The sequence below is a fragment of the Haliotis cracherodii genome, unplaced genomic scaffold (genome assembly GCF_022045235.1).
Source record: "Haliotis cracherodii isolate W230 unplaced genomic scaffold, xgHalCrac1.p SCAF_15, whole genome shotgun sequence".
Taxonomy (NCBI): domain Eukaryota; kingdom Metazoa; phylum Mollusca; class Gastropoda; order Lepetellida; family Haliotidae; genus Haliotis; species Haliotis cracherodii.
Window position 1 is genome coordinate 28,923,852 of NW_027266270.1, and position 274,186 is coordinate 29,198,037.

At 40.2% G+C, this 274,186-nt stretch overlaps 12 protein-coding genes across 17 annotated transcripts; 6 read left to right on the forward strand and 6 right to left on the reverse strand.

Annotated features, from left to right (window-relative positions):
• Positions 1-2,943: 2,943 nt before the first annotated feature.
• Positions 2,944-8,516, forward strand: LOC139462491 (uncharacterized). Its single transcript, XM_071244249.1, has 6 exons — positions 2,944-2,971; positions 4,296-4,386; positions 4,984-5,105; positions 5,577-5,655; positions 5,933-6,054; positions 8,437-8,516. The coding sequence occupies exons 1-6, from the start codon at positions 2,944-2,946 to the stop codon at positions 8,514-8,516; spliced, it is 522 nt and encodes a 173-aa protein (XP_071100350.1).
• Positions 8,517-17,780: 9,264 nt separating this feature from the next.
• On the forward strand, positions 17,781-45,107 carry LOC139462493 (uncharacterized). Its single transcript, XM_071244252.1, has 25 exons — positions 17,781-17,924; positions 19,306-19,373; positions 22,806-22,890; positions 23,368-23,565; positions 24,273-24,500; positions 25,260-25,451; positions 26,142-26,378; positions 27,077-27,142; positions 27,453-27,574; positions 28,838-28,901; positions 29,213-29,416; positions 29,976-30,194; positions 31,321-31,386; positions 32,828-32,949; positions 34,961-35,051; positions 35,181-35,375; positions 35,845-36,075; positions 36,391-36,447; positions 37,045-37,166; positions 37,641-37,755; positions 38,984-39,111; positions 39,705-39,786; positions 41,740-41,940; positions 42,902-43,144; positions 44,801-45,107. Exons 1-25 carry the CDS (start codon positions 17,840-17,842, stop codon positions 44,872-44,874), a joined length of 3,495 nt encoding a protein of 1,164 aa, XP_071100353.1. The 5' UTR covers positions 17,781-17,839; the 3' UTR covers positions 44,875-45,107.
• A 2,296-nt stretch (positions 45,108-47,403) lies between these two features.
• LOC139462471 (kelch-like protein diablo) lies at positions 47,404-58,729 on the reverse strand. Of its 2 annotated transcripts, XM_071244222.1 has the most exons (9): positions 58,613-58,729; positions 57,280-57,966; positions 56,470-56,755; positions 55,600-55,746; positions 55,091-55,222; positions 54,304-54,480; positions 53,301-53,447; positions 51,965-52,130; positions 47,404-50,924 (listed from the first exon to the last, which is right to left on the reverse strand). In XM_071244222.1, exons 2-9 carry the CDS (start codon positions 57,934-57,936, stop codon positions 50,750-50,752), a joined length of 1,887 nt encoding a protein of 628 aa, XP_071100323.1. In that variant the 5' UTR covers positions 57,937-57,966; positions 58,613-58,729; the 3' UTR covers positions 47,404-50,749. The 2 variants fall into 2 exon arrangements, with proteins under 2 accessions (XP_071100323.1, XP_071100324.1); XM_071244223.1 differs by lacking the exons at positions 47,404-50,924; positions 51,965-52,130 and adding an exon at positions 52,291-52,336.
• Positions 58,730-83,529: 24,800 nt separating this feature from the next.
• LOC139462487 (uncharacterized) lies at positions 83,530-88,279 on the forward strand. The gene is made up of 3 exons (XM_071244246.1): positions 83,530-83,563; positions 86,350-86,811; positions 87,896-88,279. The coding sequence occupies exons 1-3, from the start codon at positions 83,530-83,532 to the stop codon at positions 88,138-88,140; spliced, it is 741 nt and encodes a 246-aa protein (XP_071100347.1). The 3' UTR covers positions 88,141-88,279.
• A 4,273-nt stretch (positions 88,280-92,552) lies between these two features.
• LOC139462488 (lipopolysaccharide-induced tumor necrosis factor-alpha factor homolog) lies at positions 92,553-109,648 on the reverse strand. Its single transcript, XM_071244247.1, has 4 exons — positions 109,582-109,648; positions 102,078-102,296; positions 101,272-101,440; positions 92,553-97,525 (listed from the first exon to the last, which is right to left on the reverse strand). Exons 2-4 carry the CDS (start codon positions 102,277-102,279, stop codon positions 97,414-97,416), a joined length of 483 nt encoding a protein of 160 aa, XP_071100348.1. The 5' UTR covers positions 102,280-102,296; positions 109,582-109,648; the 3' UTR covers positions 92,553-97,413.
• Positions 109,649-109,866: 218 nt separating this feature from the next.
• Positions 109,867-124,082, forward strand: LOC139462482 (syntaxin-12-like). The gene is made up of 11 exons (XM_071244241.1): positions 109,867-110,001; positions 110,732-110,831; positions 112,138-112,203; positions 112,432-112,501; positions 113,115-113,199; positions 115,062-115,136; positions 115,545-115,631; positions 117,339-117,470; positions 119,200-119,272; positions 121,200-121,282; positions 122,639-124,082. The coding sequence occupies exons 2-11, from the start codon at positions 110,750-110,752 to the stop codon at positions 122,729-122,731; spliced, it is 846 nt and encodes a 281-aa protein (XP_071100342.1). The 5' UTR covers positions 109,867-110,001; positions 110,732-110,749; the 3' UTR covers positions 122,732-124,082.
• Positions 124,083-133,409: 9,327 nt separating this feature from the next.
• On the reverse strand, positions 133,410-141,824 carry LOC139462480 (testis-expressed protein 52-like). Of its 2 annotated transcripts, none has more exons than XM_071244238.1 (3): positions 141,733-141,824; positions 140,209-140,773; positions 133,410-137,806 (listed from the first exon to the last, which is right to left on the reverse strand). In XM_071244238.1, the coding sequence occupies exons 2-3, from the start codon at positions 140,762-140,764 to the stop codon at positions 137,520-137,522; spliced, it is 843 nt and encodes a 280-aa protein (XP_071100339.1). In that variant the 5' UTR covers positions 140,765-140,773; positions 141,733-141,824; the 3' UTR covers positions 133,410-137,519. The 2 variants fall into 2 exon arrangements, with proteins under 2 accessions (XP_071100339.1, XP_071100338.1); XM_071244237.1 differs by lacking the exon at positions 141,733-141,824 and adding an exon at positions 141,417-141,441.
• Positions 141,825-141,869: 45 nt separating this feature from the next.
• Positions 141,870-169,522, forward strand: LOC139462467 (caldesmon-like). 4 transcript variants are annotated; one of them, XM_071244218.1, is made up of 3 exons: positions 141,870-141,938; positions 160,112-160,986; positions 162,001-169,522. In XM_071244218.1, the coding sequence occupies exons 2-3, from the start codon at positions 160,146-160,148 to the stop codon at positions 164,010-164,012; spliced, it is 2,853 nt and encodes a 950-aa protein (XP_071100319.1). In that variant the 5' UTR covers positions 141,870-141,938; positions 160,112-160,145; the 3' UTR covers positions 164,013-169,522. The 4 variants fall into 4 exon arrangements, with proteins under 4 accessions (XP_071100319.1, XP_071100318.1, XP_071100317.1 ...); XM_071244217.1 differs by lacking the exon at positions 141,870-141,938 and adding an exon at positions 142,021-142,312; XM_071244216.1 differs by lacking the exon at positions 141,870-141,938 and adding an exon at positions 153,977-154,107.
• A 2,347-nt stretch (positions 169,523-171,869) lies between these two features.
• LOC139462470 (glycogen [starch] synthase-like) lies at positions 171,870-204,455 on the reverse strand. Its single transcript, XM_071244221.1, has 15 exons — positions 204,311-204,455; positions 198,983-199,164; positions 197,597-197,788; positions 196,787-196,972; positions 196,181-196,325; positions 195,105-195,222; positions 193,335-193,455; positions 191,385-191,551; positions 189,519-189,597; positions 187,495-187,608; positions 186,387-186,513; positions 183,494-183,651; positions 182,351-182,452; positions 182,098-182,169; positions 171,870-180,137 (listed from the first exon to the last, which is right to left on the reverse strand). The coding sequence occupies exons 1-15, from the start codon at positions 204,453-204,455 to the stop codon at positions 179,994-179,996; spliced, it is 2,052 nt and encodes a 683-aa protein (XP_071100322.1). The 3' UTR covers positions 171,870-179,993.
• Positions 204,456-232,426: 27,971 nt separating this feature from the next.
• LOC139462492 (delta-like protein 4) lies at positions 232,427-241,336 on the forward strand. Its single transcript, XM_071244250.1, has 4 exons — positions 232,427-232,476; positions 233,145-233,297; positions 234,920-235,012; positions 240,871-241,336. The coding sequence occupies exons 1-4, from the start codon at positions 232,431-232,433 to the stop codon at positions 240,957-240,959; spliced, it is 381 nt and encodes a 126-aa protein (XP_071100351.1). The 5' UTR covers positions 232,427-232,430; the 3' UTR covers positions 240,960-241,336.
• Positions 241,337-245,079: 3,743 nt separating this feature from the next.
• On the reverse strand, positions 245,080-246,613 carry LOC139462486 (uncharacterized). The gene is made up of 3 exons (XM_071244245.1): positions 245,863-246,613; positions 245,532-245,764; positions 245,080-245,183 (listed from the first exon to the last, which is right to left on the reverse strand). The coding sequence occupies exons 1-3, from the start codon at positions 246,324-246,326 to the stop codon at positions 245,173-245,175; spliced, it is 708 nt and encodes a 235-aa protein (XP_071100346.1). The 5' UTR covers positions 246,327-246,613; the 3' UTR covers positions 245,080-245,172.
• Positions 246,614-246,825: 212 nt separating this feature from the next.
• On the reverse strand, positions 246,826-251,072 carry LOC139461627 (uncharacterized). The gene is made up of 2 exons (XM_071243094.1): positions 248,165-251,072; positions 246,826-247,181 (listed from the first exon to the last, which is right to left on the reverse strand). Exons 1-2 carry the CDS (start codon positions 251,070-251,072, stop codon positions 246,826-246,828), a joined length of 3,264 nt encoding a protein of 1,087 aa, XP_071099195.1.
• Positions 251,073-274,186: the final 23,114 nt, after the last annotated feature.

Below are 274,186 nucleotides of genomic sequence, written 5' to 3' on the forward strand. Positions count from 1 at the left end.
TTTGCCGGCCTCTGTCGAAATATTTGGTGCATTTAATGTTAAATGGTTCTGGAAACGGGGGATTTAAACTTGTCAAAACACTACCTGTTTTGCAGATGACTTACAAGGGAATACATCCCAGTTATTTCCAGTTTCATCCCCATGTACAATGTCTTATGAATATTGTAAGGGTTCAGTCGCTTTTATTTACTTTACCAAATAACAGCATTTAGTTCCACGAGATATCTATGTTACCCAAATCTTGGATATTGTTCATTATCGTCTGTCTATATCTTTAGAGGCTTTCGCAATAAACTGAGTGATGGGACTGCTGTCGTACTGGAACATATAATCTTTCCAGTTTCCACACACATGAACCTGGCATGAAGGAATAATGACTGGCGTTTATTTGATAGTTAAAATCTTTGTGCTATTCCCAGCACACTCAAATCATCAAAATATCATCTCCATTTCTTTTCTTTTTGTTTACATACCTTTAAGAGCATGTTACGGCTGCAGTCCTTGAGAAATAAATTAGATACTGAGTGGCTAACGAAACAATACCTCTCAGTTGATTTTTTTCATGTTTGATTTTCTATTAAGTAAACACTAATATATAAAAAATGAACTGTACTGGTGCTTAGTCAGCACTCAAAGCCTTCCACATTTAGTTCAAATTCTTGACAAAAATGTTTAGGCTTCAAACTTTTGCAAAAAGAACTTACCTGCCACAAAAATTACATTGTTGCGAGGTAGGTTATTTTTGGAGAAAAAAATATTTAGACTCATGGTTTCATTTTAAACATATCCGGTTTTGCAGTTGTGGCAGAAAAACATTGGCTAGTTTCTAAACAAAATCCCGTGCCCACATCAGTATTACGTGTTTGGTCCCTTACCATACCCGACGATTCTTTACAGCGCACTTCCAGCTTTACCAATATCAAGTAAGGCGAGTTCTACGGATGAACAACTTCTTTATTACAATTAGTGCGACGTTTCGGTGTAGATCCTAACACCTTTATCAAGCAAGTGATAGCTTTATCAAGCTATGTTCATCCATAGAACTCGTCTTACTTCATCACACCAAATTCTAAATGCCACTGAAAGAAGTTTAACAATATCAGTTATATAAATACACGACTGATGTTCTGATTAAACGTAAGCGATCATGTCTTTCTCCGAGACAACCATACACAATTCATGCACGAAAAACGTGGGACACGTCACGACAAGAAGTAAAAAACCTACCCTTTCAATTTTACTGTTTACCGATCAATAATAGCTGATTATTGATATCGAACATTACGGTTTTCTCCTCTGCTGTGCATTCATCAATCAGCTTTTCTCGACCAAATAACCTATTTGTTGTCAACTCATATGGTACATATAGCTACGCGTTTATTTCTTTATTGGATGTCTGCTAATTTATCTTCAGATTACAGAACTTGTCCGAGAGAGGTATTTTCAAAAATTACATGAACTAACTAACCTTCCTACTGAAAACACAATTGCGTTGGTGTGCTTGTTATTGCGCCAGGTGCACTTGTCAGCTACCACGATACAGAGCTCCAGATAAGCTGCGTATTTATACGCAAAAATAAATCACCATTGCCCAGTGAATCTTGAGTAACCTGCATACAAATACAAATACAAAATACTTTCAAATATCCAATAGGGTAACAACACTCATAATGTACGCCAGTGTCTCCTTTCCATGCCTGCATTTTTTCACAGAGATGCAAAAACGAACATATTAAAAATCCAAAGAATACTTTCAGTACCCAAAGTGAATGGTAATTTGTTACTAATACTCAATGTCTCAAAGCATTATCTGGAGCCCTGCGGCGATACATTTCGATTCATCAAAATTTAAACATGTTACAACACATAAACATATTATTTGTTTGAATAACTTGTACTTGCTAATGTACATATCTTTTATTTATATAACATTGGGGTTGCATAGTCATGCTATTAGATATCCATATTGTAGCTTTTCGAGGTAAATTATGATATGATATATTTTACAATGCATTGAATCATAATAAAATGTTGAATTAATAAGATGCTTGTTGTAAGGGTGTTGCAATAGGAGAAAACTCTGTGGTTTTACAGGTGAAGGTAGGTGAGAACATCTACCATGTCGAAGATTAGCTCAAGTGCTACGTTGATGTCGGTGAAAATTTTTTTTCAGTTACTTTGAACAATTGTTACTGGCTCTGTTCCAAATGTGCCCGCGTGCATGTGTGCAAGTCCCTTCTGGTTCTAAACGAAACCTAACCATTGCTCCTAGTCCAATAAAATATCCACCTATGAGCAGGTTGAGGGGCATGGTGAGAATCAAGGGTGGTGTGAGGGTTATGTTGCCAGGAGCAAGTAAGAAACTCGTGAGCCAGTTTACCTACATTTTTTTCAATATTTCTCTACTCTGCATTGCTAATCCTTTCATTCATTCTTAAGTTAAGTGCAACCATGTATACACCCGCTGTGTGTCCATATATTTGACTATACAAGTACTCAAATACAAAACCTGTAAATGGTTATCTATACTGATTTTAAAAAAGTATTCAGCCTCTAAAAACAGGTATTTACAATAAATCCAAGTTAAGTGTGGCTCCGGGAAACGTGCTGTAAGCGCAAAACACATTGTTCAATAAAAGTCACTGGTGCTTAGTGAATCTCAATGGAAAGTGAATTTGTATGTCTATTACCATCAGTGATCTACACCTACAGGGAAGCAACAAATCTGTCATAAGACTTAAAACTTTTCAACGACCTGTTTTTCTAAAACAAACTGCCAAGATACCAGTAGAACCTACACAAAAACGTCTTGTGTTTCCATGGTCTCAGTTGCTGTTTTGGCGAGACAAGACTTTAGATGTGGATACCGCACGGTATATAAGAGCTGGGATTTGTCTGTCTCATCGGAGTCACATCTTCAAAGTCTGGTTCCACTGCTGAGAAATGTTCCGCCTACTTGTTGTTTTTGTGGGTAAGTATGAGTTGTGATTTTCTTTTTAGTATAGCTTCAATAACATTGTATATTGCGCATGGATTGTTTGGTTGTGATATGATTGTCTTTGAAGCGGTACGTGTTGTTAGTTGTTGGCAGGGTCTGGACATTAATGATGGGCACGGTTGGCCCTGTCTTTAATGCAAATTGCAGTGTCTATGACTTGCCAGAAACCTATAATCGTGGGTTCGAATACCGGTTCGACTTGATTATGTTTCTCAATTTGTCAGCATCATAGCGTGCTCGTTGGTTTCACCAGAGAAACTATTTTGCTTGCCTCGGGTTTGGGTTTTCCTCCCAAGCCAAGATAACACGCTTTGAAATAACTGAGCTACTTTTTAACGCGAGAGAATAGCCAGGCTCGATTATCCCACAAAACAGATTCCATTGGGCGTGAAAAGCAAAACAGCCGTGAAAATTATTTGTATGGATCACTGAAAATGAGTGATGACACCAGGTGTTAGCGAAAAGAATAAGCAGGTCCTGCACTCAGGTTTTTATAATTAGTACAGAGTAATTCTCTGTTAATGTTGACTGATCTGTACTTTTCCCATCGGAAATACGAGTCATACATATTTAGAAGTTTGATTTTAGAGAGTCTGGGTGAATCGGCTGGTGTTGGGAGCGTTCAGCTCGTTGGCGTAATGTTTACAAGTAACAAAATACCGCTGAAGTAAATTACAAGGTTTGCAAACTGGAAAAGCTGGGGATAACCCTTCAAAAATATTTCTATTCAAAATTTCACTGCACCCCAGTTTAGTGTTTCTATATGAAAAGGGCAATATAATTACTTATGACACACATTTATCATAACTGTCATCATAATATGCGCGTTCAAAATTGGTATCATTTATGTACTCCAAGGGACAATACACATATAGTACCGTAAAACTTCTTTATAAGAGGCACATAAAAGCTGAGTATTGTTTTTACATACAGATCGATTGTCATGTTGGGAGAGTCATCGGATGACCGATGGTGAAACTATCGGCCATTTGGTTGTTTCATACAGCAGTTATTTTGAACTTACGTTCTCTTAATCCACTTTCAGCCGATATAGACGAAGTGGGAATAACTTTAACTCAAACCAATGAAACCTTCAGTTTTATACATGCTGGAATGCAGATAAACTTTATATTTTCAAATTTGTTTGTGATATAATGTGATTTGTTGAAACCGTGATCCAGCGTGGGTTACTTTATGCCACGTTTATGCCATGACGATTAAATGCATGATTATGACGATCATGTACAGATCGACCGTAATGTATTATTTCCTCATTTACACGTTCTCCTTTTATCAGTTTTTATCGGCCACACAAAGGCAACAACATGCACAGAATGCAAGACTACCTACAGCAATGCTGACAAAGCTGATGATACTAGGAAATGCGAGTAAGGATGCCTCTGCTTCATGTTAGATATGATAAGAAATAGCCATCTAAATATGTCGTTTGAAATAGAAAATTCTAATAGTAGCTGTTGACACTCACTGAGACTAGAACATATAGAATCAAAGGATACCACTATGTTTACCTTTTAAAGTTAAGAACAAAGTTAAGAACGAGTTAATGATATTTGGTCTAGTGCTGTTGGTATTGTTACTTATCAAGACATGTCTAGGGATATAATTTTTTTCATAACAAATTCTGCCTGGAGTATATTAAGCATGATGCGTTATAGATTTCGTGTTTATTCAGTGAATATTTTTAATGACTTTCACTCAAATCATGTCTTTTAGGATACATTAACTTTATGTTGTGAAGTTTATGGCTATTTCCAATCCTAAGTTCATGGTTCATGGTTAAAGGGTACGAAGTGTTTCAGATTTACTGAAACATTGTGGAGTTATTATACATATGGTTTAATACTCTATGAAGGTTAAAAGAGAGTTTTTAATGGAAACATTTGGGTTTATGCGATAAGTGAATATACATTTAAATTAACCTTCCACTAAGCTCTTATACTAATATATATGATGATCTAATTTAGAGCCTGGAAAGCCTATATGACTTGTTTAGAGTCATCAGCCCTCACAGATGCAGGATGTCCACTAACTGCGACAGAGGCTGCAGCTGTCAAAGCCGACCACGACGCTATTGTAACGAACTGCGGTAATAATGCCAATCATGCATAAACTGAACATACGCTAAATAACTGATGAAATTAGTACACAGACTCATGTAAACTAGAACGCATTTCAATAATAGATACTTAATGTAGCAATATTACCCAAATAGTAATCTCAATTTGAAATCTGTAATTATGATAATGTACTCAACTTCTAAAGGTGGCGTAAAAGACACTTTGGTTAATTCTATTGCCAACTGTATTCGGTAATAGAATTAATGAAACGCAATTGTGAATTTGTTGACTATTTCATAACATATATGTACATGTAATGCTATACAGCGCTACTGCCTCAAAACGCAATCTCTCAATCTCAGTCCTATAACTTCAAAGAAATTACATACACATTGTTGCACTTCATCAATTCATATAATTTATAAGAACGTAAGCTGATACATGACACTACATAAACCTGCTAATCACATGAGTTAAATCTCCCAATAAATGGTGTGCAGCCCTGGACCTCATTGAGGCGTGTGAATGTCAGAAGACGTTTTGGGGAACCGACCAAACATCTAAATCTGGAAAGTGCACGTAAGTCTTTTCTTCAACTGTCACTGTAGCTACATTTTATATCATGTTTACAATTTACTAAATAACGATACCTCGCGTGCATAACACAATTAACCAAAAAAATATTGGTTGAACCATTTAAAAATACATGTACATAAAACCTACACAACATTATTGGTAACGTTATCCATTAACTATACATAACTATTAGATTGATTTAACAGTTTATGTACATAGTATGTACTTTATGTAAATACTTGTGGTAAATATCATTTCCGCATTTGTGAATTCTTCTCAGAGCTCTGGCCGCGTACCTAAAATGCCTTGCACCGGCAACATCTGGAGGATGTACAACCGAAACTGTCGAAACTCTTTCGACAAAAGCTTCGACTAACCTTGTTGCCACCCAGTGCACTGGATGTAAGTATAGCATTTAACATGAGAGAATATTAAACTGGATCAAAACAACGAATTATTTTACCACAGCTGATACCCAATTGCTGATTATTTTATGTGTGCTCAATGTCACACATAATGTAAATTGACTGTCAAAAGAAACTTTATCATAGTTATAAATAACTCCAGTTTAAAAACCACAAAAGATAGACGCATCAAGTACATTGTATTGGAAAGATCAAAATCTCAACGAAATCATCATTTAAAATAACAGTCAGTCATACAGCATCCGAAATTGGCATGACGAATTGAGGTGGGGTAGCAAAGACATCTTTCAACGCAATGGACAAAGAACACATACATCTAAAGTCGCTGAAGATCAGTGATACGTCACATTAATAGCGTGTACAACCACCACCTACTACAAGACAAGTAAAACCTCCCCGGCGCACAGATAAAATCAGTCGTCTGATGACGTCAGGTGGGTTACGTCGTCATTTTTTTGAATGGCCAGTTCGTGGATGGAAGATGTGGTCATTGTCGAACACGACGGTCCATGACAATCCAGATGTGTTCTCTGGGGGACATGTCTGGGGAGCGTGCAGGTCAAGGCAACACGTTGACGTTGTTGGGCGCAGGGAATTTTTTGTAAGATTCGGGCTGTATGGGGTCTGACGTCGTCATGGTGATGAAGCAGCTGTTGTAGAAATGTTAGGACGATCGGGCGAAGAATGTCACTCATGTAACGCTGAGCTGTCACATAACCCCAAATTCCATATGACACGGCCTTCTGAACGCAGCATGTCACCATTCATTCTCCCCTTCGGTGGTAAACAGAACCGACTTCAATCAATGAAGACGATCCTCTGCCAGTCCCGTTGCTGCCAACAAGTACAGCCCGGGCCCATGTCTATCTCAGACGGCGGTGTTGCGCTGTCAATGACTGTCCTCTGTGAGGCCTGTAAGACCTAATTCCTTGAGCTCCGAGTCGCTTGGTCACTGTCTGTCGACTAAACTTATGCCCTAAGGCATTCGTTGCTGATGACGTCACAGTCAGGCATCGGTTAAGGCGATGCAAAATACGCAAGTACCGATCTTCATTGGGCGTTGTTACCCTGGGTTTGCCTGTTACTGGCATGTCTGATGTTTGCCCGTTCTGTCTGTAACGTTGCATCAGGTTAGTTACAGCAACACGGGAGCAACCAAACGTTCTAGCAAAGCCAACATGGATGGCTCCCACCTGTATCATACCCAGGGCCCAATCGCGGTGTTAGGATGTCAGTCGTGGCATTCCTGTGGTGTTTTTTTCGTAAGTGTCTGACACGTCGTACATTCATTTATATACCCTCATTCCACGTGTAGTTTCGGCTACCAAAGCGGCACGTCTTGTTCTTCTTTTCGCATTTAAAAAACCCCCACCATTGCTGAGTGCAGCTTTAAACAACAAAAGAACAACAAACAAAACCCCGTGCCGTGGAAGTGTATCACTTTATGCATTTGGCATTGTTGTGTTTGGACGATGTATTTTGCATTGATTTAGTTGGAACTTGTGTTTTTAAATGTTTGCAATTTTTAAAGTGGTAACGTTTCCTGTGGACGTCAGTTTAGTCCAACGAAAGCTATAAGTACATCAGTATTACTCGAAAATTGTTACACCAGTGCGCATGTTATTTGTTGAAAATTTACCAATGTACAAAGTTACAATGCAGTCCGACTAAAATTATATCGCAATACCTGTGCATGCATACAGAATTACATTCACATGTGAGTGAGTGAGTATGGTTTTACGCCGCTTTTAGTAATATTCCAGGAATATCACGGCGGGGGACTCATTCACATGTAAAGTGATTACATACATGTATAACCACTTAAGCTTCGGCTTTATTTTTGCATTTAGGAAGTAACCTTTCTACAGTGAGTTTTTACCGTAGTGATGTGACACTACTTTACGTCCGGTCATCTGGACAAATCTATGATCAGTATCACTTATCAGTCTATTTTGAGAACGGCAAAAACTGAAACTCAATTCCAAATAAAATTAAAAGCGACACATTCATAAAAACCAGCAGCAAGAAATCATTGTAAAATTAAAAATAGCATTAGATTGCATGGGTCAAAAAGGTCGTGGTCACAATGAAGGAAATGTTTACTATTGTCCAAAAAAGGTATTGCCCCAGCCGGGTTAGAGAGGCAGTCGAAAGTTTTAATTAACAGAAGCCCGACTGGAAAGATGATTAGACGACGTATGACATGCGTATAGACGTAAAGACCTAAAGACTTGGACAACGGCCATACCACACTCACACATGGACCTTCAGCCACGGTGAACTATCAACTAGCGACCTCATAATTAACGTGCATTGACGATAGCATATGTTTTACAATACTCTATTTTTTACATTTCAGGCGAAGAGCAGTCCGGCGCAGGTCAAGTCTCTGCTTTAGTAACCTTAGTGATGTCTTTGGCTGCTGGCGCAATGATGTAGGCATTGATCTCGACCACTTGCAAACCGAATCTTGTCCTGACGCAATGAACAAATGCAGTAATGTGACCCCTTTTAGTGTAGCAGTGTTCCGTACTGTGATGACGTGTTGAGTTTCTGGCTTAACAAAGTCAGTTTTTCCATTGAAAATAAACGGTATTGTTCACTTATCAGAGTGTGATGTTGTTAGTATTCTGTATAGGAGCATGTTGTCCACGTAATCGACACTACTTTCGTCGAATTCAAACGTGAATGCAACTCCTCTAAGTGTTTCATGAAAACGCATCATTTACAGTAATCTACGGTTATAACAACAATCACTGATCAATGGACATAACATAGGCACTCTTCAATTCTCTCAAAAGCAATTTCTTTGCACCGTAAAGTTTTGTCACCTCAGAACTACTGATGCAGTAAAACTGAAATATCACAGACTTGTGCCAAATTTGTTCAAGTTTCTCGAATCCGATTTTTATTATGACCAGTCTTATCAAGCAGCCCTTGTGATGAAGGATGCTTTAAGGTTTTGCCAGAATATGAATATAATTTTGGTACTTTTTGTGGCAAGTAATTTAATTTTTTTGTCAACAGTCTGACGTATAATCTGATCCCACTCCCAGACATGTGTTATAGGGGAGCCGGCCATGGAAAGTATTTTACAACACGTGCAACTTGACATCATCCGACTGCAACCTGACGTTACGTCCCAGCAGTTGCACAGCGGGTAGAACATGATCTCGAACGATGTCGTCCCGGTAGCCCCAAATTGCCAGTTGTGTTCTCCCAAGAGTCGTGATGCCACTCCACACTATTACACTTCCAAACCCAATTTGACGAAGTTGAGTAACGCAGGCGTCGCTAAAACACCTGCAGACCCTTGCACAGCCACCGGAGCTATCCGGATGAAACCCGGACACATCTGTGAACAGTATACTGTCCCAGTCTCTGCCTTCTGAACCTCAGATGCTGTCTACACCAAGCTAGGCGTGCGTTACTGTGACGTGAAAGCAAAATTGGGCGTAAAATTATTTTTATTGAACTTTATTTAAACTTACTTACTTTTTTACTTTATTTTTTCCAAACAATGAATGTAATAAAATATAAAAAAGTTCATTATTGGTGCATGTTCATTAACAGAGACACAATTGCTACCATACACATACATCCTCGACCATCGCATCTTATCATGAATGATCCTAGGTCTTCCACAAGGGCGCAGCATTAGACTGAGTTAATATTGTTTTACGTTATTTTAGCTGTATTACTGCAATCACAGTTGTTCATATAACCAACTATTTCTAAATATAACGTTACTTTAAAACACCACAGGCTAACGTTCCTCAGTGACATATTGTGAACAATAAACACATCTTAGGGTGTTTCTTTGACACTAGTCAAGTTGACAGTTAAGTGGACGGGATATCTTTTGATTCAGTAATCTCTTTCGCTTGTCTTTGTCTGATAGTAACTTGAGAAAGATTGCTGCAATATTTACACTGTTACCCATGGTTGTACTTGATTTACGAACAATCACTGAGCACTAGAATGTCACTTGTGTTGATAACTGAGTCTAGAAGTAGCTGTGTGCCATAAAACAGGATGCAAGGAAGTCAGCTTAGGGAAGGTCATACTGTGCGATCGGGCCAACATAGAATACTCTGAGGACCAGACACAAACAAACGTTTAGAAAATGTATAGGGCATGTAACCAAACAATTCTTAAGTGTGAATCTTGACTAAGCAGTAGATAACTCATGTGTCAGAACATGGCATGAAAACACAATTTGAAATGCTTTCTATCTGGCCTTGGTGTCAACACGCCAGGCAAAACAGTTTAGGCTTGTGAAATCAAACCCACTTGCATACCTATTTGAATATAAACATCTACGTGTTGACAAGTGTGATACTTTATTTTATGAAGTATATTCAGTAATCAGTATTTTTCAAATCCTTCAAAAGAAAACGTTGGAGTAAAAATATCAGAGAAAGAAATCATATCAAAACATATAACACATCTGTTTTACTACAAAGTAAGCCCTCCTGTCTTATGGTGACAAAGAAATGCTTATATCTACTGGTCCGCTCAAGCACTTTAAGTCAATGATCGGAAATACCATACTTTGTAAAATATAGTGACATCTTAAACAAAATTCTCTTTGTTTTCATTATTGATTTTTAATCATTTCTTTTAGAAAAGTGTTTATCTTCAAATACTAGTTCATGTTCTACCACATTTCTGTACTGGGAGACTTTTTTTCCTTTTGTGCTAGAAATGTGCCAATGCATACAGTTTTTATCAACAAGCTGAATAACCATTGCACATTGTATTTTCCTCTGAATTGGATAGCTTTATATTAAGATTGTATTTAGATACATACATCGGTGAGAGATATGACCCTTCTATTTTCTATATACAATATATGCCTATATCCCAGCGTCTTTTACATAAACATTACCAATGAGGGTAGTCATTTTCTGGAACATCAGTTACATATTCTTTCTATGTCAATCTATAAGCTTTCAAAATTGTATTTTAATTCTTTAGGACAGTTTTATCTTTTCATGAATCTTAATAGTTGACGACATGAAGCGACGTGCAGGCATTGTCTCCCTTGGTCCATGAACCAGTATTCAATGCGACTATTGCTGTATTTGCAAATGCTTTGTGAAAGCCTATGTGTCAGTGAATGAGAAAACATGCATTGTCAATGTATTAAAAGTGTGACTTTATATAGTGGTGTAACCTTAAAAGTTTTTTAAACCATAATATATGTAATTTTGACGACTCCTTTAATTTCATTTTTAAAATTGGTCATTTCGATACAATAATGAGAGGAATACATTTTAATATGCACTCGATTCGTGGAGAGGCGCTAACATCGGCATATGTTGCGACACAACGCAATACTGGTCTGCATAGTCACGTGACACACAATCAGGTCAAGTTGGGCGTCTCGCACAATCAATGGGTGCACATGTCTGCAATTTATTTATTGTGTGAGAAGCGTATAGCCATGTATGTGCACAAAGTGAAATCCTATATTTCGACGAATTATCTTACGTGGCAGTTTATAATTAATGCAACTACCGAAAGAAAGAAGTGTAGGCAAAACGGGAATACTTGTGAATAGTTCCTAGACAACTGTAAATCTCGCAATGCATTCTCCTCACCATGATCCTTATCCTGTCTCTTACCTTAGACTGCACCTCTAACTGCCTCCTGCTTGGTCTTAATGCGCAATTCTGTTTTTGTTTAACCAATAATCCGGACGATCACATGTAGACCATGTAACACAGCTCCTTAATGAGGAAATGTGTTAATCAAGACGATAGCAATGGGAACGGCACTGTTCGGATAAACGCTCTTCACCGTATATCAAACAGCGGTCCACGTGTGATTAAATGTAATGGCTGCCTTTGGATGGTCGTAAACCAGTGGCCGATAGTGGGAGTAAATATACCGAGTTGGAACTTGGCGTAAAAATGCAGGCGTACTTGAACAGGACAGTTTTGAGTATATATTGTACTGTATATATTATTGGAACTTGATAAAATTTCATATCAAGGTGGAGATCTCTATCACCAGGGGTCAATTTAGTAAGCATGGAAAAAAGTTGATGACATGTGATTATAGGAGTAATTCAAAGAGAATTTGAGAAATCAATTATGAAAACTAAGTCAACAGCTATCGTGTCAAATGTCATGATCACTTTGAAGGTAATTCACTCAGGTAAGACATGTAATTTGATGTAGACATCCAAAAACGATTCAGTGCGCAATATCTCCAATATAACGAGTATAAATGTACATTATCTCAAGAGTGGGTCTTATTTGAAACGATTCAATACGCCCGCTATTGGGGGTCAAGGTCACAAGAAACCAATTTGTCGAAAAATGGAATGCTTTAACTAATAACAACAAATGACTTTTTTCAATTACTAATATCACACACGACCTTCCGTCTAAACTCACCAAGGCCATTAAAAAACAACACTAGAACTCAACAGCATTTATAGTACACCACAAAGGCAATGTGATACCACACATGCTACCAATCTGAAACTTTGTGGCAGTTCATCGTTGAGATTATAGGTCAAGGTGATCAGTGCGTGTTACTTTGTAGATCCATTCGATTTTACCAAATGTTTCTAGCAGATGAAATAAATCTTTGCTGTACAGATATCACTTTAGCTCAACATGTTGTTTTGTTATAGGCAGTAGTGTTTATTGTAAGTGAGTAAGTTGGGTTTAACGCCGCTTTTAACAGTATTCCAGTTATATCATGGCGTGTAAGCTTAATGTGGGGGCAAAGCCCGAAGTGATGCAGGTCTCAGACGTTTACCACTTCGGTGAAACCCACGAGCACGGGTATGGTGCTGACAAACCTAGACACATAATCGGGGCGAACCGGGATTCGAACCCACAATCATAGGTTTCTGGCGTGCCAAAGGGCCAAATCGCGGCTCCTTAGACGACTGGGCCACCCGTGCCCCCAGTGTTTATTGTAAGTAGCAGCAAAAGAATGAAGTGCTTGTCAATTAGGGTGACCTCCCTTAGTTCCTTTGTGTTTGTGAGTGAGTTGGGTTTTACGCCGCTTGAAACAATATTCCAGTTATATCGCGGCGTGTCAGCTTAATGTGGGAGGAAAGCCCCAAGTGAAACAGGTCTCAGACGTTTACCGCTTCGGTGAAACCAACGAGCACGGATATGGTGCTGACAAACCTAGAAACATAATCGGGGCGAACCGGGATTCGAAGCCACAATACATAGGTTTCTGGCATGCCCAAGGGACGCATCTCTGCACAGCGAATCGCGGCGCCTTAGACGACTGGGACACCCGTGCCCCTTTGTGTTTGTGACTGGTGCAACCTGTGGGGCAGGATAGGCTCACCTTTTCACGAACTCTTCTTATCATCAATATTTGATAGCGATTCCAAAACGCATGTTCATGATATAGTCGGAATCATTCAATCAACTCTGCTTTCAACATATATTTCTTATGAATATGGAAAGGGTTTCATCGCTGTTATTCATGTATGTAGTTTTATTAGAGCAGACAGGATACATGTTCAAAGGATTCGGAGATAATATGTTGATTGATTGATAATTGTCATCTAACTTAATGGATTTGTGGACATCATGAAAACAGATGTCACGTGTGCTCAGTTGATCAATCACACTGGCACATAAACATTTAATGGTTCAAACAAATTGGCTTTCGAGTAGTATATGTTAATTACATTAAGTCACTTGTATGTACACGATGGTTTGTCAACACTCCATACGCATTCATTTTTGTGAGGTAATCAAGAACGACTGTCCAGTCGAAGGTCATGAGGCTGTCATGATGTTGCACAGTATATCACCTGTCACCACGTCGTCCATGAACGACTTTCACCTGGCGTCTGCGATGTATATATGGGGTAGAGGTCCTGGGTGATAAAGTCAGATTGCAGGTAGATAAAGTTTGGTAAATGTAACTGACGACTGGACATGGCTTTGGTTGGTCGGTTGGTTGGTTGTTTTTTTAACGCCGCACTCAGCAACATTCCAGCTATATGACGGCGTTCTTTAAATAATCGAGTCAGGACCAGACAATCCAGTAATTAATTTCATGAGCATCGATCCACGTAATTGGGATCGATGACTTGCATCAACCAAATCATCGAGTCTGACCACCCGATCCCGTTAGTCGCCTCGTACAACAAGCATAGTCGCCTACTGGGCATGGCGACTGTGACAGGATTTCTTGGGGTGCTTCTGATTTGGGGGCATGTGAGAGGTGTAAGCGCATATAATATAAACCAACCTTTAATAACAGATACTATTCCTTTATTTGGCAACACCACCGTGCACGTTATGATGGATTATACCAATGCTGTTGGGTTTTTTGTTTATTGTTTAACGCCGCATTCAACAATATTCAAACTATCTTACGGCGGCCTTTAAATAAACGAGTCTGAACCAGACAATCAAGCGATTGATATTATGAGCCACGATCCAGGCCGTCGGCGTACGATGCGACGCAATCATCCAAATATCCAGTCCTTTTAATTTCCTCTTACGACAGGCATAGCTTGCTGGAGACCAATAATAACACTGATTTTCCAAGGGGCATATCACCAAAGTCGACAACGTCGACGAACTTGGTCTCTTCAGGTTTTCCTCCATCAGCCGACAGGCTGTGATATGGTTAAAATGATGTTCTAATCTATGCTTAACACAGTTCCCTCACATCCGCATCCTTGAAAAATGATGCACTACTTACATATGAAAAAGTATTGAAGATGCAAAATATATTGTCATCATCTTTAAACAGGCTTACTAAATCAATCCAATACTTTATACCTACCAAACTCTTTCAGTTGGCATTGCCTGCAGTGAGCTTACCATGAACAATTACACTGGTCATGAAATTGTTCGGGGAAATGTTGATGGTTATTGCAGGGTCTCAACCACACTATAATTTACAACGACGCGCGGTCCTTTTGTGAGATCCTGGGCTCCGACCCGTCCAGCTAAGGGAAACCCAAAGACAGAGAAAAGTGATTGAAGCGACAGGTAATCCGCTGTATACGTCAGATTGTGTAAGGGAAAAGTAGGATGGCTGTTTTATCAACCAAATCCGATACCTCTCCTGACAGGACTAAAATGACATTTTGCAGGATGTACTGACATTGAACTTTTCAGATTTGACAAATTCTACATTTACATGGTCATACATATTTATGTATCTTTATTATTGTGGCGACTGCGTAGATAGCAACAATATTATCAATTACGAAGACAAAGAATATGTAAAAACTCTCATGAATAAGTAATAGCTTAACGAGGGTTACTTTGTCAATTACTAGTATTCTTTGTCGTTAAGTGTGTGTATAACATAGGTTTTGTGCAACACTGGATCGTCCTTGAGAAGAATGGAGATGCTTGTGGCAGTCGGTTGCAGAGGGAGACATCGAGCATACAACCATCCCTGTCGACCGATTGGAGGATACACCTCATGACCTCCTATAACCACACACAAGAGCCCACACCATGACAACTTTCAAACAAAGTATACGTAAATTCCGTCTGAAGCCAATTGAGGAATCCGACCACAACAGACTTGTGAGCATAGAAGGGGTCCCGGTCTGTGTTGAACCTGCTGCTAGATCTGAGGGGCCTGCGGAACCAGCTGCTGAACTGAGGAGCCATTTGGCCAAACCGACCGCAACAGATCTGTGTGCATAGAAGGGACCGCAGTCTGTATGTAGATCTGAGGGGCCTGTGAAACCTGCTGCTAGATTTGAGTTACCTGCTGAACCAGCTGCTAGACCTGAGGAGCCTGCGGAACCTGCTGCTAGATCTGAGGGGCCTGTGGAACCAGCTGCTAGATCTGAGGGGCCTGTAGAGCCTGCTGCTAGATCTGAGGGGCCTGCGGAACCAGCTGCTAGATCTGAGGGCCCTGGGGGAACCTGCTGCTAGATTTGAGGGGCCTGCGGAACCTGCTGCTAGATCTGAGGGGCCTGCTAAATCTGCTGCTAGATCTGAGGGGCCCTGGGGGAACCTGCTGCTAGATCTGAGGGGCCTGCGGAACCTGCTGCTAGATCTGAGGGGCATGCAAAATCTGCTGCTAGATCTGAGGGGCCTGTGGAACCTGCTGCTAGATTTGAGTTACCTGCTGAACCAGCTGCTAGACCTGAGGAGCCTGCGGAACCTGCTGCTAGATCTGAGGGGCCTGTGGAACCAGCTGCTAGATCTGAGGGGCCTGTAGAGCCTGCTGCTAGATCTGAGGGGCCTGCGGAACCAGCTGCTAGATCTGAGGGCCCTGGGGGAACCTGCTGCTAGATTTGAGGGGCCTGCGGAACCTGCTGCTAGATCTGAGGGGCCTGCTAAATCTGCTGCTAGATCTGAGGGGCCCTGGGGGAACCTGCTGCTAGATCTGAGGGGCCTGCGGAACCTGCTGCTAGATCTGAGGGGCATGCAAAATCTGCTGCTAGATCTTAGGGGCCTGTGGAACCTGCTGCTAGATCTAAGGAGCCTGCTGAGCCAGCTGCTAGATCTGAGGGGCCTGCAGGACCTGCTGCTAAATCTGAGGGGCCCTGCGGAACCTGCTGCTAGATTCGAGGGGCCTGCGGAATCTGCTGCTAGATCTGAGGGCCTGCGGAATCACGGTTCGCCCCGATTATATTTCTAGGTTTGTCAGCACAATACCCGTGCTCGTGGGTTTCACCGAAGTGGTAAACGTCTGAGACCTGCATCACTTCGGGCTTTCCTCCCACATTAAACTGACACACCGTGATATAACTGGAATACTGTTAAAAGCGGTGTTAAATCTAACGCACACACTTGGTGTAACTAAACTTAACCATGGCTTCTTTGTCTTTGAACGGGCATAAACTGACTGAATTTCCTCACAAACACACACAAACACACACAAACACACACACAAACACACACACACACACACACACACACACACACACACACACACACACACACACACACACACACACACACACACACACACACACACACACACACACACACACACACACACACACACACTATTGTTATCTATAAGTTAGCAATGTCATGCGCTTGTGCCTGGGACGGACAATAGATCACATACAGACCAAGGGCGTTACACAGAATGCTTTGTGCTACCAGTGTTATGTATATATATTGCTGAGGGTTTGCTTTGTTGATTTGGCATTGAATACCTGAGTATGGTACGCCAGTATGTTGTGAATACAAAAAAGATGGTAAAAGATTGTTGTTACCCTGTCTGACGCGCGCTTTAAGGGGCCAAAACACTGTGCCTGAGTGGGGTTTTCATGAGTGGGGTATTCATGCTGTATGCTATCTTAGTTAGCTAGCACTGTAAAATCGGCACCAATCCGTACCAGTGCAAGCTGGTGTTTTACTGAAAAGTTGACAACGGGACAATGTCAAGGCAAAATATTTAACATTGTGTTCTAACTGTCGCATTGCCGCACTTTGGTACATTTTTTACACATTTTCTGGTTCATGTGAGGTGACAACGCCACAAAGTCTGTTCAATGATTCCATTCAGAAGTCATATAAAGATGAATCTATTCATACTTTTATGAAGGAGTCACACGGAGTACTATTCCCATTTAAAGGGGTGTATACAAATGTTAATAGTAAATGCGCGCCTCCGCTTTAAAGGCATGTAAAGAAATAATAATGCCTTCTGCTTTGCACTGAAATAATTCGCCATATAAGTAGAGCAATGCATTTTGCTAAACAGTCTCAGATTCGACAGCAGCAGTGAGCCATATTGTACTGCTTGATTTGTCTCTTACATACTACTCAACAGCGATGCTGTGGACTTTGCTCTTCGCCTCCATCGCCGTGGAGGTACACAGCATTGATGTTGGAGACTGCATCTGTTATCAACCATCAAGTATGTGATTTCTATATATATATAAATATACCTAGACAATAGCTTAGCATCGATTGCTGTATACTTTCATTCAGAATAGGTGTCGTTTGAAAGTGTATCTTGATTTATATCCTGACGAAAAATGATTGTTTTGGTTTACATAAACATATCTAAACTGAAATCATTTTATATATTGTAACTATTCCGCATTAAAAAACAACAACAATCAAGCAAAATTATCTGGCTCCCTATCTGGTCCCCTATCTGGTCCCCTGTCTTGCCCTACACTCGCCCGAGAACATTGATGTAACATGGCCTCACCGTCTTATGTACCACGACCAACAACACTTAAACGGTCACGAAAGCTCCTAATTATTAATTTTGTTGTGTGTGATATATACATAATTTGTGGTGGTGGTGGTATATGTGCGTGTGTGCGTGCGTGCGTGCGTGCGTGCGTGCGTGCGTGCGTGCGTGCGTGCGTGCGCGCTGAACATAAAAATTAGGGATCATACATATTTTATGTTCAATGTTCTATATCCCCCAAACTATGCATGACCCCTAACTTCTTTGTACAGTTTATTACATAGTTCTATATATTGCATAAGCCTGTTTTTTTTTTAACTAGACGGTAAACATGTCCAGCATGCGATGATGGTATAGAATCTCAGTCCAAATCCGAAACGAAATAATTCCATAATCTGTCATCATAAACAGTTATCATTGTATAAATCATAAAATAATGCAATATGCATTGTATCACTGGTTTTTATGGTTAGATGTGAACACAATATATTTTGTGCATTGAACAAGAACATCTAAAAACTACGAATTATTTATTCAAGATTTGGTTTTATTGCAAGATACATATGTGTACGTTTGGATCGTTTCTTAAATGTATTGGCATCATTCAAATGCAAATTTCTTGAAAATAATAAAAATTAGTTTACTGATTTACTAATTCCGCGATCCCTCTGCAATTCTGCGGTAAGTTACATTTTCTGCAAATCTTTTTTTGCGATCGCGTAATCGAAGAATTCGTCTAGGACTGTATTAACGACGAATCCCATTTTCTGTGAACGTCTTTGAAATATGATCATCTTTGAGAAGTACATCTGCCTGAAATTGTTCAGAAACATCCTAAGTTGTGCAAAGTGTAGTCGGTGACGTGTTATAACAATGACAAATTCCTGAAGATTTATCACATACCTGCACTATGCTTATGAGCATAATTCTGCAATGTAAGAACATATTGTTGGATAATTCTATGACCTCTTGTGTTTTATTTAGGTTTTGTCTTTGTATATTGCCTGAGGATTTCTTGCAAATAAACTTCTTCTTTTCTTCTTCTGGTGGGTAAACATGACTTGTGTCTACTGTATTTTGTTTGTTCTCCACACAGGATCACCTATTTGTGCCAGAGTCATCGCTAAAGCTGAGACATACTTTACCATTACGACATCGATAGGGGTAAGTAAACAGTGTACAGTGTAGAAACAGGTGGTGTTTAGCCCAGTTTGGAAAAGAAGGAATACCTACCATTCGTTACCGTCTCGTGTTATTCCGGGATAAGCCGAATAGCGCCTCGTGCCCCTCTCGTGGCCATTTATGCGACTGGGTTCCGTCTAAGCGCAAACGGGCATCGTTAAAAGAAGGGTCAACTAGTTGCGTATAATTCCCCCATTTCGTGTATATTCCAAATGTAATTTAAAACATATCGGGACTTACCGTATTATACAGTATGGCTGAACACATTTAACTGAATCAAGGGTATATTTTTAGATGCAAGACATGTGTAAAATAAAAAATTGAACGAAGTACTTGAAGTCATACGCGCAGTCCGATTAGTTTGTCGTATTTTCGAACATAACATTCATCGTTAAGGGGACGAGTCTTCTTGCAGGTTACGGAAACGGGCGAGTGGGGACCTACATGGGGTCGACATGGTGATTGCGAGAGATTGTGAGTTTGGTACAACGCCTGATTTAGCATTGTTCCATCAACATCACGACATGAACAGAGTTCTTCACATATGTAACCATGTGAAGAATCGAACCCGTGTCTTAGGCAGAACTAGCTAACGCTTTAACCACTGCGCTACCGAACCACCTCAACTGGATATGAAGAATGTATAATAACAAAATGTATTTTGAATTGTTTAGATTTAGTACGTTTTATTGCCTTTTATAAGATAGGTACGCGATAAATTGCAAAGAACAATGAAGAACGAAGCGTGGTTTATTTTACGATAAACATTGTTATATCATTGCGTCATTTCTGGAGATTCTAACATGCGCTCGCAACTTGATGACGTCGTATATATGTCGACGTTATTTTTGAGAGGGGAGTGTCTAGTGAGTTGTTCCCAATATATATGGCTGGGAAACGCAGATAAACGCAATGACCGAACGAGCGCATTCCAAAGCGGTAGAGGTATGGCAATCGGTACTGGGAGAAGAGATACAGGTAATCGACGTGTGGATTGTGGGGAAATACGGGAATTACCCACCTGTGCATAAATGGACTTGTCCGACATTACCGAGGTCGGATTCTATTGAGGGAGTCCTTAAAGAGGCTGTACATAATGTTGATATCTCATATAAGAAATAAACGACTCGTGGTCTTTGTATATTTCTTAATTAAGTGTAACCCCAATCATTGCATTTATCGTCGTGAAATAGAGTACAGTCCGGTCTTATGGAAATGAAGACAAAATAGAACTTTCTTATATCGTTTTCAAACAAGAAAATTTTTTTTTTTTACTTTAATTGGTCACCTCATATCAATACATCCGGCGCAACGTGTGTCTATTTCAAGTTGGGACGGTCGGGTAGCCTAGTGGTTAAAGCGTTCGCTCGTCACGCCGAAGACCCGGGTTCCATTCCCGACATGGGTACAATATGTGAAGCCCATTTCTGGTGTCTCCCGCCGTGATATTGCTGGAATATTGCTAAAAGCGGCGTAAAACCATACTCACTCACTCACTGATATCGGTGTTCTGTGTTCACGTAATGGTTTAAGTTTCGGTTATTTTCAATGTAAGGGAACAAAGAGGGGTCAGTTTCTTTTTCCGAAATGTCTGAAAATAACCACAAGAGATCATCTTTTACATCTTGACTAGAGAGCGATTGTAGACAATCTGATATTTACATCTTGACCAGAGAGCGATTGTAGACAATCTGATGTTTACATCTTGACTAGGGGCTGATTATAGACTATCTGATGTTTACATCTTGACTAGGGATCGATTGTAGACAATTGAATGCTAACATCTTGACTTGGGACCGATTGTAGACAATCTGATGTTTACATCTTGACTAGGGACCGATTGTAGGCAATCTAATGTTTACATCTTGACTAGGGACCGATTGTAGACAATCTGATGTTTACATCTTGACTAGGGACCGATTGTTGACAATCTGATGTTTACATCTTGACCAGAGACCGATTGTAGACAATTTGATGTTTATATCATGACCAGTGGCCTGTTGTACATAATCCGATGTTTACATCTTGAGCAGAGACCGATTGTAGACAATTTGATGTTTACACCTTGACCAGTGGTCTTTGTACATATTCCGATGTTTAGATCCTGAACATATAGCGGTGTGATGTTAAGTTCTACCACACGTTAATGTATATATGTCAGATTATATTTCACTGTTTATTAATTAAGATACCCTGCTTCTGCTATATCTACATAGTGTCCTAACTATCATAGCTTGAACTACAAGCACCAGGGAACCCTGACTACCGATAAACAGATAATGGAATATTTGTAAAACCTATCCATTTGTGTTCAGGGTACTATATGTGCTTATATACCAGTATACATCAGTAATAATGACAACATATACATGCCAGCTGGAATTCAAATAATCATAACACAAGTTATACAATGATATTATGTTGCCAAAACAGTATTGCTGTTGAACGTTTGAATGCATTTTCAAGTTCAATACAGATTATGCCAAGCCTTAGTCCTGAAACAGGATTATTGCAAGGTGAGATCTCTGTCTGGCTTATAACCAGTGCAGAGGAAAATAACTCGCTCCAAAGTTGTCACGCGTCAACAAACTTGGAGTTGATATGTCTACCTTTTATATCTTATTGGTAGACACGCTTCTTGTGTGAAGAAAGTGACCCATTGAAGACCAAGTGTAGGTAACGCTGTCAATTGACAAAGGGGCGCTGTCAATGACACGCATAATAGTTGCCAGCTAATATCAACAGAGACCCAAACACAAACGCGTTTATAAACACATTAAAATTAAATATAGTGTCCCTGTTCTATGGTCTGAGAAACATGTAACCGTCGATCAGTCTGTTTTCACCTAAATCAAAATGAACGTCAAACGTTCAGATGCTGGATTAGGCAATACGTTTGTCCTGTTTTGACAACCGAAGATTTTTTTAAAAAAAGAAAGAGACTAGATTCAAAACCTCCGAGGTGACATTGTAGAAATGCATATGATTTGCTCTTGACAGAACTTGTATGTTGTACAATGTACGGGGCCTAGTCGTCTGAGGTACTGCAAGTCAAGATCTAGAATTTCGTCCCGTATATTAGGCTTCGCAGAAACTTGTGATAGCGGGTCCGAAAACTCGAATTATGTTTCTAGGTTTGTCAAGACCTGCTTCAGGTTTCCTACCACATCACACTGACAAGCCGTGATTTAACTGGAATAATGGTCAAAGTGGCTTTAAATCAAACTCACTCACTCACTCACTCACTCACTCACTCAGGGTCCAAGATTGAATGAAACATTTAATACTGGCGATTACAGGTCTTAGAGTTAGCCCTTTTTAACTAACCTCGGCAGAGAGATATTTTGGTGGATTATGAAAAGGGTATAATCTTACTCAATTTAAGAACCTCCTAACTAAGAATTCCCATTTCAGAAAACGATCGTATCGGCATCATTTGCCAGTTTAGGAGACGAGTCGGCATGTCCTCTACAATGTCCTTCCGATGTCGTGCTACCAGGTTAGACACATTTATGTCCTTTTTCTTTTCTATGACAAAGTACATGAGACTACACTGTAGAATTCGGAGTTTGTTGGTAGATGTGACTATCGGCCTGGGATCCGCTGACTTTGGGCTTGAATCCCAGAATCGCCCTGATAATGATCTTAGTTTGTGCGGCGCCTATCCGCGTTCGTGTATTTTACCAAAATAGCAAAGATGTAGGAGTGCCACACTTTGTGCTCTCCTACCAGATTAGGCTTAACCACTGTTCAATGCGGCCACGGTGTTAAAGCGCGCGCACACACACACAGGCACGCACACACACACGCGCGCACACACACACGCAAGCACACACACACGCAAGCACACACACACACACGCTCTCTCTCTCTCACACACACTCTCTCTCACACACACACACTCTCTCACACACATTGTCACTTATGCTAACAACAAACTAAGGTTAACTCATTTTCTTTTCATTATCGTAATAAGACAGCCCCAAGTGTACCGCAAACATCGTGTCTACCTACACCCATACCAAGGTAAAGGCACAGTTTGGTGCAACATGCATTTACGGCCTTGATCATACCATATCCTTCAGTGATGCCAAGGACTACTGCGTCAACAACGGGCTCAAACTTGTGCAACTGCAGGATCCTGATAAACAGAAGAAGGTCTTCGAGGCAACAAGTAAGATACACATTGACACTACCTTTTCTAACACAGACCCTATAGTATGTGTATGCGGAATCAATTCAGTACCCAGTATTCAGAATAGGTCTTCAGCAACCCATGCTCGCGGTAAAAGACGACTATTCTTGTCGTAACGGGATCCGGTGGTCAGGCTCACTGACTTAGTTGATGCATGTCATCGATCCCAATTGCGTGGACCGATCTCAGGATCACTGGATTGTCTGGTCCAGACTCGATTATTTACAGACCGCCGTCATATAACTGGAATATTGCCGAGTGCGGCGTTAAACAACAAACTAAACAACTCAGTACAAGGAGGACGCGGGATCGTCGAGGGTCATTAGGGATAATTAAGGATCATAAATGGTCATGCATGGTCATAGATGATCATAAAGGACTACGAAGCCTTGGAGGCAGTTTTTGCACAGGAATAAATTATACTATGTTTCCCTCATGATTGTGGGTTCAAGCAAGGTTTCAAATAAAAACACAAAATAAATGAATCTCTGTTAAAAGCAGAGGCCGTTGTACGAGTCCGACTACATCATAAGCTTGTGTTTATGAACCACTATCGGTTAGTGGTGATACCAGGTGTTCGCGAAAAGTCGAGCGTATCCTGCCACACCGGTTGAGCATATATTATACCAAGCATATATAATGTTTTTAATTACTTGGGATGTTTCATGCTTTTATCTTTTCTGTAGACTGGATGCAGCACTGGATGCACCTGGAGAAGACGTCCGGGACCTGGCGCTGGGGAGGAGCAGGAGGGGAGGTCATGACAGACGCTCGATGGGAACAGAGTCAGGATGCTACGAACTTTGACAAGGCATTCACCATGACAACGCCGAACCAGAATAAATTCCTGTGGAAAGGGGGGGACAACAGTTCGTCATATCGTCCAGTGTGCGAGGGGGCGGCTACAGAGTGTGGTGAGAATATTGATTCTGGATTGCCTGGTCCAGACTCGATTATTTACAGACCGCCGTCATATAGCTGAAATATTGCTGAGCGTGGCGTTAAACAACAATCAATCAAACAAACAAACAACCAAAACAAACAACATTTTCATTGCTAGGGTTTCGAACGTTGATTCGATTCCTGTAAATCTGTTTAGTTCGCGTGTTTCGCCAATGTGGTAAACGTCTAAGACCCGCGTCACTTCTGTCTTGTCTTCCAACTGAAGAATACCCCGTGGTGTAATTGAATAAACTGATCAAAGCGACGTAAAACTTGACTCACTAACTCTTACTCAAAAGGGGGCACGGGTGGCCAAGTCGTCTCAGGTGCCGCAATTCGCTGTGCAGGGTTGCGTCTTTTGGGCACGCCAGAAACCTATGATTGTGGGTTTTAATCCCGGTTCGCCCCGATTATGTCTTTAGGTTTGTCAGCACCATACCCATGATCTAGTGTTTCACAGAAGTGGTACACACCTAAGACCTGCATCACTTCGGGCTTTCCTCCCACATTAAGCTGACACGCCATGATATAAATGGGATACTGTTAAAAGCGGCGTTAAACCCAACTGACTCACTCTTACTCAAATCGTGGGGTAGGATGTACTTCTGGTTGACCACTTCCCGTTGGCATGTTTATTTATTTATGCAAGGCCGGCGGTTCAAGCCGAGCGTTGGTGACGGGTCAAGCTGTTTCAAGGATATCAACACATTATTTGAAAATTTAACCAACAGTTCCAGGATCTCAGGGGTGTGCTGCAACCTTCACTGAAAGTGTGAAGAGTGGAATTGTTGATGGCAGGTGCTTTTATGGGGTCAGTGCTGGCAAGAAATACCCTGAAGCCCGATCCTCCTGTCAAAACAATGGCCTGAAGCTGGCATGGGTACAGACGCAGTCTATACAGGACTCTGTGAATCAGGCTACGGGTAAGAAGGGCAGCTTATGGTTCACGATGTCATGTTATTTATCTTAAGTAGCCTGGAATCACATCTGAAAATGTGCCCATGTTTTGGTTACATTTGTAATAAAAGACGCAATTAACAGATTTCTGTGTGTGTGTGTGTGTGTGAGCTCGTGGTTCTGTTTGTTTCTAATTCATATTTCACTGCCAATAAGCATATGACGACAGCGGCATCTTGGTCCAGGAGAAGAGTCCGTGTAGTTCCCTAGCATCCCATGCGTGTCGTAAGAGCCTAGACTGACAATTAGTCCCACAATTATAGTTATCTTTTTACCAAATACATATCTACAAAATATAGATAATAAAATCCAAACGGAGCCCAGAACAATCCTTGCCAAATCATTCTCGACTTGAGTTGGACTCCTTTTTAACATTTTTCTCTAAGGTCTGGGTGACAGACCAGTTAGAGCCCCCCAAAATGAGAATCGGGTGCTTGGAATGTGTGACCTGGGTAATTGTGTGTTACCGCACGTGCATTGTTGTTCACGTTGCCAGCCACACGTTTGCCTTGCCTACACTCGGGCACTGATATTACTAACTGCAGATTAAAACACAATTTACTCACTCGCGTATCAAGCAACCTTTAAGGGAAATAGTAGAGCCGACCAGACCATGTGTATTTCCTGAGTATCTCAGTCTCTGGGATTGTTTACAGGCCTGAAGCAGTACTGGATTGGCCTGGAGAAGATAGGCGGAGCGTGGACCTGGGTCGCTCCAGATGTGAGCAACAACGTGGACGCCTCTAGTGATGTTGGAGGACGTTGGCAGGGGAACAATGATGCCTCAAACGCTTATGTGAAAGATGCGAATCTGAAGAAAACAAACGGAAACCCAACACGGGACTTTGTATGCGAAGGGGCAACAACATTTGTAGTTACATCAACTGGTACAGGTGATGTTACATCGTACATTGGACCCGTGAAAATCCAGGGTAGAATAAGCCTTCAGCAACCCATGCTTGCAGCAAAAGGCGACTATGGTTGTCGTAAGATCCAACTAAGAGGATCGGGTGGTCAGGCTCGCTGACTTGGTTGATGCATGTCATCGTATCTTAATTGCTTTGATCGATGGTCATGATGTCAATCACTGGATTGTCTGATCCAGACTCCAGGCTCAGAGTCAGTATATCGTGTGTGAGTGTTGTATCCATGTTAAAGTAGGACATGGTATCTCAGTGGCTAGCACTATTAAATCGGCAACCCGGACTCGTCCAAGCCACACACACACACGCACGCACGCACGCACGCACGCACGCGCGCGCGTCGCCACATAAGTGCAATAATCTTGAACGCGGCGTTAAACCCCATTTCACCTCAACTTCAATAACCTGTTGGGGCATACACTATAAAGCGTGTGAGAGTGGTCCCACATATGCGTGGTGCAAGTTGTCACGTGATAGAGAAAAGAATATCCATGTATATATATTGGCACAATGGCGTGCGAGTTGGTTGTGTTGTTTCATGTTTTTGCAGAAACTACATACAGCGAGATTCAAATCTACTGAAGGTACATAACTTTTGTATATAACTCTGCTAAAACAACCACAACGATAATAGAGCATTACATTGTGTTTTTCTGGCCGCGTTTCAGGCTCTCCCTCCGCCGGCTCCTGTCTCTGTGTTAACGATGCTTCTGCCACGGCGTTTTCGACTTCAGGTTGAGTAACTCAATATGCTTTCGTTTATCCTGTATCAAATTCTAAGGTACACTTCTATTTCTTATAACCTAAATTTAAGGACGCAAGTTTCAACGCCACATCTTGTCCTGTCTGGATGTACAAGAGCGGGCGCAGTATTTTATTAAGAAGGGTCACTTAAATACACTTCACACAAATATGTCCGAAAGGTATCAGCGTGCTGCAAGTGTAACATCTGTCTGAGTTTTTAGCGTCAGTCTTAATTCTTGAGTATTGACAACAAATATGTTGCCTTACTGACGACACTTTCATGTCCTATATCTGATACAGGGGGTGTTGAAGTGGTCTCAGTGTCCACCTGTTTCAATGCGACCGGACGCGTCCGAACTGGTGATCTGTTCGGCAGCTTGGCAACTCTTACTTTCTACGAAGTGAACCGACCAGGTCTGAATGTAAGAGCCTTTATTTAACATTATTTTGAGACTGTGGACTCGGGTATGTACCTTCACGCTGTAAAGGACAAACGACTAAATGTCGGAGGTTGTATTTGGTAGTTTCGTCCCACTTTACAGTATTGAACTTAATCGTGAACTAACTTATACATCACCTTAGGACTATTACCACATACCGTATCGCAAAAAATATAGATCCTGAAAGGCAGTGATATTATGATACCAACGATCCGTGAAGGTCCGGGGGTAGAATAGGTCTTCAGCAACCCATGTCTGCCGTAAAAGGCGACAATGCCTGTCGTAGGAGGCGACTAACGGGATCGGTGGTCAGGCTCGCTGACTTGGTTTATGAATGTCATCATATCCCAATTGCGCAGATCGATGCTCATGATGTCAACCACTGGATTGTCTAGTCCAGACTGGATTATTTATAGACCGCCATCATATAGCTGGATGCGGCGTTAAACAACAAACAAACAAACAAATATGATGTCAACGTCAATGCTTCACAGGTTCTGTCCTTCCACTTATCATTCTCAACTCCCTGGGGAATATACAACCCAAGCTGCCTACGGGCGCTAGGGATTTTTTTACATCCGACTCACATACCGGGTACCCATTCCCTGCTGGGTGAACAGAGGCACATTTGAACTGCTGAATGTAAGTCACTTGCCCAGGGTGACACCACACGTCTTGACACTTGTGTTTCGGGTGTAAGTACGTATTCATGTTTCCGCCATCTGTCCATCTGCCATCGGACGGGTGTGTTCCTTTGAGTGCACAGGGTGTATGTACTGTACACTAGGGGTATTGACAACACGGTAAAATATATATACATTGATAGTCCCGAGGCTGAATAACAACCCGGTCACTAGCGGGATACGATCTCAGCACCTGGCGCTTTTCGCCACTTGCACACTGCGTCTCCAACATCCGTTAACAACTAATTCCACGTGGAATGATCATCGTTGACAGATACAACATCCTTGAAGCATTGGCGACTTAGGAGAGCGTATGCATGTTTAAATCCTAGAGAAAAGTAATGTGTTGTAATATTTTGAGGTGAAACACGTTTGGACGTCAACATCTGTTCATGGACGTCAGTTACGCTGTCATGTGATGCGCGCTCTTCAGTGAACGTGAACTTAACATTAAAAGATGTTTCTAATGTATAATGTTTTATTTGCACGAAGACAACGTTACCGTGTCTCGTATATGAATGAAGCACATAGATAATTTATTATTATATCCATTATTTCACAGACGGTGTGGGTGCTAAGCACCCATCTTGATGCAGGAGCCAGCACTTACTGCACAAGTGGAGGAGGTAGGTCTACCGGAACTCATTGCAGAGAGGGGTAGTCGATACAAGCAGGTTATCGCTACATTCTACATAATCATTTTAATGATATCTCTGTGTGTTTGCTTAACGCCGCACTCAGTAATATTCCAGCTAGATGAAGGCGGACTAACGGGATCGGGTGGTCAGGCAAATTGCGTGGATCGATGCTCATGAAGTCATTCTCTGGGTTCTCTGGTCTAGATTCGTTTATTTACAGACCACCGTCATTTAGCTGGAATATTAAACGTAGTTCATAGTTCATACGTCATAGTTCCGTCCACTATTTACCTCATCAGGACCAACGACGACTATCAATGCTCAAGGCTGCCGGGTGTATTTCTCGGAGAGTGTCGTTGAGGCTGTGGTTGACGACAGGTGTATCTATGGCGTAAACAGCAACGTTAAGCGGGTCGCTGCTCGAGCTCTGTGCGAAGACAAGGGATTAAGACTGGCCTGGGTGGAAACACAGGCTACCCAGGATAAAATATCAGCTGCAACAGGTAATATAAAGACCAAATTAGTTTTCTGGCATAATCCCGTGTCAGGCAACATTTCGATGTCTGTTCAAAATCAATTCGCCATTGGTTGGTACCCCTAAATGAGTCAGTTTGAGGGAAGTATAGGTCGTAATTTTGTCCATACGTCAAATATATGCTTAATTACGCGGCGATTTCGACCAGCACATGAATCAATTTGCAGACTGAATTATGCAGGGAAAGGACGTCCTGGTGGAACCATACAAATATTATATACAACATAAGCATATCTTATAGTGAGTGAGTGAACGGTATTGCAGTTATATCAACATGTCGGCACATCAGCTTGATGTAGAAAGAAACACGAAGTGGCGCAGACTTTTCCCACTTTTGTGAAACCCCCTTCCTACCAACGTATATAATGTTTATGCAAACAGCGTTTCATAGATATTACTGGAATATTGCTGATATCGGCGTAAAAACTCACGTACTCACGTACTCACTCACTCAACCACGCGCACCCAACCAACCTCACTCACTCAACCACAACCAAACACCCACTCACTCACTCGTATTTCTGCAGGTTTCAGTCAGTATTGGGTTGGCCTGGAACAGATAAGCGGAACGTGGACGTGGCTATCAATAGACGGTAACAACAACACGGACGCCTCTAGCGACGTGGTGGGACGTTGGAATGGGAACAACGACGATCAATACGCTTATGTGCAAGGGCCGAAACTCAAGAGATCTAATCCAAACCCCTCGAAGAAGGTCGTATGTCAAGAAGTAGGGAGAACCATTGGTAAATGTTTGGAATGCAAGCTGAGTCTGAGTGAATGGAGTTTTACGCCGTTGTCAGAAATATTGGATCTAGGACAGGCTTGTTTCTAGTGGGTGCCAGACACCGAGTGTTAGTATCCAGCACTGATGGTTTAACGGTCGTTTTTTTTTTTAAACCCATATATCATTATTTCCATTATCCTGTCCATCAATGTATTGTTTTGTGATATAAATGGCTAAATTTAGTAAGTTTGGCGATGTATATATTTGTGTTTGTGAACTTTGGAAAACAGTTTGCAAACTAATTTGTAAAGTTCGAGAAACTGTTGGCGAGGAATAGAATCGGTTTCTATTCTCACTAATACTTTGGCCAACATTTATAGCCTTTTCAAACTCAGTTTTGACGTGTGAATGGTTGGCTAATTTATGTTGGTCGCATACAACAATCGGATACTGCGAAGACAGCACATGATTTTTACTTCGGTCTGCTACAAAATGGCTTCGACCGCCTCCGTGGTCAAGTGGTAGAGCGACCGCCCGGAGAGAGGAATGTCCGGGCTTCGATCCCCGTTCGCGTCATTACCAAAAGACGCTAAAAGATGGTACTTGTTTGATACCCTGTCTTGCGCTCGGCATTAAGGGGCTAAAACAAGGACTGGTCGACTCGGAGTCAGTATGTCACTTTGGCGGTTATTTTAAAGAGAGTATATGGTAATTGGTGTTTTTTCCCGGCATGTATGTTTTGAAGTGACACGGTGTGTGTACCTTTCCCCAAAATTCGTAATAGTCACTGTTGGCGCTACGATCGAGCCTGGACATTCCAGCCTAGTTCGGGAAGGATGGAAACTGGACTTTTACAGTCAGTTAATTCCCTTGCCTCGGGAAGATGATGTTTCCCTGACTATAGAGACAGCATGTTGAAACTAGGGAGGGAAGTCCTTATCCTAAAAGACGTTCCCAGTAAATGTCGATATGACGCTTGTTATAGTCATGCAATGTGTCCATTTTTAACGTCGTGTCATCCGAAACGGACAAAGGTATGGCTGATAATAGGTCCAGGGTATTCTTCATAACAAAATGGAGATTTGAGACGCAGGATATTCAAGAATAATGCCTCTCACACAACCCTTATTTGTTTACCCTCGCAGATGGTCCACCCATTGGCACTTGCATGTGTGTCACCGCAGCCCTATCCCCTGCATTCTCTTTCTGGGGTAAGTAAACCTCATTATCTCGAATTCCTGGTGACGAGGTGCTAAATAGACATCGAGTTATCCGTACTTCGATACAAGCAGAGTACGTATTTTGGACCATAGTGCCGACAAGGGATCTATCGAGACCATTAACTAACGTCGTCTTGAGAGGTAGTAAATTTCGAGTTAATAGGTTTGCGCTGTACCTATAAATCAGTCACATCACGTAAGTCGAAATAGCTTTAAGTTATATGATCAGCGTTTCCATACACACATTGTGCCATCGGCCGCATGTTTACAACATAGTCCAAAATCAATATGGAGTCCTTCTGTAATTTCCATACAATCCAACCGAAGGTCAAATTCAGTTATGGTGACAACATCCTAAAATTAATTGACTCTATGGATTTCTTTCTAAAGAGTTTGATTTTGGGGGTTCAAACGTTATTATATAAAATAAAGGATAAGTACGGTGGCCCATAAGGGACATGGAGTCTGTTTTTCCATATTTTGATATTTCACTTACTTTTACCGTAACCTTTTGCAAATTAACACGATTTGTCTTACAAATATGTGATAAATCATGTGTAAAGAAGATATTGAATCGTTGAAATATGAAACGAATATGTCAAAAACTAAAATGAAAATGTCAAAAACAAAAGCGAAAATGTCAAAAACTGAAATGGAAATGTCAAAAACCAAAACGAAAAGGTCAAAAACTAAAATGAAAATATTAAAAAAACAAAAGCGAAAATGTCAAAAACTCAAATGAAAATACAGAAAACCGCCGTGGAAATAGTTTTCTGTTGTTTCATTTGAGTTTTTGACATTTTCGTTTTTGTTTCTGACATTTCCATTTTAGTTTTTGACATTTTCGTTTCACATTTCAGCGACTCAATAGTTACTTGAAAGTACATTTTCCATGTTTTCGGTTGTTTTAATACATGATTTATCACATATTTGTATGACAAATTGTGTTAATTTGCAAAAGGTTACGATAAAAGTAAGTGAAATATCAAAATATTGAAAAACAGACTCCATGTCCCTTATGGGCAACCGTAGATTTGATAGGTACTTTTATTAATCGATTTTAGATTTTAAAGTGTGTCTTTTTTCATTTCTTTAACTTAGGCAGAATCAACTGGTCAGTGTTTGATCCAATATTCGCCCAGATAATTACAATTAGTTTGTCCGCAACATTTCCGTGCAGGTATGTGTGTGTGTGTGTGTGTGTGTGTGTGGGTGGGGGGGGGGGGGGGGGGGGGGGGTGTCTCCTTGAAAGCCGACGTATAACTCGAAGCCGAACTCACTGGAATGTACTGAGTCCCTGTAAGTTTTATATTAATAGCTATATAGTGTCATTCTGGTTTAAGGACAAAAATGTAGGATGGATGGATAGCGGATAAGCAAAAAAGAAAGTAAGTACTTTGTTGCAGCATTGGATGAAACTTTTCTTTGACAGGTATCCCTGAGACGGTGTTAAAAGGTGAATGTTTTCCAAGCGCTGGGAGCGGTAGGACGGGCGACTTCTTCGGACAAACTGCCTCACTTGAGTTCTATGAACTGGTGAGACCAGGTTCTGGCGTAAGTGCATATATTCTCACACCACACATATATAACGAATACAGAACATATTCATTGATGCGTGGGAATTCCGAGTAAGGAAAATTATTCTTGTCGTCAGAGACGACTAAATGGATCGTGTGTCCTGGCTCGGTGACTGTTTGCATGTTACCGTATCTCAATTGCGTGGTTCAATGATGTCAATGGATTGTGTGGTCCAGATTTGATTATTTACAGAGCGCTGTCATATTGTTGGATTATTGCTGAGTCCCGTGTTACACAACAAACAAACACACATTTATTGAACCTATCGACTAATGGTACGAGTTGTCACATACAGTAAACTACGTTTATAACGAACATTCTTATTACGAACTAACGGATATAACGAACTTATTTTGTTGGCCCCGGTCATTTGTGTATATATGCTGTATATATGCTTGTAACGAACTACGGTTATAACGAACTAAAAATCGTGGTCCCTTTTACTTCGTTATAACCATAGTTTACTGCATGTCTTCGAGTGACAAAGAGAGGAAATGATTTTAATGCGTGAGAATGCAGGATGACGTTGTTTAGGTTTACGTCGAACTTGTAAACACAGACTCACAACGGATTGTTGGGGGCGATTCTAACACTGAAATCACCAATTTACTTGAATACAGTGATTTGTTTGTTTGCTTGTTGTTTAACGCCGCACTCAGCAATATTTCAGCTTTATAACGGCGGTTTATAAAAAAAATATCGAGCCCGGACCAGACACTCTAGCGACTGACATCTAAAGTATCGATCTACGAACTTGGGACAAGATGACATGCATCAAGCAAGTCGGCGAGTCTGACCACCTGAACCCGTTAGTTGCCTCTTTCGACAGCCATGGATTGCTAAAGACCAATTCTAACCCGGATCTGCGAGGGTCGTATACAGTGGTCCTTTCATTTGAAGTCCTAAATTGCCGAGAACCGAAAAATATGGAATGCATCAACGTTATTATTTTGTTTATTTTGAACACAGTTTTGTTTAGTTTCATATTTCATTTCAAGAGAGACAATTAACCTCAATTAAACCGCGACAACATTGAAATACATTATATTTATTAATTAAGTCTGCAGCATCCTGCCAAAGAAAATCTACAACAAGTCTTTGGCCTGGTTTGGCTTTTGGCTTTACCTGGAAACTATGTTGGGCAATGGTCAGTTAATAACTCGTAGGAGAAATGGTAGGGGATTTGGAATGATGAGAAAAAGCAATCCTCGAAATCCTCAACAAAGTCAGAAAGGACGAATTGGTATTAAGACCCATTGGGCCAGCGTGAAATATGGCTGTCAAATAGCCGTTGTATGGTACACATTCTGAACGTTATCAAGGGGGTGATGAACTCCTATATATTACTATATATTTGCAGCGTTTTTTATAACATTTCTAAGAAAAATAACTTGGGTCAAAGACCTTCTCATGTTCAAATAGAACAAAAATTCAAAACCGGCCTGTTTAACACAGTTGAGTCTTACCGATTCATTCAATTTCAGTATCCGTCTCAAACATGCAATTGTTGAAGTCAACACTAATTCTCATTCTAATAACTTTTATAAATATATGGGGGCGATCGGGTAGCCTTGTGGTTAAAGCGTTCGCTCGTCACGCCGAAGACCCGAGTTCGATTCCCGACATGGGTACAACGAGTGAAGCCCATTTCTGGTGTCCCCCGCCGTGATATTGCAGGAATATTATTGCTAAAAGCGGCGTAAAACCATATTCACTCACTCATAAAGATATGTAAAGCATATCCGGTGGACCAAAAGGGTTCTCACTCTGCCTTGTCCTTTTTGGAACCGATTGGAAACAATCATACATATATATGTCATGGGGTAACAAGCTTCAGTGTATGATTGACCTATGAAAGAATACATGCATATCCTAGAAGAAGACTGATGTTGGCGTAAGTGGAAGTGAATTATTAAATATAAAAATATTATAAAAAATGCTACCATCTGATTCATGTCCATCATGTCCTTCATGTCCTTTGTTTCAGTCTGTTTGGGTGCTTAGCAGCAAACTGAGCGAGGTCTCAAGCCAGAGATGCGATACTAACCTCTTGTGCACAGACGAAACCCTCGTTCGAAGTAAGTCTCGCAGAACATTCTCATACAGCAAAAAACGGCTCCATTTTTGTTGAACAAATTGCATTTTTCAAAGTAACTCCGACTGAAATCTGTTTGCTTTCGTTACTTTATATCTACTTTCTTTACCAGACAGCGACAAATGTTCTACAAGTTTTGCCGGCTACGACTGCATGAAGTCAAATACTCAGTTCGGTAGCACCTGTGTCTACGGTCTAAATCACGTACTGTCCTACAGCCAAGCCAAGGCCTATTGTGAGGACAACGGCCTGAAACTGGTGCAACTGCAGGATCCTCAGAAGCAGAAGAAGGTCTTTGAAGCCACAGGTAATTGTCCATTTTGCTTAAATTTTTATCGACATGTGCATTCCGTGCTCATAGAGCACAGTCACTGAGAACGTTTTCTGAAATGAAACTCAAGTTAATGATCTAAATGGTCGGCTCTAAGATGACCGTATTTTATGAATGACTCTGTAGTAAACGAGCACTTCATAATACAGTAAACTACGGTTACAACGAACTCAAAGGGACCACTAATTTTAATTCGTTGTAACCGTAGTTCGCTATAAGCAAATGTACGGAATATATACAGCAAATAGACAGGACCAAAAATAGTTCGTTATATCCGTCAGTTCGTTATAAGCGTGTTCGTTTTAACCGTACTTTGCTGTACTTAATATAAAGGACCACGAAGCCACGGAGACCCCATGTCTTCCCCGTTATAGTGTGTTCAAACAGAAGTTCAAAGCATATCATTCTCCATTTAGGATGTGCCATGTTTACATCTCCCCTGTAGGGTATAGCCGGCACTGGATGCACCTGGAGAAGACGTCCGGGACGTGGCGCTGGGGAGGAGCAGGAGGGGAGGCCATGACGAACGCTCGATGGGAACAGAGTCAGGATGCCGATAACTATGACCGGGCATTCACCATGACAACGCCGAGCCAGAACAAATTCTTGTGGAAGGGTGGCAATGAAAGCTTGTCATATCGTCCTGTATGTGAAGGGCGGGCATCAGGATGCTCCCGTAAGTAAAGAAAACCAAACTAGAAATTATGTATGTATACTAGTATCGCTTAATGTAATAAGGGCATATTATAAAACCATTGGTTTTCTGTATATATTACATAAATTAAAAGAAAAAAAGAAAATATTTGAAGTTTGTTTCGTTCATTTTCTTTCTCCTTTTTTTATATTAATAAATGGCTCGCAGTAGGTCGATACACATTTTCTTGACGTATTCATTGATTCATGTGCATATGCATCTTCCCGAGGCAAGGTAGTTAACTTGCCTCGGGAAGATGCTTCATATGCTTATTTTAATATGTTTTTCTTTGTACAGATCGAGGAACCTGCATGTGTGTGAACAGCCCTACGGCTCTTGCATTTGTTCTTCCAGGTAAAGAAACGTCTCATATATCATGCATCCCACCATAGGAGAAACAATGTTTGTAGATCAGACATGTAATTAAAGACTCATTGTGAAGACATCAAACCGTTAGGGATAGCAACATCGATATCTTAATTGGATGTAACGTCGTTTCGGAGTTACTCCTTGCCTCTTCATCATGCCCTTCCGACTGCTAAATGCACATAAAAAACTTACATGTTGCAACATTTGAAAAACTATTTAATTAAGATCAGTATCAGAAAAGCAGTTAAAAATATAAAACGTCAGCTCCAGAGATTAACTCGATTATTGGGCGAAACATATTCCATTAGGCGTAAAAGGCAAAATAGGGGTTTAAACTACGTACATGAAACACTACAATCAGTGACGACTCCAGGTGTTTGCGAAAAAGGTAAGCATATCCTGCTCTACCGGTAGCACCCGCCACTCAAACAATTTGCATAAAAAAGTAACTGTTTATATTTTCCGTAATTTGAAAACATTTCTTTTTGAATTCATAACAATTTGAAATGCCTACGCTTCCTATGTTTCCATGTCAATGCTACCTGTGTCAACATGTAACGGATGCATTTTGAATCCCTGCAGCTGCCCTGAAAGTGTTGAGCAAGTCAGATTGTTACATAGCCACCGGAAACGTTACTGACGGTACAACCTTTGGGAGGGACGTATCAACGATGTTCTTTGAACTGACGAACGCCAATGGCAGTGTACGTCAGACAAACTGTTAACTACTTTGTTTTTAAGTCTCTTAGAGTTCTTTGACAATTGTAGGAGTGAGTGAGGTGGGTTTAACGCTGCTTTTAACAGTATTCCAGTTATATCATGGCGTGTCAGCTTAATGTGGGAAAGCCCGAAGTGATGCAGGTCTCAGACGTTTACCACCTCGGTGAAACCCACGAGCACGGGTATGGTGCTGACAAACCTAGAAACAATCGGGGCGAACCGGGATTCGGGACCCACAATCATAGGTTTCTGGCGTGTCCAAGGGCGAATCGCGGCGCCTTAGACGACCCCTGCCCCATGACAGTTGTAGGAATATATGATACATATCGATTAAAGATTGAAGATAACAAAACCTTTCTCTTTTCGTCACGTTTCTCTGTGTGCTTTCTTTCGTTCAATTCATGCTGTTCAAGTCTTCAATTGTTAACATATGCCTATACCTTGCATTCTTCTTTCAGTCCGTATGGGTACTGAGCAGTGACGTCGATCAGAGCCCATATTCAAATTGTGGCCGTTTTGAAAAGGATGATTGTCTCTGTACAACGGGCGTCGCGACGGGCGTCGCTGTTTACGGTAACGTTGTTCAAATACATAGTGCTCGATCTCATAGTGCACTGATGGGATGCATAGTGTGTATTTGTGTTCTTATGTATGTATGTATGTATGTATGTATGTATGTATGTATGTATGTGTGTGTGTGTGTGTGTGTGTGTGTGTGTGTGTGTGTGTGTGCGCGTGCGTGGGTGGGTGGATGGATGGATGGATGGATGGATGGATGTATTTGAGTTTCCAAGTGAGGGTAAATAATGCTTTAATCGGTATTTCACATCACAGTAAACTGTTTCTGTCATATCACAGTGGGACAAGCGGAGTTAATAACCTTGTCCAAGGATACAACACAGTGACTTGCGTGATATGGCATCATGAAATATATAGAACATTTGAAATGATTATTGATGTTACAGGCGTACTGTACTATTTACCATACCCATGTATCGAACATTATGGCTTTGCTTACGAATACTCTGTACTGATGAGGAAGGCCATATTTATTTCCCGACTCTTCATTGACGATGGGATTATATTTATTTTTCAAGCAGATTAAGATGGAGTTTTTTATTTATAAAAACTATAAGCTGTGTATTTTACACACATACACATACCGCACACACTAAGAAATGAAATGGTACACCCCTAAGTACACCAAATGAGTATGTTAGTGAGTGAGTGAGTATGGTTTTACGCCGCTCCTAGCAATATTCCAGCAATATCACAGCGGGGGACACCAGAAATGGGCTTCACACATTGTACCCATGTCGGGAATGGAACCCGGGTCTTCGGCGTGACGAGCGAACGCTTTAACCACTAGGCTACTCGACCGCCCTACACCAAATGAACAGTGATGGATCGAACACCAGTACAGAGTCGAATGTACTAGCTCTGCCAGTTTCTATGTTAACGGCGGAAATTGAGAGATATCGACACGATCGTTTGATGGGTTGTTAGAAATGCGTTTTATTTCATATTTTGAGATACCGTACATACCAACCAAATCTTACTGTTCCAGGCCAACCCAGTACAGGGTGAAACCTGCAGAAATACGAATGAATGCGTGAGCGAGTCAATTCTGAGAGCGTGCTTGCATGCATGCGTAAGTGAGTTGTGTACGCGTGTAAATGCGTGAGTGAGTGAGTGTACGACATGTGTCAGTCCTCTGTGTGTTTGTCCTGACTTCGGTAGTTTGCATCCCCTCTTTTTCAAAACCCTGGATCCTAACTGATGGTCTCCTGATTGCTTGCAGGAAGCCAAGTCACAGTGTCGTCGTATATCGGGGGCACCTGTTACCGGGCTACGGGGGACGAGGTTGCCGGTGATGATTACGGCTTCCCAGACCTAAAGTTTGTTGCTTTGCAGGCCGATACCAACAGGGTAAACATGTAGAATATGAACAGCTATTTATTTTGTTGTCAATTACCATGCAATGTACAACATTGATCTTAACTGATGACCGCGCTCTGAGAGATCCCGCAGTTGTGCTTTGCAAATTTTATGATAGTCAACGTCCACAATCAATAATTTCCATAGGCATTTCCCATACATTAAGATAACTTTACGTCTGCCATAATACTTAAATCGCTCTGTGTTTGATGCGTATTGGCAGACAGCTATTTGACGGCGGTCGTGAAATAACCGAGTCAGGTCCAGATAATTCAGTGATTAACATCCTGTACATCGATCAACTTAATTGGGATACGATGACCAACCAAGTCACCGAGCCTAACCACCTTATCCATTTAGTCGCCTCTTACGACAAGCATAGGTTGCTGTGGACCTGCTCTAACCAGGAACCCCACTGGGGTCTAAGTCTTGTAAGCGTTGTGAGATTTCTGTCAGCATCAATTTCTCCCAACTGTTGCCGATAAACATAAAGAGTTTATTGTTCTGGTGGTACACTGTATACAGAACTTTGTAATAAATGTTTATATACAATTATTATTAACGTTTTCTCCGAACTGTTCCAGATATTGTTCATAGAAAAGTCGGTCCTAGCGAAGGAATCGGATGTGTCCAAATGTCCGTGTGTTGACCAGACAGTGTACAAAGGTAGACACCTTCCTCTTGAAACATATTAACACTTTATATCATTAATCTTTAAACTACCATGACCACTGTACATAGCAAAGATATCACAATGTTCGGGAAGGTACGCCATATATATCTGCTTACCGAAATGTTCTTGTGGCATCAAACAAGAAAGCTGCCAAAATATACTTGTCGTATTATATTTAACCATGGGCGTTTGGCCCTGGAGTCGTAACACCTGTAAAGAATTAGAAATAGATCTATCCAGCTTACGTATGAGCGAGTGACCTGCCTTTTGTAGTTGTATTGTGACTTGTCAGCTTGATGTGGGATGAAGTCCCGAAGTGATGCAGGTCTTCGACGTTTACCACTTTGTTTGTTTGTTTGTTTGTTTGTTGTTAAACGCCGCACTCAGCAATATTACAGCTATATGACGGCGGTCGGCAAATATTCGTGTCTGGACCAGACAATCCAGTGATTGACATTATGAACATCGATCCACGGAATTGGGATCGATGACATGCATCAACCAAATCAGTGAGCCTGACCACCCGATCCCGTTAGTCGCTTTTTACGACAAGCATAGTCGCCTTTTACGGCAAGTATGGGTTGCCGAAGATCTATTCTATCCCGGAATCTTCACGGGTCTTACCACTTTGTACCACCAGTAGCACCGGTATGGTGTAACAAACCTAGAAACATAATCAGGGCGAATCTGGAATTCAAATCCACGAGCATAGGTTTCTGGCACGCATAGGGGACACAACTCTTCACATAAAATTGCAGAGCCTTAGACGACCGAGCCACCCGTGTCCCCAGATTTGAACGAGATTGGTACCGACCTACCCTTTTTATCTTTATCTATCCGTAAATGACCCCAACCGATATTCAACCGAGTCGAAGTTTTAAACTTTTTGTGTTTTTGGACGAGTATTGATGTCTGTGATATCAAACGACACAACGGTTAGATTGTATTATTATTGAAAAACATGTTTCAGTTTTTAAACAGTTAAAACCAGTGTCTCAAGTAAACAGTACAACTACAGCTGCAGTGGTGTCGAGGTTAGTGATGTCATTTGATTGTGACATCATAGTAACCGATGACGTCACATTGCGGTACAATTTCATTGTAGCGATAACCCTTGGAGATATGGCTTGATTTCACCCGAGCGACACCTCCCCGTGGTAGCCATTTTTTGGATGATATATTCCAGTGTTTATTCATAGGCATCAAATCATCACAAAAAGGGGGAGGATGTGAATAAATAATGGTGTATCACAACCATATTCCTCGGCGCATAATCGTATCAGATAAAATAGGAATGATGTTAAAATGTTACTTCTACAGTAGCTCATATTCGGGATATCCGACTCAGAGGTCAGGAGAATATTTTTGACTATATGAAGGTGTTACGTGAAGGATAAAGCACGTCCGAGAATTTTTTTATGATATTCAAAACCCGAGAGGGTGTTTGAGCTAGCTTATGAACCGAAAAAAAAGAAACTTAAAACAACATGAATAAACAGTTTTATGTTTCAAACATACTGTCCATGAACCTTAGGAAACGGACGTAAAATATCTGTTGGTGGCGTACTAAACTTGGAAAAAGTCATTCTTAAAAACGTTGTGATTTGTCAGCGCCTCTGTGGCCTAATGGTACACTCACTGGACTACAGAAAACATTTGTCATTGATTTTACATTTCATTACATTGTGTTCAAATGCAAAATATATTTCTACCGAGAAACATGGATATGTTACAATCTAAACGAAACTTGTATTAATCAAATCCAGGGGATATATTAAGACATCATATAGCAAATATGCCTGAAATATCATATAAAATCCCGGGGATATTACAGCATCCCTATTTATGAGATTAAATCCCCCTGGAGAACAATAGCATAACGTCACTGGAGTTTTATAATTTAAAATAAGTACGTACTTACTTATTGTCCACTCTGTACTTCCCAGGTAGTGCATCTTGTACTCAAGTATTCCAGCAAAGTCTGCCGTCGGCAATGGCCCTGACAGCAAAGATAGGTGGCCGATGTCTCTATGGCGTCGACAGTACGATGAACTACGTGGAGGCCAAGACGTTCTGTGAAGTCAACAGTTTACGCCTTGTAAGAGTGGAAGATGACACGTTCGCCAGCAAACTCGAGGACGGAATAGGTAAAACTATGTGATATTCGTTTGTGTAATAAGATAAACCACCTGTTCCCTGGATTTCGTGCCCCTAAAAGAGAATACGTCAGCCATATTCCAGCTATTTTTCTGCGATCAGTTGTTAATCATGCTTGGGATGGACAAACCAGTGACTGAAAGCATAAGCAACGCCCAATGCCATCAGGGCATGACGAGGCGCCATCAGGGCATGGCGAGAGGCCAGCAGATCATGACGAGATGCCAGTGGGTCATGGCGAGACGCCATCAGATCATGACCTGAGACGCCATCAGGTCATTACGAGACGCCATCAGGGCATGACGAGAGGCCAGCAGGTCTTCGCGAGAGGCCATCAGTAATGGACCGGTCACTGCTTCAAGACGTTTCAAGATGTTTTTGCCTGAAAGAAGAAACCAAGCAGTCTTACATTTTTCAGAATACCCTGTATATCTGGTATGTTTTGAAAGCCTCAGGGAACAATTTTTTTTCTTGATAAAAAATCACTGTCCCCACAGAGTATCCTATTCTTGTCATACGATCAATTTTACAAATATTAGTTTGCATTTAACTTATCCACTGATGAGCAGGAACCATTCACATTTTCGCGAACTCCTAGTAACATCACTCTTTGTTAGTGTTTCATAATCTCATGTTCGTGGTATAGTCGACTATGCTTTTGGCAGAGAATTTTTATGAAAATGGAAAGGGTTTTGTCATTTTTATTGACGTGTTCCAGGAGTTGAGCGAAATTAAAGAAAAGAAAAACAATATTGTTACTTTGGAAAGAACGATTTAGAATTAACCTCATTTCCGATTAGTACTGTAGCAATGCACCAAGAAACCAATAGTAGAACGTAAATGGAAATCGAACCCGGTTTTCATCATGGTATCGAATGTTTGAACTACTATGGTAATTACCACGGAACAGGTTTGAACAAATGAATTACTTTTATATGTGTTGATGTACAGGTTTTCAAACATATTGGATCTGCTTGGAGAAGATCGGTGGGACGTGGACCTGGGTTGCCCCAAGTAGCAGCGATAACAAAAATGCAGAGGCTGACGTAGCAGGACGCTGGCAAACACCCAACATGGCCGCTAACTTTGACCGGGCGACGGTTCACGCCAGTAGTGGAACAAAGTTCAGGCTGAAAGGAACTAACGCAAACAGTAACAGAAGAGTTATATGTGAAGAAATCGTACCATGTTCAGGTGAGTCTCTCTGCACCTGTACTGAAACAGTGAGCGCCAGAGAGCGTGGATTGTTTGATGAATTGATCAGGTAGTGTTGGTGGATGGTGGGTGTTTCTTGATGGATGGAGTGGGTGGTTGTTACGTGGATGTGGCAGGAGGTTTCTGGGTAATGGGTCAAAAAGCCGTTGAGGATAGAGTATGTGGTGGTTGGGTGCATGTGGGAGTCGGTGTGGGTGGTTGTTGATGGATGTGGCACGTGGGGGTTGTTAGTGGATGTGCCATGTGGTGGTTGGTGTGGTTGGTTGTTGGTGGGTGTGGCATGTGGTTGTTGGTGGGTGTGGCATGTGGTTGTTGGTGGGTGTGGCATGTGGTGGTTGGTGTAGGTGGTTGTTGGTGGGTGTGGCATGTGGTTATTGGTGGGTGTGGCATGTGGTGGTTGTTGGTGGGTGTGGCATGTGGTTGTTGGCGGGTGTGGCATGTGGTGGTTGGTGTAGGTGGTTGTTGGTGGGTGTGGCATGTGGTGGTTGTTGATGGGTGTGGCATGTGGTGGTTGTTGGTGGGTGTGGCATGTGGTTGTTGGTGGGTGTGGCATGTGGTGGTTGGTGGGTGTGGCATGTGGTGGTTGGTGTAGGTGGTTGTTGGTGGGTGTGGCATGTGGTTGTTGGTGGGTGTGGCATGTGGTGCTTGTTGGTGGATGTGGCATGTGGTTGTTGGCGGGTGGTTGTTGATGGGTGTGGCATGTGGTGGTTGTTGGTGGGTGTGGCATGTGGTGGTTGTTGGTGGGTGTGGCATGTGGTGGTTGTTGATGGGTGTGGCATGTGGTGGTTGTTGGTGGGTGTGGCATGTGGTGGTTGTTGGTGGGTGTGGCATGTGGTGGTTGTTGTTGGATGTGGCATGTGGTTGTTGGTGGGTGGTTGTTGGTGGGTGTGGCATGTGATGGTTGTTGGTGGGTGTGGCATGTGGTTGTTGGTGTGGGTGGCATGTGGTGGTTGGTGTAGGTGGTTGTTGGTGGGTGTGGCATGTGGTTGTTGGTGGGTGTGGCATGTGGTGCTTGTTGGTGGATGTGGCATGTGGTTGTTGGCGGGTGGTTGTTGATGGGTGTGGCATGTGGTGGTTGTTGGTGGGTGTGGCATGTGGTGGTTGTTGGTGGGTGTGGCATGTGGTGGTTGTTGATGGGTGTGGCATGTGGTGGTTGTTGGTGGGTGTGGCATGTGGTGGTTGTTGGTGGGTGTGGCATGTGGTGGTTGTTGTTGGATGTGGCATGTGGTTGTTGGTGGGTGGTTGTTGGTGGGTGTGGCATGTGATGGTTGTTGGTGGGTGTGGCATGTGGTTGTTGGTGTGGGTGGTCGTTGGTGGATGTGGCGTGTGGGGGTTGGTGTGGATGGCGGGTACAGGTAAGATGATATTTCAAATTGAAGGTAATATGGTTGTTGCAGGAAATGATGGTGAATGAAGCAGGGTTCAGTTGTTTTGGTGGACGGATGGGATTCTTTTATGGATGGGGCATGATCCAGTTAATACTGCAAGATGGGAAATAATGTTGGCAGGTATATCACTGGCTAAAGATAAGTTTTCAAATGCACGCAGTATCCAATCCCAACAGAGTAACAGAATAACAAGTAGGATGCACAAGCTGCATATCATATATTTATGCAGAATATTTGTGTCAAGCAGGCGTACGTTCAGTGGCACAGTTCCTAGTAGCACTCCTGTGTGCTCTCATCTCCCACCTCGTCTCGAAGATGTGAAATTTCCAGCCATGACCAGCCTGTCCTTAGACGTCCTTCGTGTGACTTTAGCTGTCGTTTACAATGAAGATCTGTCAGTTTACTTTCCATGTCTTCATTCTCGAAAGGGTTGCAGATCGGATCTATTCTTTAAAATATTGTTAATAATTCGTGATCTCCATTTCTGGTCCTTGTAATCCTGCTCTCTCAAACATCAAACTGTTGAGTTAAGAATACACCATGACACATTTGAATAAAGCAATCTGTCATACTTCAAAAGGCTTGTTTTACCTTTTGCATTTTGGGGACTCCATAAGAGCTTGTGTGTTAGTGACATACTGAGACTATATTTACCAATCACACGTTGATTAGTAGGTGTTGAATATATTTACAACTGAGTGAGTGGCCGGGGTTTAGGCCTTTTGTAACAGTCAGTCATATGACGTAATATGTCAGACTACCCGTGAAAATCCGGGGTAGAATAGGTCTTCAGCAACCTATGCTTGCCGTAAAAGGCGACTAACGGGATCGGGTGGTCAGGCTTGCTGATTTGGTTGATGCATGTCATCGTATGCCAATGGCGTAGACCGATACTCATGATGTCAGTCGCTGGATAGTCTGGTCCAGACTCGATTATTTACAGACCGCCGTCATATAGCTGGACTATTGCTTAGTAAGGCGTTAAACAACCATCAAACATACAAACAAACAATATGTCAGACAGCTGAAAGTGTTGCAGGTCGTCGACATTGGCCTCCTAAGTGATACCAGATCTCATAAGGCTTAGACAAAAGGAATGTGTCTCCGGCATCGGTGCAACACTTTAAACCCTGCGCTTCAGTCATTATTATTGCCATAAAAATGTTCTTTAATTTCCAATTTTCCGCGTCATATGAAGCAGATTCTGTTATCCATTCTTGACAACTGATATTATATTAAACAGCAGAGTGTTCCCAGTTGTGTTGTTAGTCTGCTTGGTGGGAGAAAAAGTGTTCCTCCCTCGTAACATTATATTTTAATAATACGTTATAAAAGCCCTACCATCGACCCGTGAAGATCCGGGGTAGAATAGGTCCTCAGCAACCCATGCTTGCCCTACATTTTCGAAGGCGACAATGCTTGTCGTAAGAGGCGACTAACGGGATTGGGTGGTCAGCCTCGCTGACTTGGTTGATGCATGTCATCGATCCCATATTGCGTGGATCGATGCACATGATATCAATCACTGGATTGTCTGTTCCAGACTTGATTATTTATTATTATTGTATGCTGGTTAACGGAGATAATATGAGGTTCGAATCCACTACCAGTCAATCATGGATACCTATATGAACGGGAGGGGAGAGGGGCATACTACACTATATAGACACTTGGAAAGTTATGTAGGTGATTGGGTACACTACATACACATATGAGAATGCTATGATAAATATTTGGAGATGTTTTCAATTAGAATAACACTTCCAAACGCATTCGTCCAGCGCTTCATTCTTAACTTGTGGACCCCTCCAAAACATTTGTATCCAACCTTGATTATGGTCAGCGATGGCACAGCTGAAAATGTTCAACGGAACTCAACACATGGACTTGCGGCGCCTTAGACGATTGGGCCACACGTTCCCACTCAACCGTACACCTTCTGGTGTGAATACTGAACCTGTATTTGATATCCTGCTTTGATGTACGTGTTTACCTAGGATGACTGCACCTGCACAATTCATGGCCTTGGTTGACTGCAGTTATGTGAATGTGTGGAAAGGACGTTGCATGTTGCATGACTTCAGTTAATCGGTCATTTCAGTATGTTCCAATCAGTTCACACAAAATGGAATGAATATACTTCAATTGTTTTGGAACTTGCTTTTCTTTCGCTGATCAGTATATCATTTTATATTAATTTTCTGTTCACAAGTATTAAAATCAATTCATAAGACCTATAAAGTAACAGTTACTTTTGCCTCTGGAGATATCAGCAAGCACAATCATAGTCACTTCAGTACTAAAAGAAGTAAATGAATATGCCTTCCAAGTGCAGATAAATCCCCCCCCCCCAAAAAAAAAAAAAAAAAAAGAAAGAAAAAAGAAAAGAAAAGAGGCTTACATTATTTTTTGCACTACTCTCAGCCTCACGGGTTTTTTTCTGTACCAAATCTTTGCAAGATATGTTTATGAATATATTAATTAAAAACGTCAACAGCAGAGAATAATCAGGTTTGAATATCTGCGAAACAGGATGCTTCGGGCATAAACATCAAACTACTGTGGACAATTTTGAATGGATCACTGAAAATCAGGTGTCCCCAAAAAGTGTAAGCATGTCCTGACCTACTGTTAGCATCTGCCACTCTGTGCCAGTAAAGTGTGAAACCTCATTGTGAAGGTCATAACACTTGGTATGGTGTGGAAACAGGGATCTCCGTTGCGCCATGCATCCAGCCCCTGGGTAATGTTGGTATAGCTTCCTTCAAGTGTATATTCAGCTTCTCCTCAGACGACCAACAGAGAACATCAACATAGTAACACATGATTGTTTATTTCATCACATCATATAATGCTAACCATAGATGGTCAATAAATTAACCTGTAACTTCTTACATATAATCTCATCTTCGTATGGCTTTAATGACAACCATGGAATAATGACAATACTTGTATGGTAGAGAACACAGGTACTATAAATGAATAATGTACAGGTACTCTGAATCATTGCACCGGGCAAGATATATACACATCCTCTGAAATAAATACATGTATATTCTCCTTAAATAAATACATCTCTTACCACTCATGACTGAATGATTGAACACAGGTTATACACAATGGACAAACAAATAGGAACAATTAGAAACAGCTGAAAAAGTGAATGATTATTTTTGTACAGCAAAATTCAATGGTTCATTGCGACCTGTTAATAATCGGAGACATGGCAAACTAGTGGTTGACTGTGTAACACTCCTGTACAGTGTGGCACGATGACATCATCACAATTGTAAGCATCCAATCTTCAATAGTGGATACCTTCAACACGCATAGGGTTCTTTTTAACCCTGGAATAGTTACAGTTCGTACAATATTGAAGTCCACTGAGTGAAAAATTATTAACCGTCATACTTGGAATGTCATGTCATGTCATTCTACGGATACAGACAGGATGTCATGTCAACAAATGCTTCCCCTTCTCTTTTTTATTTACATTGCAAATGTTATTTTTTTTATTGTTTTACGATGCAATAAAAGAGTTATATTCCAGTTATATTAAACAGTCTGTAAATAATCAACTCTCGGCCAGACAGAAAGATGTCTGGTACAATAACATGCAGTCAACAACGCCATCAAGTCTGACCACCCAGTTCTGTTAATTTGATGAGAAGCTTTGGTTACTAGGAACAATTCCAAACAAACAGGCCAGTAGTCAACAGGGTCATTCATGTTCCTTGCGATCAGCAGTTATCACAACAAAGAGCCAAGTACTTACACATCCACGTACTTAGCAGCCACTGTGGGATCAAACTTGATAGCTCAAATTTGCTGCTTTGAACGAGCTCAAGTTCAGTTACATTCAGAAACATCTGGATGCTGTTCAGCTCAATTCATCAGGTGGCTCTTCAGTAGCATGTGGAAAGTTCATTGACAATTCGGTAAACCATGACCAGGGCTGGATGAGCTAAGAAGGAAATCGCCCACACGCAACATATTAATACTCATATTCTAAGAACTTTGTTTGTTGTTTAACGCTGCATTCAGCAATATTCCAGCTATATGACGACAGTCTGAAAATAATCGAGTCTGGACCAGACAATCCAGTGATTGACATCATGTGAATCGTTCTCTGCAATTGGGATACGATGACCTATTCTACTCCGGATCTTCATGGGTTCCTAAGAACTCAGAGGCTGGGAGCAATGTGTCATATTGAGAAATGCAAGAAAAATGCATTTGTTTGTTGAACTGTTTGATCATAAATAAATATTTGTAGGATATCCTTGATATTTATCTGTGTGAAACGATAATAACTTCACCACAAAATATTAAACACTTTTAAAAAAAAAGGGAGCCGTCATTTAGATACAAATACATTGTATTTGTTTCGTCCTAATCAAAATGAAATTATTGGTTCTTAGGCAACAACGGTCTTAATAATTCTAACAGAGAGAACCACCAAGTTATCAGGACATCCATTCCTTGTCCAAATCAGTAACAAAATGCTTTAATGACATTTATTTTGTGTGTATTGTTGCCCAAGATCAAATATTTGTTCAGGCTTATTCAACAGATGTCAGCCATGTTTCAGTGTCAACAGAGTCAGACATCTGGATCTCATACAATGGCTCCAGTGCAATATACACATCTGGGACACATTGCAGGGGCGGGTTATTGAATATTTGTGATCGTTGGATGTCCAGTACCTGCTGTCGTTGAGTGACTCAGACACTTCATGTCCCAGTACCAGTATAGGTGTCAATAGAATAACTGGGCCATGTTGCCATAACATTGTATTAAATCAATGTCATAAGAATGGCATTTCCAATAATCTTAGCGCTAAGATTGCTTTGAGGGACAGGACTATGCTTGGGTAAAACTTGAGGTACGAACACCTGTGGTAATATGACATTGTAAGCTGTCTTCCACTGAAACAACTTCAACGCCTCAGTCAGCATTATTCCAGTGATCTGGCAGCAGCATGTAAAAAATGAAGTGTGGACCAGGCAAAACACTACCAGCATCAAAACCAGTACCTACATCAAGACCAAGGGGTTCTATTTTGGGGTCCTGGAGACTGTAAGCCTTTAATTGTAGGGGTCCCAGGTTGAAACATGGGGTCCCAGGGAAATGTGAAGAACTGAATGAATTCTCTACCACAAGTGGCTTGAGGCTGCACATGCTCAGAGGATATAGTTAAAAATAGATGGGGAGATCCCCAACTGAAACGAATCTGTGAATTGTACTTTTTTAGTGAATACTTACAGAAATTAATTTTATGTGGTACCAAATTATGAACTAGTACAATTCATTCCTAACCATGCATACAAATATCTGAATCCCTGTGGAAGCACTGTATTTTTCTGTCCTGTTTCAATTTTTATGCATAAAGGATGGAGGATTTCACATTGGGTATATCCCTACATGACTCGTGTATTGAGTCACGGGTTTGCCTGGTCCAGATATGATAACCTACAGGGTTCACACTTTCCCAGTCATGCAGTGAACAAAACTTGATTGAGAGGCTAATGAGTCATTGTGTTTGTGTGTTGTGTAATGTCCCACTCAATATTCAGCATGCAGACAGGGATGAAAGAGCTCAAGACCAGCCTCCCTGTTACAAATAACAAACACGTAGCAGCAGTCAACATTGAGGCAGTATTTGTCTTCAGCAGGATCAATATCATTCCAAATGATAAATCCACAATACAAGAAATACTTCATGATCAGAAAATTTGTTTAACGCCACACTGAGCAATATTCCAAATAAATGATGGTGGCCTGCAGATAATCAAGCCTGGATCAGGTAATCTAGTGATTGATATCATGATCACCAATCTACGCTATCAAGGTATGATGACACGCAGTCAACCAAGTCACCAAGCTCACCCAATCCATTAAGTCACCTCTTACAGACCAGCATAGGGGGACCATTTTTAACCTGAAATCTCCATGGGGTGACTCATGACAGGTTGACATGTTAAGGTGTCTGGATAAAAGGAGTGGTGCCTGCCTTGCCCCCCTCCCCTACCCCCACCCGTTCCTCCAGCGGGAACAACAACAGTTTGCTGAAGAAGTATACGGCCTCTGGTGATGGAAGTGTACAGTTACCTCCCCTGATTGCACTGCCAATGGTTGCTGGAAACAACTGACAGTTTGCTGCCGGATAATGTGTGACCTGAACAGTAACATCTTGTCAAATGTTTGTCAGGTGACATGGCAGTGTCTCCTCAAACAACGATCTCTCTTCCACCATGTCTTTCCTCATCACCATGGAAACACAGCTTAGCCAGCTGCGGCTGATGTGCATCTCCCCGACGATCTCCCAGCTGTCTGTGTCCTCACTGTAGCACTCCACTGTGTCATGATATCTACATGCAAAGAACAACATTCACTTACTTTAAACATTAAGTATTGTGAACCTACTCAAGTAAAACTCCTGGCTTTTTGTGCCATATAATATGTTAAAAAGTTCCTAGGACACGGACTGCCATGTGGTTTAAGATGCTGCAAATTGAAGGTGTAGTTGTGCCCCTTTGTTGTACCAGGATTGGCTTATCAAACTGTACTACATACCTGTTACCATTGAGAGTAATAACTAAATATTTACTGTAATTATTACTTAAGAATTAGTTGTAGTGAACTGATCCCCGAAACATCACCCTCTGCATATTCCATGGGCAAGGTAGAATTATGCAGCAAATATCTTACCTCATACATGTATGAATAATGAGACTGAAAACAGCAAACCGTCATACAAATTACACAAGCTAAAACCCTTGGACATAATAACTTTGCATATGCTTGGAGTAAGTATGGTTTTACGCTGCTTTACAGCAATATTCCATGAATGGTGGACACCAGAAATGAACTTCATACATTGTACAGAGGTGGGGAATCAAACCCAGGCCATTGATGTGAGAAGCAAACCACTGCCTGCACATGCTTGGAACTAAATATATTAATTATAAGTTAAGTAAGTATCTTGTCCACCCTCCTATTGCTTCCTTGTGTTATACTTCCCTCCCTCTCCGAAAAATATGTCAAGTTCAGCCCCACCCTGTTCCACCCCTCCCTGCCACCACACACTTAGATCTTGCCCCACCCAATCCCCTCTTCTGTACCAGCTGATCCCTCCTGTAACACACTTACCGGTCCAACCCTACCTCGCCACCACACACATAGATCTTGCCCCACCCTACCCCTCTTCTATACTCTCTCCTGTAACACACTTACTGGTCCCACCCCTCCCTGCCACCACACACATAGATCTTGCCCCACCCTACCCCTCTTCTGTCCAAGCTTCCTCCTGTAACACACTTACCGGTCCCACCCCTCCTCGCCACCACACACATAGATCTTGCTCCACCCACCCCTCTTCTGTCCAAGCTTCCTCCTGTAACACACTTACCGGTCCCACCCCTCCTCGCCACCACACACATAGATCTTGCCCCCGACCACGGCCACCCCAGGTCTGTATCGCCGCTCGTTCATGGACGCCTTCTGACACCAGGTGTCGGTCACAGGGTCATAGCACTCCATCTTGTTGGTGTTTTCAGTGGATGCATGCCAGCCACCTAGGGACACACAGTTAGGGACCGGTCATTTATTACAGGGGTTCGGGGTCAGAGGTTTTTGATGCACTAATTTACAGAAAACAAGGACCCTCCCCTAGTGTCATATTTTTAGTTATCCTCCCCTGAGTACTTCTGACCCACTTGCCTCCTATAATACATTACCATCCCTCAGCAATGGCATCAATTCCTTTGTCTTTCTTTGACTACTGAAAATCACAGATGCCAAGTAAGACAAACAGAGCTCAGCCTGTGACAGTCCTTGTTGAATGAAAAAACTTTTAACAATTCTTGATGTTGTTAAGCACCATATTTCATCAGCTTGATTTGAGATCAAAGTATGACATCAATGTAATATTCTTTAAACATGTTACAGTTTAACAATGGTACCTTCACTGCTATGGTAACAAAGTATCAAAACACCTAGAAAGTAAGTTGTATATATTTTCACAACATTCTCCATAAAGGCCAGAAACGCGATACAGATAACAAATCACATCTAAGTGTTGATTTTTGCTACCAAAGCATCATCTTCCCAAGGCAAGGGAGTTAACTGATTATAAAAGTCCAGTTTCGACCCTTGCCGGAGTAGGCCCGGAATTATGGAGTTATATTTTTATATTTCTTCCAAGGGCTATTTGGTCCTGAAGAGCTGTTAACAAGAAACAGTGCAACTGAATGCAACATTTGCCTTAGAAATAGATACATCTTTTATTACAGACGAGGTTAAATCTTAAATGTTTTCACTTAACACACCTACAAATGCTTAAACTTAAGGTGAGGTGAAATGGAGTTTAATGTCGCATCCAAGATTATTGCACTTATATAGCGACATGCATACACGTGTGAGTGTGTGGCTGTTTGTTCTGGTCCGGACTGATGCTGATTTATAGTGCTAGCCCACTGAGATACCATGCCGCAGTTCAACATCAATACCCCACTCAGACACAGTATACTGACTCCGAACTGACCACGCCTTGTTTTAGCCCCTAATGCGGAGCGGCAGACAGGGTAACAACAAGTACCATCGTTTAATGTCTTCTGTTACGACGCAGCCTGGGATCGAACCCTGGACCTTCCGCTCTCCGGGCGGACATTCTACCACTAGACCACAGGGGCGGTCCTTAAACTTACTAAAAGATACATAATATACAGGAGCTCCCAGGAACTCACCCACAACATAGATGCAGCCATTCAGTGCACATGCCTGAGACCCTGACCGTGCTATCAACATGGGGGCCCTCTCTACCCAGGTGTCCGTGCGGGGGTTGTACCGAGACACCTTGTCAATGCCATCTCCATCCTCCAGGATCGCCCCACCTACACGACGAAGGTGAAGATCACTTGCAACAGCTGCTTTCATCACGTCTTTGAATGGCATTTAGAAGTGATACACTTACAATCTGTACTAGTATTGTTTTGCTGTTATTGTTTTTTTAGAATTTGCAAACACATTTGTAGCAACAACTTGAACTAATGTATCAAAAACAGGAGTGAGTGAGTGAGTGTGTGAGTGAGTATGGTCTTATGCCGCTTTTAGCAATATTCCAGCAATATCACGACAGGAGACACCAGAAATGGGCTTCACACATTGTACCCATGTTGGGAATCGAACCCGGGTCTTCGGCTTGACAAGCGAATGCGTTAACCACTAGGCCTCCCCATCAAAAACAGTAGGGTGGGGGGAGAAATAGTTTTTATGAGTAAATACACGTTCTAGTTTCAAGTCTTTGAATGGCACTTAGAAGACATACACATAAGAGAGGGAATTAATGGATGTCAAGCATATGCTTACTCCTTCATCAGACGCTTTCAATATCCAATCATCTTAATAAGCATACGTTTTTATTTATTCATACTTTCCAATACAATCTCTCACTGATCTCAAGATCAACTGGAATCATTTCAAGAAGACATGAAATTTGTATGAATATCATATGCTCTCTGTCAGTTTTGTGGTCATGTGATAAGGTTCATGTATGGTTGAGAACACCATATAAAACATTATTTTCTCCTCAATCATATTGTGATATTGTGAAAAAAATCTTTATTAATATGGTTCATCAGCACAAACATAATCATCCCAAATTGTGATAATTATAAAATACAAAGCCCCAAAAGTTTCTAGATTTCCTAAAATCAACAGTACTGCAAATAAGGTGATGGTGGCACGAACCTGTGACATACACAAATCCTGCAAGGGAGATAACTGCTGGGCTTGTGAGAGCCATTTTCATGGGTGTGATGTAGGTCCAAGTATTGGTGGTTGTGCAGTAGCGTTCCACGGAGTAGAGTCGACTGTGACCGTCCCAGCCTCCAACAGCATAGATGAAGCCATCACAGTTTGTCAAACCTGAACCATGAAGAGTATTTGTATGAAATACACTGCATGTTAAGCAGAATAGTCTTTTTTAAATGTCCATTCATTGCAGCAAAAATACCCAAAAGACCATACCCAAGGAAGTAAAAACATATTGAATGTCCAAAGAAATCTATCAATACCCATTGTGACTGATAATTTGTAATAATTTGCTCAGTGCCACTGTGGCTCAAAACATTATCTTGATCCCTGATTGCACATGGTAACTCACCCAGTTCAGATCAGTTGTATATGCTAACTCATCCAGTTTAGACCAGTCATACATGACAAGACAACCTTCTTACATGGCAACTCACTCAGTTCAGACCAGTCATATATGGCAACTCACCCTTTTTACATGACAACTCACCCTTTTTACATGGCAACTCACCCTTTTAACATGGCAACTCACCCAGTTTAGACCAGTCATACATGACAAGACAACCTTTTTACATGGCAACTCACCCAGTTCAGACCAGTCATATGTGGCAACTCACCCTTTTACATGACAACTCACCCTTTTAAATGGCAGCTCACCCAGTTTAGAGCAGTTGTATATGCTAACTCACCCAGTTCAGACAAGGCACTGTAAGAGAAGACGCACCTAGTTCAGATCGAGCGTTGTTCATACTCTGCCGCTGATTCCAGGTGTTAAGAGTTGAATCACAGCACCACACATCAGAAGTTACCACACCGTCGGGAGTCTCGCCACCCACCAAATACAGACAATCTCCTCCTGAAACAGCAAACATTGTACAGGCCCCTTTAACTTAATATTTTGTTGAGGACAGTGTAACATCAATATCAACGGGGGGGGGGAATAGAGCGCCAGGGGATCCGGACCCCCCTTTTGAAAACCAAATGTAGTATGTTGCAGGCAGTAAAATTGACTCTGAGAGGATTTTGCTATTTTGGACCCCTCCCTTTTAAAAATGCTGCATCCACCCTTGCATCAAAGCATAATTAATCCATGTCAGCATTATGTGGCTAAACATTGGTATTCTGAATGCTCAGGCAAAACATGCTAAAGATAACCTGAAATATTAATTCTATATTTCATGTTATTGTTTTCTATCTGACCAACTGTGTACAGTATCTGGAACTCTCACTCACCCGCCACAACCAGGCCATGTTTGCTGACAGCAAAGGGCAGACAACCCACTGTCCTCCATGTGTTGCTGGTTGGGTCATATGTGTCAACATTCTTCAAGATGACTCGATCATCCTCTCCGCCCACTGAGATGAGAACTTCAACTACAACTGAAAAATAAAAGCCAACATCTGAGTTGACAGTAACCATTTAATGACGTAGATGATACATACACAGGATGAGGTGTGTTCAAGATTCTTAAAATTGTATGAGCTGTATGGAAAACAACCAAAGATCAATAGTGACATATAACATGTTGTTTGTTGTTCAACACTGCACTTAGCAAAATTCCCATTATATGATGGCAGCCTGTAAATAATCAAAACTGGACCTGACAATCCAGTGTTTGATATTATGAGCAATGATCCACACCACTGAGATATGATGACATGCTATCAACCAAGTCACCGAGTCTGACCATCCAACCAATTTAGTGCCAGGGATTTATCCCGGATTCCAAACTAAGTGACCTTGGCAGGCAACTTGGGAAAAAATCATATTTTGTTCAAAATTGGGAATTTTATTAAAGTTATTTACCTAAATTCAGAGGTATTTTAACATTAAACTTTAACACTGCATTCAGTGCAATACTGTTAACTAAGCATCAAAGCCTCTTACTTTCTATTGGTCCTGCTATCAGTGAAATACAAGACACCTTTACAAAGCCATAACATTAGTTATTGCCATGCCAGAATAAATTGGAAAAGGCATAATTTCCAATTTGGAATTTTTACTGACATTCGCTCCAGACTTGGGGCTGAAAATCAGCCTCTGAGCAGGTCCTGATAAATCCTTGTCAGACCAGCATATGACCCCCACAACGATCATCTCACCTGCACACCTCCTGGGCCGACATCGGACTGTATGAAGCTCTGTGCGTCTATCTGGCATCATGTGGTAGGCCTTGGCTTCGTCCACCAGCAGCCTACATGCCGGTGTGTCGTTAACGATGGTATTCCGCTCCACCACATCATGCAGGTAGTACGGGCTGACAAGAGGAAGCCGGACCGCTGACAGGAGCTTGGCCAGGTGTTGTTTTCGTGACACTAGGTTATGCTCCATCCAGTGAGTGACTGCTTCAAAGGCCATCTCTTCATGTTCTATATTGAGGTCGTCGTCCTTCAATGGCATGAACATGTTTTAGAAAGTTTTCAACGATTAGTTCACAATACTATGCCCTGCTTGTCGGGGTTATCATGCTGATCATGACCATATGTAATCATGGCAGAACCAGAACATTAATTTAAAAATTTAGTAGAATCTGTTTTTTCTGTGATTAATATACTATTAAAGATATTAGCAGTTTAGTGAAGTATGTCCAAAGGGGTTCTGAAAAATTACACTTAACTTTCAGAATTTATATCATGTATATTAAAGTTAAAACCATATTTTCAAACACACCTTTCACTTAATGTTGAATATATAAGCATAATAAGGAAAGCAAATAATACCAGACTTTATTTATAGTCTTTGATTGGCATTTAGCTCTTAATACTTCACTCACTCATACCAAGAATTTAGAAGCCAATAGAAGGCTTGTCAGATCTTCATGCAGAAAGATATCACATCAGAACAAAAGATCAGACAAGTTAATGAGATTGTTTTGAAAACACCCATTAATATCCCTACACCTTAACACCCACCTGCAGCAGCTCCTGCAGCTTGTCAGGCTCCAGCTGAAGATACTCATCCAGGAGACTCACTGTAGGGAAGCAGCGCAGGATCAGCTCCTTCGACTTCTCCTGCAGCTCAATACAATCATGGGCCTCGGCAAAACAGTGGATGCCTATGCAATTACTATCATCCATGTTGCGCTCGAGATATTGACAGCAAGCATCCCGAACCGTCAAGATCTCAAACAGGTTGGCAGCTGACAGCAGTGACTGGACATTCTGATGCGTGATGAGTATCTCAGATGTGTAGGCGAATTCCAGAAGTGTCTCCACAATGCCTGGTTCAACATTGTTCAGAGTCACTTTCCTCTGGGTGCTCTCTACCAGGTTACAGGCAAACATAGCACGGAAGTAGGCGCTGGAGGAAGCTAGCACGACACGATGACAGGGGAACTCCCGACCTCCAACACAAATGATGACGTCACAGAAGAGCCCTGTCTGGCGCAGGGAGTTGAGACCAGTGAGCATCTGGGGCGGGTGGGAGGAGTCGGTAAAATGGTACTCTTCCTCCGAGGAGAAGGAACCCTGGATGCTGGCCACAGAGTCCAGGCTGAGATGGCGTCGGAGAGCTGGGCTGAAGTTGACTGGCTGGTTGATTGCATTATGGTTGATTTCTACGTAGGCCATGGCTCTCTACTGTTACACCGATTGGACCACCTGTCAACATATATACAGTGTATATCAGGTGAGGTGTGATGTCACGCAGTGAACCACCATAGGTTGCTGGGGAGCTAGATCTAGTCTGAACCAGGTCCCCACATGCCACTAATTAAAACACTCACACAATATCTGACACTAAAGTACAGTCTATGTGTAAGAGTGAATATTATTATCCTATCCATTTTTTTTATCCCGGAACGAAATTCTCTACTGTCAGGATTATTCTCCCTTGTGAATTTGAACCCATACCAGTGTGTTTAATCCTATAGATACAGTAAAGTATGGTTATAACGAACACACTTATAACGAACTGACGGATATGTAACTACGGTTACAACGATTTACAATTGGTGGTCCCTATGAGTTCGTTATAACCGTAGATTACTGTAATATACTCGAGTAAAACGTTCCCTGTTATAATATTTTGGTAGGATATAATCCTTGCTTACATATGCAAATCAGTGGTCAACATAATGCACAACAAACAAGTCAAGCCATCGGTTGTGCTAAACCAACCAATCTTATAAGTCGTCCTAACGTCAGATATCGTCCAAATAATGATGGAAAGCATTCATTGGTTATCAGTCCGACATACTGACATTTCACCTGTCTTTAGTATAATTTCTTTTCAGTCACATCTTACCCAAATGTACCACTGATAATCCCAGGTGAACATATAATCACAGCTTCATACATGGTCCAATATCGCCCCCAACATCGCTTCTCACTTGACATTCACGTTGACCGAAAAAAGGTAAACACTGCATGATGGAGGGTCGGCTATACTCTATTTACATATTTCCTGACAAATTAGTCTCTGAGCAATGGAGCAAAAACTTTCCCACGCATGACCCTAAAGGAGACCAATGAATTTGTTTTTTTAACTATTCTTTGGTGTATTTGAACAAGAAATCGCCTAACCTTTTAGACGATGCATTTATTGTTCTGAATGATACTTATATCTTTGCTTTCTGATTTTTTACTAAACATGTTATTCACGTGAAAATGTTTTGGCACAATAATCCACAATTCTGATTGCTCTCTCCCATAAGTTAACAAATATATTCATTTTTATTTGATACACTAATTTGCAGAAAGTACAAACACGAGAAAAGGAGAAATCTATACATTGTTAAGCGTATACCAGAATAAGAGTGGTCACTGGAACATTTATTATTTCTCATATATACAATGCATATATGTATTCCACCTTTTGCAATTAACAGAAATGTAAATCTAAATCCCACCCATACCATTAATACCCAATACGTTCTGCTAGTTCTATCTACGTCCGTCAAATAATATCTTCAAAACGAAAAATAGCTCACCGTAAATGACAAAAAATAATTGTCCTCCGTGATGTAAATATTCTGGAGACGACAGAGAGGTTACACACGCACAAAGAAAAGGCACATAACCCAGCTATAGTTAGCATCTGTTTATTGTAACTCATATATTTGGTGAGAATTTGCTCAATCTCATTAAAACCAGGTCTATGTTCTCGCTGCCGCTAAACAAAGTTTAACGATAGCGCGGACTAAGATCTGATTTTAATGAGATTGGAATTTGCTGTGTATAAGGACAACAAATGTTCGTGATGTTTTTTTCATGGGCATCTTCCCGAGGCAAGAGAGTTAACTGACTTTAAAGGTCCAGTTTCTACCCTTGCCGAACTAGGCTGGAAATCCTGGGCTCGATCGTAGCGCCACCAGTGGCTTTTACGAGTTATGGCCTTTCTATGCCTCTCCTATTGACCAATCAGATTCAACCTCTCGTATCACTTGCATTTGCTTCAAACAAAACGGTGGCGCCCAGTCAAGACGATCTGATTGATAATCAAGATCTATATTGTGATAAAACGAGTCTTACATCGCGAAGTGCATCAAATCACGTGAGCACCTTGATTAAAAGCATGAAAAGATTTCGAAAATATATGTTGACAACGAGCTAGCTGTGCACATGTTTTGCAAATCCTGCGTGACACTTTACGAACCGGATTTCGATTTCGGTGCGCGATTTTGATTGGACTATGCATAGACTCGTTAGTCCAGCCAAAACATAACTCCATAATACCATCCTAGTTCGGCAAGGGTGGAAACTGGACTTTTATAGTCAGTTAACTCACTTGCCTCGGGAAGATGGTTCAAGGGGGACCAAACAATTCAAACACAAATATCAATATTGATACCGTTTACGTTTAGGAAAAACACAAATCATACGAAATGATGAAATTGTACTACAAAAGAAGATCAGGGGTAGAATAGGTCTTCAGCAACCCATGCTTGCCGTAAAAGGCGACTTTGCTTGTCGTATGAGGCGACTAACGTATTCGGGTGGTCGGGTTGTTGGGTGGTCGGGTGGTCGACTTGGTTGATGCATGTCATCGATCCCATATTGCGTTGATCGATGCTCATGATATTAATCACTGGATTGTCTAGTCCAGACTCGATTATTTACAGACCGCCGTCATATAGCTGGAATATTGTTGAGTGCGACTTTAAACAACAAACCAACCAGCCAGCATAAAAATGAAGCCAAAGCGAAATGGGTGGATTTAAAAAATAAACTAGTCTTTAGATTCCCACACTCACATGCCGCCTCCGTGGTCTAGAGGTAGAGCGTCCGCCCGGAAAGCGGAAGGTCCGGGTTCGATCCCCGGCCGTGTCATACCAAAAGACGTTAAAAGATGGTACTTGTTGTTACCCTGTCTGTCGCTCGGCATTAAGGAGCTAAAACAAGGGCTGGTCGTCTTGGAGTCTGTATACTGTGTCTGGGTGGGGTATTCATGTTAAACTGCGGCATGGTATCTCTGGGCATCAGTCCGGACTAGTACAAGCAGCCACACACACGTTCATGCACGTCGCTATATAAGTGCAATTATCTTGGACGCGACGTTAAACCCAATTTCACCTCACCCACATTTATATGATTGTGTAAGAGCACGATATTTTGACTAAATACATGGTATACCATTATTTCTGGCCTGAGTACTAGCCTTATTATACCAAATTTAATGTAATGCATTAATCTATGTTTGACGTCATGGCTTGTTTGATGTTTTGGACGACATTCGTATTTTGATTAATATCCATTATGGCGGAACGTTTACCTTGCCGTTCGTGTATGCGTGTTTTAAAAATAAAACATTCTAAACGATTCTAGGTTGGTCGGCCATGTTTCTGAATGATCATTGATAATTTAATAAAAAAGAAGAATAAATACCGGCCGTGATCAGGATTATGCTATTTTTGAAATACAATTATCCGAGTATACATATCCGATATTTAGATTCAAGACATACACTAAATAACACCGTGAATGGTGATTGAGTGATAAGTCAAAATGGCGAGATTTACGATGTACCTAATTTTCAGTTTTCAGAGGTCATTTTCAGTAATTTTGTTTTGCCTGAAATGACATGATTTGCATGATATCACAGAACAGAGAATTTACCGCAGAATTCATAATCATATATTCGGTCGAATTTAGAGAACACGCAAAATGTACCATATGAACCATGCTCATTCATTGTGTGTTCCGGTTTCTAAATCCCGATGGTCATGCTATCTGACCAAATTCTTTTAGACGCCAAAAATAACAAGTCCCCCGTCACTCATGGTTGTTGTTTAACCGATTAAGTATTAATTAGAAAAGGGAGTAGACTTGGCATTATTCCCCGCACGCCCCTTATATAGGGATTATCCCGCCGATCCGGTAAATGGACAGTACGTCGCCCGTCCTGAGGCTCTGTCTGTAAACAATAGCCACGAGCTTATAATTACTCGCTTTATTCTGCGAGAGAAATTTCTGCACCAGTGGCCACACCGCGGGTGTAGCCTTATCACGAGACCGGACTATTCCCTTGATTGCAAACAAACGCACGTATTCCGAAGACCAGACTGACCTAATGGTGCGCTTTACACATTGTTTTGCATAATTGATTAGCCATACTACTACAACTACGAAAGTAAGGTGGATCACAATATAGCTCTACACATCAAAGTGACAGCCTCGCTAGCTCTCCGTAGGTGATAGCACGTGGATGATAAATACGCAAATGGAAATAGTTTTTCACTTTTTTGGATATTTTCTCAATTTGAGTTAAACAGAACAATAGCTCCGATGTGCCTCGAATTTACTAGCGTTCTTTGTGGAGATAAACACAGTGTGGAGTGAAAATGACATCATAATATTAGTGACATTCGACAACAGTTACATCTTGATGTGAACTTCGATAATTGATTAATACAGCCCAAGGAATGAGCGCTGAAAGTTCAAGCGTGAATACCACTGACCTTTACTGGCGCACCAATTAATTTTGTTCTTCACCCTGCTGTGTTACCCAGATTTGTCACTATAAATGAATCATCGCCTACATATTGTACTCACCCCACCCCCACCCTCCACGGATTATGTCATACTCACTGAGCTTTGTGAAATTCTTGCTGAACAAGCTTATTGATGTTTACAAAAATGATGAAAAGTACTTAAGTGATGTCAATTCTCAATCCACGATATTGCAAAGAAAGAAATTAGTGATTTTCCAGAAGGTATACTTGCCAGGCGTGTGCACCCTGGTGGACAATACGCTTCCAAGAAGTATGCCACTGACATCTATCTATTGTACAAAAATACCAAAAGATGTATCCCCTTGACAAATTGTTCCAAATGAAGCCCGGAGTGGTGTGAAACATCATGTAAGCTCTAAAAGCATATGTGGAGAGCACCTTATTGGCAACGATAGTATGTGTGATGATCGGTCATATAATGATGTCATGTGTGACCTTGTGGGCCAACATATCACGTTTCATGATAACTCGAAAGAACGGATGAAGTGTGAAAATGGTAAACTACAAGATTTTCAAGAGAGGTATGAGAGTGATATGAGACAACTAATAACAGCCTGGAATGAGAAAAATAACGAAGTTGTTATAAAACATATGCCAAGGAGAGAGAAATGTAATAATTCACAAGATCTCCCAAATGAAACATTGGCAGGGATATAAAAAACACAGTTAATAATTTTGTGTAAATAAAAAAACCTCAGCCTCCATCTGCTTGAAAAAAATAACCCAGCCTCACTAAAAAGTCTCGACCACAATATGGCCATCCTCATCAATACAGAATATTTCTTTGACAGAGAGACATGACCATGAGAGACAGTATGCCTGTAACCATTATGTGTTATAGCTAAAATGGATAGAATTATCATAAAAACGCCCGCATGTTATCAGAAATGAGCGGGCCACTGTAACTTGATAAATGCCCCCATATTACTTGACGACGGGCCATTATCACGCCCGTTTTTAGGTGACGTCATAGGATAGGGATAGGAGACGTAACGTTCAATAGTGACGTCATCTGGTTTGTTCTATGACGTTTCCATATTTGTGAAAGTGGGTCAGTGACATTCGTGTTAATTGCAGTAAATGTTTCAAAATCGACATTGTTTCTTTTTATTTGATAACAAATTCCATCCATTTTAGCTATAATAACGGTAACGCTATTTTTCAGGGCATTATCATTTGTAGAAGCCCTCCTTCGTCGGGCAGTTAATGGAAGACCTAGGGCTTCTGCAAAAGATAATGCCCTGAAAAATAGCGTTACCCTTATATTAACAAACATTTCAAGTGGCCATAACAGTTGTTGAAAGTGAGGGAAAGGACCATTAAGCATCACATACCCTTACTTGGAAACTGACGAACAAAAGAAATGTTACCAATCAATATTGTTTATTCCTCAAAACAGAACAGATACTTGTATGGTCAAAAGACATGAATTAACATCATTATGCCATGAGAATGAAGTTGGCCTAAAATATACCCAATTGCAGTTTGAGATGCATCAGTTGTGAGGATGAAGGGTTTGTTTTGGTAGAGATATCCAAGGATGAGGGCTGTTGTAAGGGGTGTTTAGCTTTTTGAATGCCTGTTGGCAATTGTTGGACCATACGAAAGAAACGTCTTTTTTCAGAAGGCTGTATAGAGGGGAGGCAATGCCAGAAAGGTTTGCTCCAAATTTGTGATAATACGAGGCCAAATCTAAGAAATGATACATTTCATGGACATTTTTACGGGGTGGGATCTGTGTGACTGAATCTATTTTCGAAGGATTGACATGGATGCCATCTTTGTCATGTTTGCTGAAGATATACCCTAAGTAGGTGACTTGTTTTGTGGCAAATTTACATTTGCTTGGTTTAGAGTGCCTCCTGCTTCTTTGATCTTTTGGAATACTGAAATACTGAGGTGATTTAAATGTTCCAGAAACGTTTCAGAAAATACTATGTTATCTACAAATATTATTATGTGACGCCAATTCATTTCTTTATCGCCTCTGAAATGGTTTGCAGAAATACCATAGGAGCAGTTTTGAGACTGAAAGAGTGGCGATACCATCCCAAAACATCCCAAAACACCATCGGGTGTATTTTAGTGTTTTGAATCTGTATTTGCATCTGGAGCGGTATTTGCCAAAAGAGACTTGCACGATCAAGCACACAAAAGCTATTGGCAGAGGTGGTAGAGGGAAAAATATAGTTTTGGTAACTGCATTGAGGCATGGTCAACAAGTCTATTTTCTTGCTCCGCATAAAAATTTGGAGTCGCACCTGACTTGACTGTGTCAACATCGATCTTGCATTTTATCCTGTCTTTCAGTGTTTGCTCGGGTACAGAGAAGTTTGATGCCGCTCTATGAACTGCAGCTTTATTGTTTTTGACTTCTAAGTAAGCATTAGTCAAAGCTGTAGGCGAATAACTTTTGTATCCCTGTCGGCGTCGGTGAACCCTATGAAAATGAAAAAAAAGCTAAACGAGATGGCCCGTAAATGTTTCCATACACTTTTAATTTCAGCAGATGGCATCCCCTCAAGTCAGCTAGGTGACCTATGTTTATTGACATCTAGACAAGCAGATGACGATTCGGAACATTTTTGTCAGGAAGGCGTGGCAGTGTGTGTACATCAAAAGTACCGCTGCGTGACATCATATGAGAGTTAATTTACGAAATATCACGATAATTACCGCGATCCACAAATCAAGGTTATCCACGAATTTAGGTAACGGTTCTGTATATATATACATTCCATGTGGAGTGACATCCCTTGGTTTTACAAACGGCAGAAAATGGCGGCTACGGCAACGTCATTTTCTTGAAATAAGCACCCAGAAAAACTTAGCGTTGGAAAGAAATCCAGACCCGACTGATGCTGAAAATGGATTGATATTAACGTTCTGTGAACTTTGGGTGTGTGTTTGAGTCATACTACGGCTGCTGATGACGGGGATTACCGCTTGAGGCGGCGCGGTCGGATTTCCCGAAGCAATACACGACAGTGTGGAGCTCAGTGATTTCTTTTGGTAAGTGGAGCATTCTCTGTTATAGCTTCGAATGGACGTTTCATTTTGGTGACCCGACATATACATGATTTGTCTGGCTTCAAAGCCTGCATCATTCATAGCCTGAATCCATGTCCTCATTTTTCCCTTATGATTTTTAATGTTACTTTTAGACATTGAAGAATTTCCATAAAATAGTTTTATGTGTCGATCTCCGCTCGGTTGACAACGTAATCACGTGACATACTGACGTTCATCGGGAAATGAACGACAGCCAGCTTGGTAGTGTTCATCTAGATGAGGTCACCCGTTACTGTCTATATATAACCAACAAAACAAACAAAGACTCGCCAAAGACTCGCCCAATACAATTTCTGTTCCTAATTCTAATATATGGTAATAACGAGATGAAACCACACTAATACCCTTGAAATACATATTTATATGCCTATTGTTATGCTCACCGAACAAGACATGACGACAGTAATGCAAGCGTTCAATAATGCACGAGTTTTGCACAGTTACAAATGATCTTGTTTCTTGGGGTATTGATTACCAACACTTGAGAAGGTCTCTTTGCAGATGAACGATTATGTAAAAAGTGCCGGTTTCCTAACTTAAACAAAAGTGTAGGCTTGAAAATATATTTTTGAAATCTAGTATAATCGAGTGAGTATTGTTTTAGTTAGTAATAATTCAAGCTATTTCACGAAGACCTATAAAAACTCAGAAACGAGTTTGGATAATGCAAACCTGGGGTAAATTACATGAACAACCATCCATTTGCATGGGGTATGTTGACACACACTCAGCCATCAGCCATATGTTGTAACGACAACGTCTGTGTGTGTGGCGTTTAAAATATTTCTGGGAAAACACGAACTAGAGCATGTCATTCAAAACATGTCGACTGTGGTCGACGCAACATAACTGTGGCGTGTAACGAAGGTAACGGTAGCTAATATTTCAATCTACGTAATACTTGACTCCAGTGTGTTGTATCCAATACACTTCATTGGTGAGACATTCCTCAAGGCGATTCAACATGAGCAGCAGGCTTCTCCCTGTCGGCGTGCTTGTCGTTCTGCTGATTGTAGTTGCAGCGCTTCGAGACGGAATGGAAACATTTAACAGTCTCTTGCAGGGGAAGGCATACATTAACACCACTGCACAGAGTGATCTGGATTGTTTGCGGAAATGTTCAAAAGACAGAAACTGCCACCTTGCTTGGATAACAAGGAGTGAAACAAGGATGTGCTCTTTACTCCAGAAGGATGTCATGGCCGAAATGGGGATTATCTAATATTGTGTGAAACCGACTGGGCTCTCTACAGCTCTTTCTGATGCATCCCGCCCTATAAGACTCCATGCACATCTTTATTACACCACCATGCTCAGTGATGCACCGAGATGAACAACCGCATTCTCTTCAGGTCTTTATGTTGCATCCCACCCTATAAGACTCCATACACTGCCTTATTCCAACAACCATGCATATTGATGCACCGATAGATAACCACATTCTCTACTGGTCTTTCAGATGCTTCGAATTATTCAGACCTCCACACAGTTCCACTGCTAAGTTCACTTCCTTATTACAATAACCATGCACAGAACAAATTTTCTTCATAGATGATGTGCGATGGGCGACATGGATAAAAGTATTCTTGCCTGGTCTTCCTGAATTTTCGCATAATATAAGACTCCACCATGGGACAACTTGCCGATTACGCCGATTTCTATTTCAACCATTGTTCAACCAAACAGACACGCAAGAAATCTAGGCGTGGTTCAACATTCAGTTTGAGAAACCATGTGAAAAAACCCTGCAAAATAAGTCATATCAGATAAGGGATATTAGACAAATCAGGAGATATGTGGATAAAGACTCTGTAAAATGCGTAGTCCATGTATTTGGCCCTCCAAGATTAGTCTCGTGCATGGCATTCAGCAAAATCATCTGGATAAGCTACAGCGAGTGCAAAATACGGCTGCCAGGTTCATCACACACAATGTCGAATGCGCAACCACATAACACCCTTCCAAAAAGAACTGCATCGGGTACCAGTGAGATATAGAATCATGCCCAAGCTGCTGATATTTGTCTGCAAATCACTCCATAGTCTTGCTCCAGTGTACCTGCAACAACGTACAAGGCTTTGCCAACGTGAACGGACATTACGATCTGCATGCCAACACCAGATAATTGTGCCATTAGCCCGATCAACAAGGAATAGGTAGAGAACCTTTAGCAGAGCTGGCCCTGCTCTATGTCAGGAGATCCAAGGATACCAGAAGCTTCCGGTCACCCCCCAGGGCTCTTCACCACATGACTGAGCCCATTTGGTCAGGGAATATCAGGATAAGATGCGCTACTTAAATTTATAATTGATTATTAAATTATTTTATTATTTTATTTACAATGACGATAAACATCATGTGTTTTGAGATTTGGTGGTGGTGTTGAAATGAAATTCCTGGGGATCGAACACAGAGTAACACCTGCGAATTTCAAAACAGGAATGGCGGGTGCTACCGGTAGGGCAAGACATGCTTACCCTTTTCGCGAACACCTGGTGTCATCACTTATTTTTCTCATCCATTCATATATTTTTCACAGCTATTTTGCACTTTACGCCAAATGGAATCTGTTTCCGTGGCTAATCTAGACTGCTTATTCTCTTGCACTGACAATTGATATATACCAGTCACAATGCTTGTTGTTATATATTTTGCGTAGAAGATGTTCTACAATGCATGACCTTTGTTTGACCAGTGGTACGTATACGCTATTATGGCTTTGACAAACTGTTTATAGTTCTAGCACACCTTTCCTATCATAATGTGTGGAATTCTTCTGCTGGTTTGTCACAAGATGCAAGTTTAAATCCTACACGATATTGTTACACATTAATAAAAGTGAATTGTCACACTGGCAGAAATATTTAAGTTTACTAAGGTAGTGAATTTCCCTCTCCAGACAATAACATGTGAATCTGCTTTACTAACCATTTGATATTTTTGTACTAATTAGACTAATAGGTTGCCTATCGTAGATTAGTAAAAGTGAAAAATTCTAATCAGTTTGATAGTAAAGATTACTATCCATCTTTCAAAGAACTACTGGTTGAAGAAGTGAATTATACTTATCTAATAAGTGATATTTACTAATTTTCTTTTCATAATTTACTAACTGCATTAGTATGTTTACTAAGCTTAAGAAAAGCTCGATTCTTGGTCATTCTTTGCTCTCTGTTGACAGCTGCTGAATGCAATTTGCAAAACAAGTACATAACAAATGACATAAACAATACAAGGGAAAGTTAAAAGTGTCATTTTAAGTTTACTTACACATTACTACAAAAAGTCATTGACAGGTAAATAAAATATACAAATCTTGATTTACACCGGCTCCTTTCTTCATTGAGTATTTACAGATGTATTTTTAAGAAAAAGCTAGATAGATTAACAATAAAACAGTAAACAACTAAAAGATGTTCCATTTCCACACGAAATTTAAAAATACATTCACAAATCATTTGCTAATCGTTTTTGTCACATATCTTATAACAATATAAGTGAGTGAGTCACGAGTGAGACGGGTTTAACGCCGTTTTGAACAGAAATCCAGTTAGAATACGGAATGTCAGCTTAATGTGAGAGGAAAGCCCGAAGTGATGCAGGCCTCGGACGTTTACCTTTTCGGTGAAATCTACGAGCCCGAGATTGATGCTGACAAACCTAGAAACATAATCGGGGCGAACCCACAATCACAATTTCTGGCATGCCCATGGGCAACGAATTGCGGAGCCTTAGACGACTGGACCGCCCGTGCACATCTTATAACCGCATGCCTATCAACATTTAAAATGGCAGACATACAGCATCCGAAGTGGGGTGGCAAAAGCAATCTTTCAACGTAATGGAGAAAGGGTACACACATCTAAAATTGCTTAAATTCAATAACATCAATAGCGTGTACAACCACCCTCTGCTACAAGACTCACAAATCCTCTCCTCTCCTCCCTCTGCAGGGAAGTTCTGTACAATTCGGGCTATGGGGTCTAGCATTGCCATGCTGATAAAGGACACCGCATTGTAGCTGTTGTAGAAATTGTAGGACAATCGGACGAAGAATGTCATCCATGTAACGCTGAGCTGTCACAATTCCGTTAACGATGACCAGTAGTGTTCTCCCCTGCCCACAAGTTCATCCCCACACCATATCATCCCCTCTAACATACGGTACGACCTCCTGATCGCAACATGTTCGTTCTCCTCTTCGGCGGTAAGCACGCTGTCTCCCATCAGCTCTGAACAGACAGAACCGGCTTTCATCAGTGTAGACGAACCTCTGCCAGTCACGTCGCTGTCAACAACGTACAATCCGGACCCATCTCAATCTCTGACGACGTATTGCTGTCCTCTGTAATGCCTTTAAGCCCTAATTCCCCGAGCCCTGAATAACATGGCTGCCTGTCGACCATATACCATAAGGCATTCGTCGCTGATGACGTCACTTGTCAGGAATCGATTCCGGAGATGAAAAGTATGCAAGTACCGGTCTTCATTGGACGTTGTTACCCTCGGCCTGCCTGTTCTTGGACCGTCTGATGTCTGCCCGTTCTGTCTGTAACGTTGCATCAGGTTAATTACAGCAACCAAACGTTCTAGTAATGTGGGCATGGGTGGCCCCCATCTGTATCATACCTAGGGTCCGCTCGTGGTATTTCTGTGGTAGTTTTGAATCACTGTGAATGTCTGAAATGCCGTCTGCATTATTCATATACCATTATTGCACGTGTAGTTTCGGCTGTCCAAGCGGCACTTGTTTTTCACTTCGCATATTCAACAAAGAAAACGTGCCGTGGACGTGTATCACCTGCCTAGATCATTGTTGTGTTTGGACGATGTGTTTTGCATTGATTATGTTGGAACTTGTGATTTTAATTTTTTGCAGTTTCATTTTTAAAGTGGCAAAGTTTCTTTTGGTCGTGAGTTTAGTACGTAGCCAGTATCTCCATCCCAGCATAAAGATCATAAACAGAATATATATGCATGTGTTAAGTTATTGCCGGGATACCAGGTCAAAATAGTGATATTATGCAAATGATGTGCTATCAAACTGGGACTAGACACACAAGGTGCACGTTTGAATTGAATAAAGTGTGAACAGCAGAAATAATCTTGTTGTTTAAAGTGTTGTATCCTGGTGTTGTAAGGTGACTCTGTTGCCCTTGGATTACTTTCTGTTTTTTATTTCCCTAGGGTCCCTTCATTACTGACGAAATGAATTAAAAATACTTGTATAAATTTACTTCCTCTGTTCGTTTGAAAACTAACGCCGTTGAACCAAACGAAACATGTTTCATTCATGACAACAGCCATTGAAAAATTAACCTCAGGAACACAAATATAATGTATGCGTACGTCTGTTCCGTGTACTCCTTCCCAGTGTAAACTCAGTGTCATCCTTTGTGGTGCTGTTGATTAGCATTGGGCATCCTCTGGGAGACAGGATTGGTTATTTTAGTAAAAAGACAAAGAAGATATCACAATAGCTGGCACATCATATGAATACTTTATGATGAACACATTCCTCATAATATAGAAGTTGACATCCATATATTCTCTTCCTCACTATCAAATAGTAACTTCTTTGCGAGGCATTTAGAAGTTGAAGTACTAAGTAAGGATAAGGTATATTGATGAACAACTTCTTTATTACAATTAGGAGCGACATTTCGGTGTAGGTTCTAAAACCGTTATCAAGCAAGTGATGTACAGAGTATGGTTGACAAGTATATATTCAGGGAGGAGGCAGTTTTTATACTGCAGAGTAGATATCAGATGTAGTTACCCTGGAGTGGAGAAGCCTGTTATGTAAACGAAAGGGTAGTAAACATGTTTCTTACACACCTGTGGGTTTAGAATGTTTTGGAAAATACGCATATCCGAACGCCAAAGTGTACGTTCCGCCATATTGGATTGTTTACAAAATGCCGGTTATGAGACGCCTATTCGATCAGGTATATTTCAAACTCAGCTGCTATACATGCATCCCTGAATTCCTCATACATTTTCGAAACAACAGATAAATGGTCTTTGTCAACAATGCAAATTATCTAGATGAAATCATGCGAAATAAATTAGGTATGGAAACGAAAATTGTGCTCAGAAAACTGTACTTGCTGAAATGTAAACAAAGCAAATTTCAGATTTTACACTGTGTAGCATTTTTAGAGGTACTTTCGACTAATTGTTGCACACATTGGCTCCATCACGCGTTTGAGAATATTCATGGGAAGAGTATCGTTGCACTAATTATGGAATTACACATATATACATTACAATGATGTTGTAAATTCAACAGAAGCCGTAAAAGTTTCCGTCCTGTGTGACGCCATGACTGACTCTAAATCACGCACAACGATGACGGTAGTTGTCTGCATTTCTGACTAATTCTCTTTGATACATTGGAAAACATGGTAAACAAATAACAGTACGCAGATTGTCAGAATGTTTCTGATTACCTACGTGACACATTTATCAACGAAAACCTTCTCTGGAAATCCCGCGTACTGTTGTCAGTGAACACGCCATTTTTGAAAAGTCGGTCACCGGTAGTGATGTCATACGGAAGTAAACATTGTTGTACATATTTGGTAATTTCTTTGAGGTGTAAACTTTCAACTTGGCACCCAGCGTGTTCTTGGTTTTTGTCTAGTATGCATTTTCATCATCGCCTTGATAATCCACAGATATGACGGAAACCCTTTTTGTGTAGGGTCACATTATTTATGAGTAGTAAGCAGCACATAGGATGACGTCACTTATGACAGAGGTGTTACGTATTAATGCGCTACTGCAATCATGAGAATAGACAAAATTCATCGGTTCGAAGCTAAAAAGGTGCGATTTTAGGGTGTGTAAGAAACAGATTACTGCACTCGAGCCTGTCAGATACCATTGATCTTACAAGTCGTTGTTACAAAGCGTATCTAACTCGCTTTCGCTCGTTAGATACGTTTTGAAACAACTCGTTGTAAGATCAATGGTATCTGACAGACACTCGTGTAGTAATCTATATTGACCGGCGAAGTCAGTAGTATAAGCAAAAGGATAATGACTGATTGGGGTCTTTAATGAGTTGGTGGTACGCCGGGTGTATATGATAGCCTTGGCACGGTTGATTGATGTCTGGAGGCTTTTGATGTTGATGGCTTCTTGTAGTTTCATGTTTTTGAAGTCTTTGAGGTTGGTGGCGAGGGAATAGACTTTATTCCACTTGATCCTATGGCTTTGGTTGTCATGGGTATGGTCTGATAGAGCTGATTTAGAGACATCTTTGGAGACTGAGCTTTGATGTTCTTTAATTCGGGTTTTGAGGGGCCTAGATGTTTCTCCAATATAAGCTTGTCCACACTTGTACGGAATGTAGTACATTGCTCCTGATGGTTCTAGTTTGTGGTTGGGTGGTGGTTTTTCTTGTGACTGTAATTGTGTTCTGAATGGTGTGACTTATCTTGAAAACTACATAAAAAAAGTGACGATATATTCTGACGTAGATGCAATTTAATAGGTTTGTGTGAAGGTCACATGAAAATGTTTTAGGTGACATTGGTTGATATAGGCATGCAGTAACTAGTTTAATCTTAACATGATATGAAATATCTTTGTTAAAACAATATTCATGTCCCCAAACAATGAGTACAGGGAATGAGATTCATAAACAGATAACTACAATAAAAAAGACTACTAAATAATAAACAATATCGGGCCCAAAACATATCCTTGGTATACTCTCGTTGTTTCCAAACGTTCCGTAACCAGCAAATTATTCCTTTAATTTCCCATGATTTCCACAGCCCGCATTTATATGTATGAAAATTGGATTCTGCCAGGTTGAGTGGATATTCTCCAGGGAAATTAGACTGTCAACTGATGGGAGAGACCATCAATGGGCATAGGGTTTTTTACCTGCTTTAAACAATTAGACGAAGCAGGTTGATACCTGATTACAGATTACAGATTGTTGAATCTTCGTGCATCCCCGTTCACAGTAAAATAGATTGAGCCACATTGCTACTTTGTCTAACTAGAAAAGTCACTCCTCCCTGAAAAGACCTGGGTTGTCTAATAGGGTTAAATAAATAATAATAAAAAAAATAAATAAAAAAATTTGTTGACAATGAGTTGGCGGTGCACATGCTTTGCAAATCCTGCAATCGACCGAATACGAACCGGATTTCGATTTCGTTGCGCGATTTTGATTGGACTATGCATAGATGCGTTAGCCCAGCCAAAATGTAACTCCATAATACCAGCCTAGTTCGGCAAGGGTGGAAACTGGACTTTTATAGTCAGGTAACTCTCTTGCCTCGAGAAGATGCATGGATAGAAGCCATGGAAGCGACTCCTGAGGTGCCACGCAGAGAGGAGCTCAATGACTATGCAGTGGCAACATGGGTTGACTATGGTGCTTTGTTCCCTATCGGTCTATGGAACCACTACCTGACAACTGGACCAAGAACAAACAACAACCTAGAAGGATTCTATTCCCGAGTCAACAAATCCTTGCCTTATCATCACCCGAATCTCTTTAGATTTATTGACATCATCAGTTCCATGAGAAGTGCGAACGTGCCAAATTGAGCCAGATTGATTTCGGTGCTGCCCCACTCCAGAGAAAACGAGTCTATAGAGAGAACGAGCACAGTCTTGAACGACTGAAAGTTCAACTGCCTTGCAATACCTGAATGCCTTGAGCTACTATGCTGAACTTGGCAGTCTTCATTATGATTTGTTTGCTTGTTTGTTTGTTTGATGTTACACGCCGCACTCAGCAATATTCCAACTATATGACGGCGGTCTGTAAAGAATCGAGTCTGGACCAGACAATCCAGTGATTGACATCATGAGCCTCGATTCACGCAGTTGGAATACGATGACACGTATCAAGCAAGTCAGCGAGCCAGACCACCCGATTACGTTAGTCGCCTTTTACGACAGGCATATTCGCCTTTTACGCAAGCATAGTCGCCTTTTACGGCAAGCATGGGTTGCTGAAGACCTATTCTACCCCGGATCTTCACGGGTGTCTTCATTGTGACTTTGTTGTATATGGAGAGTATATGACAACTTGAATACAGAGATGGCTAACTATGACTTCGTTAAATTATATGTGAGGATGTTATTTTATCATGTATGTAAGAAGGTTAATAAAGTGCATAATAAGACATCAAGTATCATGTACTTTTTATGGCAGTAAAAAGATGGCCAGTCCATCAGCATAAGTGTAATGAACACCTACCGCCTTGAACACTAGAACCATAGTCCTTATAAAACTAATAGCTACTGTTTTAAAACATTAGACGAAGCACGCATGCACACACTTCCCAGAGAATCGAACCACCGACCTTCGGTGGCTTCGTCTATTCGATCAGATGCTCTAAACACTACAAAATGGATCCGGCAAATGAAATCGCGTGTATTCATATCAAACTGCAGCATGGTATCTCAAAGGGCTAACACTATATAACCGACATAAACCCATTCATATACAAGCGGCCACGCACATAAGCATGCACATGGCAATATGAGTGAAATGATGTTGAAAACGACGTTAGACCCAATTTTACCTGACCTCACCTTGTCTACACTTGTACGGCGGTGAGGAACACAGAAGATGAAAACACCCTACATCACGTTTTCTCAAATATAAACCGCCAAAGCCAGAGTGAGTGAGTTTAAATTTTACATCGCATCGGCAGTATTGCAGCCATATAGCGATGGGAACAAGGTAGTTACTATTATTAAAGACCTGTCGACGGACAGAAAAACAGTAAGGTAAATATCACAGTTTAGATATAAAACAAACCTGAGCAATATTAAAACAAAGAATTTTTCAGTAGGTAAGTTCATATAAATTAGAACCAGGCTTCGGACCACTAGCAACCAACGCTAGACCACCTAACTGGGAATCATGGGGACTTACAGTGCTTTTGATTCCTGTAGGATTCCCAGCCGGATTTATGCCATCACTTTGGTCACCAGTGGTTGTATGTAATACTAACCAATATTTTAAAAAAAGAAGCACAAACAATACATTTAAACACGAGTTGATATTTTTCACTTCAATATATACTCACATGCAAAAGAAACGCAAGTCGAGTATGCAGTATACATGCTATTTATTTTCAACAGTAAAGACAATAAATACTAATAGGGCAAGATTGACAAAAATTTGACTGAAGGCAGATGACATATTGTTTTTTTCACATGTTAAGGGTTTACACAGTTTCGGGTCAATACCCAAAATGTCAGTCAATACCTGGTGTGACCACCATTAGCATTGATCACTGCCACTCATCTCCTGTACATTGAGTGGATCAGACGATTTGTCCTGGGGATCCTCCTGCACACATCCAGAGCAGCTGTGCGTAGTTCATCGGCAGTTGTAGGGACTGGGCGCACATTGTGCAGACGCCCGTGAACCTCATCCCACAAGTGTTCGATGGGGTTCAGATCAGGGCTGAGGGCTGGCCACCCTAGAACACGGTTGTTGCAGAGAGGCCATGGTAGCTCTGGCAACATGGGGACGAGCGTTGTCCTGCTGGAAAATGTGTTGTTGATGTTGTGCAAAAAAATGGAACAACGTGGGGTCTGATCACTTGGTCGATATACCGCTGAGCAGTGACGCCGCGTCCCCGACCTTGGCCAACATTCAGAAAGCACATGGGTCCAAGTCTCGCATTAAGTCCAATCCCTGCCCATGTCATGACGCTAGGTCCACCCCACGGATCCCTTCCACAACGTTTCTGTCAGCGAAACGATGACCTCGACGCCGCCACATTCTGACACTTCCGTCTGCATGGGAGACACAAATACGACTTTCATCAGAGAAGATGACACGCCTCCACTCACGATGACACCAATTGTGATGACCCTGTGCCCACTGAAGTCGTGCTTGTCGATTCCGTGGTTGGAGAACAGGACAATGTGCTGGTCGGCGACATCTGAGGTTGTTGGAACGGAGACGTCGGATCACAGTGTCCCGGCTAATGTCTCGATTATGTGTTCCTATGGTCTGTTGAGCACTTTCAATTGCAGTTAGGAACGGATGTAGCTGGTGTTGACGGGTAATCTGTCGATCTTGTCGAGGTGTGGTGACCCTAGGACGACCGCTCCGTGGAAGGTCATCTGTGGTCTGTGTAGCATTGTATCGATGCAGGAGACGGTAAAATGTGGTTATGTTAACGTTGAAATGACGGGCAACATCTTGGACACACTCTCCAGCTTCCAAAAGCCTGGTTTCTCTGAATTTGAGTTAGGCGTGGCATTGTTGACCAAGGAGTGGTAGGTTCAAAAATCGGCCACAGTTTTATACCCACTAACAGTTCGTGACAGTTCGTGCATTTTCGATTTCGCGAGAAATGGGTGCATAATTTACTAATATTCATTGAAATGGTGCGTTTTTACTCGGGGCTTCCAATATGCAACCAAAAAAATTGATAACACCATCAGACTTCACTACATGCTAAAACTCGTTTCAATTTATGGTTCAGTGTTTGTAACATATTTGCTTAAAACCACTTGCGTTTCTTTTGTGTGTGAGTATAGATGGACTCGATGCCACTGTCGGAGGACAATGATTTCACACTACTTTAACCCCCTGAGTGGCGCAGCCTTCAATACTCGCAGTTGTTACTTATATCACACTAATTTAAAATAATTATTCTATTTCTTTTAAAAAATCGAGAATTAAACGAGCATTGACATTTATAAACAGATCCTTTAAAGACGTTTAATGATAATAGGTATCCCTTGTGAGAGAAAAGTCTATACAGACAAGCAAACTTGACGGAGAATCCTAATCTTTCAGTAAATATTCTTGTATATGTGGTTGTAATCTGATCCCCAGAGGTGGAAGCAGCTTCGGTTAAGTTTGGAATAATTCCTCGTAGGATTAAAAATGCAGTCATATGCTGGGTTTGACGGGTTTGATTTTAATATTGTGATATATTGTAATGCATGTTTGAAACGTTGCTTCAAAGAAGGCTCATCAGCCTCTAGATACAGACTATCAACAGGAGAGGTCCTTAAGGCTCCAAGACAGAGCCTCAAACCCTGATGATCTATTGAATCTAGTTTGTGTAAGTTACTTTTACAGGCTCCACCATAAATGATGGAACCATAGTCCAATTTTGAGCGGATCAAAGATCTGTAGAAAGGGAGAAGTTTTTTTTTTATCCCCGGCCCCACTTAGAGTTTGATAAAACTTTCAGCAAGACTAGAGCTTTCAGGCACTTTGCCTTGAGATATTTCATATGTTGCAAGAATGTCAGGCGGCGGTCGAAAATAAGCCCCAAGAACTTTGCCTCCCCAACTACTTTGATGGGTGTGTCATATAGAAATATTTTCTGCAGAAGTGTATACGATTAGTATTAGATTTAGGAAATTTGAAGCCGTTAACAAGCGACCATTTGTGTATTTTATTGAGACACAACTGCAGTTGTCTCTCAATAGTGTGCATGTTTTTACCGCGATAAGAAATGTGAAAATCTTCCACAAATAACGATCCATCAACTGAATCATTCATAACTTTTGACAGACTGTTAATCTTGATATTAAATAAGGTGACAGACAAAATACTGCCTTGTGGGACACCCTGATCCTGATTATAATGGTCAGACTGGGTATGAATGGATCACTGAAAATAAGTTATGACACAAGATGTTCAATCCTTTGGCCCTGTCATCTTCTCTGAAACTGCTGGAATGATGAAGGTGGCATGAATGTTCCGTTGCATTCTGTGAAGATATCACATTTTCCTCAAATCATTGTGAGATGAGTTCAAATGGGACAAGATTATTGTATTCATGTTTCGATGTGCATGTACGCACGTTTGTGTATATGCATGCTTGTACAAATCCGGACTTATGTTGTTTTCTTACATTATTGACAATGAAGACGATCTTCGTCCCGATTACAGTCCTTATGATACAGATATTCTCAATAACGATATCAAAGTCGAAGAAATGCAGTTAGCTTCAAAACGACTAAAACGCAACAAAACAGCGGGTATCGATTGTATTGAAAATGAATATCTGACCGGATCTGGGTAATGTGTACCTTAACCTCTTTAACCTTGTTTTAATGTCGGATGTAATTCCTGAAGCATAGCAAGAAGGCATCATTAAACCGATCTATAAGACGAAAGGTGAGGTCCTTGATCCAAATTCAAATAGACCCATTACAATTCAAAGCTGCCTTGGCAATTTTTTACGAGTATTTGAAATAACAATTATCAACCCTCGATAATATTTTTATTATTAATACGCTGACACAATAAATAAAAAATTCTAAAAGAAAACCATATTGCGCTTTTATTGTCTTCAGAAAAGCCTTTGATAATCTGCTTAGACTCGGGCTATGGAAGAAATTACTTTGAACAAAACGGTATTGACGGAAGAATTTTTACATTGGCAAACACCATGTACTCAAATAAAAAATTCACGAGTTATGGTTAATGGTAAGATAAGAGACCCCTTTTCCGAGTTGTGCTGGCGTAATTTCATCAATTTATCTAAATTATCTTGAGACATTCTAAATGAATAGCAGTATAATGGCTGATGTTTACAAGTTGACGATGATAATACTGTTCGATATGTTAAAGTATTACTTCTACTTTATGCTGATGATACTGTTCTTTTCCGCGAGAGTCCTGATTCCTTACTGAAGTCCATTGACACTATGCATAATTACTGCATTAAATGGAAATTATGAGTTAACATTAGTAAGAGTAAAATTGTTATATTTGGGTCTAGGGATTCTAAAGGTAAAACGATTTAATATATATGCGGGGAAAATAAACTTGAAGCCGTCAGCAATTACAATTACCTGGGAATTAAGCTTTATAGGAACCAGCGTCAGGAAGTGCAATCAAAGGTTTGTCAGATCATGGTTCAAACGCGATGTTTTCCTTACCACAAAAAGCAAGAAATACAACTCTTCAACTCCACTGTTTGTTTTAAGCCCCTGGTGTAATGTTAACCAATTCTCCTATGTGGCTGCGAAATGTGGGGATATGAAAATTTCGAAATCATTGAGAAAATACAACTTAATTTTTTTTTAAATGGCGACAAGGCTCAGGAACAATTCCCAAAAACTTCATGATTTATGACGAATTTGGAAGAATACCACTTCGTTTAAAATATATAAGAGAAGGATTAACTTCTGGCATAAAACAGTTACTAGTATTCAGAAGCTTTAACTTGTTCTCTATTTATATGTGTGTTAATTATATATTATACTCTTGTACGTACCACCGTGGGTGGTTGCGATTAAATAAATGAATCTGAATCTATACTGCTCGCCCACTGAGATGCCAGGTCACTATCTAACATAGATACCCATATTCAGACACATTACCATAACTCCAGGTAAACATTCCTGTTTATCCCCTTATTGCCCAGAGCGCCATTAATAAGTTAAAACAACTTTCAGCGTGGGAAACAATTGTCACTCATGTTCATGTTTTTCGAACGGGGCATGTCAATAGATTATGTCCCACTGGGAAATGCACTGAGATCACAACAATGGGAAGAGGCATAACAAATCATTTGCTTGTCAATACAAGTATTGTTATGACTTGCTGTTTGTCTGTGTCGCTGTCGACTTGAATAGGAATATACTCTTCCTTTAGCAGGACGCGGTGCACTGAAACTTTCGATTACCCTCTAAGATTGAGGACTAAGATGGAATTCTGCTTCATCATTGTTACAGGTAATTCAAAGTTGCCATTTGATGTTATAATCCTCTGTTTACATTATCAGTTTATACACAAAGGAGCTGTAGTAACTGTACTCAGGTAGAAACAGTTTTGTAGAAGTTCAGTATTCTGTGGAAGTAAGTACAAATGATATGTAATGCAAGACTCTTTATTCACACGTGCAGTGTGGTACTAACGGTACCCCTAAGGCTTTTGGAATGTTTTAATAGCTTGTTATGTTTTTTACATTTCAATGGAAACAACGTCAACTACTCCTGAAGTCAGGACGGGATTCGTTTCCGGGACCAATTTAGCAAAAACGCATGTTAACATTTGTCAATGAACCATTGCCCACCAATATATTCCATCGAAATTTAAGACAGGTAAATGCGGTTGTATTTTTATTTTAGAATTTGACGTGGAAAAAAAGGACGAAATTTGCCTGAAAAGAGAGATAACAGCTCATAAAGTATGACATTTCTGATAAGGTGCCATTTGGTCTATAAGTGGATCATTAAATGATTTTGATAGACCACGCTAAGTATTTGGTAAAACATCTTAAGAAAATACAAAGGGTAATCGGCCTCAACATCTGCGTAGGATTTTTTGAAGGCGTTCTCGACGTGATGTAGGGTCGTGTCTTGACTGTCGGGCCTCATGGCGGCTCTCCGCGAGGTTTCTGCAAGTGCCTAACGGATTACTATCTGAGTTGACCCGATTTAATCGATCACTGACCTTCTTCATTTACCATTGGTGTATACCAGAAATTTCTGCATTGCACAGTGGATTTACATCACGTGTTCACACAACAAAAGAAACAATCGAAAGGTACCCTGAACATTTTTGCAGCGTGTTATGTTTTGAGATTTCAAAGGAGATTTCAACTGCTATTGAAACCAGGACGGGATTGGTTTCCGAGACAGAGTTACAAAAGTTTGTTTCAAAACATGAAAGGATGCCATGGTATTGTCAAAATATGGAGGAACACACTTGTTTGTATGCTTTGTCCATTTTGCAATGTCACTAACCACCAGTGCTCTAAATAAGGGTTCCGCGAATGGCTAATTCCAGTTTCTTACATGAAGTAGGCTAAACGTTTATGAGACTGAAGCTTTAAATGACAAATAATTAATTGTGACTGGTTGTATTGATATAGAGGATATTTCATGTGTCGAGTGAAATCTTACGTTTCTTTCATCGAGTTACGGGGGAAAGGATACATTTTCACAGGTGGAGGGCACGTGGACAATCTACCGAACCTTTGACAATTGCCATCTCGGGACTCCAAGTGACATTTATATTCAGAAAAAACTACCTGTTATCGTCGTATATACTCTGGAGCATATCAATCAATGCATTAAGAAACTAGTTGATTTATTTCGGACTCAAGCAAACATGCTTCAATTATTTCAAGCAAATATGCTTCTCTCATCACAAGGGACAAACTGAGGATCCTCACCTTTCAATCAATATCCAAGGGTATAACGACTGGCCAATGTGACATCCTCATGTATTGACTGGCAGCCCAAGTAGGTATAACCTGACTGACTATTCAACTATGTTCAACTATAGGCCGTAACAAAATGAACTAGTCAATGTAGTACATTGTTTGAGTAGTTCATCGCAAGTGTATATGGTCTGTTGGGACCGTTTGTATATTAGTGGCAGTTAGTTGAAAATGATAGGGGTCCAAATGGACACGGAAATGGAAAAGAAACAGTACCGAACAGTCATCGCGTTTTTGACTTTAGAGAAAAGTACTCCCCAAGAAATCCATGACCGCATGTCACAGTTGTTTGGGGATAAGTGCACTAGATAGTCCACTGTTTTAAACGTTGGGTATCTATGTTTAAGGCTGGGGAACATGTCTTGACGATGACCCTAGGTCTGGACGTCCTTCAACTTCCATCTATGAAGATTCCATCAAGGAGATAGAAAACTTATACTGACAGATAGACGTATTACCATTGCTGAACTTGAGGAAGACACATGTCTAAGCCATGGTTCCATTGTAAGTATTATTCACGAACATTTACAGACGAATAAGATATCTCCTCGTTGTGTGCCAAAGTTTCTCAATTCTGATCTTTTAAATTCAGAAAGCGATTAGTAACGGCTGATAAAAACGTGGGTCTTCAACTATGATCCCGAGTCAAAACGTCCATCCAAGGAAAGGCACCATTCCACTTCACCGGCACCAAAGAAATTCAAGTCTTCAAGAACAGAGAAGAAAGTAATGGCCACTGAATTCTTAGATGCAAAGGGTGTGATCTTTGTTGATTACATAGAAATTCAAAAGACGATTACCTATGCCTACTATGCTGATTTGCTTCATCGCCTGAGAGATTCTATTAAGAAAAAACTTGGAGGAATGCTGACTGCTGGAGTTCTACTACTTCATGACAATCCCTCTTCTCACACCTCTCGACTTGCAAAGGATGTTGTGCGAGTCACGTTCTTCACCTCTCCAAAAATTGCTTTGGATATACCAAACAGATTTAGTTTGATGTGCTGTTTGCCATGGGTCTCTGTTACAAGGAATCGAGGCCAGGAATCAATATGCTGATGTTCATCATCAGTTTCACTTTTGTCGCGTCCAAGATTACTGCACTTATATAGCGAAGTGCATGCACGTGTGTGTGTGGCTGCTACTAGTTCGGACTGATGCTGATTTATAGTGCTAGCTCACTGAGATACCACGCCGCAGTTTAACATGAATACCCCACTCGGACACAGTATATTGACTCCGAGCCGACCAGTCCTTGTTTAAGCCCTTTAATGCCGTGCGCCAGACAATTTACAACAAGTACCATCTTTTAACGTCTTTTGGTATGACGCGGCCGGGGATCAAACCCTGGACCTTCCGCTCTGCAGGCGGACATTCTACCACTAGACCACGGAGGCGTTCCTTAAACTTACTTAAAGATACTATTTGATTGTGATTTATAAACACATGCTCATGACACAGGTGGAATCGTAAATCGACTCTGCTTGTGGCTATGGACATGGTTTTGTGGCTTTTATTTACAACACTAACAATTTAAATGAATTTACATATCTGATTGAACATGCACAATGCACTCTTTGGACAGAGATCGATGAGGAAGGTTTTATTTACATTTACTATGTAAATCAATACTGCGCCCAACACTGAATCTATCCACATAAAAATCCAAGACTGGGAGTACACATCATTGGTTGAACAGTCACGAATTAGACAATAAGTAAAAAGACACTTAAGCCCGACATATTACGAGAGTAAAACATGTTTCACAGAGAAGGAAACGGTTGATCAACTGTTTGTTATGCTCTACCGATTCTCGCCCACATAAAGCTGATTGGCAATATTGATCTCCCAAAGTATATGAGATAGTCATTTCTCGACGTGAGACGAAGCAAACGAGCGTGTATTAAAACAGTGGATTTGATCATTTCCTTGATGTGAATATGAAGATGAGATTCAGCATCAACATCGTTACAGGTAAATACATGTAAACATAGAGTAAATGATAATATTATCCCTTGCCACAACAGATATGGGGACCTTCAACCCAGCATTGTCCATACGCAAGTTTCGTGTCCATGGTAGAACTATCAGACCATTCGAGATATTTTCGGGAAAGGTTTTCTGTTCAGAAATATAGTTTTCACGGAGAACATATCAAATTTTGGCGGCCTGCCTTTATTCACTGTTTAAGTTGATTAAACACTCCAGCCTACAATGGGAGCAGGACAATTGGCACCCAGACAATTCCCAGCCAAGACATCTGCCACCTAGGACAATATGACAAAAATATTTCATTAACATGATTATGTTTCCTTCATTCAGTAAATTACACAAAAAGTAACGGGGTACACTGTGGATGAAAGTCGCTGTCAAAAGTTCAAGTAAACTTCAACTGTCTCAAGAACAACAGATAATACACACTAGTTCTGAAACAGTTCACAATCTGCGGTGGCCCATAAGGGACATGGAGTCTGTTTTTTAATATTTTGATATTTCACTTACTGTTATCGTAACACTTTGCAAATTAACACGATTTGTCATATAAAATGGTGAAAATGTTCCTCAAAGTCTCTACTTGACATGACACGTGAGACAGATCAGTAACGCGTATAACCGCCACGTGCCTCCAGTCAGACGTTGGACCTGTTGATGGGTCAACAACAACCACTCCTGGTGCAATGCTGCTTCCAATTGGCATAAATCATTTACAGGAGGATCTCGTGCCTGTATGCGAGGCCCCAGAATATCCCAAACATGTTCAAGGGGGTTCAAATCTGGGCTCATTGATGGCCAGGGTAGAGTCGTTATTACATTGGCCCTCATGTAATCCACGACTGCATGCGAACGATGAGGCCTGGCATTGTCATCCATGCACTGAGGTCGAGTAGCAAGTGGGTGGTTGTGAAACTGCGGAACGACGACTTGCCTCAAAACATCCCGGATGTTATGAGCCCCTGTTAAGTTGCCCCTTATGGTGACCAAATCCAACCTGCAATCATGAGATATACACCCCCAAACCATTACCGAGCCCCCGCCGTATGCAGCAGTCGGTTTAATGTTCCTGGGGGTGTAGACCGTGTTCCGGAGCCTCCAAACTATCGTTCTTCGATCAGTGACGTGGAGCAGAAAGCGATTTTCGTCTGACCAATGGATCCGTCTCCATGTTCTCAGATTCCAGTTCTGTCGCGCAATACATACTTTGTGGTGATCTCTCAACAAAGTCATTCTGACATGACCCGTAATGGGATGTCCTCAGATCTTTGGTTAGCGGTAGCGAAAACTAAGATCTGATTTTTATGAGATTGTGACATGAAGTTCAGTTAAATCCGAAATGTTGAGATGTCAATATTGGTACAAATGTAATTATGTCAAGCAAGGAGGAAATGGATTGAGATGTTATATTATAAAATTTGGTATCCTGACAAATATCTTTTGAGGCAAATGGTTATGTTTATTTTATCAACCAATTGACTTGTTCCATATGAAGCCTTTCAAAGGCTAACAAAAACAACAAAAGTCGTTAGAACATGGATGTGAGTGAGCTTTTGTCATAGGTACATTTTTGCACTACATAGTGCGGTAGGCCCACCTGTTCACAACCACCCCAAATTCACACTACAGATATAAAGTAAACACTCACTGTGATTAGATTTGGGCGCGCAAATGTAATTAATAGTATTTAACCACACACAGAAGAAACCATTGCCATACATGTTTTTGTGAATTTTAGGGGCAAATTGATACAAACCTGCGAATTATCTTTCCTCTGTTATATCGGAGTTCTTCCTTGACACTGATTGCTGCAGTAACCGTCATGTTGTTAATCGGGGAGACTTCATTTTAGTTAAAAACAATGTACATGCTGTACTCTCTGATGCGATTTGTGTAACCGGTAAACTTACATCGCTTTGTGTTACACTGTCAGAATTGGTTGTTCTCGTTAACCCTCCCACCCCCCCACCCCTACTAACCTAGAGCATCTACATGACAGTAAACCTGACCAATATCTATTTGTATTCAACATCTATATCCATTTGAGACACTTCCAGTATTTACGAGAGTAGAGTGAGTGAGTGAGTGAGTTAAAACTTAACGTCGCATCGGCATTATTTTAGCCTTATCGTGACTACTACAAAAGACCCGTGAAGATCCAGGGTAGAATAGGTCTTCAGCAACCCATGCTTGCCGTAAAAGGCGACTATGCTTGTCGTTAGAGGCGACTAACGGGATCGGGTGGTCAGGATCGCTGACTTGGTTGATGCATGTCATCGTATCCCAATTGCGTCGATCGATGCACATGATATCAATCTGTGGATTGTCTGGTCCAGACTCGATAATTTTTCAGACCGCCGTCATACAGCGGGAATATTGTGCGGCGTTAAACAACAAACAAACAAACAAACAAAAGATAACAAAATAAGGGCGTAATGTATTTTCTCATCATGGTGGCGAGTTAACTACTTTATTCTTTGTCTTTAACGAGGACGCAAAGGGTGATTTGTCTCTTGGGTCGCATTGCCGATATGGGCAGCCATTTAGATTGTGTGCTTGAAAACGATAATTTGTTCCAGATAAATTAATGTTGCCACCTTTGCCTCAGATTCCAACAACAAATTCATTGTTCGCTGGGCATACTGATTGTCCGGAGTTGTGAATGCAAAACCGAGCTTCTCCTTTCAGAGATAAAAATACGGCATGTTTTGAAGAGTCTCTGTCGCAAAATACACCGATACTTTAGATAACTTTAATACTTATTACAGGCTTCTACGTAATAGTCTGTGGCTCCTGCACCAGCATCAACGTCATTTCTACTGGAGACGGCAAGATGTACAATACACACGACTACGGCGTTGACGTCAAGACTATCTCATCACTTCTCTTCCGGGTGAAGGGATGCCACGATGGGTACATACGTCTGTATGATGGTCCTGACTTTTCTACTGCCAAGAAGGCCTACATATTACTCGGTGGATGGGGAAATGATAAATGTTTGATGGAACCCTGCAGTGGCTGTTCCACCCGATACTCGCAACGATACCCGTACTTAAACTGCAATGAGATGAGACCAATGTGGGTCAACTGGACCGGCAGATTGCTTAGCGTCGGTGAGGGGGATTATGTTGGAGAACAGATGTTCATGTTTACTAATGAGCAGAGGGACTTTGATGTCCAGTACTTTGCAGTTGGATCCGGTTGGAACCGAGTATTTGACTGGGAATTTGGTAAGTTAAACAACAAGCATGTATCCTGGGCTCTCTTCTTTTGTAGATATTTTCATACGTTTTCAGTTATTTTTTTGTTACATTGTCACTATTCTTGTGTTATGAAGATCAATACTTATCATTATACAACATATCAAGAGTTTTGTAGAAGTGCATTACATAATATGTTTGTTTTTAAACAATTTACGGAATATTTTCTTTTGTCGTCGCTTAACATCAATGCCTCCGGCCAAGAAGACCTTGGTTCAAACGATTACCTCAATTTTCCAGTTTAGTAGAGTTGAGAATATTTTCAATGATTCTCATAAAAAGGGACAGTGCGTACGTAACCTATTGATTTTCTATGCAGGAGCGTTTGTTAGTTGTTGTTTACCGATGCACTTAGCAATATTTCTGCTATATGAAGGCGCTTTGTAAATATGTAAAATTTGGCTTAATGAAACGTGAATTATATTTTCCATTAATAATATTTTCAAAATAACACATAAAAGCGACAAAACCATTTCCTTAATGATAAGAAATCTCTACTAAAAGCAGAGTCCATTGTACGATTACGACTATATGCGTTTTTGACTCCCTATCACATAGTAATGATACCAGGTTTTCGTGAAAAGGTGAGCGCATCCCGGCCCACTGGTGTCACCTGTCACATTCATATGTAAAGGCAAGACAACTGTTTACTTGAAAAACACAAACACCGGAATGCATGGTACAAGTCAAAATGAGAAATTGTATCGGACATCATTTTGGTAACTAATGTTTCAAATTTGGAAATGTCTACATGTCTTCCCTAAAATGTTTTAAAAGTTTTTCGAGGCCTTGAATGTTTAACCCTGATGAAACAACTTTTGAGTAAGCGCCGTGTGATGCTATTTGAAATGTTCGTGGAAAGAGCATGTTTGATTGTAAATCAAAACTTGTGAATTATACACACCAAACGCTGGATCTGCTGGAATATTGCTCAACATTTAGTGAAAGTTGAAAGCATCCCGCTTGTCATAGTCTTGTGAATAGATGTTTTGTCACTCTGAATCTTTATGTGTATATCTAAACAGATTAGGCTGTGAAAGTATGCTTTGTTTAGATGGCAACGCTGGGAACCTCTTTGAGCGGGTGGTGCCTGATGGTTGGAGTACACGCCAAATGCTGTCTTCACTGACGTCCAACTCTAAGTTTAAGTGCATCATGAGTTGTCAAGCCATGATCGGTTGCAGGTCAATCAGTTACCAGAACACGACCAACATCTGCCAGTTATACTTCGAAAGATCACGATTCGTCGATATCGACCCTGACAACACTTGGGAAACATGGATAGAGAGAAATGTGTAAATGATGCTCTTGGCGTCTACATTTGACATAGTGACTGAAAAATTATGCACCGGCCGTCTGTTCGAGGAAGAATCGAAATTAAGGTTATCTCAGTCAGCTACCAATGCTATCATCAAACTTCCCCGAGTACCGCTCAGGCACAAATACAGTGCTGTGGACCTCTCTGTTTGTGACATTAAACTAACAAAAACTAGTAGCTATACCTCGTGGTTTGTGTCTCGTATATGTACCCCGCACGATGTAGCTGGAGTGTTTTGTTTGTTTGATCGTTCGTTTTGTTTAACGCAGCACTCAGCAATATTCCAGCTATAAGACGGCGGTCTGTAAATAATCGAGTCTGGACCAGACAATTCAGTGATTGACATCATGAGCATCGATTCGCGCAATTGGGATACGATGACATGCATCAACCAAGTCATCGAGTCGGACCACCCGATCCCGTTAGTCGCCACTTACGACAAGCATAGTCGCCTTTTACGGCAAGCATTGGTTGTTGAAGACCTATTCTTCCCCGGATCTTCACGGGACAGTAGTCTAGTACAAATACATCTTTCATAGGCCAGGTAACCTGCAAAAAACATTCGTTGCCCTTACCCTGTTGTTAAATTCACAGATGTATAAAGACATTTCATTCACTTAGCGAACGTTCAGATTGACAAATGTATTTGTAAATGTTCACAACATAGATACATGTAAATATTTAATCCACTTAATGTCATTGATTTCAAGAAAACATGCATGTGTATATTTTCAGGATATACATATATGTATATAGTGTTTTAACTTAATTGGATAACATTGAGCTTCTTTTAAGCGTTAATTGTGTTATTATAGAGGTACAATCTCTCCCCATTTGTATCACTGTCAATGATGTAGATCTTGATTGCCCTCATGTTATTGTTTGTTTGTTGTTAAACGTAAAGGTATCTACAAATATGTTGTTATTGAACTTGATCTTGTCTGTATTCTCATATTACCTGGCTTCTCAATAAATTTGGTCCAAATCAATCAATCTGTGTCGGGCTCGGCTATCACAGGAACTTGTTATTGGTCAGTAAATAGAAATGTATACCCCTATATGTCAGTAGAGAATAGGGGGTATATATTTTTATTTACTGACTAATAACGAGTTCCTATGTCGGCTATATACGTTTGACGCGATGCAGTTGGGGCGCTGACAGCAGCGATAAATACACAAACAAACGAAACATAATATCGGTTACAGGGTTGTCTGATACAAACAGACCAATTTAAGCCAGATCATGTGATTTTTTTAGCCTTTCTTTTGTGTGTTGTTTAACGCCGTACTCAGCAATACTCCAGCTATAAGATGGCCGTCTGTAAATAATCGACGAATCTGGGCCATACGATCCAGTGAGTGACATCTTAACCATCGATCTACGCAAATGGGGTACGATGACATGCATCAATCAAGTCAGCGAGCATGACCACCCGATCTCGTTAGCCGCCCCTTACGACAAGCATGTGTTACTGAAGACCAATTAGACAAGCTATTGGACATGTTCAATATTTTGATATAACAATATTAAGTGTAATTATTTGGCGCAAATCCATCATCCCGAACTACAAAAAGTCATCAAGAAGTTGTTTGTTGACAAATTGCGCATACAAAAAGTACACCAGGCTAATGGTTCAATCTAATTACAAGAATAAAATTGGTTTGTGAACATAGCTCAAACACTGTTATATGGCATCTTGACTGTACACTACAACGAAAACAGACGAAACATGCTCGAGAAAGCCATATAGCACCATATATAAAAGAGCTAATTGATTGCATTGTAATTAAAGAACGCAGTGAACAGGATGAGCATCAAAATGTCATCAAACGCATGGCAGGAGTCTTAGAAGCAAATCCATCTGTGTTTCTACAATATCATAAAAAGTCTTAAATGAATATATCTGTCTGTCTATTGTGGACACGATAATCAAATGAGCAGACAGAAAAAAAGATGTTAAGCATTCAAAAAATCGAGTCGTTGAAATTGCGCAACGCGTCAAACACGGTAACTCATCTAGCCGCAGTGAGAGGAATCCCCTCAGTGGAAGATTCTTTCGCCTCGCATTTGTTATCATCTGTTTTAAGCTATTCCCTTTTTTCAAATTTATTTTGGTCGATCATTTGTGACTAAGTATGCACTAAAGTATTAAGATCTGCAGAGTTTCTATGTTGAGTTTACTGCACTTTAAGATCTTTCATAAACCCTAGAGTAGTCTTCCACAAGGAATTACATAAAAGGGGAAATTAGAATCAGTGTTTCAAAAGAACACATCAGGTGACTAATGTACGTTTCACAGAGAAGACAAAGAATGATCAATATTTCCTTGAACGCTAGTCTGTGGAAAGCACTTTGGCAGTATGACCAATGTCATTTGTTCGTTTATTAGATCTAGCCTTTCACATCACTATTCGTTAGTAAACAAGGGACATATATTCTCCACGAGAGATCAATGGATCTCATGATGAGCATAAGCATCAACATGGTTACAAGTAACATAGATTGTATGTAAACATCGATCATGTGTTAATAACACAAGGACTGGTCAGGTCGGAGTCGGTATGTGTATGTGTGTGGTATCCATGTTTAGCTGTGGCATGGCATCCCAGCTGGTACATGATGTTTTATAAGAAATACAGTGTACGTATGCTGACGAAACAAATTTGCATTACAGTATATCGATTCTTCGTCTGAGAGAGGTGAGGTGAGATGAAATTGGGTTTAACGTCGCGTCCAAGATTATTGCACTTATATAGCGACGTGCAGGGTAACAACAAGTACCATCTTTTAACGTCTTTTAGTATGACGCGGCCGGGGATCAAACCCTGGACCTTACGCTCTGCGGGCGGACGCTCTACCACAAGACCACGGAGGCGGCCCGTCTGTGAGAGAGAGAGAGAGAGAGAGAGAGAGAGAGAGAGAGTGAGTGAGTGAGTGAGTTGGGTTTAACGCCGCTTTTAACAGTATTCCAGTTATATCACGGCGTGTCAGCTTAATGTGGGAGGAAAGCCCGAAGTGATGCAGGTCTCAGACGTTTACCACTTCGGTGAAACCCACGAGCACGGGTATGGTGCTAACAAACCTAGAAACATAATCGGGGCGAACCGGGATTCGAACCCACAATCATAGGTTTCTGGCGTGCCCAAGGGACGCAACTCTGCACAGCGAATCGTGGCGCCTTAGACGACTGGGCCACCAGTGCTCCCCACCCCATTAAATTTCATAACTACTGCTAAGCAAAAATCTGGGGGAGAGAGAGAGAGAGAGAGAGAGAGAGAGAGAGAGAGAGAGAGAGAGAGAGAGAGAGAGAGAGAGAGAGAGATATTACTTTAAACTATTCATCTTTGTCATAAAAAGGGTGCAAATAAACTTATTTCTCATTTCACATAAAAATAGACAGCCTCTCCCTGATATATATAAATTATGATGATTTGAACAAAATTGGATTTCTGCATAAAAAGAATCATGCATGCTTCATCAGTTGAATCAATGGGCATTTTGGCTTTCAGGAAACAAGATTAACTGATAAACTTGTCAATTGTCCAAAATGCTGGCCAGAGGCTGCGACTTCTTTGAACTTGTTTCACAACGTTCTCTTCTATCACAAGGTGTAGGATGCTGAGTGAGGTAAAACTTTATGTCACATCAGCATCATGTCAGCCATTCAGCAACCATAACATGATGAAGGTTTGCCTAGGCCATCTAACCAACCTCTCCTAATGATACTAGAACCCTATCTGTTTGAAGTCCCATTTGCTATCCATGGCACTTTTTGCCATTATTCTCCATACATGCAGATGATCCGATGAAATGTGGTGGCAGGCTCATGTGTGGTGCTTTTCATTTTTTGAGTCAATTTCGATTTTTATTTCCTGTGACAATATTTACATGACAAATATTCCACCATTAAGGTGTAAATGTTGAATGAAGGTCAAAGTTCAAAATATTTTAAAAAAGGGGAATTCTTGGATCACCTTAGTTGGGATCATTCATACAAACTTTCAACTTAATCTTGTCCCGAGGCCTTGCAGTTCTAGAGAACATGCCCAAACTGTAACAGTTAGTGAGTGAGTGAGTTGGGTTTAGCGCCGCTTTTAACAGTATTCCAGTTATATGATGGCCTGTGGGACGAAATGTTGGACGAAAAGCCCTAAGTGATGCAGGTCTCAGACATTTACCATTTCGGTGAGACCCAAGAGCATGGGTATGGTGCTGACAAACCTAGAAACATAGTCTGGGCGAACCAGGATTCGAACCCACAATCATAAGTTTCTGGCGACTCTGCACCTGTAAAAGTTAATCACAGACAGACAACTGGACAGATGACTGATAATGTGCGACATCATAAGCTCACTTTCAGTCCGGTGAGCTAAAGATCACACCAACAAAGGCTCAAGGTAAATGGTTCAATTTAATTACAAGAATAAAAGTGTTTGTGAGCCAAGCTAAATCATTGTAATATGGTACTGTACAGTGTAAGAAAACAGATCCTATTATGTCAGAAATAGCGCAAACCATCATCAATATCACAGTTAAAGATATATCAATTGTTGTAAAACAATTAAGGTAACACATGAGCATAGATAACATTAACTGCATAAGCAAAAGCATATCATAGCAGAAAGGTTTTAGGAAAATGTGCATGTTGGTCAGTTTCAAAACATCACAACACAAGTCGAAAATCACAGAGTAACATTGAATGATTCAGTATCAAACATGGGGACATTTGTTTTTTGTTCAAGAGGAATCATTTTTCATCAAATGCAATGGATATTACTGAGTGTCCGGATTTTCTTTTACATCCGTAAAACATGACAAATCCTTGTTGTAAGTTGTCACTCTTATTACTTTATCCAGAAGAAAACAAGACTGAATTTGTATTCTTTTACAAGGCAAGAACATATTTTCAGGGAAGACTCCGGGATCCACAGTATGATGGCATATTTCTTTACAATGTAACCCACCAACATCATAACACAAACAATCCTATGTACTTCATAGGTGTGTAGACGCGATGTTCCTCAATCATCCATGAATATATGTAGATGCTTTGCAGTGTAGTAGTTGTTTTTAACCAATGAATCAATCAAGTGACAGCCTTGGTTTCAGAGAGAGGGAGACCAGTGAGATCAGACTCAATATTTCATGTCTCACATGTCATGGCTTCAGAATCAGGCAATGGTAGGGTTCATACCAAAATGAACGCAAAGAGTAGGACTTGTTTGAGTAATACACAGCCTGATTTCATTACTTGCCTGAAAATTGACACGCATCACTACAACACAGCAAAATACACATGTATATCCATCAGTGATGGAGGAACATTGCATACACAAAACCATGAAGTATTGATGATGGTCACAAACAGTATTATCAAGAATAATTATTAAGAAAATTCAACTGATAATAAAGCTGACAACCATAAGCTCTCCCTTATGTATAACACTCCTAAATGCCATTCAAAGACTTGAAGCATATTTCTTCTCACCAAGGTCGATACTGGTGTGTATGACATGAGACTCCATGGTCACCGGCGAGGACAATCTCATTGGCAATACATGCAGTAGATTGCTGTCACTTTAAAGCTGTATTTCAATATTAAGTGTCATGTATTACATTATATAATCAAGATCTTAAATTATGTCTTACAAGTTACAATGACAGATGATTTAAATGATTGTTGTAATTAAAGTTTGGGAACAAGGACACAACTTGCATACTTTACACCCAATAACCAGGAGTATTTCCACAGACCTGAAAAACCCACAGCTTGTATGTGATGTCAGTGCAGCAAAATAACTTTCACATTTACTTTTGGGTGCCCTGTTATCAATGGTTATCATACTTGAGCATGTAAGGCCTGCCTTAGATTCGAGGCACAAAGGACAAAGGACAACAGTAGGCTTTGTACGTGTTTTGCATTAAACCTATTTTCATGCCATCTATTGGATACTATACATATACAGAATACATGCTTGATGCAGCAATATAATATTTTTTGCCACACAGAAATAACATGCAAAGCTAAAGGCAGTAGCACCATGTGGAAATACTAATAGTCAAAGTTTGTACAAATCATTTAAGTATCCACCAATTATTGCATGATGTCCTTTCTGGATTTCTCTTGGTGAACTGCATAGAAAAAAATATCTGCACTAAACTAAGAATAATGCATTGAACTAATGTATCTGTGCCAATATTATTGTTATTATTATTGTTAATATTATTATGTCATAAGTCTGTTTTTTCACAAGGGAAGATACTTGTATCTTGGGTTTCAAATGGCCTACACCATCATCACCCATGTGGTTTCAACCAAATGGCTATAATCATGATAATGGAAATCATAGCTTGAATGACCAAGCTGAAAAAATCATTGACATAGCACATCAAATCACCGCCGAAAGAATAACTACCAATGTCTGTACATATAATATAATTCTTTTCACAAACACATTTCACTGTTTCTTGAGTCAAATTTTCAACCACAACAACATGAATAAATTTAAATGATTACACATCCTTTACTAAGGTCAACAAGTTTAATGCTGAAAATTCAGCAACATAGCATCTCTTGTCTCAAATAATGTAACCATGTTTCCACAAAATACATGAACATTATCAAGATTATATAAAACAAGGAATTTGAAACAAAATCCAAATTGCACATGCTTTAGGTTACGTAAGGCACAATGACATTATCATGAAATTCAATAGCATCAAAACAGAAGCAAATTGTTTGTTTTTCAAGTACAAAATATACAAATAATAAACAAGACACCTGAACCTCCTTCAGCACCTACAAAAATAATCTGAAAGACAAACATGACAAAAGTCTCACTGCAATTTCCTCTACCGGTAACCTTCTGTCAACTACCCTACTCTGTATTTGCCAAGGACCAAAATAATCCTCTTTCATCAAAGTATTGTGTAGTATTAGGGATGGGACAGGTAACTCTGGTACCTGGGTTGTGTGGGTGCTTAGTAGGAGCCGGGTACCCACAGGACTACCCGGACCCGTGGTTAGTCATGTGATGTATTGTTTCATGACAAAAATTCCCTTTATAACTACATGGTTACACGCCAATATTAAGTATCTAATGTTCACATTTCTTTATGACTATTAACACAATCCTTCTGACTTATATATGTTTGAACAAAGCTAAAACTTCTGTCAACTTCAGTGTATGCATGACCAAATTGTTTTATACGTGTATCTAGATACATTCTGCCAGGGCTACGGTCAAACTATTCCAAATTGGACATTTTGTACCTCTCTCTTGACACCAACAGGGGGTACCGGTTGGGTTTGGTAATAGGGGTGTGGGTACCCAGGTAGTAAATTTGGACTCGTCCAAGCCCCATGTTGTATAGTACATCTCTTGGAAGGCCCTCAACATTGCTTATTGATATTAATTTGTACAATTTACAGAATTGGGAAGACAAATTGAACGAAATGAAGTTGACTTTTGACTCCACTCTACAGGAATGTGTTTCTGTCAATATTTCTCTAGCTTCAAGAACAAAAATGTATTACCTGTAACCATAGCACATTGCCTCAAGTCCCAAACACTGACTCTAGTAAGCTCACCTAATAACAGTCCCAGGGATAACTGAATAATAATAACTGAAAAATCATAAACAACCCATGGAAGATGAAGTCAAAGGATGTTCTACATCTTAATTCATAGTTTTCAATATCATCATCTTAGTCTCTAAGTTAGTCTAACAAAGGGAAACTGAAAATTCACATGAAAATTGTCTAGGCCTGTAACAATTCACCTAAGGTTGTATCCAGATATAATGCATGACAACTTGACATGCCATGCTAAGGAGTTATCTTTCACCATCACTGTGAATGATTAGAAACCTACCAAAACAAATAAAATAAATTTGACTCACCTTAGAGATGAATTGGTACCTCTTGCATACAATGTTACAAAGTTGTATTTCATAATTAATTTTCCTGTCATTAAACAAGCACCAATATAGGTGAATTGTTACTGCCCTGAACATATCCCACTACCAAATAAACTATGAAGTGTTTGAGTATATGTACAACCTCCCTAAAATGCCACGTTTTGTCAATTAGGTTCTTGGAGTTCATAACCAGTTTGACTTTATCACCAATTATTTGTCATTCACTTCTGAAAAATGCCAATCAGAGATGACCTTGGGTAATAGCAAGGTCAGTTTTACATCATAAACTGGTACATGTATATATCAAAAAAGAAAGAATTCTCACAACTGTTTGTGAAATAACCCTGTATAGCATCACAAAAAGGTTAACTTTAAACGCAAATATGTTGACAGAACATGCATCAACGACCAGGGTGCCGTTGTACAAAGCGATCTTAGCCCTAAGGTGTTCGTAACGACCTTACCTTAACATAGACTTGACATAGCGTAAGGTTGTTTTGTACAACGGGACCCAGTTGATTCAGGGATACAGGTCACATCAAAGTCCATAGTCAAATGAAACAATTAAATTCAATAATAAAATGAAATTTGGACTACACATTTTTTTAAGTATGTCGGAATTGACCACCTTGAAAATTCATTCCACCTGGTGGTATGTAACAGTAAACTAATGCATTATCACATCACAATATTTAGTTGCAGATACAATAGGCCATGATTGGCAAGTGGTCAAATATAACATAAGTTTTGGGATTACACTTTCTCAGTAAAGTACCAATTTGGAGGAGCTCCATTCAGGAATCGAACCGATACTCTTAGAGTAAGGCACCCAGTTGCCAGCACACAAAGTCAGCCTCGAATGCTGAGTGGGTCAAGTACTAATTTGTACTTTACTGAGAATGTGTAATCCAAAACATAACATGTTACAATAGACCAGATTTCAGAGTTAATTGTTACTATCATTTAATTTTAAAGTTATATCTTTTTTACATGCATCCAATACGCTGCTAATGACCATGCAGGATACATACCGGTAAATTAAAACATCCATCCACAATCTTTTAGCAGGACTGTTAACTATTCTGAAAGTTCTGAAATGCCCCATTTCTAGCCATTTTTGATTGTTCATAGCAAGTGTTACCGAAATAGTCAACCAAATTCTCAAAGCCAAACAACTCTTAAACCTCCTTGTATGAACATACCTGGGCCATTCCAACTAACCTTACACCTCTTAGCATCAATAATACCTCATGAATTAACCAATCACCCTGTATTGTACTGCAACTGTTGTAGTGTGACGTGCATCAGTTCCCTGTAAGGTCATGTGTTTGTCTCAGTCTAGCCGTTTACACACCCCCACCAAGCGTTTACAGTTAGGACAGGTGTGATGAACGTCTTGCAGATCGTTGATACAGAAGGGGATAAGGCAGCACCCCAGCCAGCACCTGCAAAGTTAACACCAACTGAATAACTACCAACCACAACACAGTGCAAAAGAATAAAAAGTCAGGTGCAGAGTACAACAGGGCAAGGTTGCACATTTTTTACCAGTAGTCTTTGAGAGGTAAAAATGAATATACACATGTATCCATATTGTCCAGTTCAATATTTCAATATATTTTTTTATTTTGTCATAAGTTGTTTGTTTTGGTTGGTAAGGATGGACAATTATACTTATTCTCCAAAAAGTTCTGAGATGTTTAATATTTTATAGCAACATGTATATGGAGTCGAGTGTGTTTTTAATGGCTGGGCATATGCCAAGGCGCACTACATATTTTCAAGATCTTTTCAACACAGTTCATATTACAATCTAAATTCAAGGACTTTTCACAGCAGAACCTAAATTCAAGGTCATTTTAACATGGACCTCAATATTTAAGCCTGTGCAGGCGCTGAGACTATATTTATCTTATTTTCAAATTTTTGGTTCTCAGATATTTAGACTGAATATGTAAACAGAAATATGGAAACACTGTTATCATGGTTATGACAAGGGAGTATTATCATGATTATGAATAGAACACTTTCTCCTTCTCTTGATACTCATCTCAAGGTGCATAGCTGTACATATAACAAATTATTCATCTAGAACTAAGATCTCCCCACAAAAGACAATGCCAAGTCGGTAAGTGTTCAAAATACTGAAAGCACTGTCCGTGCTGAAACAGGGGTAATCGGTCACTGACTCATAAAAACAAAGAAAACACTTGTTTTAAAAAACATATTCAATGCCTGGCCAGTTATCATAGTTTGTTCCTTAAAACACAATGAGAACCATAACAATGATATTGGATGGTAGCATCAACTATCAGCATATATATGATATAATAAACACCTGATTAAGATGTTCTATACTTATTAAGAAAACTGAACAAATGTTGAATTTCAACATTTTTCTACATGTTGTTATGAGTCTATGGCCTACAGAAACAAAGGATTTTCTGACCCCTATCAGAAACCCATTATACTGTATGAAGTACATGTAAAATATATATTGCTTGCACCCTCATTCACATGCATATTTCATTCACCTTCACCAATACAAACCAGTATCTACAGCTCACGGCATGAGAATGACCACTACAATATGACCACACTAACATTCATATGATCAATAAGGAGTGTTTGAATTTGAAAATGAAAGTCAAAGTGTCATTGTCATAACCTTAGCATCACAAATTTATGATTGATGGAATCCCGAGGACTAACATACACCAACATTTTGATATGTGAAAATGGTGAACCACAACAAAATTACCCGTGTAATCGCCAATACACCAACAAGAGTACAGGTATCTACCATACTAACAGTTATTACATTTTTATGATAACAGCATGCTATATTTTATGAATGCTTCTATACCCTTAACACAATCATGCATTCCGTTCAGCAATATTAAGGAAATTACATGTATTCTCTCTTTTGAAATAACCGTTAACATTTTTAATAACAGAATAAAGGTATATAATCAAAAGATACAATAATATTGCTGAATAACAGAATAAATAGTGTGTACATATTGATCAGATAATATTGTATTATCACTGAAACCAGACAGCTAGGATTTAGATACGGGTAGAATGTCCACCATTGTCTACAGGGTTAGGAGGCCCTATAGAACATCCCAAGATGCACATCACACTGGGGACAGGAGTGGCTGACATTCTGACACTCTCCAATACAGAAAGGAAGCGGAGCGCATGGCCAGCAGCTGCAACAACATGCAGTTACCATGGTTACAGCATCAATAATAGGTGTATTATGAACTAAGGTTATCTGTTTAATCACTAAGTTAACAAACCGTGGAACTATTGAAAGTTTATCCCTCCTTTTCAACTGAGATTAAAATTCAATTCCTGAATCCCCAGGTTTATATTATGACTAAAAGAAAGGTCATTAAGCTTGTCTTTATGTTCCTCATTACCTTGTGTTTGTCATGTTTATCTGTAAGAACACATTTTCTAAGAGTATGTGCCCTTCATCACGTTCAGGCAAGGGGAACCTATACTAACCTTCCATTACAATTTGAACAGTGTCATTGGCACCAATCTCATTCAAATCAGATCTTAGTTCTCGCTACCCCTATCTGAGGACATCCCATAATGGGTCATGTCAGAACGACCTTTCATTCGTCACTTATGACATCAGGGATGTGACCGTCGGAATGTGTTTTCTAATCATGCAACCTCACCAAGATTAGTATCTGGTATTCTGAAATTCTGATTTGACTGATTCCATCCAAATCGTTGTCTATCTTCTGCTTCAACAGGATAAACATTTGGAGGGTAACATATGTTAAGGTATGGGTGTTACGATCACCTTAGCGCTAAGATCGCTTTGTACAACGGCACCCTGGTCCAAAGTGACTTGGCATAGCCCGTGGGAAGTACTGACATACAATCTAGACATTTGTTCAGTTTTCAAATTTTGAATAGAGAACATGTTTTTCTAAGCGTAGTCTGGAATGGAAGTCACCAGTTTTAAACAATTGCTGCATGGCAACTATTGAAACTTCATTCTGATTGGCTGCAACTGAGAGCTTGCCAGTAGGGCTGTTCCATTTTTAGATATTAGGATTTCCAACATTAGACAAACCTAAAATTGGTCGTATTTTATTGTCAAGGGATTTGTTTGTTTTAAATTCTAAAACTGATCTGGCAGACTGGCCCAACAAATTCATGCCAAATATAAAAAAATATTGAGCTACATAAAGCTAAAAAATAAATATTCTTGGTTCTCAGACATCGCTGCATGATCACAATGTCTGCCGCACATTTCATTTTTATTTCCATTTTCAAAAAAAAATCCTTAAATATTCCGCGTCTGGAACACACGACATCTAAAAACAATGCAATTAAAAATAGAGTGCAGTTACTTCCCTTTTCATGCGCACTGCTTTACTGCGCATCTTGTGTGTTATGGTCATGGTGGCAATAGGAGTTTGTGTGCTTGTTTTGCTGCTTGCAAATTTGGTCAAAGAAAACATGAAATTTACGATAAAACATCACTAGACATGATGATTTAAAAATTCATTGGTATTTGTGTACTGAATGCAGGACAATGTTTCATATGCAGAGGTTAAGATTACATGTGTATTTGTCTCGTAAAATAAGCCGGAAATAGCAATCAGCTGTTAACACATTTTCTCCCTGATCTATGGGTGATTTAGGGTAAAAAATTCTAAATGTCACGACCAATATCAAAACTGACAAGAAGTGTCATAGGATTTGATAGGAAGAATGAAGACTTTGTATCTCTAACAAATAGTGATCATTTCAAGGCGGGTTTATGGTGAGTTGATGTAATTTGCCGATCAGATCATACATGATTCCAATGTAATGTAATTTTAATGAATCAGTTCAGACACTGTGTGTGCGTGCGTGTGTGCGTGTTTGTGTGCGTTTGTTTGTTGGTTGTGGCAAAATTCCTGCTAAATGAAGGCAAACTGTAAATAATTGAGTCTAGATCTATGCCGTAAACATGATAAAACCGAACGTCATAGCAAACATAACAGATGACATACTTAATAAGATTTATGATAGAATACATGGCAGGGAAAGTGGTGCTCGTGGCACTTCAATCGAAATGCGTAGGACTGCTAATTGATGTGTTCCTTGTCCCCCATCATCAGCGCCATCATTATGACCATATACAGAGATCCACTGTTCATCCTAACATCCCACCTACCCAAACAGACAGATGAGTCCTGCAGCCAGCCATGTGAGCCCGCCGGCCTGGTGGTCCGTGTTGGTCATGATGTGAGCCAGGCAGTGAGGGCACTGCATCTGCTGGGAGTGGGGCCCAAATGTCGTCGTCACCATGATGACTGATGGCGGACATGTTTGATATCCACCTGCTGGAAAAACAGAATCACCATTACCTCTCTAGCTCATAATGTGAGTGAGTGAGTGAGTGAGTGAGTGAGTGAGTGAGTGAGCGAGCAAATGCTTTAATCACTAGGCTACCGCAAGAGAACCTTAACTTTCCCACAACAACCATTTTTTTTGCATTATTTGACATGATGACAAGGCCATGTCCCAGGTGATAGGGAGTTGCATGTCTTACATTGGTGACCAACCACCAAATTTAGCCAAAATCTGTAGATATGTAAAGCTGTTGTTTGAAAACCAAAATCATGTGATGACAGGATGAAGAATGTGCCATTTCACTGGTTGATGATGTCTGTTAGCAATTTAAAACTAATAAAACTATACCATGACAGAATGAATCATTAGTTAATTTTGTAAACAGAATTTAGAATCAAATTTTATTCAAATATCATCCATTATCGGAGTCGGTGCTCCCCAACAATCATGGATGAGGACTAATTCACTGATGCTTAAAACATTCAGTGGTAGATTTCCTATAGAGTAGTGTAATGACAAAATACTTTCAATGTACATTGGTTTAGGACATAGGTGACAATCTCCTTTGCAACCTCTTCGCATTTTGCTTAAAAAGTAAGAATCCCATAATAATACAACACAGCTTACCCTGTCCTGGGTATCCACCCTGAGGTGGGTATCCACCCTGAGGTGGGTATCCACCCTGGTACGTTGCTGGGTATTCCCCTTTCGGAGGTTCATATTTGGGGGGGGGTTCATTTGGGATGGCTGCCCCTACATTCTCTTGTGGCTGGGTGTATGGGGGTGGAGCATTGGGCAGGATTGGATCTCGGTCGTCTGGCCTTGACATTGGGATATTCAACTAGCCTGAAAATAAAAAGTATTGTTTATATTAGTACACTTAATTCAAAGTATATATAATTAAAATTAGTAATCAGATAAAACATCATGCAGTGTTCATTCTTGCGCACATCATTGCCATCCCAATTTCAATTATGATGCAAGAATTATCAACCAAGTGTGGCAGCTAGGTGCTTGGCTTGAAATCAAAATATCCAAATAACATAGCCAATCTCAGTGAGTGAGTGAGTTGGGTTTAACGCCGCTTTTAACAGTATTCCAGTTATATCGCGGCGTGTCAGCTTAATGTGGGAGGAAAGCCCCAAGTGATGCAGGTCTCAGACGTTTACCACATCGGTTAAACCAACGAGCACGGGTATGGTGCTGACAAACCTAGAAACATAATTGGGGTGAACCGGGATTCGAATCCACAATCATAGGTTTCTGGCATGCCCAAGGGACGCAACTCTGCACAGCGAATCGTGGCGCCTTAGACGACTGGGCCACCAGTGCTCCCCACCCAATTAAATTCAGAACTACTGCTAAGCAAAAATCTGGGGGCATCCTGTTACTGGTCATGACAGAACGACTTTTTGTGAACCTTGACTGACAAAAGAAATCACAAACAAGAAGTCCACAATCAGAAAGCAGCTTGCTCAAACTTTACGTTACTAGTTTCAAACTGTTGACTTCCATTCCTGACTACACTTGGAAAAAATATTTTAACGAAGTTCTCAATTCAAAATTGGAAAAGTGAATAAAACATAATTCTGAAATGTCTTATAGATGGTATGGAGCAGTACTTCTCATGGGCTATCCAAAGTAATGTCTCTCTCTCTCTCTCTTTCTCTCACACACGCACGCACGCACGCACGCATGCACGCACACCACACACACACACACACACACCAGCTTTCTAAAACATGTCAGCTTCATTTCTCTACCACCTCCATTCAGAAATTGTGATCACAGCAAAAGACAACTGCCACAGAACACAATTGTACCCCTCAATGTACATACTTTTGGGAGCAGAAGACATCGTGCTAAACAACAACAGAATGTTCAAAATATCCAAAAAATATAGTAGCAAAGGTTCTTGTTTAGCATTAAGCTCTTCTTGAAAACCTTAGCTTCCGAGATACAGAAATTAGATGTGCTTGCCTGAATGCTTTGCTCATTCTGAGAATTTAGAAGTGTCAGCGCTGACCAGTTAAGCGGTTAATCAGTTGTTGGGACCTCCTATGAAGGTGTTATCAGCTCTCCATGCATAGAGGCATCATATTGTAGACAATTATTTGATTTTAACAAGAATGGAAAAAATTGTCTTTGTTTACTTTGCTCCTGACCCCACTTTTCATCACTGATGGCAAACATCTCAAATGGCCTGTATTTTCGGCAACCCGACCATGTAGAATGGGCAATGGTCATTTTCAGTTGTGTTTTTACAGTCTCTCTCATCAAGCACATATTCATCCTGACACATTTCAAGTTCAGCTCAGTGGAAACATTTACGTATGAAAGCTGTTACAACTTGGCACATAATCAATATACTCATTATCATAACTTTATTCGCTTTATTCTGTTTATACTGTTTATCCATGTTATAACAACATTACAAAAAAATTAGACTTTTAGCTCTGCATGATCAACATGACCTAAGTGATTACATATACTGATGATATCATAAATTAACCAGTATAGGCCGAGGCATTAAAGGGAGGTAGGATACCTTAAATATGAAACAGTTACCAGTGTAGCTTCGATTCAAAACTCTGCTGGAATGTGCGATGTACATAAATTGGCTGGTAGTGATTTCAAGGGTCGAGTTGGGGGGCTATATCATGTATATCTGGTGTCGGCCAAAACCCACTTTGCATGGTAATATATAATATTGCTTTAATATGAATCGAAATCATCGAAAGATGGTATGAAAATGATAAACGGTACACAGAGAACCAAGCAGGATTAGGGCCCTTTTTTAATGTTTTGGCCCACAAGAAATGTCAAATCTTAATATTACAGATAACTGTAAAATATTGGTATGACTGATCTTATTAATTTCTTATACTTGCAAGTATTGGATTTCTGACATGATCAACTGGATATGCAGATATGCATGAAAAAGGCTGATTTTTCTAAATATGAGCACTATTTAATATTAGGGTTATGACAAGGACCTTTTTATGCCTTTACCATGCTTACTTTCATGGCTAATACACAGTATTACCAGTAAACCATGATACAAACCTTCACAATATCTATAGTGACACAATCTAAATGGGTCCATATATTCAGAAAATAAATAAATAAATGTTTCTTTGGAGAATACATTTACATCTTCCTGATCCAGCTAATTTCAGCTCTAATATTTCCAGTATACACTGCTATATGTCATTGTGTTACCCGGTACCTAACTTGATACAAATGGATAGATACAAATGGTACCTGAGCCTCTCAACTATACGATTGTTCACAACAAAGAGGAAAAAGCAGTTGCATAACAATATTTTGGTTTAAAAATAATGAATGTTATCAAGAATATGGTGAAATATTTAGGAGGAACATAAATCTTACAACAAGTTTCCCCTAGCATCATAACTCATACAGACCATAGTATCACAAAAACAGAGCCACAGATAAGCAGAGTGTTTGCATAAATTACCCCCCAAAAATATTCAAAACCCAATTACTTTCAATTAACTTGCATACAGAAATGCATGCATTAAACGAAAAACTCAAACATATGAAAGCAGCTCGCGTAAATACCCAATGGGTGAGTGAGTATGGATCTATGCCGCTTTTAGCAATATTCCAGCAATATCATGGTGCGGGACACCAGAAATGGGCCTCACACATTGTACCAATGTCGGGAATTGAACCCGACTCTTCTACGTGACGAGTGAACGATTCACCCACAAGGTTACCCGACTACCCCAATTACCCAATGAGGCTCTTCCAGCATGCGTACAAAGGAGCTAATTTCAGAAACTCAATTACCAACTAATTTACAATCCGAGTCAAGCCTATAAATTTAGAACAGTTATATATCAACATGTCTGGTGATTTTTTAATTCAAATTTCAGATATTTACTGACCAAGTTTCGTTTACCCGAAATTCACTGAAGGAGTACGGCGTAATATTTTTCAGCGAATAATATTCAAATTTTTTTGTTAAAAAATACTGAATCTGCTAGAGGGATGTGTGCATTATACTTGGGTGCACACTATACTCCAGAAACATTATTTTATTTTTTTCAAATCTTAAAATGTAATAACCCAATTAAAATAGAAACCAAAGAGTAAAAACTCAATTGCTCAAAAGGTTATCTGGAGCTCTGCAAAATATTGCAATACAAAAATCCAGGCACTGGCAGTACACAACCCTATCAACATGATCAATGAATACTGCCCACTTTTGGGGGTCCAATAGTTTTTGCCAATAATGCTATCGTTTTGCTTCAGGTAAAGTCCTTGAGGGAGAGAAAAAAACTTGATCAATATGATTAGGGATTGTAATTTATTATTTTAAAGGCCCAAAGAGTGATTAGATGATAGGCTGATCATTAAAAAACAAGTAATAAAATCTTTAAATAAGAATACCTTAAGAGTTATGACATTTTAGGTCAACACTTTAGTCATTTGTTCAGTGTAGACAAAAATCAATAGTAAATGGGCTCATTCACATTCCATATTCTTCCTCATGTTGTTCATCTTAATCATGCTAACCATGCTAATCTGATAAAAAACTGTAAAAATCAAGGTTATAAACAAGGGATAATCTAGAAAGCCTACTAAACTGAATAGTGATAGGATCATCCCCAAAATGTTAAAACTTCTACCAGCCCTTAGGATACCATAAACATTAACAGGGTAGTGATCTTTTCTATCCCTGTCAACACAACATTAAAACATAAATGATAATTCAAATTCATTTTCACATGATGCCTATCCTAAGCATTTGCGACAAAATCAATACTTCACAGGCAATCAGCATGATCAGATCATGATGGAGATAACGTGTGCACTTGCTGCAGCAGACAGCACTATTCAAGCCCTAGCACAGCAACACAGCATTCATTATGTTCAACATGGGCCCGACAAACTAGTATGAGGATGTATTGTGAGCACCAACTCTTAACTTTAGTTTGGCTATTACATGTATTTATTACTTACCCATGAAAAGATCATCTGTTCAATAACAAAACACCTTTACTACACAGTGTTTGATAAGATCACATGTGGATGGGACTATTTTTGGCCTCAGAAATCCACTTGAATAGAGGTGTCATTAGCATTGTGCAACTGTACTCTGCAACGACTACTCTACCATGTTGCTACTCCTATACCATGTATACACGATAATTTGTCTCATTAGATCATTTTCAAGGGATTACTGTATTCAACGTGATAAGCGCCCAGGACGCTCAAAATTAGAAATAGGGGGCTCTTAATAGAATATAATTTTGGAAAGAAAAAAAAAAACAGCGATGAAAGATCGTAAATTTCGTGGTTTATGCTGACAGCCTGAAATGATACAAAAGAAAAGTCTGTGCGTATTTTATACACGACAGATATATTTTCCAGAATTTAATAGCCCATACTTAAGGGTGCATATAACACACGAGTGCGTATTATACAGAAATAAATAAGTCTTGTGTACATTGATAGGAAAGGGTGCTAATTGGGATTGTTCACAAGCCAATATATTAGACAATATCCGCCTGGGCGCTTATTAGAGCGGGGTGCTTATTACGTTGAATGCGGTATAGTGTCAATAATATATATGATGATTATGGCTTAATCCCATTCAAAAGCATCAGACAAGTCCCAGTAGTTTCAACATGTTCTGAGGCAGCTTAAAACAAACTGCTGTGCAGGAGGATATCAGTTACGAATAACATCAATAAATCTGGCTTTATGATCATGATGATACATACGGATGCAGAGCAACATGTTCCTGATATTCTGAGGGAAAAAGATATCCTTTTGATATAACAAGTAAAATAAGAATGTTGTGAGGCTGCCATCAGAATAATATAGACATTGATGTACAGATATTAGATATTAGAAAGATTTACATCCACAAACTGTGCCAAAACCTTTGAGACTACCAGCTCGAATATGGCTCAGCATTTTTTCAGTTGATTTTAGTGTTATTATATGGACAATTATTAGATAAACTTACTAGACTGAACAGATTTTTACTTGACTCAAAGGGGCGGTCGGGTAGCCTAGTGGTTAAAGCCTTCATATCCCGACATGGGTACAATGTGTGAAGCCCATTTCTGGTGTCCACCTTCGTGATATTGCTGGAATATTGCTAAAAGCGGCGTAAAACCATACTCACTTGACTCAAACATCGGGTTAGTGACTAACTGCATGGCATTACAGGTATACTGCAATATGATTTGTGTATTTGATACGTGTATTGCAATAATTTTTTCTGTGTTCAGGTATTTTGGGTAAAATAATTATCACAAGTTTGTTATTATTTATTTAACCTAAAATCTACAAAGAAATTCATTCATAAATTGTGTTTCCCTTTGATACTGATTGACAAATCAGCTGAAACGCAGAAGTGTTTATCTCTAACATTATCTCCCTCTATCCATGACTACAAAATGGTGGAGACTGACCATGCTGAGTAATACTTACTTAAGAATGCAGAAAATAGGATCTGCATGCACAATCAGTGTCAAACACTATAGCTCTCAATATATTGCTATGCGTACCGCTACAGACACCTGTGTCACAGTATATTTCAATGCAATTGCTTTGCCAAGACACAGCCCTAGTTTTGACACTTGTCACAGCCCTAGTTTTGACACTTGTTAAAAATCTCAGCATTTGTAATTGATCATGTTGATAAATAGCTGAAGAAAAGCAGCGCTGGGGGAACCATGACAGGAAGATAACAGTATCAACATGACGTCAGCAATGATAGAGTGTGAGGTCATAACATGGATTGTGCTTGAGACATGTGACATGGCATGTATGACATTTTCGTCCTAATTGGTGTGTCTGCATTATACAGGCCCAAAAAATCATTATCAGATTGATCAACATGATCAATCATTGTAACATGTGCTTCATAATGACTTTATTCAGTTGGGTGTTAACGTTACTATCAGGCACCATATGGACCATAAACAGAGATAACATTCTCAATAAATAAATCATATAAACATTGTAAAACAGATTCACTACAAAAATGTTTGTCATCTCTCTATTTTGTTCATGTTATTCAAATGTTCACATGACAGGATGATACAATGATTATCAATTTTTAGTTGGAGCACACAACAGTTCCTAATCATGGAATATCTTGATTAACAAAAACATGATTAAATTTCACCATGTTAACACACCAGGTCTTGCAAAGGCATTTAGAAGTGATACACTTAAGGAAGAGATTATATGGATGTCAACTTCTTTATTATGAGGAACACAATGTTTCGGAGTATATACTTACCCCTTCATCAGGTGAATGGATGCCATGAGGCAGAGAGCATATATATGTACATGTAAGGACAACAAAATTAAAAAGATAACAAAAGGTGGAAAATAACAAAGGGTAGAAGCTAACAAAGGAAGCCAGCAACAGATTTAGATGTATCATCAATAGCATGATTAGTCCGCCTGTCCGAAAACAGTAAACAATTTGTCAGCAGATTGGTATGATTCGACAGATGCCAGTGAACACTTGTTGAATATGATCAGACTGGTCAAAAAATGTTTTTTATAAATCACAAATTTCTTTTAAATCTGTCTTAATCGGATGTCTGTCACTTGCAGATACCCCAATATTTTCCACTTGCTGCCAATGCTGGTCTACACCACAGGCCCCTGAAGCAGGATAGTGATATTACTGAATTAGTCCTTGCCAATATGCCAAATAGTTAGGTATCGTAAGGACTAGTAGAAATTTGCTATTTGTAAGGGTTTTGCTACGGGTTATTATATACATGGGCTAGTCGAATAAAACAGTTAGTTTCTATCGCTGAGAGACAAGACAATGGTATAATTACATTTAAAAACGTCTATGCCTATATAATATATACGCCGAACGAAAAGCGGGGCATTTAATATCCCCAATGACCACTGAGGCTAGAGACACACTTTCACTGACTCAGCATCACAATATCACCACATCAGCAGCAGACAATGACTACTGAGACAGCGGCATTGATCATGCTGATCTGCTGGTCATCGACATCTGGACAAATGATAAAACATAAGTCGGTCCTATGCAATCTATTTTTCCTTTCTTAATTAAAAGATATCTTTTATCAATAACAAATATGAAAGTTACCCGAGAAAGATGTGTACTTTACTTCTTGATATCAACAAGTGTCAAAATGTGACAACATCCGCCGATTTACTCAATAACACTGTTAGAGGATAGTTCTAAAAAAGTGGATATTTTTTGCAGAAGATAAAATGTTATTTGCAACAAAATATATCTGATTATATCTAAACCACTATATATTTCTATTCTAAAGGTCAAGATGGGGCCTATATTGATGTTTATATGACACTGTTGATAAATTACTACACCGGAAGTAAAATAGGGGAGGTAATCATATGGAAAGTTGGTCATGTGAGTGGTGGTTAGAGTCTTTGAACTATTATTATTTTGACTCATAGAGTCGATATAATGAATCAGTGAAGAAGCTAGACATACGGCCACATACGAAACAACGCCATATATCTGACGTATATTCTGATACAGGTAGGAGTTCTACTGTACTTAATATATATCTACTTAAGCATGTTAAGTGCAATGTTCAGTAGTGTGTCAACACATTACACACAAAACAGCCTTTGTAAACTTTGTGGTAGAACCCCGTTCCACAAAGCGATCATAGCGCAACGGCAGTCCTAAGTCTGTTGTAGGAGTTATGATAACCTTGACGCCACGATAGCTTAGTGGAACGGACGCCTGAATTCTAAAGATAGGCTGTTGTATGGCATTAAATCATAAGTCAACTTTAACGTTTTTGAAATATTATTCTGTTATGTATACTCAATTAGATTATGCTGTGGATCGCATAGATCATGTAGATGTTTGTCTATTCATAAACAATAGGGATTTTTTTGTAAACGGCAATAGATAAAATGCTAAAAAAGCTCGGCCATGTCAAACCAATTATATGAAACTTAGGAATAAGTTATGGTATCAGATACCGGAACTATTCACGACTTTCACTGAATTGGTATGACATGGGAGCTCATTAAGTATTCTATATTTATGATCTTTGTTTTGGGGAAATGGCAGTGAAGAGGTTACTTTTGTTTTTGCAAATATTTCCCATTACCACGATTACAGCAAGATAATAGATATTATCATATATGTGTATTTTTATGGAAAACAAAAGAAACAAGTAAGAATTCTGCATTGATAAGTTCATTGTTAACACATACATGTTAAACTATCAATTTGAAATGTTTTTTTGTTTTAGTGAAACTACTCATCCACAATGTCTGGAGGAAGGTATGGGGCGGTTTCGGGTTACCGGGATGATCCTGGATTCAGTGACTACAGAGATGACCCAGGAAGTAGTAAGTGCACAAGAAATATTTCTGTGCCAGGTGCAACAATGTGCAGCAAGAATCTAAATGAAGTCGAGCCAGTGTAACAGGGTTAGAACTAAACTCAAAAGTTTTATAAGCTGGGTAAAGATAGAATGCCCTTGTTTTGTTAAAACAATTGAAAAAAATTGGAAATTTGTACCATACCACAGGAATTTGTACTAGCCCTAGGCTAGTGGGCTTGTGTTGAGTTCTAACCCTTGTGTAACTCAGGACACGAGGAACACATCCAAGTAAGGTACAATCATGTCAAACAGACCGTATAACATTAATATACCGTATTCGACGTAATAAGCGCCCTGCTCTTATAACTGCCCACAGCGATATTTGCTGATATATTGGCAAGTAAACAATCCTAATTAGCACCCCTTCCGATTGATCAATGTACACAAGACTTATTTATTCGCGTAGATGCACACTCGTGTGTTATATGCACCCTTAATTATGGGCAATAAAATTCTGGAAAAATATATCTGTCGTACATAAACATTTTAGACTGTCAGCATAAACCACGGAATTTATCTTTCAACTCTGTTTTTTTTCCCACCAAAAAAATATTCTAATAAGAGCCCCCTATTTCTAATTTTGAGAGCGCCTTTTACGTCGAATACGGTAAGTCATTAAGCCCCTAACATGTCTGATGAAATAACCCAGGCTGGAGTGTAGATTTAAACCTGCAGCTTGAGCTGGTCAAACTCACTCAACACCACAGTTATGGGCATAAAAGGTGTAATAGGAATAATCAACGCTGATAATGGACACCAGGTCAGCAGCAAGTCAAGTGTCTATAAAAATTCCCAAATTGGAATTAAATTGAATACAATGTGGAAATCGTTTGAATGAATATGCACATGATGCAGTGTTTTTCCAAAATGGCCCAAACTGATCATGATGATGTTTATTTCCCAATTTGCCTGCTATGACAAGTATAGCGGAAGTGCTACTTAGTAAATGTAGATAATTTCGTGTGCCTATACATGGTCTGGGCGGGTGGGGTAGCCTTATGGTTAAAGCATTGCTCATTGCTCCATCCCCGGCCATGATATTGCTGGAATATTGCTAAAAGTGGTGTAAAACCATACTCACTATACATGGTCCAGTAGAGGTAGACTGCTGACAGTAGGCGTCTCAGTTTATAATGGTTTATTCTGCCTCTTATGACGTAAACATGGTAAATATTATGAAACATTGGTGTTGACACTTTGTGTATCATGATCATTGTGTTTCATATGGTGTTTTGTCTAGTATCAATGTCAAAGATATATTTGTCTTCCAGGCACATTTTCTGCTGACGAGGTCTTTGATAAAATCAGAACTAATGTCTTCAAAATCAACAATGGAGGTAAGTCACAAGGTGTTTTATTAGCATAAGCATTGCATGGAAAGAAAGCAATTTATTATCAATGTTAGAGTAAAAGAATAAATTGTTTCATTGTACAATATGTACAAAATGAGAATATTGTTTACAGATTGTTGTGAGAACAATATGAATATTATACATGTTATAAGCATGATAAGTTTTCATTATGAATGATGTGAAATTTCATTATTTCTTGATTGTTTCTTTTAGCAAATGTTGTTGACCGAGCCATGAAAAGTATAGGATCAGAAAGAGACAGCGTCCAACTCAGAGATAAAATGTAAGTGTATTTGAAGTGGATTATTGACAGTCTTTGGTGAAATACTGCTATGAGAAAATGATCTTCACAGCTCAAGCTATGATCATGATGGTGAGTTTGATGTGTCTAGTGCATTAAATCTCAAGGGGCCTCAGATGATTTAGTATCTAGGAGGCCCCAACTAACAAAATCTCATCATGAGTATATGTACACTGTATATATAGCAAGACTATCAAATAAGTCACGCTACGAGACTGGTAATTTATAACAGGGATGGGTGGATTAGAGCTTCTTGTTGTAAGAGGTGACTAACGGGATCGGGTGGTCAGGCTTGCTGACTTGGTTGATGCCTATCATCTTATCCCAATTGCGTGGATCGATGCTCATGATGTCAATCACTGGATTGTCTGGTCCAGACTCGATTTTTTTACAGACAGCCGTCATATAGCTGAAATATTGCTGAGTGCGACATTAAACAACAAGCAAACAAATAAGAAATGTCATATTTTTGGAATACCCTCCCCATGCCCTTGTACATTTTATACATGGCCCTTCCTGAAAAAGTCAAAATGCAAAACCACTACACCCCCCATAGTAAATGACCGGTTCCTAATGTTGCTATGCTTTCTTGTAGCCATGAAACATCACAGAGCACACACCAGCTGGTTCAGACGACCATGAGACTGATTAAATCAGCTGGAAGCAAGAGAATAAACAAGGTTAGAAAACAGGGACAGTGGAATGTGCACTTACAATGATTATGTACCAAAGGCTTGCTCACGATTTGAATTGTCATAAGTATGCTGCGTATTCTTGGTATCCCCTGGGGCGGTCGGGTAGCCAAGTGGTTAAAGCGTTCTCTCACCACACCCATGACCCGGGTTCAAATCCCAACTTGGGTACAATGTGTGAAGCCCATTTCTGGTGTTCCCCACCGTGATATTGCTGGAATATTGCTAAAAGCAGAGTAAAACCAAACTCACTCACTGATTTGATTTGATCCCATGATTTGATGTAGTTTGTTGCATTCATGAGCAGAAGCAAGAAGCTCTGCTTCCATTCAGACAGATTTCAACAGTCCCTGCTGGTAACTTGTACTCATAATGGCTGAGGTGTTTCGTGTTTATCAGGTGTGAGTGAGTGAGTTGGGTTTAACACCACTTTAACAGTATTCCAGTTATATCAGTGCGTGTCAGCTTATGTTGGAGGAAGGCCCCAGGTGATGCAGGTCTCAGACATTTAACGCTTTGGAGAAACCCACAAGCACAGGTATGGTGCTAACAAACCTAGAAACATAATCATAGATTTCTTGAGTGCACAAGGGATGTAATCTACGATGACTGGGCCCCCTGTGCCTCCTTATCAGGTATGAACAAACATTCCATGTATGCATGAGATTGCCAAGCTTTCAGGACACTGAGTGATCAGTCAGTGATCTCCTTATCATAGAAAAACTGTTGTAGTAATCATATGATTGTTTGATTGTTTTTAGACATGTAGAAATTCATGGTTTACTTAAAACAATTTTATGCTTTTGAAACTTATGGCAGAAATTAAACATTATTGTGAAATTTTGCAGCAAACAGCCTAATCAGCTTGTTTCCTTTTAGACATTATAACTTTGTTTCAGTTGACCTGTTATTTTCATGCTATCAACTTCATTGGGAATCCATGTATATCATGTATATGTAGAATTCGTTTTTGTAAAGGAATTTTGAATAGAAATTGAAGCATTCCGAAACTGGAAAGTTGCATATGACATTCATATTGCCCATATCTTGATCATGTGTTAAGATTCTATGAATTGCTTCACTTATATACCTCATGTACCTATGTTACAGATATATGTCTACTGAATTGAATTTTTTACATTTTTTTTTTAATTGATTGGGAAACCAGGGAAGAATAGGTTCTCAATACCTTTGCTTGTCTTAAGACTGAAGACCATCAGGTGGTAAGACTTGTGATGTGTCTGATTTCGTGTCATACCTATAAGTCTGACAATTCGCTGACTAGAGTATTGTCCCTTGGACACACCAGAAAGCTATTATTGTGGGTTCAAATCCCAGTTTGCCCTGATTATGTTTCTAGGCTTGTCAGCACCACACCCATGCCCGTGGGTTTCACCAAAGTGGTAAACATATGAGACCTGCTTCACTTTCCTCCCACATTAAGCTGACCTGCCGTGATATGATTGCGATACTGTTCAAAGCGGTTTTAAACCCAACTCACTCACTCAGTTTCTCACCAATATACCTTTGATCTTTACTTATGCTTTCACTGGTTCACTTTCACTGGTTGCCTTGTCTGGGTCTTCCTTCCTACAGGCCTCCATGATGTAGTATCATTGACTGCGGCATTGTAGGATTTATTGAAAAAAGTAACCATTGTTACCAATAATTTTTGTAAAAAATAATTATGCTTCAGACTGTTGACAAAAAAAGAAGTTGCCTGCCACAAAAATGACATTCTTGCAAGATGATTTTCTTTAAAACAATTGAGGCTGCTAGTTTTAAATAAAAAAATATCAAATGGTCTGTCCTGAAGTAGCAGTCACTAACTTCAATCGATTTGATTCCAGCAACAGAAGCTCCAACTCGATCGTCTGCGGAATGACTTCCAGGAAGCAGTGCAGAGATACCAGTCTCTACAGAGGGTAGGTCTGTTGGCCAGTGTGTATCCTGAATACTGTACTTAGCATGGGACACCTACATTATTCATCCTTGTCTAGCAGTGGTGTAACGACCCTTTTCTAGTCTAGTAGCTACTTTCCATTTCTTATCACTGATTTTGTTCTATCCCTCAAAGATTTGATGGTTTCCATCAAGCATTATACAATGTTTACGAAGGTTGACAATACTCTTACTTTTACACATACATTTCAATGGCACATCCTGAAGACAGACCTTAGTTAAGAAATACAAGGGCAGAAAGGTCATTTATGTGTGTTTGGTGTTTGATAACAAATACTGGCAACCATTGTAACTCTCCTCAATTTTGTTTTGGCACACCAGAAAGGAATACATAGATTGTTCTGTAATGTAATTGTACTTTGGGTTTTCAGAAAGCAGCTGAGAAGGTGAAAACAACTGTGATTATGAGTCCCAAAGGTTCCTCCAAGAAGCCATTGGTGGATGTATCCCCCTATCAGGTGAGGTGTGAAGCTTGCTACACTGTTCCCAGGGGGATGTAGAGTCACTGTCTCCTGTATGCTATCCTTGTGGAAAGAGGTGACAAATTAGGTATTGGGTTTGGTCTGACTGCTTCTGTGTCGTTGTGTCTTGATAGCCTGGATTGCTGTCAGCCACTGGTTGACCTGATCTAGCTTTCATTATCATATACCTATCAATGATATGAAGCATTTTGCATGTACAATAGAGCTAACATGGAGACAGTCATATCACAGGGGGTGTAATAACCAGACCTGTATTACACCAATCTCATTGAAATCATATCTTAGGTACGGCTATCACTAAACAAAGATCTGAGGACATCTTATTACGGGTCACATCAGAACGACCTTTCATCCGACCAATCAAAGCGTTGCTTACCAGATCATGAATATGATTGTTGGAATGTGTTTTCTAATCATGCAATCTCGAAAACATTAAAACAGAGTATTCCGAACGACAGTTACAGCCCGTACGACTGATTCCATCAAAATTATCGTCTATCTCTCGTTTCCGTGGGATAAACGGAAGAGGCGTTGCACAGTATGTCCATACAATTGTAACAATATATTAGACATTCCGGAATGTTCGTTTGTTCAGTTTGCAAAATTATAATCGAGAACAGTGTCAACCTATTTTTATAAGTGTAGTCTGAAATGGAAGTCACCAACGAGTGCCGTAAAGCTCGAGAAAGCTACTTTCTCATTGGCTGATATCGACTTCTTGTTATTCGTTTTAGTGGTCGGTCAAAGTTCGCAAAATGTCGTTCTGACGTGACCCGTAATTGGATGTCCTCAGATCTTTGTTTAGCGGAAGCAAGAACTAAGATCTGATTTTAATGAGATTGGGTATTACACCCCCTGCTGTGCTGATATGGCTTGTCAATGCAGTTTGAATGGGTGACCGATTTCAGCCCGGGTGGTAAGAAATTAGAGCTACTTCCCTTTGTACATCGCCTGCTCATCTGCTCAGCTAGCTTACCTGTAACAAAAACTTCCAAACAAGGTGAAAATATTTTGCATTCACTTGCAAGTAGATACTTTTTACAATTTTATGTTATGGTATATGATAAAAAAGTTATTATCACAGTTTTCATATCCTACCCCATATGAACCCTCGACCCCCATATCAGCCCTCTAACCTTTCTATCATATACCATAACCTCTGTTTATTATCCCCTGCCACAAAGTGGCATTCGGCCATCCATCCACCTCTGAATGGGGAAATACATTCTCAAAAACTACTTATGTTAGAGAAATGAATTTTTACGAACTGATGTTACTGGTCGCCATCGCAAATTGGTGTAAAAAATTGTATATTTAGTTAAGGCCCTTGCTCCATACTTTTCAACATAGTGTGTACCAAATGAAATGGGGGCAAGTTTTCTCAGAAGCTTCTAAAGTTAAAAGAATGAGAGTTTGCAAGCTTATCTATGAGATGCCTATCAAGACTTAGTTTGAAAAAAATTGAGTTATGTCACTCACTCACTCACTCACTCACTATGGAGGGGGATAGTGACAATGCTGTTTTTTTTACAGATGGTCATTATTGAATATTGTTGACTGGCATAAACCATTAACTCACGTTTGTCATAAAAAAAAATCCATTAGTATTTGGTCACATAAATTACCTGTTTGGGTATTTGTTGTGCAGAAGCTGGGTGGTTTTAACAGAGTAGTTTTGTTCAGGATGATGGTACAGCAGACACAAGTCAGCTAATACAGGATAACCGACGGGCACAGCTACAGGAACAACAGGTGGTCATCGAGGATGACCTGGCCCTCATCAGGGAGAGGGAGGAGAGGATTCGACAGCTTGAGGTAGGTGTAGGGAGTTTGTATCATTAGCGCTGATATCAGTATTTTCAGGTATATTACACTTAATGCCGGAACTACTTTCAGCATTTGAACTGTGCTTCAATAATGACTACAATGAGTAAGGAAATATATGAGAAGTGAAACATTTTACAGAGCTCCAGATAACTTTTTGAGCTATTGAGTTTTTACTCAAAGGTTTCTATTTTATATGGGTTATTACATTTTTCATTGGGTAATATTTTTTCACTCATCTATCCATCACTCTATTGGTTTTTTTCCTCAAATGAGTAAACATTTTGACATTTAAAAAAAGAAAGAAATGTTTTAAATGTATATATAGGCTTGACTTGTAAAGTAAATTACCTTGTAATTGTGTTTCAGAAATTAGCTCATTTGTATGCATGCTGAAATAGCTTCATTGGGTATATACTTGTGCTGTTTTTATTATTTGAGTTTTTCATATAATGCATGCATTTCTGTGCACAAGTTAATTGAGAGTAATTGGGGTTTTGAATAATTTTTTATATTTTTTTTATGCAAATACACTGCTTATCTGTAGCTCTGATGTTATATTCATGAAAATGTCAACTTTGTCAGGTCACTCAACAAGCTCACTTGGGCATGTTGGGTTGTCATTGTCAAGTTTAGTACAGTGGAGCCCTGCTTATCCGAAACCCAGATATCTGGTAACCTTGCCTACCAGACATTATTTAGAAACAAAATATATCATAAAATACTTCGGGGGCACGGGTGGCCCAGTCGTCTAAGGCGCCGCGATTCGCTGTGCAGAGTTGCGTCCCTTGGGCACGCCAGAAATCTATGATTGTGGGTTCGAATCCTGGTTCGCCACGATTATGTTTCTAGGTTTGTCAGCACCATACCCGTGCTCCTGGGTTTCACGGAAGTGGTAAACGTCTGAGACCTACATCACTCCGGGCTTTCCTCCCACATTAAGCCGACACGCCGTGATATAACTGGAATAATGTTAAAAGCGGCGTTAAACTCAACTCACTCACTCACTCACTCACTCACTCATAAAATGCTTCATTGATCCGGAAATGCAGTGTCCTGATCCAGACAGTGAATGTCAGTTACTAACAGTGCAAAATACACAGTGCAGTGTCCAACTGACTGATCAACCACCACACTTGTCTTGCAATTCATCATCCGACATCTCAACATCAAAGGGGCAGGTATCATGTGATCATAGGGTTTAACTTATTCCAGATATGATGTAGTTTTTTACTGCATCCAATACTCGATTGCATTTTACAATGGAGGTTGGGGTTTTTCTCTGTTGAATTTGGGTACGGGGGATACACTGGGCATCAATACATATTTTCCAAATCTTTTCATGTTTTTTAATTAACATGCTCAAGTGATTTGATGCACTTCGCGAGGTAGGTTTTATGAAATAACTATCTTGATTATTATATCGATCAGGGTGCCGTTGTACAAGACAGCTTAACACTGTCATAAGTGTATGTTACGGTATGGGAGTTACTATCACCTTAGCACCCAGATTGTCTTGACTGGCCTCCACCATTTTGTTTGAAGCAAATGCAAATGATATGAGAGGTGGAATCTGATTGGGCAACAGGAGGGACATAGAAGGGATATTACTCATTAAAGCAACTGATGGTGCTAGGTGGATCTACCTAACTTTAACGTTTGGGACTGAAATTTAGAGCTACAGTAGGTTATGTGATGAGAATTCAACCTTTCATTCCAGTCTGACATCCTTGATGTAAATGAGATATTCCGAGACCTGGGTGCAATGATACAGGAGCAGGGAGAAACGCTTGGTGAGTACAGGGAGACCTGTTTAGATGTGGTTGGGTGGTTCATCCTAATTCAAATCCTATGTTTCACATTGATTGATACATCTCTGCACAATCTTATTAAAATCAGATCTTAGTTCTCGCTACCGCTAAACAAAGATTTGAGGACATCCCATTACGGGTTACGTCAGACTGACCTTTTGCGAACTTTTACCAACCAATGGAAAGAAGGCAGCTTAATTGAGCTTTATGGCATGAATTTCAAACTGGCGGGTTACGCTTCAAAACATATTTGGACATGTACTCGTTAAAAAAAATTAAAAACTAAGCAAAAGAACACTCTGGAATGGCTAATAGATGGTCTAGATTGTATGAAAACAGACATAAAGCCCATAACTGTCATTTGGAATACCCTGTGTGTGTTTTTTCGAGGTTGCACGATCAAACATCACATTCCAACTGTCACTTTCATGATCTGATAAGCGATGCTCTGATTGATCAGATGAAAGGTCGTTCTGACATGACCGGCAATGGATGTCCTCATATCTTTGTTTAGCAGTAGCAAGAACTAAGATATGATTTTAATGAGATTGATCTCTGGATGAAGAGCTGACAAATTTCAGGTTGCATCAGGTGAACCCCATCAGTGAACCAGCCAATCAAACAAAAGGTTCTAGTGGTGTAACAATACTGTAGTGTATCATGATACGAGGCCCACGATACCATGCATGGATTTACAAACCCAATATCACGATACATACAGTACATTTCATTACAAGTTATAATGATATAAAAACATACGAATAATAACAGTAACCAGCTTACACAGATTCCCTGGTATTTCCTGGTTAGCTATAAATAGCATAACATTCACATTGCCTCAAGCCTGTATGTTTCTGCCCATCTTCGACTCTCTGAAATTTAAAAAGGAATAATACAGAGTAGTGATTCACCTGCAAGTAGAAAGAATGTCAACTTATTATCTTGATAAGTTATGTATTGGGATATGAATCGTATCGCAACCTTAGTATCAGGATACGTTTCGCAGTCCCACTGTATTGTTACACCTCTAATGGGTTCCTGAGCCAATCAGATGTCAGTTATCTATAAAGGTTTCATTTCTCTACCCCCTTCTGTGTTTGATTCAGAAATTTTTTGTCTAAAAAAAAAAATCCAACAAAAGACAAATGTTGAAGAATCAGATGAGTGTACCAAGAATGTAGAGGCTTCCACACTCTGATGAGAGACCTCACCTGATGTGACCGCCTCCGGATGGTTTGTCAGATCTTGATACTGAAGGGAGAGGTATCAGTTCTTAAGTAATAGGTCTGATTTTCATGAGGGTGTACTTTCTTCTTTGTGCATGAACTCATCTGCACCTAGGGACTGTTATTACAACATGGGAATGGATGATGACAGTTGGTGCATCTGTGACTAGGTATTATCTGAACAACAACTAGCTGAGACTGATTGTGTTTGCATCATACGCTGATGGTAACGCTAATCCGGCTTTGCTAAATTCTTCTGGCATCTGTCAAACATATTGTCTAGGCTTAAAAAAAATATAAGAATTGGTTCTCAGGCAATGACTTTTGAAAATATAGTGCAGGTGGGCGGTGTCTTTTTGTGGTTTTTCTGCTTGTTCAAACTAGTATGTAACCAAATAAATAGTTGTGTACCTAACTGTGTGCTATGTGCTATATTAGATCGCATTGTTTTTAAGTATTGGATTTTTTTTTTAAAACTGGAAATAAGAAATGAAACGTGTCATACTTTATGATGATGCGGGCGGTGCCTGAGAACCAAGGCTATTACTTTTTTGAAACCATATTATAGTTTCTAGATGCTTTCACTACCAACCATTGGGCCAGTGCTTAAGATATGGCTTTAATGTTGGTGATGTAATTTTTAAAATATTTTTGGCAAATTCCTTTCACGACTTTCTCTACAGACACAATAGAGGCTAATGTAGAGAAGGCGTATGGTAATGTGGAGACAGGCAATGAGCAGCTGGTGAAGGCGTCGCAGTATCAGGTAGGTGCTGGTACTACAGTTGAACATCTATCTTAATTTCAGGAATACATGGAACCAAATCAAGATTATCTTAAAAATCCTGAATTTAGCCTAAACAATGGCTCAAGAGTACAATAGCCTTATCCCCCTGTTGGGGGACTCCAGAACAATAAACTTTTTTTGTGTGTGGTACATGGGACTGTGTTTTGTTGATTGAGTTAGTTCCCTTTGCACAGAAAACAACAAGCTCACAACCATGCTTGGAGTTGAACTCACAACCGAATGAACGTTGTGTTTACAATCAAGGGATGGCTGCCGTGACGCTGAATACTCTTACCCCAGCTTAAATATTTTACTTTGTTTGTCAATTTGAATTTCTATTTCATTCCAACTATCATGTAATTGGTACAGTAAGAATGTAAGGGAGATGTTAATTGATTTTCCTTTCGTCTACAATCTTGAACCAATCTGATTATACAAACAACAAAGTAAATTAATCTAGAAAACATGGTCAGTTGTAAACCTTCTCAAAATGAACTATGATGACATTCCCAAAGACATAAACAAAAGTATAAACGTTGCTACATTTGGGGCTAGAGGGCAAATTCCAAGATTCTTGTAATGGTCGTACCCACACTGGTGCTAGAGATGTTACCGAGAGTGTAACGAAAGTTTCATGTGCTGGGAAGGATCTTGATGAAACAATGGACACCATCTTGAATCAACGAATATTTTCTCTTACCAACTTGAGGCTCCAAAATTTAAAGTTCAACTCTTTTAGAAGAAAAACTGTATAGTTTTCTTTGTCCAACAAGAATTCTTTTTTTCATTATGTCTCCTGTTAGTAATATAGACCCTCTTATTCAATATAAAATGTTATGTATAAATTCTACATCACTATCAGTGATTCAAGAAGCCACCTGCAGTTTTAACTCCACAGCAGAATGACTTTCATAAATACATAAATTACCCGGTAAATGGATGGATGGATGGATGGATGGATGGATAATGGATATATAACTGACTTTTATTTTTATTTTGACCGACCTTGTGTGGAAAAGTTGGAATAAATCTGTAAAACATAAAATTAGATGTTGCCTAGAGAAAGACAGTACAAACATGTGGTAAAAACGGTACCTTGATTGACGGACATGCTCATAATTCAAGTTGAAAATATCAGCCTTTTCACCCATATAGCCATTCATGTGTACTTCATCATTGGTGAGTAAGGGATGGCTTAGAAACCACAGGCAGATCTGTAGTACAAATTTTCAAGTACAGGTCTGTCCTATAGAACAAATGATTAAATTGTAGTTACTTCATTGTGGTTTGAAAGCCTACTTTCCATGCTAATTCATTGTATTTTGTCCCTGCCAGAAATCCTCCCGAAAGAAGATGTGCTGTCTGCTGGTGGTGTTCTTAGTCATAGCCATCATTGTCACTATCATACTTGTGGTGACTCTAAAATAATGGCTTCAGCTGGGACCACTGTATCCATTGGACAAAACACACTGAGCCGGTGGTGCATTCCTCTACCACAAGCTGGCCTGGACGATAGTGCTACAATTAAAATGTTCTTGCGGATGTCAAGTTGTGACCAGGTCAAACCTTTGACAAATATTCTACTCAAAGGGTGCTCATATAGCTGACTATTTGAGGCGCCAGATTGGGTGTGGCTGATCCCTGCATTGGATAAATTATTGTTTGGCATTATTTATGAAACGATTGACCAAAGTAATGATACTTAGTGCACTCGTGGGATTGTCTTCTAATACAAAATGCATGTACATGATGACTTGTTATACACAATAAAATGAAAGTTAAAATACTTTTTTGGACTAAGGTAAGTTTTGAAGCCGTTGTTAGCTCAATGGAATTGGATTTTCTAAACGTCAGTAGACAGTCAGTTCCTTTGATGACTAAATAGTCCTTATACTGCCAATCCCTCACCAGTGCATTGTGTATCATGAAAAAGTGTATCATTCACAAATTAATGAGTGTCTGCCACAACGAAGATTTTTCAAGAGGAAGGAAAACAATTCAAGATGGCTGGCAATAACAACATGAACATTTGAATCAACAAATAATGTGACTTGTATAAAAACAAACACCACATATATGGGGCACATATGTGGTGTCTGATTGTTTTATAGTGTATATATCCAATATCTGTGTTTTCACTATTTATTCCATGCCTGACATGAAACTGCTGTCACCCGTCATTGTTTGAGTACAACAAGCACTTTAGCAGGAATGAGAGGATGTTTCACTACAAGGGTTTTATTCATCGGCAATACTTCACAGGTTTGCAGACACCTCCATCACCCATGAATATATACGGTCACTGGGCGGTGTAGTCACTATTTTTAACCACTGAGGGGCGGTCTGGTAGCCTAGTGGTTAAAGCGTTCGCTCGTCACGCTGAAGACCCGGGTTCGATTCCCGACATGGGTACAATGTGTGAAGCCCATTTCTGGTGTCCCCTGCCGTGATATTGCTGGAATATTGCTAAAAGTGGCGTAAAAACATACTCACTCACTCACTAACTCATTAACCACTGAGTCAAACAGATTCCTGATTCGTGTGAGTGTTCAGACCAGTGAGCATTCATATTACATATGAATAGGACTTTTGTCCATCTACTCGTTACATTGTTTCAATATCTGGCAATGGTAGGGTTCACACAAGATTCATACATGGAGTAGGCTCATTTGACTTCTGTGAGTTCTGTGAGGCCTCACTTCATTAGCATACTATAAATCAGGGCTGGGACAAGTCCAAATTTATTACCCGGCATACCAGACACCGTATTACCCTTCCCTACTTGGGCACCCACTATAGGTCTCAAGAGTTGGGTACAAAATGTCTGAATGGTAATACCGGTAGTTTCACCCCACATCGTATAAAACGATCTGATGATCCATACACTGAAGTTTATAAAACACCTTATCCTTTCAAAAGGTCAGAATGAATGCTTGCATAGTCAGAAATGTGAACATTAGCTATACTTGTAGTGTAACCATGGAATTTTATTGTTATTGTCAATAAAAAGTATATCACATGACTAACCACGGGTCTTGGTAGTCATGTGGGTACCCGGGTCCTACTCAGGACCCTCCGACCCGAGGTACCAATCCCAGCTCTTCTATAAATAGCCATGTGTCGCTTCACTAAAGGCTGCATCTATACATGGGTGATGAAGGAACGCAGTGTATACAAACCCATGGAGTATTAACAGTTGGTTTGCGGTATGATGTCTGCAAACTGAAATTCAATATATTAAGTTTGCGTATTGTTTTCTGATTTTTCAATTTGTATATAAAACAGATGGCAATAGAGCTGTATGTGTATGAATCATACTTACAACTGTGCTACATCCCTGCAGATTTGTATCAAACATTCCAATCAGCCCAATCAGGTTTTTCTATTCCATTTCCTTACAGTATTGTTAAAGACAATACTGATTCATCCTGTACAAGAGACACAGCTAACTTGAGGATCGGGTGGGCACACCATGTGACCTGTTTGACATCTCATATTGTTGTGTATGCTGTCAGTTAATGGTTGCCTATTTGAGACAACTGGTAGATTATCAATCTCATTAAAATCAGATTGTTTGCTTTAGTGTGATGCCTCTCTGCATGGAGACCTGAGGACACCTCTAAGGGGGCTTGCATGCAGTAAATCCTGACTTCTAAATGAAGGATGAGCCAGTCAGATGTCAGCTTTCTAAAACGATACCGCTTTATTTCTTTACCACCACAATTTTGAAATTTTGATCTCAGCAAAGAAAACCGGCACAGAACACAAATATACTCTCAATATGACAGGATGTAGAAAATATCCTCAATGCTATTATAGCCTGGCTTTTGTTTTTTGCATTCGGAACTCCTCAGTTATATTCTTTTTCCCAAATACAGAAATGAGATATGTTTGTCTGAATGATTCTCTCAGTCGTACCGAGAATTTTCAAGCCTTGATGCTGATTGGCTGATAAATATTCACCAGGCGCGACCTCCTTGGAAGGTGATGCCAGAACTGTTCACACTATATTGGAGTAAAAGATCTGATTTTACTGAGTGTTGTAGATTATTTACCAACTCCAGTAATTGAACAAGTCAATCCTCCGTCAGAAAACTTTGGCATGATTCAAATTCTCAGGGCAAAAAGCTATTTCTGCTGATGTTGATGTTCATAATAATTGAATTAGCTTCAACTTGTTCAGATACTGTAGGGCTAAGGAAGTCAGGTAGTCTCTGTTTGCATCAGCACCAGGTCCATCTCATGAAGCTTTCCTTTCCTGTTATGAAAAGAAAGTATCGTTTAGATAAATTGGTTTGCAGATGCAGAGGTGCCATCCATCACAATTTTTTATGGACTTATTTTCATATTTTGCTTGAGTGACTTATATTACAATTCTGTACAGTAAGAAATGATTATCTTTCCTGTAAGTATATAGTTATTGTCACACATCCAACCAAGTAATAGTCAACTAATAATCACTTGTTGTAACTTAAAAGTTTGACAGTTCTAGGAGTTCGGGTGATAAAATGCCATGTAAAGGGAAATACTGCAGTTTCTGTTATTATTCACATGATTTTACACCAAAATAATGTGAATGTATTGTATCTTATGTATTGCGATAGAGGGCTTTAAGTTGATGTCTTGTATCGTGGTCTTCGTATCGCGATACGATACTGTATCCACATCGCTACACCACAAAGTTACTATAGACTCATAAATCATATAGACCCCTAGCGTGTTTTTAAGAAAAACAAAAACATTCTCATTACTGCATGTAAAAGATGGTGTATTTTCATCAAATGTGAACAGTTAATCATGCAAATAATGAGAACTGTTTATTTTTTAGAATAAAATGCTAATTTATGTGCCCACTTATCCCAGATATTGCTAGTTATGTCAGTTTGGGGTTGGCATCATGGGGCCTGATGAGCCTTAACAAAGAGGGGACGGTCGGGTAGCCTAGTTGTTAAAGTGTTCGCTCGTCACACCGAAGACCTGGGTCAGATTCCCGACATGTGTACATAGTGTAAAGCCCATTTCTGGTGTCCCCCACAGGGAAATTGCTGGAATATTGCTAAAAGTGGCGTAAAACCATACTCTCTTAACAAAAAGCGATAAAGAAATTGATCCTGAAAAGCACTGTTGTCTTAGTTTATTACACTGACTGCAAACTTAAATGTTTGCCCCATCAAGTGTTTAAGTGTAATAGTCTTTTATATTATGACATCTGGGCAGCTGATATATTTCACAAAAACAGAAATGAAAAAGAGACCACCCACTCATCTGTTCAGTTCTTGATTGTCATTGCCTACAAACAGTTTTGTTGACCTTACAGGTTAAATGTATCTTTTGTTTGTATCTATTCAGTGTGGACTTTATCAAACGTTCAGTTAAAGCTTTACCGTATTCGACATAATAAGCGCCCATGGTGATTTTTGCTAATATATTGGCTAGTGAAAATCCCAATTAGCACCTCTGATTGATCAATGTACACAAGACTTATTTATTCGCATATATTACGCCCTCGTGTGTTATATGCACCCTTAATTATGGGCTATTAAATTCTGGAAAAATATATCTGTCGTACATAAACATTTCAGGCTGTCAGCATAAACCACGAAATTTATCTTTCAAGTCTGTTTTTTTTCCACCAAAATAGTATTCTAATAAGAGCCCCCTATTTCTAATTTTGAGAGCGCCCTGGGCGCTTATTGCGTCGAATACAGTATGTTGACTACATTTATCTTTAATATTGTTACCAATGCTTGAGAAACACATTGCTGCTAATGCCAATGATCTGGTTGAGTTTCAAGAAGTGATTCCTCAGTGAATTAATCTGAAATTGCTTGTGTGAATGATGGCTTCACTTGGCCCTCATGTAATCATCACACTACCATTTAGCAAGTTTAGGAGATAAACGTCATGTTACCAGATTTGTGGGTCTTATTGAGTATTTGGCCACAGACATTTCTGTTGGAACTGATTATGTTATTGTCCATCCCTATACACAGCCTGAGTGTAGTCTTGAGTTGCTGACTCGTCCTCAGTTATCCAAGGTATTTATGATAATAGAATGAAGATATTATACCCTGGCTCATTGAGGATGGAAACAAACACGCAATGAATTTCTGCAAGCCTTTGTTAGTTGTACAGCAATTGTTAATTTTCACTATTTGATTTAAGATAACTTCTCTGCACAACCTCGGTACACAATGAGACCTAACATAATTGATTGTTTTCCTTTCAAATGTACCACCTAAAGGGCGGGAGAGTAGCCTGGTGATTATTGTGTAGACTTGTCAAGCTGAAAAACAAGCTCTCACTCACTCACTCACTCACTCACTCACTCACTCACTCACCTTTCATTTGAGTCTTCTAACTTATATTACACTACGCAGTGGGTTAAAACTAATGACTATATCTTCTACAGATGTCTGTTATATACTGTAAATCTTGAAATTAAAGCGAGCGTGAATTAAATGTGAAAAATGTGAGTGGTCTTTGTTCGCATTAATGAATCTTCACATTTATGTCTTCAAAATGACTAACAACAATAAGATGGCCTCACTGCAAACTTTGGATAGCTTCTTCTTCTAATTGGGGATTTAACATGCGCCTTCCGCACACGGACATGATGGAGACACATTAATTTCAAGATTTACAATACCGGGTATATAATTACCTCTAGATACACTGCATATTTGTTTTTAATAAACAATAGTGTCGCATCACACATATTTACCCAATATTATCTTTTTCAACTGGCATACCTGTATTTCTATATAGATCTCTTAGTGCAAAATACATTGAGAAGGTTCTTCATCTTGTATATTGTTAGGCAAGTAACTTGTTGTTGTGAGTTAATGTTAATGTTAGACGCTTGGGGCAGCACACTAACAGCTGCATAAATTAGAAATGTCCTCACACAACATTTTAAGCAGAAAAAGGTCCTCTCATTGGTGTAAAAAAATACCAAATAGACTGGACACTATGGAGTTAAAATATCTGGCTACCAAAGAAAACTATCAATACCCAATGTAAAATATAATTTGTGCGTAAACCTTGGGGATGGGTTTCACCAAAGAGGTAGATGTGAAAGACCACTTAAGGTTTTCCTTCCATGTTAAGCTGACATGATATGATAGCTGAATTCCTGTTCACACCGCTGTTAATCCAAACTTACTGTTCTATAATAGATAAAGATACTTGAGCTAAGCATAAAAAGACAGCTACAAACCACAATATTTCATTGGAATCATTGTCTGAGTATGAAATATTTGTACTTTTCATGCTACCACCCTATGACGCCATATCTATCATGTCTATTGTTTATTTAACACTGAAAATGAGAAAGATCATCTGACATTATTTCATAACAATTAACATCATGTAAAAATCATGAAATGTTCACAGTAAAATAGAAAAGACACCTCAGTGTGGTGAAGAGGTCATTATTGTTTTTTTTTATGAAAATGAGCACCACTCAGTTTTATTTCTTGTTTAATGGCGTTTAATTGTCATTATGACAAAAGATGTCTCTATTGGGAAATCTGGATGTGGTGTGCCATTTGTTTTGCATGTATTGATTTTTTTACCTTAGTTTTTTTCATTGTTATCAGCAATATTTCATTTTAATAATACCAAGGCATCAAAAAGAAATTGATGTGAATAAAGAAATATTGGCTGCAACATTTGGATAAAACAAAGTGGTTTTTTCTACTGTATATATGATTAAAAATAAGCTTTCCTTTTCTACATGGTGGACTATTTTGTTACTATTGAAGAGGGATTAATGAATTGGTCTTGTCAGTTTATATAATTAGATATTCTTATTTTATTTGTAAAATGTATTTTTCCTCAGAACATCGTGAATACTTCTTGGGTAGGTATACACCGCGTTCCTCAATATCCCATGAATATGTAATGGCCATAACCGTCTGAGTCCCTTGATTGGACTTCAATCACAGATTAGATTGGTTGGTTTGTTGTTTAACGCCACACTCAGCAATATTCCAGATATATGACAGCGGTCTGTAAATGATTGAGTCTGGACCAGACAATCCAGTCATAGATATCATGAGCATCAATCCACGTATTTGAGATCGATAACATGCGTCAATCAAGTCAGCGAGCCTGACCACCTGATCCCGTAAGTCAACCACGGACCTACTGATCCGAGATTCAACGCCTTTACCACATGACCAGAAAGGTTACCTCGGTCAGCAAATTGACAAGGTGAGGATTTCATCTATGGGATAACTCAGCGCCCTGCTACATCCTCCCCCATCAACAGATGTATGCTACTGAGACTTATTTTGCTAAAAAATTGATATGAACATGCTCCTCCCCACATTGGGTGAATTGTCCACATGACCAAAGAGGTTAACCCCATCTGCAATTACTGACTCCATGCCCTGCTACAAATGTCTATGGCCACTATTGGTGTATTTGCGACTGTTTTTAATGAGCTTATGAAATGAATCTGTTTATTACTCATGGACGTCCAATGAGCCTTAATTTGTTACTGTATGAGCCATTGCCTGGTATTGTGGTCTGATGTAAGCTGAATACTGATAGGTCAGAGCTGTGGCTGGCTTCCCCCTTGCTGAAACCAGGCCTTTACTTAATTCGTTGAGGGAGGAACGTACCATATACAAACCCATGAAATACTGATGATGATCTTAGGAGTGTACTTACGTTTTTTTCCCAGCATAATACAGCCCATCATCATTACTTTAAAGATTTTGTATACACAACAATATGCAGTCAAGTTGCCATTTTTTGCAACCAATCACGACACGATCTATTTCCAGCAAGAGGGAAACCACTGAACACTCATTACGTCACAAAAACGGGAATATGATTCTGGGTTAGAATTGGTCCCCAGCAACAGATGCTGGTCATACGTGGCTACAAAATTGATCGGGTGGTCAGACTCTGTGACTTGCTTGATAGCGTGTACTCGTACCCCAGCGATGTGGTCATTGCTTACAATACCTGGATCACTGGATTGTCTGGTTACAGGTTGCGATCATGGTCTTAAGGCTGGAGTATTGCTTTGTGAGTGCGGGTTTAAACAGCAGAGCAACAAAACAATTTTGTGCTCTTTACCTTCGTTCAACATCAGGCAATGATAGTATTCTCATTGTTCATGCATGGAGTACGGTTCATTGGACTTCCACAAGTTAAAAACTGCCTCATTTCATTTGCTAACCACTCGCCACTATTACTCCATGTATTAACATTTGATGTAGGAACCATCTTCCCAAAGCAAGAGAGTTAACTGACTTTAAAAGTCCAGTTTCCACCGTTGCCGAACCAGGCTGGAATTCCTGGGCTCAATCGAATCGCCACCTGTGTCTATTACGAATTATGTCCCTTCTATGCCTCTCCTATGGACCAATCACTTGCATTTGCTTCAAACAAAATGGCGGCGTCCAGTCAAGACGATCTGATCGATAATCAAGATCTATGTTGTGATAAGAAAAGTCTTAATTCGCAAAGTGCATCAAATCACGTGAGCACCTTGAAACATGAAAAGATTTCGAAAATATCTGTTGACAATGAGTTGCTGGTGCACATGCCTTGCAAAACCTGTAATCGACCGAAATCTGCATGACAGTTTACGAACGATTTCGTTGTGTGATTTTGATTGGACTGTGCACAGACTCGTTAGTCCAGCCAAAATATAACTCCATTATCCGGCAAGGGTGAAAACTGGACTTTTATAGTCGGTTAACTCACTTGCTTCGGGAAGACGTGAAGGAACGTAATGTATACAAAACCTGTGAAGTATTGATGAGGACTACGACCAGGTTCCTCCCTGGTCAGACATTGTAGGATGTGTGTGCATGACACCTGTGGTAATATCTGGTGCGTGTAGTTTGCAGTGTTTCCCATGAAAACATTCTGCGGAAGAATATGTTGTATCAGTTATCCATCTTGGCATTTAGTCCAGCTTGTGAAGGCCACCATCAATTAATTATAAGATTTCATCCACATTTTTTTAACATTATGAGGCAAGAGGCCTTTGTTTTGAACAAACTGCTCCAAGCAGTTCTGTACTCTTTATGTCCTTGTGATTCACATGATGCATGAATACTTGGAACTTTCATGTAGCGTGTCATCTCATGATGAAGGAAAGAAAGGAGTGAACATATGTTGTTGTTACTGCGGGGCAATAAAATTATGTGAGGCGACTGGGTTGAAAATCTAATAATCATTTTTTAATGGCCTTACTTATTTTTTTTGGGTTGAGTTGTCAAGAAAACAACATATTGCTATTTAACTGTGATATTCCTGTGGTGTAAGCATTTTTAAGCTGCATACATGATCATTAAATGTTTAGAAAAAGACAGCCTTGTGTTATTTGTTTTTAACTCAACTAAAGGAGTGTGTATATATAGGGCATATCACATCAAAAAAGGAAAAAAGGCAGGAGTAAAAATCTTATTATTTATTTATTTTTGCTTTGGGGTTGGTCATCTGCTCCAAACCCCATCAGACCAAACCTCACATCATCCAGAGCACAGTTAATACAGATTATCTGCACTTTTACTTGTCTTTGACAAACAGACTTGTGGCCGTGTCTCTCCCTAGCAATCCATCGTCTATCTGCACCAAACTGCATTTCACCTTGACCAATTTGAATCTATCTGCACCAGACTACACTTCATCGAGACCAAATTGAATCTCTCTGCTCCAAACTGCATTTCATCTGGACCAAATTGAATCTCTCTGCTCCAAACTGCATTTCGGGGGCACGGGTGTCCCAGTCGTCTAAGGCGCCGCGATTCGCTGTGCAGAGTTGCGTCCCTTGGGCACGCCAGAAACCTATGATTGTGGGTTCGAAACCATGTTCGCCCCGATTATGTTTCTAGGTTTGTCAGCACCATACCCGTGCTCGTGGGTTTCACCGAAGTGGTAACTGTCTGAGACCTGCATCACTTCGGGCTTTCCTCCCACATTAAGCTGACACGCTGTGATATAACTGGAATACTGTTAAAAGCGGCGTTAAACCCAACTCACTCACTCACCCAAACTGCATTTCACCTTGACCACATTGAATCTATCTTTTCCAGACTACACTTCATCGAGACCAAATTGAATCTCTCTGCTCCAAATTGCATTTCACCTTGACCAAATTGAATCATTCTGCTACAAACTCCACCTAGACCAAAGTGAAGCTGCCCATAGAATGGTTGGCAGGTGGTTCGATGCCCAACTGTATCATACCAAAAGATGGTACATGTTGTTTCTCTGCCATCAACAACCTTCTGCGTCTGCTTGAAGGGCAATAGGTTGTTGGCTTATCCCCTGGCCGTGCCTTACCAATAGATGTTAAAAGATGGTACTTGTTACCCTGCCTGGAACTCGGCATTTAGGGGATAAAATAAGGACTGGTCAGATCTGAGTCCATATTCTGTGCCTGAGTGGAATATCCATGTTAAACTGCAGCATGGTATGGCAGTGGGCTAGTACTATAAAATCGGCAATCATCTGGACTAGTACACCCAAGCATGTATGCATTTACATTTTGGAATCTTGCACAAACCTTAAACCCCAATTCATCTCACCTCACCTACTGCTAACCAATGCACTGAACCATCCCATCTACTTTTGTTTGGTTTGTTGTTTACCGCAGTACTCAGCACTATTCCAGCTATGTGATGGCGGTCTGTAAATAATTGAGTCTGGACCAGACAATCCAGTGATTGATATTATGAGCATCGATCCACACAATTGGGATAGATGACATGCATTAAACCAAGTCAGCGAGCCTGACCACCAGATCCCGTTAGTCGCCTCTTACGACGAGCATAGTCACCTTTTACGGCAAGCATGGGTTGCTGAAGAGCTATTCTACCCCGGATCTTCATGGATCTTCATGGGTCCTATGCAGTTGGGATACAACCAAGTCAGTGAGTCTGACCACCCGATCCCGTTAGTTGCCTCTTTTGGAAAGCAAAGGTTGCTGAAGACGTATTCTCTACCCGGCTGTTCACTGGTCCTAGGCCAAAGACCTAATGATAACAAAGAGTTAAATACAAACCAAATAATTTTGTTATTGTAATGTTTTATTACATTGATTATCATTATGCACAATAATATTTACTGACTCAAATTGGAAAAAACCCCACAATAACTAACAATTGGAAGCTTTTCACTCTTACGACCATCTTACTGGCATACTATCAACACTCGACATCAATTACATCAAAGTTGTAAATGACTTTGTGATGAGAGAACATGTTCTCAAGGGCTGGGACGATACACCAATTGTGTGATCAGATACGTATCATGATACCTTGCTCACGATCCGATATGTATCACGATACTTGCAGGTGCTTTTATCTGTGGTCCCTAAGCCATCCTTTTCATAGACCGGATTCCCAAATACCTGGCACACTGATGATTTACAGTTCGCAGCGTCGAGTAGGGTGCAGTTGATGAAAATATTTACATCTTCACGACTAATTTTCACTCCTCATTAGTGTGTTTGGTGTAACTGTCATCAAAGCAAACAATTAAGGTAAGAAACTATGTTTTTTACTTAGTCTACGACTGTGATTGATACTTATATCGAGAGGTAAAGAGTCACGATCCACTGATACATCGGTGTATCGTCCCACTACTAATGTTCTCTGTCAATGCAAGGAAACCCACAACCACCAATTAGGAGTTTCTAAGGAATTCAAATGGGACACACGACCGACCTCTGATTACAAACATTAAATATAACTAGCCGCCATATGATTTAACTTTGGCCTGAAATCCGTAGACATCCCATTAATTCATGACGAACCTAACGACTGGAACCGACATAAAATGTTTGGTAAGTAGTGTCATAATGTTCTCATAAGTTTGCAGACCTGACTTAAATTGGGTGAGTGTGTGAGTTTAACACCGCTTTGAACACTATTCCAGTTATATCACAGCATGTCTGTTTGATGTGGGAGGAAAGCCTGAAGTGATGCAGGTCATAGACCTTTACCACTTTGGTGCAATCCACAATGCAGGTATGGTGCTGACAAACATAGAAACATAATCGGGGCGAACCGGTATTCCAACCCATGGCAAATTTTTCAGGCATGCCCAAGGGACGCCACTCTGCATAGCGAATTGTGGCGCCTTAAGACTGGGCCACCCGAGCCCCTACTTAAAAACGGGTAATATTAGGCTTAAAAAATATAAGAATTAGTTCTCAGGCAATGACTTTGGAGAATATAGTGCGGGTGGGCAGTGCTTTTTTATTTTTTATTTTGCTTGTTCAAACTAGTTTGTAACCCAATAAACAATGTACCATCAACCTGGGATAGGGTCTCCCTACATAAACAAGCATACAAACTCCTATTGCTACATTACAAAAACATGAGCTGCACAGTAAAGCAGTGCTCATGTAAAGGGAAGTAACTGTGTGTTACATTGGATCACACTGTTTTTTAAGTATTAGGATTTTTATGAAAATGGAAATAAAAACGAAATGTGTGACAGACTATATGATGATGCTAGCGGAGCCTGAGAACCAAGACTATTTTTTTTTAGCTTTATTTATATTTACAAAAAAAAACACAATATGCATATTAAAGATCCTTATGAATACATGGCTTGTTTTAGTATGAATACATAGCACTAACATTCACCTATGTGAAGAAAAACATCTGAATCAATGCTTATTTATTTAGCTAAGGCCACTTATTTCTGCTTTGGTTGTATGTTGTCTTGACACTATAGGACATCACAAAGGCAATATGGGAATATGGGGGTAAATGTTACATAAATAGAATATCACAAAAAAGGTTTGGCATTAATTAATTGTTACTAAAACTGTAACAATGTTGATAAACATGAATACAAGAGTATATAGGAGGTAAATTGATGTGTGCTTAAGCAATGTGCTATTTTTATGAACATACAATCTCACTGAATTTTATGAACACTCGTATCAAGAATTTAAACCCCTCAACACTGATTGGCTGATTCAAAGTTCAACCTGACTCGACATTGTGTGTTGTCAGATCTACATGCAGAGAGGAAGTATATCAGAGTTAAAGATCTGACTTGATATGATTCTGTAAATAGAGTAAATACCAGGTGTTACCAGTCTGTGCTTCAGAAGTCTTACTCCAGCCAATTTCTATTTGGCAAGTAAACATAGCTTGAAATAGCCATTGTTTTTAGTAAAATCTACTGAAAATCATTCTGAATATTTGAGCTTGAGGCATCTAGGATTTTTACACAGACTGGGTTAATACTTGAAATGGCTTTGGAGTATATATATATCTTGAGCATGATACTTAAAAAAAACAGTACCCATGCTATACTGCTCTACTTTTGATAGGGATATTTCTTTTCTTTCCATGATTCACAAAACTGATTCTCATACTATGTCAAGTGTATGTTTAAATAGAATGACGTATCTAAGTATCCCTATCAAGGTGGAGAAGTGTATACTACACAGGATACCTGCCCTTCAAACATGGGTACAATTTCTTCTTCTTCCACATTCATCATTCTCAAGTCTGTTACTAGTTGATATAAATGAAAGCCTTGAGCTCATTTCTCAGTATTCATAATATTGTAATTCAATGACACAGGTACATACATTGTGACTCCTTAAGCACTATGAACTTTCAGTGTGCATGCCATCCCAGAACCTGACTTGAAGTAAAACTGTACAGCTATCCCAGTAAGGGCTCTGTTGCATAAGCACTCTGCATGCTTTCACAGACACAACTCTCATACACACTCCTTCACAGAGTGAGTGAGTGAGTGAGTATGGTTTTATGCCACTTTTAGCAGTATTCCAGCAATACCATGGCTGGGGACACCAGAAATGGGCTTCACACATTGTACCCATGTCGGGAATAGAACCCGGGTCTTTGGCGTGATGAGCTAACGCTTTAGCCAGTAGGCTACCCAACCGTCCTCCTTCACGGAGACTTATGGTCTTTGTTCAAACAGACTGGATCACAGTAATATTATGTACACGGGGACTGTATTTATCAATATTGAACAAACAGCTAGCCACGAAGTGGCACTTTGGAATTCCAGGAGGCCTGGTTATTGACCCCTAAAAAGGTATTGGAGCCTCAGTCTCCTCAGCACAAAGGAAACACCATCACCAGAAATGTTTAGGTTCTTCACTCATGTGCTCCCAGTCTTGTCAAGCATTCTTTGAAGATATTGAATCATCAAAAAATAAATCTGGCAAAGAATTAATATTCTTTGTGATTGTTAAGTTGACCACTGTTAATCTATTTCAAAGCTCAAATGGATAGAATTATCATAAAAATGCCTGCATGTTATCAGAAATCAGCAGGCCACTGTAACTTGATAGCAGCCTGCATTTCCCTATATAACTTTTCTTGTGTTATGTGACATCATTGGAGTCCCGTTTTTTGTTTGCGAAGTCATCCTTTATTTATAGTTATCCTGCTACGTGTTGTATTGTAAATCATTGACTTCTGTTGTGACGTCTTAATACAACAACTAAATTTATGCTGCTGTTTTGTTGTTTAGGAATATCTACAATTCTATCCATTTTAAGTATAATAATTGTAACAATGTTCTTTCAGAGCTTTATCATTTGCAGAAACCCTCTGTTCAACTGCCCTCCTTCGTGAGGCAGTTAATGGTAGATCTCAGACTTCTGCAAATGATAATGCCCTGAAAAATAACTTTACCTTCACATCGTAAGTCAATCTTTACCAGACTATATGAAGATGAAGATGATGACAAGTTATTTTGTTCCTCAACTTTAGAAAAAATTACAGTCAAGCCTCAGTGAGTTTGAGACAACCGTGAATTCCACACAATGAGGTTTGACTGTATACAACAGTCAACACACATGTGATAACTAAAGACAACAGATCAACCCAGATGGCCAGCCTGGTCTTTATGTTTTGGTTACTCCAGGATGATACCACCTACTGAGGGTACATATATTTTTTCTTCAGGAAATTTGTGTGTTTTTTTAGCATATGACTGTAGTATCCAGTTAATCCCTTTCCTGAGCAAGGTTTGATTGCTTTCCGTGCAGTATGGATCCCTGGCCCTATATTCCTGATACTTTACCAGCCTTTCACTTGATCACTAGTAGTCACATAAACCTAAACCTCTGCTTTGAGAATGTCCTTAAACACCCCTAACTGTATGTTGAAGACATTTCTCGATCTCACAGCATGGAGAGAAAGAGTTATAGCAGTACACAGAGTTATCTGCCCTGCTTCACTCAGTGGTATTTTGATGACGTTGGTGTTGGGATGACTCTCGACGGTCCCGACTGTTCCTTCTTCTTTTCCAGCATTTCTCGTCGAAGTAGAATCTCCTTCCTAATGGCGTCATACTCTGGGTGGTTCATGGCGTACGTCAGCTGATACAGGTGGGGTCTGGAGCGGGGCACGTAGCGCTGTCCAAACATGTCCGTCTTGTGGTACACCTGTGGAGATGGCGGCAGTTCTTGGGGGGCAAAGAAACGGGGAACATATCTCTTGTAATTTTCTGGTGGCAGGATATTTCCTGCAAATAGAAAAGAACAATTTTTGAGTTTATGTGATGGGGTTATCATTACCCAGCTATATATCACCTTCACCTTAGCCGCAATCATTGGACATGTTGGACGACCCTACAAAAGGATGAGTGAATGAGTGAGTTGAGTTTTATGCCAGTTAGTCGTATTCCAGGTCGATCACAGTGGGAACATCAGAAATGGTCTCCATACCTGTCACTATTGTCGGGAAACAAACCCGAATCTTTAGCAATACGAGCCAAAGCCTTACATGCCTTATCCACAGGGATATAGCACCTACCACACCCAGCAAATGAATGAAGATTATTTCTTTACTATACATTTTAGCAAGAGGTTTTCAAAAACAACAACAAACAACATGGCTACTCACTCACTGAGTCACTCTGATTCAAAATGTAATGTATTCTGACCAAAACAGACACCAGGGCCCCGTTCCACAGAGAGATCTTAGCACTAAGGTGATTGTAACTCCCATTCTTTAACACTGACTTACGACAGTTGTAGCGCTAAGATTGCTTTGTGGAACGGGGCCCTGGGCTTCTAGCCTCTAACTAATATATGTGTAACACTTTGAAGGATTGAGAAGCTGCAGTAGAGATCATTCCCTGGAAGGAAGATATTTAGGAGGGAACCATCCTTTTGGCGCTAGCAAAATGTACTTATTAACAGGCCAATGGATGCCACTATGGGGTTGGTATTTGAGATAAACAGAAATAACATTTGTAACAAGATATGTGATCTTGACAGTGAGTGAACGATAAGGACTACAATATGACCTTGACAGTGAGTGAACGATAATGACTACAATGTGACCTTGACAGTGAGTGAATGATAAGGACTACGATGTGACCTTGAGAGAGAGGGAACGATAAGGACTACAATGTGACCTTGACAGTGAGTGAATGATAAGGACTACAATGTAGCCTTGACAGTGAGTGAATGATAAGGACTACAATGTGACCTTGACAGTGAGTGAAAGATAAGGACTACAATGTGACCTTGATAGTGAGTGAATGATAAGGACTACAATGTGACCTTGATAGTGAGTGATGATAAGGACTACAATGAGACCTTGACAGCGAGTGAATGATAAGTACTACAGTGTGACCTTGACAGTGAGTGAACGATAAGGCCTACAATATGATCTTGACAGAGTGAATGATAAGGACTACAATGTGACCTTGACAGAGTGAATGATAAGGACTACACTGTGACTTTGACAGTGAGTGAACGATAAGGACTACAATGTGACTTTGACAGTGAGTGAATGATAAGGACTACAATGTAGCCTTGACAGTGAGTGAATGATAAGGACTACAATGTGACCTTGACAGCGAGTGAATGATAGGGACTACAATGTAGCCTTGACATTGAGTGAATGAGAAGGACTACACTGTGACCTTCACAGTGAGTGAGTGATAAGGACCACATGATGACTAAATACCACAGGTTATTAGTCAGGCACAGGGAACTCTTAGGCTTAAAAAAATATAAGAATTGGTTCTCAGGCAATGACTTTTGAAAATATTGTGTGGACTGGTGGTGTTTTTTTGCTTCTTTGCTTGTTCAAATTAGTATGTAACCAAATAAACAGTTGTGTTTCATCAACCTGGGAAAGAACCTCCCTACAAAAACAAGCATTCAAACTCCTATTCCCGCCATGACCATAACACGAGATTCGCAGTAAAGCAGTGAGCATGTAAAGGGAAGTAACTGTGTTGTGAAGTTTAAGTTTTTTTCAATATCATTAAAATCAGATGTTAGTTCTCGCTACCGCTCAACAAAGATCTGAGGACATGCCATTGTGGGTCATGTCAGAATGACCTTTCATCTGACCAATCAAAGCATCGCTTATCAGATCATGAAAGTAACAGGTGGAACAGGGTACCCCGAACGACAGTTTTGGGCTTTATGTCTGTCATATAACCTAGACCATCTATTAGCCATTCCAGAACGTTCTTTTGTTCAGTTTTTATCTTTTTAACAGAGTATATGTCAGGATATTTTTTGAAGCGTAGTTGCTAGTTTTCAAACTCGTGCCATAAGGCTAGATTAAGCTGCCTTCTGATTTGCTATTGTCGACTTCTTGTTAGTCATTCCATTGGTCGGTCAAAGTTCTCGAAAGGTCGGTCTGACGTGACCCGTAATGGGATGTCCTCAGATCTATGTTTAGCGGTATGGAAATAAAATAAAAACGTGCAGCAGACTTTACGATGATGCAGGCGGTGCCTGAGAACCAAGAGTGAAGAAAATTATTTTTTACCTTAACAATGACATTACAATTTGAACTGTGCCTTGGCACTAAAATACAAGGATTTATAAATGAAAAAATGGAAAATAACCAAATAAGAACTAACCAAATCTTGTCTATAAACAACAACAAATACTGTACCATCTTCATCTAATGGAGGGTTCCTGGACTCTGTCTTTATCTTCAGTTTCTTGAACTCCTTTACATCAGCCTTTGTTCTCTGTATGGCCATCATCTTGTACTTGTCATCCTCAAATATGCGGGACTCCTGGATGTACTTATGAAATGTGTTGTCTCCCACTTTGGACGGCGCTGGAATGTTCAGTGGGTACATGGCTGCTATAACATCCGACATTTTCCTTCCTTCAGCTGTTGTATCAAAACCATAATGGCGCCTAAAGTTCCGCCAGACATTGCTGTTGTAACTTGAATCTGGTCGCTCTGGAAACGGTGGCTGGTGTTTCCCTGCCTCCAGCCACAGACGATACTCAAGTGTTGGGTTTCCATGTGTGAAGTGCTTAGATTTGGTACGGAGAAAATGGTGGCATTCTATGTCTAGGGAACTTTGTGGTTTTCTTTGTCTTGATAGCTGCTCGACTGGCCGAGGGGTAAAACCACTGTAGTGTGGAGACAAGGTGTTCATTAAACGTTCCCGTTCTTGTAGAGTCGGCATAGTTTCTACACCCACTTCAGACATGACAAGATCCTGTAATGGAATGATTTGGTGATGAGTAAATAAGGCAACTGAACCACTTGCCTGTTATTGCACATTAATTTTCAATCTATGAATTACATATTTTCCAATCAAAACTATTGAATTTGTTTTGGTTACTAAATACAGATTTGTACCACAACAAAAACCTGTCAGTTGAATATAACATACAAAAATAGCTGCTATAATAAATCTGTTTCAGGAAAATTATTATATAATGATTTCTTTAACATGTTTTGAAAACCATCAATCTTGTTTTAGGTCCTTACTTTAGGCCACACCATATATTTTTACAAACACCTTCCTTCCCCCCAAATTCAAAGGCCTTTCCCAGATCATGGTGATTTGGCCATCTACTAGTTGATGAAAATTGTACATATTACCTAAATTCTGCAGAAAGTGTGGTCATTATACTTGGACAGAATTTCTGCAATTTCTCTGAAATGCTAACATGAGATAACATCTTTTCACATCCTGCACAATATGTCATATAACCATTGAATAATTGCAGATTTATCTATCTCCTCAGTGTTTGGGGATTAAAATCCATTAGAGCTATTTTTTCACAATTCATTGGAAAGGTTTGAGTCCTTGTTTTACCACCAGTAAAAGATAAAAAATCTAATTATAATTTTACTTGTTGTGGTGTCATGCTTTGCAACAAAACATTGTTAAATCACACTGCCAGTGACAACGTTTAGGATTGTGAAACAGTGTTTACAACACACACACACCCATTCTTTTCAATTCTGATATTAAAGCGTTTCCTTTCAAAGGGGATAGTATCCTTAAAGCATGGTCAACAAAAGACAGACAGGTGTTATTGTGTCACTTTCTCCTTGACGCTCGGAGCCAGGTCATGCAAACTGTTAAATGGAGTTAAAACTGTTCTACAATGTTGCGACTTTGCTCTAATATAAACTAATATTGACCACATAATTGTTACAACTTACTTATATTAAAAATATCTCTCCCATTCACGCATGAAATAGTATTCCTTGAGTCCTATGACGCTTTCGCTCCCCTTCCTCTATTGTGATATATAGTCGCCATTTTGAAGCGCGCCCCTGTCGTCATGGTACCACAGGTAGGTCTCGCGAAGTAAAACGTGAATTGCTCTTGTGGCGACCATCTCTTCTCCCCTTAATGGGATTTACAGGTAATCATAAAATTTCGTGTAGAATAGTTTCTTGTCTTCATTTGATAAATATTTATCTGTCATCCTTTAAATCGTAATACCATCTTTATCTACTTAATCAGCTGGTGATGATCTTAGTTCATATCAACGGATGAAAATAGTACTGTCTCGTTTCATACCCTGAGGGAGTGGTGGCAATACTAGGAACAGCTAGTAACTGTTTATGGTAGGAACGGTAAACATGGCTGTGCGAAGTATTCACCGTGGTTCGTGCTTGTTGTGAGAATAACACTGCCACATGGGTGTGCTTCTTTGACTGACGGGGAAGAAAGTACAGAATCAGAAGGGATACACGTGCAACACAGATTATAGAATATTCTATTGTATTGATACAGGTAAGTCGACATGCTCGCATTCAGCACATCTATTTACGGTAAGCAGGAGATGCACGTGCACACCTGTCAGAAGTGTGAAAAGCTGAGTTGCCATCGCCTGCGACTAGGTGATGTTTTTTGTACGGAGTCGGATTTCATTTTGTAAGAACATCAAGCTCTTGAAAACTGATGAGTCTACACGGAACAACACAGTTATATTCATCATGCATGTAATAGAATAAATGACAACCAGAATATATAGCCTGCAACCTCGGGGTATCGCGGTACTTGTCATGTACGCTAAACGGAACAAAATGCACTCACTAACCTTTATGTTTATTCGTGTTCTCTGTATCAGATATCATTCATGTTATCAAACAATGCATATTTTACTGATAAAAGTTCATTATTTACATCAGTAGCTCCGAGTAAAAGCCGGGCCTCGCGCTCTGTTTGACAAGGGAGAGAACTCCATCGTATCGCGGTACAGAGAAAAGTTGTGTATGGAGGTCCGAATTGGACAAAAAGAGGACATAATTCTACCAACCACTTGATATGATCATGCCAGACATCAGTGATTTGTCCAGACAAGTGCAAAGACAGCACAAGTAAAATTCTAAATGTGTTATCAGCAATAGGTATTCAATGCATATTTACCGAAAAATAAGAGAAAAATATTTTTATAAGTCAACATCAAAATATCAGAAATGATATTTTAAGATTGTTTAAAAAAAATTGGATGACAATAATTTGTCACAAAATGGAAAAATGTTAAAAGTCAACAATAAATATATAAAAAGCACTCCTAGTATGCCCAAAGTATGTATTTATCTTTTGGTTAATAGTGAAGAACGTATTTCTAAGTTTGGCATTATGGCCCTTATGATCTCCCAATAGATTCTGGGCACAGGGCGGGAAAAAATGTGCGGACTACGTAACTTCCGTTACCTCAATAGACGCCATGAATATGCAGATGGTCTAGTTCAGGTCGATAGAGAAAGTTTACTTGGGGAACTGCGGGTTATATAGTTGGCCATTGATAGATGGGGGTAAGGCAATATTACAACAGATGCCAGAAATATGTATCAACTGATAAATAACTCCTTACTTACAGCAGACGGAACATTCCGAGGAAATTGAAATTGTTTACGAAGTGAGCACTTCGTGGTTACTGATTTGCATTAAAAGACAGCCGCTAAGAGGCGTGTCCCGCGTGAACTATCGGAAATCACAAATGCCGCGATACGATGAATGCCGCGGTACCATGGGGTGGGAGTATATAAGCAAATAGTAGAGTACCCAAGCTTGTTTTACATCATGTCTTTGAAAGGCATTTACATGTGATACAGATAAATAAGAGAATTTATGGATGACAACTTTTTTATTATGAGGAACACAATGTTTCGGAGTATATGCTTACTCGTTTATAATTCACCTGATGAAGGAGAAAGCATATACCGTATTCAACGTAATAATTAAGCATTGTTGAGGGGATAGGAATCTTATTTTGAATGGAGCTGAAGGTTACGTTAAATGAAAATATGAAAATTAGCTTTATAATACACAAATATGATATGAAATAATTAATGTTTTTTTTTCAATGATTTTTCAAGCCTTTTCACAGAAGTTTTGTATGAAACTGTAAGAATCGCAATACCTAATTCAAACATTTCTCAAGTTACGTTTTCTGTGTGCCTATTTACTAGTTAACAAGTTGCGATGTACAGCTTTAAGACCCTCAGTAGATCTACACGTTTCATTCGAAAAACATTATCAAATTATTGGAGGAAGATAAAGTTTCACAATTAAGGTTAAAAGGCATTATATTCCAATCCTCATGTTGCAGTCAAGTTAAGAATCAGAATAAATTGCTGTTTTAAATATTGCATTAATGAATATTAATGCAGGCCTTTTTCTAAGACACACTGGCATAAGATCTAGGTTATTATTATGCATCAAAGTTATAAGAATTGTAAAAGGCAGTACTGATATGCAAATTTAACATTACTCAGAAATACCTGAAAAGCGTTTTGAATTTTGCTTAACATGAACTGGTACATGTTGAAGGACCACTAAATAAATCATCAGTATTGATTACTTTTCCTGCTCTGTGTATCAAGTTAATTAGTCCAGTTCTGTTTATTGAAGTTAATTAGTCAATTCAATGTCTTGCGGTTAATTAACTCTACCACATAACATATCCAAATAGTGAAGTTAATTAAGGGCTGTATGATGAAAACATGAATAATTGTTAACATGTCCAATTTTTTTGACAGTTTGCTGCTGATATTCTATCTAAATAAATGTCAGATACAAGGAAATATGGGAATATTTTCGTGTGGTTACGATCTTATGATATCCAATATTTGCTATTCCCTTAAATGATAACCATTTTAACATTGTCACATGAAAATAACATTTCAAAGGCTTTATGTATTTTTATATGGGAATATCACAAGACATGGCATTATGAGAGTATAGTAGGACTGAAATGGCGATTTGGTATGATGTCTACTTGAATACTTGAGAGTTATCTCCCTGTTCAGTTGAAATATCTCCTTTTTTAGCAGCCATTGCTGACTGTGTGTCACTTCTTTGAAATATCCAAACACAAACAAATATTTAGATGCACAATTTACTCCATTCAGATTTCTGTTAAGGATGGCACAACCTCTACAATGACATCTTCCCAAGGCAGGGGCGTTAACTGACTACAAAAGTCCAGTTTCCACCCTTGTAGACTACTCTGGAATTTCGTGGCTCGTTCGCAGTGCCATTAGTAGCTATTATGAGTTCTGTCCCATCTATGTCTCTCCTATCAGATCCCACCTCTCATATCACTTCAGAGCTCCAGATAACTTTTTTAGCAGTTGAGTTTTTACTCGAAGGTTTCTGTTTTAATTGGGTTATTACATTTTACATTGGGTAACCAATATTTTTTCACTCATTTTTCATCACTCTATTGTTTTTTTTCCCAAAATGAGCTGATTTAAAAAAAAGTGAAAAATAATGTTTCAGATGTATATATCATGTATATAAGGGTTTTAACTAAAGACTTGACTCAGAAAGTAAATTAGTTTGTAACTGTGTTTCAGAAATTAGCTCTGTTGTAGGCATCATTGGGTATTTACGCATGCTGTTTTTATACATGTACATTTAAGTTTTTCATTTAATATATGCATTTCAGTACGCAACTTAATTGAAAGTAATTGGGTTTTGAATATTCTTTGGGGTATTTTACGCAAATATGCAGCTTATCTGTAGCTCTGTCACTTGCATTTGCTTCAAACAAAATGGTGACGCCCAGTCAAGACAGACTTATTGATAATCAAGATCTATGTTGTGATAAAATGGGTCTTACCTCGTGAAGTGCATCAAATCACGTTTGAGCACATTGATTAAAAACATGAAAAGATTTGGAAATATCTGTCAATGCCCAGTTGACAGTACACATGCTTGACAAATCCTGCAGTCGACGGAAATTTGCAAGTTGAAATCCATTTTGTTTACGAACCGGATGTCTAGTTAGTTGCACGAGTTTGATTGGACTGTGCACCGTCCAGCCAAAATGTATCTCCAGAATTCCAGCCTTGGCAAGGATGGAAACTGGACTTTTACAGTCATGTAACACCCTTGCCTCTAGAAGATGCAACAATGAGGAAACAACTGAAACATTAAAAATTACTGCACCGTTTCAACTGTATGTTCCTCATCAAGTATTGACAGCATTTCTCAGTCAACTCTGCTTGCCTATTGGTAGATTCTACTGGCTTTGTAAAGTTCACATTTGGTTTAAAAGTCATCATGTTATCAACTGTGAAACAACAATATATGAAACACAAAATAAGATAAATTTGATCTTTAAAGAAAAGTATGGTAGGAGAAAAAAACCAACATACAGTCATCTTTCACTATGATGATCTTTGCAATACCGCAGATTCGGTTATATCGCAGGGTAGTCAATGGCTCCAAGTAATTCCTTATAATGGATAAAGGTACATTGTTTTAAATGAAATTCCACAAACTGCATTTTCCGTTCACTGGGTATTTATGAAGAAATAACTATTAACAATATTTTAGGATAGTTAAACCATCTGTGTTATTCTGCCTCAATACAACTATCATTGACTAAAGGCATCTTAGTTATCAGTCAGAAGTGTAAGTTGCTAAGAATGTATAGTAGGTAGAAGAAATATTTTCAGCACAACTCCCATTTGAAAAGACATGTCGATTTGCTGTCTTACTAACAACCTGCTGGAAGGTTGGATCTAGTAACATGATGTTATCAAAGAAACAGTTAACCTTGTCAGTTATTTCCTCAGATTATGTAACTTCTTAGAATATTTGCAAACTATTACAAAATTGTTAGGAGTATGTTTACATTTCGCACATTTTAAAAAAAATGTTAATTCTCACAGGACAAATAGAGTAAATTGTTAAAACATGAATATTGTAGGAAATAGCATATTCTTATGCAAAATGTAGCAATGAAAATCCGAGGATTGTGCCTTTAAGAGTCACGTGTCACTGTCCAATTTGACTTTAAGATGTATGTGCAATGCTCAATGAGATGGCTGTAATAGTATTGATTGTGTGGATGAATAGTTTATGAAACACTGGTGTTACAAGGAAAGTGGATCTACAACTCCAGCAGACAGATAATTAGATCTCAACTTATTCCAGCACTTGTCAATAATTAATGCTTTTAATTATATGTGAGGAATTTCACATTCCATTGTGTTTTTCTATCACTTCATTGCATTGTGGAGACGTGGGTGATGTGATGCAATGCAGACATTGCTTTCGTTACTTCTTTAACTATGCACTCAATGTATTTCATTCCACTGGCATGTCTAATAACTTCAGTTGAACATAGTATTTTAGGTACGAAAGGGAATACAATAGTGTCATGAACTAAAACCTTTGAAAACAGGTCTGCAAGGTTTTACAGTTGCAGTAAATTGCATCTCTGATAATCATGTTTTTTCTTGTCAAATTGAACAGCATCACTATAATTGGTAAATCAAGAAATGCAAGACTCTGCCTGTTCAAAACATCTCCCCTAGTCCAAAAAAAAAGAGTCCAGCTTCCATCCTTGCCGAACCAGGTTGGAATTTCTGGGCTTGATCGTAGCTCCACCAGTATCTATTACGAGCTATGTCCCTTCTTTGTCCCCCTACTGACCAATCAGATTCGACCTTTCAAATAATTTGTATTTGCTTCAAACAAAATGGCGGCGCCCAGTCAAGACGATCTAATCGATAGTAAACATCTTTATTGCAATGAAATGGATTTAACCTGATGAAGTGCAGTAAATCACTCGAGCACCTGGATTAAAAACATGAAAAGATTTGGAAAATATTTGTTGACAACCCGTTGATGGTACACATGCTTTGTAGTTGCCATGTTGTTTATGAACCGGACTTCGATTTTGTTACGGGATGTGATTGGACTATGTATAGGATCGTGGTCCAGCCAAAATGCAACTCCATAATTCCATCCCAGTTTGGGTGGTCAGGCTCGCTGACTTTGTTAATACATGTTATTTTATCCCAATTGCGTGAATCGATGCTCACTACATCAGTCACTGGATTGTCTGGACCACACTTGATTAATTTTTGTCAGACATTAAACCCAATCTCACCCCTCGTTAGTGTGAGAACATCATATCTCAGCTAACCCCAGATGGAGTCCTCGTTGGTTAGGGTGAGAACCTTATATCTAAGCTAACCCCAGGTGGAGTCCTCGTTAGGGTGAGAACCTCATATCTCAGCTAACACCAGGTAGAGTCCTAGTTGGTTAGGGTGAGAACCATATCTCTGGGCTAACCCTGGGTGGACAATCAGAGTACAGAAAAGCCCATTACAGGCATGATAACGAGGCATAGTAAAATACAAAAGACATTTGAGGAAGACTGTGTAATAATAGACTTGGTGAGTCGGCTCTAATACCCAGCTACTGGCCATGACTATGTAATTAGTTGACAGCATGACAAATGAGCCATAATGGGATCTAGTGATCAGTTACAATTCATTGAACATGATTGTTCAAAACACATTCCTGAACCAGGTCCATTGGGAAATGGTTATATTCATGCTTGAAACCTCAGAAGACTGTTGACATGATGTAGGGCGAAGTAATGTAGGTAGGATTTTGACACTTGTTGAGTCAGTTATTATTATGATTCTGATGTGTTTGTTTTGTCTGTTGTTTAACGTCGATCCCTGTGGGGATTCCATTTTGGAACAGGCCCCCATGAACCAATTCTGGTTGTAAGGGACCGGCCATTCAATACCGTATATGACCGCGTATAAAGCCGAATTTTGAGGACCAGAAAAAAGATTCTGTAGAAAGGGGTCGGCTTATCCACGGGATACACTTTCATGATAGTATTTTTCAGATCGTGATCTGTCAGAAACATCGCCTGAATGACGGTCCGATAGATTACAACTTCCCGAAAGTTTGGAAGTTGCCACGACTAGAGCCATTATTGTTATAAATTATCAATAAAGTTATGATTATACACCAATGTTGTCATTATATAAAAAATGTTATGCATGTTACTACTTCCGATAATAAGTTTTCAATTGAATGTTCAAAGTTTATCGTTCTTCGTAAACTCCACAATCTTTACATGTAACATTATATGTAATTCACAGCTATAATATATAATACCCAGATAAAATCGCCAATAACGTACGTTTTGCATTGTTCATAAATTGATAGTGAACAAGTGTCTACCTTTATTGAAAGAGGCAAATAAACAACTGTATCAGCGAGTTATTCCGTTCGCCATTTGCAAAAACATGTGATCAGCTGTTTCCTGTGACCGTCACAAACGGTGACCACTGTGATTGCTTCCTGTTGTTTAAAGCAACACGGTACACAAGGAAATGTGCATTGATAATAACGGGTCGATTGGTATTGTCATGTTGTTTACACAAACATTTTCAAGTTGTGGGTGCTTAGCGATCGTGTTGGGAGTAGGGGCTTAATTCCTTTGTTTTCGAGAGATTAGTTTAATAAACTGGAGAAGCCTGTGAGTAAGTGATGGTCATTCAATGTGTTCTTAGTATTATAGTTTATTTAATTCAATTGGATTAACATACAATAGTGGTGTAAAGGGGGTTATAAAAGTTGGTATATTTTTACTGACTGACATTTTCATCATGAGTTTTAAACGAAAACGCCATGCTTACGATGCTGAATTCAAACTGCGAGTCTTTGCTCCAGCTGATATATTTTCTCACGGGTTCATAATTCTATATACACCGATTCACAAAATGGCGCTTGGTTGTTGATGGCAACATAAAACGATCATTATGAGATTAAAAAAACCCACGAGAAACAGCTTCCCACATTATGAAAGTGGATGACTGGTTTGTTAAATCTTTATTAGAAATAATAATGACTTTTTCAATATAATTACAACGTTTTTCATCTTATATTTTTGAATATCTGCGAGTACCGGCACATGTCTTGCAGTGTTTTTTGTCTTTCATTCCTGATTCGGCTTATCTGCGGGTCATATCATTTTCTTTCGTATTTCAATGGTCAAATTAACACCTCGGCTTATCTAGGGGGTCAGCTTATCCGCGGTCATATACGGTATATGGTTAGGTGGGCAGGCAGAGGTTTTTGATGTTCAAATGTTCAGAAAATAATGACCCTCCCCTAAAGCTTGTGATATTTGGGATGACCCTCCCCTTGCCCTCGTACATTTTTATCATGATCCTTCCTGAAAAGACAAAATGCACAAGAACTTTATATTTTATCATAAAATGTCTATTTATCCATGACCCTTTCCAAAAATGTATATTTTTTATGACCCTCCACTGGAGACTGTTATGTCTATTGGTGACCTTCCCCAGATTCCCTCTGACCAACCTGCCCCTATTATAAATGATAAGTCCGTAAGAGGTGACTAAAGGGATCGGGTGGTCAGATTGGGTGACTTAGTTGATTGCATGTCATCATATACCAACACTGGATCGCTGCTCACAATTATGATCAAAAGATTGTCTGATTATTGACATGTCACGGCCATATAGCTGGACTATTGCTGTGTGTGACGTTAAATAACAAACAAACAAATATTTGACGCTCATCAATATTCCAGCCACCAGGGTACATGACGGCAGCCTGTCAATAAATGAGCCAGACTGATAAATCAATTTCTATATCATGATTGAAAACTTGACTGGCATCGACATAGGTTAATGGTAAATTAATGGTAACTTCCAAACACATGAAACCTTGTGGATTCGGTCCCCAGTATCCTGTTCTTGTGGTGCCAAATTAAGGGGATTGGGTGGTCTGACTCGGTGATTTGGTTGATTAGTTATCATTTACCCCGATAGCCTGGATTGTTGTTTATTGTCTAGTCCAGACTTGATGGGAATGTGGTAATTGACAATAATGTTGAACAACCATTGGTACATGCTATAGATATAGATAAAAATAAATACAACATTCGAGATATAAGATCAGCCGTTGTCAAACATTTTGAGTTTCTTAGCAGAACATATTTAGATGAACATGACCAACATCAAATTGTTTTTTATTGATCATTGGCCTTTGGCGCAGATTGAAAAGTTGAGTGCACCTTTAAAGCCTTTCTTGTGTTAATGTCCTTATTGCATGTCTCGTCATGCTGGGGAACCACACCTTGCTGTACTTGTCTACCAAGAAGTACCTGTGAAACATTAAGTATAAAATCAAGTTGATTGTTGTGGCAACACTTGACTGTTCACGCTGTTCTCCCTTCAGGGTATTGATGTGTCCCTGGAACTAGTCCGTCATGAAGTCATTGATTAGAATGTGGTATACTCTAATGTTTTTGTTCCACAATATTGATAGTTGTGGTGTCGATGGTGTTCGAGTCAATTGTGTTGAAGTGTCAACAATGATCAACGACAGGCCTAATGGGAAACGTGGGGATTAAAATATATTGATTGTATTTTTGTTGGCAGTATGAGTTTCAATAAAATCCTAAGTAACATTTGATGTCATGGACCACACGGAAATAAATCATTGCAACGATATTGTTTAAGTATTGCAGTAAATCATGATTAGGAAATAAAAAAACCTGTGACCTGCCACGTTATGAATATTTGTGGAAAGAGGTTATAAATCCTATTAAATCAGCTAAAGTTCAGTTGTCTGGAAGCAGCATATGTGTTATTTATGATCTGGTGTCACTGTGGAGATTAGCGGCTTTTGTCTACATATACTGTACAGCTATAGCTTTTCACCTTTGTCTTATGATGTTACATGATTGTAGTTTATGACATTATATAACAGCTAGGCCAGGTGACAGGATAAAGCTGGCTCGTACAAGTAGACATATGAGTAGTTTTCAGTTTGTGGGCTCTTCCAAAAAAGCTAAAACCAAGACCAGAAAATAAAATTAAAAAATACTTTTTTATCAAACAAGACTGTTTTGTTGAAAAAAAACCCTATATAATAATGAAGAAATCATGTGGTATTGATTCATGACTTTTGTGTTCAGGAGCAGACCATAATAAGCAAAGTGATCTTAGCACTACAAACATCAAAACTCCCATAACATAGACTTGACACTAACATTGCTTTGTATATGTGGAACCAGGTATTTAGAATATATATATATATATATACAACAAGATACTGCATAGCAAACCTTAGTTTCAAGGGCTCAATTAAATCTGAATTGTAACATTTTTATTGTACATTGTAGGAACATGTCATTTACTATGGATTATGTCATTGGGGATTTTTTTGTCAGTTACTGCACTTAAAAAAAATGATTATTAGTCTATCTCTTTGTGTCGATCCAAAACCAGCCTCCAGCATCCAGCTACCAGTCATCATCAGCTGTAAAGGGGGCACGGGTGGCCCAGTCGTCTAAGGGCGCCGCAATTCGCTGTGCAGAGTTGTGTCCCCTGGGCACGCCAGAAACCGATGATTGTGGGTTCGAATCCCGGTTCGCCCTGATTATGTTTCTAGGTTTGTCAGCACCATACCCGTGCTCGTGGGTTTCACCAAAGTGGTAAACATCTGAGACCTGCATCACTTCTGGCTTTCCTCCCACATTAAGCTGACATGCTGTGATATAACTGGAATACTGTTAAAAGCGGCGTTAAACCAAACTCACTCACTCATCAGCTGTAAAGAGACCAATTAGGGTGGCTTAGTGTTTTAAGCATTTGCTTGTCACTTCAATTCCCCATATGGGCTGTGTGTGAAGTCCATTTCTGGTATCCCCCAATGTGATATTGCTGTAGTATTGATAAAATTGGTAAAATTACCATAGCTTATTTGGCTATAGTACCTCAGGGCTTCCTTTTGAAGATGTGTGGTACTTTTCACAGTTTGGAGTCATTAACTACAGCTCAGAGCCAAGAAACTGCAGTGAAGCATGGTGATATATTAACCTTCAGTATGCTCGACCAATGTATAATTCATGATGTCATTAGCATTGATTAGTAAGTATTCTCAGTTGACTTTGGTAGACAACATTTCTTACCATAGTTTCAATAGTCGTGTCTGAGAGTCATTATGACCTCCAGACAAGGAGACTTATTTATACAGGGTTTGGAATTCCTTGTATTATTGTACCGACTTTTGCCGAAATATCAAAATAAGTGAGAACATTGTTGTACAGTGTATGTACATATTTTTTCAAGTCAAGATAATTGAGGCAAAATAAGAATAAGATATATATTTTTACTTGATGATTTACACAATTGTTTAAATATTTAATCATAATTCATGTATTTGCACTTTTCATGCAGAATGTTTGCATAATCATAATAATAATCATTTCAATAAAACTTCTAAGGGTTTGAAAAACAAATATGTCCAATCACAGTTCGAATACAAGTTTAGATGAATCCAATCTTACATTCGAAAATTAACTTAAGAACTGATCGTCCTTAAATAAGGCCAAAATGATTTGACATAAGTGGAAGAAAGAGAACATTCTTTTGCTTATACAAGATATAAGAGAACTTGAATTGTAATCGCTGCCTCAACTATGGTCAAGTAGCTGTATCTATGCCAACAGAGTAGTTCATGTTTTGTTAAGTTAAGAAGAAATATTATGCAGTCTAAGCCCCTCACAGTGGAACACTGTGCTACAAGCTGCTGGGATGAAGCTGTTGAAGCTAGTATCCCTCTTTTACAGTATTTCTATTGTGGAGACGGTCAGGGGATCTGAACATGCTGAATGTATCTGTTGTTGTGGCAGCACCTCATATCAGTGTAAACTAAGTGCCGTAGTTAGGCAGGTAAATTCACCCTATATGGGTCATTGGACAACATTTTCTATACAGTTCAAGCAATTAATTTGAACTCATTCTGTAGGATGATACAAAATATTTCCTTTTGTGTCTTTAGAAACGTGCTTAGTTTCCATTCATTCTGTTTGAATGTGATATACCATATTTCATGGATAAAAACATGTTTATTCAAGGGGCTAAGAGTCGGCTCTTGTGACGCTTGCAAGGTTTATTCTGCGTTTACGGATCTATTCCCCCCAATGGTCTCTGCTAGCTGGATCAAAGGATTAGCCTTTGAATACCGTGCTCTATTGCCAACCTAGCTATGTTGTAGGTGCATGTCTGTATGGCTATTTGTAACGGTGTGTGCCGGCGTAGCAAAATAATCATGCTTGATTGATCCGACACACTATGCTGTGTTTGACAGCCGTCAGTGGTTGTCAAGCATTGGTGCTCCCTAAAGTGAGCCCTGTTTTCCTTGGATATATGCTGAATTTCTTGTCTATATTCATGAAATCTGGTAACTAATTCTTCTCATGATGTTGACGCCATCACGTGAGTCTATGTTGTTCTCATTTGGAAGCATTTGTTTGCTTTGCTGTTGTTATTGAGCTGTTTGAAGGAGCTACTTGTATAGATTATTGCATATTATATTTAGATCTGTACCGGTTGTCATTCTCAATTAATTCTATCAATTTCTGTGTGTTTCTCATATAACATAGGAACCCTTAATTTGTCATTTGTTGTGTGTGTGTGTGTGTGTGTGTGTGTGTGTGTGTGTGTGTGTGTGTGTTGGTGTGTGTGTGTTGGTGTGTGTGTGTTGGTGTGTATGTGTTGTTGTGGAAGTCTAGTTCGTTATTGTGGACAGCTGTATAATCAGGATATTCATGAAGAAATTGTGTGAGATACCTGTCAAGATTTTCCACTACATAACAGTTAGGAAACGTTTTGGTGGAACTTGATTGACCCTAAAGATAATAATTCTGATGTTTCTAAAGATCCTTGAAACAGTTTTTTATGTTGTGAAAAGTAGTTTCACCAAATATATTAAGGTCCATTATTAACCATGAATTATTTGTCCCTATGGAAAGTTTTGGAAAATTATTGATCAGCGGTGTGAGGGTTTATTGATAATGTCAACTTGAAGTTTCCATGACCACCCATGACTACAAATAACTGCAATCACAATGAGGAGATGAAATAGATGTGTATGAGCCAATCCACTTGAACTTAGAATATATAAAGGATAAGTCACCATAACTGCCATTTTTTTATGTTTTGGTGTTGCGATATTTTGGACGATGATACAGGTGTCGTATTGTGAGGTCATGTTTCCTGTGTATTGATACAAACTGATGTTTGTACAGATATGGAGCACAATCTATTTGATATAAAAATGAAATTAAACAAACCATATTTTCTTCTTGTATCAATCTCATTAAAATCAGATCTTAGTTCTCGCTATCCCTAAACAAAGATCTGAGGACATCCCATTACGGGTCACGTCAGAACGACCTTTCACCCAACCAATCAGAACGTTGCTTACCAGATCATGAAAGTGACAGAAGGAATGCAACCCCAAAATGTTTAATGGAGGGTATGCCGAACAACAGTTACGGGTTTTATGATTATATCCATACAATCTAGGCCATCTGTAAGCTATTCCAGAATGTTCTTTTTATCAGTTTTAAATTTTTTAACCAAGAATACGTCAAAATATGTTTTGAAGCGTAGTCGCCAGTTTGAAACTAGTGTCTTAAAGCTCAAGAAAGCTGCCTTCAGATTGGCTAATGTCGACTTCTTGTTAGTCATTCCATTGGTCGGTCAAAGTTTGCGAGAGGTCGTTGACTTGACCCGTAATGGGATGTCCTCAGATCTTTGTTTAGCAGTAGTGAAAACTGAGATCGGATTTTAATGAGATTGTTCTTGTATTTGATGAAATTATCATGAAGTGTTATTTTCAAAAACCCAGATGTACTAAGTATGTTTTGGTCGGTGATTGGTCATTCCCACTCCTGATGTAATAAATTTCACAGTCTTATGACCTTCTTCAAAATTCATATTGTGTCAAGACAATGGTAGTTATTACACATGTATCATGATTATAGTCCTGGGCCCTTTCAACTAACTGGAAGTACAAAGAGTTTGAAATTTATCGGAATTTGTAATGAATATCAAGGCTAGTGTTGTTGAACTGCCATTGATCTATACGTCTATTCAACTCTGGACTTTCAAGTTTGAAGTTGCCATGCCTACAGCAACATCAAACACTGAAACATGGCTGAAATACGTGTTGAAAATTTAATTTGATTCAAAAGCCTTGTTTGAGATAACGATTTCCTTTGCTGGCAGGAGACTGTAAACATCATGTTGTACACCACACCTGTTCTCAACTCACTGGAGGCGACATGATATCCTAATTTACGCGTCAGATCGTGATGCCATGAATGCTTGTGAATTGTTTTTTTTAATCTAAAAAGTATCAAAATAACAACACATTATTTTAAGGATTGTCCAACAGAAAATTGTGTAAAGTCTTGCAGTTGTAATCTGTGACATTTGATTTTTGTGTCCTGTCATTCAATATCTGTTTTTAGTCATGTTATGTTGCCCGGATGTTCAGTGGATACGTTATACTTATAGATAGTGTGTGTGTTGTAGAAATATGGTCACATTGACAAGTGACCATGTCACATACCGTATTCAACGTAATAAGCGCCCCGCTCTACTCTAATAAGCGCCCACAGCGATATTTGCTAATATATTGGCTAGTGAACAATCCCAATTAGCACCACTTCCGATCGTTCAATGTACACAAGACTTATTTATTTGTGTATAATACATGTGTTATATACATCCATAATTATAGAAATTAAATTCTGGAAAAATATATCTGTTATATATAAATCTTCAACTCTGTTGTTTTTCGCCAAAATAATATTCTAATAAGAGCCCCCTATTTCTAAGCGCCCTGGGTGCTTATTATGTTAAATACAGTATGCATTGCTTCCGGTGCTTATAATGGGCATCAGGTCATGTCATATGTTCTTAACATATAAGGAGCCATGGGTGGCATAGTCGTCTAAATAAAGGCGACAAAAACCTTTCCATAATCACAAGAAATATCTGCTAAAAGCGAAGTCCATTGTACAAAAGGTGGTTCTGTGTTGATAAACACAGTTAAATGTAACATTAAACAGTGTTTAATCAACGATGAACCATCTCAAAAGTTATAAACAACCGTGACTGTTTTATTTATTTGTTTGTTTGTTGTTTAACTCCATACTCAGAAATATTCCAGCTACATGACTGTGGTCTGTAAATAATTGAGTCTGGACCAGACAATCCAGTGATGGACATCATGAGCATCGAACTAGGCAAATGGGATAAGATGACATGTATAAACCGAGCAAGCCTGCCCATCTAATCCAGTTAGTTGCCTCTTTCGGCAAGCAGGGTTGTTGAGGACCTGTTCTCAACTCATATCTTCATGAGTCAATAGAACAGACTCTTTTCTTTGCACATATTCATTGCAGTGATACGGATGGAAGTGGTTATCACTCACTAACCACTTCAAATTTAGTCAAATGAACCAATCAAATTCTAAAGATCATCCTTCAATGTCATTTATTTCCGCGGCAGACCTACACCTGTGTATGATATGAACAAATGGATTCCTCCCCAGCAACACTTAGATCATGTAGGTAGTCTATATTCAACAGAAGACAGATAATCATTACAAGAACACGGTCGCCATCAAGGAGATTAGGTAGCAGCAAGTTCATTTGTAAAATCGATCTCACTCTGTTTCTGTATGCTGTCATATCAATAAAGCCCATAATCATGATAATCCTCCTCCTGATTAATTTGTATGTGTAACATATAACAGGGACATAAAGAAATAATGTTTTCCAAATCTTTTCATGTTTTTGATCATGGTTCTAACGTGTTTTGATGCAATTTGTGAACTAAGACACGTTTTATTACAATATAGATCTTGAGGATCGATCAGATTGTCTTGACTGGGTGCCAATGCAAGTGATATGAGGGGTGGAATCCGATTGGTCAATTGGAAGGACATAGAAGGGACATCATTCGTAATAGCAGCACTAAGATCGAGTCCAGAAATTCCAGTCTAGTTTGGCAAGGTTGGAAATGGGACTTTTACAGTCAGTTTACATGGTTTACTCGCTTGCCCTGCGGAGATGTTTTCTTACTGACTGCAGGCATCGTGTATACAGTGAATAATGCATGGATGTGCAACAACGCGCTTGTAGTAACTTAGACATGTGTTGCTTTCATATGACTCGCTTGGGACAGCACTCAAACATATGCTAATCAAGAAGTTACTTGAAACAGTATAGACATGATAGAAACAGAATTATTTTAAGACAGTCAAATCATTGGTTTACAAAACCCAATAGACAGGACACAACATGCCCAAGAGAGTAAAAATATATTTTATACCCAGGGAAAACATTCAATACCAAGGCAAATGAATGATAACATGGCAGTAAATATTCATTGACTTTAAACAGAGCTTTTATCCGGAGCCCTAAAAAATATGTATTACTCCCAGTGTCGTTTGTACTAGGGTGTGTTTTGGATGTGTAATTGTTGTGTTTGTTGTGAGAGGACAATGTTTTTTATATTTTTTAAATTATTTTTTTATATATAGATAACCGACATTTTATTTGTGAGTCGCTGTTCCAGATAATACGTGACACCGAGGGTAGTGCCTGGCCCAAGTAGGAAAAGATATACAGACAATTTTAGAAATCACAGGCAAGGGTATTAAAGTGAGTTAGTTGGGTTTAACGCCACTTTTAACAGTATTCCAGTTATATCACGGCGTGTCAGCTTAATGTGGGAGGAAAGTCTGAAGTGATGCATGTCTCAGACGTTTACCACTTTGGTGAAACTCATGAGCACGGGTATGGTTCTGATAAACCAAGAAACATAACTGGGGTGAACCAGGATTCGATCGCACAATCATAGGTTTCTGGTGTGCCCAAGGGACGTAACTCTGCACAATCGCACATATGGGTAACCCGTGCCCCCGTAAGGGTATAAAAGAGTTCCAGATGCTATTGTTATGCATGTTGATACTATTAGGTGGATTCATTTTAGAGGTATGGACAGAGCTACAGATAAGCTGCGTAAAATACCCTCCCAAAATATTCAAAACCCAATTACAGAAACGCATGCCTTTAATGAAAAACTCAAATGTAAAAAACAATACGTGTAAATACCCAATGAAGCTTTTACAGCATGCAATTTCAGAAACACAATTACGAACTAATTTACTTTCTGGGCCAAGCCAATATATTTAGAGCATTATTTCATTTTTTATAAATCTTAAAATGTTCCCTTATTTTGGAGAAAACCCAATAGAGTGATGAAAAGATGAGAAACATACTGGTTACCCATGAAAAATGTAATAACCCAACGTAATCGAAACGTAATCTGGAGCTGTGGCTGGATATTATGGACTCAGATTTGTTTAACTTGGACATAGACATAGACATAGACATAGACATTCATTCACACACACACATCCCCTCACTTTCTGTACTAACCCAGAAGAAGGTTTAATATGGTGACATCAAAACATAGAAATATTGTACATATTGAATGAAGACCGCTGAGCAGCAGAAGTAGACATATCTACATTAGCTAGTTCATGGTATAACCTCCACTTGGTGAAAACTGGACTGGAAGCTGTAGATAGTTAGACCCCTTGCCTCAGGAAGATGGGTTGTAAAGGAAACTCATGCTTATAGTTGTTTTCTGCAGACATTGATGCCCCAGTGGTCTGATTTGGGTTTGAATCACGATTTGCCATTTATTTGTTTTAATGTTTGTCAGCACCATATCCGTGTTTGTGGGTTTTACCAAAATGATAGACATCTGAGACCAGCATCACTTTGGGCTTTCCTCTCACGTTAAGCTAACAAGCTGGAAGACTGTTAAAAGCAGTGTTAAACCCAACTCACTCACTCACTTGCTCAGTCACTCTCCCGCCTGAGGTCTGATAGTTTGCAAATACATAAAAGATTGTACTCATTGCACAGACGTTTATGCCCATAATATCCTAAGGTTGGAGGGGGAAAATATAAATTGTTTTTGAAATAATTATAAACAATTACAATCATAAGCCTGCATTGTACCTGTGAATGCTTTCCTTTGTTCATGGTGAAGCTTTTTCTAGAACAAGTTAGAGAGAACATTTTAAGATTCCATAACAGATTTCAATATTTTTTACTGGTTGGTAAAGCGGACGAAAACTGAATAACATTTCAAACATGCATTTTATTCGTGTTTGATGAAACATCTGAGAAATGCGAGGAAGTTTGTAAGTGTCGTGTTCCTAGCATACATGGGACAATGGGACTAGTGTGATAGCTTAATGGTTAAAGTGTTTGCTGGTCAAACTGGAGGCCTGAGTTTGATTCCCCACACGGATAAGTTGTTTTTGAAGGCCATTTCTGATGTTCCCAAATTTGATAGTGATTGCTCACATGAATAAAAATAATAACATACCAACTATTTGTTTCAGATTGAATGACCATGACCACCATTAATGCTGTGCGATGAGCTACGTCAGCCCCAGATCTCTGAAGTTACTCGAGGATATTGTAAACGAGAGTGACAACACATCAGGTGCAGGGTATGACGACTTGGTGGAGAGCTCCCACCAGGCGGCAGATCTTGACAGTAGAGTAGAAAACATGACTGAAACACACGCTGACAATATTAATGATACCCTCAACTTCTTTGAAAAATTGGAGAGAGAAAATGGACCTGTATCCAATGGTCATGTTCTTAATGGTCATGTTGAGAATGGAATAACAGAGGATCATTCGCTGGGCATTGCAGAAGAATCAGAAGACGAGTCGTACACTGTAAATGAATTCAGTGAAACCACTGCAGACTCAACTTTTGAACATGATACTAGCTCTAGTTCACAACCTCAAAGACAGAGAGGTCGTGGAAAAAAGGTGAATCACGAAAGGGATTTTAATCAGAATTATTTATCAGCTAAAACTTCCTCTCTGCGTGAAGGGAGCACTGATAGAGACTCTGCAAGCGATAGAATTGAGACAATGAGCGACAGTGGGCGTGTAGGGAGACAGCAACGGAAGCTCAACAAACGGGCCCAGATGCGTGAGTTCCGGCCAATCGGCTTGGAGCCGTTAGAAACTGCTGAGCAGAAGCTGGAGCAGAAGTATTCTGAGTTGCAGCAGCTGGTAAGTGGGCAGTTCTTGGAACAGAAGGTTGCACTGACTCACAATCACATCCAGCAGATGGAGCTGCTTCGACAACAGTATGCTATTGCCAGCCATGGACTGCCGCCCTCTGGAGTGCTGGTGCCACGGAGCATGCCTGCCCAATACCGGAACAGCAGCTTCAACAGACGCAGGGGAGATAAAGGTGACGAAACACAAACAAGTTTCTGTTGTGTGTTTATCATTAGTTATATTTTGATGGGAACCAGTAGGTTAGCCTTGTGGTTAAAGTGTTTGCTCATCACACCAAAGACCTGGGTTCAATTCCCAACATGGGTACAATGTGTGAAGCCAATTTTTGGTGTCCCCTGCCGTGATAATGATGGAATATTGCTAAAAGCGTTGTAAAACCATGCTCACTCACTCACTCACTATTTTGACTGACTGACTGACTGACTGACTGACTGAGTATGGTTTTACTCCGCTTTTACGCCGCTTTTAGCAATATTTCAGCAATATCACGGCGGGGGACACCAGAAATGGGCTTCACACATTGTACCCACTATTTTGATGGTTGTAGTGCTTGGACGACTTTGAATTGTGTACCTGGGCCCTTTTCTCATTCTTAACTCTACAGTTCAATGCTCAAATCCAAGCTGTAGTAGCATCAAAGCTGCTTCAATCAAGGGTTTTATTTCATATTATGTTTTATGTTATTTTGACATAAGAGGGCACTGGTGGCCCAGTCATTTAGGGTGCTGCAATTCTCTGTGCAGGGTTGCATCCTTTGGGCACACCAGGAACCTGTGCTCGTGGGTTTCACAGAAGTGGTAAACGTCTGAGACCTGCATCACTTCGGGCTTTCCTCTCACATTAAGCTGACATGCCGCGATATAACTGGAATACTGTTAAAAGCGGCGTTAAACCCAACTCGCTCGCTCTTTATTTGCAAGTCATCACTAACATCCGATCCCTTTTGTTATGTTATGTAATAACCTCTATGCAATGATAACAGCTGCATTTGTTTGTGTTACTTCATTGTAGGGAGGTAAGTAAATCTGAATTTAGTGTGAACCTTGATTCATCATACCAGAACTGTTCTGTTCATTTGGTCACACTGTCAGTCATGGGAATTGTGTTTTTGTGTTGTTTTTTTCAAAATTGTTTGTGAAATATGGGAAGTTTCCTTTAACATGTTTGACATGTGATCTCCTTACAGAAAACCTACAACACCCTGCCAGTGAAGACGATGCATACAACACGATAAGAACTCTTCAGACAACAAATGCAGGTCAAAGAAGGTCAAGGGCACGGAGTGCAAGGACACGACCTCTATCAGCCACAAGAATGAATCAGAATCGCTCAACATCTCGAGAACGACAACGTGAGAGGACGCCAGATAAGAGACCAAATACAGCTAATGAACAAAGTAAGGATAGAAGCAGACCAAGAAAGAAATCAAGAAGTAGGTCAAGTTCTAGAAGTAGGTCTACATCAGGGTCACCAAGACAAGGTACAGACACCTTCTTGAAAAATACAGAAAATGAGTTTGTAAAAGATTGGGTCAAAAGGAAAGATCTGGAGTATCGTAGAAAAAAGGCTGAAGAAAGAAAGAGAAAAAAGCTTGAAAGAAAGGAAAAGATTGAGAAACGAATAGAAAAAGAAGAAAAATATAAAGATTCGAAACGTATTGTGCAAGAGTGGATGAGACAGAAGAAGAGAGAATCGTTTAGAAGAAAGAAAGATGACAGAGCCGTTCGTAATGATGAGGCATCAAGAAGAGCATATGAGAGAGCTAAACAGGTGTCTGGTATTCATGGCCTCGGAGTGAATAGACCGATGTCTGCTCCAGCCCCTATCAGGACAGAGCGGTCCAAACTCCGAATACGGAGACCAGGCACAACAGTTGAAGAGATGCAAGAACAGATGGTACGAGAGGCAATCATTGGCTATATTGAGACGGAGGCACCTGCAGAGCTCCCCTTTAATGAAGAACCACCATCTTCACCTTTAGCTCAATCTGTCCAACCAGAATTTTCCGAACCAGAATTTCCCCAACCACCTGTCACCAAATATGTGTACCGACGGCCTGTTTTAGGGAAAGTTAGATTACGTATGGGCAAAAATCAGAAGGCCCCAGAGGAGACTAAGCGATCTCCTTCGCCTGGAAAGAAGCCTATGGTAAGGCCCCTGAGTAAGGAGGAGATTGAAAGAAACCAAAGAATATCGTATGATGAATGGCTGCAGGTGAAGAGAAAAGAAGATGAAGAGAAGAAGAAAGAAATGCACAGACAAAACGAATTGGCACAGTCAGAGCCCAAATATGAAAGGCCCATTCCAGAACTTGTTCAAAACGCAGAAGGTAATGTTTTGCAAGGTAGGGCAATTGCACAGAGGTGTCCTAGAGGACGGGTTCTCAGCCAGGAAGATCAGGAAAACATACGAGAAAATGCTAGAAGAAATAAGCAAGTTCGTTCATTTGAGGAAGAAATCAACCCCACATTTGACATCAGATCTGAGTCTCCTGAACAGGCACTGGATAGAATAGCCAAAGATATTGTTAACTACGTTTTGAAAAGCCTCAGTAGTGATGACGATGAAGTAGAGGAAGGAGAGGGTTACTTTGAGGATGAAGATGAAGGAGAACATGAGGGCTTGGCTAATCTTCATGTACAGGGATCAAAGGCACTTATGTCAACTAGAGGACGACCAATGTCAGCTTCATCTGCTGGTATCCCTTATCCTCAGTCATCCAAGTCTCCACGTCGTCCAGCCTCAGCTCAACCAAAGCCAGGCTTCACATGCGATTCATCACCAAGAGTACCTTTTCCACCAGAGGCAAGAGCGCCCATGAACCATGTTCAGAACATGTTTTCGGATAGAATGTGGATTAACAGTGATGGAGGGGAGAGGCCAGAGCCTCAAGGATCTGATGAAACAGACCCAAGAGGGTTGATTGATGGACAGCATCGGTACTTTACTGCCACGTATGATGATGATGGATCGGCTGCTTTGGATCCAAGCAGTATGACATCCAGCAAGAAACGTGTATCGTTCTGTGAAGAGACAACAGTGTTTGATGAGTCTGAAGTAGAGGAAGATCTGGATGATTGGGATAATCTAGAAGAAGACTCTGTTGACCTGCAGAAAGCTCGGAGTCTGCTTAACTTCATGGCTGACAATGCTGCTTCAGAGGGAGGTGTTGACATCACTGATGAAGTTGATGTCTGATCACGTGTGAGACATGAAACTTTCAACCAGATGCATAAATACATATCTGAGGTTACTATCCAGACACATTATTCAGGCTACTTAGATATGTTCATATGAAATAACTGTGATATTGTACTCAGAGTTGGAAGATATTGATGCCATGTGGTATCCTGGGGCCAGAAAAGTTATAACCAACAGCTTCTGGAATATGGCAGTATTGGAATTGATTGTATCATAAGCTATTTTATACAAACTATCTACAGCACTGCAGCAGATGCAATATTCAGATAAGCGACGAAAAACTGCTCATTGTGGAGCAAATCATTTCTGATTATGTACCAGTCAGTTAAGTTTGTTGTCATTAGCCAAATTATTGACAACAAAATCCTGAATTATATTTGTCATGGCTGAATATTTACACTGTTTAAAGAAGTGACTTTGGACTTTTCAGTTGTACAAAGTAGATTCACTACGTGTACTTCCCAGACCACATGCATCCCTCTGTGTTGCTAATGCAGGTTGTCGTCTTGTGCTTCGCTTTCTACCACCCTGCCTTAATTACATGTTGGTGTGAGCTGGCATCTGTGGAGGTATATAATTCTGTGCTGAAGCTGTCAATAAACAAGTGCCATTCATGAAGTGACCTGATTAGAATCAACAGCAACCAGTTTGTCATCAATTTGTTTGAACATCTCAATGGAGTGTAGGTCATGTTTAGATGGACTCAAGTCCAAAATGAAGGATTTGAGTACACAACCAGGAGAGATAACTCATGTCTTCTCTCTAACAGTTGCAGACAAGGAATAGAAGTGGTACAGTGTCTGGATGCATTTTGACTTTGATGATGCTGAGAGATAAAGATAGTGTCAGTTGTGTGGCATATTACCGTTGAAATTGGGTACTCGAGTCCATGTCAATTATTTTAGCCTTCACATTTTACTCCAGTGGAGTCAGAGAATACTATATGATGTCGCATCAGCAATATTACCGCCACTTGCGGCGAGTTTCGCGTAACTATGACTATGGAACCACTTCTCATAATACTATCATTATAAGGATGTTATACACTCTGTGATACTCTGCCCAATTTGCATCCTTTATATAAGCATGAGTGTGTGTATATATATATATATATATATATTGTCAGTGAAATAGATGTAGTCTGTTTATGACCTGAAATTTTTGTCCAGTTTTTGTATTGGAAAATATTCCTCAGTGAATCCGTCATGACCAAGGCATAGGTCCATGGCAATGTTGCTGTATTAGGACAATTGATAGATGAACGTCTGTGATAAAGCAATTGCTTCTAGAGTTGAGTGTAGTTTCATAATTGATTCCAGTATTGGTTAGAGTGCAGCTTACAGCACAAAATGTGTATATACAGTTACTTCCGATAAAAAGAGTTTTCAGTTGTCTCCAGCATTAACATATTCACGTATTAGCACCCTGATCTAATAAGTGCCCTGACCAATTTTTAGACCAATCAAGTGACTAATCTATATACAGTAACAGCACCCTCCTGAGACCGAAAATTGGTGACTGTCCATATTTTGTCTATGTTACTATTTTTTACCTGAAAGCAGGAGTGTGCAAGGGATGTATAATTGCCCAGTAACTATTTATCCAGGTTTTAGTTTCATTGACATTTGGAACAGGTTTGTTAACGACCACTCAATCTCCAAACACAAATTTAAAACATTATATAAATGTTTTTAACAAGCGCCCCTTTGTCAACATTCTAAGCCCCCAGGGTGCTTCTTACGGCGAATACTGTAAATGCTTTTCAGATAAACTGTTTTCATATCCTATTGAACCAATAATTAAGCCATGCGTACATTTTGTGGTTAATGCAAACACATGGCATTGCTGTTGAATTGCTCAATTGAGGCCATTGCTATACTTTCCTAGGGTGTGTATAAGATCTAGTTCTCTTTAACACCAGAATGTTTGTAGATTCAGGATTCAGCAGTTGTGTGTATATAAAATGTTTCCTTGTTTATGTTTTATTCCTGCTTAGTGGAGTTTTTGTAAGTGCCTTTTTACTCATTTTGTTGAATCTTTCCTGCCATCTTTGTATTATGGGGAGCCATGTTGTCAAAGCTTGAAAGGTCAGCTGTGAACTTTGTAGCATGATACATTATATTCTACTTACTCTGGCCCTAACCAAGAAAACATGTATCAAAATAGACAACATACCTGGTAATGTTTTTGGGGGGCTGGGGTGTTTATGTCCATCAAAGTAGGTTATAAACACATCAATTTTTGATGACATCATTTTCAGGAGAGACCATGCTCAATGTGCCCATTCACAAATTCAAGACTAGATGTTGTGATTGGTGATTTGTGTCCAACTGAGACAGCCATTTCTGTGTAAGTTGGGTAAAGGTCACATCTAGTTTGACATATACTGTACAAAAAAGGTAAGGGATCATGAACATGTTTGGGGATATATTTCCAAAGTTGTGTGGTCAGTCTTCACTACAAACTATTCCCCCAAATATTAATGATCCTCTACCTATTTTGTTCAGTATATACGTACATCATAACATTTGATGTGTGTGTTTTGAATGACTTGGTGGGACTGCCAATATTGGCCCAAGTCTGGTCCCCCTTTAAAGGATAATGGTTGACCTATACTGGTACCAATACTTGTTGGATGAAAGGAGAGTCTATATTATCGGTAAACGTTTCAGCGTTCACAGAAAATGACCTTTAATGATAATGGCATTTGATTGTTTTTTCAACATTGTATGTCTTTCTAGAAACTGAGGATAGTGCAATTCCAAGCTCCATTTCACATGTCTTGTCCAGCTCCTAGGCCATCAATATTGTAGATCACTGTATGGATGGGTTATATGTTCTTTGAAGTAAGGTGAAAATGTACAGCGGGGAAATTGAAAAAATGTTGAATTTGAAGAAATATAGTTTGAGATTTGCTTTATCAGTTTCTTGGTTCCACATACCGGTACTGTCCTATTCTAAACTAAATTGTCAGTATGCTTCAAAACAGGACACATGTACCGGTATTTGCTATTTCAGCCTTCAAATGTCTGTGGAAATTTCAACAAAAGAATTACGATTGAGATTTTTTAAAGATTGAGTGATGTTATTTTAACAACCTTGATGTGGCTCGAGAAGAGAGTACTTAGAGAAATGTGAAAAAAAAAGGCTTGCTTATATTTGTGAAGCTTGATTCAAAGAAGCATTTTTGTGAAAATGAGATCTGTTCAGTCATTTGTTTTCATGTTTATTTTATTGTGATATACGATTGTAAACAAAGCATTTGAACAACTATGAAGTAGTCCGTCCATTCCTGTTAATGACTATTTATTATATACAGAACTATATATATATGTATTTAGACAAGGCTTTTACATTTTTATTGCTTTAGTTATTTTAGCATTAAGTTACTGGTAGTTTTTTTACTTGGAAGTTTAAAAAGATACCCATTACATTATTATCAGTAAAATAGTGCCTTGATTTACTTTACACAACCAGAACAATGTCCCCATTCAAAAATTAGAAATTAATTCATGAAATATGTAAGATATGAAAGTTTGGCTTGGATATTTTGATACTGTCGCATATAGATGAAAGAGAAATTTTGGAAAATTAAAATCACAAAGACCTATGTATAAAGTTGACTTTGGCAACATTCAGAAAGAATTATTCTTGACAATCTGATAAATTTGAAAAGAGGACATTGATAAAACTGCTGTGTATTTACTTATTTTCATAGGGTAGGGTCAGAAGTTCATATAATAGATTGTGAAATTGTTAGATGTACTTGTCACACTAAGGTAGGGTCTATTTGTACCCATCCTCGGCGATCCAGTGTATTATGTCTCCAATCTATTATGTTAACATGCATCCATTTGCCACCATAGCCTTTTTTCTCCGTTATCTCTGGGGGCGGTTGGGTAACCTAGTGGTTAAAGCGTCACGCCGGAGACCCGGTTTCGACATGGGTACAATGTGTGAAGCCCATTTTTGGTGTCCCCTGCCGTGATATTGCTGGAATATTGCTAAAAGCGGCGTAAAACCACCATGCTCACTCACTCACTCACTCTCTTATTTCTGACTTAGCACAGAATTTCTGTTGTGTATGAGCTTGAAATCAGCAACAACCATCAGTAGGATGAATTAACTACTTGGGTTGTATACTCCTCAGGGAGTTCAGAATGAAAATTGTATGCACACAAATCCATTGACCGGGGTATTAGTGTAGCATGCTTTTGGGGATTCGGATTTGCAGCATAATTAATATGCACATTATTAGTTTTAGACACCTCTTCTAAACGTGAGTTCGGCATAGATCTAGTCAGATTCTGTCTTATTCCAAACAAGACCTTGCTTTGTGTAATTGACTCACAAAACTGCTCTGTATGATTGTTTAAGCAGGAAATGATGTCTTCCTGAGCACTAAGTCAGATGGGGGGACAAAAACAACATGGTTGTATTTGAGAAGGCCTAATTAGATCATAAAGAGCAATGCAATTTGATTTGACGTTTACGTTTAGTGTCTTGTCATACAAACCGAAACTCAAAACAAAAAGTGTGGGCACGGGTGGCCCAGTTCGTCTAAGGCTCTACGATTCGCTGTGCAGAGTTGCATCCCTTGGGCACGCCAGAAATCTATGATTGTGGGTTCGAATCCCGGTTCACCCCGATTATGTTTCTAGGTTTGTCAGCACCGTACCCGTGCTCGTGGGTTTCACAGAAGTGGTAAACATCTGAGACCTGCATCACTTTGGGCTTTCCTCCCACATTAAGCTGACACGCAGTGATATACAGGATTACTGTTAAAAGTGTTGTTAAACCCAACTCACTCACCCAAATAAAAAAGTCCAGAGTATTGATCATAACAGGATTGAGACAATCATACACTGGATTACCCAGGATCATTTGTATCGTCACTGAACTTGTTTGTATTTTGCGATGATTGTAATATTTGCAGTTTGTAACATATATGTAATGATGCTTCTTGCATATTGTTCTAAGTATCAGTTTTGTTGTAACGTTCTTCTGTTTAACCTATTTATATGTTGAGTTGTCATTTTTAGACTCAGGCATGTCTGTAACAGAGATAAATACTACTCAAAAGAGGTTAAAGAACACCCAATAATTTCAAATGACCAAAGTTAATCTGTCATGGCTGGTGGCTATTGCAACACACCTTTCCAATTGTGAATCTACTTTTTCTCAGTAGTAAGTATACATAATTTGGTTTTGGTACTGAACAGCGTAACTGAGCACTTACATACCTAAAATGACGAAACAGTTTTGTTACGTTTTGTCAAGATGTGACTATTTCAGTTTCAACATCTGAGCCAAGTATGTGTCAGGAACATGGTTACTATCTCTGTAGTGTGACAAGTACAGATGCATATTTATCACATAATTCTTGTTTTACACTATTGCTTTGCCAAGAGACATTATTATGTTAGAATTGTAAACATTGTTTGTTCCATCAACAAATTGTTATTTTTCTAAATTAGGAAATTAGTGCTTCTTTCAGAGGAGACAAAGTTGACATATAATAAAATATTAGATATACCTGTATGTTGTTGTCTTCCACATTACTAAGCACAGCTAAAGAATCTTGTCCAATGAGAGGTGAGATACATTGTTATTGTTGTTTAATGCATCACTCAGCAATTTTCCAGCTCTATGACTGCGGTCTGTAAACAATTGAGCCTGGACCAGGCAATTCACAGGTTGACATCATGAGCATCGATCTATGCAGTTTGGATACTATGACCTGCATGTGTGTGTATGGCTGCTTATGCCCGCGTTCTGTGCTGTGCTGTGCTGTGCTGTGCTGAAATACCTTGCCACGCCTATACTTTAACGTAGACTTACGACTGTCGTATTACTGTGATCGCTTTGTGGTACGGGGCGCAGGTGAACTATATCCACCTGATCCTTGTAATTCATCTGAAGCCAAGCATGGGGTATTTCTTCTTCCTAAATTCACAGCGTGAAATATATCAATGCTCTTGATATCAATCACTAGATTGTTTGGTCCTGACCCGATTATTTACAGACTGTCATCATATAGCTGGAATATTGCTGTGTGCGGTGTAAAACAACAAACAAACAACATGAAATATATCAACACTTTGAACCTTGTTGGGACCTGATCCCAAACTTCATCATTCTTGCAACAAGCATGATGTACATTACGTCAACCATAGCATTAAATTCCATGCTATTGAGGCCTACCGAAATGCATCTTCCCAAGACAAGCATGTCCACTAGCCTATATCAAAGTTTAGTTTCTACCCTTGCCACATCAAGGCCTTTTCTTGGCCCAACCCTGGCGCCACCTCGCGTAGATCACAAGTTGTGCCCCTTGTCATAAAAATGCGATATTCAATCATCGCTGTTTTTATCTCGTATAGCTTCACAAAGATGGCAACTATCATAGGCGACGACCTAGTCGATCAGATATTGTGAACATTTGCGATTTTATCCCAGACACAAAAGCACAGGCAATCGTGGGGGGAGTTTAAAAGATGACAAAGACATTCGTGTCAACAAACACAGGCAACGGTAAAGCACTTTCATACAAAGGTGTACTAGTCGTGGATGTTGATTTTGTGAAACATTCTCTGATTGGACTATCGATATGTGCGATAGTCCAATCATATTTGGCACAGGAAAGTGGGCTTGATGTGGCAAGGTTGGATACAAGACTTTGATAAAAAGGCTAGTGGACAAACTTGCTTCGAGAAGATGCCCGAACCGATGTTGCAGGAATCTAGTTGGGGCTGGAACACACACTGAGTGTCCTCAGTGTGTGTACAGTACTTGCTTATCAGAGTGGGTGCTTTTCATCAGTGTTTCAGATAAAACACAAGCTTAAATGTTGGAGGAAAGCCCCCAGTGATGCACTTTAACACTTTGGTGATAAGCCATGTACACTGGTATGCATGGTGCTGACAGACCTAGAAACAATCAGGGTGAATCTCCGATTTGATGCCATGATCATAGGTTTTTGGAGTTCCCAAAGAACGCCACTCTGAACAGAGAATTGCCTTGGATGACTGGGACATTCGTGGCCCCTTTTATCATATAGTTCGAGCACCATACCCTTCTCAGTGTGCTGGTGGATAACACTCCTAGATGCTTCATAGGTTGATAGTATACTTTGAGCAACCATTCTTGTATTCTGATACAAACAGACCCGTGAAGATCCGGGGTAGAATAGGTCTTCAGCAACCCATGCTTGCTGTAAAAGGCTACTATGCTTATTGTAAATGACAACTATGCTTGTTGTAAAAGGCGACTAACAGGATTGGGTGGTCAAGCTCGCTGACTTGGTTGATGCATGTCATCGATCCCAATTGAGTGGAACGATGTTCATGATATCAATCACTGGATTGTCTGGTCCAGACTTGATAATTTACAGACCACCGTCATATTGCGGAGTGTGGCAAAAAACAACAAACCAACCAACCAATCTGATACAAACACATAAGAAGTCAACGCTGAATAACTACACAATCACTCTTTGATTTGTTTGTTGATTAACACCACACTCAGCAATATTCAAGCTTCATGACAGCGGCCTTTAAATAATCACATCTGTACCAAACAAGTGGTTGATAGCATAAACAACTAACCACATAACAGGGATTATGACATCATGTACTCCAAGTAACCACAATATCCATCCAGTTGCCTTATACAACAAGCTTAGGTAACTTGGTACCAATTGTAACCCACTCCCACTGCAGTGTCACTTCAAATCTCATAGTCTGTTTAAATCTTTTATACCGGCAATAACACATAGTACAGGGGATCTATTAAGCCCTGTCATAGCATTGTTTCAATGAAGACTAAACCAACGTCAACAATATCATCATTTATTATCACACATTATATGCAATATAGTTCATTCCAAATACTTTCATCTGGTGCGATATAGTTGTCATACATACCATAAGTAGCAATTACTATCTCATTAAATTGGATCATTTACTCCGAAACAATACCACTCTGCAAGATCTGATAACACCTAAACAGGAGGTCCCCGTCAGGTGAACTTTCTAATCTGCCAATCAGTGTCGAGGCTTCAAAATTCTCGTTACAAGTGAGCTCAACATTCAAACACATATCTGATTTCTGTATCTCAAAAAGGAACATAATCGGGGAGTTTTGAATGCAAAAACAGCGGAGCCATTATATTTTTGTGGATAATGTATGTGAGAGCCATGGCATTTACATAAAAAAACCCATGTACTATAAAGGGTAGATTTGTGTTCTGTGGTGGTTTTCTGTGCCAAGATTGAAATTTTCGAATCGAGGATAAAAAGTGAATGAAACCAAAATTGTTTTAGAAAGCGGACATATGATAGCTGAAGAACCCATGCATCCTTAATTTAGATTCAGAGGTCAAAGTTTGATCAGGGTTCACCTGAAGCGACCTCCCATGGAGACCTTTTCATGCAGAGATATTTCTGAGTAAAAGATCTGGGTCCACTTGCACTAAGCGATCTCAGCATCACAATTATTGTACATCCTAAAGATCGCGATCTTAAGCTTAGGCTACAATCACTATCCACTTGCATAAAGCGATTGTAGGCTAAGATCATTGTAAGCTACAATCGAAACTTACAATGAGGCCGGACCAATCTTTAGTAGCTTAGATCATTGTAGTCCCTGAATAAACTTGACAAAATGGTGTGCAAGACTTGGTCTGTTTCAAACATAAAACCTGCTATACGTTCCATCAATGCCTCTTAATTTTGTTAAACTTTATGATTCAAATCGACACTTCAACAACATGAAGAACGCACCACAGATAAGAAATGTTGTTAAATACGATAGTGAACCACATAACTTTCGAGTCGATAGCTAAGAGTACTATTCCCACCCGACACAATGCTGAAAGAAGAGTGAAACAACATACCTTTTTGCTAAACAAGAATAAAAACCTAAGTAGTCTGCAAGCGATTTGTAATGTGGAATAGGACAATTGTATGGGGATTGTAAAGTTGATTTTAGGCGCCTAAGATCAATTGTATCTAAAATTGTTCTGTGCAAGTGGTCCCTGATCTTAATGACCTTGCATTTGAATATCATAACCTAATATAATGTATTTAAGATAGGTGAAAAAAAAGTTCACACTTAATGATTTTCATCAAACAAGTACACAATACACATTATCTGTATATTTGAAATAAGAAATATTAGTTAAATTATGTCACCATGGACACTGTGTATAAAATACAGCAACTATTCATTTTTTAAATATTGACTTTTAACCAAGCAATCCGCTCTGCATCAGTTGAACTAGAGGTAGAAATGAATTGTTCCCAAGTTACCTCCCTTGATAAGTGAAGCCGTCAAGACGCTGCTCTCAAAATGTTTTTGTGTGAGTGGTAAGTCACAGATGAAGATTGCACTTATCTCCCCTGATCATCATAATTTAATCTGTTACATATGCACCTGAAAGCAACTACAGGTTTAATTATTTACTTGGTTAAGTGACAGTGGACATGACAGATCATCCTCAGGACATTTTCTTTCATTTTCATCTCTAATGCTGAGAAAAGTAACTGAACAAACAGACATATATTTAACATGATGCATAAATTTTGCACAAATATAAGTAAAATGGCGGACAGATTGTAGACAATTATACCTTTCATGAAACACACAAGCACAGGTATGGTGCGCACATAACAAAGATTATAATCAGGGCAACTCAACCCAACACTCATCTTCTAGATCTCCAGGGCTCACATTTACGTAAAACTACAATAACGCCTGTATTAATTCCTGTGGTTCTTGCAAATCTCAAATTACCCATCTTTGACTCCCATTTGCCAATTTGATTGCTTCACTACTAGGTCTAATGCACCAATCAGAATGCAAGTTTCGAACAAGCCTCAGTGATGGGTTGGCCAATCTCATTGATTATTATCAAGTTTGTGAGAAATTCAACATTGAAAACTGACAGACATGCAACAGAAAGCCCTTAATGATCTTTGATGGAAAAGATGTCTACACGTCCATTAAAACTGGCAGTGGCTTTGGTTTCTAGTTACCTGTCTTATCCTTTCCCTTTGCCGTGTGTCGACGTTTGATTGGTTGGAAAAATCTTAATGAAAATCCAGGGTGGGTAATTTGTGATCGCAAGAACCATCGGAACAGACCCAGGAGTTAGAGTAGGTTTACAGAAATGCAAGCCCTGGAGATATAGAGGATGCCCAACACAGCGATTTGCAGCATTTTGGATGACTGGGGCCATCAGTCCCCTTGTAAATATGAAGGAACTAGGACATGATTAAATAATTCATACAATTGCAGTTATGATTTGATTGTCTCATCAATAATGATGATCAGCAATATTCTCTATATTAATATCAGTGATAATATAATTAATTCTGGATAATTTCCCATGGGAAATCTAAAGTGAGAAAGGATTGTGACTGGTTTCTGTCGTTTCTTTGTTCAATTATATCCTGTTACCATGGTTACTCTTTCTGTTTCAGTGATAAGTTAAAGATGCAAGATAAATTGCATGAGAAATGAAACCTTTTTTTCTATGATCAGTTCTTTGCACAAATTCTAATAAAGAACAACTCATTTCTCACCATTCATTTAATGACACACATCATCAATCATGACCTCAAACGTTTGTGTTTACCAGATTCCTCCAAGTGTAGAACAGTGGCAATTCTTTCTCATGAAGACTTATTCTTGGTTGACTTTGAGCTGCAGCATTTTTAAGACATGGAGATATGGATTCTACTCCCTGTCTCGACCAATAAATCTATTGGCAGCAGAAACAGTACATTGCTGGGACTGCTCTTTCGCATTTTGTTCCAGACTTCTTTCCAGACAGCAATAGTCATGTATCTTGGTCATTTGTTTCCAATACAAAGTAACACTCCCATGAAAATATTAAAAAAATTAAAGCGTTTACCTTGAAGTAATGGAAATTGACCTTTATTTATCTGTCTTCAAGAATGCCTACACATCTCTACTGTAACCTTGTTACAGAAATTTCATTGAAACTATGTTACCATGGTTACCAGTCCCTAAAGTTTACAAAGGAAATACTAATCTTACACTTAGACTTTCTTGGCAAAAAAATTCATTGACAGGGCAAACTGGTTGATGATTTTTAATCTACAAAATAAAAGGAGAAATCTTGTAGCTGAGAAAACATTATTTAAAGTTTTAACAACTTCAGTCTGAGTCAATATCCAACAGGTTTCTGTTACTTGCCTAACAAGAGTACCCGGTACTAGTAAGTTGTGACAGCTGAGGAGGAACTTTATGATATTGAACCTGCCAAGAGAGAAAATTAAGCTAAGCGTCAGGCTACCGTGCAGGCGCTTACTTCGAACACTGTGAGTGAATTAATGCTCCAGGTTTCACTGTCTTCTTAGTGTTTAAGAACAATGTGTCTCCCAATGTAGATACCAGTACCTATATGTTACATGTCACAAAGATTGTTAGTACTACGCCAATGAACAGACAGTACTTGACCGAACTGAATAAGTACATATCCATAACAGAACATCTACATACCGGTAGACTGTGACACTGATACTGGCCTTCTTCATGTAGTGTGGCTGATAAATGAAACAGCTAGCGCTAGTCAGTTTTGCATATTTACTCAAAATGTGTTTCCAATCACTTCCAGTTCTCTCATGTGAGTTCACACATATACATATATCTCTCACTGGAAATGCAAAGTTTGTCCAGAAAGCTCGCGACATGGCTACTCGCCCTCATAAGACCTTTCCCCCTTCACAAGCCATGTTTGCAATGTAGACACATCTCTGTTAAAAAGAAACATTCTGAAATTCTACTGGATATGTGTGTACCATTGTCAGATACTGAACATGCAAATAGTTGAGATTGACATTCATGAGTCAATATGCAAGACACACCAGCCAGATGAATTTCAGTTCCAACATATGAACTGTAACAATTCATAACATTTATACTTCCAAAACCATTTGTTAAACAGACTTAATGGATCAGACAAGAGAACCATGAATGTGTCATCAGCATGTTCAGTGCTAAAAAACTCCAAGGTTGTCATAAATGCTAGAAATATATATTCTTACCCAAAAGAAATGTATATTCCTCTCCAACAGAACTCTAAAAACGCTAGAAATTTGTATTGTTAACCAATAGAATAGGATATTCTCAACCAATAGAACTGGATATTCTTAACCGGGTGCTTAGAATATACTGTAAATCTGGAAATTAATGCTTCTCCAAATTAATACGACTGCTGACCCCTAGCCAAAAATTTTACTCAATATCAATGCGACTCCCCCAACCCCATAACCAGTGGAATGATACATATCCTTACCTTAATCCAATCAAACAGCAAATATCACCGCTTATTAGTGCTGAGTAGAGCACTTCCGTAAAATCAATAAACAGTGTTTTCCTCTGTTGACTGGCATTAAGGAAGTTCAAAGGGAATAAAATAATCAGTTCACTGATTGATAATGAGGAGAAAGTGTCAACAAGTGGGTGGAACTCTTGACCCCAGCAGTGATAACTCACTGGATGCCTGTTGTGTAATTCCTATTCTTTGATTGGCATATACTTGTTACAACTGCTGATCAATAAACTGTGTTTGTGTTTATATTTAAGTTTGTATTTCTGCTATCCAAAGTGTGCAGTGAGGTCGCCTTATTGTTAATAGTCATTTAAAGACAAATGCAAAGTTAATCAATGCGAGCAAAGACTACTAACATTTTTCACATTTAATTCACGCTAGTGTTGATTTCAAGACTATCACATATCACGTCAGTTGTGAAATATTATTTACAAATCAATGTATCTCCAATCCTGCAGTATGACATGTTATGCCATAAGGAAAGAATAAAGACCTATGTCAATGAGTTCAATACACCGTGGTTCATTCATGCTACACATTCTACCTGTATTATATATCATACCTAAAAATATACATTAAGGAATATATTAATTGTGATATTTTCAAAATATTTCCAGTTTTTTCACCTTTACACTGATGAAACGAAATGAGGGAACACACCAAAACATATAGGTCTCGGTAAGAAAAAAATTAGCTACATCATCATCTGCTGTCACTACCTAGCAAAATCCCTTGTGATCTTCCGGGACCTTCAACACTCAAGGTGTTATAGTAGCTGTGAATGGTGAAATCCATATCTACCACAGCAGAGGGGGTGCTAACCAACTAATAATATCACATGGTCCAAAGCTTGAACCAAAGCTTGCTCCCCTCTTGTCTGAATAGAATCGTCCAACCTCAGCACATTGTGGGAGTGTAGTCATTACGAAGAATAATGACCCAACGAAACAAAATGGACATAACATACCCTATTGGTATAAGAGGGGTTAACAACTGTTGTTAACAACCAATAAGATTGTGAGTAACAAGATGAACATGCCACAATAACAGATGTGACTTGCCTTCATATCTGTTATTTCTTCTCATATTTCTTTCCATCAGTACATAAATACAGACTACATTGTCAGTACTTCATGGGCTTGTAAACACTATTTCCCTATCAACTGCGATTACCTACTGGTATGTCAGCTTTGCCATGTAGTCAAATCTAACCAATGAACCAAGCCACGACCTGGTTTTTCAACGAGATTGAAGACAGCAATTGCTCTGACCACTGAGAACTCAGATTACATCACACAAACAACAATATTTCTCTGGCTACCGTCTTGCGGCCATCTACTCCACACACTGTTTCAATACCAGCAATGGCAGGGTTTGTACAAAATTCATACACACTCAGCTGTCACTTGACTTCCATGAGTTATTGAAGGCCTCACTACTTTACTTGACGTAAAAGAGACGTGTTACTATGACAACGCAATGCGGTTTTATCATACCTCCATGTCAGAATGAGGAGATCTGATTGGTTCATGTGATCTTGATGAACAACTATCTATCCCGCTGGGGAGGGTAATAAATTTCTGCGTGGGAGAATAAATACCTTATACACAGCCACAAAAAAGACAGGCTGCACGTGGATTTTTAAGCAGAAGTATAAATCCCTTATACCCCGCTTCGAAGGAAAAGGCTGCAGCCTTTTTGGAGTCATGAAAGTCACTAACATAGCACAGGTTAACCTCAGCTCAATGGAAGAACATAATTTGTATTTGTTTTAATTCTTTTACAATGGCAGATTAAAACACGTTGGTAAGATAAATTCATTTTAGCACTATCACTTGGGGTATGTGTAGTTTTACGCATCCCATCTTAGGTTTTATACTTGGGGCGAGCGGGGGGCGAGCTGGGGGCGAGTGGTATAAAACCTAACACGGAACGCATTAAACCCCATGTACCCCGAGTGATACTGCTACAACCTAATGTATATACTCACGGGTGATGTAGAAATGTAGTGTACATACAAACACATATTGATTAGTGAACCTAATTTTTGTCTATCCTAGTATTTACACAGTCAACTGATGTACTTATAACACAGTAGGACATGTTGATATTTATCACAGTGTTCACAAATCACAAAAGCTGTACCAATCTACTAAACTGCTCGTTGATAACTTTGATTTTTCAAATACAAGTTATGATGCTTATCAAATTGAAAACAAACTACCTTCGATAACATTTTATGCAATACTGGAAGATAGAATTCAAAAGCAAATGAGATGCAGTTTTATATATTTCTACTGTAGACACAGTAGAAAGTAAAACAGTGTCTTGATTGGATCCTGAGTATTGTCTAGGCTTAAAAAACATAATAGAATAGGTTCTCAGGCAACAGCGTTTGAAATTATTGCGCGGGCGGTGTTTTTTTTCTTTTTTGGTTGTTCAAGCTAGTATGTGACCATATTATTTTTACAATAATTTCGGGGAAATCATGTTGTTCTTAAATATCGTGAGATTTAACTGCCAGGGGCATGTGTTCGAGACGCGGAGTATTTAAAGATTTTAATGTTTTTGAAAATGGAAATAAAAACGAAACGCGCAGCAGACTTTATGATAATGCGGGCAGTGCCTGAGAACCAAGACTATTATTTTTTTTAGCCCTCCATAGATATGATGGAAACTACCCATCTAACTTTTGCAACTTTCAAAGCATCAAGGTGTTGTGCAGTCACAATAATTCAGCTTTGATATAAAAAAACACAACAATATTCAATATGTATATGCCCAAATTGTAAACACACAAAGCTGTAAAGAACTAACAAACAATAGTTTATAGTAAATTTATCTCAATATGATAATCTTTTAACTAAAATAAGTTTGTTTTTTTCCCTAAATTTTAAACTGGTCTAAGACAGAGTTCTGAACATTATTTCAGTCATGTCATGATGAGAAAAAAGCTAAAAGTGATGCAGGCTTTTTAAATGTTTACCACTTTTGTAAAATCAACAAGACATGGGGCTGACACAACAAGGATCATATTAAGAATTTGTGACTAAACCATCAATTATTGGATCCAGGCATAGCAAAGGGACACAACTCTGCAGATGGAACTGTGGCACTTTAGACCAATGGGCCTACCATAACTATAAGGACACAACACAATGACATGATGTAGTTCCTGAGTTCCAGCTTATAGGAACAGTATTAAGCACAAAGACTGAATGACAAAACTGTAACAATCCTCGAAAACATAAATGTATTAAAGTCTTTGAGATCCACGTTTTGGAATCACTTGTCAAAGACAGCATAGCACAGATAATATTGGCAGGGATACATGTGGTAATAGGCATATAAATGTTGTTTATCACATCAACGGATTCACATGAACATTGAAGGCAATCACAGGGACGACATACAAGCTTCATTAATTGACTATGTTAAATCCTACTATTATTTGAACACAATGTGAAGAAACAAAAGTCAGAATTCACACAGTTTCGTCAACATTTTCACAGATCCAAATAACACATCTCCAACCCCACACTACTCAAAGTGTAGGAGACAAAGTATCGAGCAGTTTACCATCAACATCTCATTGTAAACATAATACTACAAGTAGCTCAAGCTTCATCGTCATGGTAACGAGGGTCATCCTCATCTTCATCCTCATCATCTTCGCCATCTGATGGTGCCGGTGTGGATGATCGAGACATGGATGGCGACGGTGGCTCAGACGCTGGTTTTGGATACAGGAAGTGTTTGCCCTGGAATCAGAAGAGGAACAAATCATTGAACTGAGCAGTTCATTGTCCATGATATGATCTATACAACTTTATTCTTAATATCACAGCATGTCAGCTTAATGTGGAGGAAATACCTAAGAGATGCAGATCTCAGATGTTTACCACTTTGATGAAACCCACAAGCATGGGAATGGTGCTGACAAAGCTAGAAATTTAATCAGGGCGAACTGCGATTTGAACCCATGATTCAAATTTTCTGGCATGCCCAAGGGACGCATCTGTGCACAGTGAATTGCGTCACCTTAGATAGCCCTCATTAAACATAAGAACAAAATTTGGTTTCAAAAGTTAAATTTTGATTAACTAAATCTACTGGTAACCCTGCTACACATTTAAAACACAGTATGTTTCACTCTAATCTATGGCGAACAGATCTTGTCTGAGTGGCATGATAAGGAAACACCAATAATACCCATTACACAAAGTTTAACGTTGATGCTCAAATATTATTTTCTTAAAATCAGTATACTTTAATTGCTTATATATAGACACTGTGTGTAGCACAGTTACTTTGTGAGCCAACATGAAGTGGTCATCCCGTAAGAAATACAAGCAATCCTTGAAAGCGTTAGTTCTATATCATGTCACAACTATAATGTCATACCACTCACTGTGGCACTAAAGAAATGACGTCACAGACGGCAATAATAAAATTGAGATTTACTCCAATTTATGTTGCAGTATCATTTTCATTTTTCAATGGATAAGAATTTGATCATGAGAGCTATCAAAAGCTAAGCTTACTAACAGAAAATAATTGATTTTTTTCTAATTTATGGCTGTAAAGAGTGTAGAAGTTCTTTTAAAATTTGAACTCTTTTGTTTGTAAACCCTTACAAGCATGTATGATGGTACCTTGAATATCTGCATGAAAGCTCAGTTACATTTTAACAAGAATCAACTAAACATCACTTAAACTCAACGCTGTAAACAATGCTGTAAGCTTCAGTTGAACGTGTAGAAGTTTTTAACAAATTTTCCCAAACAAACTAGTGAATGAATGAAGTTGGGTATCCTTGCTCAAAGTGCAGGTCAAAGTCATGCCTTGCCACCAGCATATTGAGTTAGTTCTTCTGAAGAATTCTGCCAGATCAACAGATGGATCTTCTGGAGCTTTACCAAACAACTTTTCATGCATGAGAGCAGTTGACAGATTCCCCTCATCGACCACTGGGTGGATGATGATGTAATTTGATGGATCAGATTCAACTAAAGTTTTACAGCAAGGAAAGAACAAAAGTCTGAAAATTCCAACACAATCAAACAAATCACCTTAAAACCTGGTTGCGGTCTCCTCTGGCAAAGAAGCACATAGTGATGTTACCGTAACAATTTAAGTCCAGAAAGGTATTATCTGCATCACTGACACATCCCTGCCACAATCAATGACTGAATCAATATTTCCAACCACTGTCTCAAAATCTGTCCACTATATAACAAGCAAAGTTTGCTTGAAGAAGATTAAGGTGCTGGAGGTGCTTAAAGCCACTTGCTAGCCTCCCTCTCAGACCAAATGGTTAAAAAATAGTGACTAATAATCTAGAAACATAATTGGGGCAAACCGGGATTCGAACCCACAATCATAGGTTTCTGGCGTGCCCAAGGGATGCAACTCTGCACAGCGAATCGCATCGCCTTAGACGACTGGGCCACCCGTGCCCCCGAGTGAGTGAGTGAGTGAGTGAGTGAGTGAGTGAGTGAGTGAGCGAGTGTGGTTTTACGCCGCTTTTAGCAATATCGTGGTGCAGGACACCAAAAATGGGCTTCACACAATTTTTGCCATGTCAGGAATCATACCCAGGTCTTTGGCGTGACGAGCGAACGCTTTAACCACTAGGCTACCTGACCGCCTTTCTTGTATTGAAAAAGTATTGACGTAGTAATGGAGATGAATAGCTAAATGTTGATGTGTTGTACTCACCGAGAGACTGTCCTCCAAGCACGCATCTGGATGGGTCTGCTGTAGGGCTAGTGACCTGGCCTTCCGGTAATACTGAAACAACAAGGTCTCATGTATAGAGGAAATATTGATGTAATGATGGCGATGAATAGTTAAAGGTAATAAGGAAACAATATGGTACAAGCTGTTGATGTCCCTTTTCCAAAAGACCATCCCCTGTGATCCAGTGGTAGAGCATCTGCCTGCCTGTCTGTTTATCTGTATGTGTACTTACGATCCCAAGGTTTCTCCAGTCCAGCAGCTCGCTCAGTCGCTCTGTGCGGTTCCTCTGTATAATTCTCTGTCTCCTTGACAGGCACGTGAAGTCAAACATGTGCTGCAATACACGAGAAAGTAGACATGTCTAAGGCGCAAGATCAAAATGAGCATGTGACCCATGTTTTCGAAATGGCTGACACAAACATATTTCACTGAATCACAACTTGGTCAATTCAAAATTTGCCAACTGGTGGAACCCTTGAGCCCAGAACCTCCCATGTCAGTCTGTGGTACCCTTGAGCACACAACCGCCCATGTCAGTCTGTGGTACCCTTGAGCACACAACCTCCCATGTCAGTCTGTGGTACCCTTGAGCACACAACCGCCCATGTCAGTCTGTGGTACCCTTGAGCACAGAACCTCCCATGTCAGTCTGTGGTACCCTTGAGCCCAGAACCTCCCATGTCAGTCTGTGGTACCCTTGAGCACACAACCGCCCATGTCAGTCTGTGGTACCCTTGAGCCCAGAACCTCCCATGTCAGTCTGTGGTACCCTTGACCCCAGAACCTCCCATGTCAGTCTGTGGTACCCTTGAGCACACAACCGCCCATGTCAGTCTTTGGTACCCTTGAGCACACAACCATCCATGTCAGTCTGTGGTACCCTTGACCCCAGAACCTCCCATGTCAGTCTGTGGTACCCTTGAGCACACAACCGCCCATGTCAGTCTTTGGTACCCTTGAGCACACAACCATCCATGTCAGTCTGTGGTACCCTTGAGCACACAACCGCCCATGTCAGTCTGTGGTACCCTTGAGCCCAGAACCTCCCATGTCAGTCTGTGGTACCCTTGACCCCAGAACCTCCCATGTCAGTCTGTGGTACCCTTGAGCACACAACCGCCCATGTCAGTCTTTGGTACCCTTGAGCACACAACCATCCATGTCAGTCTGTGGTACCCTTGAGCACACAACCGCCCATGTCAGTCTGTGGTACCCTTGAGCACACAACCGCCCATGTCAGTCTGTTGTACCCTTGAGCACACAACCGCCCATGTCAGTCTGTAGTACCCTCCAGCACACAACCGCCCATGTCAGTCTGTGGTACCCTTCAGCACACAACCATCCATGCTTCACAACAGGGAGATACCAGACCCACCTGAGCCAGCTCCTTGATAGAGTCCTCCGGGCACTTGAACCTCCTGTCTATAATGTAGATACCATAGGACTTGGGGTCTGCTATGTGTTCATTCATGAAGCAGCCGAAGCCTGACAGGTTGGTGGAGATGCTGGGGATACCCATCACTGTGCACTCCGCTGGAGACGAGGGAGAACAGTCAGCAATGGCAAGGAATGATAAGAAGCATTTGACTAACTAGATCTGCTCTTTCAAGAAATGATGAAAATATTGTGTCTGGCTAACTAGATCTGCTTTTTCAAAGAAATCATTGAAAGAAAAAAAAAATCTTTTTGGCTGTTTACGCCGCTTTTAGCAATATTCCAGCAATATCATGGCAGGGGACCCCAGAAATGGGCTTCACACATTGTACCTATGTCAGGAATCGAACCCGGATCTTCGGCGTGACGAGCAAACGCTTTAACTACCTGACCGCCCATTTTGGCTGTTTTACACTTCAGTCAACAATAGTCAGGCAAAGTGACAGTGGTCTGCAAAATATCAAGTTTGGTTCCCACAAACTAACTGGTACTGACAAAGTAGACACTGTTAATGGATAACAACTTCTCTAGGCATACCGTTATGATTCAGCACCACAAAGTTTATAAACATGTCACAATACTCTGTGACATAATTTGTGAAATTTTGTTGCAAAACACACCAGCGAATCACTGCCCTGTGAGGTCAGCCTAGCAAACAAGGTTGGGGCAGTCATAGAGTGTGCATAAGCTCCTCTCAGTGATCTATCACCTCTACACACATTGTCATTTAATAAGCCCAGTGATGTTTAGAGTTTTTGATATTTGTTTACTGAACATAACCTGCACCGGCTCATTTTATAGCCACCACTAGTTTATACAAGCACTTTTATTTTCAACTTAAATCCTGCAGCTATAAAGATCATAAATGAAAACTGATATACATATATTCGTTTTCTGATTCAATGCTTTTCATTCTTAGACACAGAAATGCAGTTTATTAGGTATATAATTTTTGACACTGCACACATCCAAACATCAATTCCGAACACTATCTACTGAGGAGGTCGATGCATGCAAATAAATGCACCTGTCGGCTAGTGCTGTTAAATATTCAGTTGCATTAGTAATATTCTTTACAGAAAAACATTGAGAGATGGATGAGTGAGTGAGTGAATATGGTTTTACGCTGCTTTTAGCAATATTCCAGCAATATCACAGCGGGGGACACCAGAAATGGGCTTCACACATTGTACCCATGTCGGGAATCGAACCTGGGTCTTCGGCGTGACGAGCGAACGCTTTAACCACTAGGCTACCCGACCGCCCCTTTAGAGATGGATGAACTGGTTTAGTGTAGAATACTTTGGCTACAGGAAACTGTCCTGGAACTACCACCCAAAACATGTTCACCTGCTACATTTGTTTACAAATGATTCAAAAGTCAACTCGTGGCAACACGAGCTGCCTCCCTCATTCCTTACTATGATCCACATTATCCTTACAGTGTTCTCTCTTTTCTGTCACAAAATCACCCAACGAAATATTAACTACCATGTCATTCATGCATACTTGTGATTTCGATGTCAAACAATGTTCATGCCATGTCATTCCTCACCACTCGATATCTTGTAAATTATGAAATGGGATGAGTGTGGCAAATGGCATCAGGATCACCTGTAAGTGTCTATAGACTAAAATCACGAGACACGATGCCTACCCATAACCTTCGTAAGTGTTTTTGATCCTTTCCATTCAGTACCGTAACGTCTCAGGCATGACTTAGTAAATTTGCACTAAGTTTAATAATGTGGACATAGCTCAGTCAGTTAGCTGTTGGGCTAACAATCCGAAAGTCGTGAATTCATGTCCGACTGATCCTCATAAAAACTAGTTGCTTGTCTTAGCAACATGTGACCTACGGCAGAGATTGTCCACACAAAAAGTTGTGGTGCTGTATACTGTAAAAGTGACGTTTCGGTATCGATCCTTATACCGTTGTCAAACAAAACTGAATAATTAACATGGTACAAAATTATAATAGTAGGAGAGGGATTAACAGTAACAACAATTTGCATACATGAGAGATATTAACATGAGTAGGTTAAATAATAACAACAGAAGGATAATATTGTAACAACTAACATGTTTTCTGCCCATGTTGTTACAGTGTTATCTTTTCCCACCCATTCTACCCCGGGTCCCCACAGGGCAATAGGTAGTACTCATACTGTCATACATCTCACGACTCCACATCAGCTAAACCGCTGACGATCTGTAACGCTCATCAATTACTTGGACCCACAAGCATCATAGGGAGAGATCTCTATATCATTACTGGAACAAAATCCAGCTACCTGATAGGCCAGTTGCCATCTTGTAAAATCTATATCGCAGCAATAGTAACCTTTAATAGAAGGGATGATGGCAGAATATGACTTGTACACAGCAAACTGTTAACAAGAAGTAAACAGATAATCATTAAGGAGATTATTACTGGCTGGTATGAATGATTTCCAGGGTAATGTCTGTTTTCAGCATTGCTATGCTTAGTCAGCAGGCAGAAGGAAGAAACTGATATTCGGAATGAAGTATATGACTACTGTCGTTTATTATATTGAGTGCCTTTTTGACAATTTACTGCTCATAAACACCCTCTTTTGGTGTACAAGCCCCTTCAACTTGTCAAATCAGCTTATTTTTTGTCAGTAGTACTGTAGTCCTTGCCAAACTTCCCAACAGTTAAGGGATCATAAAGACTAGTAGAAATTTGCCTGTTATAAGGGTTTTGCTATATGCTAACATTATAAGGACTAGTGGGCTATTAATGTTAGTTCTTCCTACCACTGCAAATCCCTGTACACCCTGATAGCACCTCTCACTCCGATGTTGCCTACCTGGTGTGTATCCCCACGGCTCATAATAGGAGGCGAACACTCCAAGATGGCAGCCTCTCACAAAGTCTTCATAATCCAGACCAAAAAGTGGATTAGTGGAATTAAGAAATTCTGGATGAAATATAACCTGGAACAACAAATCTCACATTAATGGAGAAAAAACTTCCTTGCAAAACAAACAGAGAAACAATTCTTCTAGTTCTTCAATGGCTTAGGATTTAAATTATTTTATCTATCTGGGTTATCTTCGGAGTTTCACTGGAGATGGTAAAACAACTCCCAAAACTGAAAACTTGCTACTAGCATACCTTAGGCTTAAAAAAATAAAATAACTGGTTCTCAGGCAATGACTTTTGAAAATATAGTGCAGGCATTTGGGCGGTGTTTTTTTTTTTTTTTGCTGACTGAATTTGGTAGGTAACCAAATTAACAGTTGTGTACCATCAACCTTGGAAACAACCTCCCTACATAAAGAAGCATACAAACTCTTTTTCCCGCCATCACCATAACACAAGATGCGCAGTAAAGCAGTGCGCATGTAAAGGGAAGTAACTGTGTGTTATATTGAATTGCATTGCTTTCAAGTATTAGGAGTTTTGTATTTTTTTTAAAAATGGAAATAAAAACAAAACATGCTGCAGACTTTACAGTGAGTAGAATATACCACTGAAAACAAACTGCTGTTTATTAATCGACTTCAATTTTTTTGCATTTATGGAGGTATTAACAAAAAAACAGTATGTACACTGATAAAATCCAGATATGTAAAAGAAATGTTCACACCAGTTTTTATGTCCATTACTCCATGAACCCCCATAGATATTGAAATCAATTCTTACAAATACTAATGTAAAAAATAAGACCTTCAGACCGCTTACCGGTATGTAATCATCAACACACAAACAACTGAAGACAACAGTCAGAAATCGGTGACATCATTCAGAGGATAACGAACACAAGTACGGCCCATTCTATTATGAGACAAGAAAACGACATTCCATTTATGGGCGTGGCCTATTTCTTTTACAGTTTATGGAAACATAAATGCAAATGAAACTGCTTTGTTAGCCAATCATATGTCACGGAATGACTTGCAAGAAGACATTACCTTAACCCTATCCTCTCTCTTGTTAAACAGTTGACACCTCCGCAGAGCGTTGAGCACCTTGTCGTCGTGGTCATCAACTACATTATGAGTACATATAGGGGGAAGACTGTGACGCTGAAAAACACACATGCTACACATGTAAAAAGCCAGGAATATGATCTTAAAAAAATTACAAAATGATGTACAGTAGAACACAGATATAACGTACACGGATAGAGTGAACAAACGGATACCACAAACTGTTACAAAATCCCTGATTTATCTCCTATATATTATCACATAAAATTTTACGTACATAACAAACACTCTACAGCAAACGAACGTATATAGCGAACTGATATCATGTTGTTGTTGTTGCATTAAGTGTTTAAGAGGTCGCCTTCTGCCTAAGCAATTTCGGCTGACCTGTCCCTCTTTGGGACTCCTGTGTGTGAGAAGGGTACACCTATCTATTGTGAGTTTGGTGTTCACATAATTTCTGTTTTTGTATTGATATGATTTCTATTTTCTTATATTGATATGATTTCATTTTTATCCTTGGCTGCTCTGTTTATATATGTTCGAGTAGCTGTCCATCTCTCAGAAATAGAGTTAGTTTGGCTTTCGCTCTTGGCTTTAGGAGATCTATGACAGATAGCGAATCTAACTGCAATTCTTGTTTTAACCTAGCCCAGGCTGGGGCATGGTCTTGACATTCTAGTAACACGTGAGCAATGGTTTCAGCCTGATTGCAAGATGAACAAACCTTGTCATAGTGCTTTTTGTGACCGAGTCTGAGGCGTGAGATAGCAATTTCAATTTTCCTTTCATTTGAGTATGAGTTTGGCTTTTGTTGGACCTTGGGTTGAATTTTGTATAGCCATCTGCCGATCTTACTTGCGTCCCATTTGGCTTGTCATCTTTCTGCTATGGAGGAACTGATATCAGATCCCTGACAAGCCCAAATACCACAAAGTAGTGACGTGTTTAGTGAATTGAGAAATGTCACTCAGTGTCAAGTGTCACGGACAATTGGCTCTACGCAATCAGCGGCGAATCAACACAATCAAACAATGTTCTAAAAGTGTTATGAAATGTTATCAATTGAATGCTTTTAAGAGATCACTGTTAATACAAGTCAATGCTGCAATTACAAACAGATTTCTCCAGTCCCTTCTCGTTCGTCATATCCATGTTCTACTGTTACTTGTTATAGAGTTCTCCAGCTGTGAGAAAATGGCTATTGATAATAATCAAACTAGAAAGCCTTTTAAGCATAGAAGCACTAAAACCATAGGGCATTTGGAATTATTTCCATGTAGCTAGCAATCCTGCATTTTTATAATGTCTAGGAAAAGGGATAGAATTCTAAGCATACCCATTTAATGATGCATTATGTTTAAGGTGAGGTGAAATGGGGCTTAACGTCATGTTCAAGATTATTGCACTTTTAAAGCGATGAACATGAGACACCACATCACTCAGCTGCCCAGTCCTTGTTTTATCAGTGACCAAACGAGAGGCAGGGTAACAACAAGTACCACCTTTTAACATCTTTTTGTTTGATGCGGCCTGGGGATCAAACCACCAAACTTCCATTCGCTAGGCAAACGCTCTATCCACTGGACCACGAAAGTGGTCTATTATGTACACACCTTACAGGTGTTGGAAAGACTCTCAGCTAGATCTCAGTCGCATGAGTGAGTTGCGTCTGACACCACTTTGGACATTGTCCGTTTATGATGGAAGGGAAACCAAAGTGACACATTCTCGCGATGTGAGTGAGTATGGTTTTAGGCCTCTTTCAGCAATATTCCAGCAATATAATGGCAAGGGACACCAGAAATGGGCTTCACACGTTGTTCACATGTTGGGAATCGAACCCGGGTCTTCGGCGTGAAGAGTGAACACTTTAAGCACAAGGTTACTCCACCACCCCAGACATATCCTGGGATGTAATCCTGTGTTACTCCACTGGGCAACCTAAGTTGTAAGGGTACTTGTGTTAACCTCTGAAAACCAAGCCAGTATTGACTAGAACCTACTTGTGCTGCATATATACATCTCTTGAGCTTCACCACATCATCCTGTTGCAGGAGGTCATCACCGTTAGGTATACTGCCCCTGCAACATACAGACACACATCAGTACTGCCCCTGTAACATACAGACACACATCAGCACTGCCCCTGCAACATACAGACACACATCAGTATTGCCCCTGTAACATACAGACACACATCAGCACTGCCCCTGCAACATATAGACACACATCAGTACTGCCTCTGCAACATACAGACACACATCAGTACTGCCCCTGCAACATACAGACACACATCAGTACTGCCCCTGTAACATACAGACATACATCAGTACTGCCTCTGCAACATACAGACACACATCAGTATTGCCCCTGTAACATACAGACATACATCAGTACTGCCTCTGCAACATACAGACACACATCAGTACTGCCCCTGTAACATACAGACACACATCAGTACTGCCCCTGTAACATACAGACACACATCAGCACTGCCCCTGCAACATAGAGACACATATCAGTACTGCCCCTGTAACATACAGACACACATCAGTATTGCCCCTGTAACATACAGACATACATCAGTACTGCCTCTGCAACATATAGACACACATCAGCACCGCCCCTGTAACATATAGACACACATCAGTACTGCCTCTGCAACATACAGACACACATCAGTATTGCCTCTGTAACATATAGACACACATCAGTACTGCCCCTGTAACATAGAGTGACACATCAGCACTGCCCCTGCAACATACAGACACACATCAGTATTGCCTCTGTAACATATAGACACACATCAGCACTGCCCCTGAAACATACAGACACACATCAGTATTGCCTCTGTAACATATAGACACACATAAGTACTGCCCCTGTAACATACAGACACACATCAGCACTGCCCCTGCAACATACAGACACACATCAGTATTGCCTCTGTAACATACAGACACACATCAGTATTGCCTCTGTAACATATAGACACACATAAGTACTGCCCCTGTAACATACAGACACACATCAGCACTGCCCCTGCAACATACAGACACACATCAGTATTGCCTCTGTAACATACAGACACACATCAGTATTGCCTCTGTAACATATAGACACACATCAGTACTGCCCCTGTAACATACAGACACACATCAGCACTGCCCCTGCAACATACAGACACACATCAGTATTGCCTCTGTAACATATAGACACACATCAGTATTGCCTCTGTAACATACAGATACACAAGTACTGGCACTGTTACCTACTGGCACACATAAGTACTGCTTCTGTAACAGACACACAGCAGTACTGCTCCTGTAACACAGACACAAATCAGTACTGCCTCTGTAACATACAGACACACATAGTACTGCCTCTGTAACATACAGACACACATAAGTACTGCCTCTGTAACATACAGACACACATCAGTACTGCCTCTGTAACATACAGACACACATAAGTACTGCCTCTGTAACATACAGACACACATAAGTACTGCCTCTGTAACATACAGACACACATAAGTACTGCTTCTGTAACAGACACACATCAGTACTGCTCCTGTAACACAGACACACATCAGTACTGCCTCTGTAACATACAGACACACATCAGTACTGCCTCTGTAACATACAGACACACATAAGTACTGCCTCTGTAACATACAGACACACATAAGTACTGCCTCTGTAACATACAGACACACATCAGTACTGCCTTTGTACTTCTCCTTTAAGAATAGCTTTGTGATATCGGTCCACTCAAGACAAGAGATCTTGAGATAATGGTGTCCGACTGTAAATAAACAAGTGTTTATCTCTACTGAAAAGTTTTACCACATTTATCAATGTTGGTACCGTAAACAGATTTCGAACATCCTCTTCCCGACGGAGTTCTGTACGTGTTGCACCGTGTCCCGAAGCTGCTTGGCAATAGCCTGGCCTCTGAGAGACTCCACATTGAAGTTGTTGGTCTTGGCCGGGAGGATGAGGAATGCCACCACTGTCATGTCACTACCTGCAGCCTTAAACAGTACACAGGGAAAGATAAGCCTTACACAAAGACAGGGAAAGATAAGCCTTTCACAAACACAGGGAAAGATAAGCCTTACACAGTACACAGGGCAAGATAAGCCTTACACAATACACAGGGAAAGATAAGCCTTACACAGAACACAGGGCAAGATAAGCCTTACACAGAAAACAGGGCAAGATAAGCCTTACACAATACACAGGGCAAGATAAGCCTTACACAGTACACAGGGCAAGATAAGCCTTACACAATACACAAGGCAAGATAAGCCTTACACAGTACACAGGGCAAGATAAGCCTTTCACAGTACACAGGGCAAGATAAGCCTTACACTATACACAGGGCAAGATAAGCCTTACACTATACACAGGGAAAGATAAGCCTTACACAGTACACAGGGAAAGATATGCTTTACACAGTACACTGGGCAAGATAAGCCTTACACAGTACACAGGGCAAGATAAGCCTTACACTATACACAGGGAAAGATAAGCCTTACACTATACACAGGGAAAGATAAGCCTTACACAGTACACAGGGAAAGATATGCTTTACACAGTACACTGGGCAAGATAAGCCTTTCACAGTACACAGGGCAAGATAAGCCTTACACTATACACAGGGAAAGATAAGCCTTACACTATACACAGGGAAAGATAAGCCTTACACGGTACACAGGGAAAGATATGCTTTACACAGTACACTGGGAAAGATAAGCCTTACGCAGTACACAGGGCAAGATAAGCCTTTCACAGTACACAGGGCAAGATAAGCCTTACACAGTACACAGGGTAAGATAAGCCTTACACTATACACAAGGCAAGATAAGCCTTACACAGTACACAGGGCAAGATAAGCCTTACACAGTACACAGGGAAAGATAAGCCTTACACAGTACACGGGGCAAGATAAGCCTTACACAATACACTGGGCAAGATAAGCCTTACACAGTACACAGGGCAAGATAAGCCTTTCACAGTACACAGGGCAAGATAAGCCTTACACTATACACAGGGAAAGATAAGCCTTACACTATACACAGGGAAAGATAAGCCTTACACAAACACAGGGAAAGATAAGCCTTACACAGTACACAGGGAAAGATATGCTTTACACAGTACACTGGGCAAGATAAGCCTTACACAGTACACAGGGCAAGATAAGGCTTACACAATACACAGGGCAAGATAAGCCTTACACAGTACATAGGGCAAGATAAGCCTTACACAATACACAAGGCAAGATAAGCCTTACGCAGTTCACAGGACAAGATAAGCCTTACACAATACACAGGGGACAATAAGCCTTACACAATACACAGATGGAGAGTAAGCCTTACACAATTCTCAGGGGAGGATAAGCCTTACCCAATACACAGATGGACAATAAGCCTTATACGATACACAGGGGAGGATAAGCCTTGTATAAAAGTCTGACACAACACAAATATCTTATATATATACACTTAGCAGAATACAATAAGTTCACAGTTAGATTATATAAAGAGACCATAGCATAGATAATTCATGCAAAACTTCAGCTTCACATGTGTTGTAGTTTTTGGTGAAACATCGAAAATGTAAATTAACATTGGACGAATGACCAGACAAACAACAAAATTTATGTTGTGGGTAATGGGCAAAAATGACAATATGGCTTCCAGGCATACACCTTTGTTTTCAGACAGAGGAATGGAAGTCAAACAATGCAATGAGACTTAAGTTCATTTGAGGCTTTGGTTCAGGTAAACTAAAAACTTAAACATTACACAATACCTTCAAATAGTGGTTCAGTCGAGCCAGTGACTCAATAAACATATCCACCCCCTTGTTGGAGAACTCGTAGCGGCCAGCAGTGAACACGTACAATGTCTTGTCCAGGTTAAAGTCGTAATGCCTGCAATAACACACAACAAGATCAGACACACCCGTGTGTCTGATTCAGGGCGTTGTAAAGAGAGGGAGTCGGGTGTAATAAATACTGCCTATCTCAGCAGGATTCAGGATTCAGGGCCTTATATAGACTTGGGTTTTACACTGCCTGTTTCACAGGATTCAAGACCTTATGTAGTGAGTGAGTGGGGTGTAACACTGCCTGTCTCACAGGATTCAAGACCTTATATAGTGAGTGAGTGGGGTGTTACACTGCCTGTCTCACAGGATTCAAGACCTGATATTGTGAGTGAGTGGGGTGTAACACTGCCTGTCTCACAGGATTCAAGACCTTATATAGTGAGTGAGTGGGGTGTAACACTGCCTGTCTCACAGGATTCAAGGCCTTATATAATGAGTGAGTGGGGTGTAACACTGCCTGTCTCACAGGATTTAAGGCCTTATATAATGAGTGAGTGGGGTGTAACACTGCCTGTCTCACAGGATTCAGGGCCTTATGTAGTGAGTGAGTGGGGTGTAACACTGCCTGTCTCACAGGATTCAAGGCCTTATATAATGAGTGAGTGGGGTGTAACAGTGCCTGTCTCACAGGATTCAAGGCCTTACATAATGAGTGAGTGGGGAGTAACACTGCCTGTCTCACAGGATTCAAGGCCTTATATAATGAGTGAGTGGGGTGTAACACTGCCTGTCTCACAGGATTTAAGGCCTTTTATAATGAGTGAGTGGGGTGTAACAGTGCCTGTCTCACAGGATTCAAGGCCTTATATAATGAGTGAGTGGGGTGTAACAGTGCCTGTCTCACAGGATTCAAGGCCTTATATAATGAGTGAGCAGTGTCCAACCCAGAATTGAAAATCAAGGGGGGACTTGTCCCATTATGTAGAAAATAGGGGGGATTTTGAAAAAGTAGGGGGGGATAACTGCTTTCTTCAAAAATGTCTTATTTTGTATTATGTACTGGAACATCATCATATAAAAGTGTAACAGATCAGAATAAAGAACTGCTTTTTTTTAGTCACTAGAACCGGGATCGATTTCTCCTTCAGTTTGAGAAGTAATTACGGTGACCGTGGTTTCATCATTTTCTTTTTTAGAACATCTATTTTGATTAGAATAGTCTGTAATTTTTTTTCCTAAGCAAATCCTGTCAAAAAAATTATTTTAGCAACCCAAGGGATGTAACTTGTGTTCGAACTTCCGGTTATTATCGATCGGTCTTCGACAGTTGTTTACAATGTTTGCTGTGAACTGTCTCTCTTCGTTTATTGATAAAAGATTTAGTGAGTCTTGAGTCTAAAGGTAGGGATAAACAGCTGATAAAGTAAGTGACTTTACAAGAAATTACTGTGAGCGACAGATCGCGCTCAGAGTTTTTTATGAGGTGCGATTTTTTTTTTTTTAGCGTGAATCGCGCAATCGCGCGGTCTAGGTTGGACACTGAGTGAGTCAGGTTTAACACTGCCTGTCTCACAGCATTCAGGGCCTTATGTAGTGAGTGAGTGGGGTATAATACTGCCAATACAAAACAAACAAACAAACATAGTATCACGATCTGATAAATATGTATGTGAGGTCGCCTAGAAGGAACTACTTTCAGCTTTATACATCGCTGCAATGTCTTCTATGTCAAATATAAAAAGGCCAGCTTACCCATAAAAGTGACCGCGAACAAACTCATGTAGTTTCTCCTTGTATACAGCATGTAGATTCTGAAACTCATGGATAGCGCTGAACTTGATCACATTCAACCCATTGGGAGTGATCACATCTGGAAATAGAATGAACATTATATATCAAATGACAGTTCTGTCAACTTATTGTAGCCTTGAATAACAGCTTGTGTCAAGATTGTTTGTTTGTTTGTATGTTGTTTAACACCGCACTCAACAATATTCCAGCTATACGAGGACGGTCTGTAAATAATAGAGTCTGGACCAGGCAATCCAGTGATTGACATCATGAGGATCGATCCACACAATTGGGGAACGATGACATGCATCAACCAAGTCAGTGTGTCTGACCATCCGATTCTGTTAGTCGCCTCTTATGACAAGCATGGATTGCTGAAGACCAGTTCTACCCTGGATTGTGTCAAAGATTGAGCTACAGGTGGTCATGATAATTATGATGAGTATCAGATTACTTATAGATACCTTTAGTAGGACTATTGGGAATTGTAAACCAATGTGAGTGTTTACCGTTGGATCATAGCCTAGGTTTTTGGACATCATACCTGTTTGGACGGCCATGTTTATCGCGATTACTCTTGCTAAAAACAAGGGGTGTGGATCACACAGACATTGTAAATACTCAACTGATGAATGAGTGAGATGTTTTACAGTTGTTCTTGTGATTAACAAGAAAATTACAAATGTTTTTTAAGTGTCTGAGAACCCATGACACGGCGATACTTCTATCTCATTGGTCAAGTGATATTTTTATTGTATAGTAAGCTTACCTCCTGACCGTCCATATGTAAAGAGCAAAAGGAAAAAGGATAAGATTTTGAGAAATACAATGACCGCCTCAAATAATCATGACAAACTGGTGGATGATGCCACGAGCAGTGATCCACTGTTATGTATGACAAATGAGAAAGGTCAAGACATTGCTGACACCCGATACCTAAACTGGTCAACCTTTATGACAAGCAGGTATTTTGGAGACCTTGTCTGACCCATCATTCATCACACGGGCTAACCCCCTAGACAAGAATCTATCTGCACCTGGTTTGCGTGTAAGTAGATGTTCCGCCTCTACGCCAGTGATGTCGGACACAGTGGTGAAGACGTGAGCGCAGTGTACGGCTGCCCGCTCCATACAGTACCGGTGATAGATCTGCCGGTCTCCGGCCTCCCTATCTAGGTTGAACTATGGAACAAAAACATTCACCTGAAGATGTCTTTACATACCAGACACAACAGTCCTTCTCAGTTGATACACAGTTTCATCTAGAACAGGTAAGTTTATCAAGTCTTTGACAGGCATTAAGAAACGATACACAAAAGGAAGAGAAATTATGGATGTCAACTTATATTAAAGAATTTAGCATCAATAAATTGTCTTCCTTAGATAAGTTTTGTTAATTTGTTATTGAAACCTCAGTGACTGTGCAACAAGATGTTTGCTTGTTAGTTTGTTTGTTTGTTTAACGCCACACTCAGCAATATCCCAGCTCTATACGGCAGCCTGTAAATAATTAAGTCTGGACAAGACAATCCAGTGATTGATGTCATGAGCACGCCGCTGGGCTCTGATGACACACAACCATCCAAGTCATCATCTGGGTGAATGTACCTCAAGCATAAGCTAATGCAGTGGTAATATCTCACACTATCAAGATTATTGTAGAAGTCCAGTTTTCCTGCACACAGGTATCGGCCCAGGAGGGTGGCGTGAGTTGTGAAGATGGTGCTGACATCTAGTTTCCTGGTGCGGGTGTAGAGGAGGCCCACTCCAGCCAGCCACTCATGGAAGTGGCAGATGACCAGGGGCTCACCGGACAGGCGGTTGCGGAACTGGGAAAGATAATATGGAGATATTGTATGTGTTGGGCATCGATGTTGGACTGAGTGAGAGAGTATGGTTTTAAGACTGTAAGTAATATTTCAGTGATGTGGACATGGCAGTTGGGCACCAAGAATTACTTTTGGGAATCCAAGCTGAACCTTTGGCAAGACAAGCAAACACTTCAACCACAAGGCTACCCTGGGTATTGGTTGGGATGTTATCATCAATAATTTGTGACAGTCCACAAATCCACAAAACAGTCAATGATTATCATTGTTCATAACCATTAGTGTATTACAAGTATCAAAGATGTTAAAAGTACCTGCTTTTGTCATGTTTGTCATGACTGTATGTGAGTGAATAAATGCTGTTTAACACCACAGTCAGCAGTATTTTAGCCATATCATGTTGACCTTCAAATAATCAATTCTGGGCCTGAGAAAACCAGTGGTTGACATTGAGTAACAACCCAAGCAGTAAGGCACAAATGACATGCAACCAAGCAAGTCACTAAGCCTGACCACTAGATCCATTTTAGTGGCCTCCTACAACAAGCAAAGGTTGCTCGGTTACACTTTTGCCCGACATTAACCTTTGTTGAATTGACAAACGTGTGTCTAGGCCTAACATACCTCTTCTAGGAACCAGCATACCAGTGCACCAAATATTACAGCATCGTTTGCCTCACGATCATGCCATGGTATGCCAATGTTGGACTTCTCCCACAACTCGTGTTTAAACTCATCCAGCTTCCAGGCTGCAGAGCCGATGTCGAACAGGATCACTTTAGGATATCCATCAATCAGCCAACGACCAAAGAAAACCTGAGACAAAACACACATTTAAACAATCAGCTATTTTTGTTGTTGTCATGAGCTGGAGATTTCACATCAGAAACATCTTTCCTGCCATTTGACAATAGTGGACCCTAAGAATGTTCTTCACACAATGTACCCACGTAGCAGACAGGTATATAGACAGTGGACTCAGTATAAACTAGCATCAGAGTGGTCTGGCAATCTCTATACACCAGCATTTATTTCAAGTCCGAGAAAAACTTAATTTTAATACAAATCATCTTTCTGTTTCGGATACTGGCACAGTTTGTTTCTTTGTTTGTTGTTTAAAGCCTCACTCAACAATATTCCAGCTGTATGGCAGCAGTCTGTAATAATCTAGGCTTGACCAGACAATCCAGTGACTGACATCATAAGCATGAATATACACAATTGGGACAAGCATCAACCAAGTCAGTGAGCTTGACCAACCGATCCTGTTAGTCGCCTCTTATGACAAGCATAGCCCCCTTTTATGGCAAGCATGGGTTGCTGAAGGCCTATTCTACCCCAGATCTTCACGGCGCAGATACTGGACACTGGAACTGAGTATGAGGCCAAGTCACTGATTTCCTACTATATACTGGCATTGTTTTCTGAAAAGATGAATGCCGGTTCAAGGGGATTACTGTAACAATAGCTTTTGCCAAACTTCTGAACATGGATTAGTGTATGTGTAACGTTTGTGTTTATCTAGCAAATCAATTAACATTGTTCATTAGGAAAATTAGTTTATTGGTCAGTTGTGTCAGTCCATAACAATCTGCAATGGACATGGCGTGACAGATAAAGTGTAGTACTTGGTAAGAATTGGGTGTGCTTTAACTTCATTTGAGTAGTATCTATTTACATACCGGGTAACCATAATCATAACAGCATAAGCAATTGCACAAGCTGCAGAATTAGGAAATTAAAGTGCAAGTATGTCGATTGACTGGTTGAGAATGTTTGTCAAGAAAAAGGAATAAAAAAACACAGGTTATGTGGACAAATACATGAACATGTCAGTTTACTGCAGACCATATGGATTCCAACAAAACAGTGGCTACTCATTCGGCCGGAGATCTACCAGGGCCAGGCCTACAGTTATTTTGAAACTACTCCCTCCTTGTGTATGGCAATGAAGGCTTCTATAGGGGGACATATTATATGCAAAGTCCTTGTAAACACAGCAATACTCACCTTAATACCTGCATCCCGCATTGCTTGTATGCTCTCCTTAAACACAGAATTGTGTGGCTCTAGAATCTCCACTTCAGTTCGGACACAGGACTCGTTGTACGGCCCCATCAGACAGTATTGTTCTCCCAGCTCCTCAACCGTCGTGGGGGCCTTAGTTTTGATCACAGTGTAGATTCCACCCACTGAAACAACATGGCAACATGTCTAAAATAAAGCAGTTAAATCAAGAACAGTGAGGATTTCTGGTAAGAATACAGTTATGCAGCGGCCTAAGTTTGTCACAAGAGGCACTCAGTTGATTGCGTGTTATCGTATCTTAACAATCGATGTTTGTCATAAGAGGTAACTAACCGGATCAGGTGGTCAGACTCGCTGACTTAGTTAATCAGCGGTAGAAACTAACACTTTTAGTATACTAGTCCTTATATGAAAACATATAGCAAAACCCTTCAAAATGGCCAATTTCTACTAGTCCTTATGTTACCTTAACTATTGGGCAGTTTGGCAAGGACTGTACGACTAGTGCCAATTTCTGACTGTTCATGTATCTCAATTGCGTAGATCGATGCTCATGATACTAATCACTGGATTGGCTGGTCCAAACTTGAATATTTATAGACCATCATCGATTCATATAGACGGAATATACCGGTACCTAAGTATGGTGTCATACTATAAACACTCACATCGGCATGTGTTTATGGTGTAAATAATCATTGTAAATAAGGCTAAAAAGATTAATAGTCTGGGTTCTCAGGCACCGCCTGCTTCGTCATACAGTCTGCCGCACGTTTCGTTTTTATTTTATTTTATAAAAATTTAAAAAATTCTAATACTTAAAAACTATGCGATTTAATATAACACACAGTTACCAGGGTTAGAAACTAACAGTTTTTGTCCACTAGTCCTTATAATGATAACATATAGCAAAACCCTTACTAGTCCTTAGGATACCTTTACTTTTGGGCAGTTTGATAAGGACTACAGGACTAGTGTCAATTTCTAACGCTGAGTTACTTCCCTTTACATGTGCACTGCTTCACTGCGCATCTCGTGTTATGGTCATCGCGGCAATAGGAGTTTGTATGCTTGTTGATGTAGCAAGACCCTTTCCCAGGTTGATGGTACACAACCAATTAAGTGGTTACATACTAGTTTGAACAAGCAAAGAAAAAACAACAACCAACGCCCACCCACACTATATTTTCAAAGACATTGCTTGAGAACCAATTCTTTTATCTTTTTAAGCCTAAACCAGTAATTGATATTATGAGTAAAGATCCACACTGTCGGGGCATGCTGACACATCACCAACCAAGTCACTGAGTCTGACCACCCGATACATTAAGACACCTGTTATATCAGCTCCCTACTGACTCTTACCTATCAGTGAAAGTTACCACAAAATAAGCTGTTTTTCTTTTTGCCTTTGCCAATTTTCAAGAATTTTTATCATTGTGTATTGTTCATCTCAAGCAATCATTTCTATTAAACGTGTTATATATATGATTAAAAACAAAATAAAATTAGGGATGATCCAAAGGCCTTTCAATTTTTACTTGATTTTTGGATCCTGATTCACAATAAAGGACACAAAAAGTTCTTATCATCTCTAATGTAGAGGTATTTTACCATTGAATTCAATGCAATGATTCAAAATTTAATAAATGTCCATATTTACAAGACATTGGACCCCTAACGTAGGCTATTGAGTGTAACAATTTACATACATATGACAAACAAGCCATGTCGGTGGTGGATATTCATTTAATTGGGGTCACGTTCCTGTTTGAAAGGGTAATATGTGCAACTACTTTCTCCTTCGTGTTGGTATAATTCAAGTACAAATTCTCACATAAACCAATTTATTCTAATGTACCACAAGTTAGACTTGAAAATCCTGTACTGTAAATACTGGTTCTCATTTGGTTGAGAAATGGACAATAATTAGCCATAGGGATGGGTATTTGAGGTTTAAAGTGTATCAATATATTGCAATGCACATGGCCGTATTGCGATACATATCATGATATTCTAAATTTTTAATTCAGCAACAATCTGATACATTAAGGTATGAATTGGAAGTTCATAAATGGAACCAAACAAGACGCTGGTACAACATAATGTTTACTCAGTCAATAAATACACAGCTATCTTGGGGCCCCGGATGATTGGCCCGCCCGGGGCAGCGAAGGCATTGGGCAAGTATACAACATTAGACACGTCATAAAATTCACCTTAAGAGATTAACAGATATTTCAAGCATGACAAAATTGATATTGATATACGTATCGTAGAAAGAATGAACCTCAATTTACCGATATACCAATAATACCACACACCCCTAATTAACAACATTAGTTTTACCTGTAGATATAATGCATGTATATACAAATAGTAAATATTTAATTCCACTGTAAATAGGGAACTATTACCAACATTCTCTGTGTGCCTGGGCATAATTATTGGCCTCTGAGACTGCCTCGATTAACCCCTGCACTACACTACCAAGGTTACATATTGTTCTGCATATATATATAGGGCAGCACCTGTGACAATATGTAGGTCAGTCTCTGGGGAGGTAGGGGAGGAGAATAACATTGAGGTCAAACAGGCTCTACCCATATCAGGTGTAGGCCGAGTGATAGGTAAGGTGAGGTGAAATGGGGTTTAACGTCACGTCCAAGATTATTGCACTAAGGTTGCTTATATAGCGACGTGCATGCACGTGTGAGTGTGGCTGCTTGTACTAGTCCGGACTGATGCCGATTTATAGTGCAGGCTCACTGAGATACCATGCTGCAGTTTAACATGAATACCCCACTCAGACACAGTATACTGACTCCGAGCCGACCATTCCTTGTTGTAGCCCCTCATGCCGAGCGCCAGACAGGGTAACAACAAGTACCATCTTTTAACGTCATACATGTTACATAAAAAATTAAAAAATATAAACCTACACTGACCCCTGGACCCATTCTTAAGGTTTTTGTGATCTTAACTTAACTATTGCTGTTAGTATAGTAAGTGTGGAAATATCTATTTGACAGAAGTCACTGACAAAAATTAAGACCGTAGATTGTGAAATTCGGTTTCATCGACACTACACATCATTTACTATGACATCATCATCATCATCAATATCATCATCATCATCATCATAGTGCTTGGTCTTCCTCATCTTCCTGAGACAAGGGAGTAACCGACTATAAAAGTCCAGTATCATCATCATCATAGTGCTTGGTCTTCCTCATCTTCCTGAGACAAGGGAGTAACCGACTATAAAAGTCCAGTTTCCTCCCATGCAGAACTAGGCTGCAATTATTGAGTTATATTTTGGCTGGACTAACAAGTCTGTGCATAGTCCATTCCAAATCGCGTAACAAAATCGACATCCGTTTCGTAAACTGTAAACTGCAGGTTTTGCAAAGCATGTGTACCTTCATATTTTCAAATGTTTTCATGTTTTTAATCAAGGTGGTCACATGATCTGATGCACCTCGGGAAGTAAGACCCTTTTCATTACATTATAGATCCAGATTATCTATCATATCATCCTGACTGAGCACCGCCATTATGTTGGAACCAAATGCAAGTGATATGAGAAGTGGACGCTGACAGGTCAACAGGCAGGACATAGAAAGGACATAACTCATAATAGCCACTGGTAGCGCTACATTCGAGCCCACAAATACCAGTCCAGTTCGGCAAGTCTGGAATCTTGACTTTTTGAGTCAGTTAACTCCCTGTCCATTGTACATTAATGACACCATCATGCTGTAGTGTACATTGGCATGATGATAACTCAAGTTGCACATGTCTCTTAAGGTTCTCTATGAAGATCATTTGAACAAAGTGATTTAATGTCTCATTTTAAAGTGATACAAGTACTATGATGAAAAAAATCACTTTGAGTGAAAAAAAAGCAATAATAGAAATATAATCATGTCATTTACATGTTACTCTGTAGATTACCCTAGGTGCATACTTTGATTCTTGTGTTTATACCCAGAGTAATTAGAGAAATTCTACCTGATCTACTGGCTAGCGACGAGTTATCACCAACATCCCATCATAGCGCACACATGATTGCAATGTATTTTACTTTTTCTTGTCTTAATTATAAGGGAGAAATATTTACATTATAAACTAAATCCATCATCATGTACATATTTAGTTCAGTTATTACTTACAATTTGTCTGTCATTTCTCCCTGAAAATACAATTTACAACCTCATTTACCACTTTTTTCAAACATGCATAACCTGATTATGTCACAAAATCCATACTAAATGGTGTTATTTATAAACAGGTGTAGATTGATTTTGGTGAATATTGATTTAATTCCTTTGGAAGATGACACTTTGATTAAAAACCATATCTTTTTTATTATATTGGATTTTAATATATGAGTGAGTGAGTGAGTACGGTTTTACGCTGCTTTTAGCAATATTCCAGCAATATCAAGGCGGGGGACACCAGAAATGGGCTTCACACATTGTACCCATGTTGGGAATCGAACCTGGGTCTTCGGCGTGACGAGCGAACGCTTTAATCACTAGGCTACCCAAACGCCCCAGATATTATATATGAATGTAATACTAGAAATCATATAAAATGTAACTAGTTTAACTGAAACAGTGACTGTGATCATGAGGCGCACACTGTAAGACGACAACCATAACTGTTAGTAAATCAACGTGCATGTTCTATTTCCAAAGTTTTGAGTCTCTTTTTTCCCACACAGGATATTTCAGCTAAATTCATGAATATTTATGGACCAACAGAAATCGACTTAAACGTTTTTTCCAGGCCGACTTGAGTGCAATTGCTTATTGTTTCACAAATGTTTGAGTAGGTGGTCAGTATCATTGAGGTGTAGGCCTAATCATGGTATTTCAATTGTTTCAGACATTTTAATTAAACATTAACAGTATGTCAAAGTGGCTCCAATGCAAAATGTATGGTGAAGATTATTCTAATTATAAAAATGAGGAAATTTGATTAATTTTGAAATATTAGTGGCTATATATAGGTCTATAGTCCTACATTCCTATTCATGACATATGCCAGTTGTACCATTCATCGGATAAAACATTTACGTTTTGTTAACAAGATAGTCTTATGCATGACTGGGTTCGTGACATGGTCTGTTTTTCACATCTTCAATATAGGTCACTTACGGTGACACGGTCATACTGTACAGGTAGGCCCCCCACATTGAACCGACGGGTCTGATAAATATATATACTAATTTGATATATACGCGCACGTAACTCAGGCAGTGACAATGTTTCGTACGTGTCCTCAATGTGCACTATCTTTTACCTTTGTTCGCAACTTCCCAGGCAATTTCAAATACCCATTTGTTCTGTGCAGCTGCAGATATTCCTCTGTCCATTGTGACATTGTCGTATTCAGGTTCAACATTTTTCAGTGTCCGAAAGAAACTACCCCTTCTTCTCAGCGCCATGTTTCGATAGAGGTCGTTGTGTCAAGGACATTTGAGGTGAAGGTCGGCAAAAGGGGAATTCCCACTCACGCAGTCGATGCCTTCGTCCAGTCATACACAAGATCAAGCAGCGTTGGCTTCGTGACTACCCTGATGAAAGTACGTGCACAGCTGACTGTACATCACACAGGAATGCACGTTGCACGTGCTTTTCATGCAAAATGTGTGTGCCTGTATATCTACTGCTCAAGAAAAGAATGCACGTCATTGTACCCATTCGATCTTATTTGGATAGTACACGTATAGACTATACGTACGTATTATGTCATAGGAGTTCGATAGCACTTTGTTATGATAACCTTAATCTATAAGAGATAAGAGACTCGTCAATTAATGGTTATTTCAAGTTGAGAAGCAACTTTTTCAGATACTGACATGTATTGTCGAATTATCTTTGACTTTGTGTTAATTAATTATAATCTATATCACAAACACATTAAATCTGTATGTCTAAATTACGTAACATTACTTTATACTTTCAAAACTAAATCTGAATGGCAGACATGAATAAGTAGTATTTTAATTGTAAGTTTCCACAATGATTTGGCATAAATAAGAACTGTGATACTTTTATGTTTATGGTCCATACATTTTTAGGCATTGCGTTATTGATTTGAATTAATTGAGGGGAAAGATGAAAAAAAGCGTTGTCAGGGCGATTGTCCAGGGATACATTTCTTGAAGATGTATCGATCTTCAATACTACACGGGCCTTTAAACACCGCGTACCTCCATGGAAACTTTTTTTATTATTCATTTGATTGCCAGTAAAGTATTACATCTCATATAGAAATGGCCAGACCCTTAATTTCCCCCTTTTTAATATTTATACGGAATCTTTAATGACCACTGCGGTCACACCGGACAAAGCCTTGTCCACTATACATGGACGACTGATTCACGAAGTGAGAAACGACTGTCCTCTCGTTAAATGTCTATTTCAGAAAGAAGTTTCTGTTGTCAAATGGCAAATTGGTATCTGGAGTAGAATACCACTCTTTAGACATTTAGTCCCAGAAATAAAGTTATCTTACGTACAACTATTATGAATATATATCTTTAAAATAAAAACAATAAAATCCAAATGGAGCCTAGAACAATCTGAGGCAATCCAGACTTGCAAAATCATTCTTGACTTGAGTTGGACTCCTTTTTAATTTTTTTCTCAAGGGGCTGGGGAACGGACAAACCACTCTTGGTAGCAACAGTGCACTGACCACTGTTATTTCTGCTTACTATGACACCAAGAATATTTCTGGGATCACCTCTTCCATGCTCTACCAGGATCTCCCAAATTATGGGAACAGCAACGTACGTTGTCTCCTGGTTGACGAAGTAGTCTCTCGTCCCTGAACTGTTTCCATGTATGTGCAACGATTTGTGTAAATGAAGCGTTCGTAAAAGTACACGTGCCAACGATTCCTTTGGTCTTGCAGAAAGTTCGTTTCTTCACAATCATGTTTATGAAACGTCAGTGCAACACTATGTATTTATCACGTTAGGTCTCATACAACCAGTTTGTTTGTTTGTTGTCGTGCTGTACTCAGCAATATTCCAGCTATATGACAGCCAATCTCATTAAAATCAGATCTTAGTTCTCGCTACCGCTAAACACTCCTTGGTCTGTTGACAAATGATATGATGATTGATGGAGTGAAACGAAGACTATATTGAACTTCAACGAAAGAAGACAGGGCGCCGCCACTGATACCCCCACGCACATGGTCACACGCTCCGGCTCAGTGGTAATCTGGCATAACGTACACCACTGCCACAGGCTAATTTGCATATCACGTGGCTGGACTTTTCTTTTGTTTGTAAACAAACGCTCTTTTTCAGAACAGAGCGGACTAATGCAAGTATTAGGGGTAGTTTTTCATATTGTTTTGCATAATTATATATGCTACTACAAGTGGGTTGCATGACATTGTATATATATACACATCAAAGTGACCGTATCGCTAGCTCTCCGATGACAGCACGTGGAGCCGAACAACCAATGTAAACATAGGATAACTACGCAAATGGAAATAGTTTTATAGGATATAGGATCTTTTCTCAATAAAAGTAAACCATTCTATGACATGTATATCTAGATTTGTAGACTTGTCAAAAAGGAAACAGACGAAACAATATGCCAAATCTTGAATGGACTGTGTAAGATGTGACGAATCGTCACATGGCGCTGGCCTGTGGCAGAGGTACTATGCTGCTCGCGTGGAACGCAGGGTAGGAGAGTGACAGGGTCAGTATCCTAAACGAGACTCTGATCTGTGACCACGTGTTCGTTACCAGTATGTTTCGGAAAAAAATAATTTAAAAAATCTCAGAGAATACACGAAAGGACATGTTTATTAAGCAAATCCTTGAAACAAAATCTTATGTTTCATGGCAAACAAAGAAGCATACATGAAATTCAGAAAAAATGAGATAAGAATTGTATGGAAAGTTAAAGATCAGATTTACTTATCTACGTAGAAATATTTGTTACTACAAAGGTAGCAACAGCCCGACCATGTCTATTTAACCTTCCGCCAACCGACTTCTTTGTAAATAACCCCAGCAGTGGCCACGAGTATGACAGTAGCAACTATTGCCCCGACGATAATTGTCATAACCGATGACATCTGTCCCTCGCCTGTCATCAGACTTACCGCTATCTGCAACAAACAATATGATGACGACATGTATGGTCTACAGGTTCCAGGTTACCAAAGGAAATTGTTCGAAGCGCCCATGAAATCTCTATTTAGCGAATTCGAGCTCAAAGAAAGACAATTCCAGCAAGCCTAAAATGTTATGGTTACCATACTTATTACAGTATCTTTACCAGGCCTGCCAATAACAATATCTAAGATGTGTCAGTGAATGTATAGATATATATTATTTGTCGAATTTGCGATACAATAGCTGAAGTATACATTGGATTCGCACAAGAAAGTACTTGATGTGTCCATAATGAGACGTCCACACACTCTCAAACGAAGACCAAACACTCGAAAATACCACGACGTTTTTCGACGTCTGCAGAGAGCTTGATCTTTTCACATGGACGCAGGTTTTTAGTAAAGTGAGATAACTGTGAATATATGGAATGTGTGGCAGGGCGAGAGGGGATGGGGTGGGGTGGAGGGTGTGTGTGTGTTGGAAAACCCCTGTACCGCCCTCTCCCCCCTATCAGTAAGCTACACATCCTTCTTGAGACCCTTGAAGATTCGGGGTAGAATAGGTCTTCAGCAACCCATGCTCACCGCAAAAGGCGACTATGCATGTCGTAAGAGCCGACTAACGGGATCGGGTGGTCAGGTTCGCTGACTTGGTTGATGCATGTCATCGTTTCCCAATTGCGTGGATCGATGCTCATGATGTCAATCACTGGACTGTCTGGTCCAGACTCGATTATTTACAGACCGTCGTCATATAGCTAGAATATTGCTGAGTGCGACGTTAAACAACAAACAAACAAAACATGTCCTTATTGAACAAGTGCATACCATTTGTCTCAGTGTACGGGTCTCTCACTAGCAGAGTGGACTGGATGCTTGTGTATGGGATTTGCTCTGCCTCTTCTTGACTTCCTATATCTCCCTTCTTCTTCCATGAACGACGGGAACATCCCCAGGGAGTCCACCGGACGTTTGCGAAAACAGAACAACAAAGGAACATATGCACTTTGCTTTCACGTATACAATTACATTAAACAAGAAGTTGGAATGTTAATACTAATTAAAAAAAGGCAATAAAAAACGTTTTCGCTTGTTCCATATGTTGTTTCAGGTGAACAAGTGGCTTGCCTTTGAAAGTGTTTGTGATGGGTGCCACCGGCGAGGCAGGCTACGTTCACCTTTTCGCGAACACCTGTTATTATCATTATTTGAAAGTGATTCATGGACATGGGCTTTTAGCAGAGATTTCTGATGAATATGGAAAGGGCTTTCTCGCTTTTATTTACATAAGTGCTGGCATATTAAAACATTTTTTTAAAAGCAGAGATCGAAATAGATCAAACTGGCAAACAGAAACGAGTGCTCGAATCAATGACAAAAATCGACCAGTCAGGATCTTTACTGTCTGAAGCTATTGTTTTATTGTTTGTTTTTCACATGCAGTGACAAGTACGTATGATGTTACGATAAACGTAAATGGACACATATATAGCAATTAATAGTTTCCTAGAAGAAAAGGTATTCACAAAAGTCACAACTTACTGACGTACACGCACTCTGGTCTGATTTACCGACAGTCAGACTTTCCAACAAAGGCGATCTGGTCCGAATCAGCAAACTTAAATATAACAACTTTCACTTTTGTCACAGTTCCATTCTCTGATGGTTGGTCCGGTACGATATTCTCCCAATCTGAACAGGGCCGACAACTGAAATTGGAAAATAACAGTGACCTTGGTTTCAAACAAAAGCATGTAAACACTTCCCCTAAATATAACTGGAGATGTTCCCCCTTCTTGTTTAGTAATGGAATCGGAGACTGTTTCCTCTTCTGGTTTAGTAATACAACCGGGAACTGTTTCCCCTTCTGGTTTAGTCATATAACTGGGAACTGTATCCCCTTCTGGTTTAGTTATATAAATGGGAACTGTTTCCCCTTCTGGTTTAGTAATACAACCGGGAACTGTTTCTCCTACTGGTTTAGTGATACAACCGAGAATTGTTTCCCCTCCTGGTTTAGTCATATAAATGGGAACTGTTTCCCCTTCTGGTTTAGTAATATAACCGGGAACTGTTTCCCCTTCTGGTTTAGTCATATAACCGGGAACTGTTTCCCCTTCTGGTTTAGTAATACAAGCGGGAACTGTTTCCCCTTCTGGTTTAGTTATATAAATGGGAACTGTTTCCCCTTCTGGTTTAGTAATACAACCGGGAACTGTTTCTCCTACTGGTTTAGTGATACAACCGAGAATTGTTTCCCCTCCTGGTTTAGTCATATAAATGGGAACTGTTTCCTCTTCTGGTTTAGTAATATAACCGGGAACTGTTTCCCCTTCTGGTTTAGTCATATAACCGGGAACTGTTTCCCCTTCTGGTTTAGTAATACAAGCGGGAACTGTTTCCCCTTCTGGTTTAGTCATATAACCGGGAACTGTTTCCCCTTCTGGTTAAGTCATATAAATGGGAACTGTTTCCCCTTCTGGTTTAGTAATACAACCGGACTCTGTTTCCCCTTCTGGTTTAGTAATACAACCGGGAACTGTTTCCCCTACTGGTTTAGTGATACAACCGGGAATTGTTTCCCCTCCTGGTTTAGTCATATAAATGGGAACTGTTTCCCCTTCTGGTTTAGTAATATAACCGAGAACTGTTTCCCCTTCTGGTTTAGTCATATAACCGGGAACTGTTTCCCCTTCTGGTTTAGTAATATAAATGGTAACTGTTTCCCCTTCTGGTTTAGTAATACAAGCGGGAACTGTTTTCCCTTCTGGTTTAGTGATACAACCGGGAACTGTTTCCCCTACTGGTTTAGTCATATAACCGGGAACTGTTTCCCCTTCTGGTTTAGTAATATAAATGGTAACTGTTTCCCCTTCTGGTTTAGTAATACAAGCGGGAACTGTTTTCCCTTCTGGTTTAGTCATATAAATGGGAACTGTTTCCCCTTCTGGTTTAGTAATACAACCGGGAACTGATACCCTTCTGGTTTAGTAATATAAATGGTAACTGCTTCCTCTTCTGGTTTAGTAATATAACCGGGAACTGTTTCCCCTTCTGGTTTAGTAATATAACCGGGAACTGTTTCCCCTTCTGGTTTAGTAATACAACCGGGAACTGTTGAATTTCAATAAAGAACTCGGAAATTTCCACACGTTGTTGGGAGTTTAAGTGGACACACTGTATGGAGCTCATACATTTGGACCACATAATAATAATGAGCTCCATACAGTGTGTCCACTTAAACTCCCAACAACGATAGCCCATTCACGCACTGAGATGGAACTTAGAAATTACTGGTTACCCCCCTTGATAAAAGGTCGAAAGAAGTCATAACTTGGTTAGGACAAATGCGCATAGCACACAGATTATTTTAGACAGATTTGTCTGCCCTAGAGCGCTTGCGTGAGAAGGACAGAAAGCCACTGCCTACGGTTATTTGCATGTAGTTCCTGAAGGGGGCTGAAGGGATGTAACTCCGTTTAAACTGACCAAGTAAACTGGTTCCACTGTTGGTACGCGCCGCAAGTTTTAATGCGCTTTCGGCAAGATAGGGGCACAGTCTAGCTACCAAGGTGAATAATAATGAGCTCCATACAGTGTGTCCACTTAAACTCCCAACAACGATAGCCCATTCACGCACTGAGATGGAACTTAGAAATTACTGGTTACCCCCCTTGATAAAAGGTCGAAAGAAGTCATAACTTGGTTAGGACAAATGCGCATAGCACACAGATTATTTTAGACAGATTTGTCTGCCCTAGAGCGCTTGCGTGAGAAGGACAGAAAGCCACTGCCTACGGTTATTTGCATGTAGTTCCTGAAGGGGGCTGAAGGGATGTAACTCCGTTTAAACTGACCAAGTAAACTGGTTCCACTGTTGGTACGCGCCGCAAGTTTTAATGCGCTTTCGGCAAGATAGGGGCACAGTCTAGCTACCAAGGTGAATTACGTCCCTTTGACCTCAAACATGGAATAAAATCGATTGATTTGTCTCTTTTGACCATGACAAAGACTTTGTAACGTCGTAGATTGTAGACCTATATAAGGTCCATCTGTCATTCTAATTTAAAAAAGAACATATTTAAGAAACTATCTAAACCTGTGTTGAAAGTTTTTCCCCTGTTCGTAAATTTACAATATTGTATCCGCTTCAATTTCGCCCGACTCTATGTCAGAAGATTGATAGTTATTTTAAAATTAAAGTAATTTTAGAACTAATTTGAACCTGTGTTTTATGACTTGAAATAGGTCAATGGTAAGAATGTTTTTAATTACAATGCGACTTTATGTTTCTGGTTTCGTTTTTATGTACATATGCTTTCCTCTTCAGATCCTTGTCCACAATATGTTTAAATTTCGGTTTTCGTGTTCAGCTTGATCTCAATAAATTTAAATTGTCAAATATTTGGTATAGATCGTCAAAGCCTTGAATAGGCAACCAGCAAAAAGGAACCTTTTTTTTCTCTTTTCCCCCGCTCGCCCTCCCACACCCCCTGGTAAAACCTTGGAGATGAGAAACACAACAATATGTAAGGACGCCCTCATTTCAAAGATGGCGCTTAGAAGCTTTAGTAACAAACAGTAAAACCTCGTTAGCGCAAAGTCGCGAGGATCATCGACAAAAATTTATTTCAGCGACCATATTGTCGATACCACTTCTACCATATAGTTACATCGTCTTTATATATCAAGTTCATAGAGTTCAGGAATGAGTGTTTAACGCTGCTTTGAACAGTATTCCAGTTATATCACCACGTGGCTGCTTATGTGGGAGGAGAGCCCGAAGTGATGTTGGTAGAAGTTTATCACTTTGGCGAAATGATGACAGAAATATGGTGATAAACCAACAGTGATACTCAGGACGAATCTGGTATTCGAAATCATTTCTATCGACTAAGGGACGCACTTCACTGAGGCGACTTACATACAATATTAACGTACCTGTTAATAAGGAAAAATCATAGCCGTTGTTAAACGTAACATAACCATTAGAGTACCACGTGACGGTTGTGAAGGCGCCACTCTCAGAAGAAATATGCACGTTCAACGTGGTGGATCCTCCTCGTCTAATAGATGTTGTTTTGTAGTCCGTATTGGCAACGTCCGTCCACGTCAAAGTCCTGTTCGTCTCCGAGAACGTCCTCAGCGAGACATCTGTTTCCCTGTGAGCCATGATGCTTATGGTGATGTCACTGGCGAGCCACGAGGTTGTCATGGATTTGAAGTAAGACTCTCCTGAAGGGATTACGACATTGCTTGTTCCATACCATTGGCAGACTGTCGTCATCACTGGGTGGGATGTGTTGAAGGCAATGGCAACGTTATTTCTGAAAATATCTCGGTAAACGTTATCGCGGTCCAGTGACTTCACGGTCTTGTTGTTGAACGTCGGCTCGGTCCAGCTCGGTCCCAGCGTTGTCTCCAAACACGTGCAGGGTTTTGAACCAAGTATACAAAGTTGGAATGACGAACTCTTTCCCACAGAGGTTCGTAGAGGTCATTTGGCCAAAGGCAATGACATTCCGTAAAATAATAAAACAACCTTTCTGAGCGTATCGTACAATATAGAACGTGCTGATTCATTATCAAAACTTAGATATAACCTATATATTTCTAATACTTTTGCCTGACCTTTATGTTCATTAGGATGTTTATTTTTCTTCCTTCGCTTTATGCGTGTGTACTGTGTAAGTTTTAACATATTTTACCATTGCCTATTGAACATACACAGCACACGCACTTCGCAGTCCAACAGCCTGTCCAGACTCGATTGTTTGCAGACCACCGTCATTGGACAACACACAAACCCCGACATTTGTATAAAAATGGTGTGAGTGGCGGGTGATCCATACATATTATTTTTTTTTTTTGTAATACTTTTTTTATTCAGGGTTCAAGATACATTGTACATGATATAGTGCATATTGATACATTGACTGTTTGCACATCATTTGTAATGTGAGATTGATATTACTAGCGATAATAAATGATTAAATACATGATATATATGTATCACATGATGGAGTCCCCTTTTTTTAATCATAAAAACAACAGCCATTCACACTTCTCATACAAACACCATTTACACGCTTTCACACAAGGACGCCACAAGCACTCTCATACACACACACACACATGCATTATATTCTCAAAGAGAGATCTCAAATCTCAAGTCAGTGGTTCCAATTGAATGATACGAAAATGTAGACACTAACACATGGGCATACCATAATATAGGCATGAACACATACATATACATATCCTAAAATTCAAAAAGATTATGGTACATCATCCAGTCTTTGTTAAATTCCAAACCTCTGTTTGTGGACAAAAAACGTCTTTTCTCTATCTTATAGCGAAGTTTGAATTCATTCTTTAAAAACTGTATATTTGGTAGTATATTTTGAACTCTACATCTGTAGATAAAGTATTTTGTGAACAGGATGATAAAATCAAACACTTTATCAGTAATAAGATTTTTTTTAAAGCCAAAAATAATAAATTCTGATGAAAGATTTAGATTATGAATGTGTCCACATTTGTCATTTATCCAGCTCATAAACTGTTTCCAAAAATTCTGTACAATATCACACTCCCACAAGAGATGGACGATCGTCTCTCTTTCATCACTGCAAAAAGTACATCGATCACTGTCAACATTCTTGATATAAAATAGAAAAGAGTTGGTTGTAAGTATCCTATGAGTTATCCTGAACTGAAACCACCGAAGCTTTGTATCTTTGGTTATTTTGAAAGGTTTTATAAAAATGGATTTCCAGTTTAATTCACCAAAATTAAATTCCCATTTCTGTCTGGCTTTCCAACTAACCAAAGGTCCCAAAAGTGTATAGTAGGCATGTTTGGAAACTTTCTTTAATGAGAAAAGTTTAGTCAATAATAAACTGTAATCTAAAGGATTAATGGTGTTCTCCATTTTTATGTTTGCCTTCTTAATATAGTTTGAAACTGCAGAAACTATACTATTAAACTGCATGATTGGCAGTGTGAACTCATGTTTTCTACAAAAGTCATTGTATGACAAAAAACAACCATTTATATCTAATAAATCGCAAATTCTATACACTCTTGCATCAACCCACTGTTTCCAAAAAACAGTTTGTTTGTCAATCTTGATATCTGGATTATAAAATAGAGGTTCGCTTACCAGTGCATCAAAGGTGTCAATTGTAGCCTTATTAGAGAGTTCATAAAAAGCCTCCAAGCAGTCTTTCCAAAAAGGATTGAGAGTTTGATTACTCAATTTCTGGATAAAAGAGGACCCGTATTTGTGCATAGTGGATAATTTTGGATGACAAGACATCAACAACACCTTCCAGTTGGTCTGATAGTCTTCAGACAACACCTTAATTCTTGATCCAAGAGATTTTCTGAGATTTGACATACTTAAAAACATCAACCATTCCCACACCTCCATCTGCAGAGGATTTGCATATCACTTGACGTTTAATTCTATCTGGTTTATTATTCCATAAAAATGAAAACAGTAACTTGTTCAACTCCTTCATAAACTGCTCTGAAGGATTGGGCAACGATAAGAAAAAATAAGAAACTAATAATGCCTTAATAACTGCTATCTTTCCTAGAGGAGTAATAATTCTTTTCATCCACTTTTTAATGATTTGTTCAATTTCATAAAGTTTCCTTTTATAATTCAAATCTTCAATTAAATCAAGATCTGTGGAGAAAACAATTCCCAAAACTCTAAAAGTTGCTGGATTCCATTTAATATTCAATTCAGGTATATACCTTATATCACTATTCTTTCTACTCCCTATCCAAATAACTTCGGACTTATCATAATTTATTTTTAAACCTGAAATATTAGCAAACTGTTTTAAAGTATGAATTGTTTCTTCGAACGAGGTTCTGCTTCCATCCAAAATGAATTCAGTATCATCAGCATACTGTTCTATGATATTTTCTTTACCATTAATACATAATCCTTTGATATTTTTATTTTTCTTAACTAATATTGCCAGTATCTCGGCACATAAAAGAAAAATATAGGGGCTGAGGGGGTCCCCTTGACGACATCCCCTCTGTATATCAAACCAGGCGGATGTTCTTCCATTCACAGTTACACATGACTGTATGTTGGTGTACAAGACATTTATCCATTTTCTGATGTTACTTCCAAACCCAAAAAAAGAAAGACATTTTTGTATAAAGGACCATGCAACAGAGTCAAAAGCCTTTTCGAAATCAACTAATAAAAGCATCCCTGGAATCTTATGTTTTTCAGTATAAAATAAAATGTCATATAATAACCTGGTATTATCACCAATGTATCTATTAGCCATGAAACCAGTTTGTTTAGAATGAATCAAATTTGGAAGAACAGTTTTTATTCTTTCTGCAATACATGAAGAAACCAACTTATATGAAACATTAAGAAGCGAGATTGGTCTCCAATTTTTTAGGAATTTTTTCGGTCTGTTCTCTTTTGGTAGGCAGATAATAATTCCTTGTTTTTGAGTTACAGATAACTCCCCCTTATTAAAGCCTAAATTGATGGATCTGAGCAAAAAATACCCAATGTCTTTCCAGAAAAATTTTAAAAACTCTGCAGAAAAACCATCCGATCCTGGACTTTTGTTATTTTTCATGGATTTCAAAGACTTCAGTAGCTCTTCGTAGGTCAGAGGATTTTCCAAGGTATCGGACATAGTCTTGTCTAGAGTAGGAATATCAATATCACCTTCGTTTAGTAATCTTTCTAAGTCAAAATTAACAATATCATTTTCCTTTGAATTATATAAATTTTGATAAAACATCTGTGTTTCTTTTAGAATTTCCTTATGATCTATCAAGATTTCACCATTAGGTCTCTCAATTTGGATCATTGTCTTACTGACAAAATTCCTGTTTTCAAGGCCACAAAAATATTTCGAAATTTTCTCTCCCTCTTCTATCCATTTAGATCTGGATCTTATGTAAACACCTTCCATTTTAATTCTTCTTAGTTCTTCTAGTTCTTTTCTTTTTTGCTCCAAAAGACAGTGGTCAATGTCAATGTTATGTTCTATGTTTTCAATAGTTTCTGTCAACTCCTTTTCCTTCTTAAGTCTCTCTTTCTTTTTAAATGTAGCATAAGATATTGTTTTCCCTCTAATTTCCATCAGTAATACTTCTAAAAATAATTGATCATCAATGAGTAACTGTATATCAGAGTTTGGCAACTTATCAAGATTTTGCTTGTCATAAACTGGAACTGCATACTGCTTTTTAACATCTGATATTACTGAGTGTACTACATTTATGTATGCCGGATCACTCAGCAGAGAATTATTAAATTTCCAATAAGTGTTGGTAGCTTTTTGCTGACCCAACTGAAAGCATAAATCTATCAGTGAATGGTCTGTCCTATAGCCAGCATTAATCTTAACTCTACAAACTGACAAGTACAAATTTTCAGAAATAAGAAAAAAGTCTAATCTGGCTTGTTTTACAGGTTTCTTCCTTCTCCATGTGAACTGTTTAACGTCTGGGTTTTCTTCACGCCACACATCAATGAGCTCCAACTCCCCCATTAATTCTAATACTTGCTGTCTTGCTAGAGGGTTATTTACATGTGCATAACTATGAGTATCGTCTGAAGGATTTAGCACTAAATTCCAATCCCCAACTATCACTACCGATTTATTGTTAAATGATTTGATTTTATTAAGAAGTAGCTTATAAAACTCTGGATCATCACTATTGGGTCCATACAAGTTAGCTATTGTCATCCTTACACCTTCAACTGTCATATCTAGAACCAACAAATTCCCTTTCATGTCCTTGAACACATTATGTATCTTGTAATCAAAATTATTGTTGATCATAATAGCTACTCCCCTAGAGTTTCCGCTGAAGGAATTAAATATACAGTCAAATCCCCATTCTGCTCGAATAAATTTCTCACAGTTCTCCACAAAATGAGTGTCTTGCAGCATATAGAGAGCATGTTGTCTAGATTTGAGAAAATTAAAAACATCTTTTCTTTTCTTAGATTCATTAAGGCCCCAACAATTCATAGAACCAATACTGAAGTTTCCATACATTATCATGATACTAATACACACAAAAGGTCTGACTTAAAAATGCACTCTGATCCAGTAATGAAATAATTCCTGTATGGAATGTATACATATGGAATAAATGCAATGAAAAAGGAAATACAATGTTGCACAAAAAGTTTTCAAATACTGGAACGGCAGTTTTCATTGGGATGCCTTCAAATACCCTTAGATCTAATACACAATAATTCTGCATCATTAACACATTCACACAACATCCGTCAGACAAGACAAATAAAACAACAAAGAACACGAAATAATACTTCAGGTATGGTATCTCTCCTCCAAAGATCATGACACTACGACCGCCACGCTACCAGTTGCAAACTCAACACATCCTAATAAACTGAAGACGACCTCTCATTGAGAATAAAGAGACACAAATACTCACTGGGAAGAAAATGACAACAAACCTAAACCAGTAAACAAAGTGAAAAGTTAACGTGTCACATGTTTGTGTCACGTGATTTAAACTGAACCCTCCAATATATTGCTCGTGGAAAGGTATTTAAGTTCAAACGACTGCTGTTATTATGCAAGTCAGCATGTTGCAATCAATTAAACAGAACATCATACATTTACTGCCCCTAATATAAACACATTAGTCTTCTTTACAGTCACGAAAAGTGTCGTAAACAAATACAGATAAACAGCTGCTAGAGGTAACATGATGTGTCACATGATAGGTCACGTGGACATTCAACATCATTCCCCACGTGGTGGCGATGCTACACACACATATTTATCCAAGACAGTATATATTTTGCATAGAAAATTATATTTTTTCTAAAAATATCAGTAATATATAAATCTTATGTCTGATATGTTGGTAGGTCTTGGTGTTTTGTGTAGATGTCACATGACCAAACAGTTACGTAGTGCAGCACCGTGGTTAAAACCACAACGATCTTAGACTTATAGTATTATATATGACAAACAGTAAAAATGCATTTTGCCAAATAATGACGACTGACCTGTCAAAGGGCGTACAGAAGCGAGCTTTGGTCCAAAAACCTTACAAATCCGTCCAAATGAATACTTTATCAAATCCAGCCGACAACACACCATGTCGAATATACACCACGAACAAAAGGCACTTTGAGCTAAAATCAAGAATGAACTCCAGAACGACAAGGTTGACAGCTCCGTTTCTGCTTTCAGGATATATATAGATATAATCCTTGGAATGTTAAACGTTTATATTTTAATAAACACATCTGGGAATCACTCGATCCTGTAGGTTCAATATATAGAAAACACAAACTGGGTTGTCAGGCAGTCCAAACAAACAGAAAATTAGCATGTCCTGCTTTTCAAAACAAAGTTTGTGATGGTGGTTTGTGTTGTTAGAATAACACACTTGGGACACATCCCCACAACTGGTCACCCACACGCCTTAATTTAGGCTGCACTGCCTACTACACACTATAACCGTTGTTACACGTTCGCACATTCAGTCGAAAACGGGGGTTTCATTCAAATCCAGTGTTTTCCAGGCCATCTGAGTTGATTTTCGATACTGTAATGACACACTTGTCCCTCTCTCCAGTACTCGGGTCTGGTATCGGTGCTCCTTGCGAAGCGGGTAAGCTTTAGCTTCAAGTTTAGCCCTGCGCTGCTTTAATTCTGGAGGTAAATCCGTTCTGAAGACTAATTTTTCCTTCGTCAAATCTTTCAGGAACTTGAAACGTGTCTGCATAACAAGGTCTCTATCTTGATGACAAACGAATTTGATAATAACCGGGTCTGGGCTCTGTATCTTTTTGTGCTGAGCGGGCAAACGATGAATATTCACAAATTTCATATTCCTCACAGTTTCAGAATCTATTTGTAGTATCCGCACAAAAATATCCTTCGCAGCATCTGTAAGGTCTTCTGTGGAATCAGGCATTCCATATATGAGAATATTAGCTTTTCGTGAGTATATCTCTGACAACAGGACTTTCCGTTTCATGTTTTCAAGTTCTTTCGCCATGTCGTCTATCAGTGCCGTTTTCGTCTCGCACGTGTTGATTCGCTCCGAATTGAATTCCACACTTTTCTCGAGGTCAACCACCCTTGCAGTTATTCCATCGATTTTAGCACATATTTCCACTGTTTGTCTACCAATCACCTCAGTTATGAAGGCACGCATGTCCTCGTCAGCCCCAGAATCTTGCGCAAATTCTCGCGCCGTGGAACTTTCAAGCTCGACCTCGTGTGACGCCATGTTGCTATTCTTGGTGTTGGTAGGTGGGGAAGTTTTCTTCACATTTCCGCTCGAAGAATCTTCGATATACCTATCCATCGTGGTGTTGTTTGATGCTTTGGTTGAACTACCACCCCTTGGAGGGTTTTTACGGGATGCTGACGACATTTTTTGATTGAGATGGATGGGATTGGTAGCAGAGGCCTATCTTTCACGTCACATCTGCTCGCGCGCCATACCGGAAGTCCATACATATTATTTTCAGCACTAGTTTGCCTTCTACGCCGAATGGTATCTGTTTCGGCAGATGATCAAGACTAGTTATTCTCTGGCGATAATATTAGATAGTCTACATCAATGTCAATTGAACAAATACCCATTTACAATATGAAATAATCACTTTTGAGGGGAGAAATTTTTACTAGATTTTCAAAATATCAAAGCAAAAACCTCACAAACATTGCAGGAAATAAAAACCAAGTCACTTGTGCAATGACTGTCACTACGACAAGGGTCGCTAGAGATTTCATACTTGTCCCTTCTGGTATCGGACAGATCTCGCTGCCTAGCTCTGGTGGGATTGCGATGAACCAGTATATGTCTGGCTTTAATACCCGACCGAGAATAGCTCTGAAAAGGGCGTATGAACATTGTGTTAATAAGACGCCTGTATTTTACAAGTTACAGGACATCGTGACATGTATACAATACTCAACAGACCCCGTAGACCCGTTTCACTTTCCGTCACATTCACGACTGAGTACGGCTCTGAAAAGGGCGTTGGAACATTCTGTTAATAAGACGCCTGTATTTTACAAGCATAGACACGTCATGACTAGTAAACAATATTCAGCAGACTTGGTAGACCCTTTTCACTCTCCGTCACATTTATGTGAACCTGAGAGGTTCAGGAATACAAGTTTCCCTTGTTGTAATTGCGTATCAATACCTGCAAAGTCTTGACCTCCTTTAGCCTGAAATGTGTGTTATATGGCCCGTGGGACTGATTATTAACGGTAATACGGATAAATATTGATGTAAATGAAAATCGTCAATATCTTATCAGATCATTGACTACTAGCTATTGCGTTAATCATAGTGTCGGCTCCGGGAATAAAAGAGGGGAATATCAAACAATCATACAAACTGAGCTGAGGGCACCACAGACTGAAGTACATGCGACATATTTCATATCGATGTGCCAAGGCGTGTGGGGAGACATGAAAGTCAACGTGGTATTGGACAGCGACTTCATATAATTGGATAGATCCTGAAGTAAAGCGAACTATTAAATTCTGCGTTGCTGGTCGCAATGCATGGTACTTTCTTAAGGGTTAATATACAGCTAAGGGTTAATATACAGCTTTCATATCCAGTGCGTGTTATGTTATTATATGAGAGATTAGGGACAGTTGCATAACAGCGAGTGAGTAAGTTTGGTTAAACTCCGCTTTTAACATTATATCACGGCGTGTCAGCTTAATGTGGGAGGAAAGCCCGATATGATGCAGGTCTTAGAAGTTTACTACTTCGGTGAAACCCACGAGCACGGGTATGGTGCTGACAAACCTTTAAACATAAATGGGGCGAACCGGGATTCGAACCCACAATCATAAGTTTCTAGCGTGCCCAAGGGACGCAACTCTGCAGTGAGTGAGTGAGTGAGTGTGGTTTTACGCTGCTTTAAGCAATATTCCAGCAATATCACGGCGGGGGACACCAGAAATGGGCTTCACACATTGTACCCATGTCGGGAATCGAACCCGGGTCTTTGGCGTGACGAGCGAACTCATTAACCGCTAGGCTACCCGACCGCCCCGCAGTGCCTTAGACGACTTGGCCACCCGTGCCCCCAGCTGCTTTGTGAAACCGGTGTAACTTCAGACTTAGCTAACCTTAATTTTAACCCTCGCCTAAGCTAAAGTTGTTTTGTGAAACAGAGCCATGAATCACATAGTTCACAATCACATCACAATACCATATGACTTAATTTGCTTTATCGAGCCCGAAGCAAGTCTGGTAAATCACCCCCAAGACCATGAGAAAACATTTTTTTAAGTACTTTGTTTATAAAAAACACACACATTCACAATGCAAGGCACGCGCGTGGCAAATATGCTTTTTCGTTAATGCATGTCAACAAACTACCTGCAGGATGGCTTTGTTGGAATCCCATAGTGCTTCACATTTAGTGCTTCAACACCACATGGTTCATACACAGTGCACACACAATGGGAAATCTGGTGTTGTGTGGTGGTGTGCATGTCTGTGTCAAGTGCGGGCTTGATAACACCGAAGCCAGCAATTTTAATAGTAGTCAGAACACACAATTATAAACAGGTTAACCATACGTTTTATGACAAAGGCATTTCATACCAGTTGGCTATATTTCCTGTTAAACTGTGCAGTGTTGCGTCAATTGGGCACACCTATGATTGTGGCTTCGAATCCTGGTTCGCCCCGATTATGTTTCTAGGTTTGTCAGCACCATACCCGTTCTCGTGGGTTTCATCAAAGATGTAGATAATATCATTCAACGAATTGTCTAGTCCAGACCAGCCATTTGGCTCCAGTATTGCCGAGTGCATCATTCAACACCTAAAAAACCTACTGCCATATTCATATTAAAAGGAAGGACAACTCCACCTTATAAATGTACAGATCATGTGACTGTATAGTGAGTAAGTTAGGTTTAAAACCGCTTTTAACAGTATGCCAGTTATATCGCGGCGTGTCAGCTTAATGTGTGAGGAAAGCCCGTAGTGATGCAGGTCTCGGACGTTTACCACTTCGGTGAAACCCACGAGCACGGGTATGGTGCTGACAAACCTAGAAACATAATCGGGGCGAACAGGAATTCGAACCCACAATCATAGGTTTCTGGCGTGCCTAAGGGACGCAACTCTGCACAGCGAATTGCGGCGCCTTAGACAACTGGGCCACCCGTGACTGGTACTGTGCAATATAAAGCTAATAGCCGATCAAATCAGTCGCCTCTTACGACTATCATGGGTTAGTGGGGACCTGGTATATCCCTGAATCCTCATGGCGGCTTTTTAAGAGAGTAATCGATCATTATTAAAGCGCTATCAGAATTTATTATGATTATTTTTCTTTGACCTAATTTAACAGGTGAGGTGAAATGGGGTTTTAAGTCGCGTCCAAGATTATTGCACTTATATAGCGATGTGCATGCATGCACAAAAATGATGTCCGATGCAATTCCTTATTTTGACCTGTACGATATGTTCCCGTTCGTTTCATGTGAACAGTTGACTTGCCTTGCATGTGTTTGTGACGGGTGGCATCCGTGGGGCAGGATACGCTTTCCTTTCCGCGAACACTTGATATCATCACTACTTGATAGTGATTCATAAACCCATGCTTATGATACAGCCGGAATTGTACAATGGGTTCCGTGCTTTTAGCAGGGATTTCTTATGGTTATGGAAACAAGTTTTGTCGCTTTTATTGTTAAAAAAACCAGCGTGTATATATACTGACACCATGCAATGTACATATCGTCATACTTCTAATGTGTCAGTTGTGAGGTGTAGTGTTTGTCTAAGTAGGCATTGGTACTGTTTGATCTTGATGAATAGTACCTTTAATCTAAGTAACACACTTACACTTGGTATCAACGAGGTCAGCTGTGCCTGTCGTTAAAAGAGTTGCGGGAGTTTCATCTGCACATCCGTTTGTTGCTGCGGCTGCAAGGCATTGCAGGTAAGCAGCCATAGCTCTGAAAACGATTCACAACAGTTATGAACCTAATACAATTACACGGTATAAAGTATACACTTCGCGTCATTGGCTCAATTAATACGAATGCAAACAATACCATGGAACTATTGGAACAAGTGATATTTCTGTTAACATGAATGCTCACATTGATATGCTCAGGGTAAGACAAAAGATAAGGATTAAAATCAAGATGCCAAATAGCGAATAGCACATGTTTTAAGCCTTTTATTTTTGTGATTTTTTACGAGGAACCGTACAAGGCATTGAGCCAGAATGTTGTGGAGAAACACTTGGTGACTGTAGTCATCTCAGTTAACGGTACATAGGAAAAGTCCAAGGTGAAGGTCAGCTACCATCAATAACGCGTAAACCCCCCGTTGGAATCGATAGCGGCCTGACATCACCTGCCCATGCGAATCACATCCTGGGGAATGGTAACGCAAAAGCCAATTGCTGCAACGTCTGGGGTTGTGGTTGACGTCGGCGTAGCCGTCTATCCAATTCATCCCACGGGTGCTCTATCGGGTTCAAATCCGGGGATCTGGAGGGCCAGGGGAGAACATCAACGTTGTTGTTGTGTAGACAGGCTCTTGTGATCCGTGCTAAATGCGGTCAACTATGCACAGCAAGCGCCATACATGTGATTATGAAGACAACTAATAAAAAAATTCTCATATCAAACCCGTTGTTTTACATGTGTTGTTTATTGAAGAAAGTCATACTTTATAGAAGCCTGTTATTTAATCGTGTTGAACAATATGTTGCAATAGCCGTGTGAAAATTGAGTGCGCGTTGGAACGTTTCTCGATGGCTGCCTGAATAACATTCGATACATTGCAAAGGTAGTGCGCAATTGAGCTGTTCGGGTAAGGGAGATAATCAGTCACTCTCAGTGATACATCTTGAATAAGATATGATGTACAGCAATGCAAGGTCAGTGCGTGAATTTATCACTTCTATACTACGCCTATAGCTAAAGGAGATAATCGCTCAATGCGCAATAGTTTATTCTTACAAAATATAGAAATGGGATCATTTTTAGCTCTTTTAAAAACAAAATGAACAAATTTCATGGGTTATCAGCATTACGAAAAGTGACTAAGTCTCAAAATAGCAAGACGATTTTGAAGTATCTCTTATTGCTTGAAAAGATAAACATCAGCATTTCATGCACATTTCACATGATTTGTATGTTTCGTTTCGGTAACTGTGTGGCTTGAAATTTCAAAGAAACCAACATGTCGACTTCCATGCTCCAAAATTAACCTCTCCCGTATACTTCTTCGCCTTAAGGGCGGGGAAGAATAACATTGTACTTACGATAAACGAAAACTCCAAAACACATATTCCAAGACAACTTTAATTATGGATTTCCTTTTCTTTCACAGAATTTTCACACAGAAAACTGAGTTTGCTCATTAGATCCACACTTGTCCCATGTATTTTTTGTTCGGGGGATTTGGATACACTTCGCGCACAAGTTTTAAATACAATCAGGGTTGCCTTTCCCGTTTTGTCCACAACAATGCTTCATTTGCTGCAACGTTTAATGTTTAACGTTTTTTAGAGTCCGAGTATCTACGATCTCTCCAAACACTTCGTTTATTTCGCTCAGTCCAGAAGAATTTCTGTTTTCGAGTTAACGAATTTCTGTAACATGGTGGCCGCACCCTTCACTGCGATTGTCTGTGCTGTGTCACGCATGGTTGACAAAAGAAGTGTGAGCATATATATTCGGCTTCATCTGGTACCACAATGAAATCTCGCTGTGACACTGATTCACTAATCCCAAGAATCGGCACTGAATTTGTCAGTTTCTATTGCACTCGCAAGAGCGGGAAGAGAGGCGCCATCTTGTCGATTCGAGTTGACGGTCGGAATGTCATCATCTTGAATTGGAACTTTATCCACGATAAAGTCACCAATGTCATAATCGAAATAACCAAATGCCTGATCATCTCGAACAACTCTCCGTCAAATTAAGCGTCACATGAAAATGGTTTGTTGCTCATATTGAAGACAAGCGAACTTGCAAAGTTCTTGACAGTTGTAAGCGGATGCGCTAATGGGGCATGGTTGCTAGAAGATCGCGTGGTCAGAAAGGGGGAAAACAAAAAGGTTTAGAAAGTAATAAAATAAATCTGCAGTGCAAATAAAAAAGAACCATTTACAGGATGTGTTTTGATAAAAGTATTCACGATAACATTTCTTCATAAAATTGCAAATTTATTTATTATTTCATGCCAAGGTCGTAACCCTGATCACGTGGTGGGTATTTGGAAGGAATCTTGTGATGACGCCGTGAATGAGGCCGTGGGTATTACATTGTTGAATTCAACTGACCAGGAAGATTGTCGAGGCATTGACGTTATGACATATGCTCGTCATGGATGGAGAAATAATGCATCTGAGAGAAACATTGTTGCTTTGAGCTCCGAGGCAAAACATGTGTTAATGCCGAAGAAGTTTACAAGAGAGGATGATCTGTGTAGCCAGCGACCCGAATGATATATATTATATAATGTAAATATCCGTTTTCACGCACATGACAGAATTAATGTGGACAAATATTTATCTGAACATCGTTTCGAAGTATGCGAGGCTGTCCGTATTTTATTATTTTTATCTCCATTGCGACGTGAAATAATATGATGTTTTCGTGTCTCAATTTTGCTGCCGCAGTGGAACATTGCGCGCCGATCTAAGAAAAGAAATACTACTAGATCTACCATTGCACCGTCATAAAAGAACCTGGTCAACTTTATCTTTGTTTATTAAAAGTTCGTCTGCGAAGTAAAGCGAATCGATCTACATCATAAATTAATTCATAGACTAGATTCTAGTACCAAGTGTTTAAACTTTCTTTTTAAACGTCATAAAAAAACTTACACAATTATTGAAAGATATTTTTTGATGAGTAATATATACTGAACCAAATTAAAAACTTCACAATCCTAAAATTTTAACATTTTGACCAGTTATCATTGTGGGCCCTTATTGTGCATTTAAACAGCAATGGCTACGTATTGTCTTCAAATAACACCCGTTTTTAAGCAGGTGAATCGATGAAAATCATGTGCACAGAACTATAGGGGCAAAAGTGGTTTTTCACGTACAACTGGTCACGTGGCCATAATACCGCACGTGTTTTCAGCCATACTTGTTAGCAGTCATTAACAAAAAAAGATAAACATAAGAAAACAAAAGTCTTTAAGGCCATTTCTCATGCCACGCCTTTCTAATGTTCAACGTGAACGTGCCATCGGCATATGCATGTTGCAGACGGGAACGTCCATAGCTGAAGTCGCAAGGACGATGGGTTGTAGTCGATGGACTGTTTATGATTTACAGACGCGTCTACAGCAAACGGGTACCACCGCTGATCGTCCTCGGCCAGGTCGACCACGTGTGACGTCACATTCAGAATATCGTCAGATTGTCTTACGTCACCTCCGTAACCGATTTTTGACGGCTACATCAACCAGAAATGAACTGTTTAGCGGTAGACTGAGTGCGCAAACTGTTCGAAACCGTCTGAGAACTGCTCACCGTCAAGCACGACGGCCATACTTCGGGCCGATTCTGTCTCAATTACACAGACGTCAACGTCAATTGTGGGCACAGCGACACTTACGATGGACTCAGAGGAATTGGAATCAAGTCGTCTTTAGTGATGAATCCCGATTTAATCTTCGATTTGCCGATGGTAGGGTGAGGGTGTGGAGGCGCCGTCATGAACGTTACGCCCAGTGTTGTGTACAGGAAGTTGACAGATTTCGAGGCGGAAGTGTCATGGTGTGGGGTGCTTTCTGTGGCAGTGCACGTTCCAGGCTTCTTGTCATCCGTAGCAACCTCAACGCTGCTGCTTACCGCGACCAGGTACTGGCACTAGAACTTCTGCCTTTTATGGCAGCACATGGACCCGGTTTGATCTTCCAACACGCCAATGCCAGACCCCACCCAGCAATTTTGACAAGGAATTTCCTTCAGAATGCGGGAGTCAACGTCATGGACTGGCCGTCAAGGTCTCCCGACCTCAATCCCATCGAACACGTCTGGGATTCTCTTGGTAGAAGTCTGCGCACTCTCCAGAACCAACCACAGAATTTGCAAGATCTTGGCACCATTTTGCAGCAACAATGGCGTCGTATTCCCAATCATGTGTTCACAAACATCACAAAGTCCATGCGGAGGCGTTGTGTGGTAGTTGTCAACGCACATGGTGGCCATACAGGCTCCTGAACTTGTGTGCCATCAGATTCTCGTGCTTGGGACTTATGATTTAAACTGTTGATGTTATTAACGAATACCGTAGGTGCTTGGAACAAATTATGGTTACCACCGTTAATTAAAATCCTTCTTTTGACATTAATGATTATAAATTACCTTCTCTGATACATTTGTCCATTGTATATCATATATGGGATTACTTTTAAAAATGTGAAGTTTTTAAATTTGGTATATTTAATTTTACATAATCCTTAATAAAATCAAGAAAGGACTTTCTTTAAATTCACAGAATGTGTGAAAAACCAGCGTTATCACCAAGTGTGCTCACCTTCTTGCTGCACAAATTCTTTATGCATATGAATAGGATTTTCTGCTTGGGTTAGCAAAGGCAAAACGAGGTAATTTGGCCGGAAAGTTCAACTTACATGAAGTATATCGATTATGTGGTTAGACCTCCTCGTCTATGCATAAAGATTCGGCATGACAAAACACTCTCCACGACACTGTATGACAAGAGGGATGACTTCAACTTTCCAATAGTCAACTTTCCCTTCATGTCGAACAATATTCCAGCTACTCGAGCTTTTGGTGTCCACATTTCACAACTTTTGGGGGACAAACGGGCATGTTCTGTCTACAAAGATTTCTAAGAGCATCATACGACTGTTGCTCAGAGGTTGTTTGATCAGGATTACAACATTCAAGGCCTGAGTAAAGCTTTCAAACGTTTTATGGTAGACATCTGGAGGACATTTCCAAATATGACGCAATCGTGACAAAAATGATGTCCGATGCAATTCATTATTTTGACTTGTAGCGATAATATCACATATTGTATGGCTTTATGGGAACAATAACCCGACTGTTGTCCTTTTCCATGTAATTTGTATACATGTTCTGAAAGCGCCAGTGACCAGACTAATGGATAATTAAGAAACAGAAATATATTGCTTTTTATTTATATTCGGTTTGGATTGTTTGTTGTTTATGCGGCCTGTAAAAGGTCGAGACAATCTACTTGAAGTGCTAGACATTATGAGCAACGATCCATGCTTTCGGCGTACGACAACAGTGACTTAAACAACTGGTGGCCCAGCCGTCTAAGGCGCCGCAATTCGCTGTGCAGAGTTGCGTCCCTTGGGCACGCCAGAAACCTATGATTGTGGGTTCGCCCCGATTATGTTTCTAGGTTTGTCAGGACCATACCCGTGCTCGTGGGTTTCACCGGAGTGGTAAACGTCTAAGACCTGCATCACTTTGGGCTTTCCTCCCACATGAAGCTGACACGCCGTGATATGACTGGAATACTGTCAAAGCGGCGTTAACCCCAACTACCTCACTCACTCACTCACAGAGCCTGACCCGCAGATCCATAAACACATTCCTATGACATACATAGTTTGTCGGGGGAGATTTATATTCATGAAAGTCAAACATTGTCCGGACATAAACGGCACCAGAGCGTGAATGTGCTTCTGTTTAATTCTTTATATCAAAGCACTGTGCCTACGCCGTCCAACAACAACGAAGCTTTGAGAATGAATAATGATACATGTATTAGAGACCACATATGTGAGTTTGCCAAGTGTGTACACTGGGCAGGCCGTTTGCGAAATGCGTATTGTCCTATTTAGAATGTGAACTCTTGGTAAATCTCTCTTTGTCTCCACACATGATAAACATTTTGTGGCGAATTCTAAAGCTGTATACCCCTCTAGTACAATGCATATCCACACTCTTGTTTCCACACAACTGTCATTCCATATGTAGTGTATATTCAAGTGCCGTATATTCAATGACAGTTATGCGAGAATTGGAAATCAAATGTCTATGGAATACTGTAAGGGACAATGTCACAACCTCGCGATCGCGACCTTTTGTAGGCAGTAAACATCGGCAAAAGTGCGACAGCGTGAGAACCCGACATAAACATGTCCTTAAAAGTGATAAATAATATCTGATTGACCAGTGGGATTCGAGAACTTTTTCATAGATAGATAGATAGATTTAAGGCCACATTGCCCATTGTACAGTTGACATTTTCAGTTTCATTAATTTAGTCACGTGATATACATGATATGTAAAAACTATCTGACAGAGAATATATGTTTCAAGAATATGAGTTATGAACGTATAACAGCAGAATTGCTGGATTTTGTAAGATTGATCATTAACATCCTGTTTTTATGCCTATTGTTAAACATAGGAATTTTGATATACTTTTCTCTAAGATGTTCATATTTATCACATACTAATAAAACATGGAATTCATCCTAAATTTCTTTTGATTGGCATTTTTTTTACACATACCCATTTCAACGTCCCTTTTTCACATCTACGTCAAAAAATTACGCTGAAATTGTGTAAAAACAATCTGAATTTACATAATTTACACACGATTTATCATCTGGCATATTTATATACTTCTCTGGTTCTATTGCAGACTTGATATACTATCATGCCAGTTTTGCTATACATATTCTATAACCTTTGTTTAAAAGCGTATAAGAACAAATTTGTATCCCCTACATCTTGGGATATCCTCACAAAGGAATAGCCACATGAACACATCTGACATTGGACACCCATTTCGTTTTGCCTTTGTCATCAAGGGCTTCCAGTAGTTTATAACATATGTAAAGATATCTTTGCGGCTCCATCTTCAGTAATTTTAACCAATATTTTGTCATTCGAAGTTGACTTAATACATGAATGGGATAACGTACTGTTTCACCTGAAAGAGCGTTGCTGGAAGCATAGTTTCCAACCATTAAAAAGCGCTTTAAGTAGGAAGCATGTACTTTTTCAGAAGCGTCATATATTTTGCGCCCAATATTTCTGCTCTATATAGCAAGATTGTCGCGACTTTGCCGTCAAATATAGTACAAGCTATAGAAAAGGACACATGTATATTTTGCTTGAAAAAATTATACATAGGTATAATTGCTTTTGATAGGTATAATTGCGATGCTAGTTGTTTGCACGCAACTGACCATGGTAGTTTAGATGAAAGCATCAAGCCTAAATATTTATAATAAGTAACAATTTTAAAGGCGATATTACTAATATGTCCATTTTAATTTTTTGCAATGATACCTCCATTTCTAAAAACAATGACATCTGTTTTTGACAAATTAACTTCCAATCCCCATCTGCTGCAAACAGAATGTAATACATTCAGTTGTTTCTGTAGACTATTAACAGAGTATGAAAACATTATAATGTCATAAGCAAATAGGAGTAACATTAAATCTCTTATATCTTGTGTGACAAACACACCATGATGGCAATCGTTATATATTTCTGTCACGAGCTCATTAATGAAAAACAATAAACAAAACTGGACTTGATATACATCCCTGGCGTACACCACTAGATGTTAAGAAGCACTGTGTTCTACCAGTTTTAATACAAGCCTCTACCCATGAAAACATATTCTTAAGAACTAGGAAAAATTTCCCATGACATCCTTTGGTAAGAAGTAAATATAACATTTTTTCTCTATCCACATAACCGAAATTTTTTTAAAATCTACAAATGCACAATAAAAGCGACCACTAGGTTTACATAAATATTTGAATGATAAAGCTTGCAATAAAAAAAGATTGTCAACCGTTGAACAGTTTGGGCGAAAACCAGCCTGAGATTCAGATAGAAAATTATTCAAGATTATCCAACCAAACTCTAAGACGGTTTTCTATAATAAAAGTAAAGAGCTTTCCCGTTATATTTAATACAGAAATATCCCTGTAATGTCCGGGCTCAGACCTTGTACCCGATTTGCACAATGGTAATATCCAGCTCTTGTGGTCAGTCATCCCATGCCATGATTTTTGCCATTTTTTATGGTTCAGAAATAGGGGTGTGCTTTACTTTTTTCTTGTGTATATATTAAATACCTTTATTGTTTTGTTTTCTTTGTTGTTTAATGCAGGACTCAGCAATATTCCAGTTAAATGGCCGCGGCAAATAGTCGAGTCTTGACCAGACAATCATGATTGATATCATGAGCATCGATTTATATATCACCAAATCTGAGAGGGTGACCACAGAACCCTTTGTCGCTTCTTGGTATATTGCCATATATGAAGTAATTATAAGTAGTTTAAAGATAATTAACAATGTATATTTAATATATTTAAGAACTGACTTTCACTTATTGTGACTTCATTGAAGTGTGAACCTTTATAGAGTGAGGGCCAAACTGAATGAACGTCGGAACGTCGGAAATATACAATGGTCGGTGTTGATAACTGCGATGAAGGGAAAGAGGATGGAGTAGGAAGAATACCTTCTCGGAAAGTGAGGTTTGTTTGTTTGTTGTTAACGCCGCACTCAGCAAATATTCCAGCTATATGACGGCGGTCTGTAAATAATCGAATCAGGACCAGACAATCCAGTGATTGATATCATGAGCATCGATCCACGCCATTGGGGTCGATGACATGCATCAACCAAGTCAGCAAGCCTTATGCTCAGATCCCTCTTACGACAAGCATAGTCGCCTTTTACGGCAAGTATGGGTTGCTGAAGACCTATTCTAACCCGGATCTTCACGGGTCGGGAAAGTACGGTGAGCATGGGCATTGGTCGCATACTGAAATACGAGTACACACGTCAAAGAGACACTGCACATTTTAGGTGTTTTAGTGTCTAATTTGACATGTCGAAAATGCCAGATAGCGAGATTTCCCAAATGCCCCAAAATCGAGTTTTTTGCACTTTTCCTCACTCAACAGACAACCAATTGTCGGGATCGGAATAATGCGATATTGTCGCAAACTATATGGAGTTCTTGAAAGCAAATTAATATTCTCTTTTTCAATAACATGGCAAAAAAAACTATAGGTGGACATTCGCGACTGTTTTCAAAATGTCGAAATCACAAGAGCACGACAATTTCCCTTACAGTATTCCGTACGTATGCGTGTCTTGAGTGAAAGCGATATTATTGTTCTCTTAGGCCGAAAAGCTATACAGGGTACATTCACACTTCTACCAGACTATACAATAGATACCCCTATCCGTCATGGGAGGTTACATTATATCAACAGTGGTGATTTTCGCCGTCGCTGGTGAGTTTGCATGATATATTTTATTACATTAAAACATTCAGTTTAGTAAATTAGAAAGTAGAAAAGCACAGAAGATCATAGCGACGAGACATGGACTATGTTATTATTAACATATTATTATGATACTAGACTAAGTATATTTCTATCATACCTTTGTTACCTGAACATAATTTTATAAATATATATTTAATTTCTAATATCTCATCGAAGAACGTTATAATCGCCCATACATGTACGTTACATGTAATCCAAAGTATATCGTATTTGTTTTATTTTGTGGTTTGTTGATGTTTCTTTTAACGCCGCTACGGAATTGAGATACGATGTTATGCTATCAACCGAGCCTGACAACCTGTGTCATTCAGTCGTTTCTTACGACAAGCATCGCTTTCTGAGCACCTTAATGTATATTCTTACCCGGATACTACCTGTATACAGAGTAATCGGATAACTTGACTGAAATACAAAGCTTCGTTAAATATAGCCCATTCAATGCTTCTACTTTAATCTGCTTTTGTTATTTAACTATATTATGCTTGTCACTAAATTAATAATAATTATTTTGGACCACATCTAATATACTGTGCTTTTTAATTACTTGTGAGATATAATGTGTTTGTTGTGTTTCGTTGAGATTACCCTGTCATGTTTTCTTTGACTGATTCCAGTTACACAGGTTTCATGCGGAGGTGGAAATCCTGGTGATTATTGTACTTTGGGACACGGCTGTGTCAATGGTGGTACCTGTGATCCCACAGCAAACGGCGGACTTGGAAGATGTGCGTGTCCAACAGGTTATTCAGGTCGCAGATGCCAGACAGGTAATACGTGTGTTTGGTTGTTACTTACTTAACGCCGCGTGCAGTCATATTCCAGCTTTTACAGTAAACAACGTTAATATCGAACACGCTTATAACGAACTGACGGATATAACGTACTGTTTCATTTTGTCCCCGGCATTTGCTGTATATCCTGTATGTATGCTTATAATGAACTACGGTTATAACGAACTAAAATTAGTGGTCCCTTTGAGGTCGTTATAACCGTAGTTTACTGTAATTGAGTCTGGACCAGGCACAACCTGTGATTGTTATTGTGAGCAACGATACACGATGTAGGGTACAATGGCACTCAGTTAACCATGTTATCGAGGCTGACCACCAGATTAGTTGAGTTGCCTCTTACGTTGAGCACGACCTCTTTTAACCCTGAATCTCGAGGAGTAGTAATAAGTAAGGGGCGGTCGGGTAGTGTAGTGGTTAAAGCGTTCGCTCGTCACGCCGAAGATCCGGGTTCGATTCCGGACGTGAGTACAATGTGTGAAGCCCATTTCTGGTGTCCCCCGCCGTGATATTGCTCGAATATTGCTAAAAGCGGCGTAAAACCATACTCACTCACTCACACTCGAATAAGTAAAGATATGGATAGAACATATATGTTGATAAAATTCGTTTGAAACATTTCGTAATTTAGTTAATAAAGTACTCTTGAGACAGTACTTTTTAAATACGGTCATTGGGGTTTGGGATAGCGGTGATAATGGCGAGGTATAATTATCGTGACAGTTCAAACTGAACCAACTCGTGCTAAAGCTACTAACCCTCTGAATATTCCCTTTTACACTTTTACAACCCATCTATTTTCGAAGCTATTTAATTACCTGACGAGCTGCACTATCTTTGTCTTGCCACCGAGTGGAGCTAGCATGAGTTTCTGGTAGGTTAATTTATATAATTCCATTGTAAATTTTTAAAGGACTAACGTATGAAAGATCAATTCTTCAGCAAAACGCTCCGAAGTCACATTAGTACTGATAATGTCATCAATTTGTGGCGTCACGATAAAGGTTTAGCCATATCGTAACCTTCTCGTCATGAATATTTAGTGAGTGAGTGAGTTGGGTTTAACGCCGTTTTAACAGCATTACAGTTATATCACAGCGTGTCAGCTTAATGTGGGACGAAAGCCCGAAGTGATGCAGGTATCAGTCGTTTACCACTTCGGTGAAACCCAGGAGAACGGGTATGGTGCTGACAAACCTAGAAACATAATCGGGGCGAACTGGGATCGCACCCACAATCATAGGTTTCTGGCGTGCTCAAGGGACGCAACTCTGCACAGCGAATCGCGGCGCCTTAGACGACTGGGCCACCCGTACCCACCAATGAATAATTAGAGGTTATTATGTATCAGCCACAACCGGATCAAACCACAACTCCCTACCAGCCCGATGACCTTCACCTCACCTTCGGCCATCGGGCTGATATGGGGGGTTAAGGGTTGATTTGTGATATGAAATCAAAACGCCCCCCCCCAAAAAATGCCTCATATAATTTATTATGATAATATGATTTATCCTATGTCTATCAGTGATGTTAACATATATCTGCAACTTGAATATTGTGTTTCGTTTCTCTCTCTCTCTCTCTAATTTTTTTGATAGCGTGCAACTCGAACACGGACTGTCAGAACCAAGGCACCTGTTCATCGGGACTCGAATGTCAGTGTCCAAGCGGATATTCAGGTGGAAAGTGTGGTAGGTAAAATGTGTAATTTTGCTAATGCTATTTCTCCGTTTAAGACTTGTGTATCGAATATTTGATTTTCGTACTATGAAACAAACTAGCCAAGATTTATAAAGTAAAATATCCCACTCAAACTATATACACATAATCCCAGCTTTCTTACAAAAACATTTCTCACATAAACTCTGCAAAAAAAAAGAAACACAAAGTGATTTTAGATGTATATTTTATATATCTGTAAATAAGCAACGGATGGTAATGGATTTGTATGACTTGCCACAATATCATTGACCCAGGTTCCATATGGCACACACAGAACAGTAGATTTTCAAGATGAAGGTCATATGTTCACAATATCTTGTATGGCCACTATTAGAGTCCAAAACGGACTGGCATCGTCGTCCCATGGAAGCAATCAGATCCCGAATTGTGTCCCGAGGAATGAAGTCGGACGTTCGCGTGTTGCATGATGGGAAGGAGGTGTGGCCGAAAAAATCCCTTCCGCGTAACGTTGTTCCTTTAAATTCCCCAGAGCGTGGACCTAGTCTTTTCTACCAGCGTCGGAGATCGCAGCCCCTATCATCACACTGCCACCACCAAATCTGTCCACTTCCTGTATGCAGTTTCGTGCATAATGTTGGCCGTGACGATTGTAAACACGACGTCTACCATCAGCACGGTGACTCGTCACTGAACCAAACTTGTCTCGATGGCAGTTGTGGCCATACTCTGTGACCTTGACACAACTGATGTCGCATTCGACGATGCAGATAAAAATCATATCCCGAAATGATCATTTGGCGCGTAAATGGTTCCTCTCTACGCAATGCCGATATTGTCGTAGGTGTAGTGGTAGCAGTGCTGGTTCTTAAACGTTAGTTACGTAGCCGCATGAATCTGTCCTGTGATACGCGGTCGACCGGATCTGGGAAGGTCTCAAGTTGTCCCGTGTGTCTGACAACAGTACCACAGTCTTGTATTCCTGCTCGGTGCGACGTGGAAAATCCTGGCTACAGCTGAATATGGTTCCCCTATTTGCAGTCGGCCGATGGCGTTGTTGCTTTGGGTTTAATTCAGTTGAGGCTTGTTTTCACTTGCTGTAAGATTGTGATGACAAGCAAATGAAAACCAAAAGGTTTTTTATAGCCTAACAAGTAATGTTACAGGTGCATGTCATGTTGGTGTGTTTCGGTTCTTACGTGGATGTGTTTTTGCGATTTTCTTTTATTCTCACCATATTTCTGCAGTACCTCATTATTTCCACACAAATCAATCCCAATCTATGCAGAAGTGACCAATTGATTTTTGGTATTTCTTTTGTATGGATGTCGGCCACACTCTGTCAGAGGTTTACCGCTTTGGCGTGACGATACCAGGTGGAAATGTACTCCACATGTCTACCATATTTTGTTTTGAAAGCTTTACTGGGGCCTTGAATGTCGTTACTTTAATCATTTTGTATCAGTGAAGAGAAAAGTCAACAAATGACGGTAAATGCTCTTCTTGGCGATCACTGAGTGAACCGGGGTGGACATAAGGTTCCAGAGAACACATAGACAGCGATGGCAGTGAGTATAGACATTTGGAGAGACTGGATTGGCAAGTTCAGTTATCGAGGTAAATCGATTGTTGCTTTAGGACCCGGTATAACAGGTGTACGGCTTTGTTTACGTATGTCACTGCTCATATTGACACTGCTGATTGTTGCCGGCGATGTTGAGACGAATACAGAACCATATGAAAACGTCAGACAAAGGCAATAACAGTCTTTGGAAAGGGACACAATTGCCAGTCCGAAATGTAACAGGTGCGTGTGTACCTCCTGAGAAAGACGATCACACTGCATGTATTGCGCTAAAATCAATCAAAGCAGAGATTACCTCCCTTCATGGCAAGTTTGATATGTTTACTAGCGACTTTGAGAATAAAATAGAAGACATTATGAAAAAAATCGTGAACTTAAAGACATGTTACTACGTTGGAAGAAAAGGTCGATAGCTTATAAACTAAGCGGCAAAAGAAAGTATAGGTTCTCCTAAAAACATCGATAACAAGTGGAAAGTGGGTATTGGGAATATGACTGCTCTGGAACAGTTACCAAAAAACACCTCACCCGAACGCGTCATCTTTGACGGCGCTCGTGCGGTGACAAAAAAATGGTGAAACAGGTTTCCCGCCTATGACATGAACTGCACGTTCATGTTAGCTGTATAACTGCGTTCGTCTGCAGGGTATAACCACACGCGATGAAAGCACACAAAAGAAATGCCACGACTGTCACAGGAGCAGAGAGAGAGAGCGATCGGTATGGCCGAAATGGGGGCAACACAGGTCCAAATTGCCAGAAGGTTTGGTTGTACACCATTGACATTAGCCAGGCTGATTCAACGGTACAGGCAGACAGGGAGGACACAGGACAGGCCTAGAACCGGACCACCCCGAGTGACAACATCACTGGAAGACGGTCAGATACGGCTCATTCACCTGCGTAACAGATTCGTAACGGCAACGGCGACGGCAGCAGCAGCGTTGGGACATCCCGTTAGCCAACGTACAGTACTACGACGACTTCGTGCTGCTGGAATCCGAGCGTATCGTCCTTTCCCAGGAATGGTACTGACTTCTCAACATCGACTCCCGAGATTGCCATGGGCGAGGCAGGTTCGACGCTGGCAAGTGCAAAATTGGCGTCGAATGCTGTTTACTGATGAAAGTCGGTTTAACCTGTTTCGAAATGACGGCAGATAACGAGTTTATCAACGCAGAGGGGAACGTTTGGCACCGGCTTGTATTCGAGGGGTCCATCCATTCGGCGGGGGAGGTGTCATGGTGTGGGGCGGTACTTGTGGAGATCAGAAGACTGATTATACTGGGAAACCTGAACGCTGTGCAGTACAGAGACCAAGTGTTGCAGCCAGTTCTTCCGTTCTCACAAAACCAACAGCAGGGGACATTGTTTCAACACAATGCCAGGCCCCATACTGCAAGACTGACTCGGAACTTTCTAAACCAGCGGAAGTTGACGTTTTGCCCTGGCCTGCCCACTCACCCGATATGAATCCTATTGAACATCTGTTTGACCATCTTGAGAGACAGATTAGAGTACGCCATCAGCCTCCCGTCAAAAACAGACAAGAATTGCAGCAGGCCCTGAGAGACGTCTGACGTCATCGATGAGGCGGCGTATCACAGCATACATTGAGTCAGCTGGAGGTCATTCACGCTATTGAGTGAGTGAGTGAGTTGGGTTTAACGCCGCTTTTAACAGTATTCCAGTTATATCACGGCGTTACACGCTATTGAAGGCAACTGTGTCGACAATGAACTTGTAGTGTGTCTGACAACTTTTTGGTGACATTTCAGACAACTTTTGAAAATGAAATTTCTTACCCCACAATTGTTTACCTTGAGCTTACATTACCTGTGATTGCACAATTTCATTCAAACTGTGGTTAATCAATCATTTGTCACCCTTCCCTAGATTATATTATAATTCACAAAAAAAACTCTTCTTGTTATTTTTTTTATCGATCGACCTAACTCGACCTATACTTTATTTTGCCGCCCAGTTTAATTAGAAGGTCATTCTCGTCGGAATAATTTGATATTTCATGGATTGGAGATAATGTCCGGAGAATCTTGGGAAGAATGTGAACAGAATGTCAGCGATGTAAGTGATACGTTGAATTGAGAAACTGCTAATTCTATCCATATTGAAAAAGCCCACCGTTTGTCCTACAAGACAGGTAAACGACAAACAATTGTGAAACTGACTTTCTTCAAAGATAAAGCGTTGATACTTGATGCAGCTAGAAAACTTTCAAAGGAAATCCAACATTCATGGTATCAGAGGATCATACTGAACGGATCAGATGGATCAGATCCAAATTATTCCTCCATATGAAGAAATTCCGTGATGACAACTTGATTGCGTTTCTAAATTATGACAAGATGACGGAACTCCGCTATACGCAAGGTGGGCCAACGACGTAACTGAACACCTTCACCAAATACATCATCATCCAAGTCTAAAACGAGTCGGAAATAGGACAGTGGCCGTGGCCTTATTGATTCATCAGAGTCAATTGATCAACACCCAAATAACAAGGCTTAAATCTAAACCTTTTGACACTGAATGTCTGTCAATTTTAGAACAATTTGATGTGTTTTACGTGACCGAAACTGTGTGTTTAAATGCAAACCAATCACTGACATATATATTTCAGCATTATGACATTTAATAGTGATTCCAAACGAACTGGTAATCGTGGACGATGGTCTGACGGGGTAACAGTTGATATTAATATGAACAATGATATATTCAGCCTACTTTGAAAACACAAGGGAAATTGCATTTTGTTTCAGATAAAACATATAACATTGCCATATCATCTGTTACTAGGGTTTATCTATGTCCACCCAGAAGGCTTGTCTTTGTATAACCATTTAGAAGGAAATGGAATTGAACATAAACTCCTGCAGATTCTGTTTGATTTTGGGGAAATATGTCAGTTTGTTTTGTCCGGGGGTTTTAACGCAAGAACGCCTGATGAGCCAGATTATGTTATAGATGATGATGTTTCGTATTTACCAGTTTGTCTATCCAAGACATACAAGCGATAGTTTTGTAAACACATATGGAAGATGTCTTTTGCAGCTGTGCAAACTTTTCAATATGCATATTCTAAATGGGCGCAGAAAAAGAGATACGCCCGCAAATTATACATTCATATCCCATCATGTAGTATTGTTCACTATTTCCTCATTTCAAGAGACCTTTTTCATAATGTCACTGATTTATTGGTTTTACTTCGTACGGAATCTACGCCGCGATATAACTGGAATACTGTTAAAAGCGGCGTTAAACCCAACTCACTCACTCACTCGTACAGAATCTGACCATTTGCCACATAAATGTAGCATTAAAGATATATTACAGCCGTTTCAATCAGCACCTTCAACAGATATTTTACAACTTCTTCCCACAATAAGATATAATTAAGCTTCCTGAAAGTGAAACAACCAACGTCCGTGAGTTATTATGAACAGGTGTTTCAGGAATACAGAGGATTAGTTGAAAGTGATATAAATGCAGCTACTCGTAGATTAACGGATAATGTTTCGTATTATGCTAGTGAAATGTTTCTTCAAAAGAAGAACAGGCGTACTTTTCGACAACAACCTATTTGGTTTGATAAACAGTGCGAAATTCTTAAAAGAGAAAAATATAGGAACTTAAATCAATACAGGAAATACAAATGTATTGAAAATTTACAGAGATACTTAAAAGTAAAAACAAACATCCACAAGATCTAAACACGAAGAGAAGTCTAACTGAGATAAGTGAAGATATCAATGACGCTGTGAAAAGTTATGACATTTGGGACACTGTAAAGCATTTTTTACGAAATATCAGTCATTCTTCTACTGTTGACCCGTCTGTGTTTTATATTTATTTCAAATGTATATTAAATCAAGGATCTACAGTTGAAGTTTCAGATTTTGATCGTCAAGTAAATGACTTTGTTGATAACCACAAATGTGATGCATGTGATCGTAACCTACTAAATACATATATGTTGTCATCAGAGATAACAAGGAAGAGATTACTAAGGAAATTGAAAATCTAAAGAATGGGAAAGCACCAGGGGTGGATGGTATTCCAGCAGAATACTTAAAGGTCTTGTATTGTTCCATATCTTATAAGATTCTGGATCTTGGAGTTTTCCCTGAAGCAGGGAAAATTCCAGTGACACGATAGCGCATTTACTGAGTTTAATGAAATCAATATTGTCAATATTTGCTTACTGGATTTACCCTATCAGAGATGTGTTCAGCTTAACGTAGATGCCATGTTTGGTTCTTCCAGAGACTCCATCTGCGGCAAGTCCTGTGACGTCCCAGTACCCGAGTTTGATTGTGATCTCCGTCTTTGTCGGCCACTTGACGAAGATGTAGCCTACTTCTTAAAAGTGTGGTGGACTGTTTTTATAAGAGTGAGTGAGTGAGTTGGGTTTAACGCCGCCTTTAACAGTATTCCAGTTGTATCGAGGCGTGTCAGCTTAATGTGGGAGGAAAGCCCGAAGTGATGCAGGTCTCAGACGTTTACCACTTCGGTGAAACCCACGAGCACGGGTGTGGTGCTGACAAACCTAGAAACATAATCGGGGAGAACCGGGATTCGAACCCACAATCATAGGTTTCTGGCGTGCCCAAGGGACGCAACTCTGCACAGCGAATCGCGGCGCCTTAGACGACTGGGCCACCCGTGCCCCCTGTTTTTATAAGACAGTTCTTTCGATTATGGATAACCCTTATATGTATTTGGTACTAATGTGAATTTAATGTCAGATATAATATTGTTTATAATTAATTATAATTGCATATTATCTCAACTACAACAATGAAATATACCCATACGTCCTTAATTAATACCATTTAATGAAATACACATTGCGCAGAGCACTTGTTTTAATTCTTAGTTATCATTTTTACTCATGTTCGTGTTTGGAACACAATTACTGCAATGTTAGTCAATACCCGGGCTAGACGTTTACCTACATGGGCAACTCGGTGACCCATTCAAGTCATCCTGATTGAATTTAACTGGGAAAGTGGTAGAACAACCACAACTACCCCCCCCCCCCCACCCCCCTCCCCCGGACATAAGAATGACTTCGCTTGCCGTGCATAAATGTACTCGAAATTCGAATTTTACCCTCACGTGTTATAGATCAACCATTCCTCACTTGTAGATTTACAATAAAACGGATCTCCAACTGAATGAAGTTGCTGTTTTTTTTCAAATGGCTGAGTGAGTATTAAACATGCGATTAAACCTCTGCAACCTTACTCGTTGGTTGGTTGGTTGGTTGGCTAACGCCGCACTCCGCAATATTCCAGACATATGACGGCGGTCTGTAAATAATCGAGTCTGGACCAGACAATCCACTGATTGACATCATGAGCAGCATGCATCGACCAAGTCAGCGAGCCTGACCACCCGATCCCGTAAGTCGCCCCTTGTCAATCACTGGATTGTCTGGTCCTGACTCGATTATTTACAGACCGCCGTCATATAGCTGGAATAATGTTTAGTGCGGCGTTAAACAACAAACAAAACAAACAATAATCAGGGAATGCCAGTAACTACATAACAAAGTTACATCGTCCTTCTTGACATTTCGACCAAGAGTTGAAGGGGTTTGACCTCAGCAGCTCGCACTCTCCATATAGTGTACAGTAGGTAGTAGTTAAGTACCTCGGTCTAGAACCACCTCAGGATTCTGGAACCACTCAGGATTCTGGAACCAAGATGGCGGCACATCCTCTGTGACGTCACTTCCGGTCACGTGACCTGCAAGATGGCGTCGCTTCCGTTTCCGGTGGCGTGCGCCTCAAAGAGGGCGTCGCTTCCGTGTCCGGTGGCGTGCGCCTCCAAGAGGGCGTCGCTTCCGTGTCCGGAGGCGCGCGCCTCCAAGAGGGCGTCGCTTCCGTGTCCAGAGGCGCGCGCCTCCAAGAGGGTGGCGCTTCCGTGTCCGGTGGCGCGCGCCTCCAGGGGTGGCGGTGGTGGAGGGAGGGAGGGAGGGAGGGTGGTGGTGGTGAAGGGAGGGAGGAAGGAAGGAAAGGAGGAGGAGACGGGTTCATGGTGTGGGTGGGTGGGTGGGTGGGAGGGTCGTCAAAGCAAAGGAGGAAAGTTGTCTTTCGGGAGAGATGGGTGGCCCTGAAAAGGGCCGTTGGAAAACAAACTGGAAACTGGAAACTGGAAACTGGAAACGACAGGAAACGTCAGGAACACTGGAACACTGGAACACTGGAAAAACTGCAAACGATGGGACACTGGTAAAAAACAGTGGGGTAGCATGGCCCCATGCGTTAGTCACTTTGTTCAGATGATCTCTCTTCTTCATCCTCTACTTCCATCTCATCCTCGGACTGAAGGTGTCGTCGGCGCTTTGAAGCGTGCTTTCTTGAGAGGCTTCTGGCCCGTTTTCTTTTCTCTACAAGAGGTGTGATGTCCGCCCGGAGTTGTGCGAGGCATTCTTTTAGGTCGAGGACATCGACGTGCACGTCTTCGATGAGATGAACCACTTGTGTCACGGGTGTCACGGGTGCCACGGGTGTCACGGGTGTCGACGTGGACGGTGTTGCTGACGTTTTCTTTCGACTGGGTTCTGGGCAATCTGCAGCGAAATGACCCAGGGCTTGACAGTTGTAACAGTGGTCCAGGCGATGGGAAGTCTTCTTTCGACTGGGTTCTGGGCAATCTGCAGCGAAATGACCCATGGCTTCACAGTTGTAACAGGGACCCAGGTTCCGATTCTCCTGCTTCTCTTGACTGTTCATCTTCGGACAGACATAGTGACGGTGACCTTGAGTGCCACACTCGAGGCATGTCACTTCAGGGCAGTACAGGTAACTGTGACTGTCGGTCTGGCACTTCATACAACTGTATCGAGCTGGCATGATGGGTTTCATAGAATGCAGTGTGTGTGTGTGTGAGTGGCTTCGCTCTTGTTTTGTTTTTTATAGGAGAGTCACTGACACCCACCCTCCTGATTGGTTCCCCAGGCCGCGCCCCCGATTGGTTCGTTTCGGGGCCTGGTCTGCACCTCGGTTTTCCAAAACGGACCGACCCCTGTGTTTCTTTTCCATAGGAAATGGATTTTACCATGGGAGAGAAAGCACAACCCCGGTTCGACCATTCAGAGTCCCGCATGACCCGAGCACGGTCTCTGATTGGTCGACAACCCAGGCTTCGGATTGGTCCGATTTCGATCCGGGTTTTGTTTTTTTTATCGGGGTGTGCATTTCGATCCTGTTTTGTTTTTCTTCATCCTACAGACCACAGAACACGACTATGAGTTTTTAAAAAAAATTTAATCCCCTCGCTCACATGAACCAACACCACAAAACAAAAAGTCACAGGATGAGGGGGGCCGTCCCTGTGACTTTTGTGAACACTGGGGGTATGAACGTCTGTACACTTTGAAAAAAGAAACGTTGTCACTTGGGGTGAACAAGACACTCGACTCTTCTCTTCCGTGCTTCTTGGGACACCAAACGTCTGTATTTTTCGTTCACTTCTCCATCAGGACAAAACACACACAAGTATTCGCAGGGCACTTTGGCGTGCTTCAGATGTTCTTTCCAGGGTTGGTCTGTGGCTTCCCATTGGCGGAGTGCCACACCGCAGCAATAACAGGTCACACAGTCACCTTGTCCTGGATAGAAATAGCCAGCCATGGCCATGTCATACGGGGTCTGGGTCATCTGTTGAGGCCACGTTTTAAAAGATCTCAGACGTTCTTGAAATGAATCATAGTGAGGATGAGAAGGATGACACAGGGTGTAAGAAGGAAAAGGTCCCTCCAGAATGTCACTGAGTCGCCACGTGTCGTCCCTAAAGAGGGAACGTTTTCTCGCTTCTTGTTCTCTCGCCTTTTCAGACACCCACTCGGAATCGGTGACGACATCTCGGGAGGATGACATGACATTCATAGAACGTCTTTGTTCCATGATGACGGTGACGTCACTGAAAGAAGGTCTGAGGGTTCGCCTGCTTTTATGAAACTCTCCACCCTACTCCCTTCCACGGAAGGTCATGACCTTAGCTTCCACCTCCTCCACCTCATCACGTGACGTCATCCTGTGTTTGGGTTGACGGACACACGACATGATTCGTGACACGATCCATGACATGACATGGTACACGGGGAGGGGGTGTGGGGATCGATGCGTACTGGAATGACCGACACCAGGCAGCTGATCTTTCAAGCATGGCCTTTCTCTTTTATCTATTTTTTATTTTAATTTTACACTTGGGTGTGCACTGACATGACAGATGCACAGACAGACGGACAGACAACGTCAACGACATCTCAACTCAACCTCTACCCTCGGTTCGGCACTCTATTGGAGTTGAGATCAATCAAGACACAAAGAGTCAGTTCAATCAATCACTGTTTAATCATGAAAAAAACCAATCACAACCAGATACAATGGAAATACGAAAAGTCAATGGAGGAGGGAGTGCTTTGCATGTCCCTACAACAACCACAACCACAACAACAACAATAACGCGACAACGTTTTCCTCTTCCATCTTCAAGCCCATAAGAGGTGGTCCTCCCTCAACCCTGTGAGAGGTCCATCCGTTCAACACGTACAGTCTATGGTCTCCCTGAAACAGACATGACACATCACTTGATCACGGTTGCAGCTTACGTGTTGACAAGTTCTTCGAGTGAAGAGGAGGATCACCATAAGATGTGATCCTCAGCAGATGTGATAGGCATGTCATCATGTGTCATTATGCGGTCATAGGTCAACATACTACAAGTACAGTCTATGAGCTCCAGACCACAGGTATGACACATCACTTGCCCGCTGTTGCAACTGATGTATCTTAACATGTTGTTGTGTCGGCAAATATGACATCCGCGTTGTAGGGGAGTGAGTTGAGCTTCTCCATAAGGATCCAGGTCAACGTCGTTGTCATCAACATCATCATCGCAAACCAGGGGCGTACCTGAGGAGTAGACATGAACATCTTCCGGGGATGTTGGTGACCAAGAAGCCTCAAGCAGGGGGAGCGTGTCCAGATCCATGGAAGGGAGAGTGGCCAGCTTGAGCGCTTCATGATCCTCACGGTCACCCGTCGCCATCGTCACAGCAGGGGCATTGGGTGAATAAGTGGGCTCCCGAGGGGTTTGTTCCCACCACTGTTCTAGCACGCCCTGGGCTGAACTGACATCAGGGGTCCTGTCAATCATAGGACAGAGTCCATTTATCATAGGAATAGGTCATGAATATGAATCACATCAAGAATGACTGAGACAAAGAAGAGCAAGGGTACTTACAGCTGTTCTTGAGGAGAGATCTTCAGAGATAATTTCTTCCGTGATCGTCTTTTTGCAGGCGTTGCAGGTTTCAAAAAGGATGTCCCCATCGTTTCGATGTCTGTGGTCGCTGCAGCCGTTGTTGCTGTTGCTGCTGTGGTGGTGGTGGTGGGTGTTGCTGCTGATGTGGGGATCACAACGACTGTGGGGTTGCTTGTCTTTTTCTTCTGGATCTTCTTTATCGTCTTCTTCGATGTGCCTTTCTCGGGTTCAGTCAGCTTCCTCATCTTTGAACGTATCTGTTCGCACATCAGGTTGTCGCCCTTCGCACGTAACTTGGCGTACGCGTCGTCGGTCTTCATCTTTAAACACAGCAAGTCGTACACTTCACCCCACAGTTCAGCAGTCATGTCACCGTTCCCATCTCCACTGCTTCCTTGGCCACTCATGTCGCTTCGTGTCTTGTCATTCAACCGTTTCGACATGATGTTGTCCGGATGTTCTGTTCGTTGTTGTTTCTTTCCAAGTCTTCACGGAGGTGTGTCAACACTTGATGGTACTCTCTCCAAACACGTGTTTCTTCCAGATAAAACGCCAACAACCAACACAACGTGAGGAACATCAATCAGAGGGGGCCGATGTGGTTGCTTGGTCCGTTCAGTGAAAAGTGATGACCGGAGAGCATCGGGCGTATTAAAAGCCACGGAGGTCCTGCTTTCTGATTGGTCCGTTCCGGTGTCTGGTCTGAGTCTCCATTTTTCCAAACTGGACCGACCCTTGTGTTTCTTTTTCATAGGGTTAGGCTTGTAGCGTGAGAGAGAAAGCACAACCTCGGTTCGACCAATCAGAGCCCACCATGGCTCGAGCACGGTCTCTGATTGGTCGACAACCCAGGCTTCGGATTGGTCCGATTTCGATCCGTTTTTTTTTTTTCTGTAAGGGGTTCATGTCGATTCAGTTTCGATCCCCTTGTCATGCAAAAAATTATAGAAAGTCGTCTCTGTACCCAAAGGGGAGCGTGTCTACAGGTAGGCCTGTGGTTTCGTCGTAGACGACACGTCGCTTGTCGTACACGGTACGATAGTCTTTTCGGGTGGGACGGGTCACGAGTGCGTTTTCGTGCCGAGGTCCTTTTCGAATGATCTGATGAGGGTAATCCAAACTGATTTTCTCTTCCTCCTCTTTCCCAGACCGTTGTCCCAGTATCAGTCCTTTCATGGTGTCAAAGTTGAGATGGCGTTGGTTTCGGTAATTCAAAGTGAACCCTCGCACTTTGCAGGTCGTGCGCGTTCCATCGGGTCTGGGGTTCATTAACTCATAGCCATAGTTTTTGGGACCTCCTGACACAAACGTCTTGATGGTGTTTCCGTCCAGTTCATCCGTAAACTCACCCAACGAATGACCCAGCTCTGGATTCGCGTCGTGGGGTCGATGAATGTAAATGACGCTGTCCGTGTCAAAGTACAAGACCCTGCGGCCCACCAGGGCAAGGGTCTCGTACAGCTTGAGACGTGCTTGGGCGGTGACCCAAGCAGCGATGGCGACATTGAAATGAGAATGAGGGGTTTGGAATTCTTTCTGCTGGGTATAGGTCACTTCCACCATGTGTTCGTTGACAACGGTCACATCCTCGATGGTATTGCGGTCATCCCTCCACAAGGCAAAGTACTGTGCAGGATCGTTCATATAGACGTTCTGACTGTAGTCTACCCGTTGCCCAAACTTGCCCCAGAGCGAATTCAGTTGCATCTTGGCAATCGTGCGGCGTCCTGGATTTTTTTCGATGCGGTCCTTGTCCAACCGAATGCCTTCTTTGTCGTAGATCTCCTGGATGTAAGCGTCGTGATCCGTACATCCTTCGGGGTATCCGCTGGCTTCGAGCTTCTCCTTGAAATGTCGATCGTGTCAAAGAGTCCCACTTGCTGGGTGTCGGGGTCATGCTGTGCAAAGGTGTCAAAATGCCAAACGTCGTAGATCTGAAGCACCTGGTAGTCATACTTCTTCACGGCTTCCTGGAGTTCTACGGTGGCGTACGTCCCCACCCATGACCTCTCTTCGTCCGTGTGCTCGCAGGGGGAGTCTGACCGGGTATCGGCACACGTACGGCACAAAGGACAGAGCAGTTTGCCACCCGATCTGTAAGGCAGTAGCGGATGGTAGAGTCGTTTCGGGGGTAGGACACGGCATTGGATCAGGCCTTTCAGTTCAAACAACGTGTCCACAGGGGGTTGATGGAGAAGGGTCGGGTGTCCCGTGGGAAACGCTCCGGTCTTACAAATGTAGGGATAAAGGGAACAAATATCGATGTACTTGATGGTTTCACCTTCTTGGGCTTCGTAGCATAATCGCGTGGCATTGGTGCGTCCTCCATAGAAGGCGTCGCGAGGGTTGAGCGGCCCGGGGACGTGACGACAGTGGGGTCCCTGCAAGAAAGCACGTAGAGCGGAGTCCTCCCGTTGCATTTTCGTAAATTCGTGCTCCCACAGGGCGACGACCCGTTTCACCTCAGGGTGTTGACTCAAGAGACTCAAGCGGTAGTGGGTGTCGGTGTAACGGGCTCCCAACGACGTGCCCAGGACGGGATGCGGTTCTCCACGTCGGGTCTTGTGACAGGTCTTGCACCCATGCCAGAAACAGCCCAGGAATTCGTAGACGGTGCCTGTCGCTGGATCGTACCCATCCACGCTGTACCGATGTTGGCCCTCTCCACAGGTGAACTCTTTTTCACCGCCATTCCTGGCGTGCTGGAGGTGCAGATGGGGGTCCCTTTCCATCAGAGAGTGGAGCCAGTGCATACAGGCCTGGGAATAGTTTCTCTTGGGTTGGTAGCCTTGAGGTGGAAGAATGGCGATGGTATTGGGTTTCAGGTCGTGTTTTCGGAAGGATTTCATGGTGAACGCAGCAGCTGTCATCACTTCCACAAAGGGATCCATGCCCACCGAGTGGATGGCGTTCTGTCGGAAGTCGGCGCATCCCCGTCTCAAAATGTCCACATCGCTCTGGCAGTAAGCTAAAAGTTCTTCTTGTAAGTCGAACAAGACTCCTTCTTGCACTTTTTGGGTATGCCACTGGAGGAAGGCTGAGCGTTCCGCGGGAGACATGCCATCGGGATCGTACGTGACGGCTGGTGGATAGGGACCTCTGTAGGTCTGATTGACTCTCGTATTGAAAAAGTGTGGAAAGTACCCTTTCTTCATTTCTTTCAGCCCAAAGCTCTTGGGAAAGGCTTTCAGGGGGTAAGGGATGAAATTTAAGCTGTCTTCGAAACACAGCCGTCCCAGGGTCATCTGCAAAATTTGTTGGCCATGTCGAATCTTGGTGGGGAGTGTCACCAGGAGGGGGGACAGGCCCTTCAGGATTAAGTGTAAATCATAGGATCGTGCATTGTGGGCCATCACATAAATGCGATCCTCCTTCGGGACTGTATGGCAGGAGGTGTTCTTGTTCTTTGGCTTCTTTGTTTTCTCCACTTCCATGATCTCTTCCACCTCCTCCACCTCTTCCGTCTCCTCCGCCTCCTGCTGGGGTGATGCATGCCGTTGACGTTTGGTAGCGTCCTTTCTTGAGGGGGTGCCATCCCGTTTTCTTTTTTTCCCCAGGGGGGCTGTTGTCCCCTTGCGTGTGCTGACCTCCTCTTCCTCCGGGTTGGGCTTCTTCTTGGGTATTTCACACAACGTGTTCAACCACACACACACATCATGTCGCGTGGTGGGCCCTCGAAACACGATCTCACGGCTGGGACCATACCCTTCTTCTCTCCATGGGCAGTGTTCGCACAAGTTCTTGCTCACTTCACTGATGCATCGTCCACATCCTAGTTGCACCACGCACAAATTTGGAATGTGCTCCCCCGTGTCTTGCATGCATTCAAAATCGTAGAAGACGTATTGGACGTCGTCTCGTACGTGATGTTGTTCCTCTTCCCCCTCCTTCTCCGTTTCCTCTCCCCCCTCCCCCTCCCCCTCCTCCTCCTCCACCTCGTTTTCTTCACGGAGAGGCGTCATGTAACAGCGATGGTCTGGGGTCATGGGTTCTCGGCACACCAAGCAGGGATGTTCTTCGTCGAAGCACTCGTGGTGAACCATGGGGGTCTCCAAGACGCGGACCAGCTGAAAACAGTTCGGGCACCTGTGAATCGATTGACAGGCGCTGGGTTTTCCCTCTGACGGTGACTGGAGATGCCGGGTGTAACACGTTGGATTGGGGAACCAACCTTGACATGTCAAGCAAGGGATCCCGAGCTCTTCCTGGGGTCCGCAATAGCTAGAGTAGAAGCAGCGGTAACAGCGGTATTCCTTGGTGCAGGGATGTTTTTCGGGATGGTCGTAACGTTTGTCGCAGCGTTCGCAGTAATGGACAGAGCCGTAAAAAGCGGACATGGAAGTGATGACATCGTAGTGCTGATCATGATGGTATAAATGCAGCACCCTGGCGTGAGGTGGAGCCTCATCACACTTGTACAACAGTCTCTGACCCACCTCTTGACTGTAGACTTTCAGTTGATAATGCAGGAGGGTCAAGGCCCGTCCCACGCGTGCGAGGTCGTCCAGCCCCCGACAGGGACCTTCAGGCAGGCCAAGGCGTCGAAACAAGGCCCGTGCCCGTAGGCCTTGAACGTCGACGCGATTCGTTCTCGTCAGTCTCACTAACTGGGCTTTCCATGCTGGGGTCAGAGGATGGGGTTTGTGGGCATAATGCTGTGCCACCACCAGGGCCCGTGCCAAACAGGATTGATCTTCGTTCTTGATCCGTACGATGCACTTTTTGCGTGTTAAAAAAGCTTCGAGTCCAATCACGTTTTTCAGCCGGGGAGCACCACTGCCCGATCCTAACCTGTCGGGATCTGCGACGTGTACTAAAGTCACATCCATGGTGGCATCGATGTTCAGGTCTTTGTTGGACTGTTGGACTTTTTCCACGGCCTGCAAAATATCTGGCCCATGGAGATCTTCAAAACGTCGAAAGGGAATCCGTATGGGGGTGTTCAAAGCGGGATGATCGATACCTAGACCAATACGATCTCCCTTCTGACCTGACATCTGTTCATAAAAGTCATCGATCACCCTGTCAAATAAAGCTGGCAGTTCCAGGGGGACGCGTTCCGGTGGTACGGTGTCCAAGTAGTCTGGGTTGAAAGTCAAACGATAGGTATGATTAGCAGTTCTTAACCGTCTGGAGCGGGTGGTATCTTTCCTCTCCAAACGATAGGGCGTACTTTGGTTGCTCGTCATGATAGCGATGTGTGTCTGATGAACGCCTGTACTCTAAGAGGGTCTGAACGTCTGATGGATGGACAACCCTTCCCCAAAACAGGATCGAAATCGGACCAATCCGAAGCCTGGATTGTCGACCAATCAGAAGACAGCCTCGACCAATCAGAACACAGCACCCGACCCGAGTTGTGCTTTCTCTCCCATGGTAAAATCCATTTCCTATGGAAAAGAAACACAGGGGTCGGGTCGTTTTGGAAAACCGAGGTGCAGGCCAGGCCCCGAAACGAACCAATCGGTGCGTTGCGTTTTGGACCAACCAGGAAGCAGTCCATTTCGATCCGGTTCTTCCCCCATAAAACAAGAGTGGATTCGAATGGGTCAGTGTCACTTGTAAAATTGATGTGATAAAATCAAGAATGGCTGAAACAAAGAAGAGTGGTACGACGACGACGACGCGTGGCGAAGATGTGGGAATGGATGGTACAGATACTCGTGGATGTTGGAGTAAGAGTCATGCCGAGGAGGCGGTGTCACTGCTCAGTCAAACACCATCGCACTATTATCTGCGCTTTGAAAGAAGGCTCGCTTCGTTTGAGACGTGGCCCACGCAAATGTATCAGACTGCTGAAGAGATGGCTCATGCGGGCTTTGTCTACACTCAGGGTGCCGATGGTGTGTGCTGTTTCCAATGTGGTGTGCGGCTGAGACAATGGGCACCCCACGACAATCCTTGGGCGGCACATCACAAGTGGTCCCCAGACTGCGATTACCTCAAGCTAACCGGGCTGGTGAAACACCAGAAGCAACTACAACTACACTATCTCTGCGAAGAGAAACAGAGGTACACGAATGGAGGACGTCTAGGAGGACGACGTTTCCCGTGTCCTGCGTTCCCGTTCCAGTTCCCCGTTCAAGTTCCCGTTCCAGTTCCCGTTCAAGTTCCCGTTTGTCTACTGCTGTTGTTGTGGCTGGTTCAATCTGTTTCCGCTTCCTGTTTCCTACAAGCTTTTTTTTTTTTTTTGGACCCTACAAGTGGTGTCACGGTGGTCACCCTGATGACATACCCAGATGGTATACCCAGATGACAGCAAGTACCCCTTCGACGATCCTTGTCTTGTCATAAGCTTGGACATGATGATTCTTCTTGGACAGCAGCAGAAAAGTTTTCTTCTTTCCCAAAACGGCCCTTTTCAGGGCCACCCATCTCACCCAAAAGACAACTTTCTACCTTTGCTTTGCCAAACAACGACAATCCAAAACAAAGAACCCACACCCTCCCCTAGGCCTCTTGGAGGCACACGTCTAAAAATAAAATAAATAGATATAAATATAAATAGATCAATAGAGACACGTGGTACACTACGTGTGCATGGAGACACGAGTCAAACATCACGTGTGCATGAAAACACGTGTTGCAGTACGTCTGTCGACTTACACGGGTGTCAACACCTCGGTATCCTTAAATAATCATAATAATAATAATTTGAAGACACACACACACAGGACACCACGTTTTGCCTGACCACACGCTATTCTATGCATCAACGTCAACGTCTGTTTGAAGACATACCCACACACACACACACACATACCCACACACACACGCACACATGACATTCCGATTGGCATGGGAGTGACACACACGTACATCACGTAGACATTCCCACGTTCATGTCTACCGATGAAGGTCCACCTTCCTTTAGCATTCAGACGACCGTCTACCTCAAAAAAATACCAAGGCTACCCAAGAAGAAAAAAAACCGGATCGAAAACGGACCAATCCGAAGCCTGGGTTATCGACCAATCAGAAGCGGCGCTCGGGCCATGGCGGGCTCTGATTGGCCGAACCGGGGTTGTGCTTTCTCTCCCATGGTAAAATCCATTTCCTATGGAAAAGAAACACAGGGGTCGGTCCGTTTTGGAAAACCGAGGTGCTGACCAGGCCCCGGAACGAACCAATCGGAGCTGCGGCCTGGCGAACCAACCAGGAGGGAGGATGTCAGTACCTCTCCTATAAAACAACAGTGGATTCGAGTGGGTCAGTGTCACTTGTAAAATTGATTTAAAAAGAAAGCATCATCATGAGCAACAGCAACAACAACAGCAACAACATCAAGTCTGAAAACTGGGATTTAGAAATCGCCACAGTGAAACAACCTGTGCCCCTGTGGAAAGAAGCATCACCACCACCACCATGGTCTCCAGCATGGCAATGCGACAGATGCCAAGGGGGCCTGCCTGTGTACGCCCTTGGTACAAGGGCACGGGATGACACTTTCGAATGTGTGTACTGCGGCACTGTGCTGAAGGACACCTACGTGCGTCGGTTAACGCACACCGGTAGGTGTCCTGTCAGACGCCAAATGAAAGTCCACCCGTGCCTTTGCACCGTTGCGTGCACATGCATGTAAACATCAAAACGGCCCTTTTCAGGGCCACCCATCTCTCCCGAAAGACAACTTTCCTCCTTTGCTTTGACGACCCTCCCACCCACCCACCCACACCATGAACCCGTCTCCTCCTCCTTTCCTTCCTCCCTCCCTCCCTTCACCACCACCACCCTCCCTCCCTCCCTCCCTCCACCACCGCCACCCCTGGAGGCGCGCGCCACCGGACACGGAAGCGCCACCCTCTTGGAGGCGCGCGCCTCCGGACACGGAAGCGACGCCCTCTTGGAGGCGCGCGCCTCCGGACACGGAAGCGACGCCCTCTTGGAGGCGCACGCCACCGGACACGGAAGCGACGCCCTCTTGGAGGCGCACGCCACCGGACACGGAAGCGACGCCATCTTGGAGGCGCACGCGCAGAGTCCCATCATGCACTGCGCAGGTCACGTGACCGGAAGTGACGTCACAGAGGATGTGCCGCCATCTTGGTTCCAGAATCCTGAGTGGTTCCAGAATCCTGAGGTGGTTCTAGACCGAGGTACTTAACTACTGTAGGTGTACTAAATAAAGAGAGCGTGTAAACACAAGTGTCGATTTAAAAAAAACACATGTGTAAACCAGAAGAGTACATGGACTTACTGGGGGTGCGTGTGTCCTCAAGTCTTTCATGCAAACAATACGATGAGGTACAAATGACTTTTATCTGGTGCCCTTAGCTTGTGACGTCACAAATGACTGGTCGGCCATTTTTATTCCGTTGGCAATTGTATTGTTCATGATTTTTTTTCCGCGCGGATGTTTTCATCTTAGCCACCCACTTCCGAGGTCTTTATGATGCGACTGTAAAATCCCGTATGTTGAAATCGATATTCAGAGAAACTGGTCTGTTCTGCTAAGGGAAACAACTGATATGGCCATGTCCACTGTCTTCGTCTTTGGGATGTCACTCTGACTGTAAAATCCCTAATCTTACAAACTTCGCTTGTCTTCTCAGATAGAACATGATCCCTGTTTGACAATACATTCCTTCAGAGACTTTGATTTGACATCATTTGAAATGGTCACACTCGCTGTCCTCTTATGCTGGCGAGGATTTTTCGGTGGAATGGTCGTTTCCAATATTTTAATTCCTCCGCCATAAAATCTTTCTGAACTGCCTTTAAAGATACACGGGGATTCCTGTTTAATTCAGAAGGAAGCTTGCTTGGAGATAAGGGCAAAGCTCTCCAACGCTGTGATATATACTCCCATTTTGTTGACAACAGATTGTGTTTAGATGAATTATATTTCGTCGCTCCAGAATTCCACACATCTTCGATTATCCAGTACATTACATATGCATTTGATTATGATAAACATACCGTGTTTTCAAAGTATAGCTAGGTTACCTGTAGATTTTACCGCGCTAAATTTAATTTGGAACGGAACGCGCAACGTGAGGCCTCAAATGTTAAATTCAGTGCGGTTAAATCTACAGCTTGCGTAGCTCTACCTTGAAAACACAGTATGATTGTCGCCATTCTACCATAACAACATACAACGCCATCTCTTTGGTGTTAGCAAATACACTGAGTGAAGAGGTATGGGTTGAGTCCAGTGTTTTGAGTTGGTTGTCGATCAGAATTGGCGGAATCACAGACAACAGCCCTTAAAATATGTTATGGGGCTGTATATGCTAAAGAGGTTTACACCGTAATACTTCACTTGAACTTATGACAGGCACTGAACGCGCGTAGCACGGCAACTTCGTCAGCTAACGTGAGGTGGGCACCCCTAGAGAAAACTAAGCAAGCCTTGCAAAGGTTTCATTCTACACCGTATATCACTATTGTGACGTCACGCAAAAGATAAAACGTCACAGTCGTATATAGAAAAGCGCCAAATAGCAAAGCCTTCTGTTGTCCTCCCATTTCTGTCGTGTTTTGTATGTATTGCCACACATCCTTTGGATTTTTTAGTAACCGCAACTTTGCATTCTGTAGTCATAAATTGTACATATGCATGTCATCGTGACCCCAACTGAGAGGATCGATGTCAATTACTTGATAGTCTGGTCTAGATTTACAGACCGACGCCATATAGCTGGAATATTGCTAAGTGCGGCGTTAAACAACAAACAAACAGACAAAACATCGTTCTGAGGCATCGTATGATTCGATTACTAGGACCTTGACGGAGGTCTGTAAATAATCGAGTCTGGACCAGACAATCAAGTGATGAGCATAAATCCACGCAATTGGGATCCATGACATGCATCAACCAAGTCAGCGAGCCTGACCACCCGATCCCGTCAGTTGCCTCTTACGACAAGCATAGTCGCCTTTTACGGCAAGTATGGGTTGCTTACACTGCAAACACGAAAACGCCGTTTTTTCCGATTATGGTCATTGGACGGCAAAAACGACTAAAAATTCATTAAAATTGATTAATTGGTGAGCGTCTAGAAAGTGTCCGGAAAAGCGTCGAGTTTTTCAAGCGTAAAATGGACGGAAAAACGATGCTTTTTGCTCCGCCTTGAACAACTATTAACGGCCAATCAGATGGCGCTGGTCCCCCGACGCACGTGATGCCCAAGGCTTCCTTTCGGACGCATTAGGTTTCGTATTTCTGGCATGCCTTGCTCTAGTATCTGTCGCGCGCAGTGCAGCGAGATTTGCTGATTAGTCAGTTTTAGGATATGTAACACGTTAATGGAATTCAGACACGCGCTAAGAAGTCAAACCAAACCAATGTACCAGGTTTATTGAGAAAACATATCCCTCCGCTATGCACAGTTAACGTTACCTCTGTCGGATAATGTGTTGTGTTTCATTTGGTTTTAACAGTAACTAGCTTTGTAATGTGAAGTTTACACGATATACGGCTTTTCCATAGGACGAGAGGTGGGTCACATGACGTTTTTCACGTTACTGTATTCTTGGAATGACGTAAACACTGACTACTTCCACATTCCTGGGGAAAACCCTGGGAATTCCCTAGTACGAATTCATACAGAAGCGTTAGATGTCATCATTTAGACCATTTAATTTTGAACGTAGCGTCTCAGCATACTCTGGGATAAGTCATAGAGTTTGGTTGCATGCCCGTTCAAGGATACCCTCGCTACAATCCATCCTAGAGAAAAAAACCCCCAAAAATCCAAACTATCGTAGTGAAAATCTACAGCAATCTATGAATTTACCTTAGTATCTGTTTGACACATCTTTACATTCACTTTTCAATGATCGGCCAATTGATCAGTGATAACAAAGGCTTGAAATCGCCACAGGTTAATTAACAATTTTGGAAATATCTCCCGTCACGTTTATCGTGTCGGCCGTTTTGACGTCTTGTACTTGATGTAAATGTATTACGACGTTTTCGAAAAGAACGGGGAACTCAGGAGCACATATTTAGTCTTTACTCGATTATCAATCGACGTATGTGGGTTTCATTGACATGGAAAAAGGCATTTGACAAAGTCAATCGGGACTGTCTCTGGTATAAACTTATACAATTGGGGATCCAGGGAAAGTTCCTTGAGGCAGTCCAGGCAGTGTATGATGGGACTTGGTCACGTGTTCGTATCAATGGCTACCTAACGGTCCCGTTTCCTGTTTCGTTTGGCGTGAGGCAGTGCTGTGGTTTATCGCCGACACTTTTTTCCGTTTATATCAATGATGAAATAAATAGTCTAAACGCAGGTATTCATATTGATGGGCAGATGTTGAGTTTGCTCCTCTACGCGGACGACATTGCACTTATTGCCCCTGATACTAACGCCCAACAACGTATGTGAGACTGTGTGACAAACTGGTGCTCAAGGGTGGCGACTCCTCGTGAATACGAAAAAAACTAAAATTGTCCATTACCGTCCAGTATCAGTCATTAGATCAGATTTCGCCTTCGCCATTAATGGTGACGTTATCGACTATTGTAATGCTTACAAGTACCTTGGGATATGGCTGCATGAACATCTCGATCTTAACTTTACAGCAAGAGAAATAGCCAAGTCCGCTAATAGAGCGCTCAGTATTTTAATCTGCAAATTTAAGGCCGCCGGTGGAATGGCATATGATGTTTAACACCCTTTACAACAACTTAGTTCAACCAATCCTCACTTACGGTGCAGCAATATGGGGAAGTAGGGAGTTTTCTTGTGTTAACGCAGTGCAAAATAAAGCTTGTCGTTTCTTTCTCGCCGTTGGCCGGAAAACGCCAAATCCAGCCATCCGGGGTGAAATGGGTTAGACTTCACCATACACCAAACATAAAATCGAAACTGTTAGGTTTTGGCGTAAGCTTCAATCTATAGGTGACTACAGATTAGTTTCCGCCATTCGCAGATGGTCACGTAACTTCCGCAAATCTTTAAGTAACAGAATTCTCGGTATGCACACGGGGTTTCATTTTCATTTTACCGATGTAAATAATATTAGTGATTTTGAATTTTTGGCCGTAAAAGATTGGCGTGATTGGTTAGCTGGATTGTGGGACGATAGAGATAACATAAACGGCAACAAACTGAGGACGTACCGTCTATTCAAAGATGTACTCAGCGCGGAAACATACGTTACTAAAATTTTGAATAGATCACAGCGTTCTGTGTTAAGTAAATTACGATGTGGAACCTTACCTTTAGAAGTAGAGACCGGACGGTACTCGAGTCCCGTTACGCCCATTGCGAACCGTATTTGCAAATTATGTAACAATCGCGCAGTCGAGAATGAGGTTCACTTTCTCGTAGATTGCCCCTTCTACTCCCATTTGCGGTATAATCATTTTAACAAAATATATACGACTGACCCGACGTTTCTGGGAAAATCTTCATTGCAAAAGGTTATCCACCTGCCGAATTATGACAATAACATCACCTAGCTGCCATGGTGTCGCAAATGTTCGACCGACGAAGGTCGACACTTGCTTATGTATAATTATGTACATTACTAACTTATTTATTAACAATTCCACACCCTTTCAGCATACATGATAGATAATTGTCATCGTTACCTTTATATATTTTAAACCAATATCTTAAACTGTATCTTAACAGACATTTATTCAATTGTAGTGTCTCATAGGCCAAATCTGTGTGTGACACTTTAATAAAATATCTTCTTCTTCTTCTTCCTCATCAACAATCCACATTCCTATAGTGCAGTGATCGTCCGGAAGATCTTTCTCTTGACCGTATAAGACAAAGTGTTCGGTCCGACTTCAAAATCAACATAAACCTCACAGATGTATCTTCAGATGTGTTTACATTTATAGACTAGTATTATATCTACCTACATATCACATTATAATGTCACAGAACTCAGCATTTATAGAAAACGGGTCCAGTAAAGTCAAGCACTTTTACTGAATCTGTCACATGTGTTTGCCCCGAGTCGGCCCGGGCTGTCAAAATCAACTAAAGCCTTATATAAGTATCATGCCATGGATTCACATATATATATTGGTATTATATCTACCTATATAAAACTGTATAGTGTCTCAGATTGCGGTATTTAAAGAAAACAAGGTGCTCAAAGTGAAGCCCTTTTCCCTCTACATTCTCAACATAGTCTCTTATCAGAAGTGTTTGGCTTGTGATGGGTCCGAATTGGCCCGGACTGTCAAAATCAACTTTAAACACATAGGTGTATCATCAAATGTGTTTACATCTATAGCCTAGTATTATATCTACATATATACTACTTTATAATGTCACAGCACATCGCATTGAAAGAAAACTGATCCGTTAAAGTCTAACACTTTTACTGTATTTTCTTAAGAAAATCTTTGTCAGAAGTGTTTGGTCCGACTTGGCCCGGGCTGTCAAAATCAACCTATATACCTACCTACCTATATATACCTCTTTATAGTGTCTCAGATCGCGGCATTTAGAGAAAACAAGGTGCTCAAAGTGAAGCCCTTTTCCTTCTACATTCTCAACATAATCTCCATTAAAAGTGTTCGGTCCGACTTGGCCCGGGCTGTCAAAATCAACTTAAACATCACAGATGTAACATCAAATGTGTTTACATCTATAGATAAGTATTATGTGTACCTATATACCACTTTCTAATGTCTCAGGTCGTGGTATTTAAAGGAAACAAGATGCTCAAAGTGAAGCCCTTTTCCCTCTCCATTCTCAACATAGTCTCTATCAGAAGTGTTTGGCTTGTGTTGGATCCTACTTGGCCCGGGCTGTTAAAATCAACTTTTAACACACGGATGTAACATCAAATGGTTTAACATCTATCAACTAGTATAATATCTACCTATATATCACTTTGTAGTGTTTCAGATCGCGGTATTTAAAGAAAACAAGGAGCTCAAAGTGAAGCATCTGTGTGTAATCGGTTTAATTGTACGGTATACATTGTAGACAGACAGACAATAACTTATTAGTGTCTCACTTCTGTACATGCATAACACAGCTTTGTATAAATAAACATTGATAGAACGTACAGAACCATTCAATAGAATTATGAGAGATTATTAAAAGAATATCCCACTGATAAGTATATGATAAATTGCTGAATTAACATTAGATAAGGTTGAGAATTAATTGTGCTTTTTCATTACACCTTAGACTGGTGAGTCGTCTGCTAGCACAGCTAAAGTTCGATGATAACCAGCCTGCTCATATTTTTACCCTGTTCCCCATTGTTGGAAAGTGTGTCGTCTGCTACCCCAGCTGGAGCCATCTGGTAACAATTAATCACAAGCTGTTGATATACAATACATAAAACATCATGATGGCAGTTTCCATGTAACGATTAAGTATTTCTATGCAACTTAAATATATGTACAATATCTAGATATATGGTTCTTTAATTTGCTTTGAAATACTTAATCTTTACATGAAAACTGCCATCTTGATGTATTAGTCTGTTTTGTATATTGACAGCTGGTGACACGCAGAGCCGTCATTGCTGCCAAGGGCGGTCCCACGAGATTCTGAGTTCAGTGCCACCTTCTGGCCTTATGTGACATGACAATGAACAGTTGTCAAAGCCTTTGTACAACGACAACATGTGACTATCGGACTTCAAATTTTCATATTTGTATCTATGATATTAAATTAAATATATCGACTTTATAAGTTACAATAAATTTACTACAAATCTACCTGTGCGTTTCTTTTTTCGAAGAGTGTATATCTCCTTTCGCTAAAGTTGACCTGTCTATATTTTGGAAGAATCAGCTTTTGCGCATTGAGCGATTATCTCCTTTAGCTCTTTGTCTAGTATAGAGCTTTATCACCGTAACCTTGCAATGCTGTACATCGTATCTTATTCAAGTTGTATCACTGAGAGTGAGTGATTATCTCCCTTACCCGAATAGCTCTATTGCGCACTACCTTTGCAATGTATCGTATGTTACTCAGGCAGCCAGAGAGAATGGTTCCAAGGAGGAATTCAGGTCAAGCATGTAACGCGCACTCAGTCTTTCTCCCTTCACACTGCTATTGCAACTTATTGTTCAACACGATTAAATACCAGGTTTCTATGAAGCATGACTTTGTTCAATAAACAACGCATGTAAAACAACGGGTTTGATATCAGAAATTTGTGATAAGTTGTCTTCACAATAACATGTATGGTGCTTGCTGTGCTGATTTGAGCACAGTTTCAAGTAGTTCACTGTTATAAAATATGATTCATACCGTTTCATACGGCGGATTACGGTTCTGCATCTTAATATATCACGACGTGTCAGCATGATGTGTTAGGAAAGCCCGAAGTGATGCAGGTCTTAGACGTTCACCACTTTGGTGAAACCCATGAGCACGGGTATAGTGCTGACAACATATAATCGGGGCGAACCGAGATTCAAACACACTGTCATAGGTTTCTGGCGTGCCCAAGGGACACAACTGCGAATTGCAGCTCGTAAGGCGACTTTGGCCAACCGTGTCCCCGTACACAACTGTCACAAACTATCATACAACAAAGATGTTGAAGATGAGATATGTATTGCATAACATTCCATGAAGAAACAGTGGCAATACTACACTATCACAAACTACAAAGTATATGAACAATAAGTGCAAAACACACACAAGTACATTCAGCATACAGAGAAGGCACATTATGACAAGTTTATTTTAAAACAAGTGTATCATAATGATGTGGAAACAATATGAGAATTGAGCCAAACACTTCTGATAGAGTTTATGTTCAGAATGTAGAGGGAAAAGGGCTTCACTTTGGGCACCTTAATCTCTTTAAATACCGCGATCTGTGACATAATAAAGTTATATAAAGGTAGGTATAATACTAAGCTATAGGTGTTAAATCATTTGAAGATACATTTGTGTGTTAAATTAGGAAAAAAATACACGCTTTAAAAATATTTGCCCGTAATTAAATAAACATGACTCCCCGAATAGAATCCGACCGCGGCAATGCCAGGTTAATCCAATTTATGAACAGGAGGGTTTGAATTTGGTCTTTCCCGCATATTTTCACAATTATCTCGTCGATTATCGATTGTTCGGGCTTTACATTTATCTACCTTCCCCAGCTACATATATTTGGAACAACCCACGAGACGCTTCCCTCTCACAAATAACGTCAAATTTACGACGTCCTCAAGTTGCGAGTGCATGTTAAAATCTCCATAAATGACGTCATGATAGAACAATGTTTTATCGTGAAATAAATATCGCTTCCTTCTTTTGTTCTTTGCGATTTATCGCGTAGCTGTCTTATGTCATCAAATGTCAATTTCTCATTTCTTTATCATGAAGTATCCGTGTCATAACCAATCATGTAGCAATAGCATACACAAATCGTTGACTTCGACATAGTGTCATGATATACGATTATCCTGTGGTGTGCAATATTTCTGGTTGATAAATTTAACATATGCTTACTTTTAAGAATAGCGACTATACATTTTTATATCACTTTATCAGGCCTCTGTTACATTTGCAAAATAAAACAAATTTAATAATACAACTGAGCCTAAATGTATGTATGTTGTAATATCCTTAAGTTGCTGAGTGCGGCATTAGACAATAAACAAAACATAATATCTTTAAGAATTATGTTAACAATGCCGATGCTAAAAATAATTTCCACAATATCCATACCTCTTTCTCTATGTTTAATATGAAAACATAATAACTTTTTTTAATAATCTCAAGGAACAATAATGACAATAATATCATAATAATATCATTAGTATTTATGTTACTTATCCTCAACTGAAGTAGTCCTCAACAGTTTACGTTCATATTATCTATGTAACATACATTAATGGAAATTAGATGAACAGTTGAAGTTATCAAATGATATTATTCGGTCGAACGTCTATCAGCCAATGTTACATTATCAAATTGTGAGTATACAATGATTTTTGCAAGGCTACTCTCATAAATGTCATGACGCATTTTAGGCCAGGGTTCTATACTCGCATTAATGTGCTGACTTATCATTGCGTTAATTTCATGATTTACAGTATTCATGAATAACATTTCACGTGGGGCCAACAGAGGGAATTATGACTATCGACTATTTTTTATATTTAGCTAGCTCAAACGATCTATTGGTTTGATTTATTGTTATGGTATCCACAAAATAAGTAGGATCCGTTTTTCCCCGTTTTTGTTGTTATTTGTTTAACGCCACACGCAGCAATATTCCAGCTATATATCGGTTGTCAGTAAATAATCGAGTCTGGGCCAGACATTGATATCACGAGCATCGATCCACGCAATTGAGATACAATGACATGCATCAAGCAAGTCAGCGAACTTGACCACCCGATCTCTTTAGTCGCCTCTTGCGACTAGCATAGTCGCCTATAACGGCAAGCATGGGTTGCTGAAGACCTATTCTAACCCGGATCTTCAAAGGTCAAGTGGGATTCAACTATGATATTAAGATGAAATAAAACTGAATTATATGTGCTGATTACACATCAGAGTTTGCCAAATTGTTACAAAGGAAGAGGCGAAACTGAAACTTGTTGAGATTTACAGAACAAAGGCAGTTATTTCAAGTTTCTTACTGACTCTCGCGGATACATTTTATAAAACAATTAATGTGTGTGTGTGTGTGCGTTAGTTAGTTAGTTAGTTAGTTAGTTAGTGTGTGTGTGTGTGTGTGTGTGTGTGTGTGTGTGTGTGTGTGTGTGTGTGTGTGTGTGTGTGTGTGTGTGTGTGTCGCATTAATCTTTCCACTTTATCCCTACAACCATCTCATTATGTCTACGTCAGCCATCATGGATACATGCGCATACTTACATACATAATCCATCATCCCACCATTCCCCAACATCCATCGAACTATAACTAATTCCGCCTTCATGTATCGGTATTCGTGCTTACTATTATGTTTTCGAAAACTCTGAACGGAGAAACTGAGTATTCATGATGTTTATTTTACAGAATTTCTAATATAGAGAACTCACAGTTGTCCAATTCCCTGAAATCCGTAAAACATCTTGACGGAATGCGGATAAACAAAAGCCTTTCTCACCGGAAAGCATGGTACTCGCTCCATACCCCAAGGGAGCTAAAAACAATACTCACCACTAATGAGAAGAAACAATAAAGCGCTATTAAAATATCTTATTACCATATCTGACTGACTACCGTTACAGTCCCCCCGAAATTAGAATTAACCTAATTTACATTAAACAATGAGAAATGCTGATGTGGTTTACATATAAACACAATGGTTTGGCTAACAATACAGTATTGCAAGTGCAGATAGGCAAGTGTCATACCCTGACAATGAACAAAGGTTAATGCTTTTTGGCAAAACACATAATCATACAAAATAATAAACATGAAATTACACATCAGTGTGACAAAGATAACAGTTCGGATCGGATTCGAAATCATCACTCACAAAGTTTATAGTTCGGATCGGATTTGGAATCATCACTCACAAAGTTTAATGAACCCGAAAATGAATTTAGCACAGTTCGGAACACCATACTGCAAATGAATTTACACACAGTTTGTGAACAGGTCTCACAAAGTTTGATTCACCACAGTCTACTTTCACAGTTCTGACTAGACCATCTTCACTAAGGTACACTTCTGAGATGCGTCCAAGTTTCCAATGATTCCTTGGAATATTGTCGTTTACAGAAAGATTTCTACATGGGGCAGTCCACTTCTGCCACAACTGAAGACTTTGCAGATATTCTTTCCTCCAACGACTCCAGAATTCATTAGCGATGTATTGAACTCTGCGCCATCGCTTCCTGGAATACATGTCCTCCTTAATGAATGTTCCAGGTGGCGGAAGGATTACCTTAGACTTCATGGTAAGAAGGTTATTTGGTGTCAGAGGTTCTTGAGAGGACGGATCACACAGAGTGTCAACAGTTAAGGGTCTGCTGTTTACAATGGCAGCAGTTTCACACATCACAGTACGGAGGGATTTATCATCCAACTGTGATCCAAAGTCATGAAGTAAAGCAGATATGACATTTCTTGCAGTTCTAATCTGCCTCTCCAAGACACCACCCATATGGCTTGCACATGGTGGGTTAAACTTGAACTCAAAGAAATCACAGTCTCTCTGCAATAGGAATTGTCTCAATTTTTGACCCTACAAAGTTAGTACCTTGATCGCATCGTAGTTGACGGATCGGACCACGCACTGACATAAAGCGTCTTAGGGCGTCTCTACTCATTGACACAACAGTCTCTATGTGTATTGCTCGGCAACACAGGCATGTGAACATAACTCCGAATCGCTTTAACTCCTTTCTCCCTTCCTTTTTATAAAAGGGTCCGAAACATTCTACTGCACAGAATGAAAATGGAGGAGCTTCTTCTGTCCTATCAATGGGAAGATTTGACATCTTCTGGACTTGAGCCTTGCTCCTGAGTTTCCTACACGAAACACATTTCAAAATGTAGTAGGACACATCTGAGCTACAACCTATGATCCAGTATCCACTTGATCTGATCTGATTGAGTGATAGACCTTTTCCCTGATGATGAACTTGTTCATGGCTATGGCGGATAACAAGTGTTGTTATGTGGTGCTTCTTTGGCAAGATAACAGGGTGCTTAAGGTTTTCACTAATCTGAGCACGTTTTAACCGTCCTCCAGCACGTAAGATCCCATTGCTGTCCAGGAATGGATCCAGAAGATACAATACACTGACTGATTTCAGAAATTTGTTGCGTACAGTTGACTTCTCGTTCTTGAATGTTCCTGTTTGATTCAAGGACTGAAGCACTTTCAGTTCTTTGCCGAATGCTTCTGCCTGAACTAACTTTAAGATTACAATCTCTGCTTGTTCAATTTCTTTGACTTGCACTGAACCAGCTACTGATTCACAATCTCTTTGTTTACTTTTTCCGAAGCCTTCGTTTCAGATTCAGACAGTGAGCAACAGCACGCTTGGCACGGAACCAGTTGGAGAAATATTCCAAGCGCTGAAGTATTGAGTATGGAGGGCTGTTCTCATCTGTCTCACAGGTAAGTACCACAGATTTCTTTCCTTTCATTCCAGGGTCATCAGCTGCCACGAAGTATTCGAAAGCAGAGTCTGGTGATGGAATCTCCTTTTCCCAAAGGAAGTCTGGGCCACTTAACCACTTGGATGTCAACAGTTTGTTGACGGTTAACCCTTTGGATGCACAATCAACAGGGTTGTCAGATGAACTTACATGATGCCACTGTTTAGGTGACGTTTTGTCTCTGATCTGTTGGATACGATTGGCTACGTACACATGAAATCTGCGAGAGTCATTTGAGATGTAGCCCAACACTATTCGACTGTCAGTCCAGTAGAAGTTTTGCACTTCGCCGAGATGTAATTCATGAGTGAGGAATTGTCCAACTTTGACTGATGTAAGTGCAGCGTTTAGTTCCAATCTCGGAATGGTGAGGGATTTGGCGCAACCCGTGCCTTACCCATTATCAGAGAACAATGTACCTGTTCATGTTCATTCACTAATCGGAGGTAGGAGCACTGTCCATAACCGGTCATACTTGCGTCAGAGAAGTGATGAAATTCTGTTGCAACAACATTCCCAAAGTCATGTGGTTTCACACATCTTGGAATTCTCAAATCATGTAGTGATTTCAAGTTTGTTTTCCAAGCATTCCATGCCTTGAGGATACCATCAGATACCGGAGTGTCCCAATCAAACTGATCCTTACATAACTCCTGAAGAATTGCTTTACCTCGGAGAATAACTGGGGCTAGTAGTCCAATTGGATCAAAGATGGAACTAACCATTGACAATATTGTGCGTCTTGTGACGACTTTGTCCTGGTGACTGTCAAGTTGTATCTGAAACATGAAACAGTCCGATTCTGCACACCACTGTACTCCTAAAGCTCTTTCTGTTGGCAAGGCGTCAGAATCAATCTCAATGTCCTGAACACCACTTACATGATCCTCAGGTGGTATAGCTGACATGACTCCTTAGAGTTGGAGATGAACTTATGCAAATGAAGGCCTTTCATTGCACATACACTCCTGCTTTCATTAATGAGTGTCACTGCATCATAGGGTGTAGGAACAGAACACATTCCGTCGTTGACATAGAAGTCGTTCTTGATGAACTGTGCTGTGGCTGAACTTGGTCTGTCACTGTTTGCTTTAGTGCAAAGTTGGCACAGCCTGGGCTTGACACAGAGACGAAAAGATGCACTACTTTCGGAATTCGACAACTTGGTCCTCAACGTTCCCATTTCTCCACCAAAGGAACCTTAGATAGTCCCTGTGTTCCCTGTTGACAAAGAACTGGTGAAACATTTGTTTCACATCACACATCAACGCAACAGGTTCAAGCCTAAATCTGCAGAGCACGCCTAACAGATTATTGGTTAAGTCGGGTCCTTTCAGGAGACAGTCAGTTAAAGGGGAAGTGTACACGCAAAAATCACTTTCTTTCTTTTTCTAAACAAAACGCAATTTTAGAATTAGTTAGTATCTGTGTTTGAAAATATACACTCATTTTTTTTCACAGTGAAAGTAGGAAGCTCACAATAGTGTGAAAGTGATATGCCGTTATGAGGCCTTCGTTTTACGAGCGAAATAGGCCTGAGTTATCCCCCTTAGATTATGACGTAATTGGTGCCAATTCAACTGGGTCCCTGTCTATTCTCAACGCAAAAGATATCAAGGACCAGTTTGCGGTAAAACAACATGGTCTACGACACACTCCGGCGCAGTGGTGACTCAGCATAACACAATTCTGGCTGGCATCTAGAATCACAAAAACTGTACCTACACCACGTGAAGCGGCTCTAACAAAGCATGATGACGTCATAATGTTTATCAATTGGCACCAATGACGTCATATTGCAAGGGACATAAGCCATGGTGTTTTTGTTATTGTAATAGAACACTTGGTAAATGTGAAAAATATAAATCGTTTAAGTGCAAAAAATATGTTAATTAAATATGATGTTTTTATATTTTTGTCTATGACACTTCTATGTGAACACTTTTAATGTGGAAAAAGTACAAGAAAAAAAGGTTCATTTCCGTGTGAACTTGCCCTTTAAGCACTTGCCATTATATCTGGCACTAGAGTCGAAAACGACTCTGATTTTATTTGGCTTCTTAGGGTGATATACCCCATGATGCGGATTATACCATCTGTTACATGCATGTAGTTCACCTACAGGAACTTCCTCTGCATGTCCACCTTTAATCATGGCATTTTTAAAGGCGGAGTAATCACTGTGGAACTTTGGATTTCTACGGAAACGTGATTTTAGTCCATCAAGTCTTTGAAATGCCATCCTCTTGTTATCTGGAAGCTCTGGAGTTCCAACCTTGAACGGAAGCGGCATTTCATAATGTCCTTCTGCTACATGAATGCCTTCTTCCATCTGTTTCATGAATATCCTATCATCATGAGAGATGTTGGAAGCATTGTAGTCATTCTCATTAAAGTCTACAGAGAACATGCGGATCACATCATTTGGAACAAACTGCTCCTTCACAGATGTTCTTTGAGATAGATGAACTTCGGCCGGCAGACGTAGCTTGAGCGGAATTTCACATGACATCACTCTGTGACTGATGCCAATTGAATCGGAGTTCTCAATTTGTGATTGATCAATGATACCGACAACACCCCATCCCAGGTCGGTACGTTGTCTATATGGTTGACCTTCCTGAACTGGTGCGATAACCTCACGAGGTATGAGTGCTTGTGGGCAATTATAGCCTATCAATAGACCGATGTCAACATCGTATGTTGGCTTCAATACATCACACAGTTGTCGTAAGTGTGACCATGCTTGCACTTTGTCGGGGGTCGAAATATGGTCCTTATTGGCTGGTATCACATCCCTTGAATATGTTCCAGGGAGACCAATCCTGAACACATTGTCCATTCCTCGAACTTGAAGACCTCTGACCTTCTCGCTTCTGACATGTGCATTTGCTGAAGTCATTGTAGAGAGCAACAGATTAACTGGTGTACCTGTGACACCGAGTTTGTTGCACAAGTCCTTTAACACAAAAGTCGCATCGGATTGGGTATCCAGCAATGCATATGTCAACAGTTCATTTGACGGATTATCGGAATGAGATACCCACACGGGTAAAATCATGGAGCACTTATCCACAGAATTGCTTCCATTACTGAGATGGCTAATACCTTTCAGCTTTGTCTCCTCAGAAGGTTTAGGGAGATCACCATGTAACACAGTAGCATGAAGGCGTGAGCATGTCTTACATGTTAGCCTGTTCTGACAAAACTTTGAAAGATGTCCTGGCTTGAGACATCCAAAGCACACTTGACTGTCTATGAAGAACTGTTTTCTTTCAATCAAGGGTTTAGACAACAATGTCTCACAATCATCAAGCTTGTGTTGACCTTTACAGAAAAGGCAAGTTTCAAATTTCACATTTGATTTCTTGTCTAATTTACCTGTGACAGTGCTTAGAGATGAATCTTTCAGATTAACGTCGAACACTGTACCATGTGGTCGTTTAGATGTCTGATGCTGTGACGATGCACGAGTGTTCCGCGGCTTGTTCTAATGTTTCAATTCCAAGGGAAAAGAAGTGACAGGATCACACATTATTTCTGCTTCCTTAGCAATGAAAGTCACAAATCTTGAGAATTTAGGAAACTCTGATGTCTGTTCCCTATATTCGACGACTTTATGCCTCCAACAATTGAGGAGCCAATCAGGTAGCTTCTGAATAAGCTTACGATTTTCACGTTCATCATTTAGGATGTCTAGTGATCTGACGCTTGACATTGCTGTTTCACACTGTCTGAGAAAGTCTGCAAACTTACGTAATGCATTACCATCCCTTGCTGGTAGTTTCGGCCATGAATCGAGACGGTCACGAAACGCACCTCCAATAATGAAATGGTTTCCAAAACGTTCATCAAGCAATCTGATCACCTCACTGAATGCATTCTCTGACGATAAAAGAAAAAAATCCCTCGACAGCAGTTTTGGCTTGTCAGTCAAGATAGTGTTGCAAATAATAGATTTTTTCACCTTCAGGAATACCTCGCCTCCCTATGAGGACATTAAATGCACTTTTCCATTTTGGGTACATTAGAGGGTCCCCAGAGAAAGTTCCTGGCTCTGGTGGAGGTAAACGCCCAATGTTTATCTGATTTGCTAAGGCCTTGATTAAATCTTCATTCTGAGATTCTCTGAGCGGAACGTTTTGACTGAACGGAACATTTTGCGAGTCTTGAATGTTTTTAATCGGAACAGATTCTATGTCTTCATTCACAATGTCACTTTTGACACATGACTCGTTTGGAGCTTTAATTTCACTTTGTGTAAGATTCTCAGTCTGAACTGAGTCAATATAATCTTGTATAAACATGTTTTTTCCATCCGGACATAAAGCAGGAGAATGAACAGAATCCCCATTCACTTCACTTTCTAATTTCTCTACAGCTTCTAATTGTGCCATAGCCATAGATAATTTCATTTCAGTTTGGCACCTTTCAAGCTCAGCTCTCTTTTGATCTTCAACTTCAAGAAATTTCAATTTAGTCTTTAATGCTGCAGCTTCGGCTGTAGCAGCAATTTTGGTCTCATACAGTTTTGACACATTCGACATTTTTGATGACTTAGTCTTTATAGATTTACATGATTTGCTGTCAGCGAATTTCCGTTCACTCAAACCAAATTCAAGTTCACACAGTTTATCACTCACGGATTTAATTAAATCAAAATGTTTTGATTCAATCTCGTCAAATTTTGCAAGCAAATGTTCATCAGAATAATTGAATTCAGTTAGTTTCCCATGTTCACTACACACAATTGCCATATGGTCTTCTAAACAATCACGAATTGAACGCAGTTCAGATATGTCCACACTGTCAGATACTAACTTCATGACACTACTCGCCGACGCCATGCAGATAGTGCAGATTTGAAACGTTTCACACATAGTTCAATCTTATAATCAGTGTATTCTTGTGTAGGTTTAGCCGCACGGCTACTTAAATCATCAACACAATTGTTCATATTGTCAATATTCAAATCCATGCTGACACTATTGAAATTCAACTTACTCCCGGTACACGTTCTTTCCACTCAATCGATGTTTTACTATAATGTTTTCGAAAACTCTGAACGGAGAAACTGAGTATTCATGATGTTTATTTTACAGAATTTCTAATATAGAGAACTCACAGTTGTTCAATTCCCTGAAATCCGTAAAACATCTTGACGGAATGCGGATAAACAAAAGCCTTTCTCACCGGAAAGCATGGTACTCGCTCCATACCCCAAGGGAGCTCAAAACAATACTCACCACTAATGAGAAGAAACAATAAAGCGCTATTAAAATATCTTGTTACCATATCTGACTGACCACCGTAACACTTACATTCATACACCCTCCTACCATTCCCCTACATCCATCGCACTATAACTGTAACCGCCTTCATGCATCCGCACTCATGTTCACATTGCATTGCATGCATCGAATTACACGTTTAAAATATCGTAAATATTTTACAATATGTACATATTAAATATCAGCAAACAGAGAGTATTATAACGCAATAGATTTCATCCGCCAAAACATAACAGAAAGAAGGGCAGTCTGGAATTTTACAATGGCATCAGAATGCACTAAGACGTTCAGCTGGTCAGGAGGTGAGAGTTGTGGAAAATTGCGATAAACTTCAGTTACATATCTCCATTACGAATATCTAAATTGTGAATAAAGAACACAGCTTGTTATAAAGTGTACTTCATCCCTGCAGATTTAGCAATTTCCTTAGCTATAAAATTTATGTCTAAATGCTCATGTAGACAAAGACCCAAATGTTTATAGACACGACCATATTATATTATACGCAAATATCTCCACATTTAAAAACGAAGCTAGATTGAGTCTTTGAAGGACATTAAGAAGTGATGCACATAAGGGAAAACATTTTGGATGTCAACGTCTTTATTGTGAGGAACACAACGTTTCGGAGTATATACTTACTCCTTCATCAAGCGAATACATGCTTTGAGGCAGAGAACATATAAATGTACCCGTAAGAACAACAAATGTAAAAAGATAACAAAAGAGGAAACGTAACAAAAGAAGCCAACATATAATTGGCGCTAATTACCCCGGTCTCCCGTTTGCCCATTGTCCATTACCAATTATTCATAAGTAAGGTTTTGGTCTTAATTTGTCCACTGATAATCAACCATCAACGTCTGTTATCTTAACCCTAAAAGTACGAGAATTTGTACTTTACTGAGAAAAGTGTTATCCAAATATAACAATTGTTAAATTTGACCACGTTCTTAATGTCAGTGTGTGTTCGGAGCTTTCGGCCATGGGAGCCGTGCCATTTTTCACTTGTCAGAGGGGCACGTGTTGACTAACAGCTGTCTGACTTTTTGGTGGAAGCATCGGTGGCTGGGTTAGATCGCTGACTTTGTGTGCTGGTGATTGGATGCCTCACTTACAGTGTAGGTTCAAATCCTGGACGGGCATCTGTACTTTACAAAGAAAGTGTTAACCCAGTTATAACATTTGTTGTCAAGAAAGCACAATAAATGTATATTCGGCTTTGGATGGGTAATAATATCACAGACATTTACGAATATTGATAACGAATTGAAGGAGCTTCGTAACGCAAGTCTTCTCAATTCACGAAATTTGCGTCACAATCATTCTGTCTTCTTTCATTTGTCATCTGAAATAACATCCATTCGTGCACTTGTGCTTCCTACTCAAGTTACCAAACACACCCTGTTTACACACGTGCAAGATATATATATTACGCTGAGGAGAATTTACGATTATACGTTGATACGTCTAACTGCTGGCCTGGTATGCAATGCCATGTTTCTTATCGCCAGGGATCACAGGTCTGAAACCAGTCTCCCTCAAGGAGACGTTTGATTAAACTCTTTGCTTCGTCAATGCTTCGTCTAGCCCAAACTCGTAACTGGTACCACTAGCAACGATACAATGGCGTACAAAGACTTACAGTGAGTCAAGCATCCGTCACTCGATTTCCATTTTCTTGCATTTAGAAAGCACGATTAATTGTTTGATTGATAGATTGTTTGAGTTAATTGATTGATTGATTGATTGAGTTTTTTATTAAATTGTTTGATTGAGTTGTTTGATTGATTGATTGACAATCCAGTGATTGACATCATGAGCATCGATCCACGCAATTGGGATCGATGACATGTATCATTCAAGTCAGCGAGCCTGGCCACCCGACCACGTTAGTTGCCTCTTACGACAAGCATAGTCGCCTTTTACGTCAAGTATGGGTTGCTGATCCCATGAAGACCTATTCTACCCCTCGAACGATGTCGTACCTGTAGCATACGCCATTCAAATTGCCAAACAACATGATGAGTTGTGCTCTCCCATGAGTTTTGGTGCCACCCAATATGGTTGTCTTGTTGACGTGAAGGCACACGTGGACGATCGGCCCGCAGCAAGTCATGAGAGTTGCCCTGCCTTGGATAACGTCTCCAAAGAGATGATAATGTGTGAATATTAAAATGTCGGGCTGTAGTTTTGCGCCGATCCTTTTTTTTGTAGCAGAACCCCAAGTCAACGTCAATAATATATTTCAGTGTCGAGCAGTTTCAAATAATACTTAGTAGATGCATACACTAGGCCATTTGTTATTTGCAGTGACTCACCATTTTGCGGACACCTCGTATCATAATTAATTGATAGTGATTCGGAAAGACTTGCTTATAATATGATCGAAATCATACAATGGACACTGCTTTTAGCAGAGAGTTCTTGTATTATGGAGAGGATTATATCGGTTTTATTTATCCATATGTATAATTTATTATGAATAAGATAGTGACGTTAACATCCTGACAAGCCATGAAACATTATCAGGCATCTGAGATTCAAACCCAGTATCATGACCTCTAAGTGACGCAACTCTTCACAGCAAAATGCTCGCTTTCGAACGCTTGACCACCCATGTGGCTTCATCAGTATGAAGGAATTCGAGACATTTTTGTCACGAACAACTACTTTTTATGCTATCTTTATGACGTCAGCTTAATTAGTACTTTTTGAGGGTATGACGTATAAATTTGATTTAATTTTGCAAAGAAGTGCGTGAGTTAGACCTTGTTGTAATACCACTTTGAACAGTACTTCAGTTAAGTCACGGCGTGCCAGCTTCACGCGAAAAGGAAGCTGGTGGTAGACGTAGAACAAGCGAACGTCGTGAATCGTTACAACTTCTGTGAAACCATCGTTCCGTGATCTAGCCAGAAGAAAGTATTTAATAGCGGGATGCTCTGATCGTAGGTTAGAATCTCAGATTCGCGTCCACTAGGCATA

What these genes read in the sequence shown, in the direction of transcription:
- LOC139462492 (XM_071244250.1), top strand. Translation starts at nt 232,431, where the DNA reads ATGGGAGGTTACATTATATCAACAGTGGTGATTTTCGCCGTCGCTG. An exon ending in GGTGATTTTCGCCGTCGCTG is followed by an intron (nt 232,477 to 233,144) that starts GTGAGTTTGCAT and finishes GACTGATTCCAG; the next exon opens with TTACACAGGTTTCATGCGGA. An exon ending in ATATTCAGGTGGAAAGTGTG is followed by an intron (nt 235,013 to 240,870) that starts GTAGGTAAAATG and finishes TGGTTCTTCCAG; the next exon opens with AGACTCCATCTGCGGCAAGT.
- LOC139461627 (XM_071243094.1), bottom strand. Translation starts at nt 251,072, where the DNA reads ATGACGAGCAACCAAAGTACGCCCTATCGTTTGGAGAGGAAAGATACC. An exon ending in ATGCTACGAAGCCCAAGAAG is followed by an intron (nt 247,182 to 248,164) that starts GTGAAACCATCA and finishes CGTTTGTGTCAG; the next exon opens with GAGGTCCCAAAAACTATGGC.
- LOC139462491 (XM_071244249.1), top strand. Translation starts at nt 2,944, where the DNA reads ATGTTCCGCCTACTTGTTGTTTTTGTGG. An exon ending in GATGATACTAGGAAATGCGA is followed by an intron (nt 4,387 to 4,983) that starts GTAAGGATGCCT and finishes GATCTAATTTAG; the next exon opens with AGCCTGGAAAGCCTATATGA. An exon ending in CGCTATTGTAACGAACTGCG is followed by an intron (nt 5,106 to 5,576) that starts GTAATAATGCCA and finishes AATGGTGTGCAG; the next exon opens with CCCTGGACCTCATTGAGGCG.
- LOC139462493 (XM_071244252.1), top strand. Translation starts at nt 17,840, where the DNA reads ATGCTGTGGACTTTGCTCTTCGCCTCCATCGCCGTGGAGGTACACAGC. An exon ending in TCTTGCATTTGTTCTTCCAG is followed by an intron (nt 36,448 to 37,044) that starts GTAAAGAAACGT and finishes GAATCCCTGCAG; the next exon opens with CTGCCCTGAAAGTGTTGAGC. An exon ending in AGAAATCGTACCATGTTCAG is followed by an intron (nt 43,145 to 44,800) that starts GTGAGTCTCTCT and finishes TGTGTCAAGCAG; the next exon opens with GCGTACGTTCAGTGGCACAG.
- LOC139462480 (XM_071244237.1), bottom strand. An exon ending in CCCTCCATTAGATGAAGATG is followed by an intron (nt 137,807 to 140,208) that starts GTACAGTATTTG and finishes TTCTATTTGCAG; the next exon opens with GAAATATCCTGCCACCAGAA.
- LOC139462470 (XM_071244221.1), bottom strand. Translation starts at nt 204,455, where the DNA reads ATGGCGCTGAGAAGAAGGGGTAGTTTCTTTCGGACACTGAAAAATGTT. An exon ending in TCTACTTACACGCAAACCAG is followed by an intron (nt 195,223 to 196,180) that starts GTGCAGATAGAT and finishes TTCTATTTCCAG; the next exon opens with ATGTGATCACTCCCAATGGG. An exon ending in CTATCAAGGAGCTGGCTCAG is followed by an intron (nt 182,453 to 183,493) that starts GTGGGTCTGGTA and finishes CGTGTATTGCAG; the next exon opens with CACATGTTTGACTTCACGTG.
- LOC139462488 (XM_071244247.1), bottom strand. Translation starts at nt 102,279, where the DNA reads ATGTCAAGGCCAGACGACCGAGATCCAATCCTGCCCAATGCTCCACCC. An exon ending in GGGTGGATACCCAGGACAGG is followed by an intron (nt 101,441 to 102,077) that starts GTAAGCTGTGTT and finishes CTGTTTTTCCAG; the next exon opens with CAGGTGGATATCAAACATGT. An exon ending in GGACTCATCTGTCTGTTTGG is followed by an intron (nt 97,526 to 101,271) that starts GTAGGTGGGATG and finishes TTAACTTTGCAG; the next exon opens with GTGCTGGCTGGGGTGCTGCC.
- LOC139462482 (XM_071244241.1), top strand. Translation starts at nt 110,750, where the DNA reads ATGTCTGGAGGAAGGTATGGGGCGGTTTCGGGTTACCGGGATGATCCT. An exon ending in GATACCAGTCTCTACAGAGG is followed by an intron (nt 115,137 to 115,544) that starts GTAGGTCTGTTG and finishes TTGGGTTTTCAG; the next exon opens with AAAGCAGCTGAGAAGGTGAA. An exon ending in AGAGGATTCGACAGCTTGAG is followed by an intron (nt 117,471 to 119,199) that starts GTAGGTGTAGGG and finishes CTTTCATTCCAG; the next exon opens with TCTGACATCCTTGATGTAAA.
- LOC139462467 (XM_071244218.1), top strand. Translation starts at nt 160,146, where the DNA reads ATGAGCTACGTCAGCCCCAGATCTCTGAAGTTACTCGAGGATATTGTA. An exon ending in CAGACGCAGGGGAGATAAAG is followed by an intron (nt 160,987 to 162,000) that starts GTGACGAAACAC and finishes ATCTCCTTACAG; the next exon opens with AAAACCTACAACACCCTGCC.
- LOC139462486 (XM_071244245.1), bottom strand. Translation starts at nt 246,326, where the DNA reads ATGTCGAAACGGTTGAATGACAAGACACGAAGCGACATGAGTGGCCAA. An exon ending in ATCTCTCCTCAAGAACAGCT is followed by an intron (nt 245,765 to 245,862) that starts GTAAGTACCCTT and finishes TATGATTGACAG; the next exon opens with GACCCCTGATGTCAGTTCAG.
- LOC139462487 (XM_071244246.1), top strand. Translation starts at nt 83,530, where the DNA reads ATGAAGATGAGATTCAGCATCAACATCGTTACAG. An exon ending in CAGCATCAACATCGTTACAG is followed by an intron (nt 83,564 to 86,349) that starts GTAAATACATGT and finishes TACTTATTACAG; the next exon opens with GCTTCTACGTAATAGTCTGT. An exon ending in AGTATTTGACTGGGAATTTG is followed by an intron (nt 86,812 to 87,895) that starts GTAAGTTAAACA and finishes TGCTTTGTTTAG; the next exon opens with ATGGCAACGCTGGGAACCTC.
- LOC139462471 (XM_071244222.1), bottom strand. Translation starts at nt 57,936, where the DNA reads ATGGCCTACGTAGAAATCAACCATAATGCAATCAACCAGCCAGTCAAC. An exon ending in AGGATTTGTGTATGTCACAG is followed by an intron (nt 53,448 to 54,303) that starts GTTCGTGCCACC and finishes TTCGTCGTGTAG; the next exon opens with GTGGGGCGATCCTGGAGGAT. An exon ending in TGGCTGCATCTATGTTGTGG is followed by an intron (nt 52,131 to 53,300) that starts GTGAGTTCCTGG and finishes GTGTGTCCCTAG; the next exon opens with GTGGCTGGCATGCATCCACT.